The 239,201-nt window shown below is 38.2% G+C and overlaps 1 protein-coding gene across 4 annotated transcripts; it reads right to left on the bottom strand.

The window, feature by feature from the left end:
• Window positions 1–23,147: 23,147 nt before the first annotated feature.
• Window positions 23,148–234,536, bottom strand: MOCOS (molybdenum cofactor sulfurase). Of its 4 annotated transcripts, XM_051812639.1 has the most exons (16): window positions 234,194–234,536; window positions 208,911–209,000; window positions 206,214–206,280; window positions 145,721–146,359; window positions 114,293–114,369; window positions 77,091–77,290; window positions 61,426–61,542; window positions 57,676–58,119; window positions 50,857–51,019; window positions 44,735–44,816; window positions 40,450–40,574; window positions 39,739–39,844; window positions 36,251–36,377; window positions 33,877–33,981; window positions 26,630–26,819; window positions 23,148–26,468 (listed from the first exon to the last, which is right to left on the bottom strand). In XM_051812639.1, exons 1-15 carry the CDS (start codon window positions 234,327–234,329, stop codon window positions 26,673–26,675), a joined length of 2,625 nt encoding a protein of 874 aa, XP_051668599.1. In that variant the 5' UTR covers window positions 234,330–234,536; the 3' UTR covers window positions 23,148–26,468; window positions 26,630–26,672. The 4 variants fall into 4 exon arrangements, with proteins under 4 accessions (XP_051668599.1, XP_051668597.1, XP_051668600.1 ...); XM_051812637.1 differs by having other exon boundaries at window positions 23,148–26,819; XM_051812640.1 differs by lacking the exon at window positions 61,426–61,542 and having other exon boundaries at window positions 23,148–26,819.
• Between the last annotated feature and the right edge of the window lie 4,665 nt (window positions 234,537–239,201).

The following is a 239,201-nucleotide window of genomic DNA, read 5'->3' as shown; positions in this document are numbered from 1 at the left end:
AGGACCTTAAAATGCTCAATTCAGTAGAATAATGTTTGTTTGAAAAAGGCTTCCAGGTATTGCTGTAAAGCATCTGCTGTAAAGCAAGTGTATAGCACTGGGGCAAGGAGGGGAAAGGGAGCCAGTGCTCTCTTTGGAAGGAATGAAGCTCACTTTTGAGAGAAACAGTGCTGAAACTGCTTCCTTAACCTGGAAGAAATGAGCCGTGAGGTTATGAAACACAAAGATACCAAGCATGGCATTAGTGAAGTACACACCCACAGCAACTACATGCAGATGAGAGGAACAACACATGTTGGCCCCAGGACTGCTATGTCTAAAAGGCTTTTGGAAGTGTTCTCTTGTTACATGCATGTGTTTAGAGTAGAGGTTGTACTGAGTTTTGGACACCTGTTGTGTAAATCCCTGTATGTGAGGTGGTCACACCATGCTGTCTCTACAGTCAGTGGAGAGAACTAGGCACACTGAGGGTGTAAGTCACCTGAACTGTTCCTGACTTCTCTTTTAGGGGGCGAACCATGCCCTAGTTCCCTTTGTGCACTGATTCACTCATCGTTGTCTGTAAAGGGGACACCTCGTGACCAGTTCTGAGGTGAACATTTACTGATACAAATTCTGCTTTCCAGACACTGCACAGAACCAAAAGGGTTGCATTTATTTCTCTAGCTCCACTTTTCTATTCCTTTTCTCAGACAAGGGCATGAACAGTTTGCATTAAGCTGTGCCCTGCAGACTCCAGGATGACCCTGGGACATCATCTTCCTGAGACCTACTCCTTAGAACATAAAAAGCAAGAGGAGCCACAGGGTGATACACAGCAATGCCAGTGCTGAACATATGACTACCTAGAAAAATTGGGGGATCTGTGTAGACCACTTGAAATTTATCCTAAAACAAGATTTCCTGATACTATACTAAACTTTTAATGTGTTGTTGAGGTTTTTTTGTTTTGTTTTGTTTTGTTCTTTTAAATTAAATTAAACAGTAACTCAACATTTTGATTTCTCAAGATCACAAACCAAAGGTCATGGCATACTTTTAGGCAAAACCTAATTCAAGCATCCACTGACAGGGTAATTTCTGTGTGACATGTAACTGCTGTCAGGCACAATGCAGATTTCTGAAAAGCAAAGAGTGGCAAGAAAACTTGGCACACTAGCAATTTTAGCTGGAGAAATTTCAAGGAATGCAGCTTTAACTACTAGCCTATTCAACATTACTATCAAAGTTTTTTCTCCTAAACTGCCAGTTCCTTTAGATTAATGAACAAAATCCATCAGGATGAAAGGACCATGGGAGTGAAGTTAGCTTGCTGAGCTGCTGCAGAAACCTGAAAGGATCCACAGACTAAAGGCTGTGAGGAAGTGAAGTGCTTTCCCACTCTGAGGATGATGCAACATGTTGTTATACAACACTACTTTTTTTTCTAGCTTCAGCTCAAGGGATCAACAAACGCACCTGAAGGCATAAAGGATGTGTTTAAACAAAGGAGATGTGAATAGATTCAAACCTTAGACTTAAAAACAGGCAAACAAAAAGACTGCAAAAGGCAAAAAGGAGGCAGTCGTAGTAACTGCAAGGGCAAAAGCATGCAGAATAAGGAATCCAGTAATACGTTGCTGCCAGCACACACAGATTTCCAGTTAACTCTGTGAGGTGTTCCACTGCCAAGTCCTGCTCATTCAGAGGGGCACAGTCAAGTAGAATTTTTTTTAAGGATTGAGTTCTATTTCCAGCTTGTTTTCTCTCCATATTTGGTTATGCTGTGGTGTGACTTCTTGGTTCGTGGGCTGGTGAAATCTTGGTTCAGGTTGATGCCTGCTAGTCTGGTTCTGCCATACACTCCAGCTTACAGCAGTTTCCCTCAGAGCCCTGTTGACTGGCTTCACTACTTTTGGCCTTGAATCCAGAATCAGGATTTCCCAGGGTTCATATGACCATTACAGATGAAGGTGTACTGAGGTGCTTGGTGGGCTGACATCGCTCAGGCCTGTAGCTGTTTGTTTTGTCAGTAGTGGATCATACTGGTCTTATATGGATAAAAGAAAGTCAGACGTCAACTGTGAAAGTCCCATGTTAAAGTCAAAAAAATCATCCTCTGGAGGTAAAGATTGTTCTTGCCAAAAAAGTAGGAAGAGATAGATACTCATGTCTCAGCCCTGAAACTCCTTATAATGACAAATAAAGACAACACTTAATAAGTTTTGTTTTAATACTTCTACATTAAACAGAAAAGGAAGGACTTCACTTGTTTCCATTCAAAATGTATTGATAGAGAGCAAGGTGTCCACCACTGGTTGTGCTTGGGCCCTTTTCCACAGTTAATCTCTGCAGACCATCCTAAAACAAAGGAGTCAGGAAGCACAATTAATGCAATTCAAAAGGAGAGAACAGATGGAGAAAAGAAGACATAGATAGACCCCTTGATTGTAAAGACCCTCAGTTAGGTGGCCTCCTCAGAGGCCATCTGCAGCTCCTTCCATCTCTTAGAGCATCTGAGTGTACATCAGGGACCAGAAGCCCCCTTGAGCAGTGTGGGGTCAGTGAAAGCAAAGCTGGCTAAAACCACTGTTGGACACATGCTTCTCTCACTGCTTATCTTTTGAAGTGATTGCTTAGAATTTCATCTAATTTTCAACTACAGTTAGCATAAACTGGCACTTCCTCACCATTAGTGCTAAAACTTATTTTTGTCACAAACAAAAAACCCAGAAAGGTATAATAACAAGAGGAAGAGGATAGTCTTGAGTATGAGTCAGTGCATGTAGCCAAGTTCTCTTAGAAAACAGTAATTAAGCATAAATAGATTAGACCATAGAATCATAGAATATTCTGGGTTGGATGGGACCCCCAAGGATCATTGAAGTCCAGCTTCTGCCCCTGCACAGGACAGCTCCAAGAATAACACCACGTGCCTGAGAGTATCATCCAAATGCTTCTTGAACTCTGGGAGGCTTGGAGCCACGACCACTTCTCCGGAAAGCCTGTTCTGATGCCCAGCCACCCTCCGGGTGAAGAACCTTTTCCTAATATCTAATCTAAACATCCCCTGACACAACTTCATGCCATTCCTTTGGGTTCTGTCACTGATCAGTGCCTGCCTCTCCCCTTCCCCTCATGAGGAAGCTGTAGACTCCAATGAGGTCTACCTTCAGTCTTTTCAGGCTGAACGAGCCAACTGACTTCACCCACTCTTCTTATGTGTTCCCCTCAAGGCCCTTCACCGTCTTCGTTGCCCTCCTTTGGACAGTCTCTAAGAGCTTAATATCTTTCTTATATTGTGGTGCCCAAAACTGTACACAATATTCAAGGTGAGGCTGCACCAGTGCAGAGCAGAGTGGGACAATCCCCTCCCTTGACCAGCTAGTGATGCTCTGCTTGATGCCTTCCAGGACACGGTTGGCCCTCCTGGTGGCCAGGACACTGCTGACTCATATTCAACTTGTCAGCAACCAGGACCACCAGGTCACTTTCCATGGCACTACTCCCAAGCCTCTAGTTCCTCAGTCTGTACATATATCCAAGGTTGCATTGTCCTGGGTGCAGAATCCAGCACTTTGTTAGGGTTCGTACAGTTGGTAGACAATTACAGTCTTTGCTGGAAATGATAGGTTAAAACTACAGGACACATTGAGGGTATTAAATGTACAGGAGATGCCTAGTATAATTTTATATGTCAACTGAAGGAAGCGGAGGAAAAAATGTAACCACAAACATTCATTTAAAAAAAATCATAAAACTGATCATTTAGGGTGTAGGAGGTTGCTCAGAGTTAGTTGGAGGGTTTAATTACCCTGCGTTTCTTGCATGAGTAAGCTTCTTGACTTCTTTTCAATGTGCTGACCAGAGGCCATGTGTAAGCTTCACTGTATTTAGTAAATACCTCGGGGTAGATGAATTCCAAGAGACATCCACATGTTCTCATGCAGCAAAATGGTGACATGTCATCACCATCAAGTTATCATCATGCAAGTTGTCAACAAAAGACATGGCCATGTCATTTGCTGGTGAGTGTGCAACACCTTAACAACTTGGAATCACATTTTCCTTCTTTTCCTCAGTTATAAGTCTCCTAAATGGAGTTACCTTCCTACTTAGTTTCAAGTCCAGTCATTTCTTTTGTATTGACACACAAGCATGACTCTTGCAAACCCACTACAAAGCAAGCAACCTATTAACCATATCTCCAGATTCTAAGAAGGCCTAATGCAGAAGGAGTTGGGTATCAAATAAACCTAAACAATGAAAAGGTCCTGCAGAAGCAACCCAAATTTAGGCAATCTCTGACAAAAACTTTAATCCTACTAGATTATTTGTGCCATGTCCCACAGTTGAGGTGAATTTGAATCTCCAAATGCATTAAGCTTTATGCTTAAGGAAGAAACTAGGTTGGTGCAGATTCAAAAATCAGGCAAGTGCTCAGTTAGATATTTGTTATACTTAGATGAAAGGAAGTGACATGTTTGGTAAAAATTAGCTTAGAGAAGAATAGCAAGAAGCTGTTTTTAACACTGCATAGGATCAGTATTTCAAGAATATGATTTTTGGAGATACGTTGCTGAATTTAATCAGTCTTCATTTATGTTCATTACATATAGACAGATGCTGCTTCATCTTCACATAAGACTCCAGATTGCTCACATCTAAGTGTGATATGGTTAATAACTCATTGCTTTGAAGTGCTGTATCCATTTATGTCTTTGCAGCCAGCCATAGACCTACAATTTTAAGTATTCTTCTATATTTCCAAATGTTCTCTGCATCAGGAGATGACATTTAGCTTATTATCTGTTCTGCTACTGATTTCTCTGGCATCTTACTGGGGATCAGGAGATTCAACCAAAGATGTAGATAAAAAACATAGTCTAGGTTCAACTTTATTTTCTTCATTCAGATACATGTTGCATAGCAGATGAGGTTGTTGGGCAAAGTAAACATAACAGTTTAAAAGAATATTTTAATACTTGATCTGACATTAACTTTCAAAAGGTGAAATATTTATTCACATAGCTATTCAATTTAACTTCACTAACAACACAATTTCAATTCAGTTTCTTACAATTATCATACTGGTTTTATGGTAGCATCTGAAGGAAATAAGAAAGGTTACAGCTCTATTTTTTATGTATATTTACATAAAAATATATACTTTATGTATATATATAGTTCTAATATTATGCTTCAACTTACCAAAAAATGTCACCCCTTTGTGGTTTATCAAAGGAGGTCTGTGATATAATCTCAGCATATACCCCCCAGTATATCTGATGTTAATTTCCCTAATCTTATTCATCTACACCCATGCCATGACTAAATCTTACTGTTCTTGATGAAGTCACACACATCAATATGGAAATTGAAGGCATTAGCTAGTGGGGCTTACAACCATTTCCTGAAAATCTTTGTGAACACTAAATTTTAGGAGCTAACAGAATGCTCTTAAAGCAGAGGATGTTAACATTTCTTGGAAAACAGATTAAACTTGCTTATTATCCACACAAGGATACCTTTCTGCCTTTGAAGAAAGTGCCTCAAAAAGAAAGCACAAATATAATGCTGATGAGTTTGAAATACATTGTCTTAAGGTGCTTTCTCACAATGTGCTCATCATCTTAAAGGTAATTAATGTTGCAAACTTTCTTCAAAATTTGAAAATTAGAAAAATTTTGTATCTGGAGTACATCTGTGGTATGGTCCAAGTGATGCCTTTAGTTAGTTGTTTCGAACAGTATGATACTTTGTGACTTTGTAGAACAGCTTTAAACTTCATTAGCAATGCTGCTGTTGGCAGTCAAATAAAAAGAAGAGGTGCTTGTTCAGTTTGTTGCATTAGTTTTGTAAGAGCCACCAGGTATTAAAAACAGCGTTTAGTTTTGAGACAGCCACATGAAACTTGAGTACTCATCACATAGAGTGCAACAGCTGATTTAAGCATGAAGAAGCATAAGAACTCAAAACAAAGGCAGTAAGAAATCCAGCCAAAGATGTTTTGAGCATGAGGCACTGCCATGACAGAATGAAGACAGATGTTTTAGTGTCTTTCTAAGTATGGTTGAAACAGACTGTTAGGATGAGGAAACTTCAAACAACACTTGTAGTCAGAAGTGATGGGGGGAGGATGTGTTTTCATGTGCTAAAGTGTAATCTCACCAGTATAATTACAATAAATAAAAAGATTTGATTATATTCTAATCAGAAAATTGTTAAACCGTTATTTCTAATCAAAATACCTGATAACACAGGTTAATCTGTGAGCTGATGGAAGTGTTTCATTACTCTTTCTTTGATAATTTTCAGTGCCTTGTTCTTACAGTGACAATGTCGATTTTCTGTTAGTTGTGGAATTTTATTATTTGGGAGTTTATTATTTTTTAATTATTTTATTATTTAAATAGTTTGTGGCTTGCAGTCTGATCTTTTTTGATATGCCCCTGAGGATCAGGTACAGTTTGTAATTGAGTAAGTCTGAAAAGCAGAAGTAGAATTATGGTTATGGTCCACTGGTAATTGAGTAAATAAAGGAGATACAGTAATTAAGAGGAAATTGATTCTATTCTTATTTAGCATATATTGTATGCTTTAAGAAAAAGGAATCTTTTTCTGTGTTTGCTGTTAGACATAAATATCAGTGATCCCTAAAGTCTAAGTGTTGTGTAGTAAGGCTTTAGAAAGAAGAGTAAACTACCACCGTGTGTTGTGCATTTCTGCTTTTAAGGCTAGATATTTTGTTTGGTGATTTACATCAAGATAATATTTGTTCCATTAACAATATTTAGAGTGATACAAAACCAGATATAAAAATATGAGGTAATACGGTTGATACCCTGTCTTTGAGAAAAATCCATTAACCAAAAAATCCAACCCTTTTATAGGATTTTTTTGATACCTTATTTTAAATTGACTTGGTTCCAATTTCTTACAGGAGTCTAGCTTTTGCTGTATATTAAGCTAAGAATTAGAGTATTTTAACTTTATAAAAAAACATATTTCAAAATTATTTTTCTGTTTCTAAATAAGAATATATTGCCTCAAAATAAAAATAAAAACCAACCAACCAACAAACAAAAACAATTTATCACCTAAATCCATGCTAAAGCTCCCATGCTTTCGAAATACCACAGTTTCTTATAGCACTAAATTTCATTTTCAAAAAAGCTCTTTTTCTCAAACTATTGCTGAACTGGCATCAGTATACTGGATACGGCTGAGTACATTTCATAACAAAACCATATACTCTAATTCATTAGCTGCTGCTACCTTGCAGTCCCTCTATCTGTTGTGAGTCATTATTTTCCAGGAAAAGGCAGCAAAAAATTAACCTGTACATCCAGACTTGTGGTATATGCCCGAGGAGCCTCACCCTTGCTCCCGTTAGCTTGTTCTCCTGCAAAAAATGCTACAGTGCTCTGTATTAATGAAATTTTGTGCATTTGCAAAGAGTCAAAGGAAAGAAAATTTCTTTTTAGTGGTGCCAGGCTCTGTCGCTTCCAAGGAAGCACATTGCTGAGCAGGCAGAACAGCAAATATTCCCTTTCTTTCCGTGCCTAATGCCCTGCCATCACCCACAGCATTTGGACTCCTCCCAAGGTCAAAAATGACAGTCATTTCTCTTCTCAACCTGAAAGATGTGGCATTAAAAACATTAACATGAAGGTGTGTGAATCTTGGAGAGCATGGAGCTTACCTGCTCTGTCAAGGCAGTGGAAAGATTTATAGTTTCTAATTTATTTGGGTTGCACCACTTTTAATGTGGTAAAAATTATATTGCTTTTTTAATCCTGCTACTGCTGTTCCCAGACAGGAATAAGTAGATAGTATAATGAATTTTTTAGGATAGTGGATAGCAGTGTGCACAACCAACTTTGGGCTTATACAACCAGTTGATTAGTTGTCTTGGTACTAAATCTCTGTGCAAGGTTTTGGACATTCTGGTAGAGAATCTTGGATGAGAAATGGGCTTTGCGATTGATCCTAGTTATGGCTATTTTTCTGCAGGTATTCTGGTTTTATTTGGCACTGTCTTAGCTCAGTTTCTGTGCAACTTCTCTCTCTTGCTACTCAGCAGATGAGTTAACATTTTCAGTAAAACAAAATCCTCCTGTTATTTCAGCTTGGACACTGAGAAAGAGATGGTGGGAGGGATCCCCTCAACGAAGCAAGGCCTTGGAGGGGTGAAAGATGTTCAGGATTAGGGCAGTGATGCTCACCTGAAATGATTCAGGCAAAGACAACCTAAGGGAAAGCAGAGGATGTTTTTTATCATCATAAAAACACACTCATCATCATGAGTGATGGCAGCTGAGGCTTGATCTCACGAACATGAGACTCAATGGCATGATCAGAGACTGTAGAGGGCCTGATTCAGTCTCCTGGTCAGCAGGAGTGGAAGTGCTGGGGCCAACCTGATGCAGCTGTTCGGGTAACCCAAAGGCAATAACCTCATTTGAGTAATTCCAAAGCTTTCAACAGTTTCCTAATCTGCAGACAGCCACCCTACTGTGTCATGCTATTAATGAGAGAGAGGCATCTTCTCCAGGAATGGCCACCTTCCTTTTCTCCTAGTTAGTTTCAGCAGCTGCTTTTCCTGCCTTTGCTGGGCATGGAGAAAAAAAAATTATCTGTATGAAATAGCTGTTTACACTGGAGAGAAAGGAGAAGGTTGATATATTAGCAACAAATTAAAGAACTTCCTGAAGATCATGTTAAGACATGGTTCCTGACACCAACTTCAACTAGTGAATGGAGTCTCAGGTTGCTTTGGAATTTTGCCCATGTCTAAGAGCCTTGTCTTAATCCTTGGCTTGACTAGTTTTCAAAAATCAAATTACAAACAAATAAAATCAGTTTGCCAACACTGAGGAAAGCAAATATTACTGAGAACTCTTGCTAAAGAACAGCCAATCACAATGCCCTGTGACTCAGTTATTCATGAACTGGTCTAATTTTCCTATGAAAAATATAAAGAAACTTTCAAATTGCTCATACACCTCAGCAAATGCATTTTTTATTAGCTCAGCTCTATTTTTGAATAAGCTCTTATAAGCACATAAGGAGTCAGTCCTTCTCATATTTATATTTTTCATTTTGTCTGAGTTTAGGGGAAATATGTGTCATTTATAAATTATCTTATTATAGCCTTGTGCTGAGATCATATGGAGAACACACCGATATAAATTAGATTCCTTCATTATTTTAAATTGTAGCCCTAACAGAGAAGCTAGTAGCTAAATACACAATTATATACTCATAATAACATGACTCTGGCCAAAGGGCGGTGAGACGATGTAAGATGCTGAATGAGCCAACTGGTCAAACAGCAACAAAAGTCCTTTGTACAGTCAGCTGTTTTCCCAAGGGCTTCCTTGAAACCTAAAGAGTACTGTTTACATTAGAAAACCCTCTTACAGAGGAAGCCCAGGCTGGGTTATGAGTACTGGCTGGCCTTAGGTGGGGACTTCCTTCCTTCACAACTCTAGTGGTACCTGTTGGCCCTGGCTCAGCTCTGAATGTTGGACTGGCTTTTAGATGCCAGCTCCTGTCCACGATGCCCGCCTATGTACAGAAAAATACATGATTGTGATAGTGCAACTACTGATAGTTTTCCAACAGAATATTATGCTGGGTCCCTGAGACTTTGGGTTAAAATTTATGATGCTGTTTTTAATGAGATCTGGGATGGTTCTGCTCTGGGAAGCTGGAATATGAGCTCAAGCAGGCAAAAGCACTTGATACTTACTAGACATCCTGAAAGATAGGTCCTTCTTGGAAAAGTCTCATGACCCGAGAGTTAATCATTCAAAGAAAAAGGGGAATGATAGCAACAAGATATAGTTCATGCTCTGGAAGAGCAGATTAGGGATGGATCATTTCCAAAAGCCATTCTACTGGAAGCCATTCTTGCCCTCTTGGTAATGAAATACATTCAGCATTTGCTATCAGTATGAATACAATTTAAAATTACGTATAGGTTGGACTTGCAAAGCATGACTTTTCCAGAGGCACAGAATTTTTTACCTTGTCTTCATTGCACATTTAGAAGTATGATACACAGCCATCAATATATACTGAAATGCAGGATAGGGTAAGACATCCATCACATTTGTTATTGAGGTGGGTAAAGAAATTCTTTATTCCAAAGCTCCATTTCATCAGCATTTTGAGACTTGTGAGAAGTCTCATAATATACCTACACACATGCATTTATTTAATGTTCTTAAAATATATCTCTCGAAAAATTTGGTGATGAATCCAACTCATGAAGAACTGCAAAACTCCACCCTACTGCACATTTAATGAAGGAGACAGCAGAACATGAGCTCAGATTTCACTCATGCTGTGCCTAAACTGATTCTCAGTTAGAGCAATACAAGGGAGATTAAAATGAGCCCAAATTGTCACAGATGCATCGCCTACTGTTAAGAGGAAGAAGGGGATTGTAACACCCTCCCAATTCATTCCTCCCTCTTCCTATCAGGCTCAAAAACTTACCTACGCAACCCACAGAAGGACAATACAGCCTCCATGCACTGAGATCCTTGTGAGAGATCCTGTTCTCTGGGTCTACTCCAGCCCCAGGGAACAGCCTGAAGCAAAGGATGTAAAGGTGTTTAGTTTGCATGACCTACTCCTTTGCAACTAGAAAATCAGGCCAAAAATAATTTCCTCAGGGTCTTTCCATTGATTCTTACTTGAAGGTGCTGTAAAAATACAATTCAAGATATATAGATATTCGAACACTGCTCACAGATCCACTATCAAATGCACGAAGAAGAGAGGAAATAAAAGCGCCTAAAAAGATGGGGCATGGGTGATTACACAGGTATTCAAAGCACCAATATGAAAAAAGTAGGAAGGAAAAGGAGAGTTTAAGCTTGAGTAATGCTCAGTTGCAATACACAGCAACCACAGCATATTTCACATTCAAATCCATGAGGAAATATATCTTCTGAAATCCCCTAGCTGGCACATTGTCAGAAGCCACTGTTTTCTTCACTGCTTCTTCAGCATTAGAGTCAGTAACATCATCATTTTGCTCAGCAGTTACACATATAATTTGAAAAAGATTTTCCAGCACTTATCTGGATACTTTGGGACACTCTGAACTTGAAAGAGTAGGTCTACATGCACCTACTTGTCGGTCAGGGGCATCTTTCAGGTGAGGTGAAAAGAACACCTGTAGTGGGAAAACAGGCAGTTCAGGTGTTGGGGATTCCTCTCTGCCATGAGGTAAGATCAAGGCCATCTTGCATAAGAGCACATTGCAGGGACCTGTGGAAGGTTCAATCCCACAGCACGTCTCCACCTAACCCCTGGGAGAAGGGGTTAGCTCCTTGCTTTTCAGTCACGCTGAGGAGCTGAGAGCTAGAGGGCAGGGATTCCCACTACGCCGTGTCAGTTTAAAGGGGTATGCTAAACATATGCAAAGGCTATGAAATCAGATGCAACATGGAAAGGGAAGGCCGATTATCTGTGGACCTTCTAGAAGGCTGCACTATGCCATTGCCTCAGGGAGGAAGAGTAAGGCTCCTTGGGACACTATATGTACTGGGTCACTCTTGCTGTGTCCTCGCGTCTAAGCAGAGCCAGTTAGCCTTTTCTTTTTTTTTCTCCTTCAGCTTTAAAACTGGAGGGAAAATCAAGAGAAAAGAAAACCTGTCAGGTCAGATCAAGATATTAAGTTTTTATAGCTTTCTTGTCAAAATAGGGACAAGTAATTGTTGTGGACAATACAAGAATTCAATCATATTTATGGATAATGGCGGCCAAAATTGTATTGTCATGCATTTTATGTGTTGGCATTCAAGGTCATGGCACATTCTCCTGTTCATTATCAGTCAAAACTCTGATTCAATAAAAGCTGGAAGAGTTAGATTAATCCACTTCCCCTGCTATTTTGGAGGACAGTTGATGTCTGATCACAAAGTACTCAGAGATGTGTGGTGACCCTAAGCAGAGGAAATTGAGAAAACAGGTCTCTTGGTGCCCTGACTGGAATAGGTATGCAAGAACCAGGCACAAACCACTTCATTATGTAGGGCAGGCACAGTCCCTAGGGAAGGGAAAGGCAAGGAGCTCAAGGCAAGAAGGAGAGGTGTTGTCAGCGATGGGAGTGTGCGATGCAACGTGGCAGCAGAAGGCAGCCAGCCAAGGAGGCATCTCATCAGGAAGGCAGGATGAGCAGCTCTCTCCAAGTGACTCGGCTGAGGTGTGATCAGCACAACTGCACAGAGGTCTGGGCATCCCTCTGCTAGGAAGAAAATCTTGCTTTCTAATTTATGTCAAAACTCTGACCAGAGGGAGGTCAATTGGTGCCAGTAATGATCTCTGGACTGGGAAGACCTACTTGAGGAAAATTAAGAGAGCTTGGGTAAGCTATAGGCGATTTCTGAGACAAAACTATTTGAAGGGTGAAGATGAAAAAGGGACAAAAAATCACTTAAGGCAAGCAGTATGAGCAAGCACTATGTATTTGTGCAGCACTTAAAGAGTGCTCAGACATTTTATAGAACAAACAAAAATCTAGTCAGAAGCATGACAGGATGCATGATTGAAAGAGTGGAAGGCAAGAAAATAGAAATTGTAGGATATAATAACAAGTAATGTGCTGAAACTAAGACAGGACAAACTTAAACTGAAGAGTAAAATTAAAATAGATCATTAGGGCCAAAGCAAAATCACCTAAGAAAATTGATTAAATATTCCATTTATCACACCTGAGCACAGTGTCATGTACAGTATCATCTGGGAAATGTATGAAATGCTCTCTCCCTGGAGGAATTCACAAAATGTTTCATGCAGGAAGCTCTTTCTGTTGTATCAAGCATAACGGTTGAGACTGTTCTGATTTCCAGAGATATGGGCTTGATTCTTTGTCATCTTGCTTCCGAGTAAATCATCTGATACCATGAATTCTGTAATACAGTTCTGTGTTCCAACACTACCAATCACACTTAACTTTGTAGCTGTTCAAAAACAACCTAGGATGCAAAATAGCTGATCATTACTATAACTTTTCTATAAGATGTAAATACTGGATGCACACAAGACCAGACATCCTACAGTGATTTTATGCCAGGAAGTCCACTGGAGTAATTGCTAATTACACAAGAGCTACATCAGGATCAGTCTCAGGGCAATTTTATTGATTTCCTTATTCTATTTTTATTTCTTACGCTCATTCCTCACTGGCTTAGCAACAGTGAAAGTAATGATCAGCTTTAATACCTAGAAAAGTTGGGGCAGAGAGAGAGAATTTCCCTACATTCAGCACAACAAAATGCCACTGGAAGTAAATTGGTCAACATATTCATCTCTAGGTGCATTAAGGATGTTTGTAAAGTATGTAATCTTTCAAACAGAATTTCATTATTGTAGTTTCCAAATCATATTCCACCAGTAAACATATTTCTCAAGAACTTGGTGAATCATTCACGATTTTGTTTCCCTACAGAAATTTGCTTAGGAGCTGATGTTCCAGAACTGACTGAATGGTCTGAGTAGGATGTTTTTTGCCAGTGTGACTGAGCCTGAACATACTCATTTTTGAATAGATAAGATAAATATAACAGATAAAGCTTGCCATCTAGAGGAATTGTACAGAAATCCACTTTTTACTGAATCTGTTCTTGCAGTTACTCGTGAGGGTGAGCAGAAAAACAAAAGCAAATGACACATTTTGGTATTGATTATAACTACCTAACTATCAAAGAGATTGAAACAAGATGATAGAGAGACCTGCCTTCAACTCGCTCTTTTTACCATCCAACTTCTCCCTCCTTTCTCAAGCAGTATAAAGATCCCTGCTCCATCTCGTTCCCAGAACTAATCAATGGTGATATCCCCTTCCTACTCCTTTCTGTGCAATAGTGAGAGGGGGCAACAGAGGAGTGAATCTCTGCCTTGACATTTTGGTGAGGTGGAGTCTGAAGCATAGGCAAGATGCCTCTCCTTGATATGCTGAATTATCCCATGGTCCGATGGAGTCCTGAGGATGTTTCCCAGACAAGTGATATGAGAAGCTCTGCTTTTCCAGAGCTTGCTACTGCCAATACTGACACACAATATGAAAGCTTGGGGCTCAATTTCCTCATCTGCTTCAAGGGACTGAAATATCAGTCTTTCCCTTTTCTAGGACATCACTCTATGCTCACCACAGAAAGACAGTCTTTACACCATGGAGAGGGTCATAGGAATAGAAAAGGATCCAGGCCACAAGGAGCTGATGGGATGTCCAACCCTGCAGCAGTGCATGTGGGATGGAGTGGAAGGAAAGTGACTATGATGGGCGTGCATGAATGCACCCAGGCAGCAAGGCAAAGGGAAATCAGGTCTCCTGCTCTTGAGGTGAAAGCAAGCTGCCCTGGCTGTGTGCAGTCCAGTTGAGGTTGCTGTGCCACTCACCCTTGCCAAACACGCAAAGTGACTCCCAGTTACTTTCTCTTGCATAAGAGCGTGTTACGTAAGCACTGGCATGGAGCACAGCGGTGCAATTATTTGTCTCAATGCAGTGCTGGGCACAAGGTCATTGACGCTGTTTGTTAAATTGCCTTAATCTCAGACCTTGACTTCCGCCTCGAGCATAGATGCTTCAAAGAGATTATGAGAAGAGTGAGTACCACTCTCATTTCACTGGATGGAAGGCAATATCTCCTTCCAGATTCAGGCATAACAGGGTAAAACAGTAAACGGAGCTTCATGTTAATTTCCATTAGATTTGGTAGGGAGAGCTTGGTGTAATTAAGTAAATAGCTCTGTCCTGCTTCTTTTGAAATCAAAGAGTTCTGCCATTTACAGAAATTAAAAATAGAAAAATGTTAACTGTGCTTTTGCCTTTTCACAGTCACATTGATATCAGAAGAGTCACATCTTGATGGAAGTCAGAGAGAGGCTGTCAACTTACACCAGAGGTGAACAAAACTGATCATGAGTTGTCATCCCTCAGGCTAATTATGAACTTGTCAGTTCAAGGATTCTTCTCAGTTCACTTCTAGGGATCAGTGTGGTTAATCCTCTGAACTGTAATTTTTATCCTTGCAATGACATACCTCAGTACCTATGTTTAACTTCTGAATTACCACTCTTTCGGGCTAGGAAACTGATAACAATTAGATGAGTAGTCCCAGATTAGTACTGACCTCATATGTCACCCATCCTGCTGTACCCTATTGTTTAATCATACCTCACTCCTCTTAATGAGACTCATTTATCTTTCTCTCAAGTTTCATACTATTTCCTGCTTTACTGAATTTTGTGATGAAAAAAGGAGAAACACGGCTAATTGATCCCCTTTGGGTGACATTAATTCTTGAAAGAGCCTCAATCAGTGGTGGTAAACATCTGTTTGACAAGAAATTTCCTTTTTATATTCCACTTTGGACATTTTAAGAATAGCTAAAGCTCTGCTGATAAAGGATGAGCAATACACAGGCTTCATCTGAGAAATTACAGGCACAGGGAACGTGGCAATAGAAATCTCTCAGATCTCTGGTGGCTTGGTGGTGATTATAAGACCTAGTTGACCAGACTGACAAAACCTTTTCATCTAGAGCTGCCCTTTGAACATTAACCTACATGTGCATAAGCCTGTGAACACAGTGTTCGTAATAGACTGTGTGTATGGCTGTGTCAGACTATGTCAGCCCTGAGACAAGAAGAATTTCCAAGTTCAGCTGTTTATTGAAAGGCAATCACCTTGTTCCTTGGCCCACATCAGTTACTTGGCAGATAGAAAAACACAGGGAGAAAAGCAGTGGACCATGGCATCCAGGCTTGTGCAGAGGCAGACTAATGGTTTTTGTCCTTGATCAGAGTAGTTATTGCTGCTTTATGGACCAGATGGAGAATGATCCTCAATGACAGAGAGAGAGACTTGAGTGTTTTAAACAGCAGTTGTCACTAGGTTCAGGTCTTGAGAGCATTGATACGTCTCAGTTGCCCTGAGCATTCTCCCAGGACCTCCACTATCCCTGCTCAGCCCAAGAGATCTGTGACAGTTCCATTTGGGCATCCTGTTCAGGCCTTCCCTATGCTGCAACAGTAAGGGGCTGAAGAATGCTGGAACTAGGGAATCCTTTTGGATCTCTTTGTCACCTGCCAGGTGTTGTGCAGCTATATTTAGAGCTGGTCTAGGGCTGAGGGTCATATTTGATAACCTCTCAAGGACTCTTCTCCCTCCATTTTGCTGTTCTTCTCTAATATATCGGGATGATGTTCATCCTTGAGATCAATTGGACTCCACTACAAATATTGAATTCTTGGGAATCTTCCAAGTCATCTGCTGCAACTCTGTGCAGCTTCTCTGTAGTTCAGCCAGGTAACATGCATACAAGGGTATCTCATCAAAGGGAAGAAGAGCCCATAAGAGTAAGAAATAATATCTGACTTACTAACAACCTCTGCCTAGTTATAAAGGACTTGGGTGCGAGGATTTTCAAAATCACAAACCTCAGTCACTATGCTAGCAACATTAGCCTAATACAACAGAAAAAAAAAGAAACTAAAAAGTTGGAAATTATTTCAATCTTTGCAGTCTCAGCAGACAAAGGATTTTGTCTCTAACAACTTCTTCCCAATAAAACCATCCTACTGATTCTGGATCTTCATCATCTTGGAATTAATGTAGGTTATTCATTACCAAGCATGGGGATTTCTGAATGATATTTGAGAGAGGATTCTCTGCTCCCACATGATTATAGTTTTTATCCATGGGTTGCACTGGGAAAAATAAGCATGTAAGGTGTCAGGGAGAGAAAAATGAGGCTGCTCAGTGGTTCAGCCCTTATTTCATTCCTGTGATTGCCTGAAAATCTCATTGACCTATTCTACCTGATTCACGGTTTTTGCATTGTACATGCTAAAGAGAGAACCACAAAGATACAGTTGTGAACAGCTGTCAACTTCCTTTGCCTGCTGGCAGTGAAACAGTTGATTAACTGCTTTCGGATGCAGTTAATTTACTAAATTAGAAACTGGTACATCTTTGTCTAAAATTTCAGAAGTGCTCGGGCTGCATAGATATTTGATCGTTACACTGCTCAATCAATGCAATTTTTATTGAGTGTCAGCTCATACTTCTAGAAAATCAAATTTGTTATGTATCCATAACTAGGCATACAGGAACGGAACTGTGTCAGTCACACAGCAACTTTCTGATTATTGCGGAGATCCATTTAGAGCATATTGAGGGAAGCAAATATTATTACTGCCAACCTTCTAGATGAAATGTGAGTTTACCCAGCAGAGAGTTTAATTCTGCTGTTGACTTTACTCAGACCAAGATTTCAACCACGTTCCAGCTTTGCAAAGAATGTACTAAGCATTCTTGAAAATAAAACTTTTCCTTGATTGAGTAAAAAAGAGAATCAGCTAGTAAGTTAATGGTAATAGACTTATACTCTAAACTCAGTGTAAGGTTTCATTTAAAACTAAATTCAGAGTCACTCTCTGAGAAGAAAAAGTGGATGTATCACAGCCAAGTCTCTAAACTGATAATAATGTAACTGTTTTGACCCAGCTTTCCAAGATGAACTGCACGGCCTTTCTCACTCATTCACCGAAAGAGTGAATGGAGAACGCTGTTCAGCCTCACAGCTCAGATGGCAATTTGTTGAGTTCTCTGGTTTAAATCCTTCAGCATTCAGCAAAGGATTTTTGAAGTCATTTATCACACTTCTCACTGGAGAAGAAGGTTTGAGGATTGCAGCACATGAGGTATCAGGAGAAACCAAGGGAGCAGGTTTCGTCAGCTTGGAGAAGAGAAAGCGAAGGGCAGGGTGCACAATTACCTATGGGTTGAGGGTAGAGAGAAGACCAGAGTCTTCACAAAGATGCACAGTGAAAGGGTAAGAGGCAACAATCAGAAGCTGAACTTCAGCCTAAAGAAAGATTTCTTCATCCAGGAGTGGCAAAGCACAGGAAGAAGTTGCCCAGAAAGGAAGTTGGAGAGACTCAAAACTCAAGTTGGATACAGCCCTGAGAGACCTGATCTAGTCCTGAAGCTTAGAGCAGCATTTTGAATTAGGGGACCTATAGAAGTCTCTTCAAAACACAGTTACCTTGACATTGACAGCTTCATAAGCAAGGGGTTAATCATAAATTAATGAATGTTAATAGCACTCAAAACAAAATTTCACATGAATGAATTCACATAAAGCCCATCATACGATTTTAAAAAATATTAAGTTGCTATTGCAATACAGGTTTTGGTTGATTAGATGCAAAACCAACTCACCTATAATGAAAAAGGAATCACAGTGAAATCCACATTTTTTTAGTCTCATGATGTTTTCATGCAGCTTTATTTTTAGACAGAAATGAGAAATAACTGAAACCTAGAGGGGAGAGCTCACTTTTAAGGCAGCATTTCCCAATTCTCCAGTCCATTCATGAATCTGTAGTTGCATTTCCAGCTAGATTACTGGACTCATGGCTCCTATTGCCCTAAGGGCACCAGGGAGTCTTTTTCTACTGACAGCCTCTTAAGTGGTTTCATCTTCTCCACCATTTGTGATCACAGTTTCTGTCAGCTGCAGTTACTTCTTTCACAGAAAATCCAGGTTAAGAAAGGTTGAGTGTATATCAAAATAATGCCAGCATCAAGAGGTCAAAACCTATGATGTTTCTTAACCAGTAAGACTTGCTATAACTGGAAAGCTTTTCAGCTTTTCATTGCAGGATTAAGGTCAGAAGTGATCTCTTTCCTTCCTTTGTGAGGTCTCCCCCTTATGATTTCAAGGTTTACTTTGTCATGTAACTACACTGATTAGCAGCTTTATCACCATCTCCATATCCAGTATGAGTTTCTTTGTCAAGAATAATCTGATAACAACATTATTTTGGTGACTTCTATCCATGACCTGGCACTTATGGGGCTGTAAGAACAAGAATTGTTAGGATGAACTATGATTTAGACATTCAAAACCCAAGGAATTGCTTTTATTTATATTAATGTATTCTAGAAGGCTTAGATAATTTTATTTAGTTCCATTATTCACTTTTATATTTATTTTCATACTATTTAAATTGATTTATTTTTCTTCAAAAATGCTGTAGAAAGTTAAAGTATTCCATTTATTTTCATTTTAAAAATATTCCACTGTTTTGCTGCTTTCTGGTACTTTGCATCTGATACCACTTTGCCTCTCAATCTTTACCTGTTCCTTCTGGCATAAAGACCAGAGACTTCAGAAAAATAACAACACATACTTAAGAAAATTTCCTAAGTTGGGCAGTTTCTGAGAGATATGTGTGTGCATGTTAAGGGATTTCTCTCCCAGCAAGCATTCCTCTCTACATGTTAAAGTAATACCTGAATACCTCTCCTCTTAACTGCTGAATCACTTTGAATTTTCTTCTCTTTGACAAGAGTCACAGGCATTTTTCCAAATGACCTATTGTGCAATATCACCATATGGCTAACTTGTAGCCTCTCAACTCAGAAAGCTGTGTCTTGTTTAGGCTTCTTCAAAGCTCAGCTTGTCTTACGAAATGCAAATTAAAATTTTGAAAAATATTTTGTCCATCGGTATTTTGGAGCTAATGGATAAAATTAGACATACAACACGGGTTATAATGACCCTCCCAATCCAAACATTCTTATTTGAAGCAGAATATTTAATTATAAATTTACTAACTGCAATATTTGACAATCTCAGATCATATATAGCTTTTTAAATATGTGACTGATGGTTTGTATGGTCTTTGCACTATGCAAAAAGGTCTGGTAAGTATTACTTGCATTTTTTGCAATGTTTCATGCATGTTCCTGATCCAAACAGCTCTCAATTTTGCTTGACTGAGTTAACCAGTTGTTTCAGATTACTCACTCAATGAAACCTCAGATTCTTTCTTCCTTGACATATTCTTCACTTTTCATGTAAATAGCTCCAAATTACCATGCCATGTCAGGGAGAGAGGCAAGTGAGACTGAATGAATACCAAGTGACTCCATGATGCCAGTACGTGACATAAAATAGCATAAGTACGAGACACAAAATAGCAAGGACTTGACAAAGTCCTTTCTTCAGATAAAACTATGCACAACTAGTTAATGAAAAGTCCTCCAGGTTTGGCAAGCTAAATCAGCAATGTCTGTTGGCTTTTAATTGTTCTAAGAGTTTCTGACCACAATACACAACTCCTGTGCTACAGAGTGTGCTAGCAGTGGCAGCATTCAAACAGTGTCCCTGGGACACTGTGCTTTAATATTCATTTATTTCTCTCTCATTTATTATCTCTCTCTATATATATATTTATATTTGTTTAACGAATATTTGCAAGCTCTGCCCAGATCCTGTAGCTTAGATCTTCTTTTCTAACTGACCAGACATCACTGAGGAATACTGTAGCTTTTTTCAAAGTATTGGCTGACAGACAAAACCTTCTCTTTTCAACTGTATTAAATCATTGCATTGAGCTTTGGATAGCAAGTTAAACACAGAAATCTTGCATTCTTAGAATCATAGAATCATTTAGGCTGGAAAAGACCCTTAGGATCATTGAGTCCAACTGTTAACCCAGCACTGCTAAGTCCACCACTAAACCATGTTCCTCAGTGCCCATCTACATGTTTCTTAAATACCTCCAGGGATAGTGACTCCACCACATCCCTGGGCAGCCTGCACCAATGCTTGATAACCCTTTCCATGAAGAATTTTTTCCTAATATCCAGTATAAACCTCCTGTAGCATAATTTGAGACTTTTACCTCTTATTCCTTAAAGCAGAATAAAGACAAACATTTGACCTAAGACAAATTTAATTTCATTTCAATATTAAAGGGTTTGCTGGAAGAAACTTTTTGAATATGACAGTAAATACAAAGGTTCCGAGAACAAGAAACAATTCAAAGCATTTGGCTAAACCAGTGAAAACACAAATATCTAATACATGACTAATTGGGAATTACATCCATGAAATATGGATACTTCAGAGGCTCTTCTCCATTTGTAGAATGGGTTCAGCAGTGCACGGCCTTCTGTAGTCTTCTAGTTTTCTGTAGCTTTTGGAAATAATAACTTAAAAACTTTTCAACAGCTTTATCTGATTCAACTATCATATATACCAGGAAACAACAGACTTGATATTAGATCATTGCTGGCTTTTCACACACAGCCTCATGGAAAACAGTTCTTTCAGAAATTAAAAGCTGATTTCACTTCTGGACTGAGGAATAATATCTGCATTAACAATCCTGGCCAGAGTACTTTAACCCTGATGGGACATTTACCTCCAAAAACCATCAAAAAGCATGTCAGGGCTCAAATATGGAACATACTGTTTATCTAGGAGAAACTGATGTTGAGGACCAGATTTAGAGTGTGCTGACAAGTTTTGGTTGTCAGTTTGGAATAGATTGGCTCACAGAAGGAACTGGGTTTAACATAGAAATGCACCTACTTATAGGCTATGCATGAGCCATGCAAGGCAGGATGCTCTTCATTTGAGATCAGTGTCATTTCAATTTTACCATGAAACTGCTGTACTAAAGCAAATTCCCTGATTTCTCACATTTTGTCTTACTTGATGGTTATTTAAGAAACCCTACAGCAATTCTGAGGGGCAAATGCTACAACATGCATTTTTTTTGTTTGTCCTCTTTCCGCATCCTGTCTTTGCCAAGGTCTGTTTTCCAACAGCACAATTTTCTTGTTATCACCCTTTCAGGAAGACTTCACAGTGTGAGCAGAAAAATGACTAGGTTTTCTGTAGCACATATTTATGGGATTATTAGGGCAGTTTCTGATGCACCTCTTCAAATGGCAGTGATGCTCAAGGATGCCCCATCTCAAACCTCCCTAATATCTCTTCCTGTCCATAGTCCTAAGTTAATCACTTCACTCCTTATGAAGGGCACCTGCTTATTTTCTTTTCCACTGGAAAGGATCCACAACCACCACCACACTGAGTGAACAGCAAAGCAAGCTAGTTTACACGAAAGGGAGGGAAGAGAGGCCTCTTAAGTGGTGCCTTGTTTGAGGCACTTCTCTCAATTACTTACTCTGAGTTCTGAGCCTGAAGATACTACATCCTTTATTTCCTGAAAAAAACCCCACAAACTGGGTGGTGAAGGCATGTATATCAAAACTTTCTCATAAACTTTGACTGTAGGAGATGCCACTTTCCTTTCTCTACCACATTTTTTCCTATTCACTCTGGCCTTGCCATTAGTACACCTAGAAAGAAGTCAGAAACGTGGATTCATTGCAAATTTTAGCTCTTGTGGACTTGAACACATTTCCTCTAATAGCCTATTCCAAAACACACTTGGGGCATTCTCATCTGCTCTTGTTGAAGTTCCAATCTTGTACTTAAACACTGGTGGCCAAAGGAAAGAGACAAGCCTACTTCTGTAAATGCACTGTCTCAAAATGCCCCGTGGAGAGGAGCACTCTCCCTTCTCATCACTTCCCTGGGGGCTGTGACTATGTTTTCCCCAAGCAGTTACCTCATGACATCTGTATAATCAGAGAGATAGGGATGTACCCACATCTTTCACCTCCATAAGAGTAACCTACCTGTTGGGTTACAGAGTCATGCTCTTCTTTCCCCACCCCCCCTCAGTGAATGCAAAAATGCATGAACAAGCAGCTTGAAGTCGCATGTGGATACTGCCTCACTGTGCTTGTGTCCATCTCTTGCCCAGTGAATCATAGATCATTTCTATGTAAACCTCAGAAGGGAGGGACAAAGATTCCCTGTGATTTCTACACACACCCACTCCTGTTTAGTCCCCTGTCTCACCTACTGGCTGATGGGTTAGGCAGGGGAGAAAAACAGTGTTGGATCCCTCCAGGTAAAGGAGACAGAAACAAACCTTCTCTTTTCTGACACTCTCTGTGAGAGTTCCAACTTCTGGATAACAGAGGCAGCTCCAACAGGGCTGACTGGACATACTTAAAGGAAACTGGTGATTATTCACTTTGTGCAGGGCCTAGCTGAGTGTGCAGCTGATTGGCATGCTGGCCAAACAGACAGAGGCTGTCAGTGCAGTAGCTGGGGGAACACCTCACCTGTGAATCCCTGCAGCAATGAGACATCCCTTCAGTCCTAAGCCACACACTCACTCTGTGAGCCTGCCAATGCCTCCAAGCAGAATTTAGCATCTCATGAGCTCAAAGGTCAGGAATGCAACCACCACCAGTAGACACATCAAGCACAACATATATTTTATTGGTTTCATTTCCAAGATAGTTAAAAACTAGATTGAAGATGAGTTGCATAACATAATCTCTACAATTTATGAGGAATAATCACATTTTTTAGGCAGTCCTTTATTTTGATTTGTGTATAATTTTGAGGGAAGGATGACCTAAAATTTTGGCCATACTTTGAAGGAAGCCATTGAAAGTACATAAATCATAAACTGTATCTGAAATATCTAAGTTGTATCAGAGAACACAGAGCTCAGAAGCTTCTCCTAAAAATACTGATTTCTGTTTTGTGATTTCAGCCTCCTGGCTATTATTAGAGCTTGTAATAATCACTATTTTTGCCTTTAGATTTGAAAAGGAGATAAGTCCCACAGAGAATGTGTTTGAATAATTCATTGCAAGGAAATATGGATTTGGTTTTCAAATATATAGAGGATTTTCTACATACAGCACTCTGGAAATAGTGTATTAAGTACATTTATTATCCATAGAAGGCAAACATATATCCGCAATTAGTCCAAAGACTTAATTTTGCAGTAATTGGAGTATTTAGATGAAAGAGCCTGCATTCATATGAAATGATCTTTTTTTCTATATACTTGGAAGGTTAAGAAATAAATCCATATAGAACATATAATCCTTCTATACAGCGTTTCAAAGTGTTTATGCCCTTTTTGTACCTGCACTACCTGGGGTTGCAGTATGTTAAATTTCTTCTTTCTTTGAAATTTATTTCACATGATGGGAGGGATGTTCTTTCTACAAACTTACAGTGCATGTCATTTAGAATTTACTCTTCCTATTTCAAGATTTTCCACTGAGTTTTGGCACTGAGAAGAATTTGTCTTCATTGATGGAAAGACATATCAATACTGGCAGGAACACTCCACTTACTAGAAGGGAAATATTATTCTTTGCTGAGATGAAAGATTCCTTATGTATTTTCCATCAATCTGAAGCATTGTGACATTTCCTATCACTGCACCACAAGAATGTTCCTTCTGGGAAATGCACAGTCTATACTAATGAGTATGTTCATACACCAGAGCAAATCTTTCTTTTCCTCCTATAAAATGGCAAAATTATTCTTAATCTAATATTACTAAGCTACAGCAGAGAGAATGTGTAATTGCCTGTAAATAATAGGTCAAAATGACCAAGCATGACATTTTTAAAGTTCAAATCCTCTCATCCGTAGTTATCATACATTGCATTACAGCTATTCACAAACAGTATTTGTCAAGCCACTGCATGCCAAAGTGACTGATTTTGTAGTAAATCAAATAACAAGTGAAACAGAGCTTGTTGAGGTTTGCTTTCAATTTCCTCTTCTAACTTCTGTGTCATTTTAAATAAATGGCATAGTGGTGAGGTGAAGAGGACAGAGTAAAGCACCAGAGATCACCTGAAGGTCAGCATACAACAGGTCTCTTCATATTAAATCTGTCAATGCTGAGCTGGCTTTCTATCCAACAAGGTAATATTCTGCATAACAGAAAGGCAAAGAGTGAAACAGTTAAGACATTTAGATACCAGGAAACTGCTTTTCAACGTTCCAAAAAGCCCGCTCATTACAACCTCAAATAATTGACTATTAGACAGATAAAACTCCTGCTTTTCAAAGCAGACATCAAGGACCAGACCTTGGGCTCTGAAGTAGAAGGTACAACTCTGAAAATTGATCCTCAGTTTACATACATATGAAAAACCTCTCTCTTTCCATGTACTTTATGGTAGATGGCAAGAAACTGATAATGTCTCTTCTCATTTCCATTACAAAGCTCTACTGAGAGACTGTTCCAGCTCAAGTGAGTAAAACAAGTTCTTCAAAAGAACAAAAGAAAGAAGAAACCATTATATTAAAAAAAAAAAGAGAGAGAAAGAAGAAGGACCATTTTTGAATTCTGATTTGTGCTTCCCTTTCCCCATTGTACGCTGCTCTGTGGTAGTTGTCACCCCCCTTTCAGAATGACTGTTTGACCAACTTTTTCACAAAGCCACCTGCCTCCCTCCAGGGATATGCTCGAACAACTCAAGGACTGTTTCAGCCAGAAGCAGTTTCACATAGCTGGAGCCAAAACTGCCCCAAGGAAGTTCTAAATCTTGGATGAGAGTTCTGAAGGTGCTTTTAATGCGGTCAAAATTTCACTTCCCAAATGGCAAGACCGCAGCCAATTTAGGAGAATTTTTTCTTCCAGAAGGACTTCCTGGAAGCACAAAATCATCCCATGGCTGGCTGGATGCATGCTGAGGGTCATAAAACAGCTGGCCTCAATGTGTTCAGGCTTACATTACTTTTTTTTTTTTTTTTTTACTTTCAATGTGAGTTTTTTTGCTCTGTGCCTTCTTTTATTTATTTTTTTAATTTTCATAATAATCAATATTCCAGACTAAGTCTTAGATTTCAGACATTTGCTCTCAGAAATCAGAAAGCATGAGTCTTATTTAAGAGCTTTCAAGAGTCTTCTAAAGAGGGCACTATCAAATGAACTAAGAGTAAGAAAAAAGAATACTTCGAGCTATTCATGATGGAGAAGCATCCAAACTTTTAAGAGTTCCCTTAAGTGGCCAGTAGAGACTGCTCAGGATAAACAAAGTTGGTATAGAAAATTACTGTTTTGGTTGAAAAATCTCTAATTAGAAATAATGTGTCAACATCCACAAATATGTAAGAAAACAAGAGTGGAGGGATTGTAGAATCACAGAATCATGGAATGGTTTGGGTTGGAAGGGAACTTAACAGATCATTTACCTCCCAGCCCCCTTCCAGGGGCAAGGACACAAAAAAAACCCCAGGGAAGTCATCACATAGAATAAATCACAAGGAAAAGGAACAAATGGAAATGAAAGAAATAAGTTGAGAACAAATGTATGGAATTCCTGCACCAGGAATGTGTTTTGCAAATGGCATCCTGAATCTTCATTGATCTTTGAGCCTTGTTGACATCCTCACACATCACTTCTGAAGGAGGAGACACAGGTTTCCCAATAATTCCCTCTTTTCCGGTGCTTTCATACTGTCTACACATCACCTTCAGCTTCATTTTTGAAAAGGTGAATGCACTGCTACTCTCACGCCGCTCTCCCACTGTTCCTTCCCACCCACATTGTTTCTAAAATATGTCTTGCATCCTCTCTCCTCATTGTGGTTTTAACAAAGCAGCATAAGGAAGTAGTGTATTGTTGTATTTACTTTCCTTCACTGAGATGTGGCTTTCTGACAATGAAGCTGGGCTTGTTTTGGGAGTCATCCACCAGTAAAACTTGATCAAACCTGTTGCATCCTGAAGCAATTGTGCAAAACAGAGGCTGTTGTAACCTAATCACAAGCAAAAACATGTAGGTGAGCTGTAATTATCAAAAGTTTTGCCATCTGATAACATTTACAGCAAACAGAAATTAAAAGACTTAAACCAGAAGCAAATGAGTGGAAGTTTTTTCTTTTTTTTTTTTTTTTTTTTAGAGTAACTGACTACTGACTTTTCCCTGAAGTTGCATAAACATTTTGTCTCCACCAGAGAATCTATCCTGAACATTTTTCTTCACTGGATGTTGGAGGCTGAATTTCTGTATTCTCCTTCAGCACTGGTAGTACTTGAGACCCAACTGATAAAATGTCTGAAAAGGATGAGTGCAAGGGCTGGTTCATCAGGTATATGCCGAAGTTTGTCTGAAAAAAGCAAAATATTTATTAAGATGCAACGCATGTTAGAGTAGTCAGATCAATAGATGATCTCACAATCCAGATATGCTTAGAAGAACAATATTGCTTTAAGAATAAGGAGGTATGTACGATGTCCATGTAATTAAGAACATTCTTAACTCATTAACCATAATAGACTCATAAACAAAAGCTAAGTCCATGCTACTCAAGAAGAATACCTTAAGTAAGTGGATAAAGAATGTAGTATTTCATCATGAGCTCCACAGTATCATGTATGTAATTTACACTCACTCACAATCTAGTTATTTAATGACTGTTCTGGCTTCTTGACAAATACAGTTAATGCATTATCACAAGCAAAGGCTATGCAGTGCGAGAACGCACGTGTGTTCCAACAGCAAGGAAGTCTTGCATCTTCTACCATGAATGATTCACTTTGTTAACAGAACTTTTTTCTGTCTAGCCTGTGTGAATTTCCCTTTATTTGTTTTTATGAATATTTTAGTATGTTTTACAGAAAATATTCAGAAAGTTTGTTTTATTAGGTCTCTTCTTATCTGTCATTACCCACTATCTGTGAATACATCCTACATAAATATTAGAAATATATCCTACATAAATATTAGAAATACTTAGAATGTGTCTTTGTGATACTGAGTAATAAAGAAAAGAAGAACAGAAAAACCACTTCACCCACTGACCATGCAACCCTCAGAGGCACCAAAAACCTGGTCTGAGCGTCTGCACTCTTATGTGTGCTCTTGATCTGAAGCAGTTGAATGTTACAGCTGTAGTTGTGTACAGCAAGGTGTGATCCGAAAATGTGACAGGAGACTGGTGTGGTTTTGTGGTTTTGTTTTCCAACAGCGGAGAATTTAGAAGTATGCAAGAAAAAGACTTGTCATCTCATGATAATATTTTCCAAAGGATTAGATAACAGTTAAGATAAAAAAAAAGTAAAGTAGGAAAGAAAGAAATGCTGAAGACCATGTTAAATAGATAACTGATTTTTAGACTTCAGAATGTCTTTGATCCTCAAACTGAGGACCTTGGAAACCCAATACTAATTTTCTTGTCCCTTTTTATGGGTTTCAATAAAAAGTATTTTGTTTTGCTAGACTACAGCCAAAATGTACACGTGTAAAATAAATAAATAAATAAGCAAATGAAATTATGTAAAAACAAAACTCTATTATCCTTCCTATTTCCTGATTACATTTACTACCACTGTTCAGATCGATGATGTTGAAATCGAGGGAATTACATTTAGAGCAGGTTTAGAAAAAAATACTAGGTAAAAGGAATTGAAATAAATTTAAAAAATAGTGTTAGGTGAATTTTATGGAACATATTTGAAAAACTAAATACAAAGGCACTATGTATTTTCCTGTTCTTCCACTGTATAATTAAATAAAGATACAGCTATGAGGTAACACAGAACAGATTTTAGTCTTTGAAGAATTAGCAAGAGGTAAGACTGAGACTTATGCCCAAGTAGAGAAAGATCTATCAAAAAATGCCCTCAGACTCTGAATTTGGGTCTTTCTGTTTCATTTCTAATCCTAAACATCAAAAAGAAAAACAGGTCCCAAGCTGAGGGTTTTTCAGTTACTTCTACTATTCCTTCATCTCACTGGCATGTCTCATATATAGGATATGAGTGGACCTATCAGACCTACCCTATTACCGACACTTTTTGGATACCAGTGATCATAATAGTGTCAACGCTTGGTGGACACAGGGTATATCCTTATGGTCAGTTTTCTGGTATTTAATGCTGAGGAATGACTGCAGCGCAGTAAGATCCCAATCATCCAGCACAGTGACTGTTGGATTAACCATGAAGCTAAAATGGTAAGTTAGTTTCATTTAAAATATTAAAGTATATAGTGTTATTTTTCCATTCTTGCTTTTCTCTTATTTGTTAACAAGCTGTGGGTTCTCTATTGGCATAAATGATGTGTTTCTCAGACTTGTAGTTAACCTGATTCACTTCTTGTACCCTAGTGCAAAAATGTCAGTTGCTATAATTCCGTTGTTTTAAAAAATCAGGCAATCATAAAACAAATATAGTAAAATTACTATTAGTTCATGCTACACTGCATTTCACAGAGGAAGGAATTTTATAACTCATGCATGGAAATCAACTTATTTGATACATGAGAAGTTTCTATTTATATTTACTGTATCATCATACTGATTTAACTTAAATTGAGAATAAAATAAATCTGGGCAGATTGTTCACTGTGGAGAACTTAATTTACCAATTTTCTATTATTTTGAAAAATTATTTATTATTATTATTGTGAATAATAATTTTTAAATGCACAGAATTATTGAAGAAAAGGCATGTGTGGAACTGCTGAACTCTTTTTTTTTTTTTTTGGTGAATGTTCTTAAGACCAAAATTTAGCTTGTGATTACCAGAAGAGGATTCAACATCTTTTAAGTAAATTTCCTTGTTTTTTCAATAATTAAAAATAATGACTCAGCAGGTACTGATAACAGCAATAACACACACAACCCCCCCATCAAAAAAACACAAAAGCTGTGCATCTGCCACTTGAGCTCTGTTTCAAGAGAAAGATAAAATGCAGAAATCGGCCCTTCTCACATTTCACTGATGAAAAATGAAGCTTTCAGACTCAGAGATTACAACCTGCAGAGTTATTACAGTGAAACTGCATAATCTCTCCCTGCTGCTCCTACCTTTCCCTGACTTCAAGAGCATTTTACTCTGCATATAATCTCCCCAGAACACACCAAGAACTGGGCAGGGAATGCTGGACTGTGAGCTCCGTGGCTTTATCTGCTCAGTATTCTGATGGCAGTAGAGACTCTTTCCATCACTGTTAAACTTCAAAGGGACAAAAAATGTAAAGTGTCTTGATTAGGAAAAAGCACAGCATTTCACTGCTGGGAGGAATAGAGAAAACATTCTTGCCAACAGTGAATCATATGATAGTCATCACACTCACTGAAAGGGGGAGCTATGAAGTGCTGTCATTCTTGCATGTTGTTTCACGTTCATTTACTGGATCAACAGCAGCATGCTCTGCTCAGATATTCACTGACAGAGAAATACCCTGGGTGCACTATCTCCTTCTGTAAGATAGAAACCTGAGGTGCTATATCTGACAAAGGCTGAGGTGAGATGTCTTTAAGCTACAGCTCCTGAAAAATCAGTTAACACAGACCAGAACTTGGTACAGATATACCCTGACAGAATGTGTAACAAGCACATAAATCATATTGTGTGCTAATACTTAGCTTTGGATGGATAAATTCTGGATTTTGCTCCCAGATGTAGCTCTCAGCTGCCATCTCCCAGTAGATAAATTTACCTGTTCAGGTTTGCTCACTTATTCATACAATAACGTAACCTCTTTCTCATGCAAAGGTTTGGGAGATGTAGTTATTAGAAGTGATTTTTTTTTTAATGTAAGGATGTTTTATTAGCTTTAGATTGACTTATTAGTGAAGCCTTACAAAACAGGAGAGCGGAAGTATTCACTTTCAACACGCTGACTTTTTATATTGGTAAAAAGGAAAATTTTTAAGTTGGTGGCCAAAAAACCTATATTGTTAAGTTGAAAATATCTGGACAGCAGAAAGTTTTCTTAAGGACTTATTTTCCTTTGCTCTACCTTAAATAAATGCATCTTCCAGTTCAGCCACCAATAAGAAAATACAGCTATATTATTTCAGAGGACTATTAATAACAACAATCACTGTTTTCAAATGTTCCAGATATTTGAAGGAAAAGCGTTGCATAGTTAAAGCCCTGCATTACTATGAAAATAATGATAATGATGCATAAGATATGAGAAGTCATTTGCTATCCTTGCTAACATCTCAGTAAGCAATCCAAAGGCATGGTATCTAATTCTGCAGGATAAGAAACTCTCCCAAGGCACAATGAGATACATAAAGGACTATCAACAGCCCACTGGGAAAAAAAGAACCACAAGCCTTTTAGTGCATGAAGGCATGTGCAAACATAATGCAAACAATTTCCCTTGATGTACTGCTATCCATGCATTTAGACTGGGGCAGATTGCTAATGCAATTCCCTTTGCTACCTTGACTCCAATCCCACCTTATAGCACTGCTGAAAATCCACCCACAGGGCTTCTGCTATTGTTAGTGCTGAACTGCATCTGCAAATTCTCGAAGACAGGCAAGAATTCAGTGTTCTCCATTTTCCATCCATGTGTGTTTTGCATCAGGTGGTGAGGCATGTGAAACAGCATGTGGTTATTTTTATGCCATTTGCTTAATGTAGTTATCTAGTCTTTCCTAGTCTCCTGCAGTAACAGAGAGCACTCTGTCACACAAGGAGAACTTATTTTCCTTTTCATCAAAAATTACAGAAGGAATCCTTAATGAGTGTTTTTTCAGAAAGCAGAGCTCAAGTTCACTTTGTAGAGGTGTTTGCAACTTATTTCAAACAATGACATGAAAGGTTTCATAAAAAGCAACTGGCTAGGCTTCAGCACCGTGCTTTACATAGATCAGGAAACATGCAAATTGTCTCTGTGACTAGTTACAGTAGCTGGTTCTGACTTTCCGCTGCAATCCATCAATGCAAAGTTCCAATCTCTCAGCTTGGAGCAACAGGATCTCACAGTCTCAGAGGGATGGAGAAAAACAGGATTTCAGAAATAAATATTGAACTACCTCTTACTAGCCTTACATTATTTATCTCATTATTGAAGTTCATTGGCGGTGCTGCTATGTGGGCTATGAGTTTGATAAATTTCAATGTATTTCTACAGGTTGGTGTTCTTGGAAAAAAAACAAAACAAAATGGTAAATATTGACAGCTGGCTCAGTCTTGTATGTGCAGAATCTTTAATGTTTTGACAACCTTTCAAAAAGCTGGGAAGTTAGCTTAAATGTTATTTTGCTGCAATAGTTTTTTTTGTAGTTTGAATCAGATTATTGACAGATGGAAGCAAACACTGCTAAATTCCTGCACTGAATCTGCATCTGATAAAAAAAGAAAATGAAGTCTGTTAGATGCCTCCTTAGCAGAAAAGCACATCCTAGATACATGAATCACCAAAGTATTAGCTCTGCAATTTAACACAGTCACATGGTCTCAATGTTCTTTCTCTCTCCCCACTGTGAACTGTGAAAGTTTTGGATCAATGTTCTGTGCTAGGCCTGCTGAGCACGCTGAAAATGTCATAGTCCTCTGTCTGGTGCTGCTCACTGATAACCAGCTGGTGATCATCACCCCCACAGATGGCTTGCAGCAGGGATGGGCTCTGAGGTCTTCTCAGACCAGTTCAGGCAAAACTACCAGTTCAAACTATCTCTTTTAGCTGTCTGCTAATACAGTGAACTCAGCCTTATGCAGCGCAGGGCATGCTCGCAGGATCCCATCTACCAGCAGCGCTGAAGGCTGGGAAAAAATAAAAAAAGCTGAAGGTCTGTTTCTTTGCAGCGCGAATATTGCCGGGCTGCTGAGGGAAGCAGAGCTCTCCCCTGCGGTGATCAGCAGCGCTGTGCTCTGCCTCGCCTCGCCAGGCGGCTTTTATCCAGCGCCAGCTTGTTCTCAAGAGGCTGGATTGCTCTTTTTGCCTTGTCCTGTTTGAACGAGTTACTTGGTACTAGGAGTGCTTGTATCAAGAAAATCTTTGCATTGCTGAGTTAATCAGAATGAAAGAGGAGCTCATATTTGCTGAGGGAAACATGCAGAAGGTGCTTTGCCTGTCCTGAGAATCTGTATCCCAGGTAAGGTTTTGTAGCTATTGTCTCCCCGAGTACAGAGTGCTTTCCCTCTACAGAGGATTTAAGTCATGATCCAGTAAAACCCATACGGGCAGAAAAAGTCCTCTGCATACCACACCCCACGTGGCAGCTGAGCAGTGTCCCTGCCCAGAGTGTCCAAATGTGCTCTGAAGTGTCCCAGATGTTCCAGCTGTGGCTTAGCATTACCCAGAGAGGGATGTTGTCCTCAGACTACCCACCATGGCACATGTACGGTGGTGATCTGGATACCAGAGCCTGCTGTGCAACTCTAGGTCACCTCAGGTCAGTGGGAAGCTGTGCCTAGACAGCCAGTCCTGCCTGCGTGCCTCTCCCCAGCTCACTGCACCAGGCGCTGGCTCTGAGGCGGAGCCAGAGGAGCTATTCACCAAGGATAACATTCAAGGAAAATGTAGCTCTTTGTTTGCTTAATGAGTCACTGAGACGAATCAATTTATTATTTTTTTTTCCCAAACATATAATGTACTATTTGTAAGTTGTTTGTGCATTGTTTGGGTGAATGATTTTCAACCTATTTGTTATTGCTTTGCTCCAGTGCTGTGCCCAGTCTCTGGTGTTTGGTGGGTACTGGTGAGACTCCCGAGCCCTGACTGGTTGAGGAACTTTTACAACACAAGCTTAAAGAACAGGAAGCAATCAATTTTGAATAACAATTTTCAGCTAAATAAATACTTCTGAGGAGATTTGTGAAGCTTTTGGGATGTTGAACCATCTAGCTATCATCTGAGCACTCTCAGTTCGAAGAAGCAACACAAACTTAGGAAGTAGAAGGACTCCAAATGAACTTCTGTATTTCACACTAACTCTCCAGTCACTTTCTTACATAATTATTCTCCACTTTGACTACATTTATATCTGCTCTGTTTTTCCTGTTAACTTGTTTCTCATGGTAAGAATAAAGTTTAGCCTTACAAGCCAACTGTATAATTTCAAACACTTTCAGATTTTTCTGCATATTTCTTTTCTTAGAAGATATCAGTGCATCAGCTTCTGTTTTTAAGACCAAAATAAACACATTGTAAGGAGGTACATACTGAATAAAACAAGCACAGTTAAAAATAATGCATATTAATAGTCCCTTTCTGAATAAAAATGTGTGAGCATTTTATGGAAATAAACCAGGTCATATTTGGGTTGTAAGTGCATCCTCTTTTTACAGAAAAAACTAACGGTAACCATTAGCACAACAACTTAACTGTGAATATTCTCTCAGCAGATATTTCATTACGCATGCCAGAAAGTCACTACATCTTTCATTACAGCCATTTTGAAGTACTGTACTGACCTTTCTGCCTCTGGCAGCAGACAGAGACTGCAGAATTTCTTTGTTTCGTTCCCCAGACTGTTGGTCAATGCAGATTATTTGACATCTGCTACATGGACCCACAACCTGAAATTTTTGTTAAAGAAAGTTCATGGCTGTATATCAAAGCAGTACGACATTGAACAGTACAAGCTTCTGACCATCATAATATCTTAAATGCATACCTTTTGCATACCTGTCCTGTGGGCTTTTTATGCTTTCATTATGTAAAAGATCAGGCCTGTTCATGTAAGGTAGTAGGCACATTTTCAAAGGGTCTACTTGCAAAAATCTCACTGAATTTTTAATTGACTTTTTTCTTTTTTTAAGGAAAACTTTCCCAGAGACAGAATCTGAGAAATACTAGACATTTACATGTTTGTATTTCCTGATGGCTTCACTTCATCTCCAGGGCTGCTCATCCAACAGAGAGCTGAATACAGTATTAAGCTAGTGCCTCAGGATTTTCTTGGGACTGTTTTAGTGCAGCTGAGATGCACAGTATCTTTCTTATATGCATGGTGCTTGTAGATAATCCGAATGTAAAATGTGAATTTTCATCAGTTTACATAAACAGAAGCAATAATGGATTGATCCTCCATCATGTATTACATGTGGTGTTAGCATCCATATGTAATCATTCTTAAAGTTAATTGTTGTTTGAACTAAGATATGCTTTTAGGGTTAAAAAAAAAAGGAAACCTGCAACAAAGTTCTTAATAAGGCATTAAAATGAAGAAGGATGACATATTGCACTTTCACTTAACATTGCATTCCTAACGTTAGCAAAGCTGTACATTATAGAAACTCTTACAGTATTCTAGTATACAGATTCTATTTTTGTAAAATGTGTCATAAATTTCAAATAGGGTAAATAAGATACTTCGGTTTTTTGAGATGCATCTAGAACTGCTTGTACAACTCTTCAGTGTAATCATCAAAACCGTACATCAGCTTTTTTTCAGAAAATTATTTTCCACAGCCTTATTTTTTTTATTAAAAGAGCAACAAGGCAGAGAAGGAAATATTTTTCCCTGCTTTGCTTTGTTCAACAGCTTCTTTACCATTTTCCTCACATCAAGGAGCATTAGCATAATTTCTACTGCTACTACATAAGTATCTAAACAAGGACCTAGCAGAGACAGGAAAAGACAATACAAGTTCCATAAGCCTTTCTATTTTTGGCTTGTGTTCCTGAAGTGTATCAATGCCAGAAACAGGAATGCCTTTTTATTTTGCAGTTTTACAGTAACTTCTCAACAGGATCCCCAGCAGAGCTCCATAGTGTAACTCTAGCCTCGAACAAGCTATACACCAAGGATTTTGTCCTTTTTGTTCCTCATCTCCTACTTATAGGAATTTTTCCTCAATTTTCTGTAACTCATCTTACAGCTTACTGATCAAAGTACACATAAAAAGAGAGCAGATCAGCCATGCTTTCCATCCCTGCTCAAAAAATTTCTTACAGTATGCTGATCAGAAATAAATAGGAGTGATGTCTGTCACAGCTTCTAGATTTGACCTTGGCACTTCTGTAATTCACACCTTAATTATCATCTCTAAGAAAACAATGAATAAGCCACTTCTTTCATTTTGGGCAATGACTCTTCAAATACACATTTCACATCTCAGGGCCAGACAAATTCAACAGAATATGTAATACATATGTAATACATGTGTACATCATTCCCTTAAGTTTCATGTGTAGCTTCTACAGATTTTTTGTTAAAAGGTTTTCTGAAGAGAATGCATTTGCAAACAAGTCTGACTCTTCAGCATTCTCCTCACAGTACAAAGCACATTGTGTTGTTAGATACAATATAAAGTACAACATGCCAAAAAACCCTACCAGGCTAGAATTAGAAACATTCTTTTAACGGGGCTTAAGGCAAGATGTAGACAACAGAGGGCAATAGACCATGAGTGTTCACTTGAATTCATGTCCAGTCTTTTGGCAATAAGTTGCTTGATGTGCTTGAGGTTGCATTTGGACTACTGTGCTTAGCAGCAACCAGTATTCTCTCATGACATGCTGGCTAACTATTTGCTGCAAACTCTACCTCAAAATAGTGATTATTATTCAGTTTAGATGGACAGAGGTGGGAAATGTTATGAATTATGAAATTTAAAAACAAAGGTGTGGAGAAATACGTCAAAATCTCTCAATTGTATTGAATTATGTTTGTCACAGGTCGCATCACGTTAGTTGTTTTTTTTTTCACACACTTCATAAATTTCATCCGCACAACCCATGCTGCCCCTGTTTCAGTCAAAGCCTTGCAAAAATTAGTCTGTCTCCAGGGGTCAAAATACTTTGTGATAGACTGGGACAAGGACAAGACAAAAAAGTTCACACCTGGAATTGCAGGGCACCTATTGAAATTTCAGCCCACTCTTCTTCCTCAAAGGACTCTGGTGCACTGACGACAATGTTGGCACGGAAGCGCTGGATTAATTCCTCTATTTCCAACGGCTTTTCCAATCTGTCTCATGGAGTTGACAAAGAAAAAATAAGATATGTTAACTATTTCTGTATAGATGTGTTGTAAGAATGAAGTGCCTCATACGATTAAGTAAACACTTCTCCAGAATAATCTGGCCTGTTTCATTACAAAGGCTATGGAAATGGCACAAGGTGTTTAACTATAACTTTTAATCTTTGATCTATGATATGTAACCCTCTAGGTGGCTTTTTCAGAGGTGTAACCTGGAACTGCAGGTATGAAAGCATACAGACAGGTGACTGTGAACAATGCTTATGAGAAAATTCCTCATTAATTATCATAGGTAAGGATAATGGTAACAAATGAAAAGATCTTTTGAGTTAGCAATCATTTGACTTGTTAATTGTTCCTAGAAATAGAAGCTTCTAGAATAGAAGGCAAATAGAAATTTATTCTACACATGCTGCAATGGCAAAAGGGACAAAACCAGCAATTGCTGAAGGTAAGAAAGGCCGGTAAAGTCATTTTATGACAGAATATATCCCGTATATTATTACTATTATTATTATTATTATTATTATTATTATTATTATTATTATTATTATTATTATTATTTGCCTTGGGATGCAGCATATTGCACCAAAGGATAGATGTTAAAAAAAAAAAAATTAATCTCTGTGTAGTGATATTTCTGCCTCTTTACAAGCATTTGAACTGCCAGAGTGTTGATTTGTGTCAGTGTGGAGAACATATATGAGACAGACAGAGCAGAGGACTGCATACAAATATCAGAAATCTGGCTGCATCTTTGAATTGTCATTCATTTTTCTTCTACAGGAGAATTTGACCAGTACCAGGGAAAAAAGACAGCCCTAAAATTGCAAGAGAGTTCTTTCAATGCCATCGTTAGTGGAGTAGAACATTTCTTTTTGCATTATGTATTAAGGACATGAACAATTTTTGATACCCCATCAGCTGTAGTTTGACAACTTTTGGGCTCTAGAAGTGTGGAAGGTAGGAATGTATTTTTTAAAATATAAGTGCCTGCCACTCCAGCCTGTACTAGTGCGGTCATCAAAAACCCCAGTAACCTCAGAGCTGGGCCTACAGTGTCCTAAGCCAGCCGACGAAAATTGCTTCTAACTTCTACTAATCCCCTGCTGCTGAACTCAAAGACTGCAATGCCCCTATTCTTAGTCTCGCTGCCTTCAACCTGCTCAGGTTCACTGCCAGAATACCTCACCTCTCTTGCACCTCCCTCCACCCCTCAGAACTGCTTACAATTACTCAGCAACATGTATCTGAGTAAATTCCTATTATTTCTTCTCCCTCAAAGTAGGCATTAGTTGGATGCAGTGACAGGCACCTTCATCCTTCAGATCTCAACAAGGATATGCTTTGAAAATCAGTGTAATTTGCCGAAGTCAGTCTAAGTACTTTGGACTTTTCACGACAGTGGGCTCTGCAATGAAGAATGCACTAGCTATATTTAACAGGTAAACTTTAAAATAAATATGTATATCTTCTAACAAGAACATTTGAGCATTAGGTCAGGCCATGGGGATTTTCATGGAGGTGATCAGTAAATGAAACACCAGAGAGACCACTGTCTGCATGTACATGTAACTCTCCAACAGTATGATACGTTCTAATTTTTAATTGAATTGCTGTTTCTGTTTTAGGTCACCTCTCCAGAGTCAAGTGCAAACTGGAAGATTCATTTTTACTTATGGAAGATACAAAGAGAAATTATGAAAACTTATTTGGAAATTGAAATGGTTTTACAAAAATTAGCAACTTTCCAATGAACAAAAACAAACCCACATGCTGAGAAGCTAAATAATACTTTCCACAAAACCTCTGACTTTTAATGAAGACCCATATGTGCAGATTCTTGAAAGTACATTGCCCAGTTCAGTATTTGGAAACCTTATACATTATGATTTAATAGCAGTTGCAGAATGAGGATGCTGCATATCTGAATTCATTTCTCCAGCACCCTGAGAATGGCAAAAGAGGCAGGAGATTTCCAACTTCTGCTGCAGAGCAGGAAGTAAGATGCATCTCAGTCACTATGGCAGCTCTAGTCACATCTGGAGTGTCCTTTGAAGAAAAGGAGATTACAAGCCTAGTGGTACTGGAAGATATTAGGCGTAAAATCAGTGGATCATCTGACATTGCATGTTTTACCAAAGTTCCTTGTACTCCTTCGTCCTCACTTGCTGTTCCTTACTCTTCATCTTTGCACTCAAATCTCACATCTGGAAGGTTCCTCACTGAGTCTCACAATGGTAAAAGTCCAGTCTGAGTAAGGTATGACTGTAAGAAGTGTCCTCTCAAGTAGGTGTAACCCAGCCAGCCAAGAGTTAAAAGAAGGCAGTAACTCTCACTGGGCAAGGGTAGTCAAAATGCTGAGAGATGGACAGATTCAAACCTTTCCCACACATTTTTCCCCACAATATTCTAAAATTGTCCAACTGTCTTCTCCCAAAGTAGGAAAACCCTCAGATCTCCAGTGGTCTGTATTGATGCTTCATTCAGTCAGTGAAGATACTGAAGATACACACATATCCTCCTACAGATATTCCTTTTCTACTCATAGCAGAAACTTCAATGCAGGGGGCATGTTTGGTGGGTGACTAAGAGGAGGTAGGATGGCTCCAAGAAGAGGCAGGGAAGTTTTGTGAGACAGGAAAAGAGGGCTCAGAGACAAATTCCGAGGCTGTGGGATGCACAGCTATGATAGAGGCCTTGAGGGAAGATTTTCTGTAGAATTTGAACCTGTCTTAGTTATATTCAAGAAACAACAATTTCCTATTGTCATTGTGTGAAAATTTGGTTGGTAATGGGTTTGCTGTCTTTCAACTGTGGGCTGACGGTGTTTCATTTGCTGCTTCTGTCTCCCACTTTTGTATAAGTAATATCAAATTCAATTAATTTCAATTCCAGTCCTGAAAGTAGTTTTAAAGTATTTCTGTTGTGCATGTTTACTCTAAATCCTAATCATTCCCATAGGAAAGAAATAGTTTAGCCAGTAGTAAGATCTTGTATTTTTACCTGCCAGTTTTTTTATGCTGAGAAAACCTATTTATCCTTGTTCTTCTGACAAATAGAAACTGGCTGGTTCCAAATAATCTCTTGCCACCAAATCATTTGACAAAAATTTCATTAAAGTTTTCCTAAAGATGACTGGTAGACAGATTATGTTCATGGATTTAATCCAAATTTTCAGAAGTCATAGAAGAATTAGTAAATATAGACGTTTCATAGCTGTATATTTGTTGACCACTGAAATGTAACTATTCATAAATTTCCACATAAAACAGCTATATTGGCATCTTATGAAAAGATTCTGGAATCCTACATCACTAAGAGATATTTGGAGACAGAAGGCTCTTACCTTGCAGAAATGTGTTCTTTCAGCTGCAGAATGCTTGCCACGTTTATCAGGAGGTATTGCGCTTCATTCACGAGAGAGAGTGAGATGTTTTTAGCAGATGAAAGACCTAAAAAAATCAATCCAACATTCTAAAATGACCATTAAAATTAGTAATTTCACCTCATCTTTCCTTTGACCTTACTTATTCTCATTAAAAATTTATTCATTGGTTCCAGATACTAAGGAAATACTCCAAGAATCTCCTTAAACCTGTAAATGATAATGATGCAATATATTTAGAAACTGACACAGAGCTGAGATTTTACCAAATTTGTAAAACAATTTACAAGAGCAATATCTGTGTATTTTCGATGCTCTTTCATTTCAATCGTCTTTCAATTATTTTTATAACGAAATTTAGTCTCTCCAAAAATTACTTGATTCTTAGATTTTTCATGATCACTTTTCAAAATGATCATCGAGTTTCCAGACAAAATCATGGTCATGATGATTACCACCCCCACTGCCCCCAGACTGGTGTATCTGTACATTTTCACCAAATTTAAGAAGTAGAAGGGCAGCAAAAAGTCAGTTTTGGTATAAATGTACCTACTAGATCAATAGTGGATGACTCTTTTAGCCTTTATCAAGGTAGTTATATACTCAGTAGGAAGTCCATGAGCCTGATGTTTGCATGAGGAATCACAAATATTTTTAAGAATGACAACATACCTTTTGTATTTTTCTGATGTGACTTGGTTTTCATGTCTGAACTTTGTCTTATCAAGCGACATGGACGACCAAGAAACATAGAGAACCAGCCAGCAATTCTTTCTCCACAGTCATATGTTTTTACCCTATCATAAGAAAAGGGGAACTTCAAATTGGATTGCCCAAACATTAATTTGTAAAACAGAAGGTAAATTGAAAAGATGTTTATTCTGCTTCTTTCAATACAAAATACAGAATCCATATGGTCTGATGAGTGTCTGATGTGAAGTTACTCTTGAAGTTAACATTCACGAGATCTAATTTAGTTTTATACAGAAAATTACTATGGAATAAAGGATTAAATAAGGATAAAGTACAAGACACTGACTCTGAAGTACAGGAAGTGGTAGCCCATATAACAACATTACAATACAGTACTATGAAAAAGTCACACTCTAGTCTGTGCTTTTTACTAAAACAGAGAGGAGTGATCTGAGGTGAATTTAAGATTGTCCCTTTTTATGTAATTTTTAATGATCACATCAGGTACAATGATGTCACTTCCCTAATTTAATTCATGCCAGTACAGACATTCCACTCTAAAACATGGCTCCCCTTACAGAGCCCATGTATTTCTCTGTCTAAAGATGATTTACATTACTTGTAAAATGTTTAGTGAGTTATGCAAGCTAACAACAAAATTGCCTTCTTTATCTGGATGCAAGCTTTCCTAGAGGGATTTTGAGATCACCTCTCTCAGTCCAAGGAGGCCACGGATCAGACATTGGGAAGTGATCCTATTTGACATTAGATTCCTCAGCCCTGAGTAAACTTACTGTCAATCTTCCAAAATTCAGGCATCTAGTTTAAGTCAGTTGTCTGGGTTCCTCCCACGGATAATGGAAAGAAGTAAGTAGTTCCCATTTATATTAGATCTCAGGATGGGGTGACTCACTGTGGGAGTGTTCAACTCTCTCTACTGACTACAAAAGGAGGTTTGACTGATACTGAACTTTAAAATTGCATAGGCAGGTAAGAGGAATGCAAATTCTAGTGCTGATCTAGGGAGGAAGCTTGTAGCAAGGAAAGAGAAGTAGCTGTGGTCCTATGCTCACCTTGTTGTCCTATCCAGCCAAAGAAGTTAATCTGCATGGAGACCATCTGCTCTGTGAAACAAGTAAACAGCTACTCACAGCAAAAGATGCTAAGCCCAGGATTGAGAAAGGAAGTAGCTTGGCTTTACAAAATGCTTTGTAGGGTTCAACTGAATTACACTGGTAGAAAGCCAGCACAAGTGAAATCAAAGAGATTTTATAATCCTACAGGGATCAGGAATCTCTTCAGAACTTGTTCTGAATTTTGAATTATGGTGTAGCTTTGTATTCCTCTCCCCACTCTGAGACTGGACAGATGTCAACCACAGCTGCATCTAGCCAGTGATGTCCTAGAATGGAAATGGTACTCTGATACTATGAGATATAGGGACTGTGTCAAGAAAAAGGCCAAAAGGTGAATGTTCATATGAGATTTCACAGTCTGAATTGAGTGGTTCTTGTGTCCTTGCCAGTCACTGTGCTAGGGAGAAGGCTGCTAATGAGAAGACATGAATGTTCCATGGTAACAGTACAAGTGGAAAAAAATCCCCAAATATTTTTTCCCACCCTAACAGAGGTGCTAGGGGTGTTTAAAATATCTCCTGAGCCAATTGCCCCTAGTAGCCTGTTGAGGATTAATACTGTATAAATCAAGAACATAATTTTGCCCTCTATTTGTATACTTACTATTTTGAGTCACTGTGGCTGAGTTAGACTCACACCATTCTTGGTTTTTCATCAAATGTCATTGTGTAATTTCTGTATCCCAAGACTCCTGTGTTTTCAAATTGCTTTCCCTTATTGTCAGACCATTTTTTGAGCATGTACCATCATCTCTTCAAGGTCTTAGTCAAAGTCATTCTGTTGTAGCTCAATTCTACTTGTTTTCTGCTTGTGTTTATTTTGCAGAGTATAACTTTACATCTGTCAGCATTACATTCCATTTGGCACATGTCAGGCAATTTATAAAGGAGGGCCTATTTCTCTCAGATTTTACTTGCTCTTTGCCTTGAGTTCCCCACTCATCTTTCTATTATGTCATTTAGTTTCAATGCGTTACAACTGGTCCCTCTAGCAGGGTAATTTACAGAACAAGAAACAAGGACAGATGAAGTCTGAATATTGATCCCAAGGGATATAATACACACAACGGGCTCAGTTCACCTTGTTCTTAACTACACCTTTGTCTTCTACTGCTCATACCCTTCCCTATCTCTTTGATATTGCAGCCTGTCAGAGAGGGTTGTGTAACTATTTCAGTAGAGTAGTAACCTTGAGCATTTAGGGTTTCTGCAGCATCAATAATCTTAAAAACACTAGCTTCTACTTGCATCTGTCCACTGTTAGATATTATACCAGAAAGCCATGTCCCTCTGATGTATCACCTGCTGATGGACAACCCCTGCTGAGACTAACACTGATGAACTGCTTCAGAAGGGAAATTTGGGCTCATTAAACTTTAGTGGCTGCTGTAAAATTACACTTCCTCACATGACCGCTTGCAGATTCTACATCACGTACTTTTCTCAGGTATCTCAATCTAAACTCACAGTAAGCTTACAGAACCAGATGACATCATAGCATCAGAGTGCAGAATTAATAAATGGAAAATGCCCTCACTAGGGGTTTCTTTTGAATAGAAGCCTTTTAACAAAGACTTTTAGTCCCACTACTCACCTCAGACACTTTGCAGAAAAGACCCCAGATCACAAATCGCCTCTTGTCCTACTGCAAAGCACTGCTTTTCTCATTTTTTTTGGCCCTGGAGGCTCCCCTGCTGAAACACTGGAACCTGTCACCAAGTACTGTTGGATCTCTGAGGAGTTTCAGAGCCTCATCAATGTTGTCCACTCATTCTCCCTTACTTCCTGTTTATTTATTTGCTAATCATAGTCCAGTCTCTGCAATTTGCCTTGCATATCCACTTTCTTTATCCCTCTGTCCTTTTCTTCCTCTTCAGAACTCTAAGCAGTTTTCCATGAAAATTTCCAATTTGATACAATAAAAATGACACAGTCAGTTACATGAAACAGAAGCTACAATAAATAGAATGGCAGCAAATTTTATGCACACAAAGAGAGAGAGAACCTAGGCTATTTTACAGCCAGTAATAGATGGGCTTACCATGGGGAGGCTAGGGATGAGTCAACACTAAGGGAAGTGGGACAGATGGTTAAAACAAATGACTCTTGGGTGAATTCCACTACCTGAGGAAAATACATTTCTGAGAAAAAGATCCTCTTTATCATCTGAATAGTTAGTAAAGAAGGAGAAGATAATTTTCTGCATGGCTCCATGGGGAAAATGCCAGGTCTTCTGCTGGTTTGTTTATGTGTTACTCTCAGAGAAGCAAATGTAGAGGGTTAGAAAGAATTAGTATATCTTGGTTAAAGGAAGACATAAATCTTTAAGTGGCTCTTTAAGTGGCTCTTTTAGTTTGAGTTACCAAGAGGCTCGTTGAAAAGAAACATAGTAGATAATGCAAATGTAGGTTAGGAGGGCACTTGATACACTGCCACTCAGAAAACATAATGAGATCGGGGGAAGTTCTTACAAAATGTGATGGATAAACACTTAAGTTCACTGGTAGGAAATAAACTTATTCATAATGCTATATTTCAGTGCAGTGCTATGTCTCTTGAATAGAATTAATGTTATCTAACATACACATCTGCAATCATCCCAGGATTGTTAAGGGAACACTGATCAATATGGGTGGTCAAAAAAATTAAAAAGGGTTGTAAATATGGAAAGTTGTTTATAACTTCAGAAGGTTCTAGCAATTCTGAATCCATGTAGCATGAAATGGGCAAAGTTGCCAACATCATTACTATTGAATGAGGGAACTGAATTCAAGTCCTGCTGAGGCCCTCAGTTGGCATTTGGAAGTAACTGGGGACACCTCCTTTTCTCATGCTTGGAGCAAGTGAAAAAAAAAAAGATTTCCCTCATTCAAGTGAGTACTAAGTCAGTTTATTGTACCACCCTTCTTCCCCTTTTCAATTTTTAATATTTTTCACTGTTTTCTATCAGACATGCTGTGCATGCCAAATTACCTGTTTAAATGTCTTCTCATAGTCCAGTAAGACATTCATTGCTTTCCACTTCTCTGCCTCTTTTTTAAGGACTTCTGCCTCTGTGTGTTCATCTGTTCATATCCTGAGTGTCACTACAGTGATTTTCAGCTTCAATACCTCTCTGTTCTCACTCACCTGTGTGAACAGACTTTACTCTCACAAACCACAGCCTCTTTTTCAGTATTGTCTTCTAGTGATACAGATACTGGGTCCATGCCTAGATGGGCAGAGAACAAATCATATTTAAATAAAACTTTTGTGAAAACTTGTAGGGTCATGAAAAAAATTCTTATTTTTGTCCCTGCTCACAATCACAGCAGCTTCACAAACAGCAAATCAAAAAATCTTTTTTTTTTTTTTTTTTGCCAGAATTATATTCTCTGCCTGCAGGTGGCTCCAAATGATAAAGCAAAGTGTAAAGGCTGCAGATGACCTTGGTACTCAAAGCATATTAAGGAATATACAATTTCAGCTTTGAGTAAATTCATTCTCTGTTTATCTCTGGCAACAAAACTGGCACAGAATTACTACCTCAGCTACAGATTCTGTTGAAAGGATGAGTTTTCACTGTTTTGGACCCTCTAGCAAGTCAGGAGATTACATTAAACACTGATGGGTTGGGGGTTTTTTGGAGTAGTGGGATTGAGTGATCCGAAAGATGAAAGATGGAGGAAGGGGGAAGAGAAAAAAGCAGCACCGTCTGTTCAAGGAAAGAAATATAACATGCCATAAAACTACAATAATTTAAAAACAAAATGTATGGAAACTGCTAATTAGAGAATTATTCCAATCTATTTATCTCCAAGTTTAAACCAGCTGAGAAATCCCTAGTAATGGTCTACAGTAACAACTTCTTCCATATTTTAATTATCTTGAACAAAATGAGCCAAAGAGATGGAAAGGGTACTGTAGAAGCAAAAAGAAAAACTGTACTATTTTTCTCTCTGTTAATTGAAAACAATAATCTTAAATAAAGAACAAAGGGTTTTACTGTGTGGCTGCAATGAATCCAGTTTTTCCATTATACTGCAACATATACCAGCAAAGACTCTGATCCCCATTTCCCAGCATTATAACAGCACGTTTTGATTTTACTTACTTCTTCCTGTTTACACTATTGTAAAACAAATAAGAATCAAGCCCTACCAGCTCTGCAATTTTGTGAAATCAAGTTATTTTCTTCTGAAGAGTAATGAAACATAGTTCAGATTCACTATAACCCAACTATCAGCTTTGTACCAAGCATGTTTTGCAAAAGAGAAAGCAGTCTACTTCTTTTGTTAATGATAGTATACTTCATAAGTGAAGATAGAGGGGGAAAAGTTAGGTTCACTCTAGAAAATAATACATGTAATAAATGCTTTGAACTAGCCTGCACCAACCTGAAAAAGATGCCAATGTTATTATTTTATTGACTAGAATTAATGCTCTTGGACTTTGAAACAATTAAACATTATTATTCCTTTCAAATGATTCTAATCCCATTCAAACTGGAAAAGATGAGTTTGAAAGGTTCCATCCTGTATGCACCCTTAGCTGTTATATCTTTTAAAAGTAGTTTCTAAGAAAGGCATACTCACAAAATTTCTTAAAATAGAAATTCAGGGCTTTAAAAAGACTTGTTTTCATACACCAGCAAGTGTGTTACATTTTTATTGAACAGTACACATTTTACAGTGATGTTTAGGTCAGTTAAACATTGTTAATTACAATTTTATTCTATCTTAAGGCAAAAAAAATTAAGTAGAATATTGCCAGTTAGTAAAATGTAAAAGCTGTCATTCTCCATGGTCATTTGCTTGATAATAAAATTCACAGATGTGCTCACAGTATTAATACAAAAAATATTCTTATCTTTATAGCTCCTATTTTCAGTCAATGAGAAAAATTAGAAGTGTGTTATTTCAATAGACTGAAATATAAACTATTCATGTATATTCTTTCATCAGTGTATGCACTTAATTCCCATTGTTTTTATTGGCAGTAACACACGACTATTTGAAGGCACAATAAACTCCACAAAGTGTAATTAGTTGCTCAGTTTTGCTAGCATCTTTCTACTTCAATATTGTAAAGGGCCTCCTCAACACTCAAAATTTCTCCCACTATGCAGTGGCAAACTAAGGCCCAACATGCCAGAGTAATGCTGATTGTCAGCTAAAATGGGAAGAGAGAAATTAGTCTTTTACAGTAATGCATTCTCAGTCAAATTCTGTTTGGCTGACTTTTGTGTAGGTCAAGAAGAAACTCAGTGTAATTTGTGCCCCCATATATTTGATGGAGCAGGACAAGAAGATTTCCCTTGATTCCCACTCAAGTAATACGACTTCTGGAAATAAAGGCACTTTTCTGGCCACCTTTAAGTTGCTGGGAGCTAACCACTAACAACTTCAGTTGAGATACAAGAAGTTGTTTTTCTCCACAGGGGCTGACTTAGAGTTAGGTACACTGATTTCCTCTAAATGGGTTCTGTTGCAGCAAGGGTTTGTTACACTCTTCACATAAAAAAATAGGAAATGACTGTTAAGAACCACATAACCTAAGAAAATAAGTCTGGCAAAATTAACAAATTCAGGTTCTCAAAACTAAAATCTCACTCTCTCCGCTGACAAAAAGTACAGCCAGTGAGAGACTAGGCACAAACCCTTTCTCTCTCTGTGCTCTCACCCTCTTCCAAGGAATCAGGGAGTTCCCCAGCTGCCATGCTAGCCAAGTAGTTTTGCAGGCATGCCAGGGAAAGATCCTAAGCCTCCAGGCAGTTTTGGCCTTGTGTAGAGCCTCACTCTGTTGTTCTTGCTACTCACAGTGGCGGCAGGATTGCACAGCTGGGCCAGTTAGACAGCCAGGCTGCTCATCCAAGTCTCCTTGTTAGATGGGCTACACCGATGCCCAACATGCAAGGGTTAAAGAAAGAACCTGAAATGGTGTCTCAGCACATAGAGGATTCAGCAAAAGGTATTAAAGTAGCTACTGTCACACTAAATCATGCTGACAATTTTATTTTCTTGGACAGAGAAGACAGATAATATTAAACCATATTGAAATAAAATAGCCATAAACAAATTTTCCACTAATGAAAAGTTCTAGAGGAAGAGGAAAGCATGTGCCTGGAGGGGGAGAGAGAACAGACTCATTATGTTTTAAAAGTGGCACAGATAAAGTCTTCACCATAATCTAACAGTGTAACAGCAAAATGTGTTTAAAAAAGGCCCCAGCTACATGGGATTTGCCCCACTCGTCTTTAGGCACTTACCAGAGGCACCTATTCCAGCAGCACAGTTGCCTAAGGCTCTGACTGTTGGAGAGAGACACCTCCAGACAGCAAAGCACGCTCTAGATGGAGATCTGTGCCAGAGCCTGCTCGCACAAAGAGAAAAGCGCAGATGACAGCAGCGAAACTGGCAGAGAAAACAGAGTCATTACAGCCTCCTTGCAGAGGAGCAGGAGGGAGGCAGCTGGCTTGGCTGCAGTTGTCACCCAGTCAGCTGGGAGCCTCTGGGTTTTCACATTCGCTGGAGTAAGGGGATTCAGTAAATGAGAAGAACAGAGAAACTCCGCATGGGGACTGTGAGGGCAGGGGGAGGAGGGATGGAGGAAACAAAACTCATCTTGGAAAGATGCATGCTGCTGTAGCTGAGGAAAGGCAGTTTGGGTGGGAGGCATTCCATGGGAGAAATAACTCACAAAGCAGCCAATCTGGAAGAGACTGGAGGTGGCTGTTAGTCAGCAGGCTAAGTGCTACAAATCTGAACTAAAATTAGCCACTGACACAGGCCAGTAAAGGCTCTGAGTTGCAAAACACCCAGGCTGGCTCAACCGAGTTCTACTGTTCCCTGCCACATGGATCACTGCTCCAGCTTCACATGCAGTGTTCAGCCTCAGGTCCTAAATTAGCAACAAACTACTGACAGGTTGATGACAGTGGTGACAAAAGCAGTAGTGATTAACATGTGATTTTCAAGGAAAGAGTCAACTTATTAAATTAAACTTGTCTGTCATGAAATTACTTTAAGTGGTAGATATGACACTGACACATGTATGTGAAGGGATAAAATAAAAAATTAAAAATTTAACAGTGACAAACGAATCATACATTTAGACTGCTGGAAAGAGGAAAGAAAACAAAATAAATATTGGAACAACTTCCTGCAGATTTATCTGCTCAGTCTTACCCTGCTGGTTTGTATGTGCTCCCATCACTGTGCTATCTTAGGAGCAGTAAGCTCTGGAATGGACTCCCCAAGGAAAAGAGAGCCATTATCTCACTGTCAAGCATTATAAAAAATGCTGCAGGTTGCAAGAACACCATGAGAGTAAAAACCTGCAGGACTATTATAAAAGAGGTCCCAGACCACCTCATGGGCTAGGATTTTGGTATCTAGCATCATTATACAAAGAATAAAATTACTCCACTCTTACACACTGGATGCAACTAAGCAGGCTATAAATAAATGCCAAGGACATTCTTGTTAGATCACACTGGAGATCTGACCAATTACTTTTGGCTGGAAGAATAATCCATAGACTTGGACAATCAATTCTGTGTCGAAATGGTTCTCACTTTCATCAGAAGGAAGGTGACCGACAGTGAAAACTCCAAAAATGACACAAAGTAAAATGTTGGATTTAAAGGCGAATTTCACCCTGGCCCTAACTGTGGCAAGACATCGCAAATCTCAGTGAGAAATGGCTGCCTTGACTGTCATTTTTATCTGAGAAAATTTCTTTCTTACTCTGAAGTATATCAGTACAGGTGTTATTGACAGGTGAACATACAATGGATATGCACTTGTCTGAACAAGCACTAGCAAGGAAAAAATGAAGGACAGACTTAAAAGAGCAGAATGAAGCAATCAAAAGGCCTAACAGAGATCAACTTCTGAAAACATGAAGGACAAATGGAGAAAGTTTTGATAAGACTCACACTGTGTCTGCAAGAAAGAAGTATGTGTAGAAAGGGAGATGGTAGGCAACTGAATTTCTAGAAATAACGAATTCTTAATCACTTGATAATTTAAAAGTTATAGGAGAAGACTGTCTGTGCAGCTGTACTACAGAAATTTGAGGTGCAAGGTGCTCCACACAGAATTGAAATTAATTACTGATAACTTTTCAAAGAAATATTATAGAGGGAAGAGTAGAAAGCAGTAGTGTGTGTGCCAGTGAGCAAGTCTGGAATCCCTAAGAAGAAAGTAGATTGTGTTTGGGATCAGAAGCACACAAAAAAATCACATGATTAGTGGAAGTATCCAAATGTACATTTGAGAAACCTTTTTCAGACAAAGGGAACCAACTGGTTAGATTTAATTCTACAGAAAGTTCTCAGACAATTAAAGAGGACAACAACTGTAAGGTACAAACAGAAAGAAGACTGTAGCTACAGATCCACTCATACAGATTTCTAATAAAGGTTGAAAAATCTTAAGATAGGTTCCCTTGTTTTGCTCTAGCTGCTGAAAACGTGGGCACTTATATATTATTAATGGTTAAGATATACACGCTGAGTAAATGTTAGACCCCAGGGAAATGATGAACACCATTCAGACACATGCAAACTCAGTATTAATAATGACTTTTGTGGACTACAAACCTGCTCCAGTGTTCAGTGCCAATGGCATTGCTAGCAAAATAAATAATTTTCATCCCCAAGCAGCAAAGGGCTTTCTGTAACATTTTACATAGTTTTTTTTTCTTTTTTTTTTCCCCTCAGAAGGGAATAAAAAGGGTTTTGATAAATCCCAAGAAGCTCAAAAATCATGAAATATTTGCCTGCTATTGCAAGTATTTAACTGAGCTAAATAATATCTGATCCTTATTTTAATTCATACTAACTTCTGCTGGACTCTACCCATCTAAACTCACAGATGGAAGGAGGAAGAGAGATACAAAATGGGAAAGTCTTTGGCCAGAGTGTTTAATGTTGGACTTCTGTTCTATTCCTTTACCTTTGCAGCAATAATAATCCCTTCAGGCTTTGGGACTTCATGACACTAGTCAGTAAATTTTCACATCTGTCTGTTCTTTTCTCTGTCCTGGAGCATCCACGTTATGATTGCACACAGGGAATCACTGTCTACTCTCTGCCCACCCCTACAACAATTTAGTAACTCCCCTATGACTGTATGTTACAGCTTGGGTTTTTATTGCCCACAGCTGGCACAGAACTTGTCCCTGAAGTCAGTAAGCATGCACAGCATTCAGTAGTTTGGTGGGTGCATGCCAATAAAGAAGGGAAGAAGAGAATATTGTTTACTAACCTTCTGCCTGAATAACCATAATTTTTTGCTTCAGATCAATCGAGGGATTTATAAGACACAATCTTGGCTCCTGCTTCTGAGTCATACAGACTCCATTCTGGTTTACAACCATCCAGTTTCGGTCGTACAACAAACCCTGATTTCCTACTGGCCATTCTGTAACCTGGGAAAACATCAAGAAGGGATACAAATGTTTAGAAAATGTTGGTTTAGAAAATATTGGCTATATTAATAGATTCATGCTAAAAAGAAAAGAGAAGGAAAAGATTCCTTTAATGAAACTCTTCGCAATTAGTAAAGTTTGATCAAGCCAATGTCGGCCTTTTATAAGAGAAACCTTAATTGCAAATCAAAGATAACACTGCACAAAGCTGACAAAACAAAATCAAATCACTCTCATTTGTTACATATTATCATACACTTTGCTTTAACAGAGCTATCAGAATAAACAATCTCCAAAACACTCTGAAAACTGTTTTCAGTTTTATACTCATCCATTTTAGGACCTCTTCCCCCAACGATTTTCATTTAACTAAAAAAGCACAGACATTTCACAGGAGTTTTATAAATTAAGGCAAAACCAAACAAACAGAAAGCAAGAAAAATGTGCAATTCAAAATTCTAAAAAATCTTGTTTTTCATAAAATGGAAACCACTTATCAATGAATCCATTTGAGAAAACCTCCACCACTGAAGCTTCTGGTTTGGCTGGGAATAGTTTCTCCAGATCCCCTTATAACAAAACACATTGACTTCTTTGTTATCTGTGCTTCCATCACTTCTATAACACTTTACATCCAATAGCCCATACAAGCATATTGTCCTTGCTTTCACGTACATTTGTCTTGTGAAAAGGACATCTGTTTCTGATGCTACACAGATGGTAATCTTGAAATCCAAAAAGACAGCAATTTTATTAATGCCTTTGGGTGATAATAATATCTGCTTTCTCCTCCAGAATGTTAAACTATTAATACCATTCTTTTAACATAAAGCTGGCCACTTAGACATATTCTTCAGCTCACGTATGCTTTCTAGTCATATTGAATATGGAGAAAAGTGAACTTGGTTGAATTCTTGTAGAAAAGCTTAGTTCCCATGAATTAGCTGACAAAAGACTTGAGTAAAAAATATTGAGTAAAAGATATGACAAGCACAGCCTGATGCTCTGAAAAAAAGCATGACTGGAAGCACTGGTTAGATTAATCAAAAATCACATTTTTGTTTATCATGTGCTCTATCCAGAACTCCACAGAACCCAAAATATCCCATAAACTTTTCCAGTTTTTATAGAAGCCTGCAGCAGTAGCTTGACACTGACAGCCTGACTAGAGAAAACTGATGGCAGGCATTCTAGGACCAAAAACTTAAAGCATCAAAGTTGAACTCTAAATAATTTGGCCACAGTGCTACCAACCGTATTGAATACAGAAAATACATGGAAAAAATTTTAAGAGAAGAAATGTGTTTTATCAACCTATTTGACTTATTATTTGGCAGTTTTTTTAAAGCAAGCATGAATGAAAAATTCAGTGATAAAGAGAAACTTTATGTCTGACAGTGTCATCTGAAACCATATCGTCCAAGCACCTCAAACTGCCAGCACCTAAGTTATGTGAACCTTTGCTCTGTCTTTTTAGGAGAGAAATCATAGCCCAAACACTGCAATATCAACTGAAGAACAGATTTTTGTTCTTACTGGAAATTATTCTTTGGAGAGACCAGTATTTTTGGTTATCCTATATAATTAGACTACAAAATGCATTTGAACAGCTGGTGATCATCTGAGAGCTGCAAGAATTTTCTGCTAACAAATCTCCCTTCCAAAACAGAAGATCACTAATTGGTAATAAATCCTCCCATGGATCCAACAGATCTTTGCAGGATTTACAATATATAAAGAACAGAATAAACCAAAAAAGCAGAAAAATAGAAAAAGAACACACAAGTTCCTAGTTCCCTATTGTAATATTCAGCTGTTTTGGGTCCACTTCAGGACAGCAGTCTTATTCAGGAAATAGCTTAAGTGTTTGCTTACCCTTCACTGAAGGCAAGAAGTTGTATGAGCAAAACAAAACATTCTCTTTAATCAAAGATTCAGCTACCTTTTACATGCTGACAGGTATTAAAGGGTAAGCCCAGCTAACTAGGTAGCCGATATTTCAAAATAATCAACACCTTCCACTCAAAATACCTCTGATAGGTCCAAAATAATGGCAACTAACTCCATGCTTCACTCTGAGATGCAGCACATGACTTTAGGTCCTCAGTCCATTTTTCCCCTTCCTCTGGGTATTTGCCATTGTAGTAATAGTCACACATGTGCCCTGCAGTGAGTCCCTGTCCTCTCACAGATGTCCTCTGTACACTGTCAAGTGCTGTACTCCTCACTTTTCAACTTCCTGTATTGCACGTGTTGCTAGAATCCCAATAAAAATAAGTTGCAACAACAAAATAACTGTGTGCTCTGCCTTGGATGGAGAGTTGCAGATGGTTCTAAACAGTCAGGGCTGGTTTGTTGCTAATACTGACACTGGAGATGAGCATGGAAGAACACACCCATGTCTGTTCTCAGCACTTAGCCTTGAGACCTGTGCAGACCATCTCCTGTTATTATTTCAAAGAGGCTGAAGGAATTGTTACATAATTACAAGCAACTGAATAGAGAAGTTCAGACAAAGTCTGCCTGCTCTGCTTTCATCTGACACATGAGAAGAGTGGTTCAACTTGGCTCCCTCCGATTACGCCTGAGTTCTCTGCTGAAGACCCTGCAGATATGACATAGGCTGCAAGGACAATCCACAACCCACTAGTATCAGCAGCAGGAGGACAGGCAGGGCACTCAAATATCACTGAATACCTATATTCAGGCAACCAATACAGTGCAGTAAAGCAAGTGATGACACTTGCTATGAGGTAAAACGACGCAGGTTAGCATATGTGGCAGTGAGCAGTACTGCCTTACATAGTTTCTAACATGATTCCCAGAAGTTGTCTGGCTGTCTCTGAGTACTGAGACAAATTAGAAGAGGGAGGACAGAAAGAAAGCAGGGAGACCATGATTTTACTGATAGATGCTAGCATACACCTTCATTACCAGCATGGCAGATGGTGATGCATCCCAGCATCATTCAATATGAGGTTCTCTACCTGCCACAAGCAAGGATCATTGCACAGTACAGACAGTACTTGGCATTGTCCTATCCACTTTAGTCCATTTTTCTTACTGTAAATAAAAATATCCACTGCAAAAACAGTTTGGTTGTTTTTTTTTTAATTTCAGAATTTTCTTTAAAACATTTTTGGCTGCATTTCTCCCATTTTTCACAGTAATGTCATCATGAAGGTTAGTACAGTTTTTGAACACATTAAAGGAATCACCGAATAGGTTTTAAATTATGTAAGTTTAAAAATGTTAGTGGTCTTACATGTAATTTATCCACTGATCACCAGGAATTTGCATTGTATTTTAAATTACAAGCTAATTTGTCTTCTCTGTTGAGATGCAATTTTTTTTGTACTCTTCTGCAAGAATAATAAAGTTAATAATGTTTAAAGTCCTAACCTCTTTCACTAGGCACATTGCATTATATAATTATGCAAAATTCGATGACATGAGAGATGTTCGTGTCTAAAAATGCATGTTTAAAACACATTTCTGTGTTGGAAAAGTAGAAGAAAGTGGTCTAGGATAGAGGTTACTCCTGTGCTTCTCCCCATTTAATAAAATAATTGTAGGGAAAAGAAAACACATTTAAGAAGTTGAGTTAGAATATTCTGCCCTCTGCTTCCTGCATCATGTGTACAAAACCCATGGAACAACACTGAATAGAGACTGTCCCATGGCCAGGAACACTCTACAAAATGCTGCAGGAATTATCTGACCTGCAGTGAGCTGATGATCTTCATGCCAAGCTTCATCCTTCCAGCTGCCAAAGCACTCTGCGCTCTCATTTTCTCTGGAGGTCAAGTACCTCTCATACTAAATCACTTAGAATAGAACAGAGAAATCAGAGTTTAGCAGAGGAGGAGATTATGTGACTCTAAAGAGGAGATCAAACAGCTGGGAGTTTGTACTCACATCCTCCTCAAGTTTGTCCTCCTGTCACTAATCATCTGTCCTGCGACCAGCAAGTCAGTGGGCAGATTTCACTGGCAGATGGGCTGGGTCCTGCACACATGGCTAGGTGGAATTTTCCACTGCACATATTATTTTAGGAAAATGCAAGTGATCATGTAGTTACAATAAAGCCTATTTACTGCATGTGCTAATGGTCTGACCCCCCATACCAGTTGGAGGCCTGCACTTGAACCTACAGATCTATGAGCTTCTGATCTCAAGTATCGAAGTATCACAAGATGAATGAATTTATTACAGCCCAGTATTTAAACTATTTTCACCTTTTCACATCAGCTATCTTAGAGTTACCCCATAACTAAAAAAAATGGAGATCAAATTGAAAATATTGTTCTCAATTTCCAACAACTACAAAGAATCTAGAGTTATTTTAGATTTAAAACATGAAACTGAATTTCAATTCTTTGATTGCAACCAAAGACTAGGAAACAACAAGTTACATGATTAATACTTCAGAAGTTTATGAGTTTATTGAAGTAAGGAGATAATAAGTGTGAAGTCTGTATGACAAAGATGACTAAGCGAATGGCAAAGGAATAGTTTTGTATACAATTCAGTCATTTCAAGATAAAGCCTAGAGATTCTGGTATAATCATTATTTTAGAAGGCAAAATGATTTTCAGGACTTCATTCCCTTTAATTGTGGTGAGGTTTCTCTAGCACATTTTGTTTCAAACTCCAGTGCATGTAGCATGGGTTGTTTTTCCTGTTTCAAGGTGGTTTAGGCTGAAGTTGCAGTAATGATGTATATAGACATATATATAATGTGTGTGTGTATATATATATATATATAGTGGAGGTTGGTACACTCTGCAGTTAGCAATGGCATGGATACATATATATTTAATTGTCTATTACTCTTTGGCAATACAAGCTCTGACAGTGCTTAGCTTAATTGGTTCTAATGTGTTTGATGCTTTGTCAGAAAAAAAAACGGACTTCAAAAATTACTCTAGGCATGAAAATTAAGCCTCATAATGTAGTTGCAGTTTTAATATCTATTTTTAAATTATTCAGATCAGCTAGTGTTAGCTCCACAATCCAAGTTGCCTTGGGTTCCTCTTGTAGTCAATGAAAAGAGATAGAAATATCCAGGAACAATTTATGTTTCCTACTGCAGATGCCTATTTTATGATAAAATGAATTAGCAGATCTGCATCTCTCACTGCTTACAGAACAATGTGTAACTTTAGAGGCATAAACTGAGGTAAGATGAACCCTGTTTTCACTCTAGGCCCATTAACACATGCCTAGCACAATAAGTGTGCAAGAGGCATGGGGATTTTCCCCCTCCATATAAAATTGCAGTTCTGTCTTTCAGGGGGTAGTACCAGGTTTGTGAGAATTTATCACTCAGAGTCATTTCCCCTCATAGAGCTTGAAGAGAAGAAACCTGGCTCAGCTTGTGGGGAAACATAAGCTTTCTTTCATGCTGAGGTATGTCTTACCTGCTCCTGGGCAAAATCACTTCAAAGCCTTCTTAGCACTGAATGTTGTGGTATGTATCTCACAACACCAGCCTGCACGTTAAAAATAGAATTTAACCCCAAAGGGGCCTGAATAGTGTTACAACTTATTTCAGCAGCTTCTGTAGTGGGTTTCTGTAACACAGCTATAAAATCTGCAACACTTAAACAAAGGTTAAAAAATTTTCACATGAAACGGGCAATTAATTTGATTTTCTAAACAGTTTGATCTAGTGGGAGGTTAATAAGGGGTGGAAATTGCTTGTTCAGGTCTCATTTAATGCTCAGGATTGTGTCTCTGAATTAAAGACATCATAAGCCAAATCAAATTTAAGAATACAGATGTTTTGTTGATCATCTAACAGTGTTTAATTGCCCAAACTCTTTTTGCATTAAGAAGAAAAATAACCAATCCAAACATGATCAAATCAGCTGAGAAGCCCTATTTGAAAGGCAGAGGATTTGTCTCTGGATTTGATCCCAATTCTCGCTCAGATATGAGACAGTGGCCTACACCAGTAAGTTTTCGTAAGAAAAGTTATATCATTATTGACATTCATTAAATCATTTTCCAGTATGGTACTAAGCAGAGTCACATTCCAGGTCATGTGTGGGCCATACACCTATTTCATCGTGCACTATGTAAAAAAAAAAGTCACTGCTAAGGTGATGATATTATTAACTTTGTAAAAAAGCAATTAAAATCTTCAAAGACTGAACTTTCAAATAGTGCAGCAACACTTAAATGTCATATTTCTGTTGCAAATGTATTTTTAATGATAACATTTCTTTGTAATGTAAATCAGTGGCCTCTCAATTATAACATGTTAATCAAGTTATTTCTCAATTGTTGCCTACCCATCAATGCCTACAAGTCCATCACATGTCATTCTGTAAAAGCATACTAATTACTTGATTATATTTTAGTCAAGTTTTGCAAATCCAACTATTTTCTTCAAGACAGTATATTATGTGCAGATCTGGCTCTCGTGGGGGAGGAGAAAGCAGAAGATGTATTTGCACTCTGTAACTTCAGCCTACTTGAAAATCCTTCAAAGTACCCTAACACGCAGAACTTGATCCTAGAAGTTGGAAAAAAGGAGACATGGGTACTCACACACTGCTTCCTAATATCCCATGCACATGGCCAAGAGGGGTAAGGAAAAACACTAGGTTGAGCTGAATAAATACTTCAGAATGATTCAAAGCACATACCTCAAATGCAGAGCAGGATTTGATTGGGTAGACATAAATGCTGGCAACAGTGATGGGCTTGCCACCTTTCCTACATGTTGGCACTGCAGTCTCAGAAACAGCTGCCCTTATGCTTTCAGCCTCAGCCTCCAGTGGCTGCCAGTTGACAGTTGTCTTTGTCGCAGAGAGATTACTCCTGAGTTCTCCATCTGAGATTTGTAGTGTTGGAGACAATTTGTCTGCATTGTTAAAGCAAGGGAGGTCATCTGGAACAGACTCTATTGTCAGCTTTGTAACAGACTTGAAAGGAGTCCCAGTGTCCGATTTGGAAAGTCTGGTGGCTATGATAAAATTCAAAAAGGTCTGTGCATCTTCAAAAGAAGACATGTAGCCAAAGGATATTCTCACAGAACCAGTGGGACGTCCATCAACTAGGTCTATATCATCTCCACAGACATGGCCAGCCTGGTTTGAAACAGGAAAAAAAAACAGAGAACTGTGATGACACTTTGCTTTATTTCCCTCTAATTTCATCTAGCTATTAATGAGTCTCTTAATTCTCACCTGAAAAACTGTTCTAAAAAATACAAGGCTAACTCATGAATACAGAGAGAAAATGGAGAAAAAAAAATCCCAACTATCTTATGATTTACTCAAATTGAGAGAAGATAATTTTGAGTTGCTTGTCCTATTCTACTCTAAGGAAAGAGATGTTTCTCACAAACATATCAATTATCACAAAAAGGTTGTATGTCCCATGATTGCCTGCTAGCTACAGCAGTCTCCAGGGATATTCCAGTCTCACCTGCATAGTTCACTGGAGTTTAAACTGGGTTATTATATTCAGATAAGTGCACAAACCATGAGACAGCTGATTTTTATGGGTCAGTTTTCTTGATATTCACTGTCAGAACAGTTCCATTTTATACCACTAGTGGCTTATTTATGGCTTGTGTTAAATAGTCCAAATGACAGACAACTAGTCTGGGATATTAGCAAAGCAGACACTTGAATCTAGAGCTCAAACACCCAAAGTGATATTCCTTGTCATTGGAATATGCAGCAAATCTCTCTTGCTGATCCAGTCAACACATTGCTTTCAGGATGGAGGGAACTAGCCTTTTCTCTAGCACTTCCCCCTTTGAAGAACACAAATTTCCACTTTCAAAACTTTTGTTGAAAAATCCCTATATTGTCACTTCTATTTGATATGTCTTTCATACGACACTCTATGGAAAATTCTCCCTTAAGAGCAGAAGTTTCTCAAACCATAAGTCAGTCAGTGAGTTCTCCCACTCACCACCAGGGAAGTAAACCAGAGTCCCCCTTTGTTCATCCATCTAATATTAGCTCACCAATGAACATAAGATTTAGTCCTAACTCAGCATCCTATTCCTCTAAGTGCAGCAGCAGTTGTTTTTTTTCTCAGAATTTAATTTATTTACACATTTCAGTTACATTAAAAATGGATGCATAAATAGTCTATTTACGTGAGGGTTTTTTTTTTAAGTAAAAAATGTCACAGTACAATGAACACAGGTCCCATTTATGCAAAAAGAAATCCAAAAATCTATATCTATGTCAAAGCATGCAATACAGTAGTAAATATTTTAGTGCAGTGTGATGTAGTTTTTATCCTTGACAACAGAGCAGAAGCAATATTTGTGAAATTAGGTTGCATCTGTTAATATACTCTTCTGTAACCGTTCTGCCAAATATTGCTTGATTGACTAAGGGGAGAGGTTCCTGCTGTGCAAATAAGTAAACGAGTTCATATGTTCATCATGGCTGGGCTTCGCGAATGAAGATTTGGGAAGGGCTCTACCCACATTTGTTACAAGCACACTGGTGGCTAAAGAGGCCAATGTGAGATAGACAAGCTCGGTTGCAAAAGGCACAGCAGAAAGACTCCTTGGATGGTATCGGCAGGATATGATTCTTTCTGTCTTGTCTTTTCTCCTCAAGGGTGATCCTGCGTGTGTTCTCAAAGGAAGCAGCAGCGTTATGGATAGCATGTCTCCAGACCTCCCGATTGGAGGCCAGGGTAGACCAGCGATGAAGATCAGTGTGGCCAAAGCTGAGATGTTGCTTCAGGGAGTCCTTGTATCTCCTCTTTGGGGCTCCTCTCTTGTGGCAGCCAGTGGCAAGTTCACCATAGAGCAAGATCTTAGGGAGGCGGTGGTCCTCCATCCTTGAGACGTGTCCTGCCCAACACAGCTGTGTTCTCAGCAACATGGCCTCAATACTTGTAAGTGCTGCCTGTTCTAGAACAGATGTGTTAGTTCCTATGTAACACGCTAAGAAAACTAACCATGCTTTTCCAGGGACCCTTGAGGACAGAAAGTCCCCCATCACAAGCATTTTATACACGTAAATCTTCATCAGGGAAGGAAGAATACAGTCAGCACGCTGGGAAAAGATGAAACCAAAGTATATGTGCAAATAATGTGATAAAAAGATGCCCTCCACTACTCAGTAATGTTGTCAATAACTCATCCTAATACTTCTCAAAGAACTGATGGGAATGGAATGTCCCAAAATAATGACTGTATGACTGTATAACCTCATCATACAACTTTTTGCAGTTTAAGTGTCTCTCTATGAAACTTTGGCCTATCCCCATTTAAATGATACAGACCTAAAAGAGGTCACTCACTCCTTAGCAAAATCCTCCTTGTATTAGGACATCTAAGAGCATGGCAGCTGATAATTTGGCATTTTTCACTTCAGCAGAAGGGTAGACCCTGTTTTCCTTTCTCAGAGGAGAGAGCTTCCATGGTAAATCAAAGCATCATTTTGTCAAGGAATGCATTAAAGACCTCCCTGCCTTTAAAGAACTTATCAGTCCTGCATGTAAATGTATTTGCAAAAGGTATCTAAATGTCTCTGGGAAATTATGAGGGAGCTATAATATCAGTATAGCCATTAGATTTATTTTTTTTATCTTTCGAATAACATCATTAATAAATTTTTTGATTGCTCTGAATTAATTTAGTGTAATTTCAAACTCTGACAAATATGCAGACAGGAAGCCTCCTCCACTTCACTGTAATACATCCTGCTATAGATCTTTTAATGAGAATTTATGGAAAATATTAGTAATATTGAAAACAGTCTTTACATTCATGTTCTAACAATTACACCAGTAATCTAAGTAGATGTCATCTAAATTTACTTCATTCTCTGAGATTCGCTGTATGTTCCCATTTATTGTTTCTTGTCCAATTTGCATATGTATTTTAAACTGTAACACCCAACAGCAATAGGCCTACAATGCCTGAACATTATGAAGTACAATTAAGGATACCTAAGAAACAACATGAGATGAGTTGTCCAGGAATTTCTGTTCTGCAAGAAGTCTGGATTTCATGGTATCCCAAATCAGAAAAAGTACAATTTCCTATTTTCCAATGAAATAAGCAACAGACACTTCTTTGGGTCCATCAAATGATTTTGTTTCAACACCTAATTTCAAGGAATTGAATTTCAGTTAATTTAGTTCTTTAACATGGCAGGTGAGTCAAAAAGTCAGAGAAAGCAACTCAAATTTACCTTCATTCCTAAAAGTCACAGAGACTTAAAACTATGGAACAGGATGCATTTATTTTATCTTTTAAATACCTTTTTTTTACACAGAGGCAGATTTTCTGCTCCACTTCAAACCTCCCACCTTCAGGAAATTCAGAAATGACAGCCAGAAGATGTCTTCTGGGTCACTGAGTATTTTCCACGGACAATATATCTATCAAGTAATCACACTGAGAAACTAACCTGCAGGTTCCTTCGGATGTCCTCATTGCTTATATCCAAATGCATCTGGCAGGCTCCTGTGTTACAGAAGCAACCCGTGCGGACATGTATGTTGTGGAGACTGGCCATCTTGTCCACCTTCCCAATTCAGCAGTAGATATAGGAGCAGAATGAAAAATAAACATTTCAAAGTTGTGGTCAACAAGATACAATGTTTTAAAGGTAGAAATCAATGAAGGTAAATGATGTCTCTAAATTATTAACAACTTACTGTAGCTTTTACCATTCCCATACAGATTTAGGAGTTTTCAGCTCTGTTATTTCAGCTAGAAGAAAACAGTTGCAGAAGCAGAAATGCTTACCTTGGCATTGCGAGACTACTACAGACAAAACACACACAAACAGGGCATATAGGTTCAGGTCATGATCCTGCAAATGCCAGTACACTTGCTTAATTTTAAACCTGTGAACAGGTTTATTCACATCAGTAGTGTTAATTACAGACCTTCAGCAAAGTGTCACTTGGTGTCTTGACAGAATCACCGCCTACAACTGCTTCTGCAGAGACTGAAGAGAGGCCTGGGGCACCTTTTCAGTTAGCTAAAGAAAACTCTATTCTCTGGTGATCTGAAACTGCAATCCTCATTACATAAACTGACAGTATCTATGGGATTTTGGAACACAAGTGCTGGAAGGATTGGCCTGTCAGTAGGCAATAACATCTGACATAAAAGACAGTGAACTAGAATGCCTTCTTGAGTCTTGCACATACAAGTACCAAGTCTACCAAGTCCCTGGTGTATTTTCCCCTTGTGCTGTGCTGTTTTGTGTTATACCATTTCTTTATCGTCCACTAAATAATGAATAGGCAGAAATACAGTACTTGATGAGAAAATGGCATGAATGGGAAGGAATGAAAACGATGTGCAAAGAGAACAGAAGCACATGTCCATGCGTGCCTCAGAAGGAGATGCATATACGGGAAGACGGCACTGCAGAGGGTACGGATTATCAGGGTTTCATAGCATAGCTAAGAAACAAGGGAAGAACACCACAGGGATCCTCTTAGCACAGCTAAGAAACCATGGAAGCTCACTGCAGGGAACTGCAAATGCTTTATATTGATTTCAAAATGCAACAACAGCAGTTGGTAAGGTCAGCTGAGCTGCCACCAGTTATTTCTTAGACAAAAAATGATGAACATTCCTGGTCAGGACTGACAGAAAGGACAGTCAAATGCATGAAATCTGACACGTCCTACCTCTACCACAGACTTCCAGAACAATCTTGCACAAGTTGCACCCTCTGTGCTTTTGCTCCTTTTCTACAAAATGGAATGCTGAGACCTCCAAGAATAACCACGCTGCAGACTGAGGGGACCCCACTCTATCAGTGACAGAATCCTCCTCGCAGAAAGCTTGGGCTCAGTTGCATGCAGAGTGACAGCTCAGCCTAGAAATGCAGGAATGGAAGTGTCAACCACCTCATAACTAACCACTCCCCTAACTTTGAGCTCATGCTTTATCTGTCTGAGGTATCAATTCAACCTAGGTAAATATTCAACCTAGCTTTTCTGGCCGGTTTAATCCCTATTGGCTTTTCTAATTTTTTTACATAAATTCCCTCTGTACAGGATAGTGGCCCAATATATATAGCAAATACTTTCTGGTATAATTTAGTCTATCTTCTGTCTCAACATCATCGATATTTTCATGTCAGTCTATCTTTGACATCTCCAAGTTTAACTGTCTAAGACACCAAGCACTTTTAAATTCACTATCTTGGCAGCTCAAAAACCCAAGACTTCTGCTAGAATTTACTCTGTGCTGAAATAATTCAACCTAAATAGTATTTAGCTCTTGGGTTTTTTTTGGTTTCTCTTTCATGTGTGGAGCACAAGGTTCTCCCTACAAAAATGTACTGTATATACAGTAGAAATCCTACATTGCTGTAGTGCACAAGTTCTCAAGTTCACACTTACGTATGTTCAGCACCACTAGTTCAGTTCAAAATGGTTTGGTTCTCCAACAGAGATACAATCAAAATAACTCCATGTATGCAGACTTGGAAAGAAGAAAAAAGAATCAGTCCCAAGATCTCTATTCATAATTAATGCCTTGGAGAATATCCTGTGTTCAAAGCATGCTTCTCAAACTGAAGTTACAGTAAAAGGCATCTATTGAGAAAAACTGTTGTGGTGTCCCTAGCTTTGTTTTGTCATAAGACTTCAATCTGGGAACAGTGACATTTTCTTGATGTCTTTTTTCCTTTAGATAAGAAAAGTTGTCATCCTACCATAACATGGTTTGTCATGGTGCTAGTGACTCGTGGGCGGATCTATCATTCTGTTAATGATGACAAGCAAGGAAAAAATCATGACAGACACTTCACTACTGAAATTGTACAGTGTTTGGGTTTATTTACTTAGCATACAAAAAGCTTTAAAATATACAATCTTTTTACTATTAATACTTATTTGAAGAAACATTGATGGGGCAACCTTGCTTATCGAAGTGCAGGTAGTGTAATGAAGTTTCCATGTCACAACTTCAAGAAATTGCAAATGAGATTTTCTTTTTAAATTTTTTTTAATTTTGGCAAATAAATAATTACTATTCCTTAGTGAATGGTAATTTCATTCTAGCCAAGCAACCTAATACCCTTCTACAGTAATACTTTAATTGTTGTATACATTAATCTGTACAGTAGACAAGGTTTATTGATACATTGAAACATATGATCATTAAAGGAATATGGGAATCGTGATTCAGGATGTCCTGGGTTACGCAAAAATTCAGGTATCCACTTTTTATCTTATCCCTAAATATGTCTACTAATTTGGACTGTGATGGGAACTTGAGATAAGGTGGTACTATTATCCTAGGAGAAGAATGTATCCACAAGTGTGAAAGACTGGAATACTGATGACTGACTGAGACAATCCAGGTGCAAGCTGATGATGTGCAAAGTAGTGACCCAAGTGTTGAGGGTGTGCACACCTCAGGCTACAAGCTGGGTGTTGTTTCTTTGCCCTTACACAGATGACTCAACTGTAATAACTCCCCTGTGAGGAAGCATCAGGACAATTCACACATGGCCTGAAGATATTCATCTCTGCTGATGGACCTTAATGGATCCATAACAGGCAGCTGTAATATCTCAGAAGGTGTCAAAGACTCCTTTGATCCTGTGATCCAGTATTACATCATCTAGTGTAGAAATCCCTGCTCCAGAGGAGGTACTGGGTGCATTCCCAGTTAGCCTAAGCCAAATAAAAGACCACACTTGAACTTTACTCAACACTGGGTTGTCTTCCCTTCCACACAGGACTTTTTCCTTACAACCCGGGGCTTCTACCACCACCGTGATGGATCCGAACTACAACTACAATGTCGATGGGACTACAACCACCTCTTCACCCAACGGATATCGAGGTTGCAGCAGCCAGGTCTTGTCGCTGAACCCAGCAGGTGTCTTGCGGGTCCTTCCAGCCATCTGGGAGCATCTTCAGCCCTGCTCAAACTGCCTGTACCAGCACTGCAGCCTCAATCCAGCAGTGACTCTCCAGCTGTTCCTGCCAGATTTTCTGGGTGCAGGGTAGGAAAACCATATGGAAAGGTGACCATCTTGTCTCTGTCCCTTTGCCACGTGTGTGTTTTCCAGGTGGGGGAGGCTGGCCGCCACCTTGATTTGATCTGCTGGGTGGGGCTTGGGAAGTTTCTCCTCATTGGTTGGTTTAACCCAGTTTTATCACTATTGTTATTAACGTTTCTTCTTGGTAAAGAGTAATTTTTTCACTTACATCCAGGCATATTTGGTGGTTCTGTATTGGAGAAACCCAGGGCATTGAATCCAAGGGAGGAGGCTTCTGTCCAAGACCTCTGTCCCTCCAAATTGTCTCAAACCGAGACACAAGAGAACAAAGATAAGTTATGCATAGCTTCAGTATTAACTGAACTTCATTATCACCAATGTGATAATGTATGCAGGTCTTGGGAATGTGATGTACATACTGGAAACAATGACACTACATAAAGAATCAGTAAAGGTGGCACTGCAAAATGTCTGTCCCTTGCACGCATGCTTGGCTTTCCCTTGGACATATGTTTTGATTTCTTCTTCTTTAGCTTCACCCTAGAAATATGCTACTTGGGCAGTTAATTTAATCTCTCTCTGCAGTGCTACCACATAGCAAAACAAATAGAACATAAAACATCTGTTACAGTTATTCCAATGAAGAAAAGCTTACTTAAATAAAGCACATCTTTAAAATTGCCATAAGGAGCAATAATGGATATTGAGTTCAGAGTTATGAAATACAGAATGTTGCTTGCAGCTCTGTCTGTAACAGTGGCAGCTGACTTTTGGGAACGAGTAATACATTCGTTAGTGAAGGCACAGAAGCATGAATGGTACTAGTGGTAAGCACACAGCTTAATGCACTCGTATTGTCAGTTTTGGTGATTCCCTGGGTATGATATTTGGAACTGTTGGGCCTTAGTCTTTCAGAGCTTAAAGGCAACAATTAAATTGCAAAACACATGCAGAAATCTTGCAGTATTTTTACTGATTTCAGTCAATGAGGACATGATAATTAAGACATCACTACGTAAGTCCCTTCTGCCTCTCGGAGCCCCTTGACACTCATTACTTTTTCTGAAGCTCTTTACTGTGGGCCTGGTCCTGTAGGGTGCCTCACACCGCAACACTTCTGATGTCACATAATCTTGACTTTTGACAAGCAAAAGGTGCTTTTCACACTTTCAAGCCATGGTCTTCAATTCTAATAAAGATACGTTAATAAAGCTCGCCCAAACCAATTTTTTTAAAACAGTTGCTTTTTTCTCAGTGAGCTTTCTTTTAGTATTGTCAGATTGATCAAATGTTAACATTTGGGGTTTCTTTCATAGTTCCTTACCTGATAAATACAATTTTTTTTTCATCTAAAAAATATTGAAGTGGAGAGCTTTCCGCCCTCCTCGTTTTAATGCATTACCCTACAGTAGTCCCCTCTTGAATATCAGGTATTCTAGTTGACACCCAGCAGCTGGAAAGCTCTGAAAATAAATGAGCTTCTGGTGTGTTCTGCTTTCTCATTCCCTGTCAAACAGCTGCACTGGAAACTTTCTGCTTTTGCTAAATGGCTGACTTCTGCTACCCATTTGCTTCAGGGCCTCTGGGACAGTCAGCTGAAAGCTGTAAGGTTTTCTCTGGTTTCAGGTTTCATTGAAATACATTTGAGAATGATACTTGCTGTAGGAATATATATACTAAGTGAAAGTAACTATTTACAAACAGCACATAATTTTGCATTATTCCTAATCAACTAAGTCTAAGACTTTCACAAAGAATGATGATTTCTTTAGAAATCCTTGCTGAAGTTATTCCCATAGGATACAATTCTGTAGTTCTTATTCAAGCAAGTACTTCTTATTTGTGTAAGTTATTTTATTGAATAGCACAAGAATTATTCACATAAATAAAGAAACTTTTTGTAATACATCACGAAGTGTCCTGAAAAAAACCAAACATATAAGTCAATACTGGCAGGTACTGTCCTTCAGGAATTGGGATTGGGATTTCTCATTCTACTTTCAACAGTGTCCAAATATCAGAGCAGTTTGTATGTCTGATGGATTTGCTCATTACAAGAATTTCACTGCACATCACTGATGGCTGGTTATAAAACAGGCTTCATGACACTGTTCTCCACATCCACTGGTAAATTAATTCACTGATTCATGGCATGGAATTGGAAAGAAAGTAAGCTAGCTCTTTCTGTCATCCAGCATTTGACTGTGAAACGCTGTTGCTGATGTAAATGCATACTTAATCTTGTTTAATACAGTTTAATAAGAAGTAGGTCAGAAAAAAAAAATCAGCACTTGTTTCCAAATCATTGGGGGAGGAGCATTTTAGTTGAGTTACAGTATCATTAAACTGTTTTAACTGCATGGTTTCCTGCAACAAAGGCATTTTTTCCCATCTCAGGGAAATAATTTCCACCTGGGCAGGTTCCCTCAGTATTGATGAATCTGATCCTCTCAGTTTTGAGTCTCTAGTTGTTGAGATAGGTTTAAACTAACTGAAGAGTGGATGTAAATCTCTCTTCGGTCTACATCTATTCATCACTCACTCTGAACAAAATCTCCTTGGTAGAAGGCAGTTAAGTATTAGACAGAGATATTGAAATTTACTGAAATTTTCAAATTCAGTGTCCTGATAGTGTAAATGCTAGCTTATCGGGAACCTTGCAGTTGATGTGATAATTTTCTCTGCTAGTTTTAAAGACAATCAAATACCAGGTAAGACTGCAGGGGAGAGAAGCAGCCTGGAAATTTCAGCATAATTCAGAATGTGTGAGTTGCCACTCTGCAGGAATTCTCACTTGGAAGATGCAATATACATAGCAAACTGCAGATCCTTCATGCTTAAAGGAGTGACAATAACTTTACATTTCTGACAACCAGAAGCTAGAAGATTTGCGGATGAGGTGGCTCATCCCCAAAGAATGAAAGGGAAGAAATGAAATACAGACTTTTTACTGGATGATCTCACATTTCATCTGTTTATTTTTTCCAGCAGTACATGCAGTGAATTAAGGCATGGACTATTTGAAACATGTAAACTTCATGACTCCAAAATCCAACTGTTTGAAACCGAACAAGCTGATGAGTAGGCTAAACACTTTGATTTTGTTTCTTTGATTCTTTGTCTCAATGGCCATAGGTCTCTCCAATCAATTACTTTTTTTTTTCAGTTCAAACTGCATTAATTGACAATGAAAATCTGGTTTGCTATAGTGACACCACGAAAAGGATGGATTCCAGGAAGAAAAGAAAACAAAAGGAACTTGAGCCCTCTGTGGTTTCCTACCTCTGACTTCAGCAGAGCATCCCCCTGTGAGTCATAGGAAAAGGTTCATATCTCTACAGCCCATTGAGCATTCCCAGCTATTTTGTAGGCTAAAGGCTTTGGGTCGAACTACTGCTAGTCAGAGATGTGGAAGCCAGAGGAAAACCAAACAGAAGAAGACTTAGCTATAACTCATATCAAGAGAGATAACAGGGAATGTAGCAGACTAACATAAGTAGAAAGAATGTCTAGGAATTAAAATGTGCAGTGCACGATACTAAGAGTCTAGTGACACAGATTTGTGTCCCAGTCAAAATCTTTTCCACCTTTTCCTCCCTTTAAATTGCTTAAATTCTGTTCTGTCTGTATTTATCCCCTGAAAATGGGATTGTAAGGTTAAAATCCCATGATGGACCATGTTAGAATATTACTTTAATTATGGCCATACAGGGTCCTATACAGTATTGGGAGAGAGGGCAAGGGCAGGAAGATGCAAGCAAGGTAATAGAGAAGGTGGGGCCAGGCTCTCTGTCTTCAAAGGATTCAGATGGTGGACTGAAACCAGACACTGCACGCATTCAAAGGCTGCTGATCTGCTTTTACCGAGATGAAGGAAAAGGGAATCCAGTGGAAACTGCCAAAAGTGCAGTCCTTTTGCTACTGCCATGTGGTTTCTTTTTATATTTCTCCCATGTGATGAGGTCTATAGATAAGAGCCGCAGTTTGGCCCTGCTACTAAACAGAAAATATTTAGCCTCCCTCATTCATCTGAGATTCTTTCATCCAAACAACTATGAGCATCTTTCTTTTATCTCCTTTCGTTTCCTTAGCAACATGCAAGGACACTCCAGAGAAGCAGTGTTAGGCAACACCTTCAGTCTAGGCTTTCATGAAGCTTTCTAACTTTCATCAGCTCTGATGAGCAGTTTAATAGTAGGCAATTTCGAGCATACTAACTCACGTGTCTTTGTCTCCAGCAAGGAGATATTACAAAAAGCAAGTCAGCTTATACTCTGTCACTACTACCTCAGCAAGAAGACAGCTTCATTACCAACTAACTACTACCAACAACATTTATACATTAAGTCTCTGAAGTATAGCACTTCCTTATGTTCAGCCACTGATTCCCTACCTAGATCAATGAAATTGCCTCCTGTATTGTGAGCTCCTTTTTGTGTTTGAGTACCCAGTCCCATGTAACCAAAGCAAAGATCCAGATTGTAATGATTTCTTTCCAGTTTGAAGCAATAAGGTGCCATTTATTGACAAGACAGTGTTGTTTGCTGCATTGCTGCTATCTCCCTTCTTCAAGACATTCATAGTACAATTGAAAACTAATTGGAAGCAAGGAAATCAGTGGATGTTCAACAGGAATCTTCATAACAATATTTTTATCTTTATAATCCTGTTTGCATTCTATTGTGCAGGTCCATCTGCCATCCCTGGCTTCCTGAAATCAATGGCTAAATCCATAGCTAAAATCAATAGCGAGTAATCACCTCAGCAATTTTTAGGTAGCTATTGGGAAGACAGCCAAAAATCCCATTAAGCAAGTTAGAGAACACCGTTCTTTCCCTGAGTCATCAAAATTAATATAATGAGTGGTTATGCTTCTAAAAGCATTAGTGTAACTAGCTCAGAGTCATATGGCCACCACTGCAAAGGCATTCTTAGTTGGAATTAACAAATGCTGTATTTCCATTTTCTGTGGCCCAGATGAAAAAAAGCTGCACATGCCACTTGCAAAACTGAATGACTGTTTTGCAAGGAAGTAAAAAGAAACTGATGAAAAAAGAAGAAAGGATTAAATTTGAAGAACAACAAAGATCTCTTGCTTAATAACTTTCTATGAAAATTTATTTCACATAGATTAAATGAATTAGAAAGTATCCCTCCTCATTGCTTAACAGCTACCCACTTTCTCCTGTAGAGATATGGTATGAATTTCCAAAAAAGTACTGGCAGCTACCATCAGGCTCTGATCAGTAGTCTGATCCAATTGACCTGGTAGCAACTTCCCTGTGCCTGTGAAATGCTGTAGCTCCTTTTCAACCCCACTTTTCTAATTCTCATTTTGTTATTGCACTAATTCCACACCTATACACCATATGTACAGTGAGCTGGAGCTGATCTACTAGTGAAACCAAGAGTATTATCTAAGACACAAACAGCAAGTATTTCAAGAAATCTACCCACTTCAGGTATTGCATGGTCCCTTTTATCATGTAACGATTAGCAGTGATATGAATATGTATTGAACCAGCTGTGTGTATATAGAAATGTATCCGCCACTTGATATCTGAAGATTTGCCAGTATTTAACATATCTTCTCTCTACTCCTGTGAGGTTAGAATAAGTGGGGAAGACAGACATTGAATCCCTCAAGGTGACACTGAAAGCCTATAGCAGAAGTCAGGCATTTCACCTGGCCATTGCCAGGTCCTGGCTATGTATCTACGTCCAGCTGAAACAACTCATTAAGACAGTACCTAAGGAAAAGGAAGGTCTTAAGTGAACATCATGACACTGAAGCAGAGAAAGTGTACTTTCAGTATGAAAGTGCTTTCAGAGCTGGCTGTCACCATGTTATTTACCTAGAATAACTACTTTTATGTGCACTTCCCAACCTGCCTCACATCACTTTGTCCCATGTTACTTTTGTTTTTAGACCTGTCCAAATACAAACAGATGGAATAACTTCTACCTGCACATACTGCTCTGTTTCTTCCCTGGTTACTCCTCTACCATACAACACTGTTTGAGGCTGCTTGTTCAACTCTTCCGCTACCTTGGATGTCTGGAATCCTCTTTGGTTCTCTTTTCCTGCCCAAACTGGTGTCTCTTTCTTTGCCCAGTCCATGTAATAACAGACTTGAGTTGCACTGTGAGAAATTTAGGTTAATTGCTAGGAAATATTTTGTAGTACTGAATATAGCTGAATTCCAGAACTGAATTGCCTCTGGAGGCTGCAGGAAAATTCAAGTAAAGATGACCATGCAGCCCTAAGATCTATTTTTCCCCCTCCATATCTTCTCAAAACAAAAGGGATGAATTCAGCTTGGATGCTAAGCTGCTTACAAGGCAATTCACTAACATAGGATGCTTTGGATACAGAAGGATAAATGGGGTTAAAAACAAAACAAAATTTCTTTTGTTTATTGGAGGAATCTCATTCTGGTTTTGTCCTCTTCTTATACTCCTAGCATGTACTGAGGGCAGAAAGAGGTTACCAGGGAACAGAAGTTGTCACAGTGAGTGGCTGGATGTAAGTGATTCAGGGCCACACATTCTGATGGAATACACTGATCTTCACTTCAGAATGATAGAAAGCAAAGGAAGGAATGGAAAAAAACCAACGGTGTGTCATTGAGTTGATCCTTCCATTAATTTAAGGGCGATTGAGATAGAGAAAGGTGAGTGAGACAGCAGGCATATGCCATAATAAGAGCAGTCATCAAATTGCATTATGGATTTATGCTGAAGGGACACACACTAGAACTTATCTGCTGAGAAAGGTTGATTTTTTTTTCTTTTAATTGAGAAATGGGTGAAGAAAGTAAGTTCAAAGCCTAGACCTCCCTTCCCTCTGTCTGGATTGATGAGAGTGAGCCAGGACATGCTAATGTAGGCTCCTAGACAAAACTGATTATAATCTTTGTGAGCAGGGTTCTCAGTCTAGAGAGGCAAAACTCATTCATATGCAACACTGCAGAAGAGTCTTCCTTAGGCAAACCAAAATGTTTACACTCTCTATCTTTGGCAGCTGATTCCTGTTTTAGCAGCTTGTCTATCACACACAAGTGTGAAGTGGTAGGCAAGAAGGCTGAGACTGCTAATGGACTGATGCTCATTCCCTTCCTGACAGGATTTTTAGGAGACATGCAAGCATATATACATATACCAAGACACTTTTGCAGGTGAGCCAATCACAGCAAGTTACTCCTACTTAGGTTCAGGCTCCAAGTAAAGGAGGCAGTATGAAAAAACAGAACATGTATGGGTGCTGGTAATCCACAGATGAAATGTGAAATTATGACCATTTTTCAAAAGGCAGCTATGATGGTTTCCTGACTTTTTAAAGCCTGTTAGGTACAGGAGGAGAAAAAAAATATTATCTCCGAACACCAGAGCGAAAAAAGAAAAAGTTTGATAAGGGAAGGGCTATTTTTCACTTGGGGTAGAAAACACTGAACTGGAAGGTGTGACTGGTTAAGAGCTCTCCAGTGCATGCAATTCAACAAATGTTTCAGGTGAAATTCCATCTGCCCATCTGTGCCTCTTACCCCCTTCCCCTTTTCCAGCTTCCATACTTAATTTACAGAACAAAATGTGAAAGGATTATAAAATTACTCTGCAATTATCTACTGAATGTACAAAGAATATTTCACAGGTCTCTGTTCCCTATCAAAGAGAAAAGTTTTATGAATAATATTAGCACAAAAGGTGCTAATAGCAGACATGGTGGTTTGTTTTTTTTTTACATCTGCAAATGGAAGAGAACATTCAACAACATTTTCACTTTGACCCAATTTATAAGAAATCTACTTTTTGTATGTGTGTATGATTGATGTTTCAAATCAATGTTGTTTCCTTACACCTCTTTGGCATTCCAACCAGGCTGGAATCTTGTAGAGTCCTGTGCAAGGTTTTGATAAAAAAGATGGCCAAGACGCAAACCGAAGCTGAGTCACTGCTGTCAGTGTTCCAGAGGTTGGAAGGATATGGGGATGTATAAACACATGACATTCATGTATGCTAAAGGCTGCAGACACTCATTGTTAATAAATGAGCTAATGATGATTCTGTGTGAAAAGTCTGCAGTATTAGCTCACCACCAAGCATATATGTAATGCCATTTTTTTGTGACATCACAAATCTCCTTTAGTATCTAGGTCTAGTTGCTTCTCTTTTTCTGGTAGCCTCACAGGGAAGCAGAAGACTGACAGTTTGCTGCTTTAATGTCAGCTCTGCTGCTTCCATCCTGTAGCACTGAGTTAGCTGAGGTCCTTCATCTCTAGCCCTGCACCTTCACACCTTTCCAAACCACCAGTCTCTCATCTGTCCACACTTCATTAGCAGCAAAAACTATAATGCTGGAGAATTATCTGTTCTTAGCTTGACAAGAATATATGAACAAGCCGTTTGGCAAAAAGGCCATCTTTATATCCTGGGCCTGTCAAGTATTCAATTTACCCCCTGTTCATAAGGGGCTTTTTGGTGCTGCAGTGCAAATAAACACATACCAAAATGACAGATGTGCTGCTGCAGAGGACAGGCAGCTTCTGTGAAAAGAATGCAGATGTCCTCCTAAGTAATTTCAAGAACAAATTACTACCAACAGTAGTCTATGAGACAACTTTACTGACGGAAATAATTTTCATCGGAATTATTTGGTGCAGCTCAAAGGAGGAAATTTAATGCAGTTTTAGTGCTCAAGACAAGAGGTTTATGGAAATTTAAAAACTGTAGTAGTTTTATTTCTAAATAAAGAAATGTTTAATGAAAAATCTGAAGAAAAACCAAAGCCTTGGAGTGACTATTGATGTTTAGAGTCTGCTAGTCCCTCTTCTTTAATTGTTTTAATTGTCATTTAGAGAAAAATAACTAAAGTAGTAATTAAACTGTCAGTTCAACCAATGATACACATAGTGTGCAATGCAAGTTTATTCCAGGTATAATATTCTAAAACAGTGTTACCCTTTATCAATAACAAAGGAACATTTAAAGGAAAAAGTAATAGCAATTCAACTAATTTCCATAATTATTTCAGTCCCACCCTATCACATCTTTACATCCAAATATTCTATATCATATATACTGGGACAAGAGGCTGTAAAAATTGCCACCACACCTAAGAGTGCAAGCATGGTATGGCTCTTTGTGTATCTCACTTTAATGAAATGCTTTCCTTTGATCTTCAGCTGCAATGGTGGTTTTACTAAAAGACGAATCTAAGATTGTGGCTCTTTCCTGTTGATGCAATTGACCCCATGTATGTGATTCAAGAATGTTTGTGTTTAGTGGCACAACCTTGTTAGCTATGGTAATTAAACCCTGATAACACTGAGAAATGGATTTCAACCACATGAGCAGGTAAGAATAGTTTTCCTCCCCATTGCTACACAGATGAAAGACATAATTTTTTCTCAGGTTTCGTTTTTCAACAGTAGTGTTAAATGTCATGTATTTCACTACACGCCTTTCACATCCTAAATATCTTGGGCTTAGTTCAGAGTTTTGAATATCATGCCAATTATGTAAATCTTGAGGCTTAAATGTAAGCTTGGTATCCTCTGAAGACAGTGTCTACTTATGAAGTCGTTCTTGCCAATCTCAAATGTTCCAAATAAACTGCTGCAAGCATAATATTTTCTCTGGAATCAGTTAGTCATATTGTCCTTTTCAAGCTACCAAATGTTAATGTCTAGTCACACTGTGCCTTATAATAGGCAATGGGCACATAACAATTGCTTGTCAGAAAGACAAATAGAACTGGTTTGATGCCTGGTTATAAGTAATTAATTATAGGTGGAATATCATCCATAAAGGAATAGGACATTCTGTCATTTCTCTTTTAATATACTAGCTGAAAAACAACCTGAGTCATTAATTGGTGTCCACTAGTATTAGGCATGTCAGAGAGAAACACCATCCGATTTTCCCTTCATTAAAAATTCCCAAAAATGTTTTCTGGGAGCCTTCTGAAACTGTGTTCTTCTAACTCCATCAGATTGCATTTGTAGACTACCCAGTAAATCCACATAAATGTGGAGACCACAGATGACCAAACTAGAGGACACTATTTCACTTCCAAAACATTCATGAAAGTAATGGATTTAACTTTGATTTGAATAAACCTATCTAATTTTAGAGATGCATACGGGTATAAAGATGGGATTGTATATTGTTATTTCAATGAAGCTTACTTTCTGATGTATGTATTTTCTTTGTAATCATAAAGAAGAAGTAGCAAAGATTTTTCTCCCTCATAAATTGTATAGGATGTCTATGAAAGAATTTCATTCCATAATAAAGACAATTATATATACATCACACATACTGTAGCTTGGGAAAGAATAATGCTGTTACTTGTTAATCTCTAAAAGTCATTAAATTGCACATTGTTTTAATTAAACAAAATAATCTAAAAGACACTGCATATGCCAGAAATTACAAGAACCTGGTGAACAGTACAGTTGAGATGATAGAGATCAATAAAGAAGCTTTTTATGAGCAGCCACTGCAGCAAACAGGCATAGTAGAGGCATAAGACTATAGAAGAATTTTTTCTTCAAGGGAACAGTTGAGTTTAAAAAAGTGAAACAGGGATGAGCCATTTTTACTAAAAAATTGTGAAAATCAGAACTCAAAATACAGTCTTTGGTTTTAACCAAAGAACAGAAGCAACATGAAAGCATTTTCCAAGTGTTTTACAAATGCAGTTATGTTAATATCTCCAGTCTTTTCGGAACATTACCATACATATTCAAGATTACCTAAATGGCTAATTCACTCCTAAAACATGGAATGCTTTGAAATGAAATGTGGCGAACATTTGTCACTGTTTGGTAGCATTTTCTGAAAAAAGCTGTATGTTAAGAAGAGCATCTTGAGTACTGTATATTTGCTCATCCCATGTTCATCAGGATGATAAATGCCTTAAAAAAAATGTAAAACTCCACACTGACAGGCTACCAAGTAACTGCTTCAATTCTGTTTTCCCTTGTGTATATAAGGATTTCTTCTTGTATTCTCATAGACGTCTCCATGTTCCATTCATTATCCCATTCTTCTCCTCTCTGGCAGAATAGTGTTAAATACCTTTTGCAGCACTCCCATTCTTTCCCCAATGGTCCAGAATTATCAGCTCCAGGAGTAATGCAGCTCTGCCACTACTGCTGGCAGAGGGGGGTAACTCCCGAGACAGATGTTATTGGCAGTTACTCAGTTATTGACAGTTTTTAAAAAATCAAGGCCATACACTTGAACTTGACTTGTGGGCTTATTCAATCATCAGCCAACGAAAAGAAAAGAAGAATTAAGCAAAACTAGAGCTCTGTGGTTTTTCTGACTTCCGCTGATGAACAAGTGAGCTACTCCATCCTACATGACCCACCGCCTACATGGTGCACAGCCATACACACAATTATGGTCATACACCATTACCTCTCTACTGAAGGGAGAAAAGTTTAATGAAGTTTTATCTCAAAGATACTTGGTATACCTGATGGATAAAGGCTAGAAAAAACTGCTGGGAAAGACAGCATTTAAGGATTTTTTGAGCTTGAATCTCACTCTTTACACTGATCATTTAACTTTATTTCATGCTTCCTCAGGAATATTACAAGAATGTAATTATCAGAACTGAAGGGAAAAGAGAACTCCTCTTTCATTGGTGACTGCAATATTCTGAGATATTTCACTTGTATGTCAAATTTCCAAGGCAGTCTCTTTATCAGCTTTTCCAGACTTGGTCTTCAATTCCCAATTTTGAGTACTCAAGAGAAGGGAGCCAACAAGAAATCAAACTGCCTAGTCAATATATCCTGTTAAAACAGCCCACTTCCAAACTTCCTACTTGTGGAGTATTAAATCTGTAAGATATTGCCTTTGGCTATTATGTACTTTTTATTGTACTAGCACCATTTATTGGATTTTATTTCTGCTGTAAAAATGGTGTGTATATATGGTGCAGAACTATGAAGAAACAAAACCAAAACCTCAGAAGGGAGTACTATAAATAAAATGTTTCTTTTAGGATAAAGAACAATATTGTGAATATGCTTAAAATACAATCATAACACTCAAGTTAAAACAAGAGAAAAACATACCTGTGAAAAGCCGAGCACTTCTCCGTTTTCATCGAGCACGTTAAAATTAATGATTGGACCCTGGACATCAGGACTGCTGAAGTCTGTATCACTGTAAATGTGAACTACAGGAGCCCCATTGGCATATTTTAAGTTAGAAAGCACAGTATAGGTATAGTGAGCTAATGTAAAGGTATGCTGTTTTATTTTCTCCATTCCACCTACAAAAGAAAAGTGCACATACATGTGAGATGCATTATTTTTAGGACAATGTAAAAATAGGATGGTTTTTCAGAATGGGGTTGCTGTAAGGTAATTAGCATGAAATTGGTAGGTTTGTGTTTCTTTAAATGCTTATACAATTTGCAAATGTTTCTTTCCTCATATAGAAGTTTCAGAAGTACTGTTGCACCAAGAATTTATCTATAATTAATCTACTGTAGAAAGCTAGAGTTACAATGAAATGAATTCACATTAATTACAAGATTTTTAGTTCCAGTCTATACATAAAACTAAGATATTTTGGCACAAATGAATTGAAAAGCAAGTTTTTCTCCAGATCTTACTCTGGAGATCATGGGAAGGAGACATCAATCCTAACACAGCACAGAAAGCAAACTGTTATGTCTAAGATAAAATAATAAAATTCTAAATGTAATGAAAAAGTAAAAATGTAATTCTACAAGGAATTTATTTGAATAATGAAGAATTATTCTTCCAAGACTGTACTTTTTTTTGTAGAAGAAAAAGGACATTGTAAATGCTTCATGGACTATACCCAGGCAATCTAGTTGCTCAAGAGAAACTTCGCAGAGAAGTTTTCACAGAACTTGGCCTGGAAAAAGCATAAAAAGGAAATATGTGGCTGGTTTTTATTTTGTTTTGTTTTTTTTTTCTTTGTTTTATTCCCGCTCTACTCTGAGTAGTTTGGAAAAGAGAATTGCAGAGAATTCCTGACATCTCTGCTCTCTGAGGAGAGGTTGTGTCTTTGCTAGATATCCCTGTTGAAGTGGCTTCTATGTACACTATGTATTGTGCTATGGTGGGCCTACATCATGTATAAAAAACAAAACAAAACAAAGAAACATTTCCTCAAAGACCTCTTGAAGTAGAACAGCATTTTTCTGGGTTTTAGACCCAGAGTATTTTCTGTAATGCTGAGCATCCTATTTGAGGCACATGAGTATTTCTGTAACTAAAAAGATGTTTGACATTTTATTTTACTTTTTTTTCTTTTTAAACTATAAATCTTACACTTACTTTTGTGCATGCCACTTTTATATCTGAGTATCTGAAAACTTCTAAAGTCTGATACAACCACCCTTCCTAATTTGTTTGTTGACTTTTGTGCCTTTATTCATAAAAAGACTGTGTTGTTTATGAATGTATATAAAGGAAAAAAAATCTTTCTCCAGATATACAGAAGAATTGCACTGGTGTCTGTTATTTCACTTTTCTTCGAGTTTCTGTATTATGTGTTATCTCCTTTAGATAAGCTAGAAGAGCAGACAGTAAAAGCATAGAAACAGACTAGATATAAGGTGGAAGTACATTCTTGGTGCTAAATAAAGAGGAATAAGATATTTAATGAGACACTAGCATGCAAAGCACTTGCAAGGAACCATGCCAGAAGCTAATCAGTACAATTTCTAGATGTTAGCCACAGTAAACTTGGCAAGCATCTCTAGAACATTTTGGTCTGAAAGATGATTTGTATTTTCAGAGTCTTTGAGAATAAAAGATAGCCTAGTCAGAGACGTCCTAGTCATTGTTTGGTAGAAGTTAAGAGTCTTGAAACAGTAAAAAGGAAAACCAAAACCACACACACACAAAAGTTATTTCTGAGCATTTGCCAGAAAGTAGATGTATTAAGAGAAGTCTCTGCCTTGTCAGTTTCTGAGACGTCTGTAATCTCCCGATTCAGAGCTTCTCCAAATTGTCAGGAATCTTTTAATGGAAGATTAAACTACCATCCTCATGATTTGCTGAAGAAATCTCTTATTCAGAAATTTCAGTCGCTCATTCACAGCAATCATCCTGCTGTCATTTCTATATTGTTTTCAGCTACTCTCCTTTAAAGTTGCTTAATCACATTTCCTTGTTCATTAGTGAGAAGCTGATGAGCCTTTTAATTATTTATTCTGACAAATTCAGATGCAATAGCCTGCAGTTGCTTTCCTGCCCTGTGATTGGAGAGAGGAAGCTGTGTTGCCAGGGTCCTGTATTTTTAAGTAGCAGAATAGGTTGTGATTAGGTCTGATGTCACAGAAAACCTTGTGGAATAACTCTCAACCATTTGAAGTTTGTTCTGATGGAAAAAGGGATATATTCAGAAAGTAGCTCTGATTTATTTTTATTTTGTTCAACAAAATTATCCATATTATGTCCTGCATAAATCCAGTGCTTACCTCATCTCCCTCTCCTATCTAGGTAAAAGAATCTGAGGAAGAGAAAATAAAAACCAGAACAAATCTTTGGTCTCTAACATGATCTAAGGACTTGCATTGTTGCATCTAGTCCCATATTTGGGGTGACAAATTAAAACTCATTTCTTGACTGAGCCTGTCTAAGTTAAATGTGAAAGTGATTTTCTGTATTATGTTTTACTTGGTATTTATTAGCTTATTGCGTTCCTGCATTTTATCTTCTCTCTGTACAGAACTCAGGTTCTATGAACAATTCCTTAACTCTGAACACTTAGAGACCCTTTCCTAGCTACATGTTTGGGAATAAAAGCAGTAGCACATCTTAAGCCTTTTGGAAGATTTACAGTTTGCAAAATCATTGATACATCATCTTGAGAAGGTGCTGAGAAGGACTCAAGTGCCCTGACGCCCTCTCGATTTATGGATTTTATTCCCTATCACTGCATTGTTTCATTAAGATGAGTTGCATGTAGTTGCTCCAAAAAATTATTTTAAAATTAAGAACAATTTATGCATTCTATAATTTGGATCAGAATTAATGTGATTTCTAAATTACACCAAATGAAGTCCATCTAATACCATTCATTGTATTTATGTGTGTTATATGTATAGGAACACATTCAGCACAAAGAATGCTCACAGTCCACAATCTGGACTCATTAATGACTTACTTCTTCCCATGGCAGAAATGTAAAGACTTCTCTGTTAAAAGGGAAACTCCTGCATTTCTGTTGATTAATATGCCCCTTATTAATTTTTCCCCACGTGTATGTTTTGACATTACATTAAGCCAGACACGATCATTTAATTAATTCTGCTTCCTAATAGCACCAAATTTTTTACACGGTTTGTTGCCACAATAAATGCCATATATTCTTACAGTGGCAAAGTCTTCGAGCAGAAGAGACTGACAAAGAAAACTTGTGCTTCTGTGTACTTGTACCCCCTGCCAAAGTATTCTAGCAAACCTATGGAGATGCTGTTAAACCTCCTGTTGCTGATGAATGTTTGCACACTACAGCATCCTGACAGGTTAGTGCCATCTCAGACCTACAATCCCATCCTATACCTCAGTTTGTATATTGTTATGGAAACTGTTATGTATACTGTTCCAGTATGGAAAATTCAGAGTGCCAGTGCACTGACTAACCCACAGACAAATTTACAGTGTCAGTTCTTCCATAGGACTTGCATGTGTGCAGATGCCTATCCACCAAGACTGTGGGACAGTTCAGCCATCTGGAAGAGAAGGGTAAGTTACGTCACATTTTCAACAGGGTGCAAACTGTGTGCATTCAAACTATGCACAATTGTCATCATGGTATTGTAAATCCACTGCTTGGCTTGTCTGGTGATAACATCTTGTATTTGCATTACCTCTAATCAGTGAAGAATGAGATAAACAGATGTCCAATAGGTATTCAGTAAAGAATGCCTTTCAGTTTTGCATTTTGAGTTGGCTTTGCATTATGTAAATGGTAAACATGTAATGGCATATCATCTCCTCTCTGAAAGAACCAGGATTCCAGCAGCCCAAATGTTCAAATGCTAGTTTTTCCTGAAAGAACTGTAGACAAATAGGCATATGTCAACATCTGTAAAAGATTTTGGATAAAGAGATTAAGATAAAGCAGATACTGAAACTGAGCCTCTAGAGTGAAAGCTCTGATGTTTAAGGTTTTCAGACTGTACTCAGAAACCTCTGTGATCTGCATTCCAATACATTTTTATCTCTCTTATTATGAAAAACTAAATACTGGAGATAAGAAAGAAGAGAGCCATAAATCAAACATACACTTATTGTTCTAACTTGCTGTGAAAAAACCACAGAAATCGAGGTTTAAGTGAACAAATTCTCTGTTACTCCAGTAAATCCACGTATATGTTTGGAAAAGAAAAAGATCAATCTGATTCACTATTCTTCAATATCACCTAACAGAAAGCAATGAGGCAGAGAAACGATGAGGTGAAATCATAGCAAACCAACCAACAGGAAGTGAAACCAAGATGTAGCCACCTTCTAATAGATCCCAAACAAGACAGATCACTCTGTGGGACCTGTGAGTTAATGTGCTAATGAAGCCATGGAACCTGGAAATCCTGCCAAACATTTGGAGCCCTTCCTTCACTTCCTCCAAGAAGCGTACATTAAGATTAATTTCTGAGCTTTTCTTTGTGTTCTTTTATGCGTAGAACTGAATGTCTCTGACTGAAATCTGTCATCTACTTACTGTTATTCTGCCCAAAAAAAGATTATCTCTTGAGGATGAACTTGGCAATCATAGCTTCATATATTTCCTTCGCAAATGCGAATGCTTTGGCTTAAAACCACACAAAACAATATTCTAAACTTTGCTTTTTTTTAGCAATCCTGTTTCAAACGAAACACTGCAAACATAAAAATGAAATATTCATAAGATGATCCAACAGCCCACCCCCAAAGTGCAACCCTGAAATGTTATAAATAGAATACAAGAAAAGGAAATAATGAGAAGAAAATATAATCAGCTTGATAAAAAACATTCATCACTCATCCTTTGTTATAGCTCCTACATTCATCAATAAAAATAATAAATTTACACATTCTTGGTGGGTTTTTCCCTCCTAAATTATGAAAATAGCTGTCCTAAGTCAGACCAAATCTTGCTACTGCCTGTCTCCCAGAGTAGGAGTAGCAGATGTCTAGAGGAAAAAATATATAAAAAATGTATGTAATTTCTATTGTAAGTTACCAAGGAATTAAAAAAAAATATAAACAAAACCACATGAAAATGAGCTCTCAGGTAGGCTAACAGCAATTAAACATTACTTTTAAAAACAGAACTAAGGGTAGAAGAATACCTCATGGAACTTCAGCATTAAAATTAATACACTAACATTTCCATAGAGTCAACAGAAAAAAGCTCTTGCAGTATTGGTCATTACCAAATCTCATTCACTAAAATTCAAAATAAAACACTGTAAATGGCTTATCACTCAATTCATAAAAATATCCATCATCTACACTCACAGAAAATGTGTAAGGCATGAACAGATTGCAAACCCATTGTTCACACTGACTCACATGACCAGTCCAATCAACTAGATCTATAAAACACACATCATAAACATTGGTTTGGGCAACACAAAGTGGGGTGAACCACGACCCTTCCTTCAGCTAAGGTGACTGCATGTGTGAGCAAAACGCGTAAAATCTGTGTCCTCAGATGTCATTGGTATTTGCAATAAAATAATACCTTGTCATGCAGGCTTCTTTCTAAAGTTAAGATGTAACAAACAGAATTACAGAGAAAGAAAATTTCAGTTATGAAACTATGTATTTTTTTTTTTTAAAAAGGATATAGTTCTGTTTGAAAACACATAATGAACTGGCAAGAATCCATCTCACAAGATCAGTGTCCAAGTTGAAACTTCAGAGGGGCTCCTGCAACCTAATTATGTACCTTCTGTGTGTCCAAAACAGAGAACCATGTTACACTCTCAATAGTACTAAATCCATGCAGAATTCAATGGCTAATAGGGGGGACCTTTTACTCTCTCAACACTAATTCTTTGCATAATAGCTTAAATCCTTTTATTCTCCTCTTCTCCCACACCATCTCAATAGTTTAAGACTGTGGGAAGCAACTGCTTAATCCTCTATTCAGAATGTTATACCGAAACCAAACATGAAACACATATTCAGTGTTTATCTTAAGGAACAGAAGGCTCTTTGATGCCTCATCTCCCACTTCTTTAGAGCAGCTAATTCAAGCTCTGTTTTCACACAGTGAGGGAGTTTGAAGTCTTTGTTCTGAATAAAATCAGCAGCACATTCTGAAAGAAGCAGCTCCTGATTTTCAAACATTATATGAGGAATACTTTGCTTTTTTTTTTTTTTTCAAATTTCTTGGGAGTAGCATAAGAGCAGGGAAGTTGTACATGCCAGCTATCTGGCTCACTTTTAGTATAGATATCTTAATTACAGGTACAATTCAATTTACTGCTTGTTAGACTAGTAGCTATCTAAGTATTCAGGTAGCTCCGAGTAAGATAAATTTATTTACTGTTTGCTATTATTTCTCTTTTGAGCAAGTGGAGGGTATGTTTATCTGTCCATCCTTTTTTCTTCCATGTGCCCAAGCCATACTCTCAGCATAGATAATAATTTCAGGATGACTTTACAAACCACAAAACTGGCAACATAAAAGATGACTGGGGAGTCTTTCTTAAAAAGGCAGAGTGCTTTGCACAACTCATGGAAGCAGCATTCAAACTGAACCTCTGGAGTGAGCCCACAGAGGATTCTGTGAGAACAACAGAATCATCCCTGAAAGTATGGATTTATGTGATACTCACATTTTACCTCTAAAGGCTTTATCTCCCAAGGTTCTTCTCAGTCCAGCAGAACAACTTCTGCTTATGATTCTGTCATCTTAAGGACAAAATGCAAGAGAAGCTTGTACTATAAAAGCATATGAATTCTCCTGGCAACTGTTAGAAACCTGAATGTTACATACAGGTCTTTTTTCTGCTCTGTGTCTGTCCTTTGTTTAATGGAGTCTTCTATGCACAATTCCTTGAAGTCAGCATGTGAAAGCTTTAATACTGCTTTTTTCCTGATATTTTTAACTCTCAACAACTAGTCTGCTAATGTAAAGCAGAGCATCTTTGTCTCAAAGCTATGTAAGATGGGGCAGTCAGTCTTATGTTTTCAAGTCAGTAAGACTAATTCAGGTCTGACTTTGCATGAACATTTATTTATTTATTTACTTACTTACTAACTTACTTATTTGAGTCAGCAACAACTTTCTAAGCACTGCAAAATAGCTGGAGCAAAACCTTTGTCATCTTCTGCTCAGTCAGAGACTGATACTATCATCAGGCCTGCAGTTAAGCATAATTTTTCCCTCAAATAACTTTTCTGTAAGACCCAGCCACCAGTGCTACTTGATGGTCTCATGACTTTCTAATGTCTGCACAGTTTTGTGGGTTGTTTGTTTTTGTTTTCCCCTGAGAGGAGCTGCAGACCAATGGATAAAACAACTTGCACTAAAAATAAGCTGAATATAAAGATAAATCCAAATTTTTCTGTGGGAGGAAAACTCTTCCTGAGCACCAAGAGAATTCTTTTTTAAAAATATTATGAAAACCCAGGCAGCTTCTTTCTTTTTCTTCCTAAGATGAGAGATCCCAATCTAAAGCCTTGCTAGGACATAAATCAGTTCTGCATCAAAGCTCACCATGCCTGCATTAGGTGAAGAAGAATGGTTAATGCTGTGCCCAGAACTCACACCTCAGTACCCATTGGTTTGACTCTACCTCCCTATGGGTTTTGTATTAGTAAAACTTTTAACATTTCTGGAATATTTCTGTCAGTGAAACACTTTGGTGCCCAAGGCAGCATATCGATTTGCAGTACAGATTTTCCCTAACTCATAATTTTGGTTGGACACCTTTCCTCTTTTTCTCTGACAATCTCTGAACCAAGGCTGTTGCTGCCAGTGTATGAAGCAGTGGGGATACTCCATGTCTGCTCTTGTGCAGCCTTTGAATCCCACTCTCTCTAAGTCCCCACAGAACTTTCCCATCACAGCAATATAGAAAATACCATAAATTCATTTAATCAAATCAAGAATCAAAATACACTAAACGAAAAGTTTCCAAGGACAACTTCTAAAGCATGATGCTGACTACTGATGGAGCAAGGAAAAAAAATCACTCAATTTTCCCATTCTCTATCTGTAACATTCAGGAATACAGGAAGTCAGTAAAATAATTTTTATCCATTATTATTAAAAGAACAATATTCTCCTTAGTGAAATTTTGTATTTATTGACATTCATAATTTTCTGATAGCCTGAAAGGATGTTTTGCCATTTGTTTTGCATTCTCAGACTAGGTCTCTGCTGGTACTGTTATTATAATACTACCATGGAAGGAATGGTATCATTTATGAAATGGAGGTAATAAAGCAAATACAATGAATTCTAAAAACTGCCTCGAAATTTCCTTTATTTGATGCCTTAATCATAAGTAAACATGCAGTCAATATTGAAAAGTGCTCTGGGTTCTGTGATCTCATGCTAAATTGAATCATACCAAGACTTGCCCCAGGCTTTTCAACCAGGCCAATTATTTTATTAATTATGTATAATAACACCACAAAAGAGACCTATAGCTAACATTTCAGGAATCCCTGAATTCTTTAATTTTTCTACTATGATTTTTATTGACCCTTCCCTCAGGTCACAGTATTAACTCTGTTTTGTTTCGGTCACTGTTCTTGTGAGGACCAAAAGGTGATCCACTGACACACCTTCCCTCATGTGGCTATCTTTTCTTACTGGACATGGAAGGGTCAGATCTCTTGAAGTTCATTGGTGAGTTTGTGAGATGTGTGAACACACATATCATTTCACAGACAGTAAAAGGGTAAACTGAGAGCAAAAAGTGGCTACTTTGGCACAATGTCACACACTTTCAACACACAGGTTGAAGCAATGATTTTACAGTTCCAGACTCACTTCTCAATAGCTAGTTCAATAAAAGTAAGATGCCAGTATTCTTAAAGTATAGCCATTGCTGTGGGACACTCAGTAATAACTTCTGTAAAACAGCATCAGAGTTTTTATAAGCAGAATGTCCTGCAGTGTTAGCTGGCATAAATTAACTTTTGGCAGGTTGCCATTACATTGCTCTTTCCTATGAGCTTCTGAAACCCACTGCACCTAGAAGATTGTATAGTCTTCGAGTCATGGGGCTGATGAGCAATATGATAGTGTGGTGGACAAAGACTGACCATCTGTAATTTTGTAAGCACAGAATAGGTATTTTATCAATTGTAAGTTCAGTGAGCAGATCTACTAAACAGAAGATTGGAAGAGAAATCTAAGGCAGAAAATATTAACATTATGAAGTAATTTATTGTAGTTTTTCTTCCTTTTAAAGACTGTAGGTAGTGTGCATCAGAAAAAATAATCACTCTTGGTATTATATCAGCTTCAATAAGCTATAACACAAAAAATCAGTCAAAACCTGTACTTCAGATTCAGTTCAGAAGAGCTGAAGTATTTCAAGACATGAGCAATTCTTATGTGTTCCACTTGCTGCCTCATGCTGTAAATCAGGACCTACGGTAAACTAGGGAACTACCTCTGAACACAGACTTAGACAAGGTTAAAAGAAAACACTGATGTGAGGAAGGCATAGGTGAAGGATGAGTGCTACCAACTCAGAGGGAGCCACTGTGAGAAGAGAAGCAAGGCAGCATGCACTTAGGAAGCCTTGGCCTTTTCCTATGGCAACCCAGCACACCTGAGCTCTGCAGAAGAGAGGCAAAAAGAGTAGAGGCTGCTGCTGTTCTGTCAAATGAGGGACTTTGCAGTTAAGGTGTAAACAAATGGTTTAAAAGAAACCCTTTTCTCCCATTGTTTCCAGTTAAGTCATGTTTTACAATAGCAAGGCTTTAGAAATGAAGGTCCAGCTTGAAGCACTGTTCACAAAATTCCCTTTCCTTCAGGTAATAAACAGAAGGCAAGATGGCAGAAGTTCCCTTCCCACCATGTAGTGATGAAGCTACAACCCTCATGAGGAGTGGGGGTTCCAGATTCACTCATGTCTTCCCTTGAAGGTCTTCAGACTCTAGTTTGACACCAGGCACAACAATAAAACAACTTATTTTACTTCCCTGGCTTCTTTGGAGCTGTCAGGTTTTTGAACACTTTTTCTTACATCCTGACACATTATTACTAAAGTGGTAATATTGCCTACTGCTCTTCAGACTGTTCTATGAGATCCATATTTTAAGATGTTACAGAACACTATCAGGGCTAATGAAGGGAAAAATCAGAAATACAGCTCTTCTTGTGGTTTTTTGTTATTTAGTTATTATCTGCCCTGTATTTCTTTCTTTCTTTTATACAGCATATTTGCCAAAGATATCTAGAATGCCTTTATTTGATAAATGGAAATATTCAGTGAACAAAGCAATTTAAGGAAATAAATGCACAGATAATCCTTATTACTTTCTTTTTCATTCCTGCCCCACCAATGAAAAGTGAAGTCTTGCTATTGTAAATTAAAAGTATGACCATGAAAAGACTTTCATATTTAAAGTATCATGAAAAGAAAATCTTCAGAAATTACTCAGAGTATATACATCCATTATGCCTGACAGACACTGAGTGTTACTACTGTCAGCAAAGAGAGTTGACACAAGCTTAGCTGCATAACCTTTGGCTACACAGAGATGCTGAGCAACATGAGATATGCAGATTTCATAACATGCAGCAAAGAATCTGCTTTCATACCTTAGCCTTGAATTACAAAAACTTGTTGATGAAATACATTCATCTCTTTCTTTTTTTTCCCCTTCTTGAAGGATGCTTATCTCAATATATGAGATAATTTGAATGGCTTCAATGGCACACAAGACCTCCTCTTAGGCAACATTGTCTTGGCTTAGAGTCTCTAGCTGAGCAGTCAGGAGCCCTGTTTTGCAGTTGAAATGACTTAAGCCTAACAAAGACTACTATTTAGTCTATTTCATTTATTAAGTGCAACAGATATTCCTGTCTGAGTTGAATTAAACAGAATGGCTATTTCAGCCTGCCCAAGCTTCTAATATTTCTCTTGATTCAACCTCTCTACTATTCTAGTGACACAACCTTTCTGGACTGACCAGGCCTCTGTTAGTCTTACATACCTACAGGCATTACATCACCCTACTGAGGTACTTCACAAGAGACAGAAGACACCTAATTCAAAGCAGCAGCCAACTTTAGACCAATTAGTAGTACAGTCATTAATCAAACTGTTCAAACATTTGACTGCAAACCCAACAGGAAAACTTTTATAATTAAGAAGTGTGAATTTAAATGCATGGCAATGCATTTAAAGGCTGCATGTATCAAACATTTGCTTGGCTGCATTTCATGTGGAACTAGTATATTCATTCACCTCTCTGAAACTCTTCTGCCTTCTTGGATACGGTAGGATATGGGGAAAAGCAATATGCAAACAATCAGCTCTGTTTCCTTTCATGAGAACAATAACAGTCCCACAATTCTGTGGGTTCCCATCTGCAAAATCTTTTACTAGTACTCAGTGACATTTTTCCATGAACCTCCTCAATAATTTTTAGAGTTCAAGAACATCTTCAATTTTATTATAAATGGTTTGAACTTACTGAGCAGTTTTCAATAGGAAAATTCTACTAAATCGGTGAGATGAACGGACATCAACCTTAGTGTATTACTTTATTTTAAGGTGTCCAAAAGGGACACCATGATCAGATGAAGCAGTTATCTTAGATAGTGATATGGATTCTCTACTCTTTTCCATTTAATTGCAATACCCTTTATGACTCTCACTGGAGATCCTTCTCAAAGGAGAAGGCATCGATACAAATACAAAGAGAGGTTAGAAAGAAGCAGGATGAGCTGGCCTTCTGTGACCATGGCAGGTAGTCAACTTGAACTCCCCAGGAGACACAAAGCAGTACTGACAGCTACATAGCACGTCCTTTTTTAAAAAGGTGCTGAAACTTCAGTGGTTGGGAACTGGTCTGGGAGGTTTTTTACACTGGTTAGCAATTTTCCTTTTTCTTGTCTTCTTCCCTACTTCTTAAGACCATGCTTTCCAGAGTATGAGGAGACTTATCATGTGACATACCTCTTGCTTTCTAATAGTATTGTGTTCTATCTCTTTTTTTTTAATTTCCTCCTAGCTATTCTGATATCACAACCTCCACATAGTGTTGAGAAGTAATACAAAAAACTATTTTTTTTCTCAAGAGAGACTCTCTACTGTCCCAGAAAGTTTTACTTTCTCACATGCCAACTTAAGTTAGATGTTAGATTAAAACACTCTACATACAGTTGAGGAATAAACAGATTAATAAATAGATAAGTAAATAAATGTTGGCTCAAGCACTTCTTTCCTTCTGTGTCTCTGAACATGAAAGAAATAAATTGATTAATATCCTGAAGTTATGATGAATCACACAGTTTTCTAGGATTGGGAGAAGTGGTGTTGAAACACTTCACCTCTCTTGAATAAAGAACAGCAAAAGAAAAAGAAAGGTACTATAAATTGAAGAGTCAGAAGCATTACAATTTTACGGTCCTGCTGAGATTTGACTCACCTGTAAGGTCAGACCAATCAATCGATCAAAAAAAGCTTTCTTTTTGAGGCCTTGACAATGTGAGTCTTGCCAAAGGTACTCACTCACTACGGTTCTTCCCTTTTTCCTTTCTTTATTAGAATGATGCTGTCAAGTTCAGTATGTGATCTAATATAAAAGCTTAGATCCTTCTTTATCAGAGCAGATAACAAGAAATGTTGGTAACAAGACAGCATGTTGATTATTTTTTATTAAAAGCTGAACCTTGAAGGCTCACTTTTTTCAACAGCCAGAGACAGGAACCACAGTCTTTACTTTCTTCGGCAACCATCAAACTTTGATGTTCTTGTAACATATGATGAGCTCTGTCACAGAGGATTTATTTGTTTCCCGTGTGTTAACCAGCTATTTCTTTTCCCTCATTTCCACAGTTCTTTCTGAATAATATTCACTGAACTTGGGTATATGTTTGTTATTTTATCTGAAAATATTCTGTAAGACAGAAGTTAAACACATCACTATACTGCCTAGCTATTTTGGTTTTTTGGCTACACCAGTATTACTTTCCTCCAGATTTTGTCTCCTGATCTATAGGCAAGGAAGAGATGAAGGTACGTGTAAGGGGCATCAGGCAGTTTAACATCAGCTGCTTGTAAGCCAAGTTAGTCAGTAGTGTATTCAGAGCCTATTAAAGCTGACAGTATTCTTGACAGCTGTAAAGCTCTCCTGCAGTAACCAGCAAGAATATCTTTCTATACCCTCTGTGCTGCTGAGATGCAGACCCACCCTTCAAGGTGTTTTGAAATTCTTCCATGCTAACCGAATGCACCCCATTGGACTTCAGCTCTTTAGTTTTTGTATTTCACTGTTTGGCAGCACAGACAGTGAGTATTTGACCCAAAGACAGAGGCCATATCAGCCTGTTTCACACAGCTGCTTGTTGAGCGGACATTTATTTAAAATTCTTCCTGTCAGTACAGAATGATCTATTAGCGCCACAAAATGGCACAATGCCCAGAGACAGATTTTGAGAATTTCTGCTTTCATGAACAGGAAGATATTTTCAAGACTAATCTATGAAAAGGAGAGCAAAATATATCTTTAAAACCACTTAACACAGCAATAAAAATATATTGATTTTAAACACCTATGCTGTTATTTAAGTAATGGATTGGTATTGCTACTCTCAATTTAAAAATTTCTATCTATAAAATTCTCAGATGCTATTTTCTACCCTTAGTTTTACCCCCTTCTTGTTCTCATGCTCCCCCTTTTATTAACCTCCAGCTTTTATAGATTATTAAAGAAAATCAGGGATTTCATCAGAACCCATTGCTAGGGCCTAGTGCCACAGAACACCTGTGCTGGGAGTAGTTGCTGGGATCAGCTGCCAGGGCTTTGTGATGCGGGGCTGCATCATGCCCAGAGAAGACTGTGACACTGCGGGGCCCCACCCTGGCCATGTAGGATTTGAAGGAGAAGAAGCAGAGCCCTAGGGTGCTCAGGTCCCAGGAGAGCATCTCCCACAGGAGGCAGCATCTCCCCTTGGGTGACCCTGGACTGTCTGTGGCAGAAGATGCCAATGACAGCCATGGAGATTCTTTTGGAGAATGCCACTCCCAGTCTTGGCTGAGGAGGACAAGGAACACAATATTGAGAAAGAGCTGTCCCATGAGATGAGGGAAGAGTACCTCAAACGTTCAATGCCCTTCAAGATTTGGGAAGATTACAGCAAAAGCCAAGTGTCCCAAGATGTGTCAGAAGACCATGGTGGCAAAGAGCTGCTTCAACAGGAAGATGCAGAGGGCACAGCCACAGCAGGAGAGGCCGTCAGCAACCTGAAGAGTGCATCTCCTGCCCTGAGTGGTACTACCAACACCAGGGATGACCCAGCCACACCCCAGAGTCGAGCACTGCCCCAGCCAGGGCAGGTCTGGCCCAGCCATTCTGGAAAGCAACACCCAGGCCACGCTGGCAGCACCACACACACCAGCGCTGGCCACGCACCTTCTACTCTTCCCTGGGAAGAGCCCTCAGTGCCAGGGGTGCAGGCAGAAGCTTGCCTGGTGCCCACCCAGCTCCTTGGGGACAGATCTCCTTCTCCCACAGGCATTCACGCCTCAGCCCAAAGGCCACAACGCTCCCTGTCCAGGTGGGTGCTTGGGGCTCTGCGCAGGGCATTCCTTGGTACGTGCAGCCCATGGGAGCAGGAGCAGCAGTGCCCAGCTGCCAGCACCAGGCAGGAGCCTGGAGATGACCACCCTGAGCTTGAGCAGTGTTCCTCTGAGAGAGCAGCACAGGGAGGCATGGGAGCCATGGATGCAGGGACAGTGCCTCAGGCACCCAGCTGTCCCAAGGGCATCCCGCTGCCAGACTACTCTTGGCCATGGCTTATTGAGACCAGCCTATGATTACCCTTTAGACACACTATGATTACACCTGGTTCATAGTTTTACCACCAATATTTTGACAATATAGCACATTATATATATATATAGTATATTAAACTTTTTCTTCAATAAAACTGGCAATTTGGCCCAATTAACTGAGTTGTGTACATACAAAAATGTATTCAAATACAAAAAGCTAAGAAAAATTACAGTTTTAAATTTCAGAGGATATTTTTATTATCTCTAAGCAGGTGACAGCTACTGCAGGTATAAGAACTATCTTCCTTTCTTGACTCCAGCCTTCAGTCTTCTTTAACTTTTCCAAGCTTTGAAATTAAGATGTTCTTAATACCAGAGAAAGAGGCTTTGCATACGAAATGAATTATTAAACTCACATGAGATGCATCCATTTTGGAGATGAGGGATTGCATGAAAGAAAGACAGACTGTGATCTTTCCCTTCTTGTCACTTTCATATTAAAACAAACGCTGTATCATTATTGGAACTGGTTTGTCCAAGGTCACTCAATTGTTCAGCACTTACAAGCTGGCAGCTCATCACAGGCAGAAGCAGTATATATAATCATCATTGATGCTGGCAGTCTCCACCCTCGCTAATGCTACTTGTTCTGTCAGCCAGACCCTGGCTTGTTGCAGGCAAACGGAATTATTTTTTGAGCTGTGCCTCGGATCTGCAGTTTAAGGGAGCTGTTTGATGCTAGACCACAACTAAATACCAAATGGTGTCATGCCTATTACAGAACATGCAAGTCAACGGCTACTGTCGAATTAGGTTTAAATCCTCCCATCCACAGCTCGGCATGAACGCCACGCCATGTGGTGGGGATCTCTGAAGGAAAGTACTTCACCTCCTCCCACACATGAAATGGCTGAAGGGCTGCCTTTTCCATGTTATTGTAGCCCCTAGAGGGGGCTCTCTCTTGGATGGCACCGATTCCATCTTCAGCATATGGGTGAATGACTCAATTACTCAGCTTCTGCTGCTATCGCAAAGCAGAACTACACAAGCTATAGGATTTCTCTAGAGCCTCGCAGAAAATTCCCTCTGCTCTGTAAACTTCAAAAACTTTTCCCCATTTTATTAATTCTCTTCAGAATTTGTAGTTGTAATTGAAACTGCTGAAACTTGACATCATTTAAATGACAATTAGATTTATTAACACGAAACCAAGTATTTGAATTTTCAGCCCAAAGCTTTAAATAACTTTAAAAGATGAATATTTTGGAGATAAAAATGAATTCTGTTTAAAAGACTCATGACATTGCACTATCATTCTGTCCCCATTGGTCAAAATATGTATCACCTAGTACGTCCAAAAACAGAAGAAGAAATCTAGTGTTTCACAAGATGTGAAGCCCTGAAAAAGTTTTTTCCAGAGTTTCAGCAACAATTATAACATTCTCTACTTTCAAGGGATTTTATCCCTTTATGAAAAACTTTTTCTTGAGGTAGAGATGCTTCCATTAGTTGACCCGAATATATTTAGATTTTACTCCTGAAAAATTCCAGAGGTAAATGATTTAATACTATTTTTAAAATTACTGAATGTTCTTTTAGTTAATGTGTAGCTCACTGAATATGCCAAAGTGACAAACACACCTGGAATATCACACAGATGATATATAGAGGGAACAAAGTATGCACTGCTGAGCTTGTTTGTCTACTAGGAACTGCTGTTCCATCAAAAAAAAAAAATCCCATAAAGTCCACTTCCTGATGTTAGTAGAACACACAAAAGCTATTGACTACTAATATCTTACAGCTATGCTTCTTTGCAGTATCTTGACAATTCAAAATTAGCATTAATCTAAACTTTCTTGGTAAGGATCAATATATAAAACATATCTCTGTAAGTATTGTTTGCTAAAGGAAACATTAAAAAGCAATAACAGAGAAAAAAACACTTGTTTGATGAAGGTCTGCTGGACTGCTTTTAGCAAGACACTTTTTTAAAAAAGAATTTCTGAAAGGGACGTAAGCATATTTATTTAGATACCTTCACACTTTGCAATTGTGTCCATTTTATCATTATATATTTTACTTAGTCTGAGCAAAGCTCACTATCCACAGACCGCTCCTTTCCCCCCTTTATTATGACGTACATAAGAAATTTTAAGTTTGATGGATAAACAGGTGTATATTGCAGAAAAAAGTTTAATAAATGTGCTCTGAAATGAAGATATTCTGCTTAAGAAAATTACTGCATCAACAATATACCCTTAAATTTCTTGAAAATAAAAGCTGCATTAAGACCTCGATCCTGGAAATAATTTATTACATGTCATTAATAGTTATATTCCTGTAAGAGACTACTTATAGAAAAACGCAATAAAATCAAATCCATTGGGCTTCCTGGCAATTACTGTGGAAGTCCAGATAGTTTAACAGAGAATTTTTCCATTTTAGAGTTTGGGGGCATTTCGTGATTTCATATGGGATTCTATATCCAGCTCATAACTCTCTTCTAATTGCTAGCACATGGTTACCAATGTAATATAAAAGCTTTTATTTTCTATTAAATCCTTGACAGCTTTTTCAGGAAGGGCTAGACCCTAAATATTTAAGATTAATTTCAATAACCATTTTTTAAATGCCCATAAAAAGCTTACAGGCTCCATTTTCTTCCCTTGCTACCATTCCCATATATGTGTAGATTGATTCTTCCCCAAATGGTACAGTGACCTCATGAACCACAGGAATAACCCACCTCCTGATGCTGTGTTCATGGAAATAAATTAGAAAAATTTGTAGTGATTTAAATCAATCCTTAAGCAGATAGATAGTCTGCATGCATGAACGCCCATTTTTACCCAGGTACTGATACCCTTGTCCAGCTTTTCAGAAATGCACCAAATCACAGTTAGGGTTAGTCACTGCAAAAATTTGGTTTTAACCTGACAAGAAAAATTCAATTTCAGGTGAAAAAATCCATGTTTCAGGGATCACCTTCTTCAAGCTCAAGAGTGATTCATCCCAGCAAGCAGGAAGCCAAGTAAAGGCAGCAGGAGACTTTCATGGATGAACAAGGAGCTCCTCACTGAACTAAAAGAAGTAGAGAGGTGGAAACAGGGCCAGGTGATCCAGAAGGAATACAGAGATGTGGTCTAAGCATGCAAGGATGCAATTAAGAATTTGGTGAGTGATGTAATGGGTAACAAGAAGGACTTCTGCAAACAGAAGTGCTATTGAGGAATGACATAGAAAAGGTTACAAGTCTTGATGTCTTCTTCAACTCATTTTTTACTGGTGAGCCTTGCCTTTAGGAATCCCAGGTCCTGAGATCAAAAGGAAAGCCTAGTCCAATGACAACTTACCATGAGTGGAACAGGATCATTTTATGGAACCCTTAAAATAAACTGGGCATAAACAAGTTCATGGGTGCTGACAGGATGCTTGCATGAGTGCTGAGGGAGCTGGTTGCTGTCACTGATAATCCTGATAATCTGTGAAAGAACATGGTGACTGGAAGAAGGTCCCAAAGACTGGAGGAAATCAAGTGTCACTCCTATCCTCAAGAAGGGCAAGAAGGACAATTTAGGGAATTACAGGCTGGTCAGCCTCACCTCAGTCTCTGGGAAGGTAATAAAGCAAATTACTCTGGAAACCATTTCCACATACATGAAGGACAAGAAGGTGATTGGGAACAATCAGCATGGATTTACAAAGAGGAAGACATGCTTAAATAACCTCACAGCCTTCTTCAATGAGATGACCAGTTCGGCAAACGGTGAGAGAGCAGTGGATTTTGTTTATCTGGACATCAGTAATTTTTGACACTCTCTCCTGTAAAATCCTCAAAGACAAACTGATAAAATATGGGTTAGATAAGTAGACAGTGAGGTGAACTGAAAACTGGCTTAACTTCCAGGCTTACAATGTTGTGATCAATGGCACAAAGTCTAGCTGGAAGCTAGTCACTAGTGATGTACCCTGGCTGTTTGCAATTTAACAACTTCATTAATGATTTGGACAATAGGACAGCATGCACACTCAACAAATTTGCAAACGATACAACTAATGATTGTCCTGCCAACCAGAGGGACTTTACAGGCTGGAGAACTGGAAAAACAATCTCATAAAGATCAACAAAGAGAAAGGCAAAGTCCTGCATTTGAGTAGGAGTAAACCCAGGCACCAGTACTGGTCAGGGTCTGACTGGTTGGAATGCAATTTTGTAGAAAAGGAACTGGGTATCCTAGTGGACAATAAGCTGCTCACAAACCAGCAATGTGTCCTTGTGGCCAAGGAGTTAAATGGTATCCTGGGCTATATTACACTACTGGAGGTGATCCTTCCCCTCTCTTCAGCATTGGTGAGGCCACATCTGGAGCGATGTGTACAATTCTGAGCTCCCCAGTACAAGATGTAGTGAAATGAGTCTAGTAAAGGACTACAGAGATGAATAAGGGACTCAAGAGTCTCTAATATGAGGAGAGGCTGAGAGAGCTGGAACTCTGGAGAACAGATGTCTTGGCAGGGATATTCTCAATGTGTATAAATACACAAAGTAAGGGTTGTAGAGAAGATGAAACCAGGCTCTTCACAGTGGTGCCCAGTGACAGGACAAGAGGTAATGGGCACAAACTGAAACACAGGAGATTACACATTAACATCAGAAAAAACTCGCCAGGGAGCCCTCAACCTTGAGCTGGGAGGGCTCTTGGTTTTCATTCCACTGAGCAAAGCAATTAGTCCCTATGTGGGCCTAGAGGAGACATACAGACTTGTTCAAGCAAAAGGCAAAAAGCCTATCTATTTATGCTGCTAGTTTAATTTTCCAATGATATATTTGTTGTTCTTTTACATGGACACAGTGACTAACAACTTTAATAACCTTTGAGTAGCCACACTTAATTATAAAATTTAGCCTCTATGAAAGGAAAGCAGGGTTTCTGCACAACTGATCAGGAAACAGAATTCTGTCATATATGAAATTCTAAGATATTAAAAAGTAATTCTGTTTTGAATTGCAAATATAAAGTCATGTGAAGTGAAAATTTTTAAATGTCACTACACAGTTCATGCCAATGAACAAACATCTTAATAACTTACAAAAAAGTTTTAAGGATGTAGTTGCCAGAGTTGCTGAAGATGTTGCACTCACTGGCCTAGAGAATCGTCTTTTCATCAAGTATGTTCTGAGTGATGTAACTCAAAAATTCACCATGTTGTTTTGTTTTGATTACTGAAAACTTCTAAAGTTAGTAAAAAACCACATCTCATTAATTACCTTTGAGAGCAGCTAACAAGATGTATGAAAATTAATATATTTTAAATTATAAGAAAACCAGATGAATCAAAATATTTCCATACCTTCTAGATACAAGATCAGTGAAATTTTTTACAAAAGAAAACCCTAAATCCTCAGAAATTACACATTTCCACAAAAGATTTAAATTTCACAAAAATAAAATATCAAAGAATAATTTGGTAGTAAATAAATTTCTGTCCAATACATCTGCAAGTGAAGGTTACATCAATGTCATCAAGAAGCTTTGCAGCAGATTTAGCTCTTCTGGAGTTACCTTTCTGAGATTTGGTAGACTCTTAGTTAGCCAGAACACACAAAAAGAAGGAAAATCAGTTTTTGGATTGAACAGTTGAAGCAAAGGTCTTACAAGTCCTTGGAAATGTGCCTCATCACAAACCACCATGGGTTGTGGGACAAGGAAGACTGATGTCAACTTTTCCTTCTAGCTGTATTCTACCAGGCTTATCAAATAGAAAAGAGGCTCCTATGACTTCTTATGGATTTAGTGGAAGAAGGGAATCACCTATGTAAGATATCAGCTCATAGCAAACCATGTGGTTCTTATGTATTTTCCACATTTCCTGGAAGTACAGCTTCAGTAAACAGAGGTTGCTTGAACATTTCTCTTCGCCCAGAGGGTGGTTGGACATTGGAACAGGCTCCCCCGGGAAGTGGTCACATCCTGACAGAATCCAAGAAGAGTTTGGATGATACTCTCAGGCACATGGTGTGACTCTTGGGGATGATCCTGTGCAGGGCCAAGAGTTGGACTTGATGATCCTTGTGGGTCCCTTCCAACTCAGTATATTCTGTGATTCTGTGGTTATTGCTGAGTTAAAGGGGAAAAAAGGTTTTTCTGGAGAAAACAGTTACAGCTCAGTTAAAGTCAAGAACAGAAAAATCTGAGACTAATAAAGTTTCTTCCTTATAGAGGAATCCTCCCCTGTGGTGAACTATAGAGTAAAATATCTATTTCCTAGTAAAACCCTTCCCATAAAGATCTGTAGGCTACAGACAACTGGATATAAACTACGCTAGTTCCAAGGTTATGTAAGTTGTAATAAATCCTGTACAGCTTCAAAATACAGGTGTCCTAATCTCATTTTTGCCTTTCTTTTTTTTTTTTTTTCATTTCATATGCTCTAAGTTCAGTACTAAACACAGGTCATCCAGACTTGTGTTCCACCTACATCAGCTAACTAAAACTAACCCGAGGTTTGTTATTTATACATTAATTTATGGAAATAAGTAATAAGATATTCAAAGTATCGTGAAACTTTGGTATTGAGCAGGTTCAATTAAGATGTGAATACTAGATTAACTTGCCACATTTATTTGGAGAAGAGTGTTATAATTTAACTGCATAGTGCAGTATGGTAAATCCAAAAATTTCTGCTACTGCTAGTCAAATCACACTGAGATACTAATAACTAATAAGAACAAAAATAAAGCAGAAACAGTAAGTACAGCTGCAACAAATGCTCAAGGTAGTCTCAGGGCTCCTGGCAAGAGGAAGATGCATCTCAGCACTTCTCACTGCTGGAAAGCAATGCCAGCCTCTGTCACCAGACAGTGCAGAGCCTGGCATTGCACTCAGCAGTCTCTGCTTGAGCATTCTCTCAAAGGTCCTTACAGAATTTAAATGCTTATTCCCTCACCATTAACTGATGGACACTGACAAAACCTGACAAAATCTGCTGAAAAATCCACTGATCACAGACTGTTGATGCACTTCTCCAAAATATCTGCCTAGTAAAGAACCACATGCACACAGACCAACACAGATGACTCTCAGTCATTGTTTATCCCTGTTCTTCCCAAACATGAACCCTTTAGCCCCAGAAACACATAGGACTCACACAATTATTAAACCCTGCTATTTCATCTGCTTTATGCTACTCCTATCTAACCTCTCACAAACATCAATAAATCCAATCCAAGTATCTCAGATTATATCCATTCCCTTTCAAGGAGGCATAGAAAGCAAGTGAGAAGAGGAGACAGAAGGTATCACTGCTCAGCAGCTCCTCTGGGGAAAGTAAGTCCTGCAGCAACTCAAGAGAACCCTGACTGGTCAGTGGAGTTGGAAAAAGTTGGAATAAGAGTTCATAGAAGCCCTTTTGTGAGACACAGGCACACACCATTCTTCCCTACTCATGGTTTGTTGGGGTTTTTTTAGAAGTATGTAGGTTACACTGGCTTTGAGGTAGAAGGAAAACATTGATAACATTGCCAATATTTTAGTTTTCTTCCTCTTGGTCTCCTGCAGGTCTCAGTTCCCTTTTAAATTTGAGCCCAGGAGAAGCTTGCAAAAATTGCTTCTAACTCTCTTTTGACATGAATGTAAGTCACAAAGACAAGAAGGTACTAAAAGATTGTTAACAGGAAGAATGGGAAGTAGTCTCTAAGTATCTCCTCCACCCTGTGCTGTAAAGCAGATCTGGATGTTTTCTTTAAATCTCAAGGCACTAACACTGCTTCATAGCCATTCTGCAGTTCCATTAATTGCACTTCTATTCCAATCACTTCATAAGCGTACTGTAGTTATAATCTGGCTATTTATCCTCATGTTTGATGTTTCTGACTCACATAAATACATTATGTTTGAATGCAGAGAAGTACTTTGCATGACAAATTTGAGATTTCTGCTGGAAACATCTGACTGAAATTTATTTTCGCTATCCATAGGGAATAAGCCTCTGCATTATTTGATTGTTATTCACATTTTGGTAATCGCATTACGAACCTCTACTAAGAAATGAAATGGCAATGTGCCTTTTTTTTTTCTCCTCTAAGAGCAAACGTCTCCCTCCCCCTCCCAGATGCACAAACCTTGAAAAAGCATTAGAAAATTAAAAAGCCAACAGAAATAAAGTAATGTATCTACATTTCTACATTTGAATATTCATTAAAATACAGCTTTGCTTAGTCACTGATTGCCATTTGGATGATGCATGATACTTAGGCAAGCTTAATGCAACAATGGGAATTCGGTCTTGTGTTTACAAGATGAGTGTAGACTTTAATAGACAGATTCCTAATGGTGCTCAGCTGCCCTAATTGCATTAATATTGTTAGGCCATAAACCACTTTACATCAGTTGGTGATATGACTTTTTGTTGTAAATAAGACCTCAGAGAAATAGTAATAGATTTCATTTCTGCATTTTATTTAGATCCATCTTCGTATTCCTCATTCTATCCAGCAGCTGCTCTACCTACAATATTTTATACTAAGCACCACATGTCTGAGTTGTCCAATGGAGTTATTTGCCCTTGGCATTGTTTGCCCTTTGTTACTGTGTTGTTATATATTCTCTTCTCTCCCAGAGACTTCCTCTAGCAGATCCTGCACTGGCAGAAAATTTACTGCATTTTATCTCATTCTGTACAACCATTATCAAACATCACGAGCACAAGAAAGGATGACACAAAAACATCTCTGGGCTACTAAAACTCATGAGTCAAATTCATTTCTTGTTTCACCTCACAAATCACAGCGATCTGTTAATTGTGTCCCCCACTGCTTTTAGATTTTATGAGCATCAAATCACAGCAAGTTTTTTCTCTGGAATTTGTTGAAAAAAACCCCAACAAAAACCAGAACTAAACAAAAAATGCTGCCTCTACTTTTACCCTTTTTAACAGTTTTCTAATCTGAATATCTGATGTTCTTCCTGCCCCTTGACCATTTGGCAGCAGCTGAGAATCTCCTTTGCTCTGTTATACCATCCTGAAAAAGCTATTGATTGCTCTTCCACCAACTAACTAGCAGTAAGCCCTCATTTTCTGTATTCAGAAGAAAAGTGAATACAAAGTCATGATGGAAATGGAAACGAGGCTGCTTTGTCAGTGCGTGATGAATGCACAGAGCTATCTAGTTTGCTTACCTGATACTTCTTGACTTGTTATCAATGTAATGTCCACTAGTCATGTAGTGTGTATTAGTGCCAAAGACAGATAAATGGCTTAATAATGCACTGAAAGCGATTAATAGGAACATGTCAACCCATTTAACTGGATAATAATTATCTTCACAATATGTTTCTCACAATTAAACTAGCACAATCCAAACATCCACATGCATTTCCCATATCAAGAAAAAAATATTCTCAAGTTTGAACTTCATTGTTTTTCTTAATAATTGGATGTACTCAGCAGTTTGACAGCCCAGATCAACAGTGCATGTTGGCTAGTGCAAGGGCCCCTCATCGATCTTTTGCACACGTGGTAAATTAGTCAGACAAGAGCAGCTTGCAGCCCCCAAATCCTTTTAATGTTATTGTTCTTATTGAATTAAGTGGCATTGGAACAATTAGATTGTCCTCACAGTTCCTTTTCTTGTTTCCCCCCCCCTTTCTTGAACACTGGTCTAATTCTCCTGCTGACTTTCTTCTAAGAATAGCAAAAGCCCTGTGGAACAACAGGAACATGAGGCACTATGGGAATGCTTTAAACTTGGCAAACATTGAGAAAACAAACATATATGGAAAAACACATTTTGTGTTCTGCTAAACAGGGGTTTAAGTTCATACAAGCATCCTTCTTCTTTTTTTTTTTTTTTTTTTTTGTTTGTTTGTTTGTTTTGATAAGCAGAGACATGTCCCTAAAGGAAGCCATTGATTATTTTAGTCTCTGTTCATGTGTGCACTCATTTGTGCTGCCGCTCATTGCTGAGCACCCTCCATTTCTGTGGACATACTCGTGATGAAGTAATCAGGACTGCCTTACACGTTTTAGATTATATGAAACAACTGATTTATAGAGTGGCACTTGAGTATCTTCCACAATATTGTCCAAGATAGTCCACGGAGCTTTTGTTCTCCACCCTCCACCCATACCATCTTAATATAAAATTATTGGAGACTTTATGTCTCTAATTCCTTTGGACCTGACTCATGATTTTTTAGATTATATTAATATGTAATTCAAGCCTCTGCTTAGCAGCTTCTGTCAGTCTACACAACACACTGCCTATAGAAGAGACTAAGGGGCCAGAAGTGGACAACTGTAACTGTCACCCATAGCCCTAACAAGGATTGTGAATTTGAGCATTCAGACACAGCATTTCATGATTTTTATTTATGGAGACAGGGGCGGATGAAATCTCCGTTAGTAGGCTGGACTGCCACCTGCCTGAGCTCAGAAGTAGGCACACTGACTACTCAGCCTCTAGGCCAAAATTTGGGGTGTACATCTGGAAAGAGAAAACTCTTAATCACTTAATCAGCAGTGATGATGGTGAATTAGCAGATCATGCAAACCAGAGCCCAAGTGAAATCTAACTAAGTTTCATTTCCTTCTAGAAGATTATCTTATCTCAAAATAAAAATAAAAAATAGATATTCTCACACCAGATAATAAAGACAGTGGAGAAGAAAGAAATTACAACAACAAACAAAAATCTAATGATACTTGTTCCAAATGAAATTGGGTTGAAAAAATAGTTGAAGCACCTTCATGAATGGAGATGATCCTTGTTTCCAAAACCCAACAAAAATGGCAACAACATAACTGCCACTAGTATGAAGAGGAAAAAGGGAAAGATAAATGTAAAAAATTAAAAATAGGTACCTGGATGCACCCTGCAAAGGCACTGGTCTGTTGCTTTCAGTTACCCTCATAATTTTTCGTATACTTTAGGAAAATAACTCACACTTAGGTCCAGGCTCTCTACTAGTTAGAAGCTGAGTTTCACTGCTTAAGATATAGTCATAAGAAGGAAAACAAGTTATTGTTGTGATTATGTGACCTATATTGAAGAAAAACCCCTTTCAAAGCAGACCTCCTCTTCCCTCCCAAAACAGGCTCAAATACAACTCTGAGAAATCAATCTACCCTGTTACCTGTTCACTCATCTAGAGTCAATTTGCTCCAATTTTTCATTATACAGAATGAAAAGAAAATCATGCCACTGTGTGTTGCCAAAATTAATGAAAACTTATTTGTATAAATAAAATCAGTTCTATAATTCTGATCCCCAGCCTTGCCCTTTAGTTTCTGGAATGAAGTTCTTTTATGGTGTGAACTAGCCATGTCCCAGGAGTGAAACTAGCTCTAGTATTAGGGGTCTGTACTCTGAAAATATTTGTCAAACCCACCTATAAATGGCAGCTTTCCAAACAGTATCTCCATGATCTTGGCCAAAGATGTAGGGCCAGGTAGTATCAACTACCATGTCTCCACTAACATCAATAAACTATGACAGTTTATATCACAGAATCACTAAGGTTGGAAAAGGTCTCCAAGATTGAGTTCAACCATTAACCCAGCACTGACAAATCCACCACTTAACCATGTCCCTGAGCACTACATCTAAGCATTTTCTGAACACTTCCAGGGACAGTGATCCCACCACTTCCCTGAGCAGCCTGTTCAAATGCTTGCACATCATGACTGAAATAGTGAATTGTGCTGCTGGACACTCAGAAGCAAACAACTTATTTCCTTAAAGGTTTGCCAGTGGGCTTATGGTATTGAAGTCCTTTTAACATAAATAGGGTTTATGCCAGCTCCTGTGACAACAGCTCAACCTAGTTTGCTTGGTGAAGTAATTACATACATCTGAGCAGATCTGCCAACATCTCTACTCTAAGTTTGTAAGTTTGTATTTTAAAGGAGAAACTAGATAGAAATTTTACTACCCTGGGGTTTCAATTAATAATGTGAATAAAATACAAAAAGTAGTAATTCTTGGTCAAAACAGTAATAAAACAGAAATTTTAGACAGAACATGAGATGACAGGCTCATGCTGAAAGACCATAAGAAACAACAGAGTTAAATCAAATGTTCATATTAAACACAGTATGGTAGAGTACAATTTTTAAGATGTTTAACAAAATACATGTAATCTCTTTAAAATTAAAAAAAAAAGGAGAAAAACGGAGAAGAGAAAGGAAGAGCAGAGGAAAAACAAAATCATTTTTCCAGCTATTATAGAATTGCAACATTTGCAATTAAAGCAGCTTAGATCCTTTGTCCAGTAAAGTCTTCCTTTCATAGAAACTAGGATGTGTATGAAAATGAGGGAATAGGAGATGTGATATGGGTAACAGATGTGTGGATCTCAAATCTGTAATTAGGCTGAGGTGCACACAGAGTCCTGAAAGCATAACAGACCTGAAATGGTCATTACAAATACATATGAACTTAGAGTAAATAAAATAAATGCTTTAAGTAATGTAGAACACAAACATACAAAGTAGGTGCAGTGAAATTTTACTTCAGATAATAGAAACATTTTACTTGAGTAAAGCTAACCTGAAAAATTTCACTGTTATAGCAGGCCTCTTATAAGAGGGACTCATCCCTTTTAAAATTAACTGCCCTGTGCAAAACAAACATTAGAAGACAGGTACTTTTTAAAATACATTTTACCAGTAGCGATTGTGGGAAAATGTTCCCACTCCAACTGGATGGAACAGCGTCTTGAACCCATGGGCTACCTGAAAATGTAAAGGCTGATTTTGAAATATTTAATGACCTCTTGTTGGAGGCAGGTAATCAATCACCTGTGTTCTTTCAGTTCTGCTTTTGCACCTCTGCAAGGCCATGCTCACCCCAAGCTATGTGTGTGTCTCCTGGGAGGGGAGCGAGGCTGGACTGGAGAGGAGAAGCAGGGCTGCCAGGTGGACTCCCAGGGGCTCCTTCAGGGTCTAAGCCCAAGGAGAATTTGCTGGTATCTCTGTCTGCGTGAGCCTCATTGCACCCTGACGGCCTCTTAAGTGTTTAAACTGCAACTAGAGCAGCCAGCGCACAAGAGTTGAAACCCCATCTAGAATGGCTCTATTGAGAGCCATCAACAACTGGGAAAAGGTGACAGCTGAGGTAGATGTTTACTGAAAAAATATACTGTGAGTGTGGAGCAAGCATTACACATGAAACCAGCCCCTCTAGGCAGAATAGCTCATCCGGTTGTATCGTGTAATTTCTTTCTTTCCATTCTATATTGACCGAATCAAAATCAATGGAGACTAACGATGATTGTCACATGATTTGCAATTAGTTCTGTTCATCTATAATGGATTACAAACTTCTTTATCCTCTTCTTCTCTGATATGCACAATCTTGCAGAAAGTAGCCTAGCCATTCAACAGGAAGTAACCTTACCGAGAAAATAGGAAAATTTTATTTTGCCTTTATTGATTTTGTATCTGTTGATATAATGCTTAATGCTTCTTCCCATAAATAATAGATTTAATGCCGCAGCACGTCTAAAAGCTTCAAAGTAATAATTTCTATGTTACTAAGTCTCTCCTTTGGAGATGTAAGAAATGACAATGTAGGACCTGAAGAGGAGAATGTCAGTTAACAATCTGCCAGTAGATGTCTCTGCTAAACACAATGAAGGGAAAATACTCAGTGAAATGCGAGTGGTAGTTTGCATCCTTCAGCTGAAGAGTAGGGGTAGAACCAACTAGGTCACTAGCACTTTCTGAAGACTATTCTTACATAGTCACAGTGTAAATGGCATTTACTTAAAACTTAGTGAGTCCCAACTTAATTAAATATTAATTTTGTCTCCTGATATTATCTCACCGAGTAAGAAGAATTCAATAAAGGCTAAACTTATGTATTAATATTCTTGGCAGAAGTTATGAATATGGAGTCTTGGGGAAAAATATTTTTATCATTGAAATTCTAATTTTTGTGAAAACAAGCAGTCCATTCCTACTTCCAACAGAGAATTTCTTTACTAAGTATTTTGCCTCAAACTAAAATATCATTATGTGGAAAAATAAATTTTCATTTTAGGCTGAAATATTGCAGTACATGGTACAATAATTATGCCCCTGATGGATAACATTCAGACATTCTTATATTTTCTTTACATCTATATGTTATTTGGAAATGGTCTTATTTGCAAAAACACAGCTTCTAAGCAAAGAAAGTAATATTAGTTTCTCATAATTGGCACTTGCCGTTAACATACAGCATGATTTTCTGATTAATAACGAAAAAAAGATTTCAAAAGGCACAGATCAGCTGGAAAAGCATCTGCTTAAAATACACACACGTAATTAGGAGAGGACGTCAAACAGACTTGATTACATATTTCATGGGTATGTGTCAAAGAGTGTAAAGCATTTGACTTAACCCCAGGGTGACTTCAAGAGGATTTACTCTATCTAGTGTTTGTGATTAGCACCATATAATCTGGATCTGCCAAACAAGTAGAGTTTTACACAATATGCAAATTTCATTTTGCTTTAATTTAGCCCCTTTGGATTTAGCATAAAATCTCTATGTTGCATGAAGGGCTGAAACAGCTGGATCCAGTTAGCTAGGAAATTAAAAATGTAATAAGGTAATCCTTGCCATGGTAGCCAGCACACACTAGAATGGGACCCTGAGATCTGCTGAGGGATGGCTGCTGAAGTGTGCACCCCTAATGCCAGTCAGACCTTCTCCACAAATAGCAAAATGCTGACCCTTTCTGTAATCTCAGGGTGCTCTAACCTTTAATGAAACTAAATTGATCTCACCACCCTGTCAAGGCTCATTTTCCAGACACATATTAATAAGAAAACTGTTCACTTATCAGTTAAGAAAACTAGTATCCACAAGGTAAGATTTTATTTCCTTGTTAGTATATCAAGATGTGGCAAAAAATAATTAGCAATACATCGCACTGTTTAACATGTAATGGAATTAATTTATGTCTAATTTTATTTGCCATTTCCCCTTCAGTTCTGGTTTTCGCTGGAACTATCTAGAGGCAATTCTTGAATACTTCTTATACAGGTTTTTAAGAATACAGCCGAACAGGATTTTTATTTCTTTCCCATTTTAAATGGGTATTTTAAGAATAACAAGGTCCCTAACCTCATCAATCAATTTAGGCATCAAAAATTCTTTGGAAGGTCTGCACCCAAGTCTAAAAGCCCTCACTTCTGTTCTCCTTTGAAAAATATTATCTCACAGGTCTTTATCTCTTAGCAATGAAAATGACAACTTTGTAGTGAAAATGATGATTCCTTCACATCCTAACTATATCTGACACAGAAAATGATTTTGGGAGAAAGGTATTATAGACAGAAAGTATTTCTTCTCCAAAATATCCTTTGACCATGTGTGGGCAATGCTGGATCGCTGTAGGAACAAGTGGATCTGAGATTCATTAGTCTTGACTGCTGCTAATATTCCTGTGGCCTTTATCGAAGACTTGGTCTTCCAGCTATTCTCTCTCAAAGGAGGGTACAACAATTTCTCACATTTTATTTATTGAAAGTGAAAGTGACAGATTTCACCATGCTTCCTTAGGCAGAACTGGGAACAGATCCTGTATCTACAGTAAAAAAGGTAGTCCCCATCCATTAATTCAAACTTGCCTTCCAAACACATTGTATGTGCTTGGCTGTACTTCCAGGCAGTTGCACAAGACTGCCTCACCTACTTGCTCATTTTGTAATACTGACCATGTAATTGTTTTAATTTTGTCTACAACCATTAGTAAATGTGTGCTCAGTTGAGCAGGCGTTTGAATAAAGTAACAACAGTCCCAACAATGGGTTTTTTTGGTGCAAAAGAACCAATTGAGCTTTCTTTCTTCCTAATCTGCTGTAACCAGTCATTTGAAAATTAAAATCATCACAGACTTCTGAAATAATTTGTACATACACACTCTTTATATAAGACATCTGTTTGACTATGTTACCATAACAGGGACATTCTCACCCTGGAGACAGAATTTCTTTTTTGCCTTTGTGAGATAGTTTGCTGTCAGACTGTGAGCCTTTCCCTGTCAGAGAAAGCAACATCTATCTGAATAAACTTGGATTTGAAGCATGAAATGTGTGTTGGGAATCAGAAATCACTCCTAGAATAATGGACAGATATGGGTTTCACAAACAGAAAAACTCACTTCACGCTCCTCGGAGTTCTTCCAGCACATTCCCTGTTCTGTTTGACCGGTGTATTTCAGCCACAGGAAATGTAGAACCTGCCCTGCTCAAACCAAGCTGCAGATCTAAGGGAAGCAAAGAATCCCAAATCACTATTTCTACCTTAACTAATCTGACAGCTCGGCTCTCTAATCCCAAAGGGATCATTAGCAGGAAGGTTATGTAAAAGTAAAGAAATGCCCTATACCACACTAAGCTAATCATCTAAGCTCCTTTGATAGACAATGAGAAGAGCTGCAATTGCTGGCTGTAACTCCTCTCATACTAAATTTCAAAAAATTCAGAGAGATCAAGCTGGTGAAGTTACTGTCTCTTCCACTGATTTCAACGGGAATCTAAATAGTACCTCAGACATAGGTGTTGACATCAACATAAGGTAAATCCCACCCAGAGATTAAATGCAGATCTGAAAATATATTCAGTCACCTAACTCCCTGTTCCCCTAATTAGTATCTAATAGATTAGTATCTATGCGATTTAATAAATGTCAAGTAAATTTTGTGGCCAAGGAAAGGAACTCAAGTCTGCCAATTCGTCATCTAGCTCTCAGGCCATCATGTTAGCTTTCTTTTCGTGGCCCCATCAGTCAGAAGAGTGTGCACACAGGTGAGGTCCGCATAGTGAAACAGAATCTCATGTTGCAAACCTGAAAGTGAACAAGTGTGGGTAATTACTCTGTGGAGTAATTCTGTAATTCTGTAGAGGTTCTGATCAGTAGGTCATGATTTAGTTTTACAGCAACCGTCTTATGTAAGGCAGGAAAAACACCTGCCTTATATAATCCACTATGCAGAAAAAAAGCAACACACACTTGCAAGAAATTTAGACCATACAATTGCTGTTCACATTAGTGAAACCTTGTTCAATGGCTGATCTGAACTGGAAGAAGGTTCCACGATTTAAGCTAGGATTCATAAACAGTGTAATAAAAAACATATACTAGTTGCTTAGTCATTTGCTGTAAAAAAAAAGTCCATATCTTTGCTTAGGAACACAATTAGTTTATTTGGAACTAAATAAATGAATTAGATATGAAAAAAGATTAATCACTGCAGTTTATTAAATGTTCTCTCCTCTTGCTTTCCTGGTTGTATACTACCGTATACCTCTCCTGATTTCAGGAGACAGGGAGAGAGCAGGCTCAGGATTTATCATTCTTGTTAGATCACCACAAACTATCTTGAAGAAACTGAACAACTAACATATGGACAACTCTACTCTTGCCAGCTCATTAACAACTCTGAGTCATAGCTACCCCAGCTCAATGGGGATGTCCATATTCTTATGTTACCAATCAGGGCTGGGGAAAAAAGGATCAGCAGAGGCAGAAAACAGACAAGAATGTGCAATTAATGGCTGTACTTCTGTGTTAAAACCTGTATTTGGGAACAACCAGTGTAGGAGTGAATTTTGCCACTCCTCATGGTACAGAACAATAGTTCTTATAAATTCACTGTCTCTGGCATTTCTGCCAGCTTTATTAAGTCAACACAATGACCCACAACACAGTACAGCTGAGGATACTACCATGTTCCACAGCTGTCTTATTTCCTGTGCAAATACTTCTCTTTCTATTTCTTCCCCATATCTGGTTGGTCTTGTGTGTTGTTCTGGTTTTTTTTTCTGTAGTGATTTAACCAACAGTTGCATGAAGGTGTATAGATCATTCGTAAAAGCAACCACATGCAGTGATCTTAATTATCATAGGTTTCAATAACTTCAGAAGTAATACCTGATCTACAATATGAAACTGTGATTAGTAGTATACACAGTACTTGTATCTAATGTCTCCTTCATCTAGGGATGAAACTAGACACATATAGATGTATAGATTAGACACATAAAAAAGGATGAAAGAGGAAAGGCAAACGCAGGACATACTAACTGGCACACATGAGACTCTTCTACTGCCAACAGGATAGGGTTAAGTCTTCCTTGGTGATAAAAATGAGATCAGTGACTCCAGCAACCTTTCATATGAAAACATATAAGGCCCCCCAAAACAAAATTATTTCAAGTTTCTCCTTGTAGTCTTTAATATTTAGGACTTGCAATATACACAGCTCTGCAAAGTGAGACCTCAGTAGCTGCAGAACTCAAGAACCTAGTTACCATTGATCAAGTAAAAATCTTGTCAGTGTTGGACACCGATGCTCCCTGCTATTTCTTGCCTCAGCAAACCACAGCCAGTGCAAGAGCACCTGCACAGATCCCTCAGTTATTAGCTGCTCCAGCTTCCTCTTTCCAAAATCTCCCAAGCATTGAAAGGACCCTGTTGAAAATCTCCCATGTAATAACACTGGGTTATCTCTACAGGTCTGAGGAGTGACCTTTTTCTTTCTTTCACAGATTTTGGCCTCTTCACAGATTAGGGAGTTTGTGAATGCAATCCATGTCAATATTAGCAAGTGACTATTAAAAAACCCAAAACATAAAAGCAATTTTCAGAAAGAAACCTTGTATACAGCTTAAAATCTTTAAAGGCAGCCTTGGCAGGATTTCTTCTGGCAACTCACAAAGCTTCTCAAATCATGTTTTAGCTGTTCTGCTCTGCTTTCAAGGGTACAAATGATGCCTAGTTTGCATTAGTCAAGTCACAAAAGAAAGCTAGGAAAACCTGGATTGACATAACATGCTAGCAGCAGGAGCTGTTAAGCTGTAAGTAAATAACATCCTTGTTTGTTCTCTAAACCAAGTTCATCTTGGCACAGAAAGTTAACACCAGTGACAGTTCATCTCACTATCGATGAAAGGAGAATTTTGTCTTTCGACATACCAGTAGTGTCATTATCCGGGAATCCTTTGGATTTGAAGCTCTTATGCACTCCCTTCACATTTAGAAGTCAAACTTTTCTTTCTGATGCCAGAAATTAAAATGCCTTCTCCTTAGTGTATTTGTATTTACCTATTAAGAATGTAGATGAAGCATTTTCTTGCAACTGTAAACTCATCAACCATTTTTCTTAGAATGCCCCCCCAACACATAATCTCAAATACAGTTAGAGAAGGTGTTAATTATAGGCAGTGAGGTGACGATATTAGTACAATTAGTATTGCCCAGGTTTGTTTTATGCTCTAGTGCATCTTGTCACAAATGGCTGACATAGAGAAGGTAAAAATTTCACCAATGATTCCTTCTCTCTCTTAAAGCAAGGGAAGGTTTTTCCTCCAAAATGAAGCATTTCTTAAACAGCAGCCAAAATGAAGCATCTATTTTGAACAACCTGTATATCACATGCCAGAACACATGTATTAATGTCATCTTTAATCTCATGATTTTTAAAAGAAAATCCCCAAATCCATTAAAATTATGAATGAAAGCAGCACTGAGGATATAAGCAGTAAAGTACACAAGCCTCACACCCATGGTCCAGATTTAGGTGACATACCCAGACAATGGTAAGATGAAGTCACAAACTCCACACACAAGAAATCCCAGTAATCTCTGCCAATCTGATTTAGGAAAACTTTTTTTCTGGTCCCTAATCTGGATGACTTGCATAACCCTAGGTGTTAAAACACAACGCACAAGAAAATCTGTGCAGTACCACCAAATGCAGACTGCTAAACATCCTATCACTGGGTGCAACCCGTCTTTGATGTACCAGAGGACAGTAAAAATTATTACACAGCAAAACGCAAGAACAGTTCCAAAGATCAAGTTAAAAAAACAAGTTAGCTTCAGCCTTTAACATTCTGCACTGTATTTTGCTTTATGTGGTAAAATTGCCTTTATGAAAGCCAACATAACCTTTACTCTCCAACAAGTAGTCAAGCATCTGGTGAATTTAAAGACACCTTTCAATTCATCGTCCTTAGGAGACTTAGTCTGCATTTTAAAATTTTTCCCAATGCATATTTCCTTCTAAAGAGAATTAATGTTTCCTGAACAGACATTATAATTATAATTATAGTACACCTTACAACAATTTAATGAAAATTATGTGCTTTAGTTTCTTTTTTAAAACAGATGAAAATTTACTCATAAAATTACATACCAGCTGAGGTTAAGTTTAAAAATCATATAGATACAAGACCTCTGAAATTGTTTAAATACACACACATCATGATGCAACTCTGGCATGAAATATGTCTTATTGTTAAATGAAAGTTGATACAGGTCTGAGATTAAGTCAGATGGTATTGGACTCAACAGATCTGTATGTTTCACAACACTGCCTAACATCGAAACTCTGAGTTACTTTCCATTAGTGATCTCCCTCCCCATCTTCAGTAATTACACTGGTATAATCCAGGTACAGCACACCCCAAAAGAACTTCACAAGTGTTTTTATGACACATTAGGATAGAATTAATAATAAAATTAATTTATTATTATTTTAAATTAACAATTTTAAATTAACAATAAAATTAATTTATTTTGCTTGTTTCTACTCCAGGTTATTTCCAACACAGATGAGAATCATTGTGTTCAAGGAGTGTAAATCAAGTACTCCAGCAGCTACAGCAAAGTGAGATTCAGAAGTGATTCACATTTGACAGTGCATTTTGCCACTGAAAACTCTGACAGTTGAAGTGGAAGAAGTATTTGTAAAGAGGTCTAAAACAAATCTGCAGCCCTTCTGAATTATGAATTGCTTCTACAGCATGCAACAGCTCTGTTGTATACACAGAAATGCTCATAGTCTCTGTTCAAAGGGAACAGTGGGCTTTTGACAGAAATTAAATAACCTGCAAAAGCCTATGTTCTCAATGATGTTCATGGGGGAAAATATTTTTTTCAATGTTTTATGAAAGGATTCTAAGTATGAAAATTTGAAGCCAAATTCACACTTTTGGCAACTGAAAGGTCTCAACATACTATTTATTCATGTCTGTCTTCTACCCTGTCCTCCACTGATATCCACTTTATTCCGGTTCAGTGCTAAGTGTTCCCCTCAACCTAGTATTAGGAGATTTTTCAATTGTTTAGCTGAAATAGGTACCAATAGGAGGTTTAGATGGATGAGAAATGTAATAGAGGAGATGATATCATCAACTCTCACATTTATGGCAGGCAACGCTCCTATACATTAAACCAAAGCCCTCTTCACAAAGGAACACGCTTGTTTAAAATTGCTCATTTTTCAGCAGCATTCTATAACACAAGAACATGTACTAAAGGCTGGTTTCTGATCCCTAGTCTCCATGTAGACCAACATCCTTACTTGTCGGGTCTCCTATTGAAGTGGATGAAAACTGCTATTGATTTCCACATGAATAAGACCTGAAGAATCTAACATAATACTCCTCACAGAAGTCTTGCACTGTGAGGAAGAAGAAACTAGAATCCTTCATATGAATCATGAAAATAAATCACAGGTATTAGTTAAAATTATACTAACTGGAAAAGTACATAGGCAGTGTCTCTCTGGACTCACGCCTCTTTTACATCACAATGCACTTTATGCCTTTATATAGGAAATCAAAGAGTGCACTGAAAATGGGAGGTTCAGACTTTACACATTAAGTGTGCACATACATGAGCATGAAACCCATTCAGGAACACGCCGGCACATATCACATGTGGTAACATGCCATGGTGCAAGCTTGCCTGGCCAGGTGCCACCTCCTACCCTTTTCAGGAGAATCACTGACCCATGGCAGCAAACACAGAGAGACTGTGCACTTGGGGTGCTGAGTCAGACAAGCAGCAGGCTATCCTGCAGTAAACAAGGCACATGACTGTCACTCTTCACATACAGGTTCTGGCCTGAAGATCAGCTTAAAGTTTTATTTGGGACTTTAGTGTTAACTACTTGTTAAGGGCTTCAAAGATATCAAAAAGTGCAAGCCACTCAGTGGCTTTCAGCCACACACTACTTTCTACTATCACTTTCCTATTGCATCTTTGTGAGTGTGAGGCAGACTAGAAGTGCTCGATGTACTCAAGTCTTGCACATCCAAACCAGTCTGGATACCTTTTTTTTTTTTCCCAAACCAGGCTGGAGTAATCCAATATGAGGAGTAATTCAGTTACACTGAAGTCTCTTCTTCACAATGATGAACGTGGATAGTAACACTAGAAATGAAAATTAAGCTACAGCCATAAGAAACAGATCAGACTTGTGCCCTGTCTATAGATCTGGAACTTTAGTTTTCAGTATTAGAGTTATATTAACTGACCTGTGAGTTTTTCCAGAACATCGAATCCATGTTTCAGAGCAATGATATCAAGAAAAGAGACTGTGCCATCTTCAAACCTAAAGAATGGAATAAATGAGCAGAGTAAACAAAACACAGAGCTATGGTAGAGACTTTAAGTCTATTGTAAGAGTTACTATTTTGTATTCAGTGACTCTAACTTGCAGAGGGGGAACTCTTCTCTTAGGGATTCATCTTCCAGTCTTGTAGTGTCCTGTGAATCAAAAATATGTTCTTCAAAGCTATAGAGGTTCATATGAACAGTTGCTTGTGCATAGAAAGTTATAATTTTCCCCTGAATGGGCTACTTGTGGGTTTTTAATTTTAAAGTAATGCTTAACAGTTATGTCTTCTGTGTGCTCCTCCTGGAAATTAATTTTTAACTGACCTGTAACAAGAGCACTATAAAAGAACTGGGGGAAAAGTGCAATCCCTATCATTATCTTTTAAAGGAAACACCAAATGGAAACAAAACTGTCAGATTTTATGAACTATTGCAGCCATTCCCACAGTTCAAGAGAAGAAGGTGCAGCTACAAGGTGAGATTGTACTCAGGAAGTGGTGCATTCAAGGGGTCAGAAGGAACACCATATCAAGCATCAAAATATGTTCCATTTAGGCTTTGTGTGTACCGCAGTCCACAAGAAGTTTTAAGGAGTGATTATTCATCTTGCTTCACCACAAAGAGGAACATAGAATAATGAAGACAACTGATGAGGCTGGAACTGTACAGAGCTGTACCATGTAAGACTGAACCTGGGATCACAGTAAGTCCCTAAGAATGAAGAAGCTGTCTCCAAAATTGTAACAGTTAATGAGCAGCAAATGAGCCCACCACCAACAACTCCAAATCTCATGGTTCAAGTTTAAAATTAAACTCTGACCACGAGGATGAGACCTCACAGGGAGCTGGTGCTCCTTATAACTTTTTCAGAAAGGTCTGATGATATCCACATTGAAGAATGACTGGACGAGATAGAACAAAACAAAGTCTCACACTTTTGAGTAAAACACTTTACATACACATTTTTTACCAGAAAACAGGGGATTAATTTTTTTTTTCTGCATGTATAATTTTTTCATAATGCATGTTAAAAGCTTTTGGCACCACAATTAATTATGTATTGTGAAAAGGGTCAAAGGTTAAAAATGTCAGAATTCAAATGCTTTTTCTTTACCAAAATAAACTTCAATAGAATAGCATAACAGCTCTCACTTCTCACTTCTACTGTAAGTTTTCTTATTTCTATTTTATTTTTCTATAGTTATCAAATAATTTAAATACTGCAAGTGACATCATCAGATAAAGGACATATAAAGCTTCCAAAATATTTGGTAAAAGTTCACACAAAAAAAAAAAGCAAGAGTATTGCGTATATATGATAATATGTTCAGCTGTGATGAAAGAAGACAGATAGACATGGCAAATAATTATAAACCAAGTGATATATACATTCCTCTCTTGTATTTTGTTTGTTCATATGGCCCCTTCTATTCATACATTGCCAGTTTTCCACTTCTGATAAACAAAGTATGAATATTTATTATTCCTATAATATGTATATTATATATATATAATATATAATATTTCCAGTGCACTTGACTCTCACATATTGCTGATGAGCAACTTCATGTCAAAATTTTCAGGAATCATCTATAAATTATGATATTTAGCAAATTAAGCCTTAAGTGTTATAGCAATAGTGCCATGGCAAAACATGATGCTAAGGGCAGCTATTCCCTTCTTGAGACACAAAGAGCTGTCTGTCAGAATATTTAACCGTATTTAAGATTGGGAGCAGAAATGCTTCTTGCATTGCAAAACATTGGCTTCAATGACTACTTTTCTATTTCGTGCAATTGATGCTTCAAATAAACTGTTTCCTCACTCAATGGCAGTTTCAGTGTTAGAATAATCAGTCTAGGATGATGTTCATTTGCATGCTGGTCTAGAAGCCATTTCCTGTAGTAATCAAGGTTTTACAGCTGATGATGTATAAAGGATACTTACAAAAGCTAATACTGCAAATACCAACCCAAGAAACAAGAAGCTTACCTCTCTTATCTAGATCTTATTATAATTGATCTCATTTAATCACGTCTGGGATGAGCTCAATTGCTTAGCTGATTGTGTTTGTGAAACGCTAATAGTATTTCACATCAAATTGCTATCTGACAAACTGGTTAAACAACTCATGGCATAACAAAAACCAGAGCAGCCTGCCTAAAATCTATCAAGGAGTTATGAAGCTGATGAGCTGCTCTCCTTTTCCAGGTCACACAAGACTTCTGCTTTTAGAAGGAAAAATTTTTGAGTCATGAAAGAAAACTCTTGCTTTACAGAGACCAGTCCTGCCTTTAGGATCTTCCTAGGGATGGTGACAGGCTAGTCTTTCCTTGAATTCTTGTTCAACTGCTTGTTGTGACACTTCTCTGTTAAACTTCCGCATAGAAATGCTATTTTCTAAAGTCATCAGCCCACACTTCAGGACAACTGAAACATGGGTTGGACTTGATGATCTCGGAGGTCCTTTCCAACCCAGCTGATTCTATGGTACTATGATTCTGTGAAAGGAAATGGTGACACCTTGGGTAGATTCAATTCATCCTCTTCTTAGCCAGGTAACCTTTACATGGAAATATGATGATGAAAACCTTGACCTGGACAGATGTGATTGGAAATAAAGTGCCTAGGGTCTATAAAAACAACTTATGTTTAAAGAGAGGACTTAAAGCTAAAATTGGTGCAAGGCAAAAATATTACCCTGGTGTTGGACAGCGCTGACTTAAGTCAGGAAACCAGAAAGACCCTCAAGACCAATCAACCAATGCTGAAGTGGTGAAATACCTTGCATAACATAAGCTATTCTATATATGGAAAGTATACAAGGCATGGCTTTTAGGTTTTTGGGTGAGAGCACCTGCTGCTGGATTATGAGAAGGTTGAATTGTTTAGCAGGCAGACGAGTGATTCAGCTGTTTGGGTGGGGTTTTTTGAGGTTTTTTTGTTTTGTTTTGTTTTGTTTTTTCAATTCATTTGTCCAGTTAAAGTAAATCTAGACACAGAGCCACTGTGCACAGAATCACAGAATACCAGGTTGGAGGGAACCTCAAGAATCATCGGGTCCAACTTTTCTTGGCAAAAGCACAGTCTAGACAAGATGGCCCAACACCTTGCCCATCTGAATCTTTAAAGCGTGCAGTGTTGGGTAATCTACCACTTCCCTGGGGAGATTATTCCAATGGCTGATTACTTTCATTGTGAAAAATGTTCCTCTTGTGTCCAATCAGAATCTCCCCAGGATTAACTTGTACCCATTACTCCTTTTCTTTTCCATGTGAATCCTTGTAAAAGGGGAGTCTCCACCTTTGTAGACACCCTTTAAATACTGGAATATGGTGATAAGTTTTCCCTTTTAAAATCTAAAACTTTTGTCTTACTATTCACCTACAGCATGCTCAGCAGGATCCCAAACTCCACAGTATTGTGATCACTGCAGCCAAGGCTGTCACTAACTGAGATATTGCAAAGTACATTTTCTTGGTTTGTGTGTAGCAAATTCAGCCTCATTCCTGGCTGACACATCTAACATACATATGAGAAAGCAGTCCTTTGCACATTCCAGAAACCTGACAGATGATATGTGAGCTGCTGTATTGTTCTTCCAATAATTGTTTGGGTGGTTGAAGTCACCCATTCTATTGATTTGAAGCTTGTTTAAGTTACACTGATACTGCTGCATTGGCTTTACCGCCCTGGTTTGGAGGTCAGTAGCAGATGCCTACTGTAAGATCTTCCTTGGAGATGACACCTTTCCTCTTGAACCACTCATTAGATAGAGCTTCCATAATCTCTGTCATTGACTTCTATAGTATTCAAGGTTCTCTTTAACTTCGAGTGTGACTGTGGCTCTTCCTCCTCTTCTTTCCTGCCTGTCTTTCTAAAAGAGCCTATAACCATCTATCACAATGCTCCATGTATGCCAATTGTCCCACTATGTTTAAGTTATTCCTATGATATCATAACTTTCTGATTGGGCATGGAGTTCCAGTTCCTCCTGTTGGTTCCCCAGGTTGCATGCACTGATATATATACACTTGAGGGGGTTGGTGTTCTAGTTCTCATCTTGGGAGGTAGCTAAAGAACTTTTGCACATCTGCAATTTGCATCCATAACACAGCCCAGAGCACTGAAACTTTGATAAAAATCCCATCACAAGGTCAAAAATAATACTGCTCATTTTTGAGCATTGCTGAGTCAATGCAACTGCAATGAAGGAAGGTGGGGGAGAACATCACTGTCAGCCTGCTGCCACTCTCCTTTACACCTGGGTAATGACTCCATTTAGGTCAAATGAACAGAAGTCATTCCTGAGTTTCTAAAGCAGGTAAAAGAAAAACCAAATCCATAGAGGATGCACATTTCTTGAATAAGCTGCTTTTCTTTTCTTTTTTCTCTTTTTTTTTTTAACACTTCTCAAGAGTGGAGCTGTCCTTTGAAGTGAGATATTACATGAGTTCCTTTCATCTTTTCAATTCATTTATTTTCATCTAATTAAAAAGTACAACAATACAGAGAGATTCTTGGGATTCATTTAAAAGTAGTTCATTCAGATACTATTTTTCAGCTCATAGAGATATTTCATATCACTGCCACATGAAACAACTATCTTGGCAAATTCAATTTTTACATTTTATACATTTGCTTGTTTATTCTAAAGTGAAATTTTATGGAATGACACTAGCACCTAGGGTATACAGAGTCAAGCTTATGATTGTAGGAAAAGACTGTTTTCAGTCATATTCATGTTCTTAAGTTGGTAATTGCCATCTCTGATATTAGCAGGGGAACATATTTTAATTGGTCTCACTGCTTTCTAACATCAAAAAATAATATTTGCAAAAGGAGCTATATTTGTTCTGCTTTTCTTTAACTTAAAACATATCATTACTAGGCTACAAAACCTTTAGGGCCCTGTTTTGCTCTTTAGAACTTCCATCAGCTCTTCCTGAGACAAAGTCCTCAGGTACCTTTCCAGGGTGTTTATGTCTCTCCAAAGGACATGATCCCCTTGTCCGATTTTGTCTCCCACAGATGATACTCTTCAATTTTAACAATTTGCTGGTTGTCCATATTGGTCACTTTCTTAACTGGGTGAAACCCTGGTCACATTAACACCAACAGCTGAACTTTAAGAGAGCATCTCTCAAGATTAAGCATTTTCTTGTGGGCTTTTTGATCCTCCACTAGTAAATTCTTTGGAACAGTATATGATCCACAGACCACTAACCTCAGATAAACACATCATTTTGACTAAATATCTTTGTTTCACACAGTGGATGACACTGAAGCAAGTAAATAAAATTAGGAGATAGCTTGTTGTAACAGACATATATGCTAACATTAAACTATCCTTTCATAATAATCTAACTTTTGTGCAATTGCCTGCACAGAATCATGCTAAAGTTAGCCAAGAATTTAGTAGGTAGGAGGGCAGTAATAAGTTACAGAACTCTGAATAAGACACCTACTCTCACCATGTCAGCAACTCCTTTTTACCTCTGTTAGTGTTATATTATATGATCATGAGCAATGATTGTTTCTCATAGAATGAAAGGAGATCCAGAGCCCTAAAAACTGCCCCTTGTGGAGGAGAAAATTGAATTGGTAAGTCAATCCATATTTATTTCTCCAGTGTCCCTGTGCATCTTTCCGTTATATACAATTTGATGAACTTCTAGCTGATAACTTTGCTCACTATGTATATCTCTAATAATCTTCCCCTTTTGCACTAAAAAGATTAGCAATCCTTGAGTCTGTTACTCAAATTGGTAGGAATGACACATTCTGATTTTGCAGATTATCAGCTCCACAGGACTCTTCCTTTTGATAAAAATCACACTTCTTATGATATGTATCACAATAACTTTCAGCTATATGCAATTTTTAAATACAGTTCAATTTCTTCTACTAATATAATTTTTACAATTAATAGTTTACAATATATCTAAAAAAGTATTTATACAAGAGATTTGCCATAAATATTTAAATCACAAAACAATGAATGAGTTATATCTCAGGGATAACATACACACCCTACCTAACCCTACAAGGACCCCCCAAAGTAAAATAATAAGAACATTACTTTTTTTTTTTCCTCACCAGAAGCCATTGGTCACAAAATAACCAATGCCTCGCATGTCACTGGCCAGAGGTTCCCTTCCAAATTCACAAAACAGCCCAATATGTTTTCATTGCATTGCTATGGCAGTGGGGGAGAAACATAACAGTCTTTCTCTTTTAAATTCCATCCTGCAAAGGGATATTTCCTTGAGGTATATTAATTTTAGGTCTTTAGGAACATGAGGCCTGCTGGTTAACTGGTCTCAAAGAATAATATGTTCAACTATCAGCTAGTTAGCTTGAAATTTATACTCATTCATCTTAACTTGTAACTTATTAATGTCAACAAGAACTCCATTAAGGTGCAATTCAGTGTGAGCAAGTGTATTGCAAATGATTTCTGTATCTGTCTGAGTATTTAACATTTGATATGGATTATACTCCCACGATTATAGATCAATAATCCAAATGTTCACACCTCTGCTTCTCATGGGAAGGCAATATCCAGATATAACCTCAAGTAATGGTTAAAGTGAGCAATTTGCAAAGTGTATTTGCATAAACTGTTCATTGGTCAGTTATGAGTAGTGAATCATTCACAAAAAATCAAAACCCTTTCTTTGATTTTTCTCCTTAGGAGGCAGAAGATGAAAGACATTCTGAAAGTAAATTTTTATAGGCAAGACTGACCAGCTGTATTTATTTGTCCATGTTCAGTATAAACAGATTTATTTCCTCATGAAGATTGAGATGTAATCTTTTATCCTGAAACAGGTGCATTTGGGGATAATTAATAACTTTGTAATGACCTGCTAAAGATTTAAATTTAAATACAATTTAAAAATTGGCAGACAAAAAAGGCTCCACTTGAACATGAATTCATTCTTAAAAATCTGCACCTAAAAATACCACTATCTAATCATGTGTGCCAGTGAGGCAGACCCAGATCAGTGACCTCGGATAAGGTTAGCAGTAACTTATCCTCAGATGATGGAGAAAAATCCCTATGATTGCTTTCCAATGGGTGGTCTCCATTCTGTAGAAAGGTCTGTGCCTAAAAGTACAGGTTAGTGCAATGCATAAGCTTTATTTCCACTGCAGATAAAAGTGAATTCAGCAACCCTTCTGAGCACTTTATTCCCTCACCTGGGCTGTGTGTGTGAAAAGACTTCTTTGATATCATCCAGAAAGCTTCTTTCTCTAGCAATAAAAATTCTTTCCAGATGTAATTTTCAGAGGAAATGTATACTCAAGATTAGCAGAACGCATTGGGAGCTGTGAACTAAGCCCGTCATGTTAAACCACTCTGTGTTGAGCCACCATGTGGGGAAGATGTGTTCTTCCTTCATGGCAAGCTGAAAATTAACTTAAAGAACTTCAAATGTTGGTACTGTCAGTAAGACAGAGGCTCAAAGTGTTCTCATGAAAATGAGATATCTGTAGAGGTCAATTGTATGAGATTTAACAGGGCAAAGTTCCAGGTCCTGTGCTTGGGTCACAACAACCCCAGCAGTGCTACAAGATAAGGGAGGGCTGGAAAGCAGCCCAGCAGAAAAGGGAGGGAGCTGGGGTTGTTTAGCCTGAAGAAAAGCAGGTTCAGGGAGAGTCTTGCTCTCTACAACTACCTGAAAGGAGGCTGTAGCCAGGTGGGGGTCAGTCTCTTCTCCCAAGTAACAAGCAATAGAACAAGGGTAAAAAGACTCAAGTTGCACCAGAGAACACTTAGATTGGCTATTAGGAAAAATTTCTTCACAGAATGGATTTTCACCATCCCCGGAGGTATTTAAAAGATATGTAGGTGTGGCACTGAGCGACATGGTTTAGTGGTGTACTTGGCAGTGCTGCATTAATAGTTGTACTCAATGATGTTAAAAATCTTTTCCAACCTAAATGATTTTATGATTCTATGATAGTGATGCCACAAAAAAAAAAAAGAAAAAGAAGTTGGGGAAGTAAAGGTTCTTAATAGAAACTATTTTTTTTTTCCCTGGAAGGCAGGAAGTTAAAAAAGTAAAAAGAAATAGATATTTTTTTTTTCCATCTTACTCCATAGCTGCCTATCCTAATAGCTTTCCAACTAAAAAGAAATAGAGAGAAGGTTCCTATCTATATTTTTATGATGCAGCTACAAAACAATCTAATTCAAAATTCAAAAGGAAAAACCCTACTGTTTCTGCCCTACTCTCATGCTTGAAAAAAAAATAACATAGAAAGATCTGCTACACCAAACCAGGTGCATCTTGGTAATTAACTGGTTTACTGCAAAACCTATCAAGCTAATTTTCCACTTTGGGACTAAAATATGCAAATTTCTTCCAATGTTTTTTTCATTTTTCAGCATTGTTGTGAAGCTTGCTGAGACTTCACACTACCCTGTGAGGTCAACAGGTAGCATCTCAGTGATGAGGGAAGTTGAAGAAGCAAATAACTTTTCTTTCCAAAGACCAACTCTAACTGATTTTCCATGCATGGACTGGATATTGGGAGCTATCAAATCTCCAGAAAATTGAACCCACAGCAGTAATACTGAATTAGCAAGTATTGCTAATTTCTTACTTTTATAAGTAGCTTGCAGCTTATACTGCAAAAAGCCAACAACCCTTTCCATGCAACTTCCTCTCCTCTTCAACAGGAATGCAGTGATGGAGACCCTGAGAATATCTTATGGTCATGTTATAATCAAAGGTACCTGCTTTAGCTTTCACAGGTGTCCTGCATCGAGGAAGTTCTGGAGGTCTTCCAGTTATCCGAATCCAGAAGAAAGGATCATCTTAACTAACAATTCCTTCAAGAACTCAGGAAAATTCTGGTATGTTACCCAGCGTTGCTGATGCTTGAAGTAGGGAGAACAGAGAGATGATTCCAATCCCTAGCTTTGACAGAAAAGAGCATGAGGCAGGTAGCTGAGGAGACAGCAGGGTAAAGAAACAGCAGAGGGTCAGAAATGTCAGAGGGTTAGAAGAGTGTACATCAGTAGAGAAATAAAAGGCTTAATATTCATAGAAGCATTTGTTATGTAATAATATCATCCCAGCTCTCATCCAAACAGAAAACAGGATAACGAGTGGGTGAAAGAAGCAGAGATGTTTATATGCTAAGACAAAGTATGTGGGCTACAAAATGGGGGGATTAGAGCCTCTGTAGGACGCTATCACATTAGTATGTGGTAGAAAAACAATCATAAAAGGAAAATGTGCTAAAGAAAACATAAATGTAAGAGAGACAGTGGTGAAGAAAACAGAAATGTTTTGAATTGGAATGTCTTTGGTGAGGTGTTCAAAACAAGAAGGACTAGTTGCTGAGGCCGTAGGCTATGTATGTATGTTGGAAAAAAAATGTTTCTGTGTCCAACAGATACTTTTCTGTCACTCTCACAGAAATGAATGTTACCTTAAATTTTCTTCAAGCAAAACCAAGATAACAGAAATGGTTGAGTTCAATAATTACTTAATATCAGAACCAAACCCCAAAAAACCTGCTACAAATAAAATAATTACTGCAAAAATGGCTATTACAAACATTTATACAATACACAATGGAAGACTGACAGAAATTCTGGTCAGAGGGATTACAAGTTTACATGGCAGAGACAGATAAGCAACCTCAAATGAGGTTTTGAATGTTACTGGGGCAAAATGAGACATTAATGAAGCTACTTGGTCAGGAAAACTGAACTGAAATCATCAGATACTTACATATAGAGGAGACCTAAAATTACTTGAAGCTAGGTTCAAAAATATATGGAATTTATATCCCAAAAGTATAAAAGAAATCAAGAAAATGAACTTTTAGAGGAAGCCTCCAGCAATAACATGCACTAAAAGGACCCTCTTACAAGAGATTTTAGCATTGTTTATGAAATCAGAAAAAGTGTTGCTCAGGGAAGGAAGCTATTTTTGGAAAAATAGAAAGCACAGGGTTAAAATGAGAATTCTCAGGAGCCAAGCCCTAACAAAACAAATCAAACTGAACAGCAAGCTATTCTTTATACAAAATCAAAGGAAAATATTAATGCTATATAATAACACATAAATATAAAAAAATAAAGAATATAAATAAGAAGTATTATGATCATTATTCAAGAAGCAAAGAGCTGAAAGAAAAGTCTGAAAACTAACTGAGTACTTCTATTCAGGTTTTAACATGGACTGGTGAAAACCACAGGACAAGACAGGATGACTCATGGCTGAAAGTGTGTGTAAAGTGTGAAAACTGAAGTTCTTGCAACTGCTGTGGAAACCCACTTCAAGCAATTGTGCTTAAAGGGGAACTATTAAGCTAAAAAAACATTTCCCATTTGATTCCTCAAGCACTGCTTTTGGGACAAGTATCTCTTTTAGTAGTTTCACTAATGATCCTGGCATAAAAGGTAGGAATGTGAAGATAAAATAGGTTGCTGAAGTGAAATCTGGATATCATCAGTGCCGAAGCTGGGATGGTATACTGTGTGCAGTAAGAAACAGATAATGTTGAAAACCCTAAAAACAGAAACAAGATTAAATGTATAATATGCTATAATGTATGATAAGTACATCATCATGCATAAACCCTATTATGCACTTAGGGATTATTGACATTAACTTCTGCCATGAACTGGAGGACTGTCATCCGAAACATCAGATTTACCAGTCAATAAGCATGACAAACAGGAAATCATGCTAGGACTTATAGATAGAAAAATAAGAACACTTAAAAAAGGTCTGATAAGATTTTCTGTGGCATACTGTAGATGATGATCAGAGGAAAGTAAAGCCCATCTTATAGAAGTGTTCAGTTCACTTAGGTATAGTAATCCAAAGTTAAGTAGAATTGCCTGGAAGTCTAGAGATGGAAAAGGTGAGCAATGACTAGGAAGGAAAAACAGCTACAGGACAAAATGCAGATAAATGACCAAACTGACCACAAGGTAATACAGACTGCAAATTAGAAGTCTTGTGTCCATGCAAGATATGAGATTATAGAAACATTTTCCAACAGAAGTATCAGGAACAAACCAAAACCAACATATCCTCCTTTCCCTGTGCCAAAGTTGTCCCACTCATTCTGCGCACAAACTCAGTATAAAGAGGGGTTTATACAGTGTGGGTGTCTTTGACAGAGAATAGGTTGATTACATGACCCAGAAGGTTTTTGCCCTTCCTAAGAATCCAGTAAATGAACACATCAAAATAGCAACTGCTCTTATCTTCTGAAACTGCATATGAAAATAACATAAATACACAAGTTTGTAACTTTGTGAACCTCTGAAAACCGCTTTGATTTTCCCCTGACCAAATCAGTTCCATTTGACACGCAATTAAGGCAACACTGTCTTGCTCAACATCAGTTGTATTAAGAAAGTACTGACATGAGCAAAAGCAATGTACTTATTGACAGCTTTTTTTTTTCCTTATAAATTTCCATGCATATTCTATCAGCTTGACAGTATGACGTGTTGACTAGTTCCATATGCTTCCAGTAAGGAGGGTCTCTGATGATGGTGGTGAGGAATAAATAGATACTTTTATTTTGATTAATTGTAACAAAAGTAAAAGGTGATCTTGAGAGCTGTATGATTTTATAAAATTATGTTAACACACTTTAAAATGACACATCCATTATGTCACTGAAAAGTTTTACCTTCAAAACAATTATTCACATAATGAATTCTAAATGTATTCCAGATATTTAATCTCTTAATATATGTAGAAAACTCCATATAAAGACCTAATAAGACTGTCAGACCATTCAGTATTTTGATATATCAGCTGTGCTTTTGGAAGACTTCTTTTCTCCACCCTCCTTTCCCCATATATGTTAATGTTTGCGTTAGTGGTTATAATTACTGAAAAAAATCCAGTTGGGATTAGATTTCAGTTATAATTAATGATGAATGTGTCAAAGTATTATGATGTTGTTTATCACACTGCTTGCAATGTAATTTAGTGCAATAATACTAAGACTTGCTATGTGACAGTTATTTAGCATTTAAGTCTTCTTAAGATGCTCTGCAGAGTATCCTGAATGTTAACTATGGGAAGATTATTTTATACAAAAGCAGCTTCAGGCAAAATGTAGAGACAACTTGCTAGAGCCCAGCAAAAGCTCTTAAATCTTATGTCATCTACAAGCTGAAAGATAATAATTAAATAATCTAGACATGTTGTAAAGCTAATGAGAAATCCAAAGGATAAAATTAAAAATTGACATTAATGGGGCAGCTTAACCATATGAGGTAAAAAACAGTCTTTTTTCTTTCTGATACAATTTCTGAAGAGATATCTTTCTTTTCATGTGTACATACACACAAAAGATTGAAACCTAAGATCCTGGGGGAAAAAAAAGAAGTAATAACTTCGGATGCCATAGACAGACAGTTCAGAGTATTTTAAGGTAAGTCTTTGCTGTCCTAGTTTGTTATGGGTTTTTTAGTGTTTTTTCTTTTCCCGCTTTGTAGCCACTAAATTAATTTTCTTTTCACCTCAGAGATAGTCTTAAGAATTTCCTACTGTCAGGAGTCCCCATTGTGCATTTACATGTATGCTTGTAAATCCTACTGCTGGACTTGGGCCTTTTTCTGCAATGAAGTTGCAAGTTGCCCTGAGGAGCTGTGTCCCAGCACAGTACAGAGCTGCTGTACATGACCTCAGATCTAAAAGGCAAGCAGTAGTTTTATATATATTATCTGGGATGACTAAACAAAGATAATTGATTGCTACATATCTTTACCAGGAAAATATCAGGCATGGTGGGAAACAACAAAGAAATGTTCATTATTTTTATAGTTAGCTTGGCTAAAATGAAAAAGTTTTAATGTTCAGCCTCAGTTTAGATGCAAGATCTAGTTTAATGAAAATTGTACACATATACAGAAAATCAGTTCACTTGGGGGTATAGTTTTCCAATGGTGACTTGCTGAAAACTCATATAGAGAGTTCAAAATTCACAGTAGTATTTATTTTGTTGTGATTTCTTACGGTGCTAAGAAGAGTGTTTGGGCGTGAAGGCTGAGAAAGAGCACCATGCTGCTTTCTTCTGCTTATAGCACCCATGTCCACAGTGGGAGAGGGTGCCTGAGGGGTTTTCTGGAGAGACTGGCAGGGACACACACTGCTGGCTCCCACCATGAGATGTTCTCATGGAGTACTGGTGCCTATGTCAAAGTTCACTGGTCTTTAGATCTTGCACTTTCCCTTGATCTAATAGGTGCCACCTGCTATGTTGCCTCTACTTGCACTTCTTCTTCAAAAAGATTGAAGCTACTATTGCTAATTAATAAAAAATAATATTAAAAGTTAAGATTTTCAATAAAGGTATGGGAGTCAACTTGCTTTTGGGCAGATACACAGCACTTCATTCAGTTTATGACCAAATTAAATCCCTGCAAATCATCCATTGATGTGAAGAACAGTGACTTGAGTAATTTCAGATTTCTTTCCTATATGCCCATGAGATGTAAGTCATCAATTTTTATCCTAATTAGGTAAATTGGACACTTTCTAAGCAATTACTCACAAGGATCTGCTCAGGAACACGTTCAGCCATTCAAGTCAGCCAGCTACCTTGCGCCAGGCTTCACAGTTGGTCAGTTCAGTGCTGCTAATCACAGTGAGCAGGTTATCACTTAATACCTTGTGTCCTTCCATGGACATTTTTCCCATAAAGAGATGATAATGAGATTCAAGCAGTGTACACTAACCTAAATGCAAATGTAAGTTTTTCTTCATTGACATGTTCTCCTCAGTCACTATTTAAACCCAAATCTTAGTGCACCTCTGACTGACCTTTGTGCAGTGCCCATACACAAAAAATAAATACTGTTCTCCTCCTTTATAAAGGTGAACTGGAGCATAAGTAGAAAAGAGCTGCAGTTCCCATTTGAGATACTATGGGTTCTGTTTTCAAGTGCTGGGAGTAGCTATTGTTCTGCCAACTAACATCAGTGTTGGATTTCAGAGTTTAACACAGTCTAAGGAAATAAAATCTGTGCCTTGTTTCAAAACCTGTGTTAATCAGCAAAGATACATATCCTATATTAAAACAAAAATTTTATGGAACTTGAAAACTAAAGATGATCCATATATCTAAAATTCTAAGACTTTCCTTTAGTCACAGAATGATAGAATCATTGAGGTTGAAAAGGACCTCTAAGATTATCGAGTCCAACTCAAGCCAGAACTACCACCACTAAACCATAGCCCCAAGTGTCACATCCATGTGCCTTTTTAACACTCCCAGGGTTGGTGATTCCATCACTTCCCTGGGCCACCTATTTCAATGCCTGACCATTCTTTCAGTGAAGAACTTTCCCCTAATATCTAATCTGAACCTCCCGTAGCGCAACTTGAGGCCATTTCCCCTGTTCCTGTCACTTGTTACCTGGGAGAAAGAGACTAAATCATAGGTTATTACTCCTTTGTGGACTCAAAGTACACTGGCAGATTGCAGATTGAATACCAAAGAGCAAGTGATCAGCATTATGTACATCTAAGACACACAGCTATGCAGAGAAACTGTCTAAAAACAGAATGCCATTTGGAATAGGACAAGAATTCCCTGAAGTGAGTAGAGAAATGAAAATATTTGGTCTCAGAGTCTCTGAAAAGCACAAATTAATACGACTGTTTAACATGCGTGAGAAATGCTTAAATACCCAGGGACTATTTGTAGGCAACATGAAGAAGATACCAAATAAAATACATTATAAACAACAATGGCACCATACAGACTGTGCTGCAGGTAGCCTCTGTTGTCAGTAAAACTGTGTACTGTTTCAGAGATATATGACCAGGTAACACGGTCTTGTTAACAGTTGAGTACTTCAAGTCAGAAGCAGCAGCAATGGAGCACCACAGAGCATTTCTTAACATGAAATGAAAAATAAACAATCCTTTCTTTTCTAGTCACTTGTTCTCTTTTTCTTTTAATAAAGGGCTAATGAATCCTTCCAAAGCAAGACAACGCAGGTGCAGTTCTTGGGAACAGCAGGTACCTACATACTTGCTCTAAGAAAACAAAGAAAGTTGGCACATCTTAGTTGTTCTGAACACCTCCTGAAGTGTTTTGGTACATACTGATTAGACTCCTACTAATATTTATGCTAATTAAGGGCCAAGTCTTTGCACTCCTACCTCTCAGAGACACTGGGTCTTCACGCAGTGTTCTGGAAGACTCTGTGCTTCTCTGGAAAAGCATCTTCTGTGTTTAGCCAATCCAGTGACCATACATCTCTCTTACTGCACAAGTACAAATTACCTATGCTTGCCCAGGTATAAATAATTTATATTTTAGGAAGCATTGCTAGGAGCAAACAGTCTCTATAACCTAAAGGAAGGTAAACTTCACACAAGAAAAAAAAAAATCTTTGCCTAGGAGGCTGCTTTGTAATTAAACAACCTAAACTGCATTATTTTCCGGTGAGAAAACATGCTGATAAAACTCTTCATTTAAGCAAAATATGTCATAAATGACAGAAAAATCCATGTTTACTTCCAACACAGTCAGCTAAAATCTCATTCTTCAACAATGGCAGGAGGAGGTTTGAGATAAACTAAATTGAATATAGCGTAATTATATATAATTGTAATTGTATTGGTAATTATTTTTCTTAATTTGAGTCTTTATCAAATGGCTGAGGAAATATTTATAATGTAATTGTTATGCACACTGGCACAATCATAATTCACACTGTAAATACAGGGCATTCTCTAAAGCTTTTCTTAAGAGTCAAGTATAATCAGGGGATTGCAAAACAAAACCAAAAAAACAATGGAGTGAAAACAGAATAATAAGTCAACAGTTCATTGGGATAATCTTACAAAAAAGATCATAAAAATATAATTTATAAAAAATCCCTGTAAAACTGTCACACTTAGTCTCAATGCTGACATTTTCTACCAGTGCAGGGGTTCTGCAAACAGGATTATTACTGATGCATTTCATATATGCCAAGGAGGTCTTATTCTCTTAGGATGCTGCTATAAGGCAATGCTGAAAGGGAAAAGACAAACTTTGAACTTTTCAGTCATAAAGAAATCCTCATTTTAAATGGTAATCAAATTGCCAGGATCAAAAGGATTCAGGGTTCTATCACTCTGTTGACTATATTTTTCCTGCAATCAGGGAACTAATTGAAATAAAAATATTAAGACAGAATGCTGGAAATAGTACAAGGTAACACTGTCTTCTCAGATATGCCCAGAGACTGCAAGAAGGCCCAGCAGGGACCTGAGCTTCCAAACCTAATTGGGTCTGTAGATATGTACATTATTAAACAAATAGAGAAAACACGATAGACACTATGCCTCACCGATTATGTTGTTGCCCGAGGTAGCAGATCAAGTTCATCTCTGAGTGAAAGATGCTGTCTAAAAATCTAAGTATATTGAAATTTAAAACAATCCCATAGATATAAAATACTACTGCTAACTATTTTTTTTCCTTTTAGGATTAGGGTTTATTGAGAAGTATTTTATAAAGGAGATTATCTTTCTTTTACTGTGCAGTTTAGCTTAATGTCATGCAAAGACTGCTACAAGTATTTTCTTTCTTTTTTTTTTTCTGCAAACTGAAACAGATGCCAAAGATATTTTCCCCTATGGAAATCTGACAAATAGTACTGTCATTGCTTTATTTTTTTCCTGCAGATCTGTAATGCATATAGTAATTATATCACCATGGGATGTCAAATCACTGTGGTATATGAAGCCATAAAGTCTCTGTTGCAATTGATAACTATATGTTCCAGTAAAAATAAAGTTATATTGTGTTTTCCTTCAGGTTTAAGAACCAAATTTCATCCTCTACAATAAGGTTGTTTCCTAGAAATTAAACTTCAAAGAATTCTGGTTTTGACTTAGGGAGAAATGGACAAAAAGCAGGAGGCAGTGTCTGGATGTCTATTTTCAGTGGAGCACCAGCAAAGACTCTCTGATTTAATGTTGTCTAAAGCTTGGAAGGCAAGTTTTATAAAAAAGGTTAAGAGATTTCCCAGCTGTAGCAGGTAGTCCCATAAATTATGTTACTGCAACTTATGAGCCTTCTTCACTTGCATTTTAGACATCGTGACTACAACAGGTCTCACGTCCTTGGATTCTCAGGGGCAAGAATTTGGCTGAATTCTTCTGGTTAGAGCACTATGCACTGCCTGGAACACAGAAGCAGGCTTAAAACCTCCTACTCCTCTGCTTGTGAGAAGAAAACAGATGTGTTCAGTGTTTGGGTTTTGGCCTCTTCCCTAAATGAAAACTTTGAATTAGAGAATTTTTCATGTATTTAGGTTTTCAATGGACTTCAAAAAAGAAGTGTATGCCTGGAAATTTAGCAGTTTGAAATTAGGTGATTAATTAGCTATTATTATTGACATAATTAAGATTCACATTATTTTTTCACAGGACAGCACCACTCAAAGACTTTTTGGATCACAAGGAGCCCTAAGACAGTCAAGCCATTAGAAGTTTACAGAGTTGATATGTTGATGTTTCCTTTAACATCAAGTTCTTCCAATGTTTTCTAAACTTTTATCTGTAGCTGTAATCAATAGGCACCTCAGCACAGCCCAGAGAAAACACGAATAGGAGACACGGCTTCTATTTTTACCTTCTGTACAGTTAAATCTACAGACATGTTGACAGCAAGGCAGGGCAAATCGTCCAGCAAAATTAGAAATAGTTAGGAAGAGAGTATTGTAGCTATTGCTCACCCTCTGATGCAGCACACTGATCAGTCTTGTTTGCCAGGTCATTGGCTCAGATGCTGCTTGGCCAGCCAGAATTCAAAGGCAAAGGTTGTAAAATAGGGCTTACAAACAGAACCATGAGGAATTAAAAATTACCCTGTCATGAGACACAGAGTCTCACACCTCTGTTACTCTGGATATTAGCTACAGGCTTAGATCTTCAATAGTCTTGGAAGAAGAAAGAGTTCTGAATGTAAGCTGGAGGAAAAATATTCATCAATGCAATATGCTGCGATCATCCCTATGGCTTAGACATTGTTTGGTCAGTAATTCTATGAAAAAACTCACTAGTGACATGCTCTCCCTCTAGTTTGTGTGTATACAGTTTTTCTTTCCATACAGATCATTTGCACCTGGAAAATGTGTTGACAGTGCAATTTGCAGACATGAATATAGTGAGTGATTATTATTCTTCCTCCAGGACACCCACACAAGAGCAAATTTGACAGACTTGTCAAGTACTTTCACATCGTTTCATATGCCACTGTAGATTAAAAAAGTATCTGAATGAACCCCACGTGGTATTTAATGATGGTTGGGCTTTCCTTTTTAAATTCTTTATGTACCTGAGAAAAAAAAAATCAGAAATGTTAAATTAATGGATTATTAATCTTTAGCTTGGGAAAGCAGCAGAGATAAGAAAAATTTACTTAAAAAAGATGTTCTGCTGAGAATTCTTCTGATTGTATAAATTTTTAACATTCCTGTGGCCATTAAAATAGCTGAAGGTAGATCTTGTTGGTTATAACTGCTTCATTAACTACAAAATGACTGTAAGATTCACATTCCCATCTTTAGCTCATAATTTAAATAAACCAGGCTAGGATAAGAAATCTTTCTTTATCTTAGACTTACAATTCTGCATTTGAGTTCATCAGACAGGAAGGGAGAATTTATTCCATACACCCTGCATGGCAGAAGTATGTGTAAATTTACATTTTATTGCACATGGAAACTGAAATAAAACCCATATTCCCTATACTTTAACTGTAGTTATACTCTAAGTTGGATTTTTCAAATAATCTGTATTTCTGAAAATTTCATGTAGTTGATCTTAAAAGGTGCACATCCACTACGGTGTGCACAGTATCACATTAAGGATTTGGTGACAATGTTAATAGCATGCAGGTATCAGAGAAATTTTCAGGGAACACAAAATGAATGTATCTACATGTATATTCCTATACATAGTTCATATGAATGAAGACCACAGGTGTGTTTATGTTGTGGGCATTAATCTTCATATACTTTATTCCATAATAGAAGTATTTACAGAAAATATTTAGGATGTCTGCTACAAACTGGCCCACTAAAAACTTAAAAGACCATGTTCCTTTACCAAGAAAAGTATAGTACAGTTTGATTAACATTTTGTAAAATCTGAACACATTCATATGTGTCTACATATGTCTTCTTGGATGGAGTTGAAATTTTACATCAGTTCTATTCATAATGTTTGCCTGTACTCTGCTGTGAACTTACCTAAGCAACACAATATAAAGAATACAAACAAGAAAAATTACAAAGGAACTCAACCTTCTTGAAAATGCAACATATTATTAAGACAAAGCTGGTTTCATTATGTCCTATTGTTTAAAACATTTTGCATGCCAAGTCCCTTATCAAGTTTTGGTTAACCACACCACAGCATTTAGTCCTCACTAAAATTTAAAACTGCATCTTGTACTTCTATTTGTAAAACTCCTTGTAAACCCCACCAGCTGGTATCAGACAGAAGGAAGAGTTACAGCTGCATGAAGTTGTAACATACAGAATGTACACTTACATGCAGTCAAAGCTTGCCAGGAGGAATTCTTCCATAGTCATCTGTCTACTGGTAAGTCTACTATGGTTTCTTGCCTAGGAGTGTCCTTATTCATACACATAAAATGCCAAATTCTTTGGGAAAAATTAGCTGAAGTGCATGGTCTTACTTGGTTTTGTTTCAATTTAATCATTAAATGCCAAAACTGTAATTCTTATGAACAATTAGAGAGTGGTTTTCCTGTTTATCAGCAATTCTGTAGCAATCTGCCTAGGAAAATCAGCTAGGAATGTCTATATAGAGAATCAATGAGAATTCATGGGTTTTTTTAAAATCAATGTAAATTATTTAAATGGATTATATTTGGCATACAGAACATAATCAAAGGTGTCCTGTTGAGTCCAACAGGAGGTGAAATGGGCCAAAAGGCCTCTACACAGCAGTTTGGTAACTCTCCTCTGAAAGAGCTTGTGGCATTCACATTTACTGCATCATGTTTTTGAAAGCCTGTGAAGGCTCTTCCTAGGCTTTTAGTGCAACAGAGTACTGCCTCTCTGACACTACATGTGCTGTGCTAGCAAAGGGCCATATTAAAGTAAGTGTCTGATGTATAAAGGCTTATCTTGAAGGATTTCTGCCACACAGAGGTGTGATCCGAACTGTACTAGAAAAGTGTTACAAATGTTTATCAGTAAAAGATGATTAGAGATGACTTGTTATTCACATATCGGTATTTGGCAGTGAAGGTTTATATTTCTTAGGTGTACACATATCCTTTCTTTAATTTGATAAAAGCTCATGCAAGGTTTATCTTTTATCTTTCTCAAGACAAAGTCAGAAAATCTAGGGCTAACAATAACTGTGGCTCTTTATTTTGATACGGTCCTTCTAAATTAACCCATCAGGATGAAACATGGGAAAAATGTATATACACAAAACTCAAGATCTAAAAAAAAATAACATGACCAACACCCTTCTTTGAGGACTTCAAAGCAGTTGCCTTCATTCATATAGTGACAGCAGAAAAAATTTAAAAAAAATCCAAACAACTTTCTTTTGTAGGAAGGGTTAACTGGGTTCCTGTTACTTAGAATCAATTTATAGATTTGCCCAAGGGGACAGATTATGCTAAATCTGTTGCTGACAAAAGCAGCACAACATTTTTCTCACTTAAATCGCTCACATACTAGCTACGTAGCTAACTTCAGACCAACCAAGACACCTCTAATTTAGAGCAAAACTGAGTGATAAAAAGAGTTAGATTCATAATAATCACTTTTTAGCAGTGGATGTTATGGAGAAAATCCATGCAATCTACATTGCTGAACTTACAGACTGTTGACATCAGCAATAATTTAAAAAAAAAAAAGCGGCCACTTCAGACTACTACCTGAAAACATAACTGCAAAATGTCTGCCATAAAGTATGAAATAGGAAATACAATCCTTTCAGCATAAGCGCTATTCCTGCTGTAACTGAAACATTTTATCACAGAATTCACCAAAAACAAAGCTATTACAATCATTTGACACAGTTATTAAGTCATACCAGATGTCATTTGATAATTTAAATGCCTAGATATTAAAAAAGTAGATTATAATAATGCTAGAGAATCCCTCTGAATTTTTTAATTGAACATGAACAGACTGAAATGTGACAGCCAAGTGTTTAATCAAATCTGTGTATTTCCTGTTTTGGAAACCGTTGCTTATATGTAAAAGTCAAGAAAGACTGTAAAACCTTTTTTTCTCAAGAGCATCAATATTTTCCTTTTTCTTCTAAATTAAATCTGTTTGAAAAGCCTGTAGATGTTTCTTTCACGGGTTCCCAAGAGCACAACTGCCAGATGCACTCTTGCATATATTTGACTAGTAAGAAGGTTTAAAAAAAAAACAAAACCCCCAAAAAACCAAAAACAAACCGGTGCTTGTACTTGTAATCTTCAAATACAAGCCTGAGTTGTGTAATCTAAAGATTTAAACTACCCTGTTTCAATATATCTCTTTTTTACCACTAGGAAGCCACTGTTCACTAAATGTTTTAAATATGGAGCTCTCTGTAGCTTAGCTATAAATAAAATTTAAAATAATACAGGTATCAAATAAGAAGTCACATAATCTTAGTCATTAAATTTAAGATAGTTTTGTGAATCTTCTACTATTAATAGAGAAACCTTTATGGCATTTCAACTTGCTTTCTTGCATTCTGATATTATTTAGACTGCAAAAACATATCCTTTTCTTAAATAAGACTTATCTCTGATGGTACGGACAAGAAAAAGTCTAATCAAGAATATCTTTCAAGAATGGTTTTAGAAGCATAATTCTGAGTGGAAGGAAGTCAGTGGACTAGAAAACAGTCCAGTGAAGGTGAAGATCTCTTTGAAAAGATCAAATCTATGATTGCCATGTGATATAAAGGGATGTCTTGATCTCCTTTGGTGAAGCCTTTATGGTGAGTTAATAGATCTCAAGGGATTAATGCACAACAGGCTAAAAACCTGTTTTTAGTCCCTTCTCCCTGGAATAGGCTAATAAAAGCAAGAATGATTACAATCAACTCATCATATTATGGTGTATTAGTATATTACATTAAAGGAGATGCTTCGTCATTTGTGGTCAGGCATTTCCTGACATAACCTCAGTATGATTTTCCATTAGAGGAGTATACTTTTTCATTGTATAATGATTATTTGCATTAAGGACAAAATGTTAAAGGAAATTACCTAGTCCATTTTGGAATAACTAAATTTGGATGACATTCAGTCAGTAATTTTAATTGCCAGGTACTTTACCATGAATCCCTCTGCCCACTGTTTATGAAAAAAAAAAGAATAAATTCACACAAGTAGTAGGAGGATAGGATCTGCTGAGAGAAGGGAGAAAGTAAGTATTTCCTAAAAGTTTTGCTTCCAAAAGGATCAACACAGAAATACAGCACTGCAATTAGCATAAACTTATTTACTTGAAGTACAAGCTGAAGTCCCTGTCAGAAGGACTAGGTGGTATGGCAGCCATGCACAGCAGTATCCTGCAGTTTGAACTCATTTACTCAAAAACCCAGAAAATCTGTGGAAACCACAGATTGCAATGGCTGCTTTGGAGCCCACTGTTGCAGCATCCATGCAGAACAGATGCAAGAAGCTTTGATACATGCTCACAGGAACAGTCCGCATCCAAAACTCACGACAGCTTCCAATGAGCTATCACTACTCATTTGCAGGTCAGAGACACAGGAAGAGACAGAGACACTGAGCTATATTTCATGAATTTCCCCGCCTGCTCCTAATGTCCCAGGTCTTCCCCATCCTGCCTGAAGGAGCTCCCCTCATGTGGATGTGGCAGATCTGACTCTCTCCACGCAGAGCTGCCACCCTCACAGAAGCAACCTCACATCACTCTATCTGGGGCTTGGTGCTGCCACTTACAGGTGTTGTTTCAACTTTTCCTCCATTTTTGCCATTTCCATTCTGCTTTTTCTTATTTCTATTATCTCATGCCTTTAAAAAAATCCCCAAAATGGAAAATATAAACACCTTGTCATGGTCATTTCCTGCCCTGACGACCTTCTTACCACTCCTTCCACTGTTTGGGCAGCACAGCTACTAGAGGACAAGGAAGGAGCATGGAAACACAAACATACCTACACACATATCCTCCCTTCCCAGCCCTCCCCAAAAGGTTAGAGAAAGCAATAATTGCTTTCCTGGGGAAGGAGGGAAGATGTGAGTAGGATTTCTTCCTTTTTGGGAGGTTCTGAAGACAGAATAAGGATATCCTCTGTGCAGGACCAGGTCTGCAGGCAGCATATGTTGCTTTCTGCACATCTCAGGCTGCATTATGTAAACCCAGACCAAACTCACTCTAAAGGAGCCAATAAAGCTTCAGCAGCCAACTCAGAACAATTTCAGCATTGCTGTGGAGAGTATTTAAAACACATACACACGCACGCCAGAGGATTCAGAGCACACTAAAAGTAGGTTAAAATAATGTTAAATATCTAAATTGACCCCCTGATACCAGTTACAGCTCTTCCATATGCCTGCCTTAGCACATGCTTTTGTCTCAAAGACTTCAGAAGTCAAACAAAGAGCATTATACTAATTATATACTATACCGTAGAGTATTTACAGCAATTCCAGTTACTAAGAACTGCCTGAGGTAAAATGAGAGAGCAAAAGCTTTAAGTCCTGTGCTTTAAAGTAAATCAATTCCCTAACACTAACTGAACAGGACTTATATATTGTAAATACGGTCTGGGTCAAAAAGCCAGCCTCACCCTTTTACATGCAATATCAAGATACTCTAAGTACACAGTACAAATGGTAAAGAAAAAAATGTGATCTTTATGCCAAACAAGTTACCGTTATTTTTCCTCATATGTCAAACAGGTTAATCGATCACACATGTAAAATCTACAAAGCACAATTAAAAATTTACCATAAATTTCTCAGCAGAAGACTAATTCTATAGAATCACAATAGCTGGTTCTAGAGATTCACAAGACCTTTTAGAGAAGTCTTAGGGAAAAGGCTGGGAAAAGGTTTGATTCTAAACTTGAGCATAAGAACTCCCTCGGGTAAAACTATGTCATGACAACATTTTAGCCACAATGACTGCGAAGATATGTCCCAGTTCAAGCAAAATTTTTACTCTATTTGATCAAGGGCAAAATCAAATCTTGGTATAGAGCAAATCTTTGTTTTATACCAAGAAAGAATTACTTTCTTTCTTGCTAGCATCTCAAACACTTTATATATTAAGAAAAATGCATTTTATAATGAGATCCACATTTCTCTTTTTACAAAATGAACGCATTGTAGCTCTCTAGAAGTCTATAAGGTTTTTAAGGTTTATTTAATAAATCAATAATTTGGTTCCAGCCATATACTGGGATGGAGTTTCCTAACAAAAGAGACTGGTGCTTGATGTGATTTACATGAGCCTCTTTGCACTGGGCATGTGGCTAACATTAAGCTCATGATTACTACTGGCTTTCAGTAAGACTTGGACAATGAAAGAAGAAACATGGTTAGTTTGGTTCCTACTTCCAAGTAAGAGAATCCACAGTACAGTTAAAAACTTCCTTGCATTTCTATTTTTTATTAATTTCGTTTTGCTGAACATTTCAAAAAAGCATGCAAGATCCACTACCTCTCCTACCTGAGGAAAATATCTTCCTCTGTATTCATTTCCTTACTGCAGATTGCAGTTTAGCACAAAGACACTCCGGGAGTGTACAAATGAATACAGGTGGAGTTGGCTAACAGAAGCCACCTCTGCCAATTGTATTGCCTCTTCAATGTTTTACCTGTATTATTGCTTTTCTTCGGGTGACTGCCCACTAATCCAACTTAGCAAACGTGTTTTTAAGTGTCTGGTTGCACTCTACAAGCATTTATCAGAGGCACTGCTTTCAGTTTATCCCAGAGTCAGCATTTAAGGTGAATCATGGTGAATCAAGATCAAAAGTGATACCCTCAGGATACTGTTTGGGTCTCTGGTGTACAATTTTCAGTTTATTATGACTATGCTGAGTTTTTGGGGAATTGGACAACTTCAGTATTAAAAATAAAAAGCTTTCTTTTGCATCAAACACTGAAGAAGCTGGCTGGCTAGCAGAAAAACATATCAAATGTCAACTGCCACCTTGGATCTGTTGAGAGGTAATAAGACAGATTGCATGAAGCTTTCCAGCAGATACTTCCACTTCAGCAGAGAAGAAAAAGAAAAATGGGTTACTTGAACCTTCTTATATTTACTCAGAAAGGGAAAAAGCCCCCTTTTATTTTTTCACAGCTCTTGTTTTGAAAAACAGTTGTAAAAGTTGTCAGAATTAAGTTTTATCAGTTAAATGAAAGGACTTTGTCTGCCTTTCAGAAAAGAAGAGCAGCTGTGTGACGATCCTACACAGTCCTCCTTAATGACCTCTGGCCTTTCATCTCTGCAAAACGCAGTGGCACTGGGGGCTGAGGGGAAGGAGGAGATTTGTTCACCCTCTTCTTCCCTGTTCAAGCTTACAAGTCTCTGCCAGTGGCTGCAACAGGTCTGTAAGGTGCAGAAGGTAGTCTCATGGTGCAAACACCTATTAGAAATTAGATGAAGACCCCTGTCACTTCCCAAGTATCTAGTCTGAAAGTCATCACTGCTGTTTGAAAGGGTGTTTGTTCAGGAATTTTACAGATTTGGAAATTCCCCCATAAGTGGTCCTGTTTGGAGATCTGTAAACATCATAAAAATGTGGAAGCAGCATTAAAAAAATCCCTGAAAAAATGTACTAGTAGATAGGTTAATATTTAAGTCCACCTATGACATTAAAGTAATCATGGACAGGTAGAGTCCTTGTGTGTGGAGCCAATGGGTATATGCTAGGCTACCGGGTGAGCTTTTACATAAAGACTGTGCTCTTCTAAACACAATTCACACCCTAGGTGGTTTCTATGCACTATGAAGAGCTTCTACGGAATAAACCAGCACCTGTCACTATATTCTTTCTATGCTGACAGAAACAGTCAATCGTGCTAAATAGACAACTTCAAGCAAAGATCAGCTTTTTTGCCAAAGGATTCTTGAGCTGCTCCATATCCACCACCCAGCCTCAGGATTTTGTCTCAACTCTCGATTTTGTCTTGGGATCCTAGTATTCATCTTTACCTTTCTGCCTCCATTTCCCATTCCTTCCTTCCTTTCCCTTCCCTGCACCAGGCACAAACTCAGCATGCAACTGAGAATCTAAACCGTGTCACTAAACACATACCTGCACAAGCATGTGCAGAGTTGTCCCAGTCATTTCTAGCTACAGTGTCAAGAATAAAGAAACCTGCTTTGGTTAAGTACAGTGCACACAGACTACAAAAGTGTGGGTGTTGCTTTGTGACTGTCAAATCATTCAAGAAGCAGAGACAAGAGCCACTAAAACTCATCAGGGACAAAGTCATGCCATCTGGATTTCCAAAGCTTTTGAAAATGCATTTGGAAATGAAAAACACACAACAGCTAATGCACTAGATATTTCACGCTGGTAGTCTAAGATGCAGATATCCAATTTACAGATAACACAACAGCTCCTTTTTCCTTAGTCATAAATTCTGGGATGATCAGATTTTGAACAGCACTCCCAGTTACAAAAGAAAAATAGGACAGATGATGAATATTTTATCGCTGAATTCTTGCTATACATAATCATATTATTTTATTATCTCATGCTGTGCAGAAAAAAAACATGGGAAATGAGGCTAGATTTGTGAATGATAATAATAATTTTTCAAGCTGTTTGATATAAGGATGAAAATACAATAGACATGATTTTAAAGGTCGAGATAGGAAGACTGGCTACTGACATGAAATGGGAAAATGTGGAAGTGATTTAAGGGTAATAAAGAAATGTAAAAGAGACTGTGATACAATAATTTATACAGCAGGAATAACAAAATAAAGTACAAGAAACACTAGCAAAAGCTGTATCCATTAAGAAAAAAGGTAACCATTTTGACATCCCGGGAAGGAAAGAGGAATAAACAACTTCTCGTTACATTACTCCACTCAAGTTTCACCTTGACTTAGAACAAGTTATTTCCTTAGTACATTGCTCTTAGATTATGTGTGAACAGGAAACACCTTCTGCTAATGGTACTCAGATACAGATATCCAAATCCACTTTTCCAATGACATTTGCTAGAATTCAGGTTTCTTATGAATTACCACATGAAATTACATGTTTCAGTGTATTCAATCTGAATGTTAAATACATAGTGTAAACAAGCTTTTTTTTTTTTTTAATTAAGAATAAAACCTTTTGGAATCACAAAGAAATGCCTGAAGAGAGAATGCAGATGGAGCTCAGAAGAGGTGCACAAAATCAATTACAGAAGCTGCAAAGGACCCCATGGAATCTCAAATCCCACCTCCTGCCTAAAGCATGTCCATCCAGTTGGAGCAGATTGCTCAGGTTCTTCTCCAGTTGTGTTTGAACACCTCCAAGGACGGAGGCTCCTTACTCCAATTCGACAAGGATAAAACCTGATTAGAGTTGCTGTTTATATGAGAAATAATGACCCAAGTGTTTCAGTCACTAGCAAAGAAATGGAAACATGGCCCTCAGATAAGGTAATCATATTGTCTTTGGCCATGGTGACCTGGTATTTCATTTGAAGTGTAGTAGTCCCGTTCCTAACTTCTCTGTATTTTATTATCAGGAAAACATTTGAAAAAACATAATAAAGCAAACCCATAGCAGCTGAAAGAAAAAAGTATTGGATGATATAGCTTGGAGCACATTGACTGAGAATGTCAATACAACACGTTTTTATTTTTTCCAAGAAAGTGAAAAAAAAAAGGTCATTCCTAGCCTATCTTTGAAAACTTCAATCCTCTCCAGTTCTCTAGGGATTATGGACAGCATCAGTGATGCTCTAAACATGAACTTTTAAATATTAGGGTTTCAAATAACAACCAAAGGATTAGATGAGGTCAAATATAAATATTGACCTATGAACAATAACTCAGACTGCCTGTGTGACATTTCGGTATCTAACAGGAACTAGTATCCAGCTGTCAGATTTGATTATTTTAGTTAGTATCCCTCGTACCAAGATTAGACACTCTGTACCCAGCCTGACTTAGAAATCAAATTCTTTTGTTTATAACACTGTAGTAGAAGAAGGTAAAAGCAGGCCCTTCTTCTGATTCAGTAAAGAAAGCCCTTGAAGCAGTATGAGCCTCAAATACCTGAAAGGTTTATAATTGATCAACCTCTGAAAACTTTTGACAAAGATACCAGAGACAGAATACCCCTCAAGGTTCCCACATTGTTAATTAAACAAAGTGTAAAAGCAGAATTCAGATCTAAACCACATTTCAGATACTTTTATCTGCTATGCAATCTTAGGAGTTGTGTATCACTTTTCTGTAGAAAAGCTGCTCAAAAGTTAGAGCTGCCCAGATCAAATTAAAGCTGTTTTCCTCTTTGGCTTGCAGGTGATCCAGGAGCACCCTGGGATCCCATATTTCTGTGCTCCTTCATCCTGACTTTCAGTGAGTGCTGCACTTCAAAGACTTTTTGGTTTGAAAAATCAGAAACAGAGGTCAGAATGCTGATGTTTCTCTGCTGTTTTTATTTCTAAATTAAAATATTAACTGGACATCGTCTGTGCCAACATGCAATTCTGAAACAATGCACGGCCTTCACATGGCAAGAGCCACCTGAACACGGTCAGCCTCTGCATTTACCAGTCCAGGACCAAAATGCCACAGCAGCATTAAGAACACACACCTAGAAGAGGTGCAAAACATGAAGTGTCATTTTTCATTACTACATATGCAGTGAAAGGTCAGACATTTACATCTTGGGAGATGCAGGACATTGTGCTTCTGAATACACGTCCATAAACAACTAAAAGGAGATTATATATACATATATTCAATACTTGTTTGAATACTATGGGATAAAGCCCTGGAAGGAAGAGGGGTCCAAGAGAGCTGGTTAAGATTCAAGGGTCACTTACTCCAAGCCTAGGAGCAATGCATCTCAACAAAGAGGAATTCAGATAAAAATTCCAGGAGACCTGCATGGATGAACAAAGAGCCTCTGGACAAAATCAAACATAGAAAGGAAACCTACAGTGGCTGGAGGCAAGAACAGGTAGCCTGGAAGGAATACAGAGAGATTGTCTGAACTGCTAGGGATCAGGTTAGGAAAGCCAAAGCCCTGATAGAATTAAATCCAGATAAGGACATCAAAGGCAACAGCAAAAGCTGTTGTAGGCACATCAGTAGTAAAAGAAAGACTAGGGAAAATGTGGGCTCTCTCCAGAAGGAAACACGACACCTGGTTACTCGGCATATGGAGAAGGTCGAAGTACTTGATGACTATTTTGCCTCTGTCTTCACTGGCAAGTGCTCCAGTCACACCACCCAAGTCACAGAAGGGAAAGGCAGGGACCATGGTAGGAAAAGATCAGGTTTGAGACCATCTAAGGAATCTGAAGGTGCACAAGTCCATGGGACCTGACAAGATGCATCTGTGGGTGCTGAGGGAACTGGCTTCCGTTGTATTTGAGTTGTGGCAGTTCAGTGGAGTTCCCACTGAATGGAACCCCCATTTTTAAAAAAGGAAAAAAAGACCTGGGGAACTACACACTGGCCAGTCTTACCTTGGTGTCCAGCAAGATCACGGAGCAGATTCTCCTGGAAATTATGAGCAGCTGACACACTAAAGGGAAGGGATGCCATCCAGAGGGACCTCGACAGACTTGAGAGGTAGCCCCTTGCAGACCTCATGAAGTTCAATAAAAACAAGTAAAAGGTCCTGCACATGGGTCAGGGCAATCCCAAACACAAATACAGGTGGTGGAGAATGGATTTAGAGCAGCCCTGGGGAGAAGATTTGGACATGCTGGTTTACAAGAAGCTCAACATGACCCAGCAATGTGTGCTTGAAGCTCAAAAGCCAACCATGTCCTGGGTTTCATCAAAAAAAGAATGGCCAGAAGGTCAAGGGAAGTGGTTCTACTTCACTCTCATGAGACCCCACCTGGAGTAATGCATCCAGCTCTGGGGCCCCCAACATGGGAAGCACATGGAGCATTCAAGGGAGTCCAGAAGAGGGTTATGAAGATGCTCAGAGGGTTGGAGTACCTCTCCTACAAAGACAGTCTGAGAGAGTTGTGGTTGTTTAGCCTGGAGAAGAGAAGGCTCAGGGGAGACCTTACAGCAGCCTAACAGTACCTGAAGGAGGCCTACAAGAGAACTACAGAGGAACTTTTTACAAGGGCATGCAGTGACAGGACCAGAAGCAATGACTTCGAACTGGAAGAGGACAGGTTTAGATTAGATGTAAAGAAGAATGTTTTTGCTGTGATGGTGTTGAGGCACTGGAAAAGGCTGCCCAGGGAAGTTGTAGATGCCCCCTCCCTGGAAGTGTTCAAGGCCAGGTTGGATGGGGCTCTGAGTAACCTGTTGTAGTGGAAGATGTCCCTGCCCATGGCAGGGGTTTGGAACTACATGATCTTTAAAGTCCTTTCCAATCCAAACTGTTCTATGATTCTGTGATTAAATGCCATTTTTTTGTGCAGATGTGAGACAGGAAGGAAGACCCTTTACTGCATTTATGTAAGTTGTTGCTGGCATGAAGGAGAGAGGCAGAGAGACCAAACATCACTATGAATGGCATTTCAATGGCGTTAAGGGACTGGGGAAGCTTATTCATTGCCCTGCATTTCCTTACGTGTATATGTTCGACCCTCTGTAGGTGTCCTTTATTTTCTGTTGGAGAGCTTTGCTGTTTCTTCAGAACCTCATTCAGGGAATAAGAGCACCACAAATATCTGTTATAGGTAACAACACTGCACATGTTATTCTGATAATGTTTCTCTTGAGAGTAAAGCATGCCACCTTTCCAGTGAAATAAATAGTCCTTACTTTGCAGTTTCACTGAGGGTCGTTACAGTACGTGATCAACCTTGGCCTGGCTGCTCTGGATGCAGTGTTTCAAAAACAAATCAAAGTTCCACTGAGGTGTCTTAAATACCAACTAAAAAATGCATGGACTGACCTTTATGTCAGTGAATGAAGTCTTATATTTTTACAAGTTGTGGCAAACTAGATCAGGAGAGGAAGGCAGATATTTCAGATGATGTTCTTTAGATAGGAAAGAAGAATACTAAGACAAACTGAATGAGATGTGAAATACCTATCCAACTTCATAAAAAGCACAGGCATCACAGTCCAGTGCATACACCAAGCCTAAGACATTTGTCTGATGCAAACAGTATCAGCAAAAAATCTGTTTTGTTAAACAAAGCCTTACCTTTCTGATATCGATTTCCTTGGGAAATAAAAATCCTCTCCTGCAAGGTAGGCAGCTGCAGTTCCACCTCCAAAATAGGTTTTCCTCAAGAGGGGAGCAATCCGGTTGTTTACCAATAATGCTCCTAAACCAGTTGGGAATCCAAAGATCTTATAGAATGAGATGGGAATAAAGTCAGCTTGATGAACTCCCAGGTCTAATGGAGAACTGCTCACGTATGAAGCTGCATCTAGTAGAACAAACCACTTCCCCGGTGTTTTGATGGGGCAGAGTTTTCCAGATTTTATGTCCTGTATCCATGAAAGGGGATATTTGGTACCAGAAAAATTGCTCTGAGCTGGATAGGAGAAAAGATGAGGTGTCGTGCAGTTTTGTTCTTCAGCTGGTAACCTACTTTCCGCTAACAAGATTTCTTGTGGTGTTATTGGAACAGACAAGACATTCATTGATGCAGTTATCCCCCTCATACCCACCACAGATGTATGGCTGTCAGTTAAGTAACAAAATCGACTGCTGGGTTGCTTTGTGCCTTCAGGTATCCAAGGGAATGATTCTGCTATCAGTTTAAGCGCAGCTGTGCATCCAGATGTGAAAATGATGGTGTAATCCTCAGCAGTAGTGTGAAAGTGTTGCAATATTCTGAAAAATGAAAAAATAAAAAGATCCATTTATTTTCTGATTTTTCTCTTTTATTACTGCGTGATATATTTTGGTTTTCCTCAGCATAAAGTCTTCTACTCTGACACCCGATATGAATAGAAGTAGACATGTTTTGTCAAATAGCACAATAAACTTCAAAAGGAGAACCCAAATCATTTTGCCCACAAGAGACTCTTTCTAATGCTACAGTGAACGTGGCCATGTTCTTAAGGATACAAGCCAATTCTGCTTGGCTCCAGAGTGGCCAGTCTGCACATAGTTAAAATTACACTGTCCTTGAGAGAGACCTGTTCTATTTGCAAACTTAGGGTTTTCAGTTTATCAAATATTTACAGCAGACAGAATATGCTTCAGTTAAAATAAGCTACTTAAATAGTGGGCATCCAAATTAAGGGTCACAGTATTCAGCAGGGAAACCTTAGCATACAGTTTTGCTCCTTGCTTACGCTATTAACAATAGAAAAAGAAGGCAGCAAGAGGCAACATAACGCTTTTCATGTGCCTTATGCACATAAGGTTGCAATCTCTGTAGTCCACAAAGATAGCTCAAGCCAGAAGCAATCTAATGTCTTCCAATGAGTCAGACTATGAAAAGCAAACTGCTCTCTTGAGACATGTTTATGCTATACATTTTTTGATGCCTGAACAGCACCTTGTTGGCTCTAAACTACCTTTTGTGAACACCATCTAATGCACCTTTTGGTACCCATGCTAGATCGTGCAATCTCTTATCGTTTTGCAGTGTGCAAGACGGATCTTTTCAGAGGCTGAGGAAGAGTTTCAATTCAATCACCTTTCTTACCTTTTTTCACCTGATGAACTTTCTCTGAATTAACATTTAAAAAACAGGAAATGTAACAAACATCTGAGAGACATCAGCTTCAGTGCATGGAGCAGAGCAAACAAAATTGAACCAGAGCATACACGTTGCAGCTCAGAAATGCTCTCCAAGTAGCTGGCATTCTGCTCTGTGTAATTCCAAGGTACAGACCAGCATTTGGAGAGTCTGTGAACTCTGGTTTCTAATGTGTAGCATTAAAAGTTTGCTTGTTTCATATAACAGGTTATTCCCTTACTAGAACAGACAGAAACTGAAGACACAAGTGCATTTAAATGTAAGTTGTACAAAAGGTTATGTGACAAATTCAAGCTAAGAATCCTGAAACATAGGACAGCAGTGACATTCCTTAAAATTTTAGAGATTTTTAAGAAATTTTAAAATTTTCAGACTGGATACAGTCTGAAACACAAATGCTACACAATTGTAACGACTTTGACTATTTGTACTAAAAAAACACCCTGCAAAGGCCCACTGAAATGATATTATTAGTACTTTTTTTGGTTGAAGAAGACTGTTATGGTTCTGGGAAGTACAGAATGAAACAGATGGATTCCAAGGCCCAAATGAGACTTGACTTTCTAGAGAACTTACATTTTTGAAAACTGATGCAAATGGTATTTGATGTCTTCTGGAAATGAAGAAAGAATTGCAGCTTTTACGAAGGAGCAGGTCATGGATTTAGGTTTTAGACATTCTGAGAAACCATTTGAAAGAATTCATAAAGATCTTTCTGAAACAGACCTGCCACTGGACAGTTGCTGTAAGCATTCACAGCTCCGGACATAATTTTGAAAACTGTGTTCATAGAAACCAAAGTTTTCCATTAGATTTTAGAAACCCTCTTAGGGATAAAGACAGGAATGATCACAGAAGTTTTGGCATCGGGTATCAAACTTGACAGCCTGCCCTATTCATCCCTGTGACCTGCTTTCTCTGGTCACTGAACCACTCCCCCTTTCCCTGCAGCGAGCTGTACAGCCTTTCCCTCCACCACCTGCATTACAGCTTGAAGCACGTGTATGTGACTGAAGGAATCTGAAACCCTCAACCCAAGCAGTGGCCTCTGTTGAGGACAAGCTAGCTGTAGGGTTACCTTTTCATAAGAACGAGCTGACAACAGCAAAAACAAAAGGTACACTGAAGACTATTATCAAGTCTGCTCCTCTTTTCGTCTCTATGACTTCTCCACTATCCTCCCCTGTCAGCCTCCCTGTGGCACACAGGCTCAGTGGGAGGTGAGACACACCTAGATAAAATGCCAAATTTTGCTCAAGAATAACAACCTGCCGTTCTCCGTAGGAATTGTATACACTTACCACAGCACTTAATTTGACCAAAAGATACTGTAAAATGACTATAGATGAGATGCAGGAATGGGATTTAATAATGGGATGCTGTTGCCCAACCAGGAATATCAGAGCCAGTGAGTACTTTCATCAAACATTTTCACAGTTTTACAAGACAATAAATACTATTTTGGGTTGGTTAGGCTCACAAATAGTGACAGCTCTGTTTAAGTCATAATTGAGACAAAGCTTATTGATATTCTAACTATATTTAGTTTTAATTATTTCAAATTCAGAAATAGCTGAACAGTTCTGAAATAAAATACATGACACAACACTCATGTATTTCTCTATTTAGCTCAGTACCAGAAATTGGCTTTTCACATGAAAAAAAATCAAGCTTTAGGGTTAAATTTTCAAAAGAGTCCAAAAAAATTAGAGCCTTTTTTTCCCCAAAGGCATTTAAGTTCCTAGAGCTAGATAAACAACCAAGTTATATTTCTAATTGACTTAGATAGGAAATAGATTCTTCTGTGACTCAAATTAGGTACTTGTTGTATTTTTGGTCTCCAAATGCCTTATAAAATTGCTATGACTCCAATACTTGCAAAAAAGGTGGGATTTTTAAAGTCAGATTCACATTTTGACTGAACTGTTTCTAACCTCAAAAAAAAAAGAAAATAAATAGATAAAGCAATAGCAACTGAGTTCAGGGAATTTCCTTCTCCAGAATGGCATCTGATGTGCAGAGCAGAAAAGCTGCAAGCACCTCAGAATAAGGTTTATAAAACGAATACCACAAACTCCTGAACTAGAGCAGCACTGCCATGATAAAATCAGAGTACTTAGGGATAGAGAACTGCAATACGTCTCAATGACTTTTGCAGCCCACTGTACGACATCCTGTTTTGACATGAATATTGGGAAGCACTGGCTATTACACACAGAATTCCTAATGCTGTCTGTCTGCGTATAAAACATACCCCATTACAGTGAAATGCAGTTACGCTCCAGCAAGATTTATAGCCACGTATAAGGTCGTTGTTGGCAATAGGACTAAAGACTTGTGGTAGAAAACTGATAACTTGATCTACTATAGCTCACAGCTGCAAACAGAAGCAGTATTTTATAGTATTACAAATTTCCACTTTTCACAAAGGACTCTTTGGAAGAAACGACTAAGAGGGTAATTGTTTCATTAAACATATTGATACAACTGTGCCTTCATTTGGAAGACGGCAGAAAGGCTGAGAAACTTGACCCAGTACCTTTCTTTCAGGCTGGCAAGGTGGGGGAGGAAGCTGCACACTCCATCTTTGCAGTACACTGAAGACCCACCATGACTGGCCACCTCTTCTCCTTCTCTTCTCACCTCCCCAGGAGCTTACAGATCACACATAGACCATGAAGCCTGTCCAGAGAGAAGAGACTGAAAATGCCCCCACTTGGCCACACTTCCCCATGAATGCTTATATTCTGAGACCTCTCTGTTGGCTGGTGTTTAATAATTTTAAAAAGTTGCCATAAGACTTGTATCTTTATGACAACAATTGAGCCAAAATGCCTTTCCACTCTGAAGTGGAAGGGAAAGTCAATCATTTTGAACCTAGGCAAGCCTGCTGCCTCATTTTATATATTTAATACACACATAATTAATAATTTCTTTATATTTAAAGATTTCTGTAATCAAGCCATATATTTTGAGGGAGTAGTCATATTATCTAACTTACCTAATCCAACAGCCTGAATTAATAGTTTAATTAGAACTATCACTCCACAGTGCCACTGGCAGCTCTGCAGAAGGTAAAGGCTACTATTTGTTCAGCCGTCTTAGGGAAACTGTTAAATGAAAGGGATGCCCTCCAAAGCTGCTGCCTGGCTGCCATTACCTCGTACAAGAAACCCCATTTTCCTCCTTATCCCCAGATCTTTGTAGCTTTCAGCAGCAGATCAGTAGCAGTGCTCCCAGAAACATAGGTATGTCCATACTATACCATCTCCATTACAGCCTCCAGAAATTCAGTTGATTGAAATGGTTTTTCTTTCATGCTGCTAGACTTCAAATACTTATAAAATATGTTTTATATCAATTTCTCTCTATTTAAATCTACCATTTTGAAAACAGTTCTAAAAAGCTGAAGAGCAACTTATATTGCTAGGTTTGTTGCCCTCCACACTTTAATTCCAATTGGTGCAAGCATTTCAATTTCTAGTTGGCAAAATCAAAATATGACCAAGGAGTTTGTGGCTTACATGTTTTATATTTGTATTCACATTTTTATTTAGACTCTGTATGAGTTTTCATAAATATTACCAGTACAATGATTTTCTAGTTAGTAGCTGATCTATCTAAAAAAACCCTTACGAAAATGTAAGTATTGTCATTGTAACGAGGGATTCAGATTTGAAGACAGAAGCATAGTTATCTATAGTTATTCAATGGTACAAGTTTAGGTAGCACTTTATAAAGGAAACTCTTCAGCTGCACATTTACATCTAAAAAATATTTTTCATTATAATATTTTTCCAGTGTCATGCTACCCAGAAGCACAAATACATTTTGGACTTGTATTGAGAGATGTTTACCTTGGGCCTCAGAAATTTCATCATATTGTTTTGTGCTCTATAGAAACACTGAAAAGATGTAATTATGTTGTTGTTTAATTAATAGGTTTTGTGATAATGACAATTTAAAAAATTACTTCTGAGACAGAAAATATTTTGTTGGGTTTTTTTTAATTTAAATTTCATAACTGGCATTTTAATCCTTTCTGCACCCAAGTGTAAGTGACAAGTATAGACAGTGGCTGCATCTACATTTCTGGATAAGAGTATTTTAAACTTACCCATTTATTAATTACGGGTCACCACCAGCTATCAGAACAGTCAATTGAAAAACTCCCACCAACTTTAGCAAGGGCTCCTAGGGGTTTGTAAACTGTTGTGGCTATTACAGGCAGCAGGACCCGCACTGTGATTTAAGCTTAACTTCATGTGCAGCAGCAGTTCTTCTGCACACGTTTTTCTCTCTATGTATATGGAGAAAAAAAGGAACAGAAGAAGTGGCTATCCTCATTCAAGCCAATGCAGAAGGATACCATAAAAAAGGATACACTTCTTAACACAACCCCCAAATTTCTTTAACTTCTGTTGCTGACAGAAGTGACAGTTTACAGCTACATACATGAGGGAATGCTCTGGTTTAACAAACTAAAAAGATAAGCCTTCTTGGTAGGAGATGTCTTATACCTTATTTTGTAAAGACAAGGTCTATTCAATCCAGTATGTCACAGTAGAAAGTTATATTCTTATTGTCAATTTGCAATCCAAACAATAGCTAACTGAAATCTATAAACATTTTAAAGAATCAAATATATTTAAGCATGAAAAAAATCTACCAAATCTGTCTTCCTCCAGCAAAACATTAATTTAATGAAAAAAGCCCTTGTACAGTTTTAGTTTTTGGGGGTTTTCTTTTTCTTTTCTTGAAGAAATGTCTTCACCAGAAATCTATACTATATCATCTCTGCAACCTGTGCAGCTAATCCAGTGGAGGTCCACCAAATTGAAGGATTTGCCCATGGATTAATACCTGCATGAGGAAGAGCACTGGGACAAATAATCCTTATAGTTCTCTCTCAAAGTTTCCTCAGTCAGTCCACTTTTTTGCTTCAGTTTCCTTTCTCATAGTGACAATGCATAAATTTAAACCTTTCAGAGCACATGTTAACTGTGAAATAGCTGCACACCACTCTATTTATCCTTGCTAGTGACAGACACATAAACTTCTTTTCTGACCATTTTACTTGAAAGGCACTCAGTCTGAACCTGTTTTTTTCGCACTGCTGCTTGCATAAGAGTGATTAAGACCTCACCCACTGACATGACTGCTGTTTATTTGCTCCATGGATGCAAATTAAATAATTAGTTGGAATGCACCTCATAAGCTACACTTGGCATAGGTAGGTGATGGAAAAATCCCCCCTTTCTATTTGAAAGTATTACTTCCTCCAGGCATTCATGCTTAGCCATCTGAATTGAAGCATTTTAATCCCTTACATTTATTCTCCTCTCCAGTTCTCTGGAGACACTGCAGAAATACCTGTTTGCTTACAGAGTCACAGACGGTACCAAAAAAAAACCCCTCTTCAATTCTCTAAAGCTATCAGCACAGCAGAATGCCTGGAGTTTCTCTCACATAACAGCTTTAGAAGAGCAGGAGCTCTTTAATGGCCACAAAATGATTTTCTATAGGAAAAAATGCCTTGATGAACAAAGCTTATGAGAAGCACACACCCTGATTGAGAGGCGTTGACCCTCATTACCCATTACAAAGTGCACATCCAGAAGGTGTTCAGTGTTGCACCCAGCACACCAAGAGAGTAAACTACAAATAAGTGTGGTATTATGGCACCACATATAATTAGAAGAGTAAAGCAGTTGAAAGGACTCATAAAATCTACAGGCTACCTGTTGGTACAGTTTGTTCTAGCACACAACTATAACTCCTCTCACCGACAGAAGCCTCTAACACCTATAACTTTCTAGATGTGGCGGAAACCCCATGGTAGCTGTTTTCTTTGAAATTAAATGTTATTTTTCTGTGTTGAGAGGGAAGACCAATAGCTACATGGTTTTAAAACCACTTTGTGGATATTTTTTCTAAGATCAGCCGGATCTGTTTACTCCAGTTCTTGAACAACTGCCAAAGATTTGTAAAAACACCCATGAAACCTAGTATTTTCAATAATTAGGACACAAATGGCTCTGCAAATTTATACCATAGGTTCTTCAAATGAAAATTCGCCACTTGCTATTGAAGTCAACCAGGAAGGAAATGGAAAAAATAACCCGTATTTTAGGCAACCATTTAAGGTGGACTAGCCATAAACAAATGAACAAATCATTCCAACCACATTTGCACAAACTAATTACCAAATAGAAAAACTACAAATTAATATGAATCAGTTTTTAAATCATTAATGTATTAGAATTCAAACTATTTCTGTAGCAAATCTTAGGAGTCACTATGAGGAAACAAAGATATAACCAAACATAAGAAGATTTTGTACATGGCCTAGTATGTCACCTCAGTTGCTATCTAGGCAACTTCAGCATGAGATGTTTCAATACAGTATTTTCTTCATAAGTTAACTTATGAAGAAGTTAACATATGTTCATAAGTTAACAAAACCAAACAACTAAGGTCACTGTATTTTCCCTTTCCAAACTTTTCATACCTAGCACAGATTGTAAATTTTATATTTAGGCATCCCCTGAGTAGAAACAAAATTCTCTTCAACAAAAAAGAATGCAACAAAATTCTCTTTGATGGTGAACACTCAAGACAGCACAGTGCCAGCCAGAGGTATCATTTCTACCATTAATAGGCTCAGTATCCTATTCACAGGCTACATGAATAAATTAAAGGGTGTGTGTATGGAAATTCATATCACTGTAAGACATCTACACTGTGGACATCAGAGCACATCACCTTTTAGAGCCACCAAAAAGCCACACTCTACAGCAAGAAGCTCATCTGACCTAAGCTAGAGATCTACTTCAGGCTGAGATGTCTTACCCTGGACATGCCCAACTTCTTCCACTGTGTGCCAAAGTGCACCATACACAGCTATACTTATCCACCTTAACTTCAGCATTTTTGGAGCACAAACATTCTTCTTCCCAATCATACTTAGTAAGTCCTCATCTCTAACCTTTCCACATGCCCTGAGCTCCTGCTGGAGAGACTCAGTGTTGCAGCATCTAATTAATGCTGCTAATGCTAGCAAGCAACACCGGAAAGAGGCCTATCTACCTGCCCCAGAGACATTTGCTGGTAACTGGTCAAAAGTTACTACACATTGCTTTCCAATTCTTGGAAAGTGAAGCATAACAGCTGGCTATTTTCCAGCAGCATAACAAGTATAAATTTGTAAAGGTTGTTTCAGAAAAAAAAAAAATATATATACAAAAAAAAAGCACACCTAGGTGTTCTGATGGTTCCATAATCTAAAGTTTTTACAGCGGCTAACCTTAAGTAATATCAGATAAGAAATTAAATATTCTTTAGGATGTTAAAAAAACTTAATAAGCTAGCTTTTTTTTTTTTTTTCTAAATACCATATAATTGTTTCCAATCTTTTTAAAACATTATTCTTTGTTTAATTTTTATTTAATGAAATTTGTTTCTAGATCAGGTTTGGTCTTTAAACTGTGTACTTCTGTGATATCTTCAGCTATGGTGGTTTGTTTTTTTCTTTTGTGGTGGTTTTGCAACCATTTACAAAACTAGAGCAATTTTTTCCTGAAACAATGTGTCACATACCCCAGCCACTATGACTCTAGTCAATCTCTTTTCCCTGTAGGTGCCAGGGAATGGACCTTTGACAACCAGTAACTGTCCATGACCCATTTACAAAATGGATTTGCTACAAAGTAAGTTTGACTTACTTGTGTGTTGCCTGGTATTTTAGACTGTAAGGTGTGAGTAATGAAGTATAGCTTCAAAAGCATAACCCAGCAGTTCTCATACTATCCAGCAAAGTTAGGCTTATTCTGTGGTGCAGAATAAGACACATGAGTCTTCCATTACTTATTTAGTCTTTTTGGGGTGGCACTGCCTGAGACTAAGGTAGGTTTAAAAGACAGTAGGAGAGTAGTTGTGTAGATGAGCCTGTGCAACTCCTGTGTACTGGGGTTTCTCTATGCCAGCTACAAGCAAGTCCATCCCTGAGTCATCCTGAGTGCCACAGATGTAACCACAGTAGTTGTGACCAGGTGTGCCAGTCTCAAACATTCCCACATGGGTAACAAATTTCTTCCACTATCTTCTTTTTGAAGGTTAAGGAGTCAATCACTCTTACTTGTGGTTATCAGAAAATGGATATATTGGAGTCTACAGCCTGTGAAGACTATAGCTGCCTACCTCCTTGCACCACTTGGCAGACATCTTCCCAATGCTGAGATCCATCTGATGGTTTCTACTCCAATCCTGCTCTGAAACAAAGCCTTGATCTTAATTTTGAAATATATCAACCATGAATAAAGCGTGATCACAGCAGTGATAACACATGTATCGCCAACTCTTTAATATCAATGTGTTTCCCCGGAAAAATTGCAATACACAAGATGAAAGGAAATAAGGAGGAGTAAACTACAAAAAATGGACCCATAGTGGTGAAGGACTACTCTCATCCCAAATGTCCAAATGACCATTTCCAGTATAACCTTTTAGATCCACCTCTACAATGTATTGCCACAGTATGACTGATGCTCTAACTACAAAAAATCATTACAGCCCCTGCCAGAGCTTTCTTGCTTAAAGGGAAAAAAAATGAAGATAATTTCTTGCAATTCATAAAAGGCCTGTACAGTGAGTTCACATTTACTTGAGAAACAATTAGGCCCAGAACTTCAGAGGTACTCAGGTGTTTAAGTGGGAATTACATGATATTGTGAATCTGGGTCTCAGTTACTATGGTGATGGGGACTATGGCAAATGCTCACACATAAATAGACTTTATTTCATCAACGGTAGCTTTTCAAGTACTATGCTTTTGTCTGGAAATCACTTAGATGAAGATGTTAACCTGAAATCACCTCAGTCTGCTTTCAAAATACTGAGGGCTTACATAAATCTATTTATGCATTTCAGTAGCATTTTACTTTATATGGTACAGGTATCCCTGCAAATTAGATAAATCTTCAACAGCATTTTGTACTTCACCTTGCTCTGGGGAAAAGCCACAAGAGTGAAGGCTGGAAGACTGCTGGCCACCATTTATTTGCCATGTGTTTTTCATGTGATCTGATGTCCCACTTAGAGCATAGCTCTGATTTTGCTTTCTAAGAAGAACATTCGAGCATTTTACACAAAACCACAAAAACCTTCTGAAGGGTAGTGGCAATAATATGAAAAGAAGAGCACAGCCAGTAAGTCTTGGTGCATGAATTCCTGAAACCTGCAGGACTCTCATATCTTGGTAAAACAGTAGACAATTTGATTGCTTATGAGTTAGAAATAACACGATATCATGAATTGTTAGTGAAACCATCCTGGTGACCATAATTTCAGAAACACTAAAGAGTGAAAGGCTTTTCTGATTGTTTGTTGAGCTGACCAAAGGATTCATGGTGTCAGTGTGCATTTGCTGCAATTTGTTTACACCGAACCATGTTCCTGTGTTGACTTAAACAGCCCCGAGATTTCCCAGAAACTATGAATGAATGTTTGTTTGTACGGGAAACATCATTTCTGCCTGTCAAGTCGCTCTTCGTTCACCTTAAATCCTGACAATTGTGCTCCCAGTGCTCCTGGCAGTTGAGGGAAAAACTATTTGACATATGATAGATGCAACAAGGCATAAATGACTGTTAAGGGATAGTCTTGGCTTGCCTTAAAACAGAACTTGGTTGCAATCTACAGCAAACACATTCAGGGAAAAAGCAACAATAAAAGGATTTTAAGGAGCTCAAAAGTGGCATTTTCAGAATCATAAAATGAAAGCAGCTTACAGGAAACTTAAAACAAAACCCAAAGGATCACAAGACCACCATATAAACACCATTGTTTTACTAATTGAACAGAAAATATGAACCAAACTCAGGAACCAGATTCTCAAAATGAGCAAAGGATTATTCACAAGCGTAGGATATATTGCCATGCACAGGATAACACACTGTGCTCAGCTGAAACAAAACACTCAGCATCTTGTGGGAAGAGAACCACAGATCACACCTTGTAAACAGTGACAAAGTTGACTTTTTAAGTTCGAGTTTTTTTTACAGAGCAAAACCAAAAAAAAAAAAAGGTAAGCAGGATGGAAAAAATTTCATCATGTTTGAATTCTTTGAAGTGTTATTTCTTATGGGACGATTAACATTTGAAAAAAATTCTATTTCCCATTCCAGGTATCAGCAACCTTAAAATAAACTCCAAAGTAAGTAACATGTTTCAGCTGACAACTGAAATCTGACTGTAGCCTTTCAGCACTGGAGTTGACACCTACATGTGTTGAGCTAGAAAAGCAGGAAAACTCATTCTTCTTGGTTACATGTAGATACACGGAAATTGCCTTATTCAGACTTGGATAACTTCACAATATTGTCCGTGTTCGTGCACCACCAAAAATTTCATCACAAGATTATTTAATTTTTTTGTTTAGGGAAGGGGTTAATTCTTCTTGTTTTCATTTTTAAATGTGTGGTCATTGCAGCAGAAGTAATAGTTGCGGCAACACTAATGCAAATCCTATCAGTGTATGCACATGTGTTGCTACATACAGTTGCATAAAAGGAAGCCCTTTACTCTTGATTAAATTTCAAGGTAAAATATTGTCTAGATTTTATTGCTACTGGGATACAAAAGTCCTGAAAGTGTATTCAAGCTAAAACAAAAGACCAGGTACATCCATTCATTACCTTGTACAGTGATGAAACACTTTTAGGAAAAATATAATTAAGTGAATAAACCTTAAACTAGACATAGATATCTCATATAACCCTCTCGCATTAGTGAATCTAGGCATTCTACAAATTCATCAAAATTGGAAAACTTTATTAATGGCTGGAAAAAATTCCACAACAACTAGAAATTGCAACAGCCTCTGTGTTACTCTGCAGCATTACATTACAACAGGCTAGTCCTTGTGGAAGTGATCTATTCTCAAATACAAACCCGAGGGGATGTGAGCAGTAAGATCTGATCAGAGTTTTCATGATCTGCCAAAGCTGTTCTCCTCAGCTTTGGGCTCACATCTAGCAGGATCAAGTAACATTTCATATGAATGAAATAGGAGAGCAGAATACCAAGATGCTTACTTTACAAAGTTTTTTTGGTTAAAATCTACTTACTTTCTGGTCTCTACTTTTAGACTCTACACATCATAATTTCAACACCATTTCTGAAGATTCATCATACTTCTCATGCTTTGATATTAGCTTTGGTAACATCGAATATCATGAGGAGCAGAATGAAAAGTGAATATATTTGATGAATATTTATTCAAAGTTTTAAAGACACTCAGGATATGTATGTCTGTGCCCTTTGTACATTGCTTTCTGCAAACATTCCAGCAAATGTAGAGCAAGTACAAATGATTACAGAATGTTCTAGGAAGGTAAATACTGAACTTGTAATTGTACACTAAAAATTTGATTCTAAAGGCCGAAGGCAGAAGTTTAACACTCAGTCTGTATCTCATAAAAGGGTTCAAATTTTGAATTGCAAGAGTTCAAAATCAATTGCTGGTAAGCATTCCTCCAACAAGGATTTCAGCAAATTATTTGGTGAATAACAAACCACACTGAAGAACAGTCTAATTTTTATGGACAATTTCCAGAGTAAGTGATATGAAATTCCCAACACAGAATAAACAATTATGTTCTTTGCCCAGCTCACTGTCATCAGCTTACTAGGAATTTGTCCAGAAATGAAGCCAAAAGGCAACTTTTTTTCAGAAACCATTTATAAAGACAATTAAATCACAGAAGGATGTGTGAAAGTCCATCGTACTGCAGTATAAATTTTTAGCTATTACACCTTAGATTGCATTAAGTGTTTCTTCAATGTGACAAAGCAGCAGGAGAGAAGTGCTCTGGTGTATTATTTCCTACTTTTTAATCATCTGTCTAGACCATCTGGCTGCAACTCAACACTGCATGTCCCTAAGACAAAGGTAGATGCATGAATTGTCAAGAGATGCCATCAAAGTAAGTTACCTATGAGTATTAGCAGAAGGAATCAGAAACTGTAAGTGGTCTGATATAAAAAGCAGAAGGGTTCATTCCAAATGTACTTTGCTTGTGAGTCAAAGACAATTAAATGTGATGGGTACAAGATACTTTATGTGTTGCTGCTCATTTACATTATAGATCTACTGGGCTCTTTTTCATTATGCATAATTTTTAAACAAGTTTTTGAAAAGGGCAAAAATTGCATACATATTTTCAAACTTACAGTTTAATTGTTTTGAAACTCTGCCATTCCTTTACATAAGAATATTTTTATAGCAATATAAAAATAAAGGCATAGTTACAGTCTGTTGCACAAAACCTTCATAAAAGGAAATTAGTCCAATTAGCACTAGTTAGGCCACACCTTGAGTGTTGTGTCCAGTTCTGGGCCCATCAGTTTAGGAAGGACACTGAGGTGCTGGAGTGTATCCAGAGAAGGGTAACGGAGCTGGTCAAGAGTCTAAAGAGTAAATCACATTTGTGTAGCTGAGGGAGCTGGGGTTGTTTAGCCTGGAGACTAAGGGGAGACATTATTGCTCTCTACACCTACCTGAAAGGAGGCTGTATCCAGGTGGGGGTTAGCATCTTCGCCCAGCCAACTAGTGACAGGACAAGAGGAAATGGCCTCAAGGTGAGCCAGGAGAGGTTCAGGTTGGACTTTAGAAAGAATTTCTTCACAGAAAGGGTGGTTAAGCATTGGAATGGGCTGCCCAGGGGGGTAGTGGAGTCACTGTTCCTGGAAGTGTTCAAGAAATAGCTGGATATGGCACTTAATGCTATGCTTTAATTGGCATGGTGGTGTTCAGTCAAAGGGTGGACTCAATGATCTTGGAGGTCTTTTCCACCCTTAATGATTCTGTGATTCTATAAGTCTCTGTGGCTCAGAGTAGCTTTGGTCACTTCTGGTGCTCCACTTTTGCAGCTCATTAGAGAGCTGCTATGAGGCTCACCAGTAAAATGTTAGAACTGGGAATTAGCACTCGGTGATTCATTCACCTATTGTACCATATTGTTTAGACCACTGCCCCTATAGAAATATTGCTTAGATGTCAGTACATTCTGGTTAGGTTCCCACATGTAGAGGCAGGAAGCTAAGACCCCCTGCTTTGCACCTCTTGTTCTAAATTTCCTGTTCTAAAAGACTCTAGCTGTATTTCTGTTCATCTTTTCATTCCCACTAGCCAAAATCAATAGTTACCTTTACAGCAAAACAGTAGATACCAGAAGCAGTGGAATTCACTTAGCAGACAGCCCTGTTCCAGGGTGTTGCACCTCTCAGGGAGCTTCTGAGGTTAAAAAGGTGTTTCTACACATTACCATGAGCTGGGCAATTGCTGTGCTCTACTGAGATCTCTCTCTAAACCATTTACTCCTGCTGAAATAACCACCACCATTTCTAGTGTACTCACTGTACATCTTGGTTAGACGTCCACTTGTATCAAAGTGTCAAAGATATAAAGCTCTGTTTATATTTATTTAGGAGTTACTGCTTCAAATATGTGTAGTGACACAGTGTTGCTGATATACCACCTTTGTACCGTGTAGAGAACTTTATACAGCTCTCTGAATACATCTCTGAAGGCAGAACACCCACAATAGTTGGTAATAAACCAGATTCTGCTGCAGCATGTCGGTTTTTTTCTGACAGATGTTGGGCAGGATCCCCAATTCCCTGCATAGAGATGCTGATTGATTTGTATCTTTTCTTGAAGCAGGAAGGTTGCTGCTTCCTGTGCTACTGTCTGCCCCTCCTCCCTCCCATTTGGCAGCTATTACAGAAACTCCTGCAGCAATAGCTATCACTTCAAATCCTGTCTATTTTTCACTGGAAGCAGCAGATGAACCCATAACACTTCACCAAAGTTAGAAAGGGAGTGTTGACATATCTGTACTACAAGAGCACTGCAGGTTTACTGGGTGCTTAAGCCTTGGTTCAGGAGAGTATTTAAGCATGTCTTTAACCTTCAGTGTTTACCCATTGTTTTTAACTTGTCTGCAATTACACACACACCTAAAAACCTTCTTGATCAGAAATATTACAAAGCAAGCTTCTCAAATTCATCTTAGTTCCTCAACCCCCACAAATTATTCCAATGTCGTAAACGTCGTAACAATTTTATAAACTATTCAATAATTCTTTATTCAGTGTTGAGCTGAATATTTTGCTTAACCACAAGGTCAAGCAGCAAAATGAAAGTAGTCTGCCCTCCTATTGCCTGTAGGCTGGCAGTACAGGGGGAGATGTTGAGCAGACTTGTAACGGTTTTTAGCATAGCTTTTTTTGTTTCTCTCTTCGCATCAATGTCCTGTTCTGGAGGTCTCTAAGAAACACAGTTAGAGAGATTCTAGATAAAAAAAGCTACTTTGTTTATAATACTCCTTCAAGTTGCAATGCAGATGTCTTCCAATATCTCTGCGCCTACACATTTCTTTAAATGTAAGATTCAAGGTTAATTTTTATAAAAATAACTCCACATACTAACTTCTATTATTATTATTTTATATTATATTATTAATAAAATATTTCAATTAATATTTTTTATATTATTGCAATTTTAGTGCAAGTTTTAAAAAAATGTAACTGTTTCCATTGCCTTCATACTTCCCCTAAAATGATTAAAAGATAAGGACTGAGATTAAAAAAAAACCCAATCCCCAAAGCCATCTCCCAGAATCTCACTTCCTCTTACCATGAAGCAGTAGAACAGGCACACACTCATTGTTTTTGTTTAATTATTTGCATTCTTTTACTACAAAAGAAGCTCTGCTCACTCACAGGATCCCACTGTGAGAGAGGCTGTATGCTCACTGTACAACTAAATTCCCCAGAGAACTTTGGGATGGCTCTGATCACCTTCTGAAAGCCTGTATGTGCTGCAGAATCTGCAAGGTTTACAGCACAGCCTTGAAAAACACTTTACAACTAGGCAAACTGCACAAAGCAAAATCAAACAGAAATCATGTTTTCTTAGATACACATCTGTGTGCATGCACAGTGACAAAAAAGCCTTTAAGCTAGGGAAAAAGACATATAAATAAAAAGAAAATTACTCCAGATTAGTTGTAAAGCTTTACAAGATCTTAAAAGTTATGCAAGGAAAAAGAGCTTCTATGTGCTCCCCAGACAAAGCTAATTGACTGTCGATTTAAGAGAACCTTATAATCTTGTGATATCTACTTTATTCAGTGCATAAGACTTCATAAGGACATATGGAGATCATTTGTGACTTTATTGTCCTTATTGTTCTCATGAGGATTAAGCTTATTGTTAGTTTCTGATATTGCTTAGCCATATAACAAAGAGAGAAAAAAAAATACATCTGCTGCCAAGTTGCATTCCTTTATTATCAACAGAGGTACTGTTATTTCACTTTGAACGTGAAACCAAAGAGTGGTTTGCTTTTAAGCCATTATACATAGGTGCTAAAAAAGTTTATATATTAAAAAGGTTTATATGTTACGTACAATAACTCAATAGTATTTTTATTTAATATATTAAAAACTAAACAATCAGGGAATTCAACAGCTTAAAGGTTTTTTCTCCCCTTGATCTCTCTTTTCCCCTTATGCTTTTGCAGAGTACTTGGTATCTGATGCTCTAAAACTCAGGTCAGAAAAACAGAAGCACTGCAATGTACTTGCGCATATTCTGTTGCTCTTGTACAACCAGTGCTATCTGCAGCAATCAAGGTACACTGCACTTTGATGCTTTGCCATTCTTTAGAAAGCTACATTATGAAGCCCTTATGCAAGATAAATTTTTACCTTTTCTCTGTAGAGGTGGTAATATTTAAGCATTTACGCTATTAAGTTTCATATCTCAGATGCTACAAACTGACACCCTTGCTAGCAATTTCAATAAATTTTTACCAAATAAAGATTGCTAAGATAAGAAAGCGTTGAAGAGTGTGAGTATTTACTTCCCTCAGACTTGTCCCAAACAAATTACCAGTATTATTTCATTTTAAACATTTCTTTCCACAAAGTCTTTTGAAGATAAACAAAGAAACAAATAAATAAATACATACATCACTGCTTTGAATCCCTCTGAGCTTGAGCTAATCTACATTTGCACAATTTACTATAATTTCTGAAGGCGTGCCTGTTTCTATCTCTTCACAACAACAAAATTTCTAATGTAACACATTTTTCTTAGCATGCTCTTCTCTGCCTTTGACATCACTCCCTTCTCCCTTTCCCCATTATTCCAAATTTATCTGCAAGAATCAATTTCCCCCTTTGGCACTTTGACCAACTCATTGCCCCAAGTAGTCTCCCCCACCTCAGCTGAACCAAAAAGGGAATTTTGTTCTCCAATGCCAAGGTTTTGACTCTTGACTCTGTGCCACAAACCTATCCACTCACCTAGATAATAAATTTTTCAGGAAAGAGACTACCTTCCCCAGACACTACCTAACACATCAATTACCACAATATGCATCAGTGGTTTTATGCACTATCAGAGTAAAAATATAAAGAGATATATGGTAACCATTTGTACCCTAAATGTTTGAATGCAATCTGAAATGCATGTAAAACATGAAGATTTTGTATGCCTGATTTGGTAACACTTCTGAAATTCAGGCTTAAACAATAGACCTCTAGCACCTGTGAATGTTGATAACAGTTTAACACATTTAATTATATTTTAATCAATAACTGATTATTTTTTAAACCGATTTTACTTTAGCTTATAATTTTATTGAAGTGATTTACTCAAGATATCACAAAGAGAAAGTGTGAAAATATAGATCTCCTCTCTTCAAATTACTATATAAAGCCTGCTTCTGTCAGCAGTACAATCTGAAATGTTTCATAATCAGCATGATGCTAAAGAGGTACTTATTAGTACCCACAAAAGAAAATAAAATGGTTTTATGTGAAAGTTACCCAGAGACCTGTTTCTTAAACCATGAAACATAGCTACATCTTTGCTCTCAAAATCAGAAAGCAAGAGAGTAAACTAATGGGCACAGCCAGAAACTATTAAGATAAATTATTATAAAAGAATTCAACATTAATAAAATAGGAGTGTCTCACCAAAAATCACATACAGACACATGAAAAGGAAAAGGTTTGATAAAGAAGCTTAATTTTGAGATTACAGCATAGTGGTTTCAAATGATGTATTATTTTCTTTGTAAGTAACAAATTGTACTGCTAAAATGAGACATCCACAGGGAAAAAGAAGCTTACTAATGATAAATTATTGTTATATAAGAGCAACCAGATTAAAAGAGTACTCCGTTAAAAGATACACTTTTTTTTTCTGATAAGACAAAAATATAATCAGAATAAACATTCTGCAGTACAGAAAACCCCATCTCTTCCAAGAAGCCTCTGAAATGCTAAACTATTATTTCTAGATATGAGATGTAATTAGAGTACAACCACTTGAAGTGCAGTCTAAGCTGGATTAATCAATAATGCATCAACTCCATGCTCAAAATAGCAGGTCACTGTCACCGGGGATTAGCAGGTATCACATCCAGGAAAAAGTGAGTACAGAACATTTACAATTCACCAAATATATGGTGGACCAAAATACACAGCCTTTAGAGATTCCAGGATCAAGCCAGTCTATTAGGAGACTAATGGAGCTCTTTGTTGCTTACTGAGGTCAAGCATGTATGTAGTTAACTACCTACATCCTGCCACATGTAGGTAGTTAACCAGCTCCTACTACCAGGGGACTTGGTTAGCTCTATAAAGTTTTAGTGACTGAGTAACATTCTCTTTCAGATAAAGATATAAATCCACAAAAGAGAGTATGAGCTAGCAGGGTGCCCCAACAGCCAAGAAGCCAAGAAGCCAAGAAGCATCCTGGGCTGGATTACCGGAAGTACAGCCCATCATCCTCCTCTACTAAGCAATCATCAGGAGCACCGCAATTTCGGGCCTCCAGCACAGGAAGGATGAGGATCAAATGCAGCTAATTCAGTGGAAGGACATCAGGGTGGAGCACATGACCTGCAGAGTGTTTAGCCTCTAGAAGTGAAGACTTCCAAGGGATCTAATAGCAGCCTTCCATTATCTGTGTGAAGGTCATTAAGAAGAGACAGGCGCTTCACAGTGGTGCAGCACGAGAGTGTGGGACAAAAGACATCAAATAAAATGAGAGAGAATCAAATTGGATAGAAGAAAAAGCTTTTTTCCCATGAGGACAGCAAAGCAAAGAAACTGTAGAATACCTGTGGAGAGGTATTCTACAGAGTGGAGCTCTTAGAGGTTTTCAAATGGGTATGCCTTTCAAGAACTGTATGGCTTTCAACATATACCAAACATCTTCTCCTTCCACTCCTAAGGTTCTAAGTTAAAGTATAGGGAACTACTGATATTTTTGGCTGTTTTCTTTTGCACTTTCCAGAAACAAGAAAGCAAGAAGTAGAGCAAAAACACCTCCCAAAGCAGACACTGCTTTCCTCTTTGCAAGTGTGAAAACTGGTTTGATATATGTCACATAACAAGAAAAATAAAAATAGTTAACTCTTAAATAATTAAGAACCTGAATTCTGGCTGCTAACTCCAACTGGATGTGCTGCTGATTTTTTTCAAAGCTGACAGTGCAAAACACTTGTCTAAAAATATTTAGGTTACAAGAACATAAAACAAAACAGAAATTAAAAACAAAACACCTCCATGCTGTTCTTCCCTGTGTTTGTGTAATTAAAAAATAAAGCCTGCTAATAATAAAACCCTGTTCTGAAGAGCAGTTAAACACGTACCTAGTTTTAAAGGTGGCCTTTGTGCCAATGAAGTAGAGACTTGAGATTTTAATGGATGCTTACATGTTATCCCAGACAGCAACAGATAAACAGAATTATTTTCTGTATTGGAGGCCTGACTGTTGACCAGAAGGGAAGTTAAAGCTGGCTAACAGCAGGTTATTAAAATCTGTCCGTATCTGTGTGGGTCCTTCTGGCATCTACCACCAGAGCTACCTGCAAGTCCTACAGGAGAAAAGAGAAGGCAGCAAAAAGGCCAGTGGATCTAACCTTCCAAAACAAAGCATTTAATATCATAATTTACTTCCTGTTCACCTCTCTTTCCTTTCTGATGGCTTCAGCTCTGTTTACCAAATATAAAATCCAAGGTAAATGGTTTTCTATCGCCAGAGGTTCATCTGTGAGTATATCTTTCTTCTTTAGTCAAGGAAAAAAATATGCTACTAATCCATATTTTGTATAATAGCTTTTTAATGTATTTTTCTCAGTTTCCCAGAGTTCCTTGTGTCAACGTTGTGTATGAGTATTGTAAAAATTTGAATCCAAATACAAAAAGGCATGGTAATTTTTGCATATGTAAGATGAGGGTTCTGATAGCAAATGAATTTTTAAATACAGACCATTACAGATTTGCAAAAGCCAGAAGAGCTTGTCACTTCATGTACTTTGGAGACAGATTAAAAGTTTACATCCTAATCAGTCTCTGAAATACAATTTTTATGGGTTTTAACCATTTTTCCAGGGAAAAAAATGGATGTTTTTACTGCACATTGCATAGCTTTCTCTGAAACAGCTTATCAGTAGGCATGATTGACTGAATTGCATTGTTGCTGCTCAAACAAACTGAAATTAATGGCTGATTTTAACTCCTAATACCACTCAAAAAAGTCCTGGCTAATTATAGTTTTGCAAATGTAGAAAACCCTCATGCAGAGTTCTAAAGGTATTAAGTTGTAGTCTTATTGCACTGATAGCTTATTGATTAGAGAAATGTTTTACAGAAAAAAATGTATCTGTTTGCAGGATAGAGTCCTACAAGAAATACTGTGGGTTCTTTCAATATAACTAGGAGGGAAGTAGCCAAGAAAATAGTAAGCTATAATAAGGAAAACTTTACAAGAGATAGCACATGAAAAGATTTTTTTTTTAAAGAATGCCTAGAGCAAACACCACATATTATTAATCTACAAATCACCTCCAGTTTACAGACTGTTGTACAATCACTAGGAAAAAGCACTACTATCAAGGAATCGACTTTTTATTTAAGGGATTCAACCAACAAAGTTTTCAGACTAATAAATTTTACCTAAGTGCAGGACCACTGTTGACAGAAATCAAGCAGGTCCAGTCCTCAGATCCAGCAAGTCAAGCAAAAGTTATTGGAAACAAACCTCACCAAACCCCACAGGCACTGACATCAGTTGAGGATGTGGCTTTGGTTTGCACAGCTAAGCAAGAGGCAGAAAGATTCTGCAAGCATCTGTGTTGTAAAGATTTATGAAACAATCCCATTAGCATAAGGTAAGCTGTGTCTTCCGAGTTTCAAGGAAGTTTGACAGCTAGGAAAGTCAAGGAAGATGACAGTTTAGCTCTACACATTCTTACATTTGGATTATATTATTTGCTTTTCATTAAGTAAAAAAAACCAATAAATCTACACTTACAGAGACATCTTGACATTGCAATAAATTCCAAACTGCTAAAAGTTTCCCTCGGTTTCACCTTGAGAAGAAGTTGGGTAAACCACTATTTCATCAAGAGCTTTGGCAGCTGGACTTGCTGGGAGATACAGGAATACAGGATCCACAGAAAAGTTCAGCAAAAAGAGACGGTATCTCTTTCTGCAGCAACTTTAGCTGTGTAGTGGATACCAAAGGTGTGTTTATTTAAAAATGTGTTGTTAATGCCACCAAAAGTTTGTGTTAACAACAACATGCTTTGGAAAGTAACATGTTAAAAGTTTAAAATCATGAAGCCCTACTTCCCTGTATTCTGTTGTAGCTTACTTATAATCAGCACCACTATTTACCCATGTTTAACTAATTGGTAGTCCTATTCAGAAATGTCAGCAAGAAATACGATTACTTGAAAGGTATCACATTTGTATAACATTAAATCAACAGCTAATTAATGTAGCAAATAACCATTTTTATTATAATCACGTAATCATTCTAAGTGTATTGGGTACAGCAACAGTAAATTTTATTGCACAGATATATCTCCGTTTCGATAACATTGTTAAAACCTAACAGTCTGGCTGGCTGTTTCATGTATTAGAATATGCAAAAGCCTAATATCATGTTAGGCTTTTGCATAACATGATATCATAACCCTTCCACCTGTTTGGGTTATGATATTCATTTAGTGGAGCTTTAAGATGCACCCCTGGAATTATCACGAGCATTAGCTGATAAAGGAAGAGAACAAGACATATTGATGGAAAACAGAGTAATGCAGTACCACAGCATGCTCATGCATAATACAAACAGCCGCTTATTTCCCTCAAGTAATAATAAAAAGGCTCATAAAGATGCTAAGCTTTGCTATTGTGCCTATAGAGCCTATTTTAGCACATGTATATGTAGCCAAGACTCCTGCAAAACTTCCAGAGGAACCAAAAAGGCCAAATCACTAAGAGTCCTAGAGATAACTACTTTATCATGCATAGGCCAGCTGCTCCAAAAGAACAAGATATGGACTTGCCTCCCTATTGTTACTGACCAGCACTGAGACCCACTGTACTCTCTGGTAAACTGCTTTTAGTTGCCCAGAACATCAGGACTCTCTAAACTCATGTCAAAACCTCTCCATACTTCCAAGTTGCTCAGAACTGTGGGCATCTATCCATTACGCCCTCCATATCTGGAGGGATATAGCATTCTCCTGCTACTCAGCAGTGGTATTACGCACTTCCAAGCAAGAAAGAAAATGCAAATCACAATTTCAGTCTGCCCATGTGTAGAAGCCAAGAAGATAAGAGGGCTAATGTGTGTGTCTCAAACACCAAACAGCTGGATAGATGTGGAGCCATCCAACTGTTATTACCACTGTGTTGGTAATAACACAGTGTGGGAAAGAATAGGATGTGGTTGGAGACAGGGACCACATGGAGGTAGGGCAGCACTTCTTTGGGATGCACATTCTTTTTCTGGCTCCTGGAGATAAGCACAAAACAGTACAGTGCAAGCTCAGGAATGAGGCTGAGAAGGAGGCATGGACTGTCGACCAAAAGCCAACCCAGCAGAGTGGAATCAAGATCACCAAAGACACCCAAAGCCCTCCAACCCAGAAAGGTCTAGAAGAATGGACTTTGCATGATAACTAATTTGCATGGAAAGCGAGATACTTATCTCCAGGGTGGGGAAAACTTATCTATAGAGAGGTACCCCCATGAAGCCTGGGTGTGCATGCACCCCAGGACCCTGGACACCCCATCAACTGGATTGATTGAGCCAGGACTGGTGACCTCTCTCTCTCTTCCCGTCTTTAATCTATCTCTTTCTCTCTCTTTTCTTTCACCCTACCCCTATACTGAAAACCCACGACCACGTGCTAGTACTAGCAGATAAGGGACTAGCTTAGACCAATTTTCATGCCAAGTGTGTAATTTACTAATAAAACTTTGTAAATTTTTGAAGACCCTATGACTTTGATCAGGGCACATGCACTTTTCAAAGTCTGTTTATCAATCATTCTGGACTTAGTTCAGAAGCTTTTTTCAAGTAATACTGCATATTTTACATGAACAAATTTCTGTCAGTGGCAAAAATTCTCTACTGTTTTATAAATACTTTGACTGTTCTTTACTTACAGGATTGAGTTCAGTCACCTGAGCCACCACTGTTTCTACAAAAGAAAATAGTTAGCTAGATACACAAAAGACAATCAGGGTCTATGACCTTGTCTGTGGACTTATTGCTGCATTTACATGGGGTGACCAGTATTTGTACAAAATGAAAAATCTAGATGATGCTCCCTTTAATTTAATTAATTTAACCATTAAATACTTGATGGAAATACAAGTAGATATGCTTCATTTCTCATGGAACTTTGGCAAGGGTTCTTAAGGGTTCCTTAACTTCTTTTCGGAAGAAGCCATGGGGAGGTGAGAGACACAGAACTTGGTCTCCTGAGCTAAAATTCACTTCTAAGATGTTGAAATAAAAAGTACAAGTTTTCTGGTTTTGGGTTTTTTTTGTTGTTTTTTTTTTTTCAAGTGTCTAATTAAAGTTCTTGCACGCACAATTCCAAAACATTCTGCGTTTGGAGAACTCAGCTAGTCACCTCGTGTCAGATTCACGACAGGCAGCATTTCTACTGCCCGTGGAGAAAGAACCAAGGGCAAGAACAAGAAAATAAAGGTAGAAACACTACAGAATTGTTATCAGCACACTTTCTGTGATGCTGCCTTTTTCTGTGGCCAACACGAATTTCCAGTATATTAGGAAGTAATTCTTCCCAATATTTTCCTATGGTTTTCATGTTTCTGCCAGGAGGAAATTTTCTTCCGTGCAAACAGAAACAGTCGATTCAACTCACAACAATCACTAAAAAGATACACACACAAAGACTGTATGGGAAAGAGAGAAACAATTAAAAACAACATAAATGTTCATTGCTTGCTGTGATTGTGATTAAATTACACATCGCCACACTGCATTGAGTAGACCCAGGATATTCAGCACAGACAGAGAGGTCAATATCTGTCCAAATCTGTTTTCATTTGACATGAGACATGACAGTTCCATGGGATTGAATTGTCAGGTACCTAACATTATTACAGAGACCTCATAGTCATACCTACCAGGTAAGCTGTTTCAATGAAAGAAGCAGCTCACTTCAAAATCCACTGCCATCACAAATTATTCCCTTATTCTTCCCGATATGTCTGCTATTTATACTGAGCCAATGCCTTAAAGTTAAACCACTGGTCTGGTAAAATGATGCAACTTTCATTTTCCATGTACCTTTCAACAAACCATGTGCTCCCTGTGCTTTCTCTCAAACATACCTAGAAACTATTCAATTATCGGCATCATATTCTTTATCTGATAAGTAGAAAGTAGAACATCTCTTTAATGTTTACAGTACCAAAGCTCCCATCTCTAAACCTAAGCATTATAGATCTGTGGGTGCAACACAAATCGTTGCCACTTTCTCTACTTTTAAGTAGCCACATTGTGATCCACAACTAAATACAGAATTTTAGTGCAAAGTGGGACCAATCTGAAAAGTTTGTTCTCAGTTGTATGTCTCTTTTTTTATCTGGTTTTGATGGAGACATTTCCAGCCCATATCTTAATACGATAGCTCAACATTTGTAGGACATCAAAGTTTATACTGCTGCAAGATTATAATTACTATAAATAAACTATTTTTCTCCTACCAAAGTGCGTTCAGCTCTAAGGAAACACTTTGAAACTTGAAAAGAAAATATCAGGATCAATAATGCCTAACATCTCATCAACAACCTGGAGAATGTGATGGAATGCATCCTCAACAAAGCTTATGAATGATACCACAGCAAAGAAACAGGTCGGTATGTCAGAAGGCAGAGCTGCTGTTCAAAGGAACCTTGACAGGCTGAGGAAAGAGGTTGACAAATCTCACAAACCTCAGAGATAAATAAGTTCTGCTCCTCAGAGGGAATAACATGGTGCATCAGGACAGACTGAGGACCAACTGGCTAGGCAGCAGCTCTGCAGAAAGTTACCTAGTCCTGGTAGAAAAGTTGAATGTGAGCAACTAGTGCACTTGTGTAGAATGCCACCCACATACGGCACAGTACTATCAATTGCAAGGATAGCAGGTCCAGTGGTTATTCCTATTGCCCAGCACTGAAAAGGTGCCTGGATTACTGTGTGTAGCTTTGCATCTTTAGTCTTCGCAAACTGCACCGAATTCAGCAGTGGCCCACTAGAATGGCCAGGAGGCTGAAGCACATGTCCTATAAGGAAAGACTGAAAGATGGTGTTTGCTCAGCCTGGAGAAGAGGAGGCTTCAGGGAAACTCCTTACTGTCTTCAGTTATTAAAGAGAGGGGAGTCATAGATAAAGACAGAGCCAGACTCTTCTCAGACATACAGAGTCAAAGGATAAGAGGAAACAACCTCAGATGCAGCAAGGAAAATTATGATCAAACATAAAGAAAGTCTCCCCCATGAGCACAGTCAATCACAACAGGTTTCTCAGAGAGGCTGTGTTGTCTCCATCCTTGGGGATTAGTCAATACTTGACTGGACACAATTCCAACCTAGCTTGGAAGCTAGGCCTGTTTGGAGATCCAGCCTGCTCCAGAGGTCTCTTCCAACCTGAATTATTGTATGATACTCTGTATTTCAAAAGAGAAGCTATGCAAAATCATTATAAAATGCTGTAAGGAGATGGGACATTGCTGCTGCTTTGTAGAAGAGTAATTAAAACTGAACTGATGCAGAGGAGAGGCAGAAGGATGTATCAAAATTTGAGATTCACATAACACTTTAAAAAAAATGGCAAGAGAAAAAACACAAAAAGATATTTGAGAAGAAACAATTTACAAAACCACTGTGGCCACAACAGAATTCCCGCCAACCCATAAACTCTGACTAGAAAACAAGTAAGAGGACTCAAGAACCAAAGAAATGGGGGAGGCTTAGAGAAAGCCAGTTCCTTCTACGGTAAGGGCTTTAAAAGTCAACAGGGTCAGTTTAAAATTGATCCATTGTCATTTTACAGGCAGTGAGTGAAAAGACTGCTGGGTGCATGTAATGTGATCACAGCTGTTCAGTCCCGTGAGTAGCATGAGGCTGCACTCTGCAATGGCTGGAAGCAGCAGGCAGCCTCTTGCTGGAAGCCCTACTAAGAGAAAATTGCCACTGTTGATCCTCATGCTGCTGTTCAATTTGATGGGAATTTTTACTGCATAAATGACTGCAGGATCATAGCCTACATTAAAACAGCATAAACATAAAAAAATCCATGCTTTAACTTCAGAAGCATATGGCTCCCAGTGGTTTCTAACCAACAGTTCTGTGTCAGAGGGCAAATTTGGCTCCCAGCTTATTGTTGCATTACCTAGTTGCTGTTACAAAAAGGAGGAAACAAAGAAAAAAAAAGGAAGAAGACATATGCACTCAGGGATAAGTCTGACCTGGAGATGACCTTTTATTGTGATAAATTGCTGTTCTTTCAAACATTGGAAACAATGTATTTATTACATGGAAACTGACTGATGTGTTGGCAACATCTTTTTAAAAAACCTCTGTGCCAGCCAAATGTCACAGTCTGTTATTTCATGTTAAATGATTTTATTCAATTCTCTTGCAAGTCAGTGCACAGCCTGACCTTATGTAGGAACTGCAATAAGGAGGTCTGAGAACAAGCACAAGTGAAGTACCAAAAGTTCGTAAGTTCATTATGTACATTAAGTTCATAACTAACCTGCACAAGACAAACATGTTGATAAATCTCTAATGAATATTCCACTAATATCCTACTTTCGTGAGCATTCTAGGTAGTTAAGCATTTTGCTGCTACTTTTCTTTTATGCAGCAACTATAAATCTTGGAATACACAATACTCCTTTTGAAGGCAGCTCAACTAAATGCACAGTACTAGGCTGTGCTGAGCTTCCCTTGATATATCTAGTCATCTGATTATTGGGAGCATTTCATTTCATCCTACATAGAAATTTTAAAATTAACTGTTTTCTTGGGTGCTGCTTCAATATCAAAGAAGGTGACAGTTCTTGTCACACTTCTTTAGACACTGTTCTGACATTGGGACTAGAGGGAAAAAGAAGAAATGAGAAATTTTGCTGTTCATTAGATTTTTTTTACCCCCTCTGGTGTCTGCTCCATCACTATCCTTGAGGGAAAACATCTGTTACCTGACCAAGAGTTTGTCTTCCTTCTCAGATCTGTTTCCCTCTGAAATATCCTTCATTTTGCTGCATTGGCATTTTAGATGCCCTTTATTCTTTCTTTCCTTTCAATATGCTTCGGTTTTAACCTACACAGCCTTATTTTTCACTTTCATTCTAAAAAAAAAAAAAATAAAAAAAAAATAAAGAGCAGTGAAATGTCTTCTTAGGGACAAAATCTACATTTTTTTCTAGTCAGCTGAAGGATTTCTGTCAGCAACTAGAGACATTTCATGCAAGTTATGCATGCATATACACTGCATGTAAGTTGTAAATTTCTTGTTTGCAAGAAAAGCTCATTAAACCTTTCACCTGAGCCCATATTTACAAATACTTTGCTCTGGTTTTTTTCCAAGCTTAAAACTTCCTCTACTAATAACCACAAAAGTTGAAATAAGGGACCAAACTGTAAGACTGTTTTTCTTTAAATTCAAAATATAGGGAAGATACATATGTGAATGCTTTTGGTAGCCAAGAAGAAGATCAGGACAGAAGATCAAAAATCAAACTCCAGCAACGATTTTCACTCTTATGATGGATTTTAGTTCCCAGCTACAGTTGTATCAAGTCCTTCAAAGTTATTAAAAGTTGTTCCTTCCAATCAAAAATAGTAATTTATTAATTATATTTTGCCACCAGCATTGATAGCTATCCTAGCCAAATCTAAAGGCTCAGTCATTTTACTTCAAAGCTCTAAGGTTCCTATATTGCATAATCAATTTGACTTGCTTGCAGATAATTAAATACTAGCAAGTGACGTAAACTAGAAAAGATGTATTGATTTCAATTGGATAAAAAATCAGCCATGTTCTCCGAGATTGTTCAATATATAAAAACCTCTCATAACACCAGCATTGTCTTGCAGCTTGAAAATTATGGTAAATGTTTAGATGAAGGCACTGAGATCAGCATCTAGTAAAGGTTACATGGCTAGTTAACACCAGAGGCTCCATCAACCGAGCCGGCCCTGCTCAATCAGAGTCCCTCCACACTGATTGATCCACTCTTGGATGGAGACAAGGTCCCAGTGATTCACATGAGGGGTATGTTAGGGAAAAAGGTTTAGATTAACCCTGCCTCAAGCAAAAGCAAACCCATTTGTGGGATTGTTTTTGCCCAAGGGCCCGGTTGCACCTGGTGGGTGATGTAGGAAGATGGAGAAATCCAGTGCACACCCCAAGGGGACCTTATTCTTGGGTGAACTGGCTGTAACCGTATATTTGCATCTGTATGTAACTCTGTATCTGCATCTGTTTTTGTATATATTAGTAGATGTGTACATAGTTGGAATACTGCATGTACTTATGAGGATCAAAGATTTAATCTGATAAAGTGTGGTAGCATGGGAAAGAAAAATTAGGGGTGGATAATGTTATAGATTAGGAACTCAGGGGAATTTTTCTTCCCCTGCCCCACTCCAAGGGAAAACAGAGTGAGCAGGGGGGAAAGGGAGGTCATTAGCTTTACAAAGGATGTACCCTGGCTCTGCTGATGGGCCATTTAGAGAGGCTGGAGAGAGAGGAGGGGGCTGGTTCTGTTCTGAGGGGAGAGGGGTAGACTTCGTTGTTGGCTCTCAGTGTGAGACGGGGGGTCTACGTGCAGACAGGCATTTGGGGAGGGGGACTGGAGGTCTAGTTTTCTTTTGGTTGCTCATCCTGGTCAGCCCGATTTCTCATCCTGCTGGCTTCGACCTGCCTGACTGTCCCGCTCCTCGGATCTGCTGTGTCTCATCGGAGAGTTCACATGCCCGCGGGAGAGGAGGGGGAGTTTTTGAGACGCCATCACCTGAGACAGCGGTGGGTCCCATGGGAGTGTACTGCCTGCCTTCCCTTTCTCCCCCACGGAGGAAAGGACCCCCCATCCCCTTCTCAGCTTCCTCCCGCGGTCCGGGACCGCTCTCTCCAGACCCCTCTTCCCACGTGGTGACTGCCGGAGCCCAACAGCGCCCCCTGCCGACCACGACAGGGCACTGCAGGCTCTGCACCTCCAGTGATCCAACAGTGCCCCCTGCAGGCAACGATTAAGACTGCACTAAGGACAAAGAAGTATTCCTTCAGACTTTTTTTTTGTGTGTGATTTTTCCTAGGACTACTGTCTAGTTTTTTGTGTTTTGTTACTGTTGTTGCCAACATACATACATCTTTTAATAAAGGGTTGTTATTTCTTCTGGGTTTTTTTCCACACTTCCTCGATTAAAGCCCCTTAATTTTGGATTTACAATTGCTGAGAGAGAGGAGTTTGGTCTATCTCATAACTCATCCTCTTTAGCAAACATTCCAGTCTCATCAGACTGAGACAGTCTTGCAGCTTGAAAATTATGGTAAATGTTTAGATAAAGTCAAGGAGGATATGTGCATCAATCCTTGTCGCTTTGGAAAAAGACCATAGTCCTGTAAGTAGTCCCAAGGCAACATGTAACTATTAAATAAGTGTAGATGGTGGTTGACTTCAGTCCAAGTGCCAGATTCAAAAATCACTAAAGTTCATGGCACTGACAAAAGGCAGCTTTATTTACCCATAAATTAATAAAAGTTCCAAATCTCTATTTGGATTATTGCAAAAAGTGAACAAAGTGCTTTGACATTCACTGCAAATCTATGAGGCAAAAGAATTGCTTCTAACTGGGAATACCACCTGCACCTCTGAACACTTATTTCCAGCTCAGCAAAAATAATAGAGAACTTTTCAACATTTAATACTCCTGTCACCAGTAAGTAGACTTCAGTGTTCCGTGAAGACATATCTGTTCCTTGCAGAAAGAAATCACTGGATTGATATAAATAAATAAACAACTGTACATACAAATATAATGTAACATCATTACTTGGGCAAGTCTTAAAGGTAGCTCTTCAAATTTTAAAGGTATTTTACCTTGTTACTTAGACAATGAATAACATGTATATTGGTTATGACTGTGTGGTGAAGTTATAAAATGGTAAACCCCCAGAGGGTGGTGACCCTCGAGGTTTGAGCCAATGAGCGCTTCTGCAAAATATAAACACATCACATTTAGACAGGAAAAGAAGTTAGTTGTAGTTGTGGTTGGAGAGGAGTCATGTTGTGAAAGCCACGAGTTGAAGGGGCAAGAGCCCCTCTGGGGGGCCACGGCCCCCCAGCCCCCGGCTGGGGTCATAGAAACTTGGAAACAGTGTTAAACTGGACTGAGGTCTGTGATTGAGAAGCTGGAAGTTTTTTTTTTTCCTCCACTGTGAGCAGCAGAAGCAGCGGCAAAAACAACACTGGCTGGAGACAGTGGCAGAGAGCCAGAAGATAAGGAGCAGCGAACAGGCATTGCAGCCAAGGAAGAGAGACACAGAGTTGTCTGAAGAGAAAGAGAGCCAGTAGCAGAGAGAGCAGAACTAAGCTCTACAGAGAGAGAGAGAAAGTTTGGGTAAGAACTGAAACAGAGTCCCCTCTGAGACCTCCTAGGAGGAGGATGATGGACTCTTACTTGAGAAGAGTCTTAGAGTGTTACAGCACTGCAGAGAGGAGCTGAGAAGCTCAGGTGTCCTGGAAAGCTGGACCAGGATGGCCAAAGGAATGCAGAGGAGGGCTTTTGCGCCCCCCCCCACTGCCTTGGGATGGAGCACAGAAGCTCTGTAGGGGAATTTGAATCCCCTGAAGATAGGGACCGTCACGAAGACCCCTGCGCTTTGTTGATATGATGTGGTGAAGTGACCTTTGTCCCGGTGAACACAGCCTATGGAAGAGAAGACCCTCGCTTGGAGTCAAAGGGCCAAGAGGGCTTGGATACCCCCCTCGTGTGCACTGGCAGAGATCCAGCTACAGCTGCTGCATGAAAGAGGAGAGCCTGCTGCCCTAGAGACACTGCTGCTCTGAAAGTAGAAAGAATCTCTTCCTTCTTCCCTCCTGGACTTTTATTTGAAGAGAGAAGAGATTTGATCCATTGTAAATACTGTTTTATCATAATAGAGATAGTTGAGATTGTATATGATGTATTATACTATTTATTTGTACAGTGTTGGTAATATAACCCTTTCCCCCTCTTTTGAGTCTTGTGTGTTGTCTGGAAAACCCATCTCACACTGGGCTCAGATGTGGGAATGGGGCTGGGACTCTAGAATTGGATTTTGGGGCTCTCAAACCATGACAGACTGACCATGGACTTCAAAATCACCACTCCCAAATACAAAAGAATTAAAAATTATTTTGAGGAAATGGAAGTCCTGTGTCATTCTGAGTGGACCTGTCTACATAGTGATTAAAAGATGTTTTTAATTCCAGTTAAGCTAAAAAGAACCCTCTTCAGGTGTCAAAAGACATCGACTACTTGCTCCTGATGCAACATGAAAAAATGTGATTTTCATAACATGTAATTTGGACATGACATAAGGTGTAAATTATAAAACCCATCTCATTTAATAGACAATATTAGAAAACAAAAATATTTTAATGAATATGGGTCAACTTCATTTGCAAAGATGACAGCTTTTGACTTCTTGCATTCTTATCCAAATCCAGTAACATTCAAATTGTACTGAAATTCAAACAATTCTCCTTTCCCAGCCAATGTCTTCCTTCCGTATTGAATGATTCCATTACACTACCCAGAGAGGCACTTCCAGCAGTTTGTTAGAAATAAAACAAGAGAAAATCTTACTGATCATAGCTGGTTAGGAGGGAAAATATTTCCTAAGAATGCACTGAGATGTGTCTTCTTCCACACAAAGGGAAGAGGTATGGTATGCTTGGGATCTTCAGTAATGGTTTCAGGGTGTCATCTGAAGATGATATTTTCCATTTATTTACTTCTCTATTAAAAAGCATGTCAGGTCAAGCCTAAAGTCTCACAGAGGTACACTGTGTTAGAGAAGAAAAAGTTGCGATGACCTCCAAGGCGTTAAGAAAAACAACTTGTCAATTGCCACAGAATGCCATGGGACTTTCAGTGGTCACCAATTTATTTTTTTTTTCCTCCTGTCAACAGCCATCTGCAGATGGCCTTATTACATCCAGAAGCTTTCCCCAACTTTCAGAATATAGCAGTCATTTAGCAACAGATACAGAGCATCCTCCCTGGTGAAAAAGACTCTTTATTGATGGTCATATGAAAACAGCATTTATTTCCAGATAGATCCCTACAAATCTATGAGGCCAGACGGGATTCCTCTCAGAATCCTCAAAGAACTAGATTATGCCATTTCAAAGCCTCCCTTCATGATTTTTGAGCAATCCTGGGAATCCAGAGAGGTACCAGCTGACTGGAAGCTGATGATTATTGTTCCAGTTTTCAAGAAGGGCAGAAGGAAGACCACAGAAACTATAGGTCTGTCAGTCTTACTTCAGTGTCTGGTAAAGTTATGGAGAAGATTATTCTGGGAGCTATTGAAAAACATCTGAATGAAAACGCTGTCATTGGTCACAACCAGCATGGCTTTATGAGAGGAAAGTCCTGCTTATCAAACCTGATTTCCTTTTATGACAAGGTAACCCACCTAGCTGATCAAGGGAAGCCAGTTGATGTAATCTTTTCGCATTTCAGTAAAGCTTTCAATACTGACTCTCCCAGGATCCTTCTGGACGAAATGTCCAGCACACAGCTGGATAAATACATCATGTGAGGGATGAGCAGCTGGCTTAGGGGTTGAGCACAGAGGTTAATAGTGACTGGGGTAACATCAGACTGGTGACCTGTCACTAGTGGGGTTCCACAGGGCTCCATCTTGGGCCCTGTGCTCTTCAACATCTTCATAAATGACTTGGATGCAGGACTGGAAGGGATACTAAGCAAGTTTGCAAATAACATAAAACTGGAAGGAGTTGTTGACTCCCTTGAAGGCAGGAAGGCCCTGCAGAGAGACCTCAACAAATTAGAGGACTGAGCAATCACCAAACATATGAAGTTCAATGGGGGAAATAGCTGAATTCTGCACCTGGGATGGGGTAAAGACGTTTATACACACTGAGGAATGAGATGCTGGAAAGTAGTGCTGCGTAAAGGGACCTGGGGGTCCTGGTCAACATCAAGTTGAATATGAGTCAGCAGTGCCCTGGCAGCCAGGAGGGACAACCGTGTCCTGGGGGGTATCAGGCACACCATTGCCAGCTGGTTGAGGGAGGGGATCGTCCTGCTCTGCTCTTCACTGGTGCGGCCTCACATTGAATATTTTGTACAGTTTTGGATGCCACAATATAAGAAAGATATTAAGCTATTAGAGAGTATCCAAAGGAGGGTAATGAAGATGGTGAAGGGCCTTGAGGGGAAGTCATATGAGGAGCAGTTAAGGTCACTTGGTCTGTTCAGCCTGGAGAAGTCCGAAGGGAGACCTCATTGCAGTCTACAACTTCCTCATGAGGCAAAGCATAGGGGCAAGTACCAACCTCTTCACTCTCATGACCAGTGACAGGGCCCAAGGGAATGGCCTGAAGTTGTGTCAGAGGGGGTTTAGACCAAATATTAGGAAAAGATTTGTTGAGCACTGGAACAGGTTCCCCAGGGAAGTGGTCACAGCACCAAGTCTGAGTTCAAGAAGCATTTGGATGACACTCTCAGGCACATGGTATGACTCTTGGGGATGTCCTGAGCAAGGCTGAGTTGGATTTGATGATCCTTGTGGGTCCCTTCCAACTCAGACTATGCTGTGATTCTGTAATTCATTTCAGGGGATTGACTTTCAGGACTGTGGTATATTTGTATATACACTACTTTCTGTAAATGAAAGAAAAAAAATTAGAAAAAAAGAATTATTATAAGATAAAGCTTCTTTTGACAAGAGGCTTAAGTAGGTGATTTGAGATTTTGACCTTTTCAGTAAACTTACAAACAAGCTTTGCACATTCCAGTGTTTCATCTGACACATTTTTGTATGGTGTGGATTAAGGCACCCCAGCTTAAACTGGGTATTATCTTTTTTCGAATACATTTTTCTTGATTTCAGTGGGGACATAAATCCACTGGATTCCACTATTAGTGGAAGTAAACAGTACAATACATGTATCAGGTTCTCTAAAGTGCCTCTACCTCTTAGGAAAAATGTTTTTATAAAGATGTGTGTTCCACGGGAGTATCTTCACTACTGTTTATGAAAGTTTTAACATACTTTAGTCCACACCTTTGCATCTCAGATATCGTCTCATATCCTGTAAACTCAGTTGCTGCTATTTAACTGTCTACATTGAAGACAAACAAAAATGTAAACTATAATTGTTTTACATGCACCCTTTCTTTCTGGAATATGCACATGTCAGTTTTCCTCAACTGGCTGAACAATCTCTTTTGATTAAAAACCCCCATTTATTTATGCCAGCAACAGAAATGCAGCATATGTCAGTTAGATTCATGCATCTTGAGCCTTTTTGAGTCACTCATTCCAAGTTAAAGATCTTTATTCTGCAGAAGGAAAATCTGTTCCTCATGTCTAGGTGCAGAACCTTTAAAATATAAAAAAAGACACAACAATTCTGTGCGGTGTTAAGTCAAATGCCTATCAAAAATCTACTATGTCAAGAACTCTTTCTCCCAATTAAATTGACAAAACGGTCACTAGCTAACGAGACTTGTTTTCCATGAGTTTGATTTGCACATAGATTTGCATTAATAAAGTTGCTATCCCTTAATATTTTACTGATTGAATCTTTCATATAGATCTCAGTACAAGTGTCAAGCTAATGGATATAAGTTACTTGAGCTTCACAGGAGAACAAATACTTTTGAACAAAGCCTGGACACTGCAAATGACACATTTGGAGTCCTCCAACAAGCTACATAAATGTCCGAATGGTACTGTACATATCTTCCTCTTTATTAAGTTATTAGCTTCACTTTTTGTCTATCCAAGTCATCTGTGAGTTGGAGAATTAAGTTCCAAATATGTGTAATTTCAAATCCTTAATTATCAGAACGTGTGCAATCAGACTTGAATTATTTAGAAATTATCAATGCAAGATACCTCACTTTACCCTTTGCAGTGTAAGAACATAGAAGGAGAAAAAAGTATATCCAATCAGTGGACTAAGTAATTGAAATCAAGGTACAAGAGGCCATGGTGAAAAAATGCTGACCTCATCTCACTGCCAAGATCAAAATGCCCAGGTCACAGAGACAGTGCAAATTAGCTCACAAAGAAGCCATTGTTACTTGCAGTGAGGTTGTCAATTATTAACTTGTATCACTGGTCATAACCCTAAGTTTTCACAGATAGTGCCCAACTAACTGTGCACCCTTCTCCCTGCATAAGAGGGGAGAAAAACACCAAAAAGTACAAAAAAAAAAAAAGGCCTATTCTAGACTGGCTTTTTTCCCCTCTTAACAGTTATAAGAAAGATGTAACGCATTTTAGCAACATCAATAACAAGACAGATCCTTCCAGTCAACCTCACTATAAACTAGCAAACTCCTTAAAGCAAAACAATTTACACATACATAGAGCAGTGGACACAAGTCCCCATCCTTTTTTTTTTTTTTTAAGTGTGGAAAGGGTAGAAAACTTCACTGATGAGGAAAGAGAAAACCCAACACCAATATACTTTGCATATCTTGTCCATACTCAAAGGCATAGAGCTTTAAATATAGTTATTTTAAAGGTTTAATTAAAATAAAGTAAAACCAGTACTCACTTTGCTAGCTTAAAGGACAAAATGAGGGGAACAAGGTACTAGAGTTAGACCACTCATTGGGAGTTCAGAAAATAGTGGTTCATTTCCATGAGCCTCCTGGAAGCCTCATGCATCACACTCTGTTTTAGTCACTTCAAGCAATTATTTCAGAAGGGCTATCACAAAGGCAAAAGCATCACCAGTTGTGAAGATCCCTTTCCCCCAGACTTCACAAGAATAAACAATAGAAACAAACTGAGCTTAAACCTCAGCTGTACATTTGATGCTTTGCAAGGGCACAGCACACTCTCAAATGACTTAGCAATTTTGAGAACTGACAAGGTCCTAGGTCTTGTTAACTGATGGTGTATAAACTTTGCAGAATTTTAGAAGTATTTATTTCACAGTAAACCATCAAAAGGAAAATGCACTGCTTGTATAAGCATGAGACACTTATCCTAAGAAAATGTCAATCTGCAACCTTGGTCTTGAATGGTCCAAAGATGAAAGACACACTCCTTTTATATTGCTGATCATGAAAAAGTTTGGTTGTACATATTTCCAAAATTAAATCCAATATATTATTCTCCACTAAAATATCTTAAAATTATAAGTATCCTCTTATTAAGCCTCAGAACACCTCTGTTTACTCAATATTATCTTCACATTTTACACAGAGAGAGACAGGTTTCAAGGAGCTAAAACAGAGATGTACCAACACATAATTTGGTGTATTAGGAAGAATTCTAATTCCTGTAAACTCCAAACCTATGATGAGCTCTCTAACTTTTAATGTAGGTGATTTTTTAATGTTGTTAATCAACAATATCATAGAAGATTTGTAATACCTGGAATATTACAAGATCTAGAAACTGTAAACTTTTACAATATATAATAAATAACAATAATAATCAACTGAATATTTTGTGCTACATTCAAGGGACAATGTAAAATAAAAATCTCAAAAAGTCTGAAGAAATAGATTACTTAAAAGTTTGATCTAGCAAGCTACAGAAAGTAAAACTGGTTCAATACAGAAACCTCACTTAAGACTACAACAAGATAGTGTTTTAATTATGTAACACAATAGTTATTCAGGTTTTGAAGATTTAACCTAACAGAATTAAATTTCAGTAACACAGTGGAGTGTACACTTGCTAAATTAAAACAGGTTGTCCAGAGAAGTTGTGGATGCCCCATCCCTGCAAGTATTTGAAGCCAGGTTGGATGGGGCTTTGAGTCACCTGCTCTAGTGGAAACTGTCCCTGCCCATGGCAGGGGAGGTTGGAACTAGATGATCTTTAAGGTCCCTTCCAATCCAAACCATTCTAGGATTCTGTGACTTTATATTGAAGTTCATTTGCACTGTTGTGTTGAATATATTACCTACAGTATCACATTTCTAGTTTCTGTCTTAACTTCACACATACCCTAAACCTGTATTTTGAATAGTCTAGCTTGTGGATCACCATCAATACAGCTGGACTACACTTTGCTACTACCATCAGAACACCGCAGACAGATGTATGCTAATAAGATAACAACGTATTCTCCTCCCTCTCCAGTAGTTATTATTCACCGAAGTACATTCCTGCTTTACGACGTTTTAGAATATATTAAATATACTAACAATCATGGCTGGGCTTCGCGAATGAAGATTTGGGAAGGGCTTTACCCACGTTTGTTGCAAGCACACTGGTAGCTAAAAAGGCCAATACGAGATAGACATGTCTGGTTGCAAAAGGCACAGCAGAAAGACTCCTTAGGTGGTATATTCTGCAAGGCACGATTCTTTCTGCGTTGTCTTTTCTCCTCAAGGGTGATCTTGCGTGCTTTCTCAAAAGCATCAGCAGCGTTATAGATGGTGTGTCTCCAGGTCTCCCCATTGGAGGCCAGAGTAGACCAGTTATGTTGATCAATATGGCCAAGGTTGAGATGTTGTTTCAGGGAGTCCTTGTATCTTCTCTTCGGGGCTCCTCTCTTGTGGCAGCCAGTGGTAAGTTCACCATAAAGCAAGATCTTAGGGAGGTGGTGGTCCTTCATCGTTGAGATGTGTCCTGCCCAGCACAGCTGTGTTCTCAGCAACATGGTCTCAATACTTGTGACTGCTGCTTGTTCTAGAACAGATGTATTGGTCACATAATCTGACCAGTGCTGTCTACTCTCTTATACGGATCTGAATCATGGGTCATCTACCACCACCACCTGCATCTCCTAGAATGCTTCCATCAGCGCTGCCTCCGTTCAATCCTAAACATCCACTGGTCAGATTATGTGACCAATACTAACAATACAGCTGGCACATTAGTAGCTGTCCCATGGATGAATTTAACTCTGAGTATGAACAGCAAAGTACACATGACGGAAGTTCATATTTACATGCACAAACACACCTGATTTCTTGCAACATTTTCTATTCTACATTTCACCAGTGTAGGTGAGGCTCCTTCACACTCACTTGTCTAAATACTTTCCTTTAGTAAGATTTTTTTAGGTGAGAAATATATTCCCTCTCTAAATTTCCTTCCCATACTTCTCAGAAGATAAAATCTACTCTCTTTTCAAATAGACCCAAACACAGGTAGAAAAATTATTCATTACATATATCAATGTCTTTGCTTCTGATAAGAGAACTGTCCTATGCAAATGAAAGATTCAGCTGAAGCTTTCCCTGTTTTATTAATACTGGTTGAGGTTCAGCCCTAAGAACCAAGTTAGGAGCGCAAATACAGGTAAGGTTATCTTTCCTCTTTCCCATACGTGCTTGCTTCAGTTACACTGAGGAAGGTGTCTGTGAAAATAAGTGAGCAGACAGACCTCTTGGTTTAATTTTAAACACTAAAATCCAGCTTACACTGTTGAGAGCTGGGGCAAAAGTTTTACCATTTCATGGTTTGTACAGCTAAGGGTAACTGCAAAAAAGTTGCCCTTTCCCTTATCTTACACCTCCATTAAAAAACTGTCTAGCACAAGGGAAGAATATTGTAATGTATCCTGAACTCTTTCTACAACTTTAACATGTAGGAAAGTTTCACTTTATGAAGCTTCACATGTAGGAAAGTTCAGCTATACTGAACTGTGTATAAGAGCGTCTGATTGTTTTATAAGTTAATAAATAGTTTTATTTCTCCAATGAATTTGAGTTGTTCCAAAAATTTGTAAATTCAAAGAAAGCTAAAGAACAGGCTGTATAACACAGATATGCTGCTATCACCACTTGTTCTCCCCTGAAGGGGCTACAGCATAGAAAAAAGCAATCGACAGGCTTCTGCAACTAAGAGCTCTTCTCATTTTCACTTATTCAGCAGAGATGCATGGTAACATCATATATTTCCACCTAGCTACTTAAATCATCAGCTCTGCACTGAGAATTATATTGTCTCTTACTAATCTGCTATTTCACAGCCTCTGTAAAAGTAAGTTCTAAGTAGCTTTGTGAAGAGGAACAAAACTCAAGTTTTACACCTTCCTTGTTGCACCTGCTTTTTTGTGAACAAAAGGCTAGACTCCAAATTTTCTGAGCAAAAGGGTCTTAAGGTCAGACTCCAAACTGAACAATGGGCCAATCATGTAATCTGTGAAGGACTGAGTGTGCAGTACATATTGACTCCAGTCACATGTACCACAGTGGTTAAGTTTAACCATACCACAGTTGTTTATACTTACAGGAAACTTACTGCCCCACAGTTGAAAGGGAAAGAAAGGGACAAAGAAGAGCCCTGTTTTTTCCCTCTCTTTCTCCATGAAAGGGGATATGACTGATCCTAAATCTATCAACTTTTTACAGTTTCCACTGACTACGATGAATTGTCTGTCAATTTGATCCTTGACTAGTAGCAATGGTACTTGGGATGACTGTTTCCCACAAACACAGACAGGCTTCACATCAAAGATGGCTTTTCTCAGATGTAGGCTGCTTCACACAAGTCACTGCTCCCCTGTAATATGGTAATATGACTATTTCTGCCACTTTTAGAATTAAAACAGTAATAACAGCTGTCAGTATTGATCTTGGTTCAATCATTTGCTTGTCATCGGAAAAAAAAATCCTTTCTTATCCTCTTTTTCTCTCCACCATCCTGCTTTTGCACTTAAGTTTTGCATGAATAAAAGGTTATCATGCCCTGGATCAGGCATCTAATAAAATGTCTATTTTCTTCAATAAATACAATTACATCATCAGAAATATATACAGAAAATAATCTTTTTTTGATTCCGTGACTGGATTCACTTCATCTAAGCTTAACACCTAAATGTACACTAGTCACCCCTAAAAAATTAGATTTTATGCTGCCTACCTTAGATACCAGTCTCAACCTGAGACAGTTAAAATTAAGTAACTGAACTGACCAACTTTTTTACACAAACAGTGCCAAAACAATGCAACCGGTTTAATTAACAGATTTGTTTAGCAGTTTATGTCCAATAATATAGGCTGTCACACATACAAAAAATCTTAATACCCCAACATCAGCATTTGACAAAAATTAATACCATTTCCACAACCCCCTCAGCATTTAAGTGTATCAAATGAATTTCACTTTTAAATGTCCTGATGGGAAAAAAAGCTAAAGTTTGTATATTTCCTTTATGTTTCTGGTAGGTGATGGGAGATGAGCGCACACTTGTGCACTGTGAACTCAAAAAGCGACACATAAAATCAACAAATAATGGGCAGGATTGTTGCTAGTTCTGAGTGCAGCAGGGAAGTTCACATAAGGTTTATTTTCATCTAGTCACAGCACTATAAGGTCAAGTTCTGTCTGAAGAGACAGGACTTTGACTTCTATGAATGAAAACTTACAATCTTCTGGTTTGCTTTTAAGAGAACAAAAAATAGTCAAAGTAAAATATTCTCAAATGATCCAAATAGCGTTTATCTTCCATTTTGAAATCTTTCATGATTTACATGGAAAAGTGAAATATGGGCCAGGATTTTTGATTACCCCAAATCCCAGAAGAATGTGGAACCCAGTCTTTACTTTGCTAGTCATTCTTTCTCCCTCAAGAGAACATGGTCTGAAGATATGAGTCTTCTTTGTAGCATTTTATATTTTTAAGTTATATGGATACAATGTGATTCAAGAATTTCAGTTCCTCAGCACAATTATTTGGTAATAAATTTACCTAATATTATTATTAGTTAGAAACATAAAATATGTAATGACACCGATGAGTTCCCTGGTAAATTCTACGTATATCTACATATCTATATGGAGACACAAATCTACACACAGGTGTGTGTGTGTGTGTGTGTATATATATATATATACACACATATATATACACATATATATATAAAGCAGGGGTACCTAAACAGCAGAGAAAGGCACAACCCAGATGACTTTAGGAAGGCAGTGCCAAACCCACCAGATTTCCACTTCTGTTACCACCCAAGTGATGGTGTGAACTGGTATAATCACCAATTCAGAGAAAGTACTGATAAGCTACAGAACTGGGATAGGAAAGATGGTAAATGCCCAAGAACTACAATGAAGTGAACACCCCTTCTCTCCTTTAATTGCTAGAAAGCTTCTCCAGAGAGAACAACTGGATTTTTCCTCACTTCAGGACAGGCAATAAGGTGCTGGAGCGAGTCCAGAGAAGGGCAACAAAATTGGTGAGGCATCTAGAGGGTAAGTCCCATGAGGAACGGCTGAGGGAACTTGGGTTGTTTAGCCTTGAGAAGAGGAGGCTCAGGGGTGACCTTATCACTCTCTATAACTACTTGAAAGGAAGTTGTAGCAAGGTGGGAGTCAGCCACTTCTCCCATGCCACTAGCTATAGGACAAGAGGAAATAGCCTCAAGCTGCACCAGGGGAGGTTTAAGTCGGGCATTTGGAGGAATTTCTTCATAGAAAAGGTGGTTAAGCGTTGGAAGGAACTGCCCAGGGAGATGGTAAAGTCACCATCCCTGGAGGTGTTCAAGAAATAACTGGACATGGCACTCAGTGCCATGGTCTATTTGACACGGTGGTGATTGGTCAAAGGTTGGACTTGATCTTGGAGGTCTTTTCCAGTCTATGTGATTCTGTGATTCTGTAACTTGATACCAAAAATTTAAAAAAGGTGGGGAGGGGGAAATAATGCAGGTATTATTGTATATCAAATGTGGCTTTGGTTAAAGAGAATTACTTTTGTGCTTATAGACAAAGAGCTGTCTGGAGATTAGGCTGAGTGAGACTTTTGGATCTGCAGACCTACTTCCTACATCAGTTTCTTGGGTGATCTTGAGCAAGTCTTTCTGCTTTCTTGTACCACAGTTGCCTGTTTGCAAACTAAGGGGAAAAAAACAGTCTCTCTCCTCTTCTGTCACCATTTACCTCAAAATATTGAGTGTTGAGGGAATGCTAAGCTATTTGAGTCAAGAATTGATCATCAATCTCCCATATAAATAACTGATATGGTAGAGGATGGACTCTACCATATTTGAATTTAATCAAGGCAGAGATTTTGGCAATAGTGATTTAAAATAGCTTCTCTCACTGAAACACAAACCCTAACAATGCCAAAACTGCATAAGATTCAGTAATGACTTAGTAATAGCTTTTGGAAAATCTACATGATTCCTCCAATATTCTATCTTTAAATTCTTTAAGCTGAAGAAAGAAGCATATCCTTGATTTTGATGGAACTTTTTCCTGTTACTGTGCAAAATCCCCCTTGAAAACTGGGGATTCCTCAACCCCTGTCTCTGCAACACTCTGTGACTCTCAGACACTCCCACACTGCTCCATGAGGCTAAATACTCCCTGTATTCTTCCTTGCTCAAATCAACTCAAATATTGTACAGGAACAAGGAAATGAAAGAATTTTCAGATAATGCATATAGTTGCACATTCATTTGTCATGTGCTATTACTTTCTTTCTGGGTTATGGTAATAATAAGGAGCTTTCATTTAAATTAATTATTATAATTTATATTATCTCTTGCTTCAGCTATCCTGCAGAAAGAAACCTCTTCTTGGTTCAAAGAGCTTATGAAAGATAAGGAGAGCAGACGAAAAGGATATTAGTACATATTTGGTACTGGCAACACATCTCCATGCATTTTGGGAGACAATCCTTTGCATAACATCTGCAGAGATTTCAGTGCAAAAATTAAATGGAACAGCCCACTTCTTATAGCATGTCCAAACTACAGTGGTACATAAACAAAAAAATACTGTCTGACAACTAAACACAAGTTATCAAAAGAAATCAGAAACCACTTGCAGCAGTATAGACTCTTTAGCTTTGTGCATATAGAATAGACCACAAAACTGAAGCGACCTTTTCTCATTAAGGATGTGGATCCTTCCTGATTTACACACACAGATTTCCAGATCATGATCAAATAATCACAGAATATGCTCAGTTGGAAGGGACCCACAAGGATCATTGAGTCCAACTCCTGGCCTTGCACAGGACTGTACCTAGAAGTCACACCATGTGCCTGAGAGCATCGTCTGCACACTTCTTGAACTCTGTCAGCCTTGTTGCTGTGACCACTTCCCTGGGGAGCCTGTTCCAGCACCCAACCACCCTCTGGGTGAAAAACCTTTTTCTAATATCCAACCTAAACTCCCCTGACACAGCTTCAGACCATTCCCTTGGGTTCTGTCGGTGGTCACCGCAGAGAAGAGATCAGTGTCTGCCCCTCCTCTTCCCCTCATGAGGAAGTTTTAACTGAAATGAGGTGTCCCCTCAGCCTCCTCTTCTCCAGGCTTCCTGGCAGTATCATGAGTCTGTGCAATTACTAAAGTAAGAAAACTTCACAGGTAACCAGGTAACTTCTCCAAATGCTGAACAGGAAAGGGTTTGGAGAGAAGAGGTTTTCTTGAATCCACAAGTGTTTGTGATTTTTTTTTTCCATTTTTCACAAAGGATAAACCCAAAAACACTAGGAGATATAAAAGGAAATCCCAGAAGAGCTAAAACCCCATTACAAAATGAACCACAGGGTTCATTATGCAAGTTTGAGACTGGAAGTTTGAGACCAGTATCACACAATCTAGGTGAGAGATACAGAGAAAATGTGCATCTATTTTCTTTCTCCACTTTGTACTTCTTTTCCATATAACTAATATTACTTGGATAAAAGAGGTATTTTAGGGACCAAGTCTCTTGACCAATGGTTAGTGGCATCCTCAGGGGAAAAAATGAGATTTCAAACCCTTGGCTCAAATCAGATACAAAAGACTACTTAGGAAAATATATTTGGGGGCATCCACTAGACATGCACACATAGGATCTACCTGATATTTTTTTAGTTCATACATTTCTTTCCCTCTGATTATCCAACCCAGACTCTCTGTTGCTGCTGTAACTTCTTTGTCCTGTTGTTACAAGCAAATCATCACAGTAAAAACTCACAGATGACCAGAAAGCCAAACGACAGTGATAATTTTAGCCTTTTGGGGGAATAGGGAGTAACTTGATGCCATGACACAACCTCTGGTAGCACCTCTACCTCAAGCTCCTGCTGAGGATGCTGCCAAACTTCAAACCAGTATGACTAATGGGAAGAGGTCTCAGAGACCTTTGGCACAGGGAAAAACAGATACTGAATTTCTCAGTTGCAGTTGAAATAGAGCCAAGTAATTACATCCAGTGGGGAAAAAAGGGAGCAGGCTCCTGCTATGAAGCATTCCACCTCTCAGGAGCCAAGCCAGCCCATCAAGCAAAATGCCCATTTGAGCCAAATAACAAGCTACAGTGCAAACAAGAAGCTTTCAAAACTGAAAAGCAAGACACCGCAAGTCTCCCAATATTTACAGAGCCTATGTCGGGTTTTCTCTTGGGAGCAGAAGTCACAGCTGTAGACTTTGACACCCACAGTCTCACAATTTTAATTTCATGGTCAATGTAAGCACCATTCCTCATGTACACAAGAGAGAGATAAGCCTTTGCACAGACATAAGATACAGGCCCAGGTGCAGAACCCTGGAGTCCCATGGAGGCACAAAAATCTGGAATCTTAAATTCTGTTTTGAGGTTTGAGTTTGTTGTTATTACTTGGTTAGCAGTTTATTGAACGCAGAGTATTTTTTTAATGTTTGCTGCCATTACAAAATTCTCATGTCTACAGTAGCCTTGTCAAATTTTTTCAAGGCAGGCACTGTGCAAGAAGCTAGAGGCTGCTGCTTTCCAGCAGCTCTTCAGAAGACAATTTCATATAGATGTTTTTAACTGGAAAATATGTCATGAAGTAAAGCATCTGACAGTGAAATTGGTGAAGAGGGGCTGAGGAGTTAGGTAAAACCCATGAAGTCTATGAAATGAGAAAATAACATCTAGAATAGAAAACAAGCAAGAAAAAAAATAAGATCACAGAAAACAGTGATGAATGGGAGTATGTCTTTTCTCCTTAAAGTGTAATTCTTCCCTGGGTAATAATAGTATGCGATCAGTCTTATCCTGTGTCATGAAGTTAGAGGATAGAAAAGAATGTCCAAAGTCCTAAAACGTGGAGCTCAGCAGCAAGAGGATGAGAAAATGGCTGAGAAACTTCTTAACCAGAATTTCTTGCAAAACTTAAAAGGTGTGCTAGTGGAATGGAGAAAAGTATAACCAATAAAAATAAAATCATGGCAGCCACATAGCAGTATAAGAACCCTCTGGGGTTTCAAAATTATTTTGGGGCGTCTCATCTCAGTCTGCTCCACAGAAATAAAATTGCATATGTAAAGACCAAAGAGTTTTCTTTCTCAGTAGCCTACCACCCACAGGTTTGAATTTGTTGTTGGTATTTTTTCTCTTCACATTACCAGCCTCCTAGGCACATCACAGGCACTACACAGGTATAAAAGAGCACAAAAATAGGGTTCTGCATGCAATGCTGCTCTGCCTTACAAAGTTTTTTCCTGTAGCCATACCACTTGTCCACAGTAGCAGAACAAAAACATAATAACCCCTTTGCATTGTTATGAAATCAGCAGATAAACCTGTAAGAACATATCTAAAGAAGAGAGCCTGAGGAAAAAGAAAGAATCATTTATTCAAGAAATGTAGAAAATATATGATTAAATTTGCTAGAACCCTATTTCCAGTCTATTAATCATTTTGGAAGGGTACAAACTGCTGTTGGGACCCAGAAGAAAGTACACAGACCCATTGTTTAATTTTGCATCTGACTAGTAGTTCTCCTTTCCTGACTTGCATCCATTTCTCTGTTCTTAGTTTTATTTCAGAGAACTCAGCTATATGATTTGTTGGTCATTTTTATCAACAGCCCTAGCTTACTGTATCCACCGCAGGTAGCTTATGTAATTTATGTTTTTAATTTTTCTGCAAAGGACCTAGTACAATGGTGAGAGGCTCCATCTAAAATTATCTACATAAATAAGAAAATATAACACCATTATCATATAACAGATCGTGTTCAACAAACTTAAACACTCTAAGTTCAGAAAGTTTAGTGGCAGTATGACTATCAATGCACTGGAGGAAGATGCATTCATTTTCTAATAGGTCTAATAGACCTTAATACGTTGCATAACACAATAACCATCTCCTCACGATTTTCTAGGAAGAATTTAAGATTCTTATTTTCTTCTTTACATTGTATCAGTAGCATCACACTTCCTTGTGCTAGACCCAAGAACTTTGGAGCCAAAAGCCATCTACCACAACTTCTCCAACACCATTAAGAGTGGGAATAATGTTTAAGACCAGTTTAGAACAGTATGTCCAGATGTAAAGCCTTCTGAAAGCTGTTCTCTGCAAAGTCATACCCAGGATTCTGGACTCTCCAGTCCCATATCCACAAGTCTGCAAGTTTCAAGCAGTTTGAGCATCCACTCAGAGTACTGACAGGCCATGTTCCAGGGGAGTACTTGCCATCTTACAGACCCACTTTCAGAGACAGGACCCCAGCCTAGCAGGGACCTTTTGCATGCCATATGCTATAGGCATTATTATGAGCTGCTCTGAGTCTGGAAGCAGTGGTTTGACCACCTCCCTTTGCCTGCCCTGCTGCCTGCACAAAACTACCCGTCTTTGCCACAGCTGACACTGAGTGTATGTGTGTGTCTACATTGCTTCAGCACCATATCCAGCATATGGACTTAAAACAACTGTCAGCAGCTCCAGTCTGCTGGCTACAGTACCATGAATGTACCTCTGGAAAAGGCCTGGAAGGAGACCATGGGAAATAGTAACAGCACGTGACCAAAGCTGGTAGAGCATTATTTATGTCACAACTCATCCCATGGCTCCCTTAAAAGCCATCTGCAAACACAGAATGCCCCACCAGGTAAGTCTGCTGACCTATGTTCACCAAATAATGTTTTGCTGTTTTTTCTTTTCCCTTCTAGAAAATGGTACTGATCTGTAGGTTACGCAGAATAAATCACCAGGGTGATTCTTTCACTGTGGTAGTAAAAACAAGCTTAGCAACATTTATATTTTGCTGTGATTAAACCTTCCCACAGAACTCCCATTCACAAATTTTAAATGACTTACAATATGCTACACACCTCAGTAATTATATTCTAAGTCATCAAGTTCACACACACTCTCCTTTTGTAGCAACCCACGTGTGCTTCAGAGAAATTACTTCTGAACATGCTTAATTTTAAAGTCTTCATTTTACATACTGTATGTAATCAAACTTTTTATTAAACATTGCCAAGCAATCTGTCTCATTTAAAATGAGCTGCTAGAAGAGGTAAAGGTCCATTAAGCTGTTAATTGCATGCTATAACTCTGAATTCTTAAAAAGTTATGTTGAATATTGTTTTCCCAAATGCTTAATTTCATATTTACCTAAGTCTACTACCATAGTTACTGTATTGGTCAGGTATATGCTAAGAAATTAACATAGCCACATCAGCAAAATTCTCCCAGGTAGAAAGAGGGAACAAAAAGAGAGAATTTAATTTCCATTTCTCTTGATACAGGGAATTTCACCATACAGATACAAAGCACAAACCCACTAATGCAGAAATACGAGTACACCCTAAAGGCAAAGTGCTTCTGCTACAGTAATGGCTTAAGTGATTTGATAGCTCAAATTCATTGCAAGTAAACCTCAATTAGACTTGAAAATGAAAGTCAAGCAGGTGTCATAGAAAATATTATATGCCACTGTTTTTAAATTACTTATAATAGAGGTGCAAAAATACTTTAGGCTGTGAAAATAAAATTGAGATGGCTCCAAAACACATAAACCACGTATAAACATTTTCAAAAAGATTGCTACCTCTTATATATGCCTCTGAAATAGTTTGAATGCAGGTATTTGTATGCAAAAAACCTTTCATTAAAACATTTTAATTTGACTATTCCAAGCTCAAGAAACAGCAACTCTTTTTTACATAGTAGCTAATTAACTAGACCTTACTTCATATCATGTACCCTTGTCAAATAAAATTGTATTTCTCATCCCTTAAAGACTTTATATCTATCTTTGTTTTAGTTTGTAGTAACTTCAATCATATGATAATGAAAGTAGACACAGAGGAAATGAATTAAGTACATATTAATTTCTCTAAAAGACTTGTAACTCAAAGCACAGTATTACATGAATGTTGATGTTTATTTTTCCTATTTTTGCCCCCTATTCAATTAGCTGTGCAGACCTTCTCACTACAGTGAGAATCAAGTAATTAGCACTGGTATGTGCAAATTCATTATGTCTTGTAGAAGACTCTCTCCTTCCAGCCTTATGACCTGTCTATAGGAAGGAACATCAGCCAACATCTTATCAAGGCCATGCACTTTAAAAACGGTAGGGAACCTTCCCAGCAAGAATTTGTGGTCACACCCTTTCCACTTCAGAAGGCCTGTGACAGCTCTGAATTGCCAGGCAAGACTACTTCATGCACAGCAACAGACTTCACTGTACTGTCCACAAGGGACAACCAAAACCACCAGCTACTCAGCAGAAACACCAGAATCCAGGTGCTTTAGCAATTGATACTTGTGTGCTTACAGCTCTGATGTTCATGGGCCACAACAAGGAAAAAGGTTACCTTAGCTCTTTTTCACACAATTTTAAAAAAATAACCACAGAAATCAAAAGGGTCCCAAATTTACAAAATAAAACAGCATGAGTATTTCGATAAGTACAAACAGCCTTGAAATATATCAGCATGATCTTTCAAATTACAATAGCTGTTCAGGGCCCGAGACTTCAGATTAGGAGAATTAAATTTCCAGAATTCAGTGGTGTGTGTGCTTATTTAATTAAAACCAGGCAGAATTTCATTTGCACTTCACTGTTAAGAATGCCACCTATAATACCACATTTTGGCAGTGCAGCTTAAGTCTAATTTATACTAAGAGCATACTTCATCAAACTCATTCTGAAGTTCATTACAAACGCTAAACACCAGTACTATTTGCTATAGTGATCCCATCCCATTTGGATGTTTAAATAGGCAAACACAGTCAGATAAACTCGCAGTGGTTTGTGAATGTTCTATGGCTTTTTCAGTTGAAGCCTTTTGTATCTGAACTGCAACTGTGAGCTACATGATGTATCCGTGATTTTAGATTTTCACAGGTATAGCTCAAGGCATTGAAAAACTATCTTGCTTGTGCCTATGTCTATAAAGTAAATTAATTTATTTTATTCTATTTTTCTCTCACAAATGAAGCAGCATGTTATACTAATGACTGGGCTACATCCCACACAAGGGTTTTCCACTGACTGACAGAAAGTTACCCTTGTACACCTCCTTCAGACAATGCATATGGCCCAGACCATGCCCTGTAAGGCTGGCACATGTAAGGCTGGTAAAACTTTCTCCCACACAAAAGAGAGAGAAGGAGACTTGAATGCAAGCAACAGCATCCTATTTACTGTGACACCCACTCAAGACAGCTGACAAGTGTTACTGCAATGTCAGAGGCCTCTCTCTTTCCTCTAAGCAACTATGTCAGCCCTGTAGGAGGGAGGAGAGGCACTGCTACTACCTATTTTGGCTCAGGCAAGTTTGATTAACCAAACTATACCATGGTTGTTTAGGTTTCTTCCCTAGCTGAGGTAACCTATTCCTGACAGATTTGCAAACTCCTTTCAATCTACTACAGCAGCACATTTAACTCATCCCAATCAAACACAGGTGGTTTGTGCTGGAGTCATGGACAATAATGCAGAAATTACGTGATTGTAGCACACTATTTACACAGGAGGAATATAACCAAGAAGGGTTAGAAGGTCTGTTTTAATCCAGGCTCAGTCACTGCCTTTGTACAATGTCTCAGCCACAACACTTCAGAAGTCTGTACAGTTTCTCAGGCCAGTTTCAAAGCATGGCAACACCCGAAGTGCTAAAAATGAATGCAAATAACAATCAAGTGGTCAAAATCATCCATAAATAGTTTTTGCAGGGAAGGAAACATTTCCCAAGTATGTTACTGAAAACGTCCATTATACTGTATATGATATTTATGGAGTTCACATTAAGCATTTTGGCACAATTAAAGTTCTACATATATGGCAGGCTGTTCAGTCCTTGGAAGGCCAGACAGGTACTTTCCAAATAAGCTGGTACAAGGAGACTTAAGGGTTTGGAGTGTCTCAGTGTGGGACTAAAGGCTTTCCAGCCCTGAGAGATGAGCAGGGCAGCTATTTTCTAACAGACCATTTTGGACTCTCATTTTAACCTTCCACAGAAAGACAGATCTGTGTGAAATAAAACAACCTTCAGCTTTTATGAATTTACAGCAAGAGTGTAAGCATCTTGAGACAGCTCTTACTGGCAGGCAGATTGCTTTCTCCTATTGCAAGTTAGCATGGACAGTCATTGAACTGGAAGTTTCACAGTCAGCTCACCAGAGTCAGGCTCCTAAAAGAAGACTGAATTGGACACCACACAGGATTTTGGCACCAGGATTTTTGAACGAATAGGTCAGTGAAATTTTTCTTAGCAGGGCAAAATTAACTAGGATTGTGCCTCACACCTCTAGTGCACTGCTTCCCTTGTTAGCTCAAAAGCTTCAGCATTATATTCCAGAGGTCAGTTTTAGTATTGTTCATCATCTTTCATCTTTTTGTAGTTTTGTTTTTGTTTGTTTGGTTGGTTTGGTTTGGTTTTTTTTTTTTTAAGTCCTGCAAGACAACACCGTTTTCATACACAGTTTATCACAAGTCAGAAATATCTGTGAACATTAACAGAGTTTCCAAAGAAGTGATTCACATCTCTAAAACCTCCTCTATCACATGAAAGGTATTTGCAAAAAAAAATTTACTGAAATACTAAACACCTTTAAAAGAGTAAAGACAGACAAACTAGAAGTGGTAAGAGGATGGCTGAGTGTTGAAGAGCTCTTATGAGCACCATGGTTGTGATCACTAGATTCATTACAAGCCTAGGGATTCTCCATAAAATCCAAAGCATATACATCTTACTCCTCTAAACAGTCTCACCATCCAAAAGCTTACAATAAATTCTAAATTATTAGCAACACATTATTGAGCTGGCACTCAGTAATATTAGTGATGCAATTTTCTTCTGCCTTGATACATACCAAATATAGTAATAAAATCTAGCAAATTAAACCTGGATTCACTAGTTGTTATTAACCTTAATATAAAGGAGACAGTTCTATTCAGTCTTGCCTCATTAACCTTCACATTCCTGTATCTTACCATGACTTGTGCTGCTTCTTAAAGGCACCCTTTAATTTCAAGGACATCATCTTTGCTTACAATGTTCAAATTAGAAATAAAGTTTAAAACAGGTAAGAAACTTGAATCAATGAAATAAGCAGAGAAATGAAAGAATAATGAAAGATAGAAGGAACTCACACATATTGCCAGCATATATTACAAAGGTCCATCTGAGTTTTAGGTAATTATTTGCTATAATTTCAAACTACAAAGGAAAGTTAGTGTATTTATCTTCAAAGAACTAGATGTTTAAAGTGATAAAGTTAATAAAATCATTTTCTCTCCTATAAGTCAATGTGATCTCCCTAAACAATAACCCTCTCTACAAAATCTCAGAATCTCCTTTAATTTTTGCTCCATTCATATAAGTATCAACCAGTTTATGGACCACATTATCACTTTCAGCATAGCATGAAATTTCATAACAAAAACAAACAAGAAAGATCATGTTCCAATAAATTTATTACATTCTAGCAGAATCTTCAGAAATATGTGCTTTCTTTCTTACTAGAAATCCATTGTGCCTACAGATTATCTCTATTCATTTGAAATGCTTGTGCCATTCCCTTAGCTTTATAATATTTTTGTTTTCTCATAGCACCCAGAATATTTGATGAGGTCACATCACCATTTCAAGAATCTTTTATGCTGTCTCAGTTACCATACACTCAAGTGCCATACTGCAGGACTTACTTCAACAACCCCATTCTATTTTGGTTACACATTTCAGAAAGATTAGGGTAATCCAGACCAAACCCAGAGACAGATTGGGGCGGTGGATGAAGAATGCACCTTGGAAGTAGAATCTAGAGGAGTTTATCTTGTTCAACCTATGAAAACAGGAGAATGGAAAAGGACTCCTCTACATAAATGCATCAGAAGGGGTTAATGGTAGAAAAGACCACAAAAGCCTATAGGCAACATAAAATTTTGGTGTAGGAACAGAAGGATACTAGCTTCTCAAGAATTCTCATACTCTTGAACCATACCAGCTGGGATACATTTCTGACCTAGCTGTCCTGAAACCAGGCCCCCTAACACCCTTACTGGGCCCACACACACTTGTTTCATCCCCGCTGGAGTTAAGGTGGCTGGTTTACACCACATCATCACCTGTCATCTGCCACCTGCCATCAGTCACCTACCATCCTTCTGCACTTCCCCTTCTCAGTTTCTTCTGCTTAACTCTGCTGCTGCAATGCTCCCACCAGCTCTGCTCCCTCTGGTGTTTAACACGATATCTGAGCAGTCCGAAAGCCCTGCAGCTGACTGCTTTTTTTGCCATAGAAAAGTTTTCATTAGGGCAGCAATGACCTCACTAACAGGCTGTTATATATATAATGGACACAGTTGCCTGCGGCTAAGTGCTGTCTCAGTGCCGGGGGGTGGGGGTGGGGTGGAGGGGGATGGAGGAAAAAAGAAAACAACTACTAAAAGACATGGGATATTAACTGAGAATTCAAGCAAGATAGCAGGTTGCAGAGGACAGAGAAAAAAAAAGTTTTAGGACTCCAGCATCTAGTATTGCCGCTGTAAATAACCTGCTCATTAGAGAAAGAGAGCTGACAACATGCATTATCACTTGACAAAGCAAATATATTTGCTCTGTCTGTAAGAAGACTGGATGAGCTACAGATAGCCTGGAACAATGCACAGAGGAAATGGCATTATCAGAGATGAGAAGGCAGCCACATTTACACTTGATGTAACAGGGATAAAAGATAATTCTAAGGCTACATCACAACTGAGAGGGAAAAAAAAGTGATGAAATCACTTAAACACAGAGTCAACTGCCCCAAGTTACCATTACTTGCAGATCATATCTGCTTCTGGAGAAAAAACCCAGAAGATCCTGAATACATCGCTATATTCAGGAAGTTAGAAGTTCACCAGCAGTTAAAAACATATATACTCAAAATTCAAATAATACATCATGAACTAACTATCCCCCTAATATAGTGTTATATAAGTAACACTAACAGCTATTCACTTAGGTCAAGTTTATAATAAAACTACTTCAGTAGATATCAGCACTAAAAATCATGATCATTCAGGATCATCAACAGTGGGCAACAAAACCAGTACCAAAGTGCTGAGGGAACAGAACAGTAATCAGAGTCAGAACTGGCGGTCAGAATTTTGGATGAGGAGAAAAAAAGTCATAGTACAAATGATGACCATTTAAGGATTCAAGCCTGCTGGTAAAAACTGCAGCAAGGTGGGGCTCAGATGGCAAATAAAGGATGAGTGCAAAAAGCTTTGCCTTGCAGCAGAAATGACACCAGGAATTTCAGATTCATTGAGACACAAATGCCACCAAAGAAGCCCTTTGGAATGCTTTAATGTGTCTTCTACAGCTTAATTATAACAACAGATGAAGTACTCATATTGCTTTACAAGTGAAATCAGCAAGATTCAAAATGGAGCTCAATACTGGGTTTGCTAACTTCACAGAAAGACTATTTTCCAAGGCTATGATTTTAAATATAAGACACAAGCAGCACAGGGTAAACTTTCATCACCTGTGCATTTCTTGGTAGAGGATCATTGAGTCAGTTTCAGATGGAGCAAAACAGAAAGTGTCCACAGTCTTCAAAAAAAATTAGGCATGAGGAAAAATATCAGCAGAACTTTGGACAACATACATAATTGTAGATGGCATTCAACATTTCTTGACTTCAATCAGATGGAGCACCTCTCCAATGCTACATAACTTGTGCTGAGAAACAGAAGTGTGCTGAAGTCAGAACAGAGTTGTCAAGCACAGCAGGTGCACACAGGGGACGGCAGAAATTTTATTTGTACTGGTATCTGGTCTGCCAAAAGCCTTACTTAAAATACAAATAACCATCTAGGCCAGTAATGAAGTTGTCAGGCTCCCCTGGAGTTGGCAAAGGAGATGCTAATGTTCCCAAGAGCCAGTCAGGACTATGTTACTGCTCACTGAACAGCCAGGGCAACAGGTGTTACCAGAAAAGTCACAGATTGGTGTCTCACTGAACTGCTTCTTAGGAAGTTACTGCAAATCCAGAAGAGGGAAGAACACTACCTTTCTTCTATAAATGTTGTACAGCCTAGAGAGAGGAAAAATGCTTCCATATAATCCCTGAAGAAGACAAAGAGATGAAGAGAAGGAGGGGAAAAAGCAATTTGCATTGGGGAAATCTCACTATTTTTATCAATCAGTATTTTTATTAATCAGTATTTTGTTCCAATTGGACTATCTCATTTATCAGCTCATGTGCCCTTTCACAGACTTCCCCATGGACTCAGAGGCCACTGGTGCCTGCTAAAAAAGCAGCTGAGGAGGTAGGAAGGCTGTGTGCGTTTTAAAAATGTGATTTAAAATGGTGGCCTGAATCCAAGTAAGCCTGTACCACTCTCCCTACTCTGTTATCGAGAGAGCAATGGCACAGAAAGATCAGTTTTAAACTTAGTCTCCATAGCTCCTTTGTTGCAGCCATATTAAAAAAGCAGATTCCTGAGGTTTTTTTTCTGAATCAGAAAGAAAAAAAAAGTAAAGGTTGTATCCAGTCTTTTTCAGACCTCTTTACAAAACATTCTAACCACCCATACAAATTAAACTCAGAATTGCCTAGAAGCATTTCATCCTTTGTGTTCATAAACTAGCCATCTTGACCTCTGGACTTCAATTTACTTTACTGAAATATTTATTTCCTTCAATAAATGAAGCATTCCAAATTTGACTCTCTTTGCAACAAAGATTAGCCAGAGAGCATGACCATCAATGTACCGATTTTATTTACTGCAATCTCTTTATATAAACCATGAAGGTATAAAGCTGACTACCAGAAGAGTAACAGAAGGTATTAGCAAACTCATTTCTAAAGCTTCAGCTTATCAAGTTAATGATTAATGAATTTATTAAAACAGAGATGAAAGTCCAGGAGTAAAGTTCCAAAGTAAGACAGACAGATTTTATTTGTTCTTAATCCAGTCTCTCATTCAAAAATAACAGTACCTATTACTGTGACCAGAAGCTTTTTAATACCTTGCATAGGATTGCTAAGAGTAAAGCCAGCAAAAGTAATGATTGACTCTTGGAAACAGCTGTTCATAAAATAGAGTCCTTTGCATAAAAGGCTAGGTGTGGCCAAGGAGAAAACAAGAAGTATCTGCACCAAAGCCACTGCTCTGTCGTCATTCAGTACGTTCACAGAGCACAGAGTGGGGATATCAGCCACCTCACTGTGGCACACTGGGATTGTTTTTATGAATCATGAGAAAAAGATCACCCTCTTGCGTAAACTCTTCCAAAAAACCTATCCATTATCTATAATTGTCTTCCAATGCTTCTCCCATTTGCCACGTACAGAGTCACCTCAGTCCTTTTGTTGGACTTCACCGACTGTGGTATTTCAGACTTGCCCACCGAGCAGTGGGATCAGGAGAAGGAGGAAAAGCAGGATTTGCAAATGGCATTATAAAACAAGCATGCAAAAGGGCTGAACCATCCTAGTTTTAAAACAAGGTTTTCAAGTTGATAGGTGCCATTAAGGAGGACAGGATGCAGTGCTCAGATGTCACTCATCGGTATGGTCTCCTGTCAGTGACCTTTGCAAAGGGCAAATCAATACTAAGCAGATACTGTATCTACTACTTCTAACTGTTTAGGAAAGGTCAACTCATTTTCATGTATGTATCAGTTCCAACGCTACTGTTTTCAGACACAGAACTGCTTAAATCTGGGAATCAATAAAAAAATTCTTATCTTGCACGTAGCAGCATTTCAAAATATGTGATAACTTAACAAACAAGACTTGGAATGAAAACATTTCATAAGCAAGGTATGATGCGTATAGAAGGAATGTAAAGCTTTACCTTGCTATCATGAAATGTTCTCTACAAGTAAATGCAAATGAAATTATAAACAGCATTTATGGGACTGCTTCCTTAGCATAATTTAGTATCACCTGTATGTTTTACCACAGAAAAAATATATTTTTAAAATACTAAGACATTTACAGTCATTTTATGCATGCCTGCTGCACCTTTTTTTGTTTGTATGACAGGCCACAGAGATTATTCTCCTCTTATAGTTCACTTAGATGGCATATTTTGAGAGGAGCCTTTATAAAAATGCATGTTTTGGTTCTATATTTAAACTTGATCCCATTTAGCTCAATGTCCAATCCTTTTAGCTTCAGCAACAAAATTCTGTAATACACATATTGCTGCAATCTAGGAGATGCTTGGTACTGAAATCACAGCTGAAATTTCTGGCCTTTTGAAATATATATTTGAATTCCTGAAGTACGATTCAGTTTAACATACCACAGTACCTGAAAGTTCAAGGATGAACATCAAAAGTCTATTACAACAACACTGTGTTTAAATGAAAAAGTATCGTGTTGTATATTTTAAACACACTAGAAACTTCAAACAACACTAAAACTTCAGTCTGGCTCTAGTCAGAAGACACTGTTGCACTATTTGATATTGCAAGGGTAAGATCCACAAGGACAGTGTTTTAAAATATTCAGAAAGATAGTATTTTTAAATGCTTCCATATGGGAAAAGGGTTATTTAATACTCAATGTAATGAATTTCCTAGTTGCATTAACTGCAACATCATAAGGAGATATTGTACTCCTGTTCTTTAGCTGTATTTAAGTGGAGCAATGGCACTTCCATACATCCATAAGCAAAGTCATAAAAAGGATCTATAATCTTGTGATGCATACATTTAATACATTTTGGTAAGGTTTATTACAGTTCTTGCTTCCTCTTCTCAGCATCACTCATGGTTAATGTGGAGATATGCACAATGTTAAAAATCACTCAGCAGTTCCACTTCAAGAAAAGAGAAGCAATGTTTTTAAGAATAAAACAGCTATTTCTACTCTTATTGCACTTGAGTTGGTCAAGAGGTAAGCCATCTTATTATAATTTTGTAAATCTTAGAAAACATCCACTGACTCAATTATTTAATTATTTACTTTATTTTCTTGCAAATCCACATTCTAAGAGTGGTTTCTCTCTGTCAAGCAGATATGAAGGTAAAACCAAATCATTCAGCTTTGTACCATGAAACAGTGTACACTGCCAGATTAGGAAAGTCTATTCTGATGCTGCTATCAGCAATGTTGACAAATATAAACCTGAAATTAAGCTTTGTGTTTATTTTTAAATAGTTGGTTGTGCCATCCCATTGAAAAATCAAAACAAAAAACTAAAAGAAAACCCCCCCAAAATAAAATCATATTTTCTTGGGGTCAAACACTGAAAAAAGAGCTATACTTCTGACTGCAGCCATGTGCCAAAATCAGAATTACACGCAAGCAACTAATTTTAAGATTTCTGAAATTACCTGCTGAATTATTTTTTCACAGAGGAAATACAGTCTATGCACTGTGACGCAGGACAGAGCTGCCTGTCTCCCTGTATTGTAACATTTCATATTTTGATTAGCTGCAATGGCATAGAAGTATAGATTTTTAATATACTTTTACTGCCTTTTAGATAGCTGATTTACTGACAGTGGTTTTAGGGCATTTTCTTCCTCAATTTTTATGACTACGCCTTTTTGATGACTATGCTTTTTAAATTTTTATTGGGGAATAATGGCTGAATTTTTATAGGGACAGATGACAAATTCTATTAGGTACGATACTGAAAATGTTCATTTAGATGCAGAGGGAATTTAAAAAAAAATCAAAACAAACAAAAAAACCACCCACCAAAACCACTAGTATGTTCTTGTCAACTCCCATCCTGCTCTTAAAAAAGTCATAAAGCGGGATCTAAAATAATACAACCTGAGGATGTAAGCTCTATTAAAGTAATCTAGGTTTCTTACAAGGTGAAAGTCTACTTCCTTACTCACTAACGACAAAGAACAGAGAGTACAATAGCAATTATTCTAGAAACAGTTACACTTCCTACTGTGCCTTCATAAGCAGAACGATGAAACAGCAACGTTGCAATAACACTGAGAGTAAATGGAAATCAGAATGCTAACACTGCATATGAGCACACAGGTCTGCTCAAAAGACTCTGAAGGGCTGTAGGTATTGCTCTATCCAGCTATAAGTGGCTGCTTTTGAAAACAGCTATTCCTTGTAGGTAGTCTCTTCCATTTCCATTTGGCTATAGGTTGTCATCCTGCACAGCATTAAGAGACGGTTGTAGAAAAAGTAAAAATAAATGCCTTCTCCAGAAAGTTGGTGGGTGTGGAGGAGTGAACAGGTTATAGCCAGCAGCAGCAAGCAGCTAGAAATCTTGGGTTTTTTACACCCTCATAAAAATGCAGTCAGAGAAAAAGGAGCAAAAAGGTGTAAAACAGATTTTCTTCATTACAACTATGAACACAACAATGCTATTTTGCTTTGGAGAAATATTTGCTTTCAAGGAAGATGATAAAAAAGATGAATCCGTGACGCTTATTTCCTTACACTAAGAGTGCCATTAAAAGCAGGCAAACAAACTTAAAGCATACATATTCTTCCATGAAGACATATTTTATAAAATAGCAAGAATTACCGGAAAAAAACCTCTAAAATAAATAAACAAGTACCTAAGTTGTATATTTTGTCATGGTGTAAACTAATGGCAGGAAGTGTACTTCAGCACACTCCATCCTGAACTTTAAGGAGAATACCTTATTTAGAGAATCAGTTCATTTTCTTACCTGTACCCAGAAGCCCCAAATTCAATTTTACCTTTTCTTTTTGTTTTTGCTCTTAACAGTTTTACTAAAATTACTTTCAAAGGTATTCTATTACTCCAACAAAAGTAAGTACCTGCTGTAAAACAATGTACACATTTCCATAAGCCTTTTATAAATTCTGACAAGCCATTATGCCTTATTTAATTTTATTTGAATTTTAACCATTTCCTGGTACCTAGTCCCACCTTACTATCTTACCATACCATCTTACTAATAATCACTTTTTAGATTCCAACTTCTATATCTTAATTAAAACTGTGGATTTGTATTACAGCACTGAGCTAACTACAGGACTTTGAGAATTGGGGCATCTGGGAGAAAAAGAACTGATATGGTCCAACACTTGATTGTCCAAATACCTTGTGTTTTAAAAGTGAGGTGTTTTCTTTAGGCATGACAGACGACCCTCAGAAAATGGCATCACATCACACAGGTCTAATAAAAATGAAAACTATGAAGGGTATTATACAAGATCTGAAAGAAAGATTATTCTACCTGTATCGGACATGCTCGATTGTGTCATATGTCAGCTTGCTGCTGATATTCTGACTATGAGGGTTGCCTAGGAGACAACAGAGATACAGAAGTTAATCATTAATCACAATTTTGCTATTAAATTTCTCTTTAATGAAAATATTACACCAAGCCAGCCCAAGAGGTGACAAAGAAAGATTCAATGTATACTTCATAGCAATGCCCTGAAGCTCCTTAGTTAGTCAAGAGAAGGGACATATAACAAGCTAAAGCAATTATGACAGATCTGGAAACTTCAGTTGGAACTTTTTTTAGGCAGTTATTCTAACAAGGAAATGCAACTGCATATGCACAAACATACTAGGAAAAACTACAGACAGAATGTACATTCATAAATGTATTTGTGCAGTAGTTAAGAAGCAAGAGACAGCATCTAGAAACAACAGACATTAATGATGGAACACCTGGATTAACCCTGGTGGTTTTAGTGTTTGAAATTCACATAATTCATTAAAATATAAATTTTATTGCAAAATTAGTAGCCACCTTAGACCAGCTCAGCACAAGCATGTATTAACAAATAAGACAGCACATAAGGAGGGCATGAATTGACAAAAAATTTGAGAAAAAAATTCTTGAGCAAAAAAGATTACAGCACTATCCACCCAGGCACAGAACACTTTCGTATTAGTAAGTACCCAAAGATTAAGCCAAAAGAGTTTGGAAAGGGTGTAAGAAAAAAACTGCTATACAAATACAGTTTTTGCAGTAGGCTCAAACATAAGTTACTCTATTTTTAAAATTTAAAAATCACCCTGCTGAAAGCCATTGAGTAAATGTGTTGAAATGAATAAATTTCAAGCTCAAACCAAAAAACTAATACTTGCACTTTTCATGTCTGATATTGCATTTCTGTAATTTCCAATTCAAATATTCTCAATTTAGAAGTGAGAATATCTCTTACTTATATTATTTTCCCTCACTGACACATGCAACAGTTAAACTACATTCTTTTGGCCTGTGGATTACCACCAAGAAAATAAAAAAAGCTGCAAGTCAAACTCCCCTTTCAGTCACATCTGTGTTTGTTAAATTAACTCTTTTTATACAACAGTTGCTGTCCTCAGAGTATGAGATGTAATTTAAAAAAAAAGAGAATTGACCATACTAAAGCTCTCATCATCATTTTAGATGAAAGCACTATTGAAAAAGATACAATTTGTTCTCCTATAGCATTATAGGTACTATGCAAATCTGTTCCAAACTCGCAGCACTACTATTTCTACTCACAAGCACTCAATTGATTCACAAATTATATTTTTTTTCTGCCACAGATGGTACTTATTATAAGGGTTGAGCCCAATGTTGCTTGAAATAACTAAGATCAGAGCATACATTTCACTTTACAATGTCTGTTGTGAGAAAACATTAATTTTAATATCACTGACATGCACTTCAATAGGAGATCTTAAATGTAATCAACATATTTTGTTATAAGAGAAAAAAAACTTCTATGCCTATCAAGAATAACATTATTTTGCAGTGGAACTTAATTCCATGCTTTGGATCCTGGCCTTGCCAGCATTCAGGAAAAAAAAATAAGGGAAAATGGCACATACAATGGTACATTGAAAATTAGACTACCCAAAACTCTGACGTGGCTTGCCCAGTTAGTAAGCACAAGTGTGCCAGTGCTAGAGCAAACAGTTTTCTTGTAAAGCAGTGATACCTAGTTCCCAAGTGAGGAATTCCTTTGTTCTGTGTATCAGGGAGCATAAGAAAGACACAAAGCTAGCAAAAAGGACACATGATGACAGATAGTAAAACACAATAAGAAATTTTGATTACTTCAGTGGGACTACTCACAGCATAACACTGTACAGTATATTTTTTTCTGTTTGAGCATGACTCACTTCAATGTAAAGTGTCTCACACAGTAACAATATTTCCTAAACGATGGATGCTGCTGCCTTTGTATAAAATCACTCTCACTTATCTTGGCTAGATAATAATGTTAGAAAGAAACAAAAGGTTTAGGTAGAGGATTTGGGGATGAAGTGCTTACAGGTGGTGCTGAAGTGACCTCATTCACAGCTGTAATAGCTAAATCTCCACCCAGATATAGCATAATTTTGTAGATATTTTTACTCAAATTCTTATGGGCAAGATTGCTTTGGCAGTACACATCCTTTTTCTGAGTATGCACCAAAGTCCAATAGTCCAAGAGAGGTATAGCACCTATTCCCTGCCTAAATTCACTTGAGATCTTCTGAGTTAGGCTTTCTTCTAAATAAAATATTTATACTGAGTCCTTATACTTATAAGCTCCCTGTGATTACTCTCACTGAGAAGGACGGTGGTTCTAGATTTTGGTCCTTACATAAGAAACTGGTTTTGCATTTTGAGTGGAAAAAACATAAAGACAGAACAAAGAATGCTTATAGCTACACTGTATTTCTTTATTCCAAGCATGGTGCCCTAACTCTGAGGTAACAGATTTGCCTTTGATTTCTCTTCTTCACCAACACCAACACATCCTTGGTCACCAAAGAATGAAATTACACAGAGGGCCTATGCCTCCTTTGTAAAATCACCCATCTTCCAACTACTCTATTGCAGTGTTAAAAAACCTGCAGAAGGTCTCTGCCAAGAGGCAGAGTTTTAAACTATTTAGATGGAAATTTGAGAAGACTAACGGGAACAGTGTTTTGCACTTACCATAAACGTTGTTTCGGAGGTCATCAGTAAAAGCTTTAAGTAGACTCTCTGGAAAAAGTGCTGAACCAGCATGGTCAAGGTAAGTAATCCCTAAAATACAAACAAAATTACTAGAGTCAGTTTTTAAAATATTAAAGTCCATTTTCTCCCCCAGACTACATTCTGAAGTGCATCATTCAAACAGCCCTTTTCATTCACTAGCAGAAAAAAAAATAAAATAAGGATGAAACAATAGAAACCAAACATTTTGATTACCTGTGCATATTTTTTTAATTAAAAGCAAAGAGGTCCTTCCTTTCATGTTCAGATTTCCTTCAGAAGGGAAATATCTTTTTGTTCGGCCTGTACAAGACTGAGCAAGCTGGTGTCTTCAGTCACAGTACCTTGCTACTCCTATGCACTACTTACTATGAAAACTACTATTACCACAAAGATAGTATTTATTATTAATAGCAACAGCAATAGTAGTATTGTCCCTATGCTGGCAGGTGAAGCAATTCTCTCAAGAAATGACAAAGCCTAAATTATGCCTGAAGCCCAAAGACAGGACTAGTATAACTTTTAATGTATTTAAATATGTCTCACCACTCTGCTGCACTTAACATTCAATTCATTTTTAAAATCTCCTTTTATATTATAAAGATATTTCAAAACTTTTAAATAAATGCTTATTGGAAATGAAGGTTTTTTCATGTTTAGCCATTTTAGATTTCTTAATCTTTAGCAATTATTCTTCCACTTCTCCAGTGCGTTTCATGCCCTTTATTAGTTTTTTCATTTCACTTACCTTAAGTATTTCAACCTATTTCAAATTCTAATAATGATGAATATGATTAAGATTAGAATTTATTAAGTATTTTAAAGGTCTTCACTTTCCACAGGGATTTAAAACTGAGTTAAGCTTTAAAGGAGAAACCTTGACACTTGGAAATACATATTATTATATATTATGTTACTGTAGCAGTGATTCAGTGGGTAAGCTGTGAGGCAGCGCTAATGATAAAACCAATCCAGACACCCATCCTTATTTTTAAGAGTCCTCTCCTGCCTTAAGATTTCCCCACTTAGAGTGCCTAGCAAAAGCAGAATTTCTAATGATGGCTTGAAGTCAACTGAGTGTTTTTGAGGTGCTTCCAAGGATGGAGTGTGGGTCAATTTTTTAGCTGTACAGGCTTCTTAGGGTTTTGGGGGGTTTTTATCCTAGAAAGTCTCTCCCAAACACTGTGCAACAGAACAAACACGAATACAGTAGGTCAAAATGCATATAGGCGTCCTTCTTGCTCAATTTCTGACAGCTGCTCAGCTCACCACTGAAATGCAGGGGCTTTGGAGAGAGAGAGGCACGCTGCCTTACAGTAGGACACAACCAGGCCCTTCCTAGCACTGTGGCATGGCTTCGGCCAGCTAAATGACAGCAGCTTTCCCTCCAGCAGGCCACATGCTCACCATAGCCATCCCAGGACCTGCAGCTTGGCACCAAAAGCCTCTGCCTTGAGCTGGGGCTGAAGTGTGGAGCAACAGCCACAACCACCAACACCAGGTCTTGTGGTCAGGGCAATAAACAGCCCACGGTCACTGGCTACAGCTGCGAGAGCTGGGAAAGGTAGGACTAGAGCTAAGAACAGGAAGAGGCAGCCCTGAGCCAGACACCAGGGGAAGGATTGCTGTCCTGGAGGTGACATCCTGGCCAACACTCTCCCAACAAAGCCCACACAGAGGTGCCATTTGGCTCATTAACTTTCATGGGCACCAGGAGCACAGACACAAGATGCTCCTCTGGGTGCAGAGAGCTGCTGTCTTTGGACTCTTCCAGCCCTAAGGAAGGTGACAGCACTGAAGTGATTACACAACCGTACAGCACAAGGAAACCACCTCAGGCAACCACTTGAGGCTCCTCAAACCATCCACTGACACAAGAATGGGTGCTTCCCATCCTGACCAACACTCCTGTGAGGCAATGTGGACTAAAAGATCTCTAGGTAAAGGCCCCGTAAGCGGTTTTTCAAATCTGATTCCTTACATAGCTCATGATGAAGAATAATACTGTGGTTCTGTGAAATGGAAGTAAAAAAAAAAAAAAAAAAAAAACAGAGTATAATGCTTTGGAAATCTGTGAGGAAATTTGGCTGAGGAAGGAAAAATTACTAATTCTTAAACTTTTATTTTGTGTTTAATGCTGCTGTTTAATTGAAAACAGAGAACAGCATTTAATACTCTCTCTCCACTACCCAAAAATGAAATGGGATCTTTCATCATTTGAGACTGCACTGAAACAAATATCTTCATTGCTATTGCACTTTTATGATGTAGTTTTTCCTTGCTGTCTTATTTCAACAAAATTGTATTTTTAAAGGAAAGAAAAAAAAAGTGGCATGTGTATAACACCACCAAAAAGCATATTAATAACTTTCATTGTGCTTTCCCCCTGGTTTAATAACATTTGCTATTTTATCTTTATTGAATGCACATTAACCAAAGAAATTTGTCAGTATACAGAGAATAATACAGTTCCCCCTTTCACTGTGGTATTTAGTATAAAGGCTGTCAGCACTATGAAATTATACTGTTTACAGGAAGTAATAGGAGAAAGAAAATATAATATGATCAACCAAAAGAAAATTACACTGCAATATCCATCAGGACATGGTTTCATTGCTCAGGGAAAAAGTACAATTAACTTTTAGTTTAATTTACATACTATTATGTTTGGATTGTGTAACTGACTTCACTGATCTAATAATATACCAACTATTTGATAAAATCATATTTCAGAAGTAGGTTTTTTTTTTTTCTAAAGAGTATCAAAAACCATTCAATGTGTTGGCATTAGTTATGGAAAGTTATTCAGCCAGAGTATTGGTTCAAAAGCTGCAATATTGATATGCTAATATCCTTGCAGATTACTTTTACACGAGGAACTATTTGGGTACCAACACAGGCCAGTCCGCCCTGCTGAAGAAAGTCCCAGCCCAGCTCTCTGATCTTCTTATGTGCTACAAATCACTCTTAACAAAGCATTCACCATGTCCAAATGCCTACCTTGGCTCTTTGTAAAACTTCATGAGTGCACATGTACCTACAGCCTCAGAAACGCCAGGGGACCATTCAGTTTAACTGAAGATTTCTATCTCTTAAATGAAAAAAGATAATTTAATTTGGAGCTTTTCAACATTAAAGTTTAATACGAAGTGACAACACTCAACAGCACAAAGTCTGACAATGTGCAAAACATACAAGGTAAAAAGAAACTACCAGATTAATCCTTGGGAGCCAAAATATCTGCTTCTGACAAAAGCATACTTTCCTAAAATGTGACTCCACCTGACTTAGAAGAAATTTAAAGACATCATTTGATGAACTGCATGTAGAACAAGGCAGTTACATCTTCACTAAATCTCTTAGTAACTACTAAGCTATGTATATTTCTACCACCCAGAGGATGGTCTAGAGGGGAAGGAGCACGAGAGACCATGGAGGCACCCCCTAAAATGGCCTGGTGGCACACAGAGACTAAGCTTTCTCCTTCACAACCCTTGTTGAGTGACCCAGTTCCTATCTGGTTTAATTATTTCTACCTTGGTATTATGTAATTTGTTCTTTTAATCCTTGAAATTGTTCTTGGTGTTATACATTTCTGAACTTTGACCACCACTTCCAAAAATAACCAATTTACATATATACCATGTGACTGCTCTATGTTCACCTCCTTTACCTTTTGTTATCCTGTGATTCTACCACAGTCACCAAAACAAGCCAACCTGCTCCATGGCTTCACAGATTATTTCTCACAGCCCTGAAACATAAAAATTCCTGCACTCCAACTGATTACAGGCTGCCAGTTATATCGCCAAAAGTCTCATAATGAAGAATGAAATGTGTAGTTACAAGGCAGCAACTCTACAGAGTCATGAATTTTGATTGGTGGATATAATTGCAATTCAGTAGTATTATCTACACAATACTACTTGGGAAGTAACGCCCTGGGGAGACAGTATATATCTTAAGTACAGCAATATTAACAAAACCAGTATGAAATAGATTATATGAAAACAAGCTGAAGTATTATCTGTCAAAAGATAAAGATGAGATTTTCATACGTGAAAACAAAAGAAGGAGAAAAAACAAAAGACGAAATAGGGTGGAGAGGGCTCTACAGAGGTCATAGACAAGTATGATATAATTTGGATACAGTGACATTTTAACAGGTAATTTCACATCAGCTACCTCAGATTCATGGAATCATAGGATGGCCTGGGTTGGAAGGGACCTGAAAGATCATCTAGTTCCCACCCCCCTGCCATGGGCAGGAACACCTGCCACTAGACCAGGTTTCTCAAAGTCCCATCCAACCTGTCCTTGAACACTTCCAGGGATGGGGTATCCACAACTTCTCTGGGTTCCAGTGCCTCACCACCCTCACAGTAAAGAATTTCTTCCTAATATCTAGTGTAAACTTATTCTCTTCCAGTTTGAAGCCATTCCCCCTTGTCCTGTCACTATATGCCCTTGTAAAAAGTCCCTCTTCATCTTTCTTGTAAGCTCCCTTCAGGTACCAGAAGGACATAATTTGGTCACCCTGAAGCCTTCTCTTTTCCAGGCAGAACAAACCTAATTCTCTCAGCCTTTCCTCACAGGAGAGGTGCTCCATCCCTCTGATAATCTTGGTGGCCCTCCTCTGGACTCACTCCAATAGATCAGCGTCTTTTCTTTGCTGAGGACTCTAGAGCTGGATGCAGCATCCCAAGTGGGGTCTCAGAGAGTGGAGTAAAGAGGCAGAATTACCCTCAACCTGCTGGCCACGCTGCTTTTGATGGAGCCCAGGATAAGGTTGGCTTTCTGAGCTGTGAGTGCACATCGCTGGCTCATGTTGAGCCTCCAGGTTATTAATCCAAGTCTGATACTCTTTAGAGCCAACTCCCTCTTTCCAGTGACTGCATAAGAACTTAGCTCCCCCAAAGGATGCTCCTAAATTAAATGTCAAAAGTAGCTTTAACTATGTAATGTAATACATATAACCTTTATAAAAGTGCCTGAAATCTCACGACGACACAGGGTATGATATGTCCACATACTGTAAGGACAGATAGACAGTAAAAGATCTCATTATGCAAAACCATTAATTAAGTACATTAAAAGAAAAAAAAAAAAAAGAAAAAAATACCTCCTACTAATATAGCTTGAGATTTGCCTTTGCTGGATATTTTATACATTAAATGTTTAATGAATATTGCTACCTGTACCTTCAGTTTCTTTTTGGCATCAATTTACACAAAAACTATCAAAACCAGAGTATGTTTTCTCAATAAAAACATGCCTCTCACCTGAACAGTCATTTTCTGCTAGACAAGGTAATGTTTTATTATCCTTGTTTAGGGCCGAGGAGCAATTCAAAAGACCACAAAAGCATAGTGCCTGATGGACAAGGCCATAGATGCTCAAAGCCTGAATAGTTACCATGCAGTTAAAGAAGACTCTGTTCCTCAGCATGATACGACTTAATTGCTACAGGCCTGGTTCAGTAATGCAGCAGTCAGCCTGTAGCCCTGGGCACATTCTGCTTTCTGCTGCCAGTCCACCGAGTTCATCAATTTCAGTAATCACAGCTTGACCCAACTGTGAAATGCTGATCCGCACTGGGCTGAGACCAACCTGGATAATGGGACCAATATTCTAGGGGCTGCTAACCAGTTACTGAGTCCTGTGGAAAAAGGTGTTTAATTAATGTATGTTAGTGTTTGACTTGATGGACTCATTACAAGAAGCAAAGCATGAAATGTGCAATTACATTTATCTGTAATAAGTTCCCATTATTTTTTTCCACTTGCTATCAGCTTGCATTATTTGGTCTCATTGCATTATTACCTACAGCAAAGCAGGCAGAACATTAAAACCCTTCACAGTCAATACCGTACACCCTCTTTGCTTGCTGTACTCCTCAGCAGGGACTACAGCAACTCCACAAAAGCTATTTAGGTGGCTAAGAATATTCAGGGTCAGTATGCATACTATTCTGTGTACACGAGCCGCTACTTGCAGCTTTCCGTTTACAGCTTCCTGGTATTGAGGTAGATGGGAGCTCAAAAGAAAGTAAGGATTTCACATTTATTAAGAACTCACATCTAAGCCTCTGAAATGTATCTTTCACAGTTACAGAAAAAAAATAAAATTATATGCCATCAAATTTCTTCATTTGCCAACTGCTGTGCTAAGTGGGACTGCAGTAAAGAGATCAGTCAGCACTCACCTTCATCCATTTGGCCTACCTGTAAGGCACTGCTTTATTCAGTGCATCACTGGGGTGTGATTAAATATCAACTGCAGTCAGTGATGTTATTTCCAGAGACACCTTTAACAGGTTGTGTGAGACCAATTGAAGTCTTACTTGTGGGCATGAATCAGAGGTACCTCAGCTTCATGTGAATAACATACGGCAGCCCGCTGTCTTGCCGTCTTTGGATGAAATATAAATCACAAGTGATTCATATTTATGCAAGCCTTCAAACAACTGTAACTTGCTCAGACCGAAACCAGCTCTCGCACCTCCCTAGCAAAGATATGACCATCTTTTAGTCTCTTTCTTTTTTCCCTTTCTCTCTGATGCAACTGATCAAATGAAAGAATAGTCAAAAGAGAACATATTCCCCATTCTTCTGTTGCTGGAAAATGCTTGCATTGATTTTGCTGAAAACTTCACAGAAACATAAACTTTTGTGTAGGTAAAAGGCAATTAGAATTCCCTCTAGAGATGAAAACACGATGGTAAAAAGCAATGTTTAAGGAGTCATAATAATAATTGTTTATAACAGCTGTCATTAGCTACATATTCTAGTAGCGTACACCTGCTCCTTTTTCCTTCCCATTCTTTCCATAAAACAGATTCAGACTTTCAACAACATGCCAAGATGTTTGAAACTGTCTTTTCTAGTCAGTTCTATTTCTTGCTCTGTGACCTGAAATAATGAGCTTCGTATAAAATCTAGGACAAAATAGCGACTCTAAATATTCTCTCCAAAATATATCAAATTAAATTGTGTAGGGATATATAGAAAGCCTTTTAAATTATTTTATGGGTTTCCAGAAACACTAGAAGACAAACTAAGTTCAAAACAGCAGAAATCAAAAAAGTAACCCTTTTCTTCACCCTTTTCCCTTAAATTTCATTTCATTACATAGAAATAATTCACTATGAGCCTCTGGCAGCTAGAGCCTTGGGGTGAAATTGCAACCATAGCAATAATTAAACACACACATGAGAACTGCTACACACAGTGCAGGTAAAATGACAGCAAAAATCAGTTATCCTCACTGTTGAGGCCCTACAGAAGTACTTCCCAGACATCATTCCTTCCCAGTGACAAGACCACGTTACTACCTTGTTTGGTGAATGCAACAGCACTTCACTCTGCTGCTTTCTCCGGTGAAGAGTTGAGGCTGATACTGCAAACCAGTAGTAAATTTATTCTCAAATAGAAGTTCTTCACACAAGGTTCCCCACAGACACTTTCAGCTCTTGATTTACTTATACCATCCAGCAAAAAGTCCATTGACAGAAACAGGTAACGAAGATCAATTTCAGGGATATAAGAATAAGGAAAACATAAGTTTGCCTTCAGCATAAATTTTATCTTTCAGGGATAAAACCCTGTAAACCAAATGACCACATTATCAAGAGGAACCGTGCATAAATTTGAAGAATGTGAAATGAAGAGTGGGAGGACTGTCAGTCAAAACCACCCTTTTGTAAGATGAGATATCTGAGAAGATTCTCCTGGCCCTCAGTCAGTGGCAGTCCTTTGCTATAATACAGAACTACACTCATCAGCCAAGCTAATTCCATATGAAAAACAGGTAGGTTGTTAGTCTATAATGCTCAAACCAGAACAGTGACTCAGAATTGCATCTTCCTAGTAAGAAACTACATCTTAAACTCTAGACTGTGCTTTTCCATGATCAATGTATTCTCATATCTCCTATGTCAGTGTTGTTTTGCTTTAATATCTATCTTCACCCACTCGGTTTCAACAGATATTTCTCTGCTGGACAACCCCATAATTCCTCTCCACCTGCACTGGCTAAAAATGTCATCTTCCTTTATTCTTAATGAATGATAATTCCAACAACCCATTTCAGTCCCAGCTGTAAGCCCTTTCTCTGGGAGCAACAGGGGATTGGAGAGAATGAGGTGGGGGAGAAGAACCCACATTCCAGAAGATGATCTCAGAATTTTGGAAAGCTAGAGTAAGTTTCCCTGCTTTAAATAGGAACAACAGCATGCAGCTTCCAGATACGCTATTTTTTTTAACTTCACTGATGTCCAGCTTGTTAAAGCTTTCTAAAAGAAAACCAAAAATCTCTTGAGCTGTTGACACAAACACATCATTTAGAACACGACACAGCTTTTGGAAGCCTAGTCGTTACTTTGAATTTGACTTTGGACAGCAACAATCCACTGCTGGATGCTGCCATAAAGCTGTTCAGAAGGAGGAATTTGTAGCTCTTTCCAAAGACATTACCTTACACTGGGTACAGATATTACAGTTTCAAAGGACAGGCTCTCTGAACTCAAAGAGTTGCAACCTGACAAAAAAAGTCTTTTCTAAAGTCCAGAGAATCTAAAGGAACCCATGGGAAGTCTGATTGCATTTCTGCTGTACTACAATGAGTAACCAAAGCAGAACTTTGCCTTCAGGTCACAGAGACCTCAAGTCTGCAAAGAGAAGCAAGCTCTATTCAAACATGAGAATACAAGAGAACACACATCAAGGTATCCAGAGCCTTTGAAGTAATTATAAGGCTCTGCTGAACTCTGAGTTAAATAATTAGCAAACACACTATAATCAGCACTTTCTAAATACATGGCACTGATCACCTTTCTGGTCCCAGGCCAAGTTAAAGACCTGGGTTATGATCTGTACAGTAGCTTAAATGACCTTTGAAACAAATGAAGCTTTCCTTTCTTTAATAAAATATGCTGGACTGCTCATATTGCTGTATCCTCATCTGGCATCTACAGACGTCTTCAGTCTCTGGGATATGCATGAAGTCTGTAGAAGTCCAGGTATCATTTTTATAAGTGCAACATTTGTAATAATAAATTGACAAAAGGAGTAGGAGGGCTATAATAACAGGCAACAGCAACAGAATCTCAAAATTACATAAATCAGCTTACTAGTTACATCAAATGAAGAACTGCTCCCGAGGTGTATTCAAGGCATCTAGGTGATTAAGTGTTTCCTCCAAGCACATATTATACACCTTTATTTACAAATATGCACAAATATGCCTGTGTATGCAGCACTGAGATGGGTATATGAATATAGGTACATAAGTATCCCCTTAAGAGGTTAATTAGTGTTTTCATATTGCTTCTCATAGCAGAACATAAGGCAAAGCAGATGTGAATCTGAAGACTCTTCCCTTACAGCTCTTTTCCACTTTCTCTTCTCTAACACTTCCCTTATTGTACATTTTGATATTTTTGGCAGTGATAACGTAGAAGTCATCACATCTGCTTTCAATCTCAATCAAAATTAACATCTACAGAACAGCATCAACACAAAAAAAACAATATCAACATGTGGTAACAATACTTTAACAATAGTTATCGGTGGATGTCTTTGAAGAGAGTCGGGCACAATTCTAACTTGAATAAATTTGCATTCACTAGAGAATTCCAGTACTGAGGACTGAGTTCTAATTCTGTTCATCTCAATGCAAGTCCACTCAGTCAACTGCTTCTCCTTTGCAGCTTTACTTTGTTTATCAGGATGCTCTATATTTAAATAAAGGTAGTATTTGGGCACCTGTGAAGTTAGTCTGATTTATGTTAGTACTAAGAGACATAAATATCTGAGCATCACAAATCCAGTAACAGTTTGACACTACTGACACAAACATACAGAATTTCATATTTGGTAGCAACCTTCCAGTGGATACTTTCGGCTACAAAAATGAGTTTTACAGTTGTTCCTTTTTTTTTTTTAATGGACCCAGCAATAAAGCAATTACAACATTATCCCGATTTTATAAGCACACACCTGAAGAATATTTTGCTGTGCTTCACTAAATCATAGCATAATTTCTCTCAATTAAAGGACTTCTTTCCATACTAATGACTTGAGAAATTAAAAAGAATTATAATTTCACCATAAATTATTCAATACAAATGGCCTCAGTAACACTAGACTAGCTTTGAGAATGAGTAAAATATTATGCACAGGAAAACAAATATTATAGCTTCCCTAATCTCTGAATTCTGAGCTTAAAATAACAACTCTGCCACAACATCAGCTATTGCACTTTGCCTCAAGGCAGCTGAGAAAACGTTACGTATTTAAAAATCAAGGTCTTTCCCCACAAACTGCATAATATTTGAATAAATGACAAGACCAGACGGGACATTCATACAACATACCTTACTCAATTTCTGACACAAGATACTTGAAAATAGTACCTAGATAAAACCACGCATAGCATACTCTGCCTCCAGAACTGACTACAGGACTGGATCCTGAGTATGGGTAGTAAGGTCCTACGTGGAGCCTCCACAACTAGCACAGCCATACTGAAGTGCTGGAGTTGCTGGAGCTCCCTAGCCAGGCCAAAGCCTGTTCCCTCTTTACAGACCACTTCTACCAATGCTGAACAAACCAGACGGCTGAACACACCTGTTCCTTACATGGGCAAAGGATGCCAGGTGAACCATGGAGAGTGATGCAACCGAAGAAATTCAGGAATTGATTCTGTAAGATGAAGTGAGGGTGGAGAGGAATTTTAAGTGAGGTAAGCATTATTTATGACAATGAATTATCAAATTAATAATGAACAATATTATCGTAATTGAAAAAGTAACAGTAATTTGCTAATATTTCAAAGCTAATTTATGCACTGTTAATTTTCAAATACTTCCTTAGACTTGCTATAACCAGAAGTAACATCTCAGAATAGAATTGAGATATATATATTTCTGTAATGAGCTCTTATTATATCCCAAAACTTCTACATTTTGTTGAATTTGTGCTTGTGGACATAATATCACCCTATTCCCTCAAAGTAAGTATGTTTAAGGCAACAATAGTACATTTGCATTTTAAAGCTACTTATTTGTCGGTAAGATGAAATTAATTTGTAATTCCTGTTTACTTTTTAGCAAAACTGCATGAACATTTTTCACCAAAAGAATACTCTGGAGATATAGAAATGAAAACCCTAAACACATCAATTCTAAAATAGTTAGAAAACGTTCACAGTGGAGGCATTTCCAGGAAGGCCAAGGTATGGGTTAGGGCTCTGGAAAATGTAAGAGAAAGGATTATAACTCTAAGCAAAGCAACAAGAAAATCAAACTGGTTAAATAAAAGTTTAAATTTTAAAATTAGTATCTTACAGTGCCATCGTTTGTGTCCTTAGTTTCAGCTACCTCGAGAAGGACAGGATTTTCAAAGAATTGTAAAATCACAACTATTGTAAATCAGATTCAGCTAGCTGCCTCAACCTGCCCACCACCTTTCAAAGTAGAGCACCCAAATTTCAAACAACTAAAGGGAAAAAAATCTGGGTCAAAATATTCTGACACAACAATAACTCAAGGAATGCATCTAACTCAGTGCATACAACAGTTGGTTCTATATGTTTCAATCCAGATCCCTTTACTTCTAAGAACTCCTTTCCAAGTTTGTGCCATAAATACCAGAATGGAAATGATCCCTATTATGTCATGTAATCACCACCATAATGCAATTAATGGCTCCCCACTAGTAAAGCTAGAATGAACTCAGGCAATTAGCTGCACAGAACACAATACAGGTTTCATGCGAGATAACTGCTTTGAGGAAGTTTGTTTCCAGATGGAAAGCATGTATTCCTCAATATTTTGTACAGACACCAGGTATCTCATATTTTGCCTCCACAGAAAGTCAGGGTACAGATATACAGTGAACCGTGTAAGATCAGTTATTGCATGCTGTACTCAGACTATTTTCTTTCCTACAGAGCAAATTATGGGCTTCTGTTCTCCCACTTTTGCTCACAGACGGATAACAAGAAAGGCATTAAGGGCAAATTTTCCCCTATGCCTACTCCATGCTCTTTTTGCCCCTGTCCCCCTTTCAACTTGAAACACTTTTCTTCCTTCTGCTATGAAAGACGACAGTTGGGCACTTTGTGTTTGCATCACAGGGAGAGTAAAATTCCTGGATTCATATAGAGAGAGCCATTTATTTATATTTATTTATGTTTAGATTTGTATATATACCCATTGTAATAACTGCTCAGTGGAAAAACAATAAGAAACAATCAGTTTTGACAGGAATAGATTCTTCCTTGTATAACCTTTTTTCTCTGTTGTTTCATTTTTCTCATATATTCCTGTCTACAAGCTGGGAACCCCAACCAACATATATCCAGAGACTATATATATTAGACTCGATCGCAGTTTTCTTCTGTGTTGTTCCACATGGAATACACAGTGCAGTGAAGTAGATTCAAAGCATGGAACACTCGCTATAACTCATTTAAATTATGAGCCTAAACAGTAAAATTTCTCCTCTAGATTCAGCTATTTCTGTTCTACAACTAAGCGGAAATTCAATCTACAGCCAGGAGAAAAAAAAAAAAAAAAAGGAGACGCGTAAAAAGACTACAAGTCATGTAGCCATGTAGCTAGATTATAAAACAAACAAATAAACAAACCAAAACAAATCAATTCCACAATGCCACTCCCCCAGTCTCTTGTCCTAAAGGAAAAAACCAAGAGGCTCCCTTCCATGCCCCACCCCTCATACCTGGAAGATTTTTTATAACTGTATTATAAATATCAACTTTACTCATTTGAGAGTTCTCATGCTGTTCAAACAGAACCCATGTAAGACAATCCAGATACTTTTTAAAGACAAAATACATTTTCTAAACATAAAGTTTAAGAGGCATTTGAAGAAGTGGGAATTAGCTGAAGGCAGGTTTTCCCCCAAACTTCCCAATACCCACTCATTATAAATCATTTTACATGTAAGATTGAGGAGAGTTCATTGTAAATTAACTGCTATTGGATTAGTTTAGTACCTAATCACATTTCTACCACTAGAATGGAAGAAAACAGATGCAGAAGTGACTGGTATTAGAGGCTGGATGTACACAAGGTATCTAGTATTAAGATTTGAAGATCTGATCGAACATTTTTAGAAACATAACAGCTGTCATGAGATTATTTGGTACTGTTTCCCCCTCTTCAGTGGCACTGAAGTTTATCCAGAAGCGCTGCAGTGTAATCCTTGTGACACTTTACAAGTACACCTATCCTTCCCTGTACTTGCAGAAATGGAAGAAAAACTGATTAAAGTTCTGATGGTAACAGCTATTTAATCTCTCAGGAGCTGTCACGCTCAGTGATGCAAAGCTTTGAGAATTGACTGAGTGCCTCCAAACAAGTATTACACACTGTGAACTCGGCAACAGTCCACCCATCCAAAGGAAAAGAGGTTTTCATAATGTTTTTTAAATGGGTAGCTTCAGCTAAGAAGCTGGATTTGTCTTTATTATTTCTAATCAGGATATAAATATTCCAGTGAAAGCAGATGTTTTTAGATTTGACATATGGGGAGAAAAGAGGGGAAGATTTCTTCCAACTCTTGAAAAATATCAGGTAGAAAGGAAACTCACTAAAATAAAGTATTGATGTAATTCACTAGAACTTATGCATTTTCATCATTCACAAAATACTCAACCTCATACTATAGGCTTCTAAGGACAATCAAGAGGATGAGTTACAAGAGGGAGAAATAGATGGTGTCAATCCCTAGAAAGCATTTCACTGGAGTAGCCCCCATGCTTTGGGAAAGTTGATATCGAAAAACAGGGGATGGAGGGAGCATTTGTTTTTGTACAGCCTATATCCCAAGGAGGGTTCCTATAGCTCCACAGGAAGGCATTTTCTTCTGTGCCCACATCTCTCCCTGTGGGTCAGCAGAAGCTGGGGTCATGGCAGTGCTCACTAGAAGGCAGTCCTGGTTCCACAGCCATGTGGTGCAATGATGCTTTCTGCACTCTTTACCAAGACTAAACATAATACAGCTCCTGACAACCTCATTGTTACTGCTTCTCTCACTCCCAAAAGTCTGGTTTCTTTCCAAACAGTAGCTTATACCTAAAGATCACTTTAAATTCTATTTTCCAAGCAAAAACACCTAGGCCTCTACAGAAATAAAAGATGGAAGGTTTAATCTTGACAATGAGCTCTCACTATAGTAAGAGCTAATTGCAACAGGAAAAATTAATAATAAAGAAGCTTACTTTTTGTCCCAGACATCTGCCTCCTTCCCCCTTCCTCATACATCACCTCCTCATTCAGCCTAGTGTTTCACAGACAGCAGAAGCTTTAAAGAATGCAACTAAACTGGGAATCGCCACTCATGATCAACCCTTCTTAAGGAAAATATTTAACAGTAACAAATCCTAAACTGTTAGTATCCAAAAGATAAAAAGGGTGCTTCCCAAGGAATAGATTTCCTTTATGCTGCAGTTATAATTGCATTGTTTTCCTCATAGGAAAACCACTTCAATGCATGGTAATCCCTTCAATGCTGTAGAGCCATTAGCTAATTTGCGAGTACATCAATAGTTGCTATAGTAATTAATGAAAAGCTAAATTTCCACCTAAACCTAAAATCAGAGCCTTTATTCTGGTTTTAGTCTGCAGAAGCAAAACATATTATTAATTTTCTGATCATTAGAGAAGTTAATCTGTTACTCTGGAACTGACCCTGAAGGACAAAGAGCAGATAAAACTGCTAGTGCCATAAATTTTTAATTAAATCTCACTTTAGAGAGTTTCACCTGAGCATGAATTTAGAATAGTTTCACCAAAATCCACAATTAATTTACAAAAAAATTAGCAGATTTATAACTGTAGATTCAACAAGACCTACATCAAAGAGAACTTGCAGGGAAGGGAGGGAAGTAGGAAGGAAGGCACAGAGAGAGGGAGACAGGAAGGCAGGAAGGCAGGCAGGCAGGAATGGAGGCAGGCAGGCAGGTAGGCAGGAAGGGATGGAGGGAGGGATGGAGGAAGGGAAGGAGGAAGGGAGGGAGGAAGGGAGGCAGGGAGGGAGGAAGAGAGGAAGGCAGGGAGGGAGGAAGGAAGGAAGGAAGAGTGATCCTCACAAAGACTCCAGCTTTGCAATTTAAGATGGCTTTTGGGGACATTTAATGTACACAGAAAGTGATTTTCCCACTACAACTGTCATAGTTTTCTCCCTTCCTACTGTATTTCTGCTCTTGGTGAGTTTGGAGAGATACTAAGACAATTCATTGATATAACATTAACTAGACAGCTACCAATCTATAAAATAGAGGGCTTAATTTCATCATCCAAAAAAAATCTGGCAGGGACATGCACCTCAGTCAAACCAGAAATAGTTGTAAACGAACGGAAAGGAGAGTTTGTAGGTCCCAGTCACAGGGACTGCACGGCCCAGGAAAAAGTGAGCTGCAGTGCAGTTCAGAGGTGTCACGCTCTTATTTCCTTAATCTACCTTAAAGCTACACCTTTGCAGCCATCTCTTAAAAGTTATTTATACATTTTAATATCTCTTCTATGTAATTTCACATTACCCAAAATATATCCTACATGGTTTTTAGTTTATTTCTTATGTACTGCAAGTCTTCCAAGTCACTTCTAATGAATTTAAATGGCATATTTTTTATGCACTTATACTAGTATTAGATTATCTCCTTTTCAGAAGGGCAAATAGTCATCCTGCATTTGTTATATTAGGCTGTCTTGGCAGCATTGTACCTGTCACTAAGCATCTATGCTAAGGTGGTAAGAAGAGGAACATTATCATATTGCTACACTTAATGACGACCTTCCATGATATCATAGAATCGTAGAATCTTTACAGTTGGAAAAGACCTCTTAGGTCATTGAGTCCAACCTTTGACGGATCACCACCTTGTCCAATAAACCACAGCACTGAGTGCCACGTCCAGTTGTTTCTTGAACACTTCCAGGGAGAGTGACTCTACCACCTCCCTGGACAGCCCATTCCAATGCTTGACAAAAATATGTTACTTCTGAGGCATTTACAGTCTTATGGGAATTTATAAATCAATCAAATATTTCATTTGTTTGTGAACACAAACTCTATGACCAACAACAGAATGCAATAATATACATACAGTTTTGTCTGAACACCAGTTCAGTCAGCTTCCCAGCTAAACTGGGAATACTACTGGGTTTATGTGGGGGGGGAGAAGAAAGTAGCATGTCTGCAGATGGTAAAGGCTTCTTTTTCATGCAGTCTTTAATTCTGGGCCATTCAGTCCACCAGGTAGGGAGTTCTTGCTAGTTAACCACTTTCACTTATCTGTTTTAATCCAGTCTCACAAGAAGAAAATGTGCATTATCAAAGCAAATTATCCATCACAACTGAGATTGGACAGGGTATTAAGAAAAGTCACCACTCTGCTCACTGGGCTTACACACTCCTAAATTGATTAAATCTGTAATGAATATTTTCCTAGTGTGTGATGAATCAAAAATGATGACATTTGTAAAAAGTTGCATACTGCCAGAACAGCCAAGTAACATTTTGGTTTTAGTCAATTGTAACTGTTTACCATTAAAAGAAATTATAGGTACGTATACGAATAAATAAAAATGCAACTCCAAGGCACATATTTAATAAGTTACACTTCTTAATAAGTTACTTGGGAAAGGAATGTCAGAGCAGACAAACAGTGTATTTTACTCAACAGCAATACAAAGTCCTTTTTTTTAAAGAAAGGCAACACACGTTGGAACCCATTACTGATACCATCAGTTCTAAACTACTGAATTATGACAACTTAATGTGCTGTGTGGCATGAACATAAAAATGTGGAAAATCCTGGTCTTCAATTTCCTCCTCAGGAAGATATTACCGGACAAACTTTCTGATGACTGTGTAATTTCACCTGACCTGTTCATAAGTTTGCAAAGGGGTATAAACAGTGATATTTGGTGTTTAATTGTGCATTAATGAAATTGATTCACACAACATTAATTTAATTAATGAATATTTCTTCAAATAAGTTTCCTGTCATCTTTCCAAATTTTAATTTAGAATATTATTCTGCATATTTCTAGAAGAAGTAAGCTTAGTTGTGTAATCATTTTTCCTCAGCTAATGATGTCACCAAAATATCACATCCTTGTGATCACATCTCTCTCTTTTAGGAAGACCGTAACTGACAAAAACCCTGTCCAGTCATGTTCTTAGCTTTCTTTTAAAAGCATTTTAGATCCTGGTGCTCCAGGGACTAATCTGAATGAACACAGAAACCACATCTCTTTTTCACTTATCTTGTTAAAGCCATATTCCCCCCACTGTTACAAGAAACAAGGAGTGAGTCAGGACAAGGATGAAAGTAAGAAGGGGAAAATAAAATAGCAGGTAGAGAAAGCCCTCTCCCCAAGTTCTGCCTTCCAATTTAATATGTGTATCTCATGTAATGGAAAAAGAGAGACTTAACAGTTTCCTGCATGACAGTCTCAAACAGCTGCCTACGTGGGGTCATATCCCCATCACAGGCATCTTGCAGGCAATCGCTTCTCTATAGAAGGACAGAAGGTGAAGGGGCAAAGAGCACCACGGCACAGGATCTATCTGGGCTGCCACAAATACTGCCAGGAGCGTAACAACTTGCCTCATTAGCAATGAAACTAATTAAGTCTGACTTAGTGAGTCAGGTTTTGTGGCCTGCCTTTATGCCTTCCTACCCTACTACACCCCTGCTTCTCCATAACTCTTGACATCCCCGTCCCATTTTTCCTAATGCCTCCACAAAACACATCCCCTCCGACCAAGTGAGACAGGAATCAATCAGTGTTTCTCAATACACAGACATGGTAACAGCAACAGCATTATTAAATTAGGAAGAGAAAAAAATATACCAACCCTAAATGGCATATTCCTAACAAGAATTTCTTTTTAGTTCCCTTTTTAAATTCAGGGAAGCAAAAAAATTTTAAAAACCCACCTTACTAGTACTTTAGTGTCACATTAACGAAAACATCTGCATTGATGGCTTGGGCCAAGACAACCTACTATAAAAAGCCTGAGACATTTGGGAGCTCATTCCACTTCCTAAATTTCATCTCAGAGTAAAGCATGCTACTAGCCTCTTGCTGTGCAAACATATTGTGCTGTCTACCCATTTATCACCCTCTCACATTAGTGCTTTTTACTTTGCAGCACTCTGCAGTATGGTCTTCTTGAATTCAATGACAGTCTTTTCACATCCAAGCAATGCCTTTGCAGCATCTCTCTGATACCAAGTATGCAAAGAATCAAGTTGATCAACAAAATCTCACCTCCCACCTCTCCATTTCTTTGTCCTTACACTGACTTCTGACAAGTAGCTCAGATACAGGAATTGCTACCATAACATATGATGGAAATTTCAAGAGCGTCCCATGCCAGGTTCTGATTTTGCAGAGAAAATTCCAGTATAAGTGCAGGAACACTAGAAGCAGATCACTTCTGTCAGGAAACTTACATATAGTCTTTTATCAATAATCTTATATTTCAAATTTTAAAAAATTAAATGAGATACATCACACAGAAATAGGCTGGGAAGAAATCAATACACATCTCACGTGTAGCAACATCAGAACAACAGAGGAGGACAAACAGCAGAATTTATGAGGACGCAAAGGTAACAGAAGGAAGGAAGCTCCACTGATGAGGGATTTTGTAGGAACAAGATTTTGGTACATTTCCAATTTTTGAGTAAGAGATAAGAAGCATCTTGTGCTTTTCTAAGTAGAACATCTGCCTGTTTCAATACTTTCAAATACTAATATACATCTTGTACAGACATTAATTTTAGAGATAATGTATCTTTTAATTAAAAGTGCATTTTTTTTAAAATGGGTGGCTGATACCCTGCAGCATCTGTGAAGTTCCATAAATTATCTTTCCAAATCTAATTTTTCTTTTTATGTCTACATACTGATTTAAAAATCTAATGTCCACACCACATATGATTATTTCCTGTTGTAAAGAATCCAGTTCGAAGTGATTGAATACTTATTTCTAAAATACCCCCCAAATATTCTGAGTTCATGTCAACTGTATCAGGTTTATAGGGTTTGGGACTTTGCTTTTCTGCTCCACATTTCTGTATTCCAGGGAGAGTTTTAAATGCCTTGTTGTGACACAGGCGATTACAGAGTCAGTGTAATGGTGCAGTGAACATCTTTATATGGGTATTACAACACCAAATCTCAAGCTAAACATGCATTATATCTATTACTCTGAATAATACAATTCAAGAAAGAAGAGAGAGAACCTGTAACTTTCAGATAATTTTTTTCATCTAACTAAACTTTAAAGTAACTAAAACTGTATTCCGTGCTGAAATATTATGACTATTCTTCATTTAGAGCTAAGTCCATCATTAACAGCAATTGAAAGATCAGTTCTGCATAGAGCAGACTACCTTCTGAACCTTGAAATGCTAAGGAATTCCCTAACAGTACCTGTTACTTCTATCTAGGCAAACGAAAACATCTGAAACTAACATACAACTACTGTTACTAAATCCACTTTATGCTCCACACATGCTTCCTCTTTGATATCAGTTTTTTAGACAAGAGCTTATGTAGATAAATGCAAATTTGAAATCAACAGGAAGCATTAAGGTTTTACTTGAGCATTATTTTTTTTTTTACAAAATAATTGTCATGTAGTTGTGTGGTTGCACTTCCCATACAACAGTTTCTTTTTAGGATACCTTCCCCCCCCCATTAAAAACATCTTCCCAGTCGTCTTCTAGCATTTCAAACTGTCTGCCAGCATCCTTCTTCAATAAAGATAATTGCTTTTGCTTTCTTTTCCCTTCTAAGTGGAAAAAAAAAAAAAAAAGGTGTTCCACAAAATTAGATCACACTGTGACAGAGAGGTTACTGAGAACAGGAGCAGGTCACCAGAGATCTCACAGCCACTGAGGAAAGAGTAAACAAGCTTGCAGAGTGGTAGGAAGAGGAGCTTTAGACACCAAAATCAAAAGGTTTAGAAGATTTTACCTCTGCTCAGGGTGAGCTAGAGAGAAGGTAACTCAGTGAGACTTATTCTCCAGCACAATTAGCAGTGCTTCTAGCCATACAGAATCTTCCAATGAGGCAACAAAAGCAGACTCATCCTTCCCCTACACATTGCTTTTGCTGCCATCTTGGTAGGAGAGGTAAGCACTGGATTAACATTAACATACACTAATCTCTGCATGTGGGTGAAATAATTTGTCCTTTCCAGGAGATGCTGTCTCTCCTGGGACTGTAGCTGCCTGGCTTAACTCTGGCCAGCAATGGGTGGGTGGGCATCATGGAATCACAATAAGCATTGTATTTGACCATAAAATGGCACATGCCTGGTTCAGCATAGACTTTAGACAAAAATGAATCAAAATAAACTTATCCCTCATTATCAAACTGGTTTTTAAACAGCGTGATCAGACTTGTATATCACTAACTTGGTCAGAGAAAACTATCGCTCAAAGAACCTAACTCTAAAAGGTTTTGCTGAAAATATAGTCACTTAGTCTTCAAGAAAAAGAAAAAATGAGATTAAAAAGATTTTTCCACAGATAAAAATTACTAATAATTATGAAGTCAGCAGAAAGTAACATATACACATGCAGAAGATAGCTACCAGATCAAACAGAATACTCTCAAAAAAACCCCCAAACAATAAAACATAAACTAAACAAACCCCAAAAACCTCCATGAATGTAAAAAATAATAAAATCTCTAATTATTTTAGGATACAAAAACTATTCCAAATTTTTTTTAATTTTTCAAAATAAAGAAAAAACCTCAGACGTGAGGCTGGTAGAATATCTGGTTTGACAAGGCAAGCAAACTGGCAAAGCAGTAGAGAATCTAAGGTCCCGCCTACATTTGCAATCATGAGATGAGCACAACTCTTCAAGCTCACAGTACACTCATCTTCACAAGTTTCATAAAATGTGAGCATCAGCTACCTATCAACAAAATTACTCTGAGCTGACACATCAGAATGTATTTCCTAGTTTTGAAATTCAGCCAAAACACCAGACTATCCCAAACGTGACAAAACAGGCTTTTCTGTTCTCAGAGGACAGAGCTGACTTTTGCTACCCAAGCCCCTGAGGACTAACTTCAGCACAAAGAGAAGATCTCCTACTAACAGGAAAATAATTACTAGCAATATGAGTAAAAGGACTTATTTTTGTGTAAGGTCAGATCCAGTACCCAGCTATTCCTTAACTGAACAACACAATAAGCTCTCGTACAGCTGACTGGTTCACAGGACATCATTGGAATTCCAAAGAAATAAAGGCCAATTCTGTTACTTAAAGCCTAGTTTGCTTTTTCTTTTTGTTTAACAGGCAAGTTGTGTTATTATTGTTATTTGTATGTAATCACACATATCACAAATATTCATGCTATTAAGGTAAGATATGATTTGTCCTGACTGTTGTTGAAGTACAGAACAGTAACTGATTTGACTATAAGTGTGACAGTCCACCTCACCTCAGTTAAAGACTGTCTTCAAATAGTCAGCAGTCCTTAAAGAATACATACTCTCAAATACATGTTGATTTTTATTTGGGGATGAATATCCACTGCTTATTGCTCTTGGAAATCTCCCACTGAACCACCACAGCTATATTAAGAGAACACTGGCACACAACTGAAAGTGGAAAGGTATCTTGGGATTAAGTGCTGCATCGAAATCACATGTCAGCTTTTTCTTTTTTAAAACCACAATACAAACTAAAGCTGATATTTTCTTTGCTATGATAAACATCGCAGAAGTATATTCATCCCCATTACTTAACAACAGAACCTATAAACTCCTGCTGATTTCCTTATCCATTTTGAAAGCGCAGTTTAAAATTCTACACTGCAGAGAAGGGTATGCTGCTCACAAGATTAAAGTCAAGGTCACATATTGCACATACGCTACTGCCTGTGAAACAGGGATCCGTTTCACAGACTCCACATATATTTTTAGAAGGGGCTGCTGTAGCCATCAGCTAACAGCCCTTGAATTACAGAAGTGAAGATAAACTGGCTTAAAAGGGAAAATTTAAGGCTTCTGTGCCAAAGAGACAGATCCCTGCTGATTTAAGGAAGTAAAGTACTTCCTTTTATCTCTTCACAAAACCTGAAGGGGAAATCCCCAACACACATTGAGTATGAGCCTTACTTTCTTTCCAATGGAGCTGTAAGTGAAACTCCCCAAGACTTTGTTAGGACCACAGGTAGACCACCTTAGAAAAATCCTGGTGTCACAGTACGCCTGGTAGCCGGTGTTCCCTATAACACATCTGTTGTGCCTTCTTCTCAACAGGCATTTGTGCAACTATTCATACTAGAGCTAAAACAGAAGCACAAGCACCATGCAAGCGAACACTGAAAAAATTTATGCCTTCCCCAGAGAACATAATTTGCACAAGATGTCCTGAGAGGATGCCACAAAACATCAGCAATCAGGAAGAAGTGAATAGATTGATATGCAATAATTATTATCACATGGTGCTCAGAAGATTACACTTCCAAAATTGAACATTAGGCTTAATTCATGGATATCTAGACAGGGACTCAAAAAATTCTGTTCACATAAAAAGTGAGCAGCAAAATCTGGACTTCTATCCAGCTTTAATGATGGCAAGATCTTTAAGGCATGCCCCAAATAAACAGAGCACAGGATAAGAAAGTTGGGGTTGTTCAGCCTGAAGAAAAGAAGCTCCTAGGAGACCTTAGAGCTCCTTCCAGTACCTAAAGGGGACCTACAAGAAGGCTGGAGAGGGACTTTTCACAAAGACACGTACTGATAAGACAAGGGGGAGTGGCTTCAAACTGAAAGAGGACAGGGTTGGATTAGATATTAGGAAGAAATTCTTTACTATAAGGGTAGTGAGATGCTGGAAAAGGTTGCCCAGAGAGGTTGTGGACTCCCCATACCTGGAGGTGTTTAAGGCCAGGCTGGATGGGTCTCTGAGTAACCTGGTCTAGTGAAAGGTGTCCCTGCCCATGGTAAGAGGGTTGGAACTAGGTGATCTTTAAGGTCCCTTCCAACCTAAACCATTTTCTGATTCTATGACTACCGTTAACTCCCCAAAAGAGAAGTCATTCTCTTTTGCCTAATGGAACAAGTTAAGATTGCTTTTTACTAGAAGGGATAAAATTGCAGGAACTTGGTGCAGTAGGGAGACACCCAGCAGAGATAAACCCCATGAACAGCTACAAGTTCCTTAGTGAATCACTGTTTGTACAGTCAGGACTTATCCACAGAGCTGATCCAAGGCCACTAGAGATGTAAAACTTCTACCTCATTCCACAACCTGCACATTCTCGCAGGCCACTGAAAATGGTTGAGTAGCTAAATTCTCATTTTTGCTAAGTCATCTGGAGAAGGTTCCTTTACTTACTGTTGCTTCTGCCAACCTGTACAATAGCCACCTTTCCTTTGCCTTAATTCCACAAGGCAACAAAAATCTAGAGCTTTAAAAAACTTTTTATAACATCAACATTAATGTGCCAAGACCTTCAGCAAGTGGGGATATATCTACATGGGTAAATAAAAGGAGTCCAAGGTATAAATACAAGTAACATGCTTGTCATACACACTGCTCCACTGTCAGTTAGTTCCTGGAGTCCATCCTGGACTTTTAGTCAGCTTTGAGACAAAAAGACATGTAAGGCAGGGGACATGTGGCCTAGGAATCTGTCCCTCGACACCTTTCATTTGGCACTGCTGGTAATATTTTGAAGGTACAAGTTCTTGACTAGAGGAGATATGCCACTGTTTTTAAGACAAAGGATACCACATGCAGGTACAGCAACCAGTTAAGGGATGTTGAGTTTCCTCACAGAGGTGACAAGCTTTCAAGATGAATGGATGATGGGTTTCTGAATTGGATAATGCTAAAATTTGAAAGAAGAAAACAAAGGGCTGAAGGAATTTGCAACGTAGGTCATCTTACTATAGACAATTATGTGATTTCGATTAGCTAATAGTGTTGTAGATTCTATTTTATACCTATTTATCTTTTTCTACAAATACTCTAAATTATCTATCATCTACATCTTATTTTAGTAGGTTGCATAACCAAAGTGTAACTCAGTAGCCTACATCAGCCAAAATATTTTCAAAGGGAAGAAAACTCCTAATGCTCTGCCTTTGCAGTAACCTCTCTGGGAACCAGACTGATTTACCAGACATCATTCATTACCAGATACACTTCATTTCAAAACTGGGGAGCCTCTGAGAAATGAATCTGATACTTGGGAGTTTTGAAAAGTCAGTAGCTTAAATGCCTAAATAACGTTTGAGTTACAAAACACCCACTCTTCAGAATCTAAGTCTGAATTTAGAACAAGCAATTTCTTGTATTCAGACTTTCAGTGACACAACTAATCTGTCTAAAACCAGACTGTGAAATCAACTACTGAATCTTAAGGCTCTTCAAACTGATGCTTAATTTTTATCCACATCCCTCTAGAAGCAAAGTGTTACTCCATTCTTTACTAAACACTCCTGTGTGAGAAAGTCCACTCCTGTATTTGATAACCAAAATTCAAAGATACTATGAAAAGAGAAGTAATATGAAACTTAACAGAAAGGGTGGCCTAAATAGCAGTTTCAGGACATACAAACTGATGTTATTTACTCCACTCCCCACTTTGTTTTTCCCCTAAGTATTCTGAAGTGCTAATATCACAGGCATTGATACCCCTTTAAGTAAAATAAATTGCTGTTTTATAACCATCACGATTAGATTTGACGTAGCATGTGCAAGGATGCTGAATGCTGGGGGATGGGAAAATCCATACAAATCTGCGAAAGTAGTTCACAAAGGCCTGTCTAACCACAAACTTTTGCTAGCCAAGAGCTGTTTTACCATTTTTATTTCTCCCTCCCCTCCTTCCCCCTCCCTGAATCTCTCTCTTTGCATTTTGCTGCTGTATCAAAATGCTGTATCAAAACACTGGACCCACGGCACCTCTGGGGCATTAGGGGAGAGGGAGTGAGTGAGAGGGAGGAGAGCGCCCCCTTATCGCCTTCCTATAGCTGAGAGAACTGCAGCAAGCTGAGCGCGTCCCTTCCTCCCAGCATCCCCGCCTCCGGTTCCTCGCACCAGCGATTTCAAGGCCAGAAGACGAGTCGAGACGGGAATGGCCCGGGCGTCCCCCGCCTCCGGCCCGCCCCCCGCAGTCCTGCCCGCCCCTTCCAGCCCCTCGGGGCCGTTCACGGTACCTCGGAGCCGGGGGAACTCTCGCTCCCGGAGCCCGCTCAGCCCGTCTCCGTGCCCGTACCCGTACTCGCACCCGGCGGGCCGGGCGGCCCGGAAGGCGCGGAAGGAGAGGCGCTCTGCCTGTGGCACCCCGGCCATGCCGCGGGCACAGAAAGTCTGGAAAAGGACAGCAGCCCGAAAGTCCGGCAAGAACAGTAGCCGGGCAGCGGAGCCTCCCCTCGGGCGGGCACTGCGGGCGGAGTGCACTGCGCGCTGTGCTGGCCCGGCCCGGCCCGGCCCGGCCGCGCCTCGCTCCTCCCGCCGCCCGCCCCGCCTGCCCGACCTGCGCTGCTGCCGGGGCGGCCGCGGGGGCGGCGCTGGGGCCGGGGCTGGGGCTGGGGCTGGGACTGGGGCTGGGACTTGGTCTGGGTCTGGGACTGGGACTGGGGCCGGTCCGGCTGCTGCTGAGCCGGTGACTGGGCCAGCACAGGGAGGTGTTTCCTGTAAGGAGAAGTTTCCTGAAGCACAAGGACATGGGTTTTGGGGATCGCAGTAACAAGTGTTCCGCTACTCACATCCCCTCCTGTAGAGGTACGCTGTTTAAAATACCTCGTGGAAGTCTCTCTTCCCTAAAATTTTCAAATTCGATGCTCAAATTTTCCTCATTACCTCTTCCACTGGTGCTAATAGTGGAGGTCGCTTTTCCCACACTTGGCTCTTGGTGTACGATACTCCTGCATCACGCTGAACCGGCTCTAGTGGCCACACGTGCTATGTGGTCAATGTACAGTACCACAGACAAAAGCCAAAGGAGTGGTATGGGCTGGTCATCAGGTGTAGAGGGAACGTTCATGTTCGCTTATGTAAAAGCCATTCATGTAAAAGCCTTTGCTTTGTGGGATAAGCTATAACCATACGCGTTCATTAAAAAAAATCATAGCCAGAGGAATGTGTTTGTTGGGGTGGGGTTTTGCTTGGTTGGTTGGTTTTAGGGTTTTTTTGTTGTAGTTTTTGTATTTCCTTCTTGTTGTGGGATTTGGTTGTTTTGTTTGTTTGTTTGTTTGTTTGTTTTGTGGGGAGGGATGTTGGTTTGTTGTTTTCATATTAATTTTTCCCTGACATACCACTTGCAATGAATTTTTCTACTTACAGCTCTGCAATCTGCAGAGTGTTATGTGACCTCCAGTTTTAGTTCAACACTAAAATACTGCTGCACATGTTAGGGTGGACCTACATCCAAATCCTGGTAAGGCAGACTCTTTGAAGATTGTTTTAATTACTATTAATTAGTCATCAGTGAAATAGGAAATTACAAAGAGCAAACTTTAGCCCAAACTGAACCATAAAGATTTTCACTTACAAAGTGGTACTGAAATGAAACCATATATAAAATTATAAAATAAGCCTGATATGAAATAGCATGTTCCCTGCTTTATATACTAGGAATTTTTGCCTAATTTAAACACATAGCCCTGGCTTCAAGGCATATATTTCTATAGCATTATAAAAGTAGGTTTGTCCCCAACTGTGTTCATGATTGGGGCAGGTATATAGTAATTTATGTCATTCCCAGATGTAGTAGTACATTTTTTGGCCAGCCAATTTCACCAAAACTAATTACCAAATGAGTTATGCCTTATGCATTTCCTTCCAAATGAGCAAAACACCTCTGACAAAAATAAACAGTTACTATCAAGTGGAGGAATGTTTTTAGTTGATCTCCTGAAGTTACTTTTTTTAAAACAAACAAACAAACAAAACCAAGAACCCTGCACCAAATACCCCTTTTATTTTAACAGTTTGTGCATTGCAATTTAGAAGGCCCTATGCCCTCACTATGACCTCTTTTTTTTAATTCAGGTATATGTAGAAAATATCTGCTATGGATTTTCCTTCATATTTCTAGCTTTCTGTTATCAATTTGCAGAGCAATTTTTTTATATTGATCACTATGCATAGTTTCCTCACTGTTTTCATGTTTTATTTATATCAAATAGTTGTTTTCACTTCCTTATTGAACCAAGACTAGTTTTCCCAACAAAAACTATCTTAATGACAGAATGCATCTTTCTGCTCTTACAATAAATGCATCCTGAGGACCTAATTTCCATTCACATCTTTTGTATAAAAATGTTTCCTCATAATCAATTTCTATCTCTTTTTATCCCTCATGATTTTTGAATATCAGCCCTTTGGAAGCAACACATGCATGGAGAAAGTACTAATTGGGAACGTGCCCTGCACATTCTATGTAGCCTGGAGATGATCAATGATCATTGGGCATCTATGAGTTTCCAATAAAGAGCTTAGTTAATCCATCATAAAGGCTGAATAGAATCTTTAAATAACAAGAGTCATGAAAGTCACTCTGTGTCAGTATGGAAGTTTTTGTGTTTGAAAATTAGTATGACTTGTAAAAACTAACTAGGCTTTACTGCTAACTCTATTTCTGAGGTTAAAGCTGGAGATTTCATGGAATTTCCACATGAAATCATAGTTTTCCCCTCTGTACCTCACACATTTGTAGTTACAGAGTAACTTTTCCTCTTCTCTGGTTACTAAGTGAAGCCATGGAATCGGTCCATGCAAGCATATTAATTAAATTATGTGCACTGGTAGACAGCTATACCTGGAGAGTTATGCTCACAAAACTGTGAAGTGATAAAATGCTGTTATGGAAGGCATCAGTGTGCACAGGTACTGGGCACACAAGTTGCATGCACTAACATGCATGCATACACCCATACAGCTTTGCAGGTTCTTTCCTTAATGGAGGCTCAGCAGCAGAAACAGAATGATTTAACTTGCTCTTTCCAAGTTTTAGCAGAGTGAAATAATACCTCCAGGTAATCCAGTCAGTAGATTTCTTGATTCATGAATGTTAATGTGTAACACTGCTGTTCCTTGGAAGATGTTAGAAAATAGGAAAAAGTTTGTTTGCTGGGTTTTTTTTCATGTCCTTCACTGCCCTGTGACAATGCTGCTTTTTTTCTGTCTAGCAACTATTCAAAAGCAAGTTTAAAACAAGAAGAAACAGCCTCTGCACAAATGCTTTTCAAACAACTAAAAAACCATATGCTTCTCTATTAAGAGGTTTCACTGTCCTCTTGCAGCACTGTGGAAGAGCTGGGACTGCAATATTGCTTCTTTAGGGTCTATTTCAGTGCAAATAAACAATGGTCACAATACAACTACATGATTGTAGGGTACAGAGAAGATGGTACTTGGTGGAAAGACAAAAGGCAATGGTCACAAGGCTGGAGCAAGAGAAATTCTGACTAGATATAGGTTTAAAAAAATAATTCCCATGAGAGTGGTCAAACACCAGAGCACATTCCTCAGAGAGGCTGTGGAATCTCCATCCTTACTGAGATTCAGAATCCACCATGACACGGCCCTGAGCAACCTCCTCCAGCTGAATATACTTCGAGAAGGATATTTGACAGACCTCCAGGTGTCCCTTACAATCTCTGTGGTTCTATCATAGAATCACAGAATGGTTTGGGTTTGAATGAACCTTAATGATCACCTAGTTCCAACTCCCCTGCCATGGGCAGGGACACCTTCCACTAGATCAAGTTGCTCAGGGCCCCATCCAACTTGGCCTTCAACAATTTCAGGGCTAGGGCATCCACAACTTCTCTAGGCAACCTGTTCCAGTCTCTCACCACCCTCACAATAAAGAATTTCTTCCTAATCTCTAAACCTCCTCTCTATAATAAATAATTCTAATGGTCACTAAAATCATCAAGTAATCAATATTTGACTGTTAGCACCAGCTCTCAGATAGCTTGGCAGACAAGAAAACCTTGTTCCCGGGCAGGAGCATGGATTGTATAACCTTTCTGTGTTGCCTCTCAAGCACATTTTGTGACTGTATTTCTCATACATCCTACCTGTATGCAAACCAGCTTAACAGCACTGAATGTGGGCCACATCTCTACCAGCTGCAAATAGCAGTAAAGGCAATTCTGCTCAAAGAGAAAAAATAATACCCTGCCTGTTTGGCTTATTTGACAAAGCAGTGAATTATTCATATCAACAAAATTATTTAAGAAACAGTTTCTTAAGGTTGAAAGGAACCCCTGGAGCTCACCAATTCCAACTGCTTCAGTCTGTTTATTTGTGGTTACTCACCATTAAGCCACTGATCTCCAGTAACAATCATGTCTTTTATAATTATGACACAGCGTTTGACAGCTACTATACAAAAACATTTCACGTCACATTAAGTCCAGTCATCAACTTTCATCTCTGATCTCTGTCACACCCAGCTTGCTTTATATTGCGTGACTATCCCAAGGCACATCTTACAGTCTCCTGTTTTGACAAAGCTTTTCTGACAGGGCCATGTAAAATACACAGACTAATGACATAGAAAGCCATGAACTTGGCTTTTGTCTCTGCAATTGGTCTACTGTACAAACAGGAGAGGTTATCCCTTCTTTGAAGCAGCCTTAAGTATAAATTAATGAAAACTAAGAAACAGAGCTTGTGAACATGACCGGATATTGTTTCAAAGGGTTAAGTAGTTTGGAATAATATAACAGGAACCATGCAGAATATTAAGAACCAATGTAATGCAGTATATGTGAAAACTGCAAAAAAGGTCTTGGAATGGAGAGGCAGAATTTTTGCCAGCAGAAAGCCATTATCTGCTTTGATCCTTCAATGGCACTGAAAACTAGTCAAAATGAATGTTACAGCACAGAGGTTAGTACAGGCACATCCTCCCCTTTGTGGTTATATGTTAGGAAAGGCATTACTAACTCATCACAGCCCAGATTACACTTACTTCTTGTTTATGAGTGACACAGCCCTTCTTGTTTGTTCATTATACACAAAATATAATTCACCTTCCTATATTCTTTTGCATGTTGTGTCATAGAAAAATAAAAAAAAAGAGACTATTTTGCTGATTGTAGAGCACAGGTCCCACTGTATGCACACAGTGCTCTAGTCTCTGATTGACTGGTTGATCTGAAGAGATGTGCAGGACCAGAAACTCTACTGCTTACTAATTGTAAACAG

Source organism: Manacus candei, unplaced genomic scaffold, assembly GCF_025592945.1.
Source record: "Manacus candei isolate 608988 ecotype Guabito, Panama unplaced genomic scaffold, ASM2559294v1 h1tg000088l, whole genome shotgun sequence".
In the NCBI taxonomy this organism is placed as follows: domain Eukaryota; kingdom Metazoa; phylum Chordata; class Aves; order Passeriformes; family Pipridae; genus Manacus; species Manacus candei.
Note: the sequence above shows the minus strand (reverse complement) of the source record. Positions and strands in the feature narration are given on the sequence as shown.

Excerpts from the sequence above, each read along its gene's own strand:
- MOCOS (XM_051812637.1), bottom strand. The coding sequence starts at position 234,329 with ATGGCCGGGGTGCCACAGGCAGAGCGCCTCTCCTTCCGCGCCTTCCGG. Across the intron at positions 58,120-61,425 it reads ACATCCGAAGGAACCTGCAG|GCTGGCCATGTCTGTGGAGA; the intron begins GTTAGTTTCTCA and ends GTTTCAAACCAG. Across the intron at positions 39,845-40,449 it reads ACATCAGAAAAATACAAAAG|GTCTTTCATCTGCTAAAAAC; the intron begins GTATGTTGTCAT and ends TGATTTTTTTAG.